Genomic DNA, 288,358 nt, shown 5'->3' with positions numbered 1-288,358 from the left:
AGTACCAGCAGATGTAGCGCTCTTCGCCTAGCAGAGGGAAAGCAAAGCAGGGAGACGTTAACTAGGCAAACACGTAGAAACCCCGACTAAGCTCTTCGTGCTTGGGAATATGAAACCTGGATCTGAAATATTATATGTTCAACTTTGAAAGTGAGAAATGCTTGAAGAAGAGGTTGCTAATCTCGGGCCTTCTAGACGTCCAACTCCCGTCAGCCCTCAGTGCTTTGCGATGATGGGAGCCGTAGTTCAGTCACCTGCTAACCACCCCCCCCCATTTGAAGGCTAGGTCAGCGTGGAGGCAACTTGAGAAGTGTTTGCTAATGTCTCAATATTTAATTACTGCACACCCATTATGGAAACAGATGCTGTCCGTGCAGCATTATCCATAATTTGGAGTGTTGTGTAAACGTGGAATTTGATTCAGATTTTGTTGGAATACACATAATGTCTCTCGGTTTGTTTGTTTTTTAATGTGAAGTTGTGTGGCATTCATACTTCACAGCTATTATAATATTATTATAATTTATTGAATATGTTCGTCGCTTTATCTTGCCCTGGGCAACCCACTTGCCAGTTCTGCACTGCCAACTACCAATGTGGAGAATACTCTGCCCATAATTAAACGCTGTAGTTAATTGTCTTTCATAAATTCACTCACGTTCCATATACTTCTAGCAAAGACCAGCATTGGGGCATATCAAGTCCCTTCATGCACATATCAACTCCCCACCCTTCTTCCCAAACATGCGGAGATGAAAGCGGGCTACATCATGCCGCAGTCACATAGCAAGCATCTCTCTCAGCCTCTGCTGAGGTCCCCTCCCGTGCATTCCAGCCAACCATGTTCGGATAGATGCCCATTATCATTTATCCAAGTCGGCATAGCGATCTGTAGTGCCTGGGTAGTCATTTCATTATTGCACTTGGGAAGTTGCTTTACGCCAGGTCAGACTGTTGGTCCGTCTATGTCAGTGCTGTCTACACAGACTGACAGCAGCAGCTCTCAAAGGTGTCTTGGAGATGCTGGGGGTCGAATCTGGAACCTCCTGCGTGCAAAGCAGTTGCTCTCAGATGTGTGGGAGCGGCGAAGTTGGCTCTACTGCACTGACATTCAAGACAGAGAACCAGATTCTGGGGTGATTCCAGGTTTAGTGGTAGAGCACGCGCTTCACGTGTTCAATTCCCTGGGATCTCAAGGAAATGGTCGTGTCTGAAGCGCAGGACAGCCAAGACAAGTCCACATAGATGAGTATAAAGGTAGATGGATCAATTGTCTGTAGGATGGATTTCGACACTAGGAGAGGATATATTGTTTAGTTATTTAATAATGTGGGTTGCCATGTTTTGAAGAGCAAAAAAGGGGACACTATTGCCGATTTCTACTTTTACCTATGGATCGTTATGACGACTCTCATTTTACATACTCATGAAAAAGAGGGCGTGTCCTGGAAAAAGGGGACATTTGGCAACTCTATCTTTCCTTACTCCCTTGACATCAGCAGAGTACCATGCTTTGCACCTTAAACTTGGAAGCTTAGACGAGCTTGATTTAACGTTCTAGAAAGAATAACTTAAAATACTTCAACGTCTGACTCGGCAGAAGACCGCATGCAGGGTACACAACCTGCACTGCGCTTCTGCTATTGTAGTGGAACCCTGCGTAACTATTAACAATTGATATTAATCCGTTGCATCCCATATCTTGTTTATGTTCATAACTCCGCGAAGCTGAGAGGACTCCACTTAAATAAATAACTGAACAGATTTGTGAATCAAAAGCCCAACACTAGGCCATGGCAACTCTCAGGAAGGAATGTGGTTACAAGATGGCCACTAATCGGAACCTCTCAGGGTTAGAACATCAAATCAGAGCTAACACTTACCAAACACCCTGGCATAGTCTCAAGAACAGGAAGCCATAGTGGATGGCTTTTCGGAACGCGTTAAGAGGGAGTGAGGTTGATAAATAACGAGAGCCTTTCCCTGCAGTGAAAACTGTGCATGTGGACTTGGAAGTAAGTCCTACTGGGTTCAAATGGACTTAGGCAAGTGTGAGAACTAGGGTTGCAACCATAAAATTGCAGGCTTTGAATTGACCTTAAGTTTGGAGCCCAGCGCTAACTTACTACAGAGAATTCTGTTGCCACCTACAACGAGAAGTTTCCAGGGTGAATGATTTGAAGACTGCATTATGATTCGTTGTCTGGCAAAGTCAATTTACTTGGATTTAAGCCAGTTCAGCACCAGAGACGTTAGCGGAACTAAACCCATTTCATTCATATTTAAACGCTCCATCTCTTAACTAGTTTGTGATTTGGAGTTCTCATTCTTTTACCTCCGTGGAAAACCGACGATCACTTAAATGTGGATCCGCCTGCTTCAGGCGGCAATCCCAAAGTTATAGGAAGTTACCGAAACCCAACAAGACTTAATTCTGAATAGGCGTGTGTATAGGGTTGCACTGTCAGTCAGTCAGTAGTCCCTTGTTTTTCTCTTTTCCCGTCCAAGTTACTATAGACTTGTGACTTTAATACGAGTGTGTGAGTAGCATTAGAAAAGTCATTATAAGTAATTTATCGGATTAACAGCCTTCTTACATGACTGTTTATGCACAAGGATTTACTTTTCAGTAAGCGTGCTTACCATTAAAACCGTGGACTGCTGTGACTATCCCTTACTCGCCTTTGGAGCCCACACTTAGGGTACCATAGAAAGGGCTCGTTATCCCATTTGCACAGAGAGCAGGTAAGGAGTGCCAAAGATGCGCTCCGAGGGTACCTGAGGCCAACACCTTGTTGAAGCTGATCTGGTATGGGGCTGCACATTGCTGGAAGGGAGACTGCTTAGGTTCAATGAAGAAAGAAAGGTGATATATGAATGTAAGATATAAGGAAGGAGGCTCCCGGTGGAGTACAGGATCAGGTTTAAGGTGCTGGTTTTAACCTTTAAAGCCCTATACGGTCTAGGACCCTCGTACCTACGGGACCGCCTCTCCTAGTATGCCCCACAGAGGAACTTACGGTCTTCAAATAAAAACATCTTGAAGGTCCCAGGCCACAGAGAGGTTAGGCTGGCCTCAACTAGAGCCAGGGCTTTTTCGGCTGCGGCTCCAACCTGGTGGAACGCTCTGTCACAAGAGACAAGGGCCCTGCAGGACTTGACATCTTTCCGCAGGGCCTGCAAAACAGAGCTGTTCCACCAGGCCTTTGGTCAGGGCGCAGCCTGACTCCCTCCTTTGGCAATCTTTACAAAACCTTAGTTTATGGTTGCCATCAATTTTGATTTCATTTTGATTTTAATTAATTTTTATAATGTTTTTAGAATGTTGCACTATTTTAGTGTTGTTAGCCGCCCTGAGCCCGGCTTCGGCTGGGGAGGGCGGGATATAAATACAATTTATTATTATTATTATTATGGCTCAGCGGTTAGAGCACCTGCCTTGCATGCGGAATGTCCCATGGTTCCAGCTCCAGCATGTCGAGGTAGGACTGGGAGAAACTCCCTGTCTAAAACCTGGAGAGCCGCTGCCAATTTGTGTAGACCTAGAAAGACCAATCGGGTCTGATTCAGTCGAAGGCACTTCCCTCTATTTTTCCATAGTACACGCGTGTGTGGCTGGAATCAAATAACGAGCGAGCTAGGAGTTGTTTGAGATTAGGGGGTTTTTTTAAGAAAGAGGGGGGAGATGTATGGCTGTGGGATATGAATCCTAAACTGCTAGTGCCTTTCTCTGTTGAGTACTGAGAGAGGAGTGGGGAGGGAGGTAAAGAGTTGAGTAAAAAGCAGTGCAAATGCAGAGGGCCACAAATGCGCTCTGGCTGGGCTGCCTTTGGACTCCACGAGGAATGAAAAGCGCGCAGCTGTTGCCTTAACGCCTGTGTCCGGCGGCCCATCTGTTGACGTTTGCAGAATAGGTGGCGTATGTCAGGGAGCTGACGCAAGGAAACAAAGGCCAATCTAATGATCATGAGCCTTCCATTACCAGGCGAGACAATATCCTATATGTATGGGCCATACGTAATCGGTCCTTTCAGAATACAATGCCCTTGTGCCCCCGATCCTTAAACGCTTGGCGTTCCCTAAGGCGGAACAAACCGACTGGGCGACTTGGTCTCCTGCGATACGCACGTCCCCTTCTTTCGATACTTTGTCGAGACGGTGGGGCCATTGCAGCAGAACACGGAGGTTTTGCACCGAAGGATACACCAGCAAGGGTTAAATTAAGCGACCAGCGCTTCAAAGCTATAGAGAGACTCGTAAAAGAGGTGGCATTTCCGAATGCAAAAAGAAAAGCCCCACAGGGATTCAATTGTGGGGGGTGGGGGTGGGCCGGAATATGAAATAGTGAACAAGCAAATCGCTTAGAGGGAAAGACAGATAGTGAAGAGCCTGGCTGCGGCAAAGAATGAAAAGATAATGTATAGCTTGTGGAATATATATTCGATCATCTGTCTTCTACATGTGGTTCTAAAAGTTGAAATACAGACATATAATAACCGCCACACCTAGATACAGCTATATTACTCTCAATAACATAGGAGCAGTCCTGCTGGACCAGGGCAAAAGCCAGCCTAATCCTACATCCTGTTCTTGCAGTGGCCAGTCAGATGCCAATGTACTTTCCTTCCTTCCCATTTTTATGGGTTCAAAAGAAGAAAACTAAGCTTCCATGTTCTCTGACCGTAGGTCATCCTGGGGCTAATGCCACCTGGGGTCCAACCACACCTGGTTACCTTGTAAGTTTATATGTCAATAAAATTTGTGATCTATGCATTAGTTGGCCATCTCAGCGAAATAATTGTGAATGTCCCTGGCTGCTTAATAGAGACGGCCGTGGGCTACGGTTCTGTGTTTAGAGGCGGTGGTGGTGCTTGGCCGATAGGATTCCAGCGATAGGATTCCGTCGCTGGTTAACGCGAAACTGGTGTGTAGGAAAGGATGCCCGAGAAGGCATAGGAGGCGCTAGATCTCGATCCTGCTGGAATAAGCAAGCCAAAGGGTCTTTTAAAAACGACAGTCAGTTCAAGAATCAACCAGCATGGAACTGTTAACTGCAGAGAAAACTAAAGTCTTTCTGTTCCGTGATAGCTCCCTCCCAGCCTGAGTGTCAGCAGTTGCAAGCATCCTATGGCCTTACATTGGAAAGGCAGATTTCCAATGTCCGGTTGCAGGGGATGAATGAATAGGAAGCCGCAATAAAACTTTACGAATTTAAGTCTACAGTCCTAAACGCATTGGATTATAGGACCTACATCTCAGCATAAACGTGCATGGTTAGGATGGCGCTGTTAACAAGCTTAACTGAGTAGCTTTCTCCGGCTGGCGAGCTCGTCAAAGGCTGCGCTCTCCAATTATCTTTGTTTGCAAACACTAACGATCCCTAAACCCAGACTGCTGGCTTCTGTCCTCCTCTCCCTCCCTCCCCCCCCCCCCAATTCTCGATTCACATTATGCTGCTAAGAGCCTCGTTTACTCAATCTATGACTAAATGGAGCGAGTCAAACACTTTTGTGAAACTAAAAGTGCCACCCTCTTTACAGTTCCACTTGCTTGACAACTGTTTTTGTCTCAGGGTTTGTGTTGCCGTTTTAGGATTGAATGAAAGTCTACTCGAGAAAGTTAAAAATAATTTTAGCGGAACTGGAGAAGCTGAGCATAAGAATTGGTTTGGCACGCCAGTACTAAGTAAGGCTGTTTGTTTGTTTGTTTGTTTGTTTGTTTGTTTGTTTTTCAAGAGGGGCTCCTGTGCCTGTAGCAGCTGCAAAAAAATTCAGCAGACGCACGCAGGCGATATGGGATGACGGTGGAAAAAAGTTCGCCTACTGAATGTCTCGCGCATTTCTCAACTCTCCAGAAGCAAATCGTGTTGATTTCGCCAAGACTTCAGTTCCCTGCACATTTTAGATTATCCAGGAAGAAAGAATCGCTGACTAGAGACTCGCTGAATCGGCTTTTAACATCTAAATCCTTCCCCACAAAAAGTCGTGGTTGAAGTTGCTTCCTATTGCGTTAGTCCTTATGTATTTTAATTTCGTATGAAGGGTTTAGTAATTGCCAGAAGCTTAGAAATTGCTAAAATGCAGTGTTGGGAAAGAAAATGCTGACTAGCAGAAGTTTTCCAGTCCTTAATAAGCTTGTGTCACTTGAAATCTGTAACACTTACTTGGGATTAAGCGTATTTAGGGTCACAGGCCACAGCAGTAACAGGATGCTAATTTTAGACCTGGACAATATCCGACAGACTTTCTTATTTATTATGGACTCTAAACACGGAGACGGTGTATCCGGGGAAGGGAGATAGGAAAGACGGCTTCGTCCCCTTCATGATCGTTGTTGTTATACTGAAAAGACATGCTTCCGAGAGGTGTACAGTTTTGGGAAAGTGGGAGTCAAAGTAACACCTTCACGTACAGCAAATCCCATCTTAAATCCCGGATTTTCCCAGTTAAAGAAGGAATAGTGAGAGCCCATGCATCTCCAAACTTTGTTGGACTACAACTCCCATCATCCTTGACCATTGGTCATGCTGAATGGGGTTGAGAGAAGTGGAGTTCAACAACATCTGGAGGGCCACAGATGCCCCCTCTTCCCATGCCTGAGATAAAGGATCTGGGGTAGCAGGGCTAGGGAAGACACTTGCCGAGGAGAGGAAACAATATTGTGCTAGGCAGACGAATAATTGAACTCACTCTGGAACCCCTAAATTATGTGCCCCCTATTGATTTCAAGCCATGGAATTTGCCTCCTAATGATTTCAAGCCACGGAAAACAGAACACAAAGTGCCAAAATGTGACCCATTGATTCTCTTTACACCTTATTAGATAATGTATCTGCTAATATATGTTGCAAGGTGATAAGTTGACAAAAGTATTTTAAAAAGTCGTTGCAGTATGGTCAGAGTACATGACCATATCATAAAAATATGGGACCATAATGTCTCAAAATGATGTCCAGTACAGAACAAGAAATCAGAGGAAAGGGAAAGGCTATAGCTCAATGTCAGAGCATCCACTTTGCATGCAGAAGGTTCCAAATTCAATCACCAGCATAGCCAAGTAGGGCAGGTAGAACCCCTGAATAGTTGCTGCTAATCAGTGTTGACAGTGAAGCCAGTCCAAACCAGATGGACCAATGGTCTGACTCATTATGAGGCAGCTTCCTATGGAGTGCAAACTTGTGCCTGTTTATTCAGAAGTAAGTCCTAAGCTAGGATGTTCAATTGGGCTTACTTCCTCCTGTGTGTTTAGGTTTGCAGCCCACGATAGCTGGTTTGTTTACTTAGTTTTTTTCTTTGGGGGTAGAAAATACTGAACAATTGTTGTTGTTGTTTTTGTTGTTGTTTGAATTTATATACCGCCCTATACCCAGGGGTCTAGATGGAAAAATAGTCTGATAAGGCAGCTTCACAGTCTTTCCAGTGGTGGCCCCCTGATTGTGGAATACTCTCTGGTGCCATCATTATCAACTTTTAGGTTCCAGGCAAATATGTGCATGTTCACCCAGGTACCTAGCTCTTAACTGGGGTCATATGGAGATAGATATATATATATACTGCCCTTAATCCAAGGGTCACAGGGTGGTTTACAATATAAAAACACACAAATATATACCATAACAACAAACAAAAACAATAACACCCCCATAGTTAAAAAGGCCATAGATTGTTTAATAAGTCAAAGGCCAATGACAGCCTAGCCAGTACTGGTGTTCATCTTGTAGCATGTTGGGGTAAGATTTGGCCTTCTTATGTTATTGCAGGATGGTACTTTTAGTCAATTAATATTCTTTTATCTTTTTGATGTATTTTAATGCATTATGCATGCTTTTATAATTGTAGGCCACTTTGAGACTTTTTGTAGTAAGCGACGAATCATTGCAACTATAATCATCGTCCTAGCTATAGATACTAAATGCCTGTGAGGCAAAAGTTCTCCTTTCTGTGCACCATCTGTGATCTTTTGCAGGAGATTTATAAATTTCCCATTGAGACCAGTAGATCTTACCATTTGTCTGGGATATAAAGCCTCTTATACATATTTGTGATGTGAAATGGGCAATCAGATCAGTTATTCATTGATAACTTTTTTGAGGAGTTTTCTTGCATTAGGATAGTTCTCCTACATTGAAACTATTTTTTTCTGTTTCAGTAATTCCTGTCTGCTAGTATTGGAGTAGGGTGGGGTCCTATTTCTTCCTCTAGTGTTTTTGGCTTGCTCCTACATTCACTTTCCCTGAAGTACTTGGATTTGAAACAATTGACTTTCTCTCTTTCATACTTCTCATGTAGTAAGGAGGATTATACCACACATAGGTGCAGAAAGCAATAACATACATGGTTATGTTAAACGGTCCTCTGTAGCTGCCTTTTACATTTATATTACTTGCACTTTTGAAGAAGGGTCCTTGGAATGACAAGTTTTATTCCCTCTCACCACGCAGCCCAATCCTATACATTGCAACTCAGAAGCAGCTGCTCTGAGTTCAAAGGGCTTCCTCCCAAGCATGTGCAGCATCTACAAATTCATCTAAGTACAGTATTCTGCAAACCCAAACCTGCAAAGTCCACAATCCTTTTAAACACAGTGGGGTTTACTTCTGATTAAACATGCATGGGTTGGGCCTGAGTGCAAGTTAAAGTCTGTTAGGGCTATGTGGGCCAATCCATATACAGTGGTACCTCGGGTTAAGTACTTAATTCGTTCCGGACGTCTGTTCTTAACCTGAAACTGCTCTTAACCTGAAGCACCACTTTAGCTAATGGGGCCTCCTGCTGCTGCTGTGCCGCCGGAGCCCGATTTCTGTTCTCATCCTGAAGCAAAGTTCTTAACCTGAAGCACTATTTCTGGGTTAGCAGAGTCTGTAACCTGAAGTGTATGTAACCTGAAGCATATGTAACCCGAGGTACCACTGTAACTGAAAATTGGATTTTAAGCAGCTCTTCTCCTTGACCCATTTATTCTGCTAAACCTCTTGGGTTTGGTCCCAGTTATACTGCCTCGGATTGCGCCGAGCTGTTTTAAATCTAAGTCAATGGTGTAGAACTTGCACTCTGTGGTGGAAATAACTCCACCGGAATCAATGGACACCAGTTCTAGCTGAAGCCTTTCGGAATGGCTGTTTGATGACTTAACAGCTAACACTCCAGTTTCATTAATTCGCTGTGCAATTCTAAACACGTCCCATCGCGTTCCTGGGACGTTGCTGAAAAGATAAAAGCGTGATCAGGACTGCAGCCAGAATCTCCTGATAGGTTCCATCACCAAGAAATGCTGCTGAATCCGTACAGCCTCTGTATTTTAACAGGATTAAGTTTCCTCTTTGTTTTAACATATTATCTCCTAAAGCTCACTAATCTACAGATAAAGGCCCACCGGCATTACGGATCCACAAGTCACTGAATCCGAGAGGCCTAGTAGCTCCATGCACTTCCCTGCCTCAGAATCAACGAGTCTTAAACCAAAGTCCTTCCCGCCACCGGATATATATAGCAAGAGTACACAAAGCGTTAACTTGGACAAGAAGCTGTGGCCGCTCATTACCAGAGTGAAAAGGAGAACGAATGGATTGACTGAAAACACTATTCTTAAAAAAAAAAAAAAGGAAATGGAACAAAAATCAATTTCAAAATACAGTGGTACCTCGGGTTAAGTACTTAATTCGTTCCGGAGGTCCGTTCTTAACCTGAAACTGTTCTTAACCTGAAGCACCACTTTAGCTAATGGGGCCTCCCGCTGCCGTCACACTGCCGGAGCCCGATTTCTGTTCTCATCCTGAAGAAGGGTTAGCGGAGTCTGTAACCTGAAGCGTATGTAACCTGAGGTACCACTGTATAAACTATAGCTCCATAACTATGATTGGGCGGGTTGGGGAAAGAAATCTGGCGGGCCGAGTTCTCCTCTAGCACTTAGAACTCTGAGAAGATCTAGTGGCATTTGTTTCTTTTGTAGTCCCTTCAAGAATTCCCAAGATTTCGGAACAGCGCTGGAGGTGTCCTCACGTATGTCAGCGCGCATACTTTCCCGCTTTAAATGGACTATACCGTCACTTCGAATAAGAACGGGATCCGGAGGTTACGAGAAAAGCCGGAGAGGGAGATGCAAGGCAGATGCAAGGCAAAGCACAAAAGCAGAAGGAAAGCCATCCTAGGCCTTTAGAACCAGCGAGCCTCTTTTAGCACTGGCGGGGGCAAAATCCAAAACTGTCGTATTGTAAGGAGAAGAATGTCGGTGTGGCAGGGCGCCCACTGGGTAAGGTGCAGAGGGAATCGGTGCACATGCAGGAAAAGGCTGAGCAGGAACAGGGTCCAAACTCCCTTCTAGCACGGTCTAAATTCGTAGCTCAAGAACTATTCCAATGAAAGGTCAACCGCATTGGGAAGACGGCATCTGGAGTAAATATTTTTGTTTGACCTACTTAAGCTACTTTTATCTTAGCTCTAAGCTGTGGTCCAATACTGCCTTTTTATTGCAATCAGGTCCACAATCCTGGTTCAGCCGTATTTAAGCCTTCCCCACTTCTTTCACCAAGTACTTGGCATGACTGGGGTTCTTCTTGCACATCAGCCCTCAATCTTACTTACTTGAGAGTAAGCCCCATTAACTTCATTGAGGCTTCTCTCCGAGTGAGCATGCACAGGATCTAGCTGAGCAGCATGTATTTGCAAACATGTCTCATATAGATCCAGCACCACAAACGAACAGCTCGCTTGATCTTTTTAAAAACAACCACCACTGTTTACACTGGGATTTACTTCCATGTTTGTGACAAGTTTATTAATTGCCCCGTAGTTTGGTTTTTAGAGTTTAGAAGAAGGTATAAGACCGACCTACTGAATGACACCCGCACACAAATTTATTAGCCAGTGTTGACTTTAACAGAGCTTACTTTCAAGTTCATTCCGCCTAAACTGTATTAAGTACTCGATGGTCTGCGGCTCAGCTGATATCTTCCGTCTCGATTTAAGTTCAAATAGAAGAATCTGGGGGTTGAAATCCCAAACGTACTGGTGAGTAAATCCCATTGAACTCAGCGGGGCTTACAGCAAAACTCTCACTGTAACGCGTAGTTAGTTGAGCAGCGCTGTGGGGAGGCTCTTCCTCCTTGCGCAAGTCGCTGGCCAAGGTGCTGTACGTACCTTTCTCGTCGTGCGTCGGAGTAGCCGTGGTGGGGATGTCAAACCACTGAGCCAACGAGCTGGAATACCACACGGTCAGCTCCTCTCCCGGCTGGACGTCTCGCAGCGCCCGGTAGAAAATCTAGAAGAACAGAAAGAGCCCGTCAAGGGACCAGACAGCAAAGCCAATCTATCCAGCCCTGAGACAGAAAGGCTCATAGAGCTGAGTTAGGGAGGCTGTAGGTACCTGTCCGCCCGGTAGATCTGCAATAGCTTCCAAGGTCTGTTCTTGCGAGTGCCTGGCAGCCCGGATTAACCCTATCCACTCCACAGCAGAGCCCCCGGCTTCGTCCACCAGTTCCCCTCTCAGCATCCGCACCTGGAACATAGGACAGCAGAGGCTGTCATTTATACCGCCAGTCAGTTCAAGGTCCTTGCTTTATTTAGCCAGAACAACATTCGCTGGTACTGAGCAGCTCCACAGACAAAAAGACCGCTAATGTTACATCCCTGTCCCCCCCACACCATAACCTATTAAAATAACTTTTTTCTCTAATTTCTCTCTGTGTTTGATCGTTTCCATGAGAAGCGGATCCCACAATCAACAGAGAGAGAGGTGAACCAGTGCGCAGCTCGATCCTAGTCGGAGGCAGCAGCCAGGAGACGAGTTACAGGGCTAACCAAATGCAGCCATTGCTGCACTAATCCGGAACGATGCAAAGGTCTCCTAGCAAACGGTTTGAGGATGGACACCTTCTTATTTTATAAGCGACTGGTTCTGTGGAATTGGAACGTGCATGCTTACTCGGTAGCAAATCCTCACTGCGTTCAAGGGCTCTTACTCCCAAGTAGACGTTCATAGGATTGCAGCCATAACTCCACTCTTTCATTTGGTTCTCCTTTATTTCATTTGAAAAGTCCTTCTAAGTAAGTATGTTTAGGCTCACGGCTTTATTGTCTTGGGGGAGATTTAAATCCTCTTAAATCCAGGTGGGTCGAAGTTGGAGAGTTTCGGTCGATGTGACTGCTACATATATATATATATATAGTCTTTAGGATCAATGTGCCAATTAACTTAGATAGCAGTCGATTGTTAGACTTAGCCAGAGCTGTGGACCAGGTTGTCCTTCGGGTTTGAATCGACGTGTGTCGGCTTCACTGCCATGTACCGTAATTGCAGCTACCAAGGGAGCGGGTGGCGCTGTGGTCTAAACCTCTGAGCCTCTTGGGCTTGCTGATCTGAAGGTCTGCGGTTCGAATCCGTGAGCTCCTGTTGCTCTGTCCCAGCATCTGCCAATCTAGCAGTTCAAAAGCACAACAGTGCAAGTAGATAAATAGGTACCGCTGCAGCGGGAAGGTAAATGGCGTTTACCTGCGCTCTGGCTTCCGTCACGGTGTTCCGTTGCGCCAGTAGTGATTTAGTCATGCTGGCCACATGACCCGGAAAGCTGTCTGTGGACAAATGCCGGCTCCCTTAGCCTGAAAATCGAGATGAGCGCCGCATCCCATAACCGCTAACCGTCCAGGGGTCCTTTACCTTTACCTTAATTGCAGCTACCAATAAAGGGACACCTCCACTCGATGCCATGTCATTCCGAAGTGAGACAAGTGAGATAAGTGCGTAAGTTGCCCTGAGGTCAGTGATCCCCATACGCCCTATATAAACTCTTTAAACAATCCCTCTTAGTTGGGAAAAGAGCCTTCTTCAAACTCTCTTCCGCTTCTTGTCACTTTCCCTGACCTATAGGGCTGCAGCCTGAAAAGACGAAGGGGAACATATTTAAGAACCATAGTTATTAAATTTCCTACTTCGAGGGGGAAATGGCTACACCTAGTTTCAAGGCTCCCAGCCCCTGTAGGGCAATTAATTAACGAATAATCTAATCAGAAATAATAAAAAAGAGGATGAGAGCAAAAGAGGAAGAGGACAGGAGCAACTCTGTTGAGCCTCAGAGTCTTGCCTCATCCTTCATAATCTGCTTGGTCATACACAGAGAGCGAGCAAATGAGGGGCTACCTCTTTGAATGACCAGGCAATAAAAGTCACTGTAACAAAGGCAGCCTAAAGGGAGCAACCAACGGAGCCAGAGAAATAAATTTGAAGGGGCTGGCAGAGCGTTTAAAAACAATTAAAGGGCATTCAGAATCCGAGCGGAACGTACGACAAACCTCTGCGCTTTGGGGAAGAAAGGAGACAACGTTGCCTTCTGCTAAGCTCATCCGAAGGGATGCTCGAAGGCTGCAATCCATACACACAAACAAATCTTTCTTATTTGGGGTTCCTTTTGGAGACTTCTCTGTAAAGCACTCCAAAGCAGTGATCAACATTTGGAGCCAGCTGGGAAATCAGCTCGATTGCTCCGATCCTCTTTTACTTGGTCAATGTTTCTTATGGACTGAAATCCTCTTTAAAAGCAAAACAAAACAACAATGACGGTGACTGTGGCGAGCCCGCGAGAATTTCGGCGTTAGAAGGGTGCTTCATAAATTGGATCATTCCAGACATGGGGTCTGTGGGAGGACTGTTTTCATCTCTTATCTTCGCATTCATTTGGGTTCTGCACAGATGCCTGTGGGGAAAGCTCACAATTGCCCCCCTTGCACTTCATGGCCTTAAGGCCCCAGCATTCCCTAAACAAACATACATCGACGCGCTCTTGTGCGCGTGTGTGCATCTGTCACCTTCAAGCAGGTAATGAGACGGACTCTAGTCCAGGAAAGCGTAAGCCACAATAAATCCGCAAGTCTTTAAGGAGCCGCAAGACTGTGGATTTCGCTCCCACAAACTTCCACCATCCAGCCACCCTTCTTGAAATCTCAACTGCAGGCCGCTTTTGTTTCGGGCGAGGTTTTCCTGCGGTTGTTTTATCCTGCATGAGAGGGAAATCTCACCTGGTGGCGTTAGGAACCTTTAGAGATTTCGTTTCACTTAATTGTTATTTTGCCTCTTCCACTTTAAGGTTAAAAAAAGAACCTTGAAACAGAAGGTAAACATAGTACATTCAATAAAAGCAACTGGCATCGCAGGCAACAGGGGTCGAGCTACCAGTTCATTCATTCATTATTATTTTATTTCGTGTTGTGAATATATATTCGATTTCGTATCCACCACTCTGGTATCATGGTGGAGGATCAGCCGGAGGAAACTATTTACCTTGATTTACCCGGATTTGATTTCCTAGAATTCGGGGTGCGGGGGGGGGCACCAGTAAGTCTGTTGACCCGCCGCTGTCTCGTTTTTCCAGCTTCCCCCTCCCCATCTACGTCCAATCCAGCAGGGTTCAACACAGTTCCCCCACCCCCGCAAATAAGTCATCTAAAGTCAGAGATCTCCCCCGAAAGGCCAGGAAGAGGTCTGAAAGAGAGGCGGTCGCCCATCCCCGCAGCCTCTTGGCTTCGTGAAGATCCGAAGAGCAGAGATGCTTCGTGTGGACACCCAAACCCGTTTATGAACGGAGGAGGAGGACAGAGAAATAACTTTGCTGCGGAAACATTCCCTCGCAAGGATGCGCGCCAGCCCCTCGAACACTTCCCCTCCTTCCCCCCACCCTCCCTCCACAGTGCTTTCCGCCAAGGTGCGGGAGCAATACCTTTTTCTTGGGTCCCGGCTCCCTGCGATCGGACAAGTACTTGCCCAGTTTGAAGGTGCCGGACACCGGACCCAGGCGCAGGCCAGCCGGGATGCAGCTCTCCGCGGTAACGCTGAGCGCCGGCGGACCCCGGCTACTTTGCATCGCTGCCTCCGGGTTACAGACGCGGCGATCGGGAAAGGCGCGCAGGACTCTCTTCGAGTGACAGAAGGGAGAGAGGGAGGCAGAGGCAGGCAGCGAGGAGGGCTGAGTCGCACCGGCGTTATCTCCGCCCGCAAAGTGACGCGGCCGACGGTGCGCGCCGCCTTTTCAATTGCCACACGAGCGCTCTCCCCTCGGCCCGCCGGTGCTCTAGGGCGCCGGGTTGGGTCGATGAGAGAGTGTGGCTCTTGCAGCAGCTGCCGAGTCCCACCCGAGAGGGTCACATGGAGATTTTCCCTAACCCACCCCCCACCCGCCCCATCCACCAACCTCTCTCTCTCTCTCTCTCTCTCTCCCCACCCACCCCAACGCATAATCAAGGGCTTTTTTGAATGGGGCAGCCAACAATGGCCCCGGCGACCTTCCCATTCCTAAAAATCCAATTTGTCAAGGGCAAAGAAAAGGCGCTGGTGAATCAAAGGTCTGGAGGGACCATTAATCCTCAGCATGGGGGATTGTCCCCGAGACAGTTACGATATTTTAAGTGACAAATCCACTGTATAATTTCTCCATAAATTTTACTTCCTTCGATTGTTCCCCGACAAACCAGTTTTGGAAAAGAAGGGAGTGTTTTAAGTCTACTTGGCTGAGCCTTTTGTCAGCCAGGAGACTTCAAAGATTTTTAATTCTCTTTCCTTGGGCTGGATTGTAAAGGCGATTAAACAAAGAGATTAGGGGGGGATGTTTGGAGGACTTGTTAACTTCTATTGATTCCTGGCGTGTGCCATACAGAAATTGGGCAGGTACTTGATGGGAAAACACCAGAAAATACCTACACTTTAAAAAAGAGGGGGGACGGGGACGCTGCCATATTACCAATTCAGCGGGTTGGTTGGAGCCCAGAAATCCCTTTGCAACAACAGCTTGGTTCCTCAACTCTCATTTTCCTCCTGCTTTTAACTGCGTAAAACAGAGAAATCCTCGCCCTGAGTTGAAAGCACCAAGCTCCGCGTTTGGAAGCTCTCTAGAAATAGTTTTATTTGGCTTATCGAAGGAAGCGCCTTGTATTGGGCGAAAAAGGCGCACGAGCGCACAAAACAATACACAGGGGAAGTTCATGCAGGAGTCTCGCGGAACGGATCGTTTTTCAATCCCTGGATCCATTCTCCGACCCCGATATAGGTCGCTAAACTACAAAGATTGTTGTGGTCCGGTTCTTTTCTTTTTTTTTAAACTTTCAATAGAAAAGTAGCACTCACATTCCAACAGGCCTAGAACAAAACGCAACCCATGTGCTCTCTGGGATTTCTCAAGACGGACAAGAATTTATTTAAGAAATCCAGAAGAGAGGGGGAAAGATGAGGAGTGGTGACGAAATAATCCGAATACGTACTTGTTCCTGTCCATATTTATTCACTGGGTGAAGAATCAGAGCATCATGAGACTTCATAACTGACCAGGAATTGGTCCTCCAGTAGCAAGAATCGATTCAAGAAAATGACAAAAGCCGAGAACTTAAAACCCAGAGCGGGGAAATGATTGAAAAGTTCCAGCAAAGTCTTAGCCCACCGAAATAAATGGAACGCACTTCCTCGAGTGTTTAGGCTGGAGGGGCCAGAGTCTACTGCCTTCCCTTAAAGTTTTCATAACGGGAACGGAAGGTGTGTGGTCTGTTTCTGTGCAAATTTACTTCGGTGCAGTCCCATCAAATCCAATGGGGCCTTACTCCCCATATCTATGAGCATAATGTTGCAGCCTTGGAAGGCAACCCTACACATGCTTCTAAAGAAGCAGGGTCCATTGTCTGCCCAGTTAAGTATTCTTATAGGGTTACAGACTGGATCATTAATTTGCTACTTACTAGCTCCTTACCCGCTTCTTTAGTAATGGGAATAGATTCCAAAGAGTTTTCTTTTCCCTCACAAGCTTGGGATTTCCAGACTGTCACCTAGCCCACTCGCACAGTTTGTAGCGAGATGCACGTTGCTTTAAGCACCACGATAAACAGACACAGAGATCTACATCCGAGGCCTTGGATAGACTGTACCAAATCCACAGTCGGATGATGAAGCCGGAGCATACGAAGATGCCTTCTATTGATTCAGATCATTAGCCCATCTAGTTCGGTATTTTCCAGGGCCGGCCCACCCATGAGGCAAGGTGAGGAGACCACTTCGGGCGGCAGGATCCACAGGGGCAGCAGATCCCTATTTAGATCTTAAGTCCCGGCCGCCGCCCCGCCCCCTGTCCCTGATGTAGGATCTTCACTCTCTCCTTCCCTGGCGGGGCTGGAAAGTGTCATTCTGTAGTTCGTCTCAGGTGCCAACATGTCTTGGAACAGCCGTGGTATTTTCTACACTGACCGGCAACTGTTCTCTTAGCCCTACCTTGAGATGCTAGGGGCTGAACCTGGGACCTTCTAGATGAAAAGCAGGTCCTCTGTCACTTTCCCTATTTGGAGTCAAGCTCAATACAGCCTAAGTACAACACATTTGATAAAGCAATGACGTCTTGCAGGCTGGTGGTTACACATTCACTGGAAGGTAGGTCCAAATGAAATGAATGGAACTTACTTTCAAGTAGCATTTTGATCAGGGCGTTATTCCCTTTAAATGAAAAGGAAGAGACACAGCAATTTTACAGCACATTGGTTTCCATTACAGCATTAAAAACATGCATTTATTTATGCCCCTCTCGTCCTTCACCCCCTCGAAATCATTGGGACCTATACATGCCTGGATCGTACTCTGATGGCCTTGCACACAATTAAGTCTACAGCCCTAAACCTATTTATTCGGGAGTAAGTCGAATTTATTCAGCTCAGTCGAACTCATTTAGGCCTACCGCCTGGGTTTTCGGACGGTAATCCTGTGCACGCTTACCTGGGAATAAGTCAGATGAATTCAGTGGAATCTACTTCCGAGTAAATATGGATAACCTTCAACTATCTATTGATTTCATCAGAATGTCACCCGACCAGAATTTAATCAGCTCATGTGCTGCTGCTTCCTGAAACTCTTTATGGATCAGACAACTTTAACAGCGCGATCCTCTGCATGTTTACTTGGAAGTCAGTTACACTGAGTTCGACGAGTCTTGCTAGGAAGTGTGCTCCCAACTGCTGTCTAAGCCTGGCTCTAACTCTCTGCAGTTAATGAAAACATTAACGTGACACTTCATTTGTGCAGGTTCTATTCAGCTCCGTAGCTTTCATTCATCTCCGCCTAGCACTCGGAAGCTGAAGCTGACTTTCATGCAAATCCACTCGTTTGTCCTATATTTACATCAAAAATATTTCCTCGCATTTACGTAACAGAAACGCATGGTAGTTTGCCCAAGGTAAAAATCAAGAAAGGTTTCCTTGTAGAAACTCACAGAGGCGTTGTGAAGTGTAAATAATTTACAACACAATCCTATACCCTGACTTAGAAGTAAGCCCCATTAAGTTTAGTGGAGCTTACTTCTAGCCAAATGATGTAGAGGTGCAACTTCAGGGACCGTATAAGGAAGAGTTGAGTTCTACTTAGGTTTATATCTGAATTTCAAGAAGACTTCCTTTCATGCAGTGGTGAGAACCCCAGTAAAACATCCCCAGGGATTTTCCTATGGATTCTGTGCCTCTACACCAAGGGTAACCAACGCTACCAATGGATTCCAGCCCTCATCATCCCCAGACAGCATGGTCAACAGTGTGTGGAAGTTGGCCAGTTGGCTATCTGTAGCCCTTCAGATATTGCTGGACTACAATGCCCCATCACCCCTGGTCGTTGGCTCTGCAGGCTGCGGCTGGTGGATGTCAGAACCCAACATCTGGCGGGCCACAGGTTCGCCACCCCTGCTCTAAAATGTGGGGTTGAAGGCACACACGACAGCCACAATCATATTGGTGCTCACTTGAAAGCAAGCCCCATTGAATTCATTTGGGCTTGCTTCTGAGGAAACGCCCACGGGATCAGGTTGCTCCGCCAACAGCTACCTAGATATCTCAATGAAGTCGGAGCAAATGACCAGAAGACGAAATTGGTCTGGCACCAATAAATTTACATTGAAGCAGACCCTAGTGATTGAAGTAAATCCTAATGCTTTCCAAGGCATAGGAGTCGGTGTCCAACAACATCTGGCGAGGCACAAGCTAGCCACCCCTGTATGACTTGCATTTAGTGGGCTGGAAAACCTAAAGGCATTTCACGAACTGGGCGCTAAAAATTATGTCAGAATAATATTGCGTGATGTGTTGGAAGGTGCAGCTACAAGATCCCTGCATGCCCCGGGAATGACACGGCTGTCCTTCTGGGATGGAGATGCTTCCAAGGAAGGACTGGACTGCTTTACAACCCAAAATCCATGTCACTCGCCCTCCATTGAATAGGACTTAAGTACTGTATTGACAAATCCAGTTTTCGGAAATCATAGAATTGTAGAGTTGGAGGGGACCACGAGGATCATCTAGTCCAGCTCCCTACAGAGCAGGAATGTTTTGCCCAACCTGGATCTCCAGCACGCGACCCTGAGATTAAGAGTCTCGGATGTTATGGACTGTCAAAAGTGCCTTTCACAGAGTACAAGCCCATTCATGTTGACTCGGTAGTAAGTTCCACGTTGTCCCATGGGTCTTTCTCCCTAGTAAATTTGTTTGCGGAGTGAAGCCTTCCAGCGCAATTCTATATACGACCAGTTAGAAGGAGATCCGATTGAGTTCAATGGGGCTTACTCCCAGGTAAGCGCGCTTGCGATCGCAGCATCTGGCTGGAGATGTGTCACTTACGCAAGTCGCCGATGCTGCAGACTGGAAAGCCAATTTCAAATCGAATATATATACTTTTTGTAGCAAGTGTGAGTTTGAGATTCTAAATTACTGGGAACGACGAACGGTGATGTTGGGTGAGGGGAGAGCTGGGGATTGGGGGAACGTGGCTAAAAACGGCCTTAGTACCGACCCGAGTTCAGAAATCCTTTCTTTCCTGGGTCAGGTGAAATTGGATCGGTGCTTTCTCGAGAAGGGATCGTTTGGGCTGTTGCAGCGGCTTCTGAGGGGGGCGGTGGCCGGGACTGAAGACTGAAGATGACCCCTGCGGTCCTCATCCTGAATAGGAAGCAAAGGGCGAAACAAAAAGCGGAGAGCAATAAATTCAAGCCAAGGACTAGTCCGTCTAACCTCTGGCCTGCCGGCTTCGGGGTGACAACCGGTTGAAATATACCCTTCCTGACTCGCCCGCCGGCCGCCAGGGCACTGGTCGGAGGCGTCAAAGGGGAAAGGAAGAAGCACCCTTCTGCTCTAGTGGGGCAGCCTCGCCACGGCCGGCTGGAGTCGCGAGCGCCACGCGAATCCTCCGAGGGAAAGCAACCCACAGCTGGTCAGTTGCGAGGAAAAAAACCATTTATTTCTATATCCGCATGTACATCCAAGTTACACCTCGTCTCCCAACCCCTGGAAAGGATGGCAGCGGCCCCGCACGTTGGCATTGTTTTATTTTTATTTTATTATATTTATTTTGTTCCGTTCCTGTGGCTCAGTTGCCTGGAAGCTTCTTTTAGTTACAATAACTGGTCTCCCTCCCCTCCCCAAAAAAGGGAAGGAGACACGTTTGCTTTGATTTTTGTCTATCTCCTTTCCCCCCAGTCCCTAAAAAGGCAGGCTGAAATCGATCTAACGTGCCCACTGAAGCAAGCCACGCCATGAAAGGCTGGGTTTTTAAAAAAAAAATGGGTAAAAGGAGCCTTGGAAGCAAATGGGATGGAAAATTAAATGAAATTAAATAGCTTGAACGGCTTTATTGTCCCTTATTAAAAGGACACATTAATTACATGCTTCTAGCTTTATTCCGAGACAATGTTGAGAGTCAAAACATTCCACTAGTCCCTTTTGAGACACTTCAACTGGGCCGCTGGAAAGACCAGTTAAAAGGGGGAAACCACTTTTGCCCAGCGACCAAAAGAGATTTTTAACCCCCCCCCTCCTTAGCCCTCTCCCTCAATCTCTCCCTCCCTCCTTCTCTCTCTCTCTCTGAACTGCCAACGCCCCCGGAGGAAGGCTTTGGCTCAGGACTGGCTCTCTCTTGGCTTGAACAGGTTGCCCCATAATGAGGCATGAATGTTAAGGAACAACAGGCGTCCAAAGAGGCACAGTTGCGCCTAGCAATGTCCCACCAGGGAGCTCCATTCAAACCATCAAACCGCTCCAGCACTGAGAAGGTTCAACATTACATTCAAACCAGCATGAATGCCTGTATACAGGGCCAGCTCCATTATGCTGTGGGGAAAGAAACACAGTGGATGCTTGAACAAAACAAAACAAAACAAAAAAACATTGGGGGAACGAAAGAAAGAGAAAGAAAGAAATGCTGCAAGTTCATTCAGTGGCCCAGATTCTCCCAGTGCAAACGGAGCAGCCTATTTTCTCTCCCCAAGGCAGGACCTCGTTCCTGCTCAAAGAAAGGTGTGTTTCAGCCAAAATCAGCTCCCTGGAATCTTGCAGCATCTTCGTCTTTCCAGTCCATTTATTCCCCGCACCCGCTCATTCTCCTCCCCACAATCCGAGTAAAGTCAATTGGATTGTTATGGCCGGTGAGAATAAATGGTGTAAGGGCTAAAGAGCATTCCGCATGGCATCTGATCGGAGTCAATTTACAAGTCAATTTACAATTTACACACACACAAAATAGCCACCACTTTTTACCAGAGTAAATTCAGTTAACCCCTAATCAGTTTATCCACTGCAAGTTTATGTGTATTCCCTTCTAAGATGGCATTTTCATATACAAGATCAGCCTTGACACGATTCTTTCAGGAGAGAATCCACTCAATGCCAGATTTTATTTTTCAATCAAAAATAAGTTTCTGTTCCTCATGGCTGTGTAAATTAAATATATATTGCTTTTAGTGAGGAAGGGCCTTGAGAGAATATAGCTACCCACCCCTGGGTTAAAAGAGAGACAGAGAGAACTCTCTCCCAGGATAGCAACCGTGTAATTTGCTTTTGACTAGCGACACTTGACTCTTCGTAAACAGTCTGAGGATTGTTGCCTTGAATTATATTCTTAAATAGAGGTAAGATGAAAAGAAGCTTTCACTGGGACAACTATTTAGTGGAGACCGTTTAAAACCTATAAAGCTTTCAATAGCTTTTTTCTTTCTTTTTGTCCTATCTCTTCTTACAGTTGTGAATTTTTTAAAATGAAATAATGCTGGGTTTGAAGCCTACATGAATACTAGGCTCTCTGCCTCTCATCTTAGATAAGTGTGGCCTGTTGCAGTTACTTTATAAGAGGAAGGCACTCAACACATGCTCAGGACACGTCTCTGTTAACTCACTTGTGGCAGCAGGTGGCCCCTGAAAACAAGTTTTAAGACAATTTTGTTTGTTTTGTTTTATTACATTTCTATCCTACCTTTCCTCCAGGGAACTCAAGGTGACATACATAGTTCTTTCACCTCTACTTTTTAGCATCACAACAACCCTGTGAGGTAAGTTAGGCTCAGAGACAGTGATTGGCCTTAATGAGTTTCATAGCAGTGTTGGGATTTGAACTCTCATCTTCAAGGTCCTAGTCTGTCTGACCTAGTCTGTCTAACCACTATGCAACCCAGTAATTCATTTAAACCTCCCTAATGCTAAGTCTTAGGCAGCAGAGAAGAAAGCCCAAAAGTCATGCCATCTGACCTTGTAAATATATTCTGTTTCAGATATAGTAGGTGTGTTTTAGGTTAAGGGCAGGGGCTGAGTGGGGAAGCAGAGGCTTAGGGTCAAATTTGCCCCTTCAGATCTGACCCCTGGGCCCTTCCCAGGCCACACCTCTCATAGGCCTCCACCCTGCTCTATGCCCTCCCTAGGGAAAGTCTGTAGCTCAGTGATAGAGCATCTGCTTTGCATTAAGAAGGTCCTGTATTCAATTCCCAGCCACTCCAGGTAGGGCTGGGAAAGTGCCTTATCTGAAACCCGAGAGCCCTTGTCAGAGAGGTGGAACAATGGTCTGACACTGTACAGTGGTACCTCGGATTAAGAACTTAATTCATTCTGGAGGTCTGTTCTTAACCTGAAACTGTTCTTAACCTGAAGACCACTTTAGCTAATGGGGCCTCCTGCTGCTGCTGCGCCGCCGCTGCACGATTTCTGTTCTCATCCTGAAGCAAAGTTCTTAACCCAAGGTAATATTTCTGGGTTAGCGGAGTCTGTAACCTGAAGCATATGTAACCTGAAGTGTATGTAATCCAAGGTACCACTGTATAAGGCTGTTCTCTATGTTCCCTATTGCCTGGTTGAAATGTGACCTTCCAACTAACAGAAGGCCTCTTGCTTACCTAGGTGAAGGATAGAGAGATGTACGGGTGGGTGTTGAAACATCTGCCCTAGTTTGCCTCTGGCCCTGCCCACCACTGACATGTGTCCCTCAGAATCTTGCCCATTGTGAATATGGTCCTCTGGCTCAAAAACTTTCCCTACCCCTGGCTATGGGGCATGCATTCTGTGGCTAACATCTTGAATAGAGGAGGTGCCCTGGTCTCCCTGAAATCCCTGTCCCCAGAGATATAGAAGAGGACTGTGGCTAATCAGTGTCAAGAGACATGCACTCTGTGTATGCTTAGGAGCGCTCTTGTTTATTTGCATGCCCCAAGGCTGATCTGGACATGCAGCAGAGCAGAAGAGTCTGGAAGTGGTAGAATCGAGGGAGCCTTATCATCCTGCAAGTGAGGGACTCACCTCTTTGGGGGCTCCTGTATGTCAAAACAAAACCCTATGCAAGCAGAAAATTACTAAGCTCGCCCTAGCACTACTCTTCCTGATACACTGGGGTTGTTGGGTTTTTGAATTTCTTTGTTTGCTCTGTTTTAGGGGGTGGATTCCACAGTGTCACCTACACACACCTGCAGCCTTAAGTGTTACAGGGCACTTGGCCGCCTCAGGATTCCACGGGCGGCTCTTAGCTCCAGTGGCGCCATCAAAGGGTGACTTTAGGGGAGACGTCCAGGGCCTCACTTCGCATAAGGGCCTCCAAAATGCAACAGGGCTGGCTTACCAAATTCTGAAGTCAGCAAAGTAACACACATTGCTATCTGTGACCAGTGCCAAGATCTGCCGTTCATTTCAAAGATATGTTCTTTTGGAGGATGGGGGGATGTGTTTCCTAAATCCTGGAAGTGTCATTCTGAACTCTGCCTGGACCAGCCCACCCTCCAGCTTCACTGCTGCCCCTCTGCTCTGCCCAAGAAGAAGCCGACAAATCCAATTAAGCCCCGCTTTGTTAACAGTGCTTCTCTCTCCTTTCGAGTTGGTGGCTTCCTTTCATTTACAGTACTCCTAATTCATTCATTTATTTATTTTCCAAAATAAGAAAAGAGGCCCGAGAATCGAGATCTTGTTGGACGGAAGAAAAAAGAAAAAAAGGCAGCCGATTGTGTAAAGCGACCGGGTCTCGCTTGGTGGCTGGGCGAGGGGAGGCGAACCTCCGAGGCCCCCAACCAGCTGTGCGGGGCAGACAAGATGCGGGTGGGATATTGGAGCAGCTTTTGAATAGTAATTAGGCTTCTATGGGAACCCCGGCAGATGACACGATCGCGGCCTGGGCTGTCGAGAGCCCTGCCTTGGCAACTCCCAGAGAGACAGAATGAGAAACATAGAGTCAGAGTCTCGATGCGCCTTGGGGGCCTGTGGAAAACGCCATTATTATTTTTAAAAATAAAATATCTCTCTTGGTTGCAGCCCGCCTCTGCCTCCCCCCCGCTCTGTGAAATGGACGCGCTCAAGGCTGGGCCGCCCCGCTGGAATGCCTGGAGGGAGGCGAGCGTATTTCAAGGCGCGCACAATCAGCCACTTTCAAAAGGGGGGAAAGGGCTATCCTGGCTTATTCAAAGTCTGTGGAAAAAGTCGCCTTTTTTCTCGTCCGTCCTCCTCCTCCCTTCGCCCCCGCCCCCCTCAGCCCACTTATCTCCCGGCTCTTTCGGTTGACAGGGTGCAAAGAAAAGTCACCCGACTTGTGGCTGAATCGCAATGTTTCGGTGTACCTTATAAATTCATACCTTTTCTCCCGCCCTCGCTTTCCAATTGAGCGCAGGCCTCAATTCGATTTTCCTTGCTGTTGGGCACATTTAGCGGCGCCTCTATGGGCGAAGTTCATTTCTAGGCAAATGTATTCAAGAGCTGAGGGGGATGAATAGGACCGTGTGTCAGCCGCCCCTAATTGGGATTAAAGCACTTCGGGCCATATGCGGAGAGTGACAGAAATTCTCAGGTTCCATTGTGCTCGGCCTTCCACCCGCCTGGACGCTCCTCCTGGAGAGAGAGAGGACGCTGCTTCGGCGGGGCTGGCCCAGAGGAGCGGAGGGCATGAAAGAGACGGGCCCTGCCAAGAGGGAGAAGAAGGTACAGGCCTCTCTCCCCACTGTGGAACTTGCCAGACCAGCAAATGTTCCTGACAGCTTCTAAGAAGAAAGGTGGGGAGGGGGTGGGGGGAGAGAAAGATGATTTAAAAAATAGCTCACACCAAATTAGGTGACCTAATTAGGCCCTGATGGGATGGTGGCCAAAATAATGTCACCAAAATCCTTCTTCAAAACAGCCATAATTACTGTTGCAAAAGGGGTGGTGGGTAATAAGCATGGTGAGAAAAAGGCTTTAGCTCTGTGGGAGAGCACCTGCTTGGCATGCAGAAGGTCCCAGGTTCAGTCCCCAGCATCTCCAGGTAGAGTTGGGAGAAGCCCTTGTCTGAAATCCTGGGCAGCTGCTGCCAGTCCATGTAGTCAGTACTGAACTGGATTGGGCCTGTGATATGAGTCATAGAATCATAGAATTGTAAAGGTGGAAGCTTTAAGACTACAAAATGTATGATGCAGTGAGAGTTGCCTGAAAACAGGCCGTGCATGAAACTAGGTGTTTATAAAAGTTTAAGACAGCACATCATACATTGAATGTGTGTCCAAAGAAAATAAAGGCCTTTAACTAAAGGAAATTGCAGACGAACAGAAGCAGAAGCAGCACAAAATGAAGTTTGAACATGTGACATATTTCTCTGAAAATCATTTATGGTGGCTCAGTCTATGTGTTATTTCAAGTCCAGCACCATTATTCTGCAAACACCACAGCACGCTGATGCTTGTATTGCTGTTTACAGAAACACAGAATTCAATCCCTGCGATTACATATTGTAACATAAATAGTCTAATGAGAGAAAAGCATCTTCTGGTAAGTTTTTTTAAAATTCATATTAAAATATAATAATAACAACCTCTGCATTAGACACCACATTTTGATAGGAGCAGGGTGATTCTCATGTCTCCCTATTGCGGATCTCTTCAACATTCATAGTGGCAGATGTCATTCTTGTCATTGACCACAAAGGTAATGCAAAATGTTTTGGTTCAAGCCCAAAGACCTTGCAGTCTCCCTACAGGGTTAACCCCCAAGCCCTGTGATTTCATTTTCTGTATGCTTGTGGGTTGAATGGCTGTCGGGAAAGAGGTCAGAGTTTGGTGGCAGCCAGTTTTCAATGGCACGCCAGTAAATTCTGTGTCAAAATGCTTCTTCAGTGAACTCTGCTTGCTGGAGCATTTGCTTCCAGTCTCTGGGTTTTATCCATCTTGGAGAGGGAGCTAGTGCAGCTGTGGGTGGAGAGATAATAGCTGCATGGCCACTGAACCAAACATGCTGCCAGAAGGGGCTAGGATGGCGCACACATGCTTCTTGGGTCAGAAGCTGATAGACTTGTTCCTGCAATAAGGGAATTTCAGCCATGTAAACATCAAGAGTTCTAAATCAAAGCTTGCTCCCTGTCCTTGAGCCTGCCACACTGACTGCTTCACCCTTTGTGTTTTTTAGGTGTTTACACCTAAGGTAATTTTAACTGTACATATAAAAATGCAAAGTACAGGTGTCTGGGAAACATGAACATCATATCATATCATATCAGGTAATGTTTAAATATGACCATCATATTGCAGCTATTGAGGTCCATGATTGAATGTGAACTGAGTAACAAACCCAGATAAATTCATAATTTTAATGGGATTTTCTTTTTACTTTTAAAAATAGCCCTAAAATTTAATAAAGGCTCCCAGGGCAGCTTACAGGTTACTATAAACAAGGCATCCCTGTCATTAGCATTACTCTGACTGTCTGTCTGTCTACCCAAAAGGAAAATGCTCTCGGCTCCACTACTAGAAGTGGCTCATGGTGTGATTACACAAGAAAAGGCTCTTCTCAGTGGTGGCATCTAGACCTCTGGAACTCACTCCCTGGGAAAATATGGTTATCCTTCTCACTACTGGTCAGATAAAAACTTACTTATTCACCTGGTCAATGGGAAATTAAGTGTCCCAGGGCCCCACATATTACACTAAGGGATATCACATATCACAATGCTAAGGAATCTGCACTGGCTGTTTATTAGCCACTCAGTCAAGTTTCCTGAAAAACTATTTCCCCTTCCACTGCCAAGTAAGGGCATCCAGATTAGCAAATGTGGCTTGTCTAGTTTTCCCAAGGCCTGAAGTTTATTGGCTTGTGGTTACTTAGAGGTAGGCTTTTTCACTGGTTCTTGTCGTTGTCTTGTTCGGCTGTGTATGTGATAAAGGGGAGCCATGTTGGGGTGAAGGTGTCCTCTTCTATTTGTCCCCGTGTCAGTTTCAGTTTACTAGTTAGTTTTTTCTAGCAAGGCCTTTTCCCATACAATTTGATACCATTGGCAGCACTGTTGTGGAATGCCCTTCCTTCTGAAATATGAGAGGCTGCATGCATACTTGCATTCTGCCAAGTCTTGTTTAGGCAAGCATTTCCATGAACTTGAACTTCTTGATCCAACTGTATTAATTGCTTTCTAACTGTTTAATTGTCATACTTTTAATTGGCATAGTTTATTGTATATTTTAAATATGGGCATTTAATGGATTTATAGAATTATTTTGTGGAATTGTTTTAATTATGTATGGATTTTATACTTGCTTTTATGCTTGTAGGCCACTTAAAAGCCATTATAGCATATAAGCAACATATAAATCTAGTAGTAATAATAAACACAGTAATTCATATTCAGTTACAATAAACCAGAAATAAGTCTACTAAGGATAGATAAATCAGTTGACCACGTTGTCTGGGGTTGGAGGGCATTGGAGTCCAATAATATCTGGAGGCATCACATTGGCTATCCATGTTGTAAGTGTGCAGTGGTGTACTGGAGCAGGGATGGGCACATATACCACTAATTTCTCTACAAATATGATGACATCATCTCTTGAGGTGCTATTCACCAATCCTCCGCATGCCAAATGAACAAATTTTCCTCAGAGAGAAACCCACCAAATCAGCTAAGCAGATGAAGAGGTAGGTTACATTAGCATGGAGGGCTAAGAGTCAAATTGGCACCTGGAAAAAACAAAAAGTCCCTCTATTATGGCCAACCAAAATGTCACAACACAGAAAGCAAGCTTCTGAGTCTAGCAGACAATATTGAGTTGAGATGGACTAAAATGGCCTGACTTAGTCATTGGCAGCTTCCTATTTCCCTTTCCCCCTTACAACTCTTAAAGTTGCTGTTCTCCTTCAAATCTGCTCACTTTAGCACATCCTTTTCCCTCCCATGACTAGATCTATAACTTAGCCAGCTCCTACCATAGTTTTGCCTCTAGATGTGTAGGTTCCTGCTGGCACAGGAAGGATAGAGATATTTGGGATTGGGCTTCACAATTCAAGTTTTCGGATAACAAAGGCATATACAGGACCCCAATATGCATAAAATGGTGTCAAGCCCAATTATTGGGCCCCTCCATGCGTTCTTTTTATTGTATCCTCATGATGATTTGTGCTCATGATGGTATCAGTTTGGTTATACACACAATGCTGCTTTCAATGCTGTTTGCATCTGCAAAGGTTTTGAGTGGACATACTGCTTTCTCCAGTTAGTAAATATAATAAGAGCCTGTTGAATCAGGCCAATAGTTCATCTAGTCCAGCATACTGTTTTCAGGCCAACCAGACGCCTATGCGAAGCCCACAAGCCGAATCTCAGCACAAAAGCCACTGTTGGCCACTGAGACAGCAGAATGCTTGACTAGATGGGCCTTTGGCCTGATTTGATCCTGCAGGGCTTTCTTATGTTCTTCTTATGTTCACATCTGTTATGTCACCTGTGTGGTGGAGCAAAGGGAACATGCAGCTCCTCCACTATGTAGAAGGTCCTAGGAACATCTTGATCAGTACTCGGACATTCTTCAAGCTTTCCAAAGTCCTGCTGAAAAACTGTCCAGTTCATAACCCATCTCATATGGGAACTACAACTGGATTTTCCCCAGTCACTGCCATGGCACCAGATAAATTTCAAATTTACATATTCATTACATCAAACTGCAAATTGCAACCACTGTGAAATCTTTTTAAAAAATATTTAAACACATTATCTTTATTTCTACTATATTCTGTTCAGGTTCTCTCTTCTTGCCTACTAAGTCCTTTCTAGTATGGAACATTCCTGCGTCAATTTCTATTTCCTTTCACACTCTCTTGCCCTATTAGCTCAACTGAAGATGCTGGTCTAATTGCTTGCTTTGTGGCTTCTATGAGGCTGCCATTATCTAGAAACCCTTTCTTGACCTTATTCCATGCCTCAAGCTCTCTTCTTTTAATCCTTCAACATGCACTTGCCCTGTTAGTCACTACTGACACTCACACATACCCCAACACCCTGTTCTGCTCCATAATGGCTGGCATAAGATGGCAAAAAGCACATTGCTGAAGTGATTCTTTGTATTTTCCAAATGAAGAACGGAAACTACTAAAACAGGGGGTGAAATGCTACCAGCACTATGTCAACACAAGATCATTCTGTAAAACATGAATATACTCATGAATCTAATTCATTTTAAAAGGATGAAAATGAGAGCAGAAAATGTTTATTTAAATTTCAATGCAGGCAGCAAATACAATTCAAGTAAGAAAACCTCTCGGCTTTAAAATATAAATTTGGCTTCAAAATAGACTGCATGTGTTTGCATCCCTCAGACAAAAGTCTGAAAAGTTTGGAAGCATGGTGGAAAAACAGGTGGAAGGAAGTGTAAAGGATCTCGTTTGTTACAGACTTCCGGCCCAGAGGTGGCCGAGGAAGTGACCACACACAGAGGGTCCTCTCTAGGAAGTTTAGGAGCTTTCCGTGTACCAGCCCTGTGCTTGTCTAGCAAAACTCGCATTTGTGATTTGGCTGCAAACCCCACAGTAAACGATTGCTTTTTATTGTAATGCTTCTTTTTGTTGCAGTAGATTGTACGCCCTTTGGGGTAGAATTCTTATTTTGATTGTGTACAGCCATCTTGTGCATTGATGGTGCTATATAAATAAATGTTAATAATGAGGCCAGCACTTATGTAGGTAGTGGTCCAAGTGAAGAATCTGTCTTCAGGGGCTTCGTTTCGGAAGCCCTTTATTCCCAGTACAACCATTCCTCCTTGTATGCTTCTGGCCAGCTTAATGATTCTACACACACGAGTAAACTGTATAACCACCAGATGGTTCATAAATCCCACTGATTAATCCCAGTGGGATTTTTTTCAGAGTCTACCTACATTGGATTGCGCTGACAGTGTTGGCGGGTATAACTCCACAAAGCGCTCTGAAAATCGAATCGAAATATTGTATTTTACTATGGTGCGCTTGAATCGTGACTTCTCCTCCTTAGACCTTAAGGGCGATTTGTCTTGCCTCCCTCCTTCCCACTCCGCCTGTGAAAAGGAGCCTCTCCCTGTCTCTTCTTCCCATCAAAGCCCGAGGAAGAAGAAGCAGCGCTGGTTGAGAGAAAGTCAGACGGATCACGATCTGACCTCCCCCCCCCCGTCATTCGCTGGGAATTCGCCTCGGTTGCTTTACGAGAGAGCAGCCTCTTCGCGTGGAAGGAAAGGAGGAGGAGGAGGGAGCGAGATGGTAGCTGCTGCTGGAACGACGATGCGAAAGCACCAGGGAGAGGGGAGGCCTGCTCGGCTGCTGGCTGGCTGGTAATCATCTAAATGGAGAACGAGGCCGGCTTTGCCAGGGAGAAGAAGGAGGAGGCGGAGGCGGAGGAGGAGGAGAGGGTTTTGCGCGAGAGGCGCACTTTCTTTATTTTAATGAGGGCGCATAATGCTGTAAACTGGGTTTGCATCCTCTTCTGTCTGGCCAGATATCTGCCGAAAACAAATCCAAGTTTTGCACACACGCACACAGCCAGTCAGAAACTGTTCCTTACACTTAGTTAAACATTCCCTCCTGGTTAAACAGTTTAGGGAGGAGAGGAGAGAAGGACGGTGTGGATTTGAAAACAAAAAAAACCCCAAAACCCTCTTTTCCGTATGATGATCTGAAATGAATGATGTTGACAAACGGAAGCCTCCTCTGAATCCTGCCTTTTTAAAAGGGACTTGATAAAGCTGGGCTAGCCATGGAGAGAGAGAGAGAGAGAGAGAGAGAGAGAGAGAGAGAGAGAGAGAGAGAAGACGAGCCAATCGCTGCAGCTTGTTGACTGATAGGCCGCTTTAGCGCTGCTGCTTAAGATTCCTGCGCACGCTTATTGTTTTATTATTATTTATTAAATTTCTAAACCGCTCTTCATCTGAAAATTACAGAATTACAGGGCGGTTAAGAGTATATCCGAGAGTGAGTGCCACTGAACTTAATGGGACTTATTTCAGAGCAGACAGATAAAGAGCATTGCGCTGCTAATTTATTTTAAGGGTTCAGCAAACTATGGTGGGTAAGGCTATCAGTGGCTGGCTGTGTCAGACGTACAGAGAATACTAGTCACTGGAGGACAACAGCGGGAGACGGCCGCTGCTTGCGGTTTCCCACAGGTATCTGGGATCCAGGATGTTGAACTCGATGTACCTTTTTAAGGTTTAGCATCACACTATTCCACACGAATGCACATTTTAAAAAATCTGACTCGAATACAAAGAAGGCTATTAGAAATATTTTGTACTGATTATGAACACGGAGTGGATAGTTTTTTTGCTTCTATTTAATGTTACTTCCCATAATTTAGTAACACGGTGACTGATAATCGGCTGCTCTTTCATAGCTCCCTGAGAAGTACGCTTCCTTCTGCCTAATAGTAAGACTCCCCGAGGTTTTAGCGTAAGTCGTTTTAGACTTCCCGGCTTTGGATAACGCGGCCGTGCAATTCTGGGCTGCAATAGGATTCGCCTCTCTCTTAGCAGTTGCTTGCTTTTCGTGAGACTTTTCTAAAACGAAAACCACACATCTTTCCACTTGCCACCAGTCGGTAGTTACCTGGGTCTTCCTTGCCCCCCTATGGGGACAACATTTGCCGCCCCCAGTCTGTAGGGACCTCACCTGTTCTCCAATAATTCTCAAAGATAATAGACAAAGGCTCTGAAATTACATCCGCAAATTCTTTTAGTACCCTTGGATGCAGCTCATCAAGCCCTGGAGATCTGAATACATTTAAAGTAGTTAGGTGTTCTCTTACTACCTCTTTTCCTATATTGGGCTGCAACTCCCTCCTTACATCATTTACTCTGTTATCACCAGGCTGGGCATCACTGAAGACAGAGGCAAGTAGGTGTTGAGTAGTTCCACCTTTTCTCTGTCACCCAATAGCATTTCTCCAGGTTCCCCACTTGCTTGTTCTTCCTCTTACTTTGGACATAGCTGAAGAAACCTTTTTTATTATTTTTAACCTCTCTTGCAAGCCTGAGCTTATTCTAAGCTTTAACCGGCTTGACTTTCCCCCTGCAACTGTTGGCTATTCATGTATACTCCTCCTTTGTGGTTTTCCCTTTCTTCCGTTTCTTTATACATGCCCTTCTTAATTCTCAGCTCATCTGTAAACTCCTTATGCAGCCACACCAATTTCCTTAGATGCTCACCACTTTTCTTTCTTGTTGGTATTGTCTGCTGCATTTGGGCCTTCAATATTTCTCCTTTTAGAAACTGCTATCTTTCTTGGACTCCCTTATCATTGAGTATTTCTGACCATGGGATCACACACAGTAGCTCCTTCAGCTTTTCAAAATTGGCCTTCTTAAAGTTCAGAATGCATGTCCAACTACACTCAGTTTCCCCTCACCTCTGTATCCTGAAACCCAGGAGAACATGATCACTTCCTCCCAAGTTTCCAAGCGCTTCCACTTCATCAATCAATTCTTCCCTATTGGTGAGGACCAGGTCCAAGATAGATGGTCCCCTTGTTTGTTCTTCCACCTTCTGGGAAATGAAATTGTCGGCAATGCAATGGAGGAATTTGTCAGACCTTACACCCTGGGCAGAGTTTGAGTTCCAACAGATATCGGGGAAGTTGAAGTCCCCCACGATTACTATTTCTCTCCTTTTTGAATGTTTGGTAATCTGCTCCAGTAAGTATTCAGTCTTAACCCCGATGCTTTTTAACATCTTTATGCGCCCCCTCGCCCAGCTTGTCCGGAGTTTTGGGCTGGGTTGCCATCAGTATGCCGATGACACCCAACTCTATCTGTTGATGGATGGCCATCCTGATTCAGCCCCAGACACACTGACCAGATGTCTGGAAGCTGTGGCTGGATGGTTACGTGGGAGCCGGTTGAAGTTAAATCCTTCGACAGATTACAGCTATAACAAAGGCGGCATTTTTTCATCTCCGCCAAGCTAAGCAGTTGGCTCCTTATCTCTCTCGCCCTGACCTAGCCACTGTGATCCACGCGACGGTCACCTCCAGACTGGATTATTGTAACTCGCTCTACGTGGGGCTGCCCTTGAGACTGACCCAGAAACTCCAGCGGGTGCAGAATGCCGCGGCGAGACTCCTTATGGGGTCTTCGCTGCGAGATCATATTCATCCGGTACTATAACAGCTGCACTGGCTCCCGGTGGAGTACAGGATCAGGTTTAAGGTGCTGGTTTTAACCTTTAAAGCCCTATACGGCCTAGGACCCTCGTACCTACGGGACCGCCTCTCCTGGTATGTCCCACAGAGAAATTTACGGTCTGCAAATAAAAACATCCTGAAGATCCCAGGCCACAGAGAGGTTAGGGTGGCCTCAACTAGAGCCAGGGCTTTCTCGGCCACGGCTCCAATCTGGTGGAATGCTCTGTCACAAGAGACTAGGGCCCTGCGGGACCTGACATCTTTCCGTGGGGCCTGCAAGACAGAGCTGTTCCACCAGGCCTTTGGTCAGGGCGCAGCCTGACCCCCTCCTCTGGCAATCTGCACAGAATTTTGCTTAATGGTTGCCATCAATTTGATTTTAATTAATTTTAAAATGAATGTTTTTAGAATGTTGGATTATTTTGATTGTTGTTAGCCGCCCTGAGCCCAGCTTCGGCTGGGGAGGGCGGGATATAAATAAAATTTATTATTATTATTATTAACAATCATAACAATTATGTTATGATTCAGATTTCATAAGTGTAAAACAGTAACCACTGCCCAGTGTGGTGTAGTGGTTAGAGTGTCGGAATAGAACCTGGGAGACCAGGGTTTGATTCCCCATTTGGCCATGAAGCTCAGTGAGTGACCTTGGGCCAATCACTGCCTCTTGGCTTAACTGACCTCACAGGGTTGTCATGGGGATTACATGGGGGGACCATGTATGTCACATTGAGTTCCTTAAAGAATGTAAGGTCAGTAAGTCTCTCTCTCTCTCTCTCTCTCTCTCTCTCTCTCTCTCTCACACACACACACACACACACACACACACAATCCCCATTTATATTCTTATTCTGAAAATGTATCCAGCGTTTGAATCATATACTTGGGAGCAGAATTCATTGAACTCTGTGAGAATTCCTACTGAGTAAAAACATGCATAGGATCGGGCAGTGGCATGCACACTTGCCGATAGAGTTAAGCCCTGTTGAACTCAGAAGGATCCCCGCCCCGCTGCATAACATTCCCAGGATCTTGCTGCAGAGCCTGAGAAACCAGATCCCCTCCCTTTGTGTATAAAGCAATGGGCTGATTATGCATATTCTGGAAATAATGAGCCCAGTCTGTCTCCCGAGATGACTTGCCAGTGGAAGAATTTCTGCATTTTCATCACAGGACACCTGAAGCTGTCATTATTGACTCTATTTTGCCAGGAGGGGCAAATCAAGTTGCTGGCTGCGTTGGCCCTCATTTCACATAAATATCAAAATTACTGGCACTCACCATATAGCCCCAACATGCAACTAACTCAAGCAAGAATCTAATCTCCTCGTTTGGCATGTTTATCTTCTGAACAAAGCTGGGTCTAGTGCAGCTGCCTTATGGGCAACTTCTGGCCAGTGAGGCAGATGTGAAAGCCCACCCCTTTTCTCTCTGAGTAATTGGAGGTGGGCTACCTTAAGGAGAAAGGTGGTAGAATGCTGTGCTGCACCCCTCAGGTTGCAAGAGTGGGGCTGCATTTTTTAATGCGCTACCAATGAAAATTCTTCCTGCATGTTTTAAAGTAGATTATCAAAACCTACCCCCAGGGCAGTGGCGTAGTGTGGGTTGTCAGCACCCGGGGCAAGGCAAGTAATTTGCGCCCCCTAACCCGTGGATTTGTGCCCCCTAACCCTAACCCCCAGATGTTGCGCCCGGTGCGGCCGGCCCCCTCCTGCACCCCCCACGCTACGCCACTGCCCCAGGGTAATCACTCATTTTCAGTCCAGCCTACTCACAGGGTTGTTGTGACGGTGAATTTGGGGAGGGTGGAGAGTCTTGTATGCTGCCTCAGCAGAATGCAAGTGTAAAATACATAAATGTTTTACATGCAGGGATCTTTGCTCATGGAATACAATAGATAGACAGAAAGATATTTCAAAAACATGGCTTCCTGGCTACAGTCTTATTAGCACTTTAAACAATTTTCTTTCCCCCACCCACCCCTTTTATCTCATTTTGGCCTAATGGTTTCACCCGTGGAAAATTGATCCTCATAGTTTTGCCTACAAATGTTAGCGAGAAGTAGGGATTCCCCACCCCAATCAACTATGTAATTCCAGTAATAAACATAGCTTTCTTATTTTGCAAACTTAGAGTAACAGTGTGATTGTACCCAGGGTAATGTGTGTGGGGTTTTGTATTAATTTTACTTCTTCTGAACATTAAACTCCAAGCACCACCATTCACTTTTCTGTACAGAAGTGTCTCTACACCTTGATTCATTAGCTCTCTTTTCTCCCCTTTGGGCTGTGGGAAATCTTCAATCAAAATTACAATTATGTTTGCTAAATAAGCATACAAAGGGGTTAAGTTTCAGAGTTCCTGTATTCCTAGAGAAGACAGGTCTGTGTGATGTCATATCCCTTTCTTCCTGTAGCAGGAAATAGGACAGAGGATCTTAATAGTTTCTCCTCCCTCCTTGCCTCAGTCTCTCTCTTCCCTTGAAGCCAACAATGTGAGCAGATGTACATCCTTGGACTCTGCCCAAACTACATTTTGGAAATTTGTATTTTGTAACTAAGAAGTATTTTTGCCTGCATACTACTTTGATATATTTGCTGCCTGCACTGAAACGTAAGTAAACTTTTTTTTTTTTTACACTAAAGCATGTGGTTGATTCTTAGCAATAGGGACAAAGAGGGGAAAGGTCAGCCAACCACAAATAAGCAGGAATAAGAGGTGTAATTGCCTACGGTAATTCCTAGCATCTAGTAAGCTGCAAAAGTGCTTGTGTTTTTACTCTGCTAAAAGGGCTTCACAGCCTGTTTACTCTCATATTTCTCTCACACACATGGTACGGAATGTTTCAAATGTAATTTACAGATTTAATCCCCAATGCATCTCCATCATGGGCTACCGCCAAAGGAACATCAGCACTGCATCTCACAGTTCCCCACTTATTAATCTAATCTATTTATTTTCTTTCTGCCTCCTCTTCCATTCTATTATTTCTATTTGTCCTGAGTTTGGTAGTCAGCAACAGCACATGTGGACTTTACTCCTGCATAAAACCACATGTTGGATGGTTCTGAGATGTAAAAAAAAAAAAAGCCTTGGAGCATCAGAGACTGACTGCAACAGGATGAAAAAACTGGCACTGATTCCACCCTGTGCGTCTGAACTCTTCAAGAGCAGGAGGAGTTGCACAAAACAGGAAAAGGCTTTTGGGACCTTCTGACTCAGGAAATATCAAAATGCTTTTAGTGTGTTCCTAGGGACGCCGGTGGCACTGTGGGTTAAACCACAGAGCCTAGGACTTGCCGATCATAAGGTTGGTGGTTCGAATCCCCGCAACGGGGTGAGCTCCCATTGCTCGGTCCCTGCTCCTGCCAAGCTAGCAGTTCGAAAGCACATCAAAGTGCAAGTAGATGAATAGGTACCGCTCCGGCGGGAAGGTAAACGGTGTTTCCATGTACTGCTCTTGTTCGCCAGAAGCGGCTTAGTCATGCTGGCCACATGACCCGGAAGCTGTACGCCGGCTCCCTCAGCCAATAAAGCGAGATGAGCGCGGCAACCCCAGTCAGCCATGATTGGACCTAATGGTCAGGGGTCCCTTTACCTTTAGGGATGCGGGTAGCACTGTGGGTTAAAACTCAGAGCCTAGGATTTGCCGATCAGAAGGTCAGTGGTTCGAATCCCCACGACAGGGTGAGCTCCCATTGCTCGGTCCCTGCTCCTGCCAACCTAGCAGTTCAAAAGCACGTCAAAAGTGCAAGTAGATTAATAGGTACCACTCCAGCGGGAAGGTAAACGGTGTTTCCGTGCGCGGCTCTGGTTCACCAGAAGCAGCTTAGTCATGCTGGCCACATGACCCGGAAGCTGTACGCCGGCTCCCTCAGCCAATAAAGCAAGATGAGCGCTGCAACCCCAGTCGGCCATGATTGGACCTAATGGTCAGGGGTCCCCTTTACCTTTACCTTTATGCATGTCTACTCAGAAGTAAGCCCAGTTGTGTTCAGTAGAACTTACACCTAGGTAAGTGTGTATAGAATTGCACCAAGGCTGTGCATACACCATACATTTAAAGCACCCCCCCAAGAATCTTGGGAACTGTATATTGCTAAAGGTGCTGGAAATTGTAGCTCTGTACAGAGTAAACTACAGTTCTCAGGATTCTTTTAGGGGTGTGAAGCGTGTTTTTAATGAAATGTGATACGCACCAAATGAAGGCATATATATCTACATCTTTGAAAATATGGTATTTGTAAATATATCCTGGTGTGATTGACGTGTGACTCCTGGCTTGTTGCTGGTAAGTGTGCATAGGACAGCAGCCTGAACTGCACCACTTTGGGGTAAATAGAATCGTGGGGCAAAAGGTAAAAAATAGGTCTTCTTCTTGATACTAACGCCACTGAAAATTTCTCTAGAAAATGGAAACCAGGATGAAGACGATAGCATAGTTCTGAAACGCATGCAAATGACCCAAGGAAACACAGATCGTTGTTGATCTTCCATCAAGCATGAGCTCTTTAAGGCTAATTAATTCAATCTTTTCCTTTCTCCTCCCTCTCCCCCACCACTTTCTCCTTTGCTAGGTTTTCTGATTACTTCATCTCTCTCGGCAGCATTTGTCTGAGACGGAAACTTCTCTTGGTGTTTCCATAGGCCACTTCTTTCCATCTTTCCTACTCAATGTTTTCAAAAAGCAAGACGTCGGGTCCTTTCAAGGTTCGCCAAGTTTACCTGAGTGGAAAATCACACACACAAACACACTCTCTCGGGAACGCAAGACGCACAAAACGCCTTGCGCGATGAATTATGATTAAACAGAGCAGAAGTTTATAGAGAGACAGAGGAATGGTGGGGGGAGCCACTGAGGCAGGGAAAATGCGCTTAGAAGTGCCTTTAATTTCCTAATCGAGTTAAAGCAGGTTTGGAAAGCGGGAGGCACCGGGACTGGAGAGGGAGACGCTTCTCGCTCCATCCCAAGCGGCGCAGGCGAGCACCTTTCTCTTCGCTCTCTGCATTGTCCTCAGCGCCAGGCACCTTCGGCATCCTTCTTCCCTCCCCACGAGTCTTGTGGGATTGAGGCTTTAGGAGTCCTGAGCTGTCCTAAGGAAAAAGAAACTGAGAGAGAGAGAAGGGCTCTTGCGTTAATTAAATGAGGGAAGCATGCCAGAGAAAAGGGCAGGCAAGCCAACGAGACTGGTGTGGTGGGTTGCAATTAGGCACCAATGGAACAGCCTGCTCTGGTCTCTGGGTGTAAGGGAAGAGGCAAAGCGCTTTTGACATCCGTGGCGAAAGCCGACGGATTTCATCTCAACTTTGCAACCATGCTTCCTTAAGGGTTCCGCAATATGATACAGAACATTTCCATAAGTTGCATTCTTTCTCCCTTGATAGTGTGGCGCAACGGCGAGGGGGCTGACCTTGCTGGCGAGCTGGGAGACAAGCCCACCTTCTGCTTTTTTAAAAAAGCTCCTTATCTGATCCCGGAGCCAGTCGCTGTTTCTCATATTAGCCTACCTCACAGGAATGTTGTGAGGATAAAACAGGAGAATAAAACAGGGCGAGGATGAAATCAGTTTCTTGGAAGAAGGTGGGATTGACCTGCTAGGCTCCTTCCAAGGCAGCACTCCTCTCTTCGTCTTCAGTGATCATCTCCTGCTCAAAGCTCACCAAGGCATTGTTCTGTTTTCACGAAACACCTTGGCACAGAAGCAGCCGCCTCCTGTTCCACTTTGTGAATATTGCGCCTTCTTGTAAATAGAACATTCAGCCGTGTCGGTTCTCTTGCTCTCACGCACAAAAACCCAACTTGCATCAGGACCACTATCCACACCCAGCCAGTGGTACTCTCCTCCAGGAGAGACTCTTTTTTTTTCCTTTTTTTTTGGAATTAGGGTATCAGTTTTCCAGCATAGGCTACAACCCAACCAGGAGAGACTCTTGACAATATAAATTTTGAGAATGACTTTCCTGAAACCTTGAGAGTGTCAATAAAAATAATCATCACTGAGAAGGCAGGGCTGGGGAACCTATGGACTTCGATATGTTTCTGGACTCCCAGCTCCCATTATGCTTGACCATTCATTGCCCATGCTAGCTGAGGCTGATGGGAACTTGGAATGCAACACCATAGGGCGGGGGTTAAGGGGTGCGTCTCACCCTCCTGTTTTAAGATATAATCCTCAAACCACTCAATATGGTGTCCGAGTTCGCAGAACATCGAGAAAAGGAATTCACAGCAAATTGCCTCTCCGTTGTGATTTCTTATTTCCATTTACTTTCCTCCTAGGGAAAGAAGGCTGCGATTTTCACGTCAGTGGGATGTACTCCCAGCTCTTAAGAGTGCAGTCCTGCAAGTCTACGCAGGAACCAGTCCAGCTGAGGTCACTGGGGCTTACTCCCAGAAAAGCATCAGGGCTGCAACCTTAGCCCTGAAAATGCTCGCCACGATTTGGTGGCATTTTGGTTAGTCCTAATAAAGATACTTTCTAGCTATGAATTTTGCGAGGTTATTTCTTATTCTTTCTCACGGACCAAGATCATTGCTTTTAATGAACCTTGCATGTGTGTCTGGGATTAAGGGAATGGAATATATATTATCAGAAAATATTTAAAATAATATTAGTAATAATGACATGAGTACTCATAAGACGCGCGCGCCATCTTGTAGAAGACGTGTGATAGAAAAATGGGGTGTGTCTATTCTAATACGGCGCTGGCAGTATTTAGAAGCCTCTATCATCATCACCAGGCAGCACCACGGTTCACGGGGACCACCTTATCCGTTTTATATTCAGAAAGTCGACAGTCTAACCCCAATTACCTGGGAGTAAGCCCCACTGAATTCAACAGACCCTTCTTTGAGCCGACACGGTTAGGCCTGCGCTGTTAATCAAGCAAACGTTGCAGCCCTGGCAGAATGCAAATACTTCAGTGTCAACTGCGCTCGAGCGGAAACGATCTGCCTTCTCCCTTGGCGCCCTCAATACACAACGCCTTTCTTCATAGCAGCTACTAACCCCATTCCTCCATCTGGACTTACCAGAGAGCACGCTAGTCCTGCAGAGGCAGGCTACTAGCTAGCCTGCAGTAAATGCTGGGCACAACGCAACACGAGGAATCCCACTCCCCCCGCCCCTTCCAGGGCTCCTGCACATACGTGACAGGTAGAAATAAAGCAGGTGCAGTTTTTTCCAGACACTGAGAGGTAGCGATAGAGAAAATGTGATATGCACACATTTATCCAAACATCTAGCTCGCCCCGTCCCTATGGCTCCAACGGCCATTGTGGTCATTTAAAAATACAGCGGCCCAATATATATAACCTACGATGCTAAAACAAATTGCAATGTAACGGATAAGTAGCAAACAACACCTTGGGAATAACTTCCGAGTCACACTTTTAGGATATGGGCACCAAAAGGGTTCGCTTACACCCCAGTTCTAGAAACACTTTAGCCAAGGGCTAAAGGCAAATGGGAGAGTTAAATGCGTGGTTTACAGTCCTCACGTCTACTCAGAAGGAAATCAAGGAGATCAGTGGGGTTACTCCCGGGTGTGTATTGGGATGCAGCCTAATCTCTTCGCTTTAAATCAATAGGAGGATCTATTCGAAGAGGACTCAACTTTGGTCGGATAGTGTTAGGAGTTTGCAGTCCACATCAAGCAGAAGGCAACGACAAGGCTGGTTTGAGAGTTTTAACGGATCCCTTCGCTTCTTTGGTCGGGAAATGATGTCCATTCATCGCCGCAGGGCTTGCTTACTTACTTCATCAGGTAGGATAGGTTAGGGTCGTTGGCCTTTTCTGATGGATCACATCGGAGCTGTTCAAGGCAGCTTCGCAAACTTTCCACATTCAAGCAATGTGTTTAGGAACAGGGTAGATAACGTCCGATTAAGGTTTCCCCAAGCAGACAACTGAATCTCAACAGGCAGCTGCCCTGGACTTCACCTTGGCCAAGACGCAGAGAGTTTCAACGCACCGCCTAGTAAAGAAACGGGGGTGGGGTAGTTCCTTGTATTTTCCATTAGGTGGAGGAATGTATTTGGCCAGCTTTGCAAGGGCCCAGTCTGGGGAGCAATAACAGTGAGACTTCAAGGGTGGGAAATAAGAAAGCTTCGTTTCTTATAGAATGCAGATATTGGCTAGTAAGGAGTTCCTGCCTAAGCTAACCTAGTCGGAGATGCAAAGGAGCCCTGCTTCGTCTTTGATTTCTTCAGGAGAGACAAACAAAAGGAAGATGTCTCCTCTCCTTTCAGCTTCAGAAGCGAGAGGGAGAGACAAGGGGTCGTGGTGGTCAGCAACCCTAAGAATAGCAGTCTGACCGTCTAGGAAATATCAGCACAAATTAAGTTAGATTAGAAAGACAGTCTAGGAAGCTTGGAGGTTCCTCTCTCTGTCGACTTTCTCCCCATGCAAACCCCACCAGCCGTAAGACAAGGTGAGTTGTATCCCAACACTTCCAACAGTTTTAGCAATACAGGAGGAAGGACCGGTCTGTAAATGTCTGGAGGCCGGTTTAGTGTGCTGGTTAGTGTCTTGAACTAAGTCTGTGGAGACTCGGGTTCAGTCACAAAGCTCAATGGTTGACCTTAGGATAGTGACTGTCTCTCCGTCTAACATACTTTGAGGGTTCTAAAGATACTGAGTTAGACTACGGGCCCATCTTGCTCCTTACTGTCCATATGCCAAGGATGGAGAACATGTAGCTCTTCAGATGTTGTCAGACTACAACTCCTATCATCCCTGACTGCAGGCCCTACTGGGAAGGGCTGCTGGGAGTTGGAGTCTCATAACATCTGCAAGGCGACAGAGACCTCCTCACCTGTCATGGTTCTTTTCACCGTCTAACTTGATGAACATTTTGAAAGCTTGCGCACTATTTTGTGGTATTTTGATTGATCTAACAGAGGTATTGCCCTAAATATGTACCCAAGGCAAAGTCGATATCAAAACCCTGGTGTTACGCCCTGTTAGATGTGCAGGCTTGGGGCTGAATCCGACTAAGATACCCTCAGAGCAGACCACTGAAATAAATGGGTTGGAGTTAATTATGGCTAATTTCACTTCACTGATTTCAATGAATCTACTCTGCGTATGGCTTAGATGCTTGTTTTGGAACTGAGACCACTCCATTACATTCATTAGCATTCACATTCATTAGCAGCCAAAACTTTCTCTTCTCTTCTCCGTACCCAAAATGCTCTCCCACCAGGTTCAAGCAGCGGATTGACACACGGGGTCACCAAGAGTTGCTCTTTCCATCCACCTCCCGCTCTTCCCTCCCCACTCCCCAAACTCAACATATAGCCTAAAAGGCCACCATTTCAGGAAAATCTGAGACGTCTGTCACATTACCTAACTTAGTGAAATCATAACAAAGGGCTCCATGAGAAGTGACAGAATAGAAGCTGGAAGGGCTTTTCAGATCCAGTTACACTTCTTTGGTCGTCCCTGATTTCCTCCTTGAAATGTCTCACATTCGCCGCATGTTTGTCGGGCGAGGCTTGATGGAAATCAAAGGCATCGAGTTTTGTGCTCCTCGTTGGTTTCCTGCGGGGGGGATTAGATAGGATATCGCAAACACGAATTTTTATTGTCAGATCTTACAAAGGGGGTGGGGAAGAGCAGCGCATGAAGATATGCTGTGCACCCTTACAATACATTACCTACTTACACACAGGCCTCCTGCGCATCATAAGAAAATGGAAATTGGTCCAAACTAATTATTACGTGAGGGTGTGCAGCAATCAGATCATTTCAACCCAGAGGAGCAGCGAAAGTCGCTGTCCTCCATGCGTTCTTGCGCTTAAAGATAACACTAATGCTTTTTAAGATATCCGCCTATTTAGTTCTGGCATATCTGTCTCTCCATCGTCCTGTCTTTGTTTCCACAAGGATCTCTAATTAGCCAGCTTGTTCTTCGGTCTGCCTATTATCTGTCTATTCTGTATGCCTATGAACGTGTGTGTGTGTTTCAAGAGATGCAATGGTGAATATACTAAATATGCTTGTCACGCACAAGGCTCCTCTTTGGATAAGCCAAATGTGACAGCTAATTTCGTATTACGAATCTGAGGGAGTCTAATTTTACCTGCAGGTTCTTGCCTGCGATTCCTTCATCCTCCGTCTGAGTGTGTCCCTCTGAGCTGCAACCAGGTCTCGGTCGGAGTGGGAGACAGCACAGCACACGCAGCCACGTTAGAGTTTTTGTTTCTCATCGCGTCTTGCCTTCCTTGGTTTGACAGAAATACACACACACACACACACACACACACACACGATCGGCAAGATGATTCTTTTTGTAGCAGCTCCTCGAGTTGCTCCAGAGCGACAAGTGATGGTGGCTGGCGCCTTTTTGGGGGGACCAGATTCGGGACATGCACAGCTTCCAACATCACCATCCTCTGCCAGGCAGGCAACCCAGCTCCCGACCTCTTTTCCCGACCTCAGAACCAGGCAAAGGGCATTAGGAGCAACTACAACATCCTTTTGTAAACCCGCCCCTCACCAGTGCAGTGCAATGCAGAAGATGCGTCTGAGGTTCCTCTATGCTCTCTCAGGGGTAGCCAACATGGTGCCATCCAGATATTGTTAGACTGTGATTCCTGTGGGATGTAATCCACTGGGAGCAGTCAAATACAACATTCCTTGTTTTGCTAGAGTGGACATGCAAGGGAATGTTTGGTCCAGCCAGTCCAAACTTCCTGTTTCTCCTGGCCTGGAGCATCCTTCCTTGCATGTGACTAGTGGGTGGTCGTGACCTTTCCAGATCTGGTAAAAAGGCCAAGGCATGCTGCCACTCTCTCTCTTTTCCATCTTCCTTTCATCCTGTGAACTTCCTGGAATGAACTGCTGGCTGCCAGCCAAGCAGTCCCTCAGGTCATCTCCCTGAATATTCCCACAATTCCCACTATCACTAACCATTGGTCATTCTTGCTGGGGCTGGTGGGAATGAGTCTAAAACAGGCATAGGCAAACTTGGCCCTCCAGATGTTTTGGGAGTACAACAGGACCAGTGGTCAGGGATGATGGGAATTGTAGTCCCAAAATATATGCCAGGCTGCGTTTGCCTATGCCTGGTCTAAAACATCTGGAGGACATCACTTTGACTACTCTCATGGTAGCCTGAGAAAACTTATGGCACAATACGGGGGTTGTTCTGGTGACACAGGACACTTTGTTTTTGCCACAACACTCTTAACAAGACTCACCCCTCTGGAATAAGGTGCCTCAGTGGGCATCCAGCCTGGGATTTCCCACTGATCAACCACCACCATGGTATCTCAGTGGTACCTCATTTGCCTTCTGTGCAGAAGGTCCAGAAGGTCCAGCCCCTGTCATCTCCACGTGGGAGTAGGAATACTCTCATCTGAAGCCCCGGACTTCAGGGCCATTGGAGTAGCCTGCTGGCCATTGGAGTAGTCAATGTAGATGAAACAACGGTCTTGCTCAATATAAGACAGCTTCCCATAATCCAATTTCCCATGTGGGGCATTTTTCTTTAAAGTATACATATAGCCTGATGCCATGCATATTTAGTCAGCTAAGAACAGTGTTCCTACTCTATGTAAATGCAGTAATGGCTGCAATTTGCTACACACTTGTGTATTTTTTTCATATTTCTATTTTTATTAAAGCTTGAAAGAACAAAGAACAATCAGTATACAGAAAGAAACATCAAATATCAAACTCATGTGTGAATGTTTACTAATGTTTATCCTGTCTTAGTGTTTTTGTTAACTGCTTCGGGATATTGTTATACCTGAAAGCAAATATGGAACTGAAATAATACGCTTAGAATTGGGTTGTGTGTATACATAGGATTTCAGCTATTATTGTACCCTAGGTCACATCTGACTAAGAAGAAGAGCCGAGGTAGGACTGAAGCCAACTTTACAGACCTTCATTCTGGCTTATTACAATTCAGAGTCTCAGGTGTTCATGGGTGGACTATGATTTCTTAATGACTGAGGAAATGAACTCTGTCCCCAGTCAGAGAATAACAGCTCATAATTCATAACCCCTACGTCCCAGGGCTGAAACCTAGCACTGATTAACTCTAAAAACTGTTCCTCTAAAAGACATAGGTGCTGATAGTAAGTCTGGAGATGGTTGATTCTGGGGTTGTGCCCTTTTAGATTCTTGGATCTAAAGCCATTTTTTGCTTTGTACATTAGTATTTAGCTAGATTAGGCCCAGTTGTTCTTTGTTAGCCTGTGCAGTGCTTTCAAGTCTGCCGACACATGATGCCATTGGGATGCCCCACTGACCAACCTGTTAGCCACATTCTACACTTGCTTCAGCTTCTGCACAGTCTTCAAGGGCAGCCCCACATATTGTAAACTGCAGTAGCCCAGATAGGAGGTCACTAGAGCATGGACTGCTGAGGCCAGACTATTTTGGCCCAGGAACAGTCATAGCTGGCAAACTAGCTTAAAGTGGGTGTAAGCACTCCTAGCCACAGAAGACAATTGGGATGCCATACCAGTGACAAATTGGAATTTAGGCATACTCCCAGACTCCTTCAGGGGAAGTGCAAAACCTCCCAGAGCAGATAATTCCCAGACACGAGGACTCCCCTCCCAGATCATGTCCCTCTTATCAGGATTCAGTTTATTGTCTCCCTACCAGCCCAGTACTGCTTCCAGACACTGATCCAACACCTTCACAGCCTATCCTGATTCAGATGGAATGGAGAGGCAGAGTTATTTCCATAGTGAAGTATTCAGGATTTGGGAACCAGGGGATAATAATCTACCTCCCAGTAATGGAAATAACACATGGAGATGAAGTTTGCAGCTAAATGAGATCTTCCCAGCTTTAGGACAACACATGAGACTTTTCAGGGTGGGGAAAGTGGTAATCATGTTGCTTGCTTCAGGACAACATCAAGTCCTTGCTCTCCACCTAGCCAAAGGACAGCACATGTGTACTGGACTCTGCTTCTGTGAAAGTCCCAGTTGCTTTCTGATAATGTACATGCATTTGTTTTGGGCCATTTTTTGGAGGATTGCAAAAGACAGAGAGCTTTAGTTGGCATCTCCTACAGGTATTTTGGCCACTCATGAGGAGCTTAAATTAGTATGTAACTGTTTTTTTTATATACTTTGCCCCCAAAAATATTGGGGAGTGTGGTTTTGTGGGGTACTGGGACACCTGTTAGAGAGCCCAACCCCCCCCCAATTTCCTTACTCTTGGTTGTCTGCACAGAGCCTCTACCCCAAATTCTTGGATTTTGTGTCTTTGGGTGGTGACCAATATTAGTTATACTTAGAATAATAATTGAAATTAATGAACATTATTAAGTTAGGTCCATAACTTTAGTGGGTCTACTCTGAGTAAAACTTATTTGAATCCTTTGAGACCCATAAGGAGAAGCCAAGGAGATGTTTGCATATGCATGCTCTGTCTTTCACATCCCCTTTCGATATTCACACCCTTTTTGAAATAAAGGACCTTCGAAGTTTCCTATATAATGGAGAGCAGTCAGAAAATTCTCAAAACAGCATTTTCAGTGCCACTCACACATTGACCGTCAGATCATCTAGCAGTACGTAATGGAGTTAAGTTCACATATTTATGATTATGACTGATTGAAACCCCAGCTTTTAAACCAAGGTACACATATGTGTGAAACAGTCCTAAGCAAACATAGGTATATGCAATTTGCATATTGCTAGTATTAATGCCAGGGAATGCTTTTAATCAAGGGGTTGGCAACAACAGTTGTGATACTATTTCAGGTATTCTTAGAAATAAATATTGTCAGATCTTGCCAGGAGAATCTGAAATACAGTTTTCCGATCCTCTCCTCAACCCACAGCTTCTGGAACAGCTCAGCTAAAGGATTTGTTGATTTGCGGTTATTGTTAATTATTTTGTAGCTATATTTTGTAGCTCACTCATATGATGGAACCATAAATATTATGTAGAGTATGTGCACACACACGTATATCACACAGTTAATTATGTATTACACAGACACACTTTGGATGCATTTCCCTACTTAAACGCTTGTGCTTCGATACTAAACACATTAATTGGAATTGTGTCAGAAATCTAATGGAATGTTCACTCCTAGAATAATAAAATAAGATTATATAGGGAGACTGTTATTTATTTTTGAAATACTCCCCCCCCCTTTTCGGGATCGGGTTGGTTTTTTACAGAATTTTGGAGGTGGGAGGAATGGTATGTATTTTTGTGTTTTTATATTGTAAAGTGCCTTGTGAATCTCGGATGAAGGGCGGTATAGAAATTATGATGATGATGATGATACGAAGGAATAAAACAGGTATCCCATAAGACCCCCCCCCCCGAATCTAATTTTTGGTAGATACCAATGATTTTAATTGACTGTTTCAGAACAAAGAGGTTTTTAAGGACTTTAGGCACAGACTGCAAATATTAAGTCATCTACAGATCAATCTTAGGCATATTTATAAAGAAGTAAGTCCTACTGTGTTTAACGGGGCTTATTTCCAATTAAGGATGAGATCCTATACACACTGAACTCAGTGGGGATTACTTCTGCGTAGATGTACATAGGACGGCATTGTTTGTTCGAGTTGTAACCACCACAGCAGCGCAATGCTAGCCATGGCTACTCAGAAGTAAGTCCTATTGAATTCTATGGGTCTTGCTTCCAGGTGTGGAAGGACTGCAGACCTAGTTTTCTTTCTACTTTCGGAAATACTGTAACATAAAAGAAGTATCCTCTTCTCTACTATAGGGGGAAACGCCACAACAGCAATGCGCTTCTCTCGAGGCTCGAGCTCCCATGTTTCTGTCCTTTTTCTGATCGAGGTTTAATTTATTTTGTGGTTCATTTCATCAAAATGCTATTCCCGGCCCGGGCCACAGTGGCGTAGCGTGGGTTGTCAGCACCCGGGGCAAGGCAAGTAATTTGCGCCCCCTGACCCGAGGATTTGCGCCCCGTAACCAGTGGATTTGCGCCCCTAACCCTAACCCCCAGATGCTGCGCCCGGTACGGCCGGGCCCCCCCTGCACCCCCCACGCTACGCTACTGCCGGGCCAAACGTCACAGGAGGGAAAGCGGTCCAAAATGAGGAGGAAACGGTGATAGTGCGAAGAAGATCTTTCATCCGATTCACCCGTGTTTTTGGAAAGCGACTACTACAGAAATCGCCGACTCTGCTTATTTCCAACGAAGGCTGCGAAGATCCTAGGCATAATGACCTGAAAATTCCTGCACTTTTCCGATGCCTTTGAGATCCGCATTCAAAGCGCCTCGAGGGTCTAGTTACAAGGGACGGGACATCATCAAGTGTGCCGAGGTTTCCTTTGTGTTGACTTCGACGTGCCTGTTTCCAGCGAGGAGCTGCAATTCTACTCGACGTAACCAGAGCATTCTCCGGGAAGGTAAGCGCCCTGCCCTTGCCCTTTTAACTGCGGGAGCCGCGCGCTTCTGCGGTGGGACCCACCGAGTTTCATGCGTCGGGAAAGCCGTCAGGCAAAGCGCAGGGCTCCGCCTCCCCGGCTCTCCGAAGCCCCGCCCCGATCCTCTCTTTACCAGTCGGTGCGAAGCCGTCGGGTGGCTGAGTCGGTCCTGCTGCCCGCCTGCTCTCCCACTAAGCCGCCGCGAATTTGCTGCTGCTAGTGCGGAGCTCCTTGGCTCGTCCGACGCCGCTGGCGGAGAGGAGGTGGGCTGGACACCCGCAGCAGCCGCGGCAGTGACGCGCCGCAGTCTCCTCCTCCTCCTCTTGCGCTCGTCTCCATGCTGCGACGCCTATCGGCTTGTTTGGAGAGAGGCGGCCGCCGTCTAAGACATTGCAAGGCAGCGGGGAGTGAATGGAGACGAGGAAAGGGCATGGAAGAGGCGCGGGTCGACACAGGGAAAGGTTAAGATTGTGATCCCATAGGCACACTTAATCCGGAGTAAAAACAAAGGGTGGGGCAATGAACGGATTCGGAGAGGAAAGAGATAAATGCGTAAGGATGGACGGAGATTTGAGTTTTTTGCTGGGGTGATCAAGGGCATATAACCAACTTATTTAGGAATCAAAAAATGCCTGCCCTGTCTCAGCAGCATGAAGTGGGGGACCCGGCCTTTCCAACTCCGGAACTCTCCCAAGAATATGAAAAGCTGCAACACCAGCAGCGTTGCTAAACAGTGAAGTTGAGCTAAAGCCCGGCTAGTGGGGGCAGTGCACGGGAAGGATTGCAGCAAGTGGCAAGAAAAGTTTCCTTGCTTTGCATGACTGTGAATGACCATCAGGCCAAATTGTTAAGCATGCAAGTGGGTCCAAAGTGACCTAGTCCAAATAGGTATCATCCCGTCAGAGTTTGGCCCTTTTACGTCTTGCATTTGATGGTGACGTAAGCACCTCCCCTTAAGTTCCAAAACATTTCCAGGGCAGCTTACAAAAGGAGTTATTTGGGTACATACATATGTTCCCTTTTGAAGTTATTGGGAGCTGTGCAGCCCAATCCTGTGCACTTTGAATTTGTGTCCACGTGTTTCAACATTAAAAAGGTAAAGGTAAAGGACCCCTGACAGTTAAGTCCAGTCGCGAGCGACTCTGGGGTTGCAGTGGCACTCATCTCACTTTACAGGCCGAGGGAGCCAGCGTTTGTCCGCAGACAGTTTTTCCGGGTCATGTGGCCAGCATGACTAAGCCACTTCTGGCGAAACCAGAGCAGCGCACAGAAACACCGTTTACCTTCCTGCCGCAGCGGTACCTATTTAACTACTTGCACTTTGGCATACTTTTGAACTGCTAGGTTGGCAGGAGCAGGGACCGAGCAAAGGGAGCTCAACCTGTCATGGGGATACGAACCACCTTATCGGCAAGCCCTAGGCTCAGTGGTTTAGACCACAGCGCCACCCGCGTCCCTTGTTTCAACATTAGGCCATATGTTATAGCCACAGTACGGGACGTGGGTGGCGCTGTGGGTTAAACCACTGAGCCTAGGATTTGCCGATCAGAAGGTCAGCGGTTCAAATCCCCACGATGGGGTGAGCTCCCGTTGCTCGGTCCCAGCTCCTGCCAACCTAGCAGTTTGAAAGCACGTCAAAGTGCAAGTAGATAAATAGGTACCGCTCCGGCGGGAAGGTAAACGCCATTTCCGTGCGCTGCTCTGGTTCGCCAGAAGCAGCTTATTCATGCTGGCCACATGACCTGGAAGCTGTATGCCGGCTCCCTCGGCCAGTAAAGCGAGATGAGCGCCGCAACCCCAGAGTCGGTCACGACTGGACCTAATGATCAGGGGTCCCTTTACCTTATAGCCACAGTGTGCACATGCATATAGTACATGACCATTGTATGATGCCTTAAATGCATTGTGGCAGCTAATGTATCTGCAGTAACAGAAAAATCCAAGTTGGCATAAGAATTTTGTCCTGGTTTTCTTAAGTTTGAAAAAGGGACCAGTTGGTGGGTATGGAATTGTAGCCTAACTCAAGCTCACTGCATGTGGTCCTCAGATAGTTGCCCAGAAGGTGATGTGGACCTTGGTTTGCAAAAGGTTCCTCATCCCTGCTAGAAAAGCTACCTACACATTGCCCAAGAAAGATGTTAATCTATTTTTGTATGCCACAACTGCTGCTCGTATTTTGTTAGCTAAAAAGTGGAAAACTCAAGAATTACCAACAGTAGAAGAATGGCAGATGAAGATGATGGATTTTATGGAGCTAGCCGATCTAACCGGAAGAGTCCACGACCAGAAGGAGGAGGAACACCACGAAGAATGGAAGAAATTTAATGATTATTTAGCTAAATTTGTTAAGCTAAAATAACTGGAAGTAGCATCCAGATACTTAATGGGCTTAGGATTGCATTTATGTTAACTGATAAAATAATATGTCTAATACAAGAAGGAGAAGATTTAAAGATGTTAATGTTTAATTTAATGGGTATTAAAATTGGGATTTGAAAGACCATTATAAGGATATGCAATGAAATTCAACTAAGGGGAAACGAGGAAGTCATTTTACAAAGTAAATAACTGTTATTTTCAATAAGGTTTTGATTTATGTTTGTTATGTCTTATTTGTTTTATGTTTTTGTTTGTCGTTGATATTGTAAAAACTAATAAATTTTTTGCAAAAAAGAAAAAGAAAAGAAAAGCTGCCTATACTCCTTCCATATTGTGGGAAGTGCAAGTGAAACAATGTGTGATGCTTGGAAGCTGGCATGCTATTGTATATAAACACAATATAAAACCATCACCTTCCACACTTAGCATCCCTGAAGGTTGCTAGATGGATAGACAGAAAGATAGATAGAGAGAAGGCAGAGAGGTCAGTGCTTTAAGTGTATTATGCGACCAATAATATTTTTAATGCAGCGATATGTCTTCTATGAAATGGACATAAAATGTAAGCCAAGAGACATGTCTCAGCCTCACCTCCTCGGTGTAAGGAAGCTAGAGCATTCCTCTGTGAAAGACTGTTTTTCAGCCCTGTCCAAATTACAAGTCAGCAGTACAATACAGGTGAGTATATCCAGAGCATAATGGGTAAACAAGAACCATACCACCTGGGGTTTTCCCCTGACTTGCAAAAAGTGTGCAAATGTGCCAAAGTGGAATGTAGCCCTGAAGATTATTATTATTACTATTTCAATAGAAACACATGGCCATGATGCACTCCGAGAACTTTATTTGAATATTGCTAGTGCCCCACTGGTTCATGACAGGGCCGGATTTAGGTCTGATGAGGCCCTAAGCTACTGAAGGTAATGGGGCCCTTTATACCTTATGTTTTAGGGAGCAGGCTAGCAGGCGGGGCCCATTACTTACATTATAGGAGCCTACACAACACAAAATACTGTTGCTGTATGTAGGTTTTATTTTTATTTTTTTATTTTATATTTTGGAAATGTACATCCAGTTGTTTTTTTCCTTTAATTTTTTTTGGGCCCCCAAGAGAGTGGACCCCTAAGCTATAGCTTGTTTAGCTTATATGTAAATCCGGCACTGGTTCATGATGTGTGTGGATATCTGCTCCTCCCGCCCCAGCCATGCAGTTCCAAAGTTAAAAAGTGCAATCGTCAACCATCAGAGCAAAACAAAACAAAACAAAAAATTCAGGTGCAATTGCACTTTAACCAAACATTTTTTAAAGCAATGTTATTATGTACCAAAAACTGAATCGAAACATTTCCTATTCTAACTATTCATATTAAGGTTAGAATACCATTTGAGAGAAGCTTACAATTCTTTGTTGATAATTCCTCTTAAGGATCATTGTATATTTTCTTCATAATGTACAGAATTGGATAATGTAATATGGATATGAATAATGCAATAAAAATGTAAGGAATTTTTTTTTTTACAAAAGTGATGAATGATAATGACAAGAGCATAGCATGTTGCAGGAAAGGTAGTGCAGAAATGCAGGTAGGTGATGCAATAACATGATCTGGGGGGAAACGCCACCATCAGCCACATCACTGTCTACAACGCAGAAAATGCTTTTGCAGAGGGAAAGCAATAGCACAGTGCCAGTCTATGGATGCAAGAACAATGTTGTAATCCCACTTAAATTTCTTAAATCTGTACCTTTATTATATACCCAGGCTTCATATAGATTGGTAACCTAACAGATATTTAAGTAGGGCATATATGGCTCCCTGACTGGGCTTGACAATACAGGCCTGTAGCAGGGTTTGTCCTACTCCAAGGGAAATCAGTCAGGCTTGACTTCCCTGTACTATAGTTAAGGATGTTGTTTAGTCGTGCCCGACTCTTCGTGACCCCATGGACCAGAGCACGCCAGGCACTTCTGTCTTCCACTGCCTCCCGCAGTTTGGTCAAACTCATGCTGGTAGCTTCGAGAACACTGTCCAACCATCTCATCCTCTGTCGTCCCCTTCTCCTTGTGCCCTCCATCTTTCCCAACATCAGGGTCTTTCCCAGGGAGTCTTCTCTTCTCATGAGGTGGCCAAAGTACTGGAGCCTCAGCTTCACAATCTGTCCTTCCAGTGAGCACTCAGGGCTGATTTCCTTAAGAATGGATAGGTTTGATCTTCTTGCAGTCCATGGGACTCTCAAGAGTCTCCTCCAGCACCATAATTCAAAAGCATCAATTCTTTGGCGATCAGCCTTCTTTATGGTCCTGCTTTCACTTCCATACATCACTACTGGGAAAACCGTAGTTAAGGATAATGCATACAAATAACACACAATATTTGAAGCAGAAATATTGCCAAATATGAGCATATGTGAAAAATAGAAAGATAACAGGAAAAACATGGGAAATCTGTTGCTTTGGGAACAGTGCATTCTGGATTCTCAGGAATTGCTTGGTGGACGAATGTTGCCAGCTGTGAACGGCTAGATAACGGCTCCCTCTGTAGGACTGAGATTGCTCAGTGTGTTGAATGAGGGCCAGAATTTTTACTTGTAGTGAAAAAATTGCCTTAGAATCTTTGCTGAAGGACTGGATAAAAAAAAACAATAAAAAAGAAATATTGGCGCATGGTCTGAAGAGATGTGTTTGGGACTTAAAAACACAAGATGAGGCAATCCCCTTTCTCAGGTAAGATTGTCATTTAAGTGATTTGAAAATATGCAAGGGCAGAATTACACCCTTGCTCGAGGGATAACATCTGAACTTTTTGTTATGACTGTCATGGTAGAATGCTCTCTCCGGATACAGAAACTCTTCTCTTTCCACAGTTCTTAATCTCGGTCTGCTGGTTTAGTGGTTTAGTGGCACTTAGTGAACATGAGTTTGACCAGCATGAGTTTGACCAAACTGCGGGAGGCAGTGGAAGACAGGAGTGCCTGGCGTGCTCTGGTCCAGGGGGTCACGAAGAGTCGATCACGACTAAACGACTAAACAATAACAGTGAACATAAGACAGGGCGTAACCTGTCTTCCCCAATGAATGTGCACTCGTTTCGCTTAAATAACTTCATTTTGAACAAAAGCCCTCTACGGCAAGGCAAAACTTAACTGATGCACCCTTGAACAGCTGAGGGTGAGGAAAGCCGGCATTTTGAGTTTCCATTCCGCCCCACCCCTCACGGGCGGAACTTGTCTGCTGCGGAACTGATTTGCAAGGCGGCCGCGAGCTGCCGGACGACGAAGGGGTGAGCACGCAGAACCGAGGTTGCCGCTTGTTAGGAGCGCTGCAGCTCATTACAGGCTCTTCTTTCCTGCCGCTGAAGCTGTTCCTGTTCCTGGAGTGGCGGGAGGGGGGCGTCAGAGGAGGCTGCACCGGTACCGGCGTCTGTGCTCTCCGCCTGGGCAACCAGAAACGAAAAGGCTCCCGCCGACTCCGCTACATGGCAGGGAACTTCTGGCAGAGCTCGCATTAGTGAGTAGCTGTTTTCACTGGTCTGGGTGCATCTAGGAGATGGGAAGCGAAAGCTGTGCCGGATTACTGGGGCGGGGAGGCACAAATGGCGGGGGGGGGGAAGAGAAAAGGCGGGCGAGGCAAATTCCCCCCGCATGTCCTTCATAGGTAGTAGTCGTTGGAATATTGAGTGCAGCGAATATTAGGCTTTGCGGGTGGAAGGGGTGTGCCTGGACGTTGAGGCTTTTGGGGAAAATATGAATTCTTACACTGTTATATGTTTGTATGGCTTTATGCCAAAGCTGTTGTGGGTTTTCTTCTACTGGCTGTAAGGACGAAATTGGCTGTGTGTGCTGTTGTGTTTTTCCAGATGGAAAATCCCTTATAGAGAGTCATACAAATCTATGGTGCGGTGTGTAAAGTTCTGGCCAGCTTGCCTCAAAAACTGACTTTGTAGGGTTGGAAAAGGTCCAGAGAAGGGCACCCAAAATGTTCAAGGGGATGGAGAATCTCCCTAGGTGGAAAGGTTGCAGCATATGGGGCTTCTTAGTTTAGAGAAAAGGCCAGTAAGAAGTGACATGGTGGAAGTTCATAAGATTTTGCATGGTGCAGAGAAAGTGGATGGAGAAAATATTTTCTTCCTTTCTCATGACAGTAGAACTTGCGGGCATCCAATGAAGCTGAATGCTGGAAGATTCAGGACAGATAAAAGAAAGTACTCCTTCACGCAGCACATAGTTAAACTATGGAACTCGTTCCCCCAGGAGGCAGTGATGGCCACCAAACTGGGTGGCTTTAAAAGAGGATCAGACAAATTCATGGAGGAGAAGGCTATTAGAGGCTAATAGCCACAGTCTGAGGCAGTATGCCTCTGAATACCAATTGCTGGGAATCGCAGGTGGGCAGAGTACTGTTGTGTTCATGTCCTGCTTGCAAGTTTCCCATAGACACGTGGTTGGCTGCTGTGAGAACAAGATCCTGGTCTAGATGGGCCATTGGCCTGATCCAGCAGGCTCTTCTTGTGTTCTTTCATGTGGCATTGATAAGGCGGCAGCTCATGTAGGGCAAGGTGCTTTTGACACAGTAAAAGTGCTGCCTGCTGTATACTACATAATTGAGTAAAGACCCCCCCACCCAAGAGTTTTGTGGAGCTAAAAAACCTAACAAACTATTGATGTCTTTTATTGAACCATCCTACTAGTATTGCTTTATGCACACAGTTTTTTATTTTCTATTTTGGTTCAAATGGAAAGGCAACAAGTAGTTATTTAAATTTTGGATGGAAACAGGTAATGAGAAAAATGTGGAATGTTCTGATATCTATTTAGTGTTTACTATGAGGAATGTTGTCCATTTAAATTCATCATTTCCCCCTCCTTTCTTCAAATGCTTTCGTATCTGCATACTGTATCTGTGCACAAGTGAATATTGTACTACCTCCCAAGAATTGGGTTGCTTATTCCCTACCACCTCCACCTACAAGGCCTTAGGTGAATAGAGCATTGTGATACTATGAGGCTAGAGAACCTTCAGCAGATAACTTGAGGGTAACCAACTTAGTGCCCTACAGATGTTGTTGAGCTCCAACTTCCATCTACCCAAGCCAGCATGGTCAGTGGTCAGGGAAGGTGGGCGTTGTAGTCCAGCAACATCAGGAGGCCACCATGTTGGCTACCCTTGAAATAACTGAAAGCTTGTAAAAAAATATCCATGGTGAAAAGACTTGACTCAGGTTCATAAATTTTTGACAGAAAATGAATGGGTATCTTTAGGATAATGCAAACTAGCAATTACAAATAGGAGAAAATTTCACCTGGCTGGAGATAATTCTCAGTATTGCAGCAGTCATTTTATCCTTCTTTGCCCACTTTTTATGTGTAATCTACCAGCACCTAAATTCTAAATGTGTTTATTTGTGAGAAAGTCTGATCTCAAAACCCAAAACAATATATGTAAACACATAATTGAAAACCATGATGATGTTGAGATACTTCTGGGACAGGTGCCACAGGCAGAGAGGCCGGATTGAATTTTTAGGTGTATGCATGCTTTGCATAGCATTTATTTATTTAAATTATATTCTGCTTACTAACCAGAGTTCTTGAGGCATCTAGGAGTATATTTAAAATACAATAAAATAGACAGAAAGTTACTAGGGCAGAACAAAAACATATACAAGTTTCTTCCTCATTCTCAGATACTCCAGATGCTGCTCTGCAGCTGAATCTCTCGGCCCCAGCAGGCCTCAGAGGAAATTTCTGCCGAAGCATGTCACAGATTGGGGCTTCCTTGCTTGGCTACTGCTGCTGTCTCTTGCAGCTGCTGGCTCTTGTGGTACATGTAAGAGGTGCTGGGGGAACAAATTAGTATGGCTCTGAATACCTAGGAAAGTTTGTGGCTTTTGCATCAGGCTGTGTAGTAGAAGCTGAAATGTAGGCTACTTTCTATTTGTGGTACAATGGCCTTCTGTTTAGTTGGTATAATCTAACTTATACTGAAAGTTGTCTCTTCTCTCTCCACTTTCTGTGTAGCTTACAATGGATTTTGGATAAGCAAGATCTGTTGAAGGAACGCCAGAAGGACTTAAAATTTTTGGCAGAAGAAGAATATTGGAAGCTGCAGATATTTTTTACAAATGGTAAAAATGGTTTCACTTTTAACTTAGCCCACTGTTTCATACTGTGTGTGTGATTAATTATTTTTGTGTTAATATCTTAAAATACACAAATTCACCATAACTTTTTTTTTAGAAGAAACATTCATTAGGTACCTAGTGACATGAACATGCTCCCCCAAGAGACCTTATCTTTCCCCTTAAATATAGCATTCAGGTTTATTTGTGGTTTCTTGTTTTTGGCATTATGCATATGTTTTCATCCTGAGACCTTGTGGATGTAAGGAATGTGTTCTAACACTGAACTTTGGGCATCTACTACATGTTTATTTTTATGTGACAGTCCTTCGGGTCCTGGTTTAAAGGCAATAACATAATGCCTAGTTTGTATGTAAAGATGGCACTTGCAGGCGAGCTGAAACTGACAGTCCAGCCTTTACCGTGAGGTTATTCTTCTCTTGGTCTTTCACTTTAATAGTCCTTCTTAGGATCCTCTGCAATTCTGAAGACTTGTTGGAAACTGATAAGAGACTTCTCTGCATTTAACTTGGATTCAGCTTGTATGATTCTTCTTTGGTGTAAGGCCAGAACATGGTTTGGACTTATGCATGTGTGTGCAAATGTTGCTGATGATCTTTCTTGTCATAGATGCTATCTGTTAAGTAGTGGCTTGTTAAGCCTGCCTAATGAATTTTTTTAGCTGCAGTAAGATCTGCACTGTGATCTATTGGTTCTTAGCTTGTTTTCTTAGCCACTGTAGCAGATCTGTGTAAACTTAATATGGGAAAGAGAGGTAGTATGTTAGAAACTGCTATGGCCGGATGGAGAATATTTGTATAGTGATTTTTGTGTCGTGATATTTGGATATCATGAATGTACTCATGAATGTATACAGCATTTATTCATGGTGTTACAGTGCAGCATCAGGTTGATCACAATTGTAATGGTTGTTCCTTTAAACATTAATCATGTACAAATGCCTTGCTTGGCAGTCAGCCTTTAAAATCTGTGCATAGTTATGTGAATCGGAATGGCATAACTTGCAGTGCTGTTTTAAAATGGCAGGATAATGATACAGCATTGCCATGTTCAGATTATAAATGGATGAGGGCATTCAGGAAAAATACCAAGTAATCACCTTATGTTTCATTCCATCATTCTGTCCTTCCACCTCTGCTCGGGATCCCAGACGGATGCTTCTAACATGCTTGGCACATCTCCTTTGCCTGGAAGGCCAAATAAGAGCTACCTGCACAGCTGACACCAGGGCTGCCTCTTGGCCAACTGGCAGGCAGAGCTTGTGATGGAGCAGCTGACTACTTCCTCTAGTGTCTCTCCCCCCTGCATCCCACTCCTTTCCCTAGATTAAATATGTCATACTTCAAACACCTGCTGCCCTGCCAAATTCAGCAACTATGTTGTTATTGGCAGCTTCATTCATTGGACAAATAACATCAGCGTTGTGATGTGGTTAAGCATTGTAGGCTAGAGGTGGCTCGTTTTTTGTTTCTTTAGCTGAGGGCTTACGGATCTCCAGAAGGCATGTGTGATGTAATTGTAGGAATCTAGAGTAAGTGATTTGAGAGTTGCCTTTAATTGTACATCTTAGAGCAAACTGTTGCCTTCACTGTATGGAGATGTCACATGCCTCTTCTTCTTTCATGGAGCCATCTTTAAATGTTGGAATTAAGTGCCATCTGACTGTGTTTGAACTAGTTTGACTTAGTGGGTAGCATGCTACACTTTGATCTAGAATCACCTTTTAATCCCTCAGGTAGTTGTGGGGAAATCACTGATCCAGTTCAGCCATACATTTTCAGGCTTGCTAAATTTCAGTTTAGCAGCCAGAAACAACCATTAAGACCACATTCCCATTTGTTCCTTGGTATGTCTGAAACAGAGACCTCTGGTTTAATGTCAGTACCTGACGAGGATATTAAATAATGTTTTATATTATGGTTTAGCAGTCTAGAAAATGTATATATGAACCAGGCAACTGTGCTAAGGTCTCAATATGTAAAAATATGATTGATGTATCTTTTAGGGTTCCTGAGAGGATGACTTGGTTAAACTTGACAACTCTTTACATATTAAGGCTGCAGTCCTACGCATCAGTAAATTTCATGAAATCATTGGGGCTTTGAATAAATGTGGATAGGATCTGATTGTAATGACAGTGTAGAAATGTTGGCATACTGATTGTTTCACAGCACCAAGGGAGATAACCTTCACCACTTCTGATAAAATGCAAATTGTACTTTAAAAATCTTAACTCTGTTTCGTTTTTGTTTGTAAGTTATCCAGGCTTTAGGTGAACATTTGAAATTAAGACAACAAGTTATTGCCACTGCCACTGTCTACTTCAAAAGATTCTATGCCAGGTAGGACCACTTTAGTATGTGTGTGTGTGTGTGTGTGTGTGTGTGCCTATATATATATATATATGTGTGTGTGTGTGTGTGTGTGTGTGTGTGTGTGTGTGTGTTTCCTTTTTAAACAGAATTCAAAAGTTAACAGATAAGTTGGTTTGTAGCCATTTCCAGTGGGTACTGTTCAGCTGATGAAAGGCTTTTGTAAGCAGAATGGGAAGGGTAGCAATTTTCAGTTATTACATCCCACAATGCCATGGTGCCTCTGTAACAGCGATCCCAGATGCCTTCATCTGCCCCAGCTGTAATAAAACATCTCTCCCATATTGGCCTCTACAGCCACAGCAGGCGATGCAACTCTCTAACGGTTTGACTTTACCCCCAGTGGCACACTCTTCCATTGTCTCCTGAGACAGATGAATGCCAACACAACACACACAGTCTCTCTCCACCTGCTAAATATGCTACAGAGGGTTGGGAGACCCTGCAAAACAGATTTAGAGGGGTGGGGGCTGCAGGAGGGAAGGCAAATAGGTAAAAACTGCTACCTTACCCATTCTGCTTATGGAAGCCTTCCTGTCAGCTGAGTGATACCATTCAATTCAACCCCATTGTCCAAATATATGCAAACCTTTTATTTTTTAATTTAATTTTATTTATTTAATAAAATTTATACATTGCTTGACTATAAAAAAAAACAACCTCAAAGCAGTTTGCATTATTGGTGGTAACTTTTCTAAAAAGCAGTGCTCTAGGTGATTTGCTCTTTCTGCCTTCTTAAAATCATGTACTGTAACTTTTCAGATATTCCCTAAAAAGTATAGATCCGGTACTAATGGCTCCTACGTGTGTGTTTTTGGCATCCAAAGTAGAGGTACGTAGAGCATATTTTTCTGTGCGTGCATAAATTTGGTATAAAAAAGAGTGGAATTCGTTTTTAACCCTAAAGAGAAAAGTTAAATTGGAGCATTTGGTGGCTTTGTTTCTCCATGTCCTTCTGGGAGAAACAGGAGCTCTATTATTCAATGCTGCATCACATTTTCAAGAGGGGGAGGGTTTCTTTTGTTGTATGTGTTGTTGTTTAACCTTTAAGAAGAAAATCAATAAAGATAAATTTAAAAAAGAAGATCCAGTGGTGGTGATGAACTGTAGTTCATTACCATTCTAATCTGTCCTATTGGCTGAGTTGCTGTCTTGTCTTCTCAGTCTTTATAGATTCTAGGATTTAGTAAAGTGCATAGCATTTCTCCCACCAAGGGGTTTGTGCCCTTCCCACCATCATTATTGGTGTTTGACTGTTCATACATTCAGAATAAATGGTGACCCTTGATCACACCATGCTTCCAGTGCTACAGGTTGCTTTTCTTGCCTTGTGGTTACAGAAGCTAGGTATGAGGGCCATCTTGGCAGCTGCATTGCAATTGAAAGATATTCTGCTGATGGGAAAGAAAAGAGATTCCTTCTCTGACAGGCTTCTTTATTATTTTCAGCGTTGTTGTGACTATAGTAGGGTGAGGTGGAGATGAACCTTTTTACACCTGTTCACCATAAGCAGCAGTGGAGCTGGGCATGGCTGGCCTCGGATTCTGTCAGCCTGTCTTGGAAAGTGCTCAGCATTTGCCTACAAGCCTCTCAAGAGAACCTTCCTTTCACCCATCATAATGACAGGCAATTTGTCACAGTGTGTTTCTAGTGTGGAATACCTTCCAGTGTGACTTCTTTTTTTTCTTTTTTTTTGCTTTAGGAATTTGGTGTAGTCTCAAATACAAGGTTGATATCTGCTGCTACTTCTGTATGTAAGTGTAAATCATGTCCTTTTCTGCTGCTTTATCATAGGTAAAATAGTCATCATAATAGTTATAGATTAAATGTTGTCTTTTTCATAGGAAGCTGTGCATAGCTTAGAAACTTTGGGGATTAAATAGTATAACTACCTGAGATAAATAAAACAGATTAAGTATTAACTGAAATCAGTTTTCAATCTCAGCAGCAGCAATGAAAATGAATTTCTTTATCCATAGTATGTTTGATACTTGGTTAAAGTCTGTCTCCCCTCACCCCTCTGCTAAATAGATATTTGCACATGCATGATATTAGAAAACTAATTTCCAGAAAGTGGTAAATGCTTCCATACCAGTAGATAATTTGGTCAATTTGTAAGCTTTCAGAGGCTGGTAAACATTTTCTTTTAAAAAGCCATACCAACTTACTTTTCAAAGTATATAAAATAAATTTCAAAACCTATTCTCACCCACCTATCCTTTGCTTTGGTCATTGCAATATTATTTTATTCACATTCTTTCATAGTAGTTTTTTATTGTACCTGAATTTTGTCAGGTAATCTCAAAAGTCCATATGCTCTAATATACATAGTTTCCAGGTGCTTGAAAATGTAAAACAATGCATCCAATATCTAGTCTTGTGAGATTTGTGAGTTCAATGAAAAATAAACATGGTGGTTTAATTTGATCCTCTTTTTAAAAAAAATTCTTGAATTCTTTTAATTGCAGTGAAAACTAGGTTTTCGTATGCCTTTCCGAAGGAATTTCCTTATAGGATGAACCATGTAAGTAACCCTGTAGTGATATAGTTTGCATTAGCATATCATCTCTGAATTAGTACATTGGCACCTCCACCAAAAATAGATTTATTTGAAAGTAAGCTCCACCAATTGATAAGTGGAACTTACTCCCTCATGTGCATCACTTACGTTGCCCTTTTGTAAATGGGTGCAACAGTTGAACTGGTGTCTAATAAAATGTATTATGCACAAAATTTCATTACAATATATTGATGAGTGGAATGGATTTACCGAGTCTCCAAAGGATCTGTGTTTTCCCTCCTTCCTTTTAATGTGAGCAGTGTGTTTGATATGATTAACTTATTTTCTATTTTTGCAGATACTAGAATGTGAATTCTATCTCCTAGAATTAATGGTAAGTTCATCTGTTTACCTCTGCATTGGCTTAACTTTATACGGCTTTCCTATTTGTTAAAGGGGATGAAATGAGCTATTACTCACAGCACTTACCTTTAAATAGGCAGTATTGTCCACACCTCTCCCCAGTTGCACTGCAAGGCCCTAAGAAAGGAGCATTCCTTTTTATAGTTTAGTAGTTCATGAAAGCTAACCAGAAGTTAAGAATAGAGTTGCACAAATTGCATATAAAACCCAAATATTTTCTTTGTATAGATATTTGAATACATTATATTCAGTTTGTAAGATATACAGTGGTACCTCGGTTTATGAACTTAATCCGTTCCGGAAGTCCATTCTTAAACCAAAGCCGTTCTTAAACTGAGGTGTTCTTTCCCTAATGAGGCCTCCCGCTGCTGGTATCTTTCCACCCCACCATTCGGATTTCGTTCGTAGACCGAGGTAAAGTTTGCTAACTGGAACACTACTTCCGGTTTTGCAGAGTCCGTATACCAAATAGTTCGTAAACAGGGCTGTTCTTAAACTGAGGTACCACTGTACTATAAATACTTAACCACAGGTGTAGGTTCAGGGACCCATGTCATGTTCTTACATCTCATAAGTACTTCTCTGGAAATGTGTGTACTCTTGGCTATTTTAAGTACTGAAAACTGCTCTTCCAATCAGTCAGCTAACCAGTACAGGCAGCATAGCTACTCTATTCATCATGTTGGTCAGACAACAGGCAGTATAATACTCTGGACTCCACCCACCTTTAGCTTTGGCCCTTCTCACCATTGGCAAGTGGCCTCTGTCAGATTACCCTTGACTTTTAAAAACTCTGTTCTAAGGTGTGCTTTGTGGTTAAAAATTCTGCCTCTTTTTAGTGTGGTTTTAAATATATAGCGCCTTTGCACATTGCATCTCTGTTCTGAACTAGTGGAGGAGGATCTTCCTCCTACAGTCTCTCTGACATAATCCCCCATTTATATTACAAGATGAGAAGCGAGAACTTACTTGAATTTCAAATTAGTGCCAGTTATTTTGGCAAGCTTTTAGTTTATGCAGTTTTAAACACAGGTTGTTATTTCGCAAGGTTCATTTTCCTGTGAGGTATTTAGGTTTGTGGGCAAATAAGGTTTTTGTTGGCTGCAGTTGTGTCACTTTGTGTCTCCGAGGCAGATAGTCTGATAGGCAGTCTGTCAGCTTCTACAGAGAAGTATTCTAAAGAGACTACTGACCTCATTTTGACAGAATAAGGGTGCTGCAACAGTAACATGTTGAAAAGAAGGCAGGAAGCACCTAAATTTGTAAGTCAGATGTTTTGAATTCCTGCTAGTGACAATGAGCTTTGTGCTGCGCTTAATTTTAAATGGCCTTTTAAAATCAATCTTTCCAGGACTGCTGTTTGATAGTATACCATCCTTATAGACCTCTACTCCAGTATGTGCAAGATATGGGCCAAGAAGATATGCTGCTACCCCTTGCCTGGTAATAAATATAAAATGTTTAAAGAGTGTGTTCATCTGAGGAAGAGTACAAGATTAAATACAACAACGGAGGTGAAGTCTGCTAACTGACATTGCAGACGCTTTCCCCAGTTTGCCAAAGCCATGTGAGCCAATATCTAGACATTTTCCTGGGGATCAGTATTAGTTTAATACATACTGGAGAACACATGGAACCAGTTTGTTTTATTTGCCACCATTGGATTGTTTTACATATGACCTGTACAGCCTTTTCTTCAAAACACCCAAGGGGAACACATAGTAATTAGATACTCTGATTACTATTTTATTTATTTAGTATATTTATCCCTGCTCTTCATGGAACTCAAGGTGGCTTCAGCAAGGTGCCTGCCCTCAAACCATCCCTAACCTTGTCTTACAGTAGGAAAGATGACATCATATAATGTCTCTGAATACAGATCTATTACAGTTGTACCTTGGTTGTACCCTGGAACTTGGACGTTTTGGCTCCTGAATGATCAAAACCCGGAAATAACTGTTCCAGTTTTTGAACGTTCTTTTGGAAGCCAAACGTCCGATGGGGCTTCCGCAGCCAATCAGAAGCCGTGATTTGGAAGTCGAATGCTTTGGAAGTCGAACGGACTTCCGGAATGGATTTGGGAAGAAATTAAACCAGTGTTCCAAACTGCAATGTGTATATAATGATAACCAACATCCTGATTTCAAACAGAACGTAAATGTTTAAAGGAGAAATAAGCTGGTGTGTTTGTGGCATATTACCTTGACTCCCTTATGTGAAGAAATGAATGGCAGCATACTGATTGGTTGCTTTTATTTGTGCAGGAGGATAGTGAATGACACGTATAGAACTGATCTTTGTCTGCTGTACCCTCCTTTCATGATAGCTCTAGGTAAGTAACATGTTAAAAAGTGCTTTATCGCTATTTGAATGGAATGATTTGGTACAGAGTTCCACCCATGGCCATCTTCATATAAGGTCTGGTGTTGACGTCATAGCCTCAGTTTCATTTTTTTACTTAGTAACTGAAATGCTTTTATGGTGTTAATTTAAAAAAATCTAATGGAGCAACTAGGAAACAAAAGTTAAATGTACATGTTAAGTGTCAGCAGTGTGAAAAGTATCTAGAATGGCTTGATGGAAAAATCCTCTCTTGAGAGGTAGACAGTGGTACAAAGAACATGTTCTGGAAATGTCCTTTGCCATTACTAGTATGTTACCCATCATTCTGCGAGTATTGTTATCTAACCTTATGCAACATTTGTTTCCCTTGCAGCTTGTCTACATGTGGCTTGTGTTGTCCAGCAAAAGGATGCTAGACAGTGGTTTGCTGAGCTCTCTGTTGATATGGAGAAGGTAGATACATTTTCTTTCCTAGGTACAAATTTATTGTGTAATGGGAAAACATGTATGCTAGCCACATGTCCTCATGTAAAGTGGTAGCTTCATAGGACCAGGTATTATAATCATTTCTTGACAATGCTTGAACACCGGACTAGCTTCTGGTCATTTTGGGGGCAGACTTCATGGTGCATGTGCTTATTTTCAAAGTCTTATGTGTATTGGAACTGGGCTGATGTAAATCAAATGAAGGCTGTGTTTATTTTCTCTTGAAATTACTGACCATTCAGCTAATTTCCTAGTGCACTGATCTCTGAGTATAAACTCTGTTATGCTCTAAGATCAAAGCTCATGTTAATTCCCAGTAAAAAATCCCAAATAATCCCAAGTACCAATGTCTTAAGATGTTGAATGTTTTAAAGTAGGCTGAGAATTTGTCCTTCCCCACCCCCAGTGGGTAAAATATTGCATATATTATTACTAAATTTAAACAGACAGAGGTCCTATACAAGGGTAACAGAAGACTTAATATTTTCGGACCTATTCCTTGTATATGAAGTGTGTGCCTATTGCTGACAGACACATAGAAACATGCCTACGTTTTGTCATCTAGACATATTTTTGTTTAGATTTTAGAAATAATCAGGGTTATCTTGAAACTGTATGAACAATGGAAGAACTTTGATGAAAGGAAAGAAATGGCTACTATTCTAAGTAAGATGCCTAAACCAAAACCACCTCCAAACAGGTAGGTGTCTTCAAACTTTGTTTTCTCCTTGTTGTACTTATCTATCCCTGTTTCTATATCTGTCTATATCTATTTCTCTTTATCTGAAGAGTGTATCCAAAGTGTAAACAAGAATTTTAACAATATTCCAGAGATCTATCAGAATGTATTCCTAGTTGCTAGAAATTTGATAGTTCTCAGGTTAACAGTTACACAACTTCCTGCTTTTCTTTTGTGAAATTACCTAATAGAAATGAGTTACCCGTATTTTTCGCTCTATAACACGCACCCGACCATAACACGCACGTAGTTTTTAGAGGAGGAAAATCCGTAGGCATGCCACCCGTAGGCATTCCCTCCATAACACGCACAGACATTTCCCCTTACTTTCTAGGAGGGAAAAAGTGAGTGTTATGGTGCAAAAAATACGGTAACTCTCCAGAATTGTGTAGGCATAGGCAACCTCCTTCTGAATCTTCAGGGACTATAACAACCTTTATCAATGTTGTTTGAACATGATGAATGGCTGTGCTTGAACATAATGCTTTAAACTGTGGTTTTGGACTGTTAGTCATTGGATGTTTGTAAACTGAGTGACATTGTTCCTTGACTATCATATTAAAGCTTTTTGGTTTGCAGGGATCTTTTTACCAGGCACATTGTCTGCTTATAACAAATACTCAGGATTAGCACAGGCTTACTGGCAAGGGGTTGGTGGATAGGTTGTTGTGATTTTGGATAAGATATACATAACCTTTGCCCCTTGCAACTCTGGTTATGAGCTGAGTGTGAGATCATTGTGTGGGCTAAATTCTATACCTGATTTTTGAAAAACAAATGTGCATTTCAGGAACAAATAATTTTTTTAATAACCACACTGCTCCCTACCCAGGCAGTTGTTGGCATAACTAAGTGAAAGTATGAAGACAAAAGCTACAAGGACTCAGAAAACTTTTTTTTTTTAATTTTCTCAGTCATGATTTAAGCAAGACTCACAATTTATAGGAGTTTGAGGCAAATTTCCGTGGTGCTATTTACATTTTGCCACTTGCACAGGCTCTCCTAGAATAAATTCTTGTATGCTCTCACATGAAGTAAATGTAATTAAAGAGCTGCATGATGATTGACCTCGTCCATTGTGACTTCTTGTGCTTCCAAGATTGTAGACTAAAGACTGTAATCTCCTGCCTTGTTGTTACATTAGAGATGCCTTCATGAAATGAATTCACACAAGTAAAAGAAATATTTTTAAAAAAATATATCCATATTTGTTTGTTCTGAACAGTGAAGGCGACCAAGGTCCAAATGGAAGTCAGAATTCTAGCTACAGCCAGTCTTAAGTCATTCCAAAGAAACTCATTGTGGACCACTTTGGATTATGTCATGATGGATTTTTTCTTGTGTGGAAGACATGAACACAAGGTTTCAATAATGTCTTTTCAGAAAGAACTTGAAGAATGTTTCTGTCAAGCATATTGAAAACTTTTCCATAAATACACACCCATTTGAACTGTGGCACTAACACATTTAACACCACTTCTCAGTCTCCAAACAAGTTGAAAGTCTGGATAAAGCTAGAAAAAACATGATTAACTTCAGTATGGACAGCATTCAACACTTTAGTTGTTGTTTTTTTAAAAAATGAAGAGTTAAAGAATCTGTTATCACGAAGCTGGGTGAGTAACTGGATCTTCTTGCCCCCATACCAGTTTGACCACAGGAGGTGGCTTGAAATGTTGGATTTGAAATCCTAATTGACCAGGTATATACTCTAAATGCTAGTGAATATTGTACAAGAAGGAAAATGCACTTCTTCAGTAAATTCTTGAAAGGAAAAGACTCCTTAAACAAAGAGTAAGATAGTTTTGCATTCCTCACCTGAAATTTAACAAGACAGTCTTAGTCTGTACCTATAATTTGCTAGCAGAAATTGAAATCCAGTACCCAAAAAAGTGCAATATGTATAATGCAAATTGTGGCTGTTGTAGGGAGGAAAATGTCAACCTTTACAAGTGCTAAACTATTAAGTCATACTTTGCAATCCAATCAAGTTGAATAATATTTGAGGTAATGGTGGATGTGTTGTGTGCTATAGAAGTTAGCTTGCCTTCATTGTTACAAATCATTCATCGTAACAGAGGCTTCTTAAGAAAGCAGCAAGTATTCAGATGAAAATAAAACTTACTCCGTAGGAAACTATTTATTAATTACTGTAAAAATTTTACTAGAGAGGCTTAATTTTTTTTAAACCACAGGGCCATATCCTGTGCTCCTTACTCAGGCACACCTTCCACTGAAAATGGGATTTGCTTCAAAGCCTTTAGATTTTAATGAACATTATGCACACACAATTTCATAATGAAGTAAGTGTTTGTTATCCTAAAACAAAATCAAATAAAAATAACTACTGGATTTCAGTCTTAGGTCTTTTTTCATCCCAGAGAAGAACTTTAAACTGGTACAAAACCAGAGGAATGTTGGTTTGAAGAATCTTGTCACTTGGTGCTTGTTCTAAAACTTGATTTTTTAAAAAGCAGCAGTGCCTGCTTCTACTTGATCTGTCATTCAATTAAGTGTAACCAAAGTGTTTTTGTATGCAAGTGATTGGGCTCTTTGCACTTAACTGTAAGTTATTTTTATAAAGCGTGTTTGGATACTGACTTACGAAAACACTTCTGTGAGAAGTGATGTGTTTCTGGCCTTTTCATACTCTCCTTATTTGTTCTGCTTATTTTGTTGTCTTGTTCCATACCCGTGCTAACATGATTGGTTGAAGACACCTTGTCCTTGGCCGTATGGAAATTAATTTTGTTCCCCTGAGGGTTTAAACTTTATTTGTAATATGAACTAGCTGGGTAGGAATAAAAACAAATGCAAATTGACAACTTTGTCTGGTTCTTTTATTCTGGAGTGATAAATAAACGATACAAATAAATCAAGGTGGTATTGCAGATACATAAATAAAGAATGGAATCAGGATCCGCTGAAATCGGTGGAAGTTGTTTAATTGGAAATATGATTGCATTGTTGATTTAACTGTGGAATAGTAATAGGTTATGTAGATGTAGCATATTGTATTCATACTATGAGCACTTCCCCTGTTGGATAAAAACATGTTTCCACACACTATTACTTCCACGAGCATTTATTATCAGAAAGCAAAAAGCAGGGCTATACAAAGAGTCAAAGACTTTAAAAGCAAGAAGAAGAAACCAAGGTTATCTCTTACATGCTGGATAAACATTTGAGCTCTGTTTTATGTGCAGGAAAAACTACTGGGAAAATTAGCTAAAGTTGTTTGAAGAAAGTGTCTAATTACTAATTTTAAAATGCACAATTTTAATTTGAAATCACGACTCACCAAAATTCAGTTAGTATGTAAGAGTTGAAATTAATTGCAGTGTTAAGAGAACAACCTGATTATTATTTAGGCTATTATATTGATCCATTGCAAATTTCATTCAAATAGCAAAACTATTTAAGAGGAAATATTCAAATTTTGGAGAAGATATTTCCATAATGGGGAATAGCCTGGTTGAATATTCAAAACAGGTATCAGTTCTTTCCTGCTGTGTAACACAACCAATATACTGCTATACAAAATAGTTCCTAAATCTATATAGATCCTTACTAAAAGTTAGCCTTCACTCTGTGTACTATGAGGATACTGAATAGGTCACTATTCCTGACGTCATTTCCCCGCAGAAGATTCATACTCAGCCCATTCCTTGAAGCCACCAGCATAATTCTGAGCTCTGCAAGCACATAAAGTAAGCATCTTAACATTTCACACTGTACAAAGTATTTTAGTTAGTTATCCTTTCTCTAAAACATACTGGCCAGATCACTGATTTGCTCAGAACTCAGTGGGCTCAAAACTTTACGGGACTGTTAACCTTCTACATCCAAATTCAAAATACTTTCTGCTGCATTCTCTGGTGTAACAATTATTATTTAACAAGACAAGGAAACAAAGGAGCATGCATATGATGTCTTCCTCAAACAACACAACCCACAATAGCCTCTTAAACAAATAGTTCATTTTGCAAAACAGATACAGTTTTATTGAGTAAAAACTATTAATCACACCACCGGATTTGGCTGCAGCCCATACAAGATTTTTAATTCTGGTTTTTGTCACAGCAGCCAAAGGTATTAAGATTCTGCAGGGTCCACACAGAACCTTTGATGTAGCAAAGCAGAATAAGGTATCACCTTAGTTATGTTTTTTAAAATCACAATTGGATTTCCTTTTAAGAGGAAAGCTGTGAAATGGCAGGTGGCAGTTTTAGATTGAAGGCAACAACTGATTTACATGCGTCCAAGGCGGCCCAGAAGTAGCTGGAAAAGGGGGCAGAAGAGGGCCTAATGGGCTTATGCATGCTTCATTGTTGCATGTGATGATGACCTGAAAGGCAATCCCCACACAAATCAGGGGTTGCCTCTATTTCCATGTATAGTGGTACCTCGGGTTAAGTACTTAATTCGTTCCAGAGGTCCGTACTTAACCTGAAACTGTTCTTAACCTGAAGCACCACTTTAGCTAATGGGGCCTCCTGCTGCTGCCACGCCGCCAGAGCACAATTTCTGTTCTCATCCTGAAGCAAAGTTCTTAACCTGAAGCACTATTTCTGGGTTAGCAGAGTCTGTAACCTGAAGCGTATGTAACCTGAAGCGTATGTAACCCGAGGTACCACTGTACTATCTTCAAGGAAGATCTGTTACTCTATGCAGGGCTGTAGCTAGGGGGTGGTGAGGTGGGCCCCCACCAAGGCTGCAGGTGGGGACACACAAAATCAGCTAAAAAATGTCCATAAATATGTCTATAAATAAAAATATTGATTATTGCCTCATAAGAAAAGGTTTTAAATAGAGGGTGAATTGAATGGGCAGAGGAGAGGTGGAAAGAAGAGCTAATTTGTCCATGGCTAGGGGGCGCAATCTGGACGGTTTTGCCAGGGGTGCAAGATCACCTAGCTACGGCTCTATAGCTATATTTACTGCAAATGGAGCCCTGTGAAAAATACATACACTTAGAATTAAAGATTCTGGGAAGCTGCTGAGGACAGAGATTAGTGTACCAGTACTGAGCTGAATGCCAGTCTTTCTATACATAAAAAAAATCCTAGTTATCTCAAGCTGTCTTCATTTCAGCAGTCTAATGTAGGTGTTGTGTGTGACATTTTTTGTTGTGGCTGTTAAACGATTGGCTGCCAGGAATCCTTGACAATCTATTGCAAGTCACTCAGAGTGCTGCTAGTAGATCCTGATCTATGTTCTGCCCACCACTGCTCTAGGCGGTTTGCTGTCAGCCTACATGCACGAGAACATTACTTTTTGTTATTGCTTCTACGGAGTGAAATGCCTGTAGCATTCCAAAGAACTTAAAACAAGCTGACCTAGTTTTTTTGTTTTTTGTTTAAAGGACTAGAGTGACCGGTCCTGCTTCAGCCTCACTGACTTGCACAAATAGATGGCACAGACTACTTGCAACTGTAATGATTAAAATTTCATGGCAAGGGTGATAAGTTTTGAATGGCAGGAGACAAAGGTTCCGGTTTGCTTCAGTGGTGCCAGGCCTAGGTCTTCACTGAGCAACAAGTTACTTAGAAGCAAAGATCAGGGTCATGGAATGAAAAGCTATTGATTCACCACACTTTAGAGTAGAACATCAGGGTAAGTATTAAAGCAGAGGTAGAAGTCAGTAAAGATACATTTATGCAGTTTGTCCCTGAGTATATATACTCACCTGCTGAAACCCAGAGACTTTGCAGCAGCTAGAGCTTGTATGCTTCTCACTCCTGCCATACAGGAAAACACTAAAATGTCTGATTTAGAAGGCATATCTTGATTGTATATCTCCTTAAAATGTACCGGTTCCATCTGCAAAGCTTCCACAACCTCGCCCACTACAAAAACAAAGACTGACTGTTGAATTAAGCAGCTGACTATGATGAATCATTATAAAGCAAGTAAGTGCAAAAGGTCATAAAATCCACGATACGTGGGTGAACCTTACATATCTCCTGTTACATAGGTAAAAGGTTTTGAGCTAGCTGGCCTTGTATTTCCTCCTCACTCCGCTCATGACCGGGAAGTGTGGAAGCTTACATGGAATGCTGATGGATCCAGGAATTTTCCCATACTGCTCAATTTCCCATTTTTCTCTAACATCAACAAGCAAAATGGCCTTGGACTGCAGCAACTCCTTGAGTTCTTTGTAGGAGACCTTATCTTTAGCAGTGCAAAAACGGCAAACAATCACGTCTGGCTTTTCAGTTTTTAGATCTGTAAAGAGAAGAAGCTATTACTCAAGCAAGCAATATTGTCTCTGGACCATCATTTCTCAAATACATCTACTAGCAACTTCTAATGTTACCAGTGAGCACAGTTTATGCCAGTGGCTTTATAGGGCAGAGCTTTCCAAACTTTTCATGTTGGTGACACACTTTTAGACATACACACTGCAGCTGACACACTATGTCATGACACACAGTATCCTCCCCCCAAAAATATTGCATTGTCAAATGTACTCATAGATTTTCATAATTTCTGTATCATTAGAACTCAGGATCTGACAGTGAAATTGAAAGGGAGTAGTAGACTCAGAAGAGAAAGTGTTTCATCAAACAACACATCATGTGGTATAGGCCGCTGGCCTACACACCATTTTAAAGGTGATTAGGTTAAACCAGATGAGGGGTTATTAAGAGTGGCAAAATGCTTTTTTTGTGTTTTGCTGAGAGTTGTGAAACTCTACAGGTTCAGAGTATTTTTATAGTCCACAAAACCACATGCTATAATAAATTTGTTAGTCTGGACTTACTGTGTGGTATCTTTAAAATGTTTTCCTTTTAGGGAGAAGAGGGGCCCCAACCACCCTTGCTCCCAGCCTGGCACAAAGCAGGCTTGGATTCCAGCCTCTCCCTCCCATTCAAGAGGAGATATAGGGAAACAACCAATGCAATGAAAGATATAAAAACAGCTTAGAACTATTCTCCCTAAGTGTGAAATATGTAGTTGCTACTTAACTGTGGAGCACAAACCCACAAAGCCCCATTGTCACATCACCAGGTCTCTTGTGACATGTGGGTGTGCTTACCCTTCTCTTCTGATCAGTTGTTGTTGTTGTTTAGTCGTTTAGTCGTGTCCGACTCTTCGTGACCCCATGGACCAGAGCACGCCAGGCACCTCTGTCCTCCACTACCTCCCGCAGTTTGGTCAAACTCATGCTGGTAACCTCGAAAACACTATCCAACCATCTCATCCTCTGTCGCCCCCTTCTCCTTGTGCCCTCCATCTTTCCCAGCATCAGTGTCTTCTCCAGGGAGTCTTCTCTTCTCATGAGGTGGCCAAAGTACTGGAGCCTCAGCTTCACGATCTGTCCTTCCAGTGAGCACTCAGGGCTGATTTCCTTAAGAATGGATGCGTTTGATCTTCTTGCAGTCCATGGGACTCTCAAGAGTCTTCTCCAGCACCATAATTCAAAAGCATCAATTCTTCGGCGATCAGCCTTCTTTATGGTCCAGCTCTCACTTCCATACATCACTACTGGGAAAACCATGGCTTTAACTATACGGACCTTTGTTGGCAAGGTGACGTCTCTACTTCTCAAGATGCTGTCTAGGCCTGTCATTGCCCTTCTCCCAAGAAGCAGGCGTCTTTTAATTTCGTGGCTGCTGTCACCATCTGCAGTGATCATGGAGCCCAAGAAAGTAAAATCTCTCACTGCCTCCATTTCTTCCCCTTCCATTTGCCAGGAGGTGATGGGACCAGTGGCAATGATCTTCGTTTTTCTGATGTTGAGCCTCAGACCACATTTTGCGCTCTCCTCTTTCACCCTCATTAAAAGGTTCTTTAATTCCTCCTCACTTTCTGCCATCAAGGTTGTGTCATCTGCATATCTGAGGTTGTTGATATTTCTTCCGGCAATCTTATTTTTTTTTTTCAATATACTTTTTATTAGTTTACAACAAAAATCATACATTTTTAGCCAAATTTTCACAAATTACACTTTTGAGACTTCCTTCGATTTTTCTGGTAATCATCCATATATACTCCTAACTATAACGCATTTCCTTTTTTGCATTGCCTTTTAACTTTCACCTTTACCAATATATATTTTCCCAAACAATACATCTTAACCTTTACAGTGCTTCTTGAAACCCCACTAGCGTTGTTTGTGGATCACATAGATTTTTCAGATAATCTACAAACTTCCCCCAATGTTCGATGAACTTTTGATTTTTAAAATATCTTATTTTTCCAGTCAGTTTATCTAGCTCCGCATAGTCTATTAGTTTCATTCTCCACTCTTGAATTGTCGGTGTTTCTTCCTGTTTCCACTTCTGGGCTAGTAAAATTCTTGCTGCCACAACTGCATACTGGAATAGCTTACAGTCTTTCCTTCTTATCTCTTTTCCCGTGATTCCTAAAAGAAAAGCTTCTGGTTTCTTGACAAAAGTATATTTTAACATTTTTTTTAATTCATTATATATCTTCCGGCAATCTTAATTCCAGCTTGGGATTCATCCAGCCCAGCCTTTCGCATGATGTATTCTGCATATAAATTAAATAAGCAGGGAGATAAAATACAGCCTTGTCGTACTCCTTTCCCAATTTTGAACCAATCAGTTGTTCCATATCCAGTTCTAACTGTAGCTTCTTGTCCCACATAGAGATTTCTCAGGAGACAGATGAGGTGATCAGGCACTCCCATTTCTTTAAGAACTTGCCATAGTTTGCTGTGGTCGACACAGTCAAAGGCTTTTGCATAGTCAATGAAGCAGAAGTAGATGTCTTTCTGGAACTCTCTAGCTTTCTCCATAATCCAGCGCATGTTTGCAATTTGGTCTCTGGTTCCTCTGCCTCTTCTAAATCCAGCTTGCACTTCTGGGAGTTCTCGATCCACATACTGTTTGAGCCTTCCTTGTAGAATTTTAAGCATCTTCTGATCAGGGAATAACTTAAATATATAGCATCTGATCTGATATTGAGATACTACTTCCTCCTTTAAAATTTCCTACATGCAAAATCATCAGACCTTTGTCCCCAGCTGCTTTACAGAGGCATGAGGTCATTACTCTTTTACAAAGAAAGAATGAGGCCAAAATATAGCATAGGCAACTTTGCCCAATTTCTACCCCCCCCCCTTTCGGAATAGGAAGCTAGATCTGGAGGCTGCAATGGATCTGTTTCGCAAGCAGAGCCAAACGTCCTAATCCTAAGATTAGGATTGAGAAATGTTCCACTAATGAAACATAACTGGGTTAGGGGGCACATTTTATGGTCAGGGATGCCGTACGGAATGACAGACTTGTAGAATTGGTAGGGGTCACGAGGGGCATCTAGTCCAACCCCGTGCCATGCTGGGATCTTTTGCCCAACGTGGAACTCGAACCCTAGACCCTGAGATGAAGAGTCTCATGCTCTACCGACTGAGCTATCCCAGCAATCAGATCTGCTGAATTATGCAAGTGCGGATCTGATCTTACACTCTGATGCTTGCGAATGTCAGACTATGCTGTCGGTTCGGTATAGGGAAGGAGAGATGCTTTCTCCCCACCCCGCCCCGAAGCGCGCGCGCCGGCGTCTCCCCTCTCTCCCCACCCGCTCCGGGGCACTTACGCGCCGGACTCCGGAAGGGGCCACGGCCTGCTCCCGATTCCGGCCGCAGAATGGAGCCGCGACCGTGGCTCCCTGCCAGCAGGCTCTTTCCTCGCCCGCCTCTCGCACTGACCCCTGTCCGCTTTGCTGTCAAAAGAAAGGTCGCCCGACCCAGCCGGCTGCAGCAGCCCCACATGCTGCCCAACGCGGCTCAGGTATCTGCGCGTTTTAACATGTCTCCTCCCATTCTTGGCCGGGCTTCCCAAGCTATAGCAGGCCGCGTCGTTTGCCTGTCTTTTAGTCTGTGTTTTCTAGGCGCTTTGCACCAGAAGCTGCCACCCCAATCCTATGCCCATTTGCTTAGAAGCCTCCTGTAGGGATTACTCCCGAGTACACAAAAGACATTTAAAGTGCACACCACACATATCTCTCAAAGGAACTGTACTTTACCTCTCAGAGAACTACAGTTCCCAGCACACTTAACAAACTACAGTTCTCAAGGTTCTTGGGAGTGGGGTGTGTGCTTTAAACGTATGCTGTTTAAAGTGAGTCTAGAATTGCATGCCAAATAAGCACTTCTGTTTTCTTCTCAACCCAGCGGAACGGTTTCCCTACCTCTGAAGGTTGTGGACTCTCCTTCCTTGGAGGTTTTAAGCAGAGGTTTGATGGCCATTTATCATGGATGCTTTAGCAGAGACTCCTGCATTGCAGAGGGTTGGACTAGATAGCTCTTGGGGTCGCTTCCAACCCTACAATTCTGATTCTATGAGTCATATTATGTTAAGACCACTTCCTTTTCTCTGGATGCGCCCCTCAGGGTGCCCTCAGTTTTCCCTTTTCTGCACAATTAAGAAGTTCTTTTGTTTATGCCCTCGTTTCACCTCAAAAGGATATTGTAGGGCTGGAAAAGGTGCGGAAGAGGGCAATCAAAATGATCAAGGGACTGGAACAACTCCCCTATGAGGAAATGATATAATATTTGGGGCTTTGTAGTTTAGGAAAAAGTTTAGGAGTAGGCGGGGACATGCTAGAAGTGTATAAAAATATGTATGATGATGATAAAAGTGGATAGAGCAAAGCTTCTTTCATAATTCCACAATCAGTGAAGTGGAATGTTGAAAGATTGCTGGGGAAAGCATTCTACTCCCCCCTTACCTTCATTTGATGGTACAAGATTTCAAGTATTACTATGTTTTTAAAAAATATACTAACAAGTGTAGAACTCTATATTCACCCTTGGGCTAGTCTTGGGGAGCAAAGATCACTCCTATACTTGAGCCTTCCACATGGCAAGCCTTGTGCTACCAGCTGAGACTACAGACTGGTGATTCACCCGGTAGCATTATTTATGACAACATTCCTTACACAGAAATGCTTCAAATTATATTGCTTTATGCAAACAAATACTTTTAAAACCTAGCTGAGGCTTATTCATTCACATGAAACCTTTTTTATTTTTTGCTAGCAAGTTTTCTATAAAACAGTCATGGGTGCAATTTTCCAAAGTGTCTTTCTGTGTACATCTGTAATGAAATGTGTATTGTTTAAAATATATGCTTCACAATATTTTGAAAGGCCTTTAGCAGCCAGCCTTGTGGCATATGGTGGCTTTGCATTTCCACATGCAAGACCTATCACTGGTACAAACCAGTCATGTCATACGATAGCTAGCTACAGTATGGCACTTCATATACAGTTATCTGATCTCTAGCTGAAGAAACAGAAGGTAACATATTTAGAGATTAAAGCAAACATTAAGAATTAAGAGCCTCATGCTCCAGAGTAGTCCCAGAAACAAATGATCACATAGCGTTACCTCAGTACAGTGCTAAACTGAGTGGCTTTACAATTATAATGATAAGCAATTACCTGCAAACTGTTCCACCACAAGCTTTATTTATTTGAGGCTTCCAGACTAGAGGTTGCTGTGGAATGGGCTACTGTGATCTACGGAAATCACTGGGACATATTTCTTAGACAACTGTCTTGCATGTGCAGCATGTAGATGCCATGTGTGCAAATTTCCCCATTCATGTCAGTGAAGCAATGAAGGAGGACATCTCCATGCATTTATGCTTTTACAACAGGGTGCACAATTTTGGGGGTGGGATCAGAACCAATGGCTCTGAGATTTGGAAAAATACTGCTTCTTTCTGATATTCTTTGTCACAGTTCTTAAAAGAATTTTGATCAAACACATTTTCATTAGCAAAGGCGGAATTTGAAGAAACGTCTAACAGGATTTCCACTTGGTTTTTAATTAAACGAGGATAAAACATCTCTATAAAAGGGTGATTAATTTAAGCTGTCATATAAACTGGTTCTCTGGTTGCTGGCTGTCAGCCTATCCATATGGCATTCCTTTTTCTACAGATAGAAGAGTATTTTTATGATAGCGTAATTAAAAAGTAAGTCAAGTGTTGCAGTATACACGTCATATACGCAATATTCTGATTGATCCACTCGCACTGTGCTAATCTTTCCTAAATCTAAAGATGGATCTAATTTGTGTTATTTAGTAAATTTGCCTATTTATGTGGCATGCCAAGAAAGATGGCAGGAAAGAAAGAGGTAGAGTCAGTGGCATGGTGCAGTACCAGTCAAAACATTAAAAATAACAAGGTATTATAGAGTTGTGGCATCTGTTCTGATGGAGCTTTAGGGCCGAGGTGCCCTTAGAACAGGACTTTGAGACAGAAATCTCAAGTCTCATCTTTGGGTCCTACGCAGCCACCTGAAAGTACTGGGTGTGGCCTGTTCTAACAAGCAGCCTTGCCATTTAGTGAGTTGAATGGACACTTCCCAGAATTCTCTGCAGGGTACAACATGCAGGAGTATTATTGCAAACACCCAAGTGCATGTGTGACTCTAATTCATAGTCTATCAAGGAAATGCACCCTGCATATGCCCAGAAGTACAATTACACATGCTCAAACCCTGAACAATGCTAAATACGCCCTGGCTTAAATGGAACCTAGTGGTTTGAGCCGCATCGTTTGTTCAGAAGTAAACCATGCAGAGCAAGGGCTTAGTTTTATATTCAGTTAAAATATTCAGGATCCCAGGTTCAATCCCCGGCACTTCCAGTTAATAGGATCATGAAAAAGGCCCCACTCTGCCTCAGATCCTAGACAACTACTATTGCCAGGCAAGAGGAGACAAAGCAGGGATCGGTGGATCAGCCCTCCTCTACCCATCCCCCGATCCCTAAAGGGCAGGGGCTGGGGCAATCCGGAATCCTGCACAATTCGTAGCCTAGGACGTGACGCCTGCTCCTTTAACGATGGAGGAGAATAAAAGCCGCTGTGCACATTTAGCGCGATGATGGCTTGCGTTCCCGGTGCAAACAGCCGCACCCGTTTTCAAGGGAGTCAGGAGCGAGCGAGGCCTCTCCAAACACGTGGGCACCAGCCATTTCAACGGGGGTTGACATCGATGTAAATACAGGCGGCTCCCTATCGACGATGCGGCAGCTCCGGCTGGTGTTTACAAAGCAGAGCGGACCCCCCCCCCAACACACAATCCCGCCCCATTCAACCGCCCCGGCGGCTTCCTTTGCCGCTTCCTGCTCCTCCTCCTCCTTGGCTTCTGCTGCCGCCGCTCCAGCCTGCAGCCTGCGAGGGCGAAGCCTGTCGCCCAGCGCGGTGAGTGCGGCGGGCCGGGGGAGGCGAGCTAAGGGGAGGCCTCTCAGTTGGGTGGGGGTCGTGGAAACTGAAGCGGTGGGGGCGCGAGGTGCTGGGCGGGGAAGGGGCTGCTCGGCATGTGGCCCCTTCTTCGTCCGCTTTGCAGTGCCTGGGGACCCCCGCTAAGGGCTCCGCGGTGCTTCCCCGAGGGCCCGAGGTCTTGCAGGCGGTGGCTGAGGCGCCCTTTCCCCGGCCTTCCTCAGTCGTGGCCTAGGCAGGCGGCCTGCGCTGCCCGGGGACACCTTTTGGGGTTGAATTGTGACGCCGCCTTGCACCTCTCTCCCTGGCGGAAGAACTGGTAGGCCGGGTCCCGGGTGGTGAACGCTTAGCTCTCCCCAAGCCTTTAAAGGGCCCAGGCCTATGCAGGAGTATTTGGGAGTAAGCCTCGACCCTGGGCTCCATAGTGTTTGCTGCCCAAATGAGTGTGCCCACTAACGTATTGTTGGTCCAGTTGGCTAGAGTCAACAGTGTGAGGCAGCAGCAAAAAAGCTCATGCTGTTCTAGGCTGCATCAGCAGAAGTACAGTGCCCAGATCGAGGGAAGTGATAGTACTACTCTATTCTGCAGTAGTTAGAATACTGTGTCCTATTCTGGGCACCACAATTGAAGAAGGATGTTGACCAGGATGATCAAGGGCCTGGAAACTAAGCCTTATGAGGAGCGCTTGAAGGAGCTGGGTATGTTTAGCCTGGAGAAGAGGAGACTGAGAAGAGATAGGATAGCCATATCTTAAGGGCTGTCGCATGGAGGAAGGAGCATGCTTGTTTTCTCCTGCTCTGGAGGGTAGGAATCAAACCAATGGCTTCAAGTTGCAACAAACGAGCTTCCAGCTTAACATTTGGAAAAAAAACCTTGTGACAGTAAGAGCTGTTCAGCAGTGGAACAGACTCCCACGAGAGGTGGTGGACTCTCCTTCTTTGGAGGTTTTCAAACAGAGATTGGATGGTCATCTGTCATAGATACTTTAGCATTGCAGAGGATTGGACTAGATGACCCTTGGGTCCCTTCCAAGATTCTGTGGTGCCAAGGTTGCAGGTTCAGTCCTCATACGGGCGGCCTGCATATTCCTGCATTGCAGGGGGTTGGACTAGATGGCCTCTGGGATCCCTTCCAACGCTGCAATTCTATGAAGTAATGCAAATCTTGGGAACTTTGGGCTCTCCAGGTGTTGCTGGAGTACAATTCCCATCAGCCCTAATCAGCATTGGGATGGTGAGTGTTGTACTCCAGTGACATCTGAAGGGCCAATTGTTTCCCCAGCCCTGATCTAGGGAATACATACCCTCTGTAGTGTACAGCACTCCTTACTGAACACCTCAGGATTTGCTTCCAAGAAAACATGTTCAGAGCATGCAAGGAGGTAGTTGTTTTGCTGGTCACGGTGAATGGGGACTGCCAAAGCATAAAGAGAACCCAGGGTGGGGGGAGAAAATGTGTCCTGTATATGTCCGCAGGAAATTGTGAGTCAAGTAGTCAGGGCAGTTTGGGTCCAGGGAGTTGTTGCTATATTAGTCCCAAAGGAGGAGAAACAAAATAGGTAAGCTGAGCTGTCTTGCTTGAGGCTGCCTTCTGTTGGTACACACTTATGCAAGTTGCCAAGTCACACAGAGCTCTAATAAATGCTCAAGAAGAAGTGTGAACAAACCATCCTCAAACTGCCAGTGCAAATAGCACAGAACAATATTTTGTGGATATTTGACTACCCCTTTCCACCCTGTGTTAGAAACTGAGATATGAAGGCTAGGAGCTAAATGGCACCTTAAACCTAGGTTATGGGCACAACAACAGAATGTCTAGGCACACTTTTTAATAACAAAACTGAAAATTAATGAACTGCAGTTAAAATATTATGTTCATTTTTCACAAGGTCTAGTCCTTCCACTGCCCACCCACCCCCTAATATTCTTAAGAGGGTCTCTTCTCCAGTCTTCAGATAGTAGCTAGAAGTGGGGAGGCAGAAAAAAGTCCTCCTTTCATTCCACTCTACAGTTTTAACCGGAAATTTTAGGCGCAGTACTGAGCTCAGAGCTCAGAAACTGCTTGTGCTGATGAAATTCCCTGTCGCAAAATGCACCTAGAACAATGGGAGTTTTGAACACTGTTTTCGCCTGCAGGAGCACCCAGTTCTTGGAGTTCATGTTTTAGGGAAAATTCATTAAGAACTCTAGGACAGGTTGGGAAATCTGTGACTACCCAGATGCTGTTCTAACTTCCATCAGCCCCAGCGAGCATGGCCAATGATAGGAAATAATGGGAATTTTAGTCCAGCAATATCTGGAGGCCCACAGGTTTCCCACCTTCTCTGGAGTGGGTTGTGGAAGTTCTTGTTCAGGGCTTCTGCTGACAGGGCTGGTTAGCTGAAGCCTGCCCATAATGTGCTTCTAAGGGTTGGTTCATTGTTGAATATAGTATTCTATATCATAGACCTCTGCTGGATATGAATAGCTAATTATTACATATATATTATAGAAACTGGCTCAGTAAAAGCTAATTGGAGTGCCTTTGTACTTTTTTCCACTTGCATGCCTACCTGTTTGGTGCCCAGAAGCTGACTGATAGGTTTGTACATATCAATGAAGTTTTTCTTTGCTTCATTGTTATAAATGTGAACTTTATTCCTAAGGTGTGACAGATGACCAGAAATGCAAACAATTAAAAAAGAATCAGACTTGCTGTCTAGTCACTTCTAGTTATACCAGTAAGCCCTTGTGTCATATGTGCCTTGCCCTTCGTCATGTGGTTCATTGTTAGAGGAAAAAGGGAGCAGGATCAAGCATGTTTACAGAGTGCAGTTATCCTTTTTCTTGTGAATCAAAATAAGTCATTGGAAAGGGTTTTGAAATCCAGTTTATTTGATGAGCACAGTCTTTTTTGTTTTTTGGGGTGGGGTATCTAAAGCTGTCTTGTATTGAGAGACACAAAGATGTACTTTGCTCCACCTAGACTTCAATCATATGGTCCCTGGGAGGGTATCTCCCAGGACAGGTTAAATCTAATTTTCCAGCTTCAAAGAGGGAGATTTGGTATTGTAGCTCTGATGGTGTCGGCGCTTCTGGCACTCTGGTTCAACCTCTGATGTCAGAAGGGCAAAAAATGGGTGTTTCTGTGGTGTGCCAGTAGTGCCAGGATCTGAAGGAGCCTAGGTCATGACCAGGGAGATATGTAGATATGCTTCTGTGTGTGTCTAAATGCCTCCTTCCTGTTTCCCTCTCTTTGGAAAGAATAGTTAGGAAAAGTGGAATAACTTATTCAGGGAGCCAGGAAAGCTATTGAGTGGTGCAGAACATTTCTCTATCTTCACTTCCACCCTGCTGGCAGAGCTCATGATAATGTTGAATGTGGTTCTTAATTCATCCCTCCCCGCCCACACCGACATTAAGATTGCAGTCCTTCACAGGCAACTTTGTAGCAGTGGCATCAACTTGGAATTTTAGGGTTCAGTTCATCCATCAGTTGTATGACTTTTCATTCACTTCCGTGGGAATCATGTAGAACCTCTGTGTTGTGCAGACCTAAACCACTAGAATTTTTACAGATGTACTTTGTCCTACTGGGCAAATAATGTTTTATTTGAAGAACTGGTTTTTATCAGTCATGCCTGCCTCTTTTGCATTTTGTTCTTTTATTGTGATATGGTAATTTTTAATTGTTGCAAGCCACCCTGAGTGAGATAAATGCTTTAAAAAATGTACTGCTTCCACTCCTTTCCGTAACACCTGAGTGCTGGTCACTTAATGAGAAAATACGTAGTTTTAATGAGCGTTTGTTTTACTTGCTTTTACTTTTTATTTTGTTCTTGGATAAGAAATATCTTGCAGGATCAGACTAAGGCCCAACAAATCTAACATCCTGTTTCTAGCAGTAGCCACTCCTTCATGCTTGCAGTGTGGTGGACATCCTCTATTGTTTCCAGCCTTATCACTGAACTAAAGTAGTAACATGGGCCAAGCAACCTCTATGAAATATAGCCACCTGAATAACACTTGTGCAAAGTTACCGCCATGCAGTACTGAACCAAATATTTCAGAATATTTGTGCCAGTTACTGTAATTTAGCTTCCTAAGTATCTCTTTCTGGCTTCAAAATGAAGACAGCACTACAGCTTACAAGTAGGCTATATGTTGTTGACTTGAGAAGTTTCTCGATAATATACTTGAGTTGTAAAGCTTTTGTCAGATTTCTCCAGGAAATATTGCAAAACTGGTATTCTGTAGATTTGTTCCCCCTTAAGTTGTGCAACAGCACACCATCTGTCTTGGGTTTTGCTGGTAGTGTTCAATGTAGAGCAACTTGTCCTTGGTTTGAGATTGACATGTGTCATGAAGAACAAACTGGGGCAGCCTGCTATGTAGAAAAAAAGTGATGTAATATTACACCCTTGGCAGTTAGTGGCTTCCTAGGAAAGAGTGCTAATCATTCCATCGGCCTGACATCCTGCTGTCTTGTCAACCACTATATGTTTCCCCTTGGGCTGTACCAGAGCCACACTTCAGAACCCATTATCTCCAAGTTCCTGGGTTCTCTGACCATAGAAGCAGCATCTAAATTGGATCATAAAAGATGGCCAGCAAGCAGATATTTCCCTTCTTTTTAACATTTAGTTTAATACTGTAGAGAGTTGTCAAAAATATTTTTGATGAAGCAAACTGTAGTGACACACATGAATGACCTTGGAAGACATGAATGGCTTATAAAAACAAGAATCAGTAAAACCTACTTACTCATTTAAAAATCTGCAGTTAAAACCATCAAATAGCAGGACTGGAATAAGTCAATTTCTTGAATACAGAAAAAATAACTTTTCAGAACCCATCTAAATTCAGGAAGAGAGGGAACATGACAGATTTATCCAAGAAGCACAATCCGAAGTGTTGATGCCACTACGAGAAAGACCCTGTCTCTTGTAACCACCTGTATTATCCCCGTCAAAGGCATGTGGGATATGCTTTGGTTGGTGTACTTGTTGATGTATCTATCACCAACAGATTTCAACTAAATCAATGAAGAGGTGTTGAGGTTTTCCTAGTATTGTGGTCTTGAGTGACTTTCATTTGTATGCTGAATTAAGAGATGTGCTCAGGTTTTCATAGCCACCATGGCAAAAATGGGCTTACTCTAATGAGTATCTGACCCAATGCTTGTTACATGTCACAGTTTGAAATCTGGTAATTTATTCTGATCAGCTAATGACTGATTTGTGTCTGTAAAATGAGGGCTGTGGCTTCTTCTTTGGGATTTTAAGCCTCTGCATGTCTGAATTCTGCTTTAGAACCTATTTTAAAGCCTAGTCCACGGTGACAGTAATGAGATTTCATTTTTGCCATCATTATGCCCAAATAGGCTTGTCCTGCTGAGCTTTCCCAAATGGTTAAGGGCCTGTTGTAGTCTGCCACTTTTCTTGCCGAGAAATTGGAAATCTCAGTTGCTTACTATGGTAAATTCAACAAAAGCTGGGTTCCTTAGAGCTTTGTGGATAAAATTACTTGGACTCAGATTCAACGTCTATAGCTATCAGGGCTGAGCTGTAGGCAGTTGTGAGCCTGGAGTTGCACCAAGGATTTGAAGTACAGAAGCCAGCAGTCTGGAGTTAAGGACAGCCAAAGGATACAGGAGCATTCTAAATCTCAGAAAGACTGTGTTGCTTAGTCTTAACTGGAACAAGAAGCCTTCTTATTCTTATTCCTGTCCAAGAAGATCCATGGGTGAGCAGGGTCAGTTCAGGGCCTTGGCTGCTTAGGCAGATATTGTAGCTGGTAGTTTGTGGCTCGCCATATGGGCCAGTCACATATGGATTAAAGTCTGAGCTACAGTAGTCTTCCATAATTTGAGGCATCCAGATACTTGGGAGTTCTTTGGATTAATTTAGATTTTTGAGACCTAAGAATGTGGACAAGGGGTTGGATTCAGTCCATGCCAGTGCGTTGCCTGTTCAATCCATATGCATCAAAGTTAGTGATGATTGGAGTCACTGAGGTCTGTATTTTCAAAGTTGTGGAAGCTTCCTTCAGGGAAGGTTCAGTTACATCCTCTTCAAAAGAAGCAGTAGCAAGGCCTCTACTGAAAAAGGCTTCTCTAGATACCCTGGAGTTGTGGATTTAAAGCAGGCATAGGCAAACACTGCCCTCCAGATGTTTTGGGACTACAATTCCCATCATCCCTGGCCACTCGTCCTGTTAGCTAGGGATCATGGGAGTTGTAGTCCCAAAGCATCTGGAGGGCCGAGTTTGCCTACCCCTGATTTAAAGTCTAACTTCCCATTCCTACAAAAAACAGAGCAGAAAAGGGCAGGCCAGCTCTATGGAGGAACTGAAATAGGTCATGATATCGTTTGAGATGGAGGCTTCCTGTGTTTTCGTGATTGATGTCCCGTGCTGAGAGGGGGATTCTGATCCAGACTGGTATCCTTCTGGACCTAATAAGTGAGTTAGGAGTGGGAATGGGCTGTGTTAGCTGTACCATTACTCATGCATTACTGGGAGGCTTCAGAAGGTGGTGTTGGGAGACTACTGCTGTTCTCTGTGTTTGTCTTGTCTCCCCTGCTTTTGAGTTTCTACATGACCCTTCTATGATAGCTTAACTGTGGCATATGAGTAGAGGGTACCATTGATGGATCCCCACAGAACCCCATGAAAAAGAGAAGTAATCTTCTGGCACCCGCCTTCCCCAGTAATGTTGTAGGTGGGATGTGCCTATGGCATGGAATATCATGGTTATGACACTTTGAGAATTTCAAATGACGTTTGGGGATGGAAACAGCGTTTCTGCTACTACCAGCCTGTAGTTCTGGTTCTTTTACTGCTCCAGGAGGCATTAAGTGCTTGTATGCTTTGAAAGGCTTTCAGAGCTGTCGCTGTGCTGAAACGTCTTATCTGCTGATTGATGACATTGTCCAGTTGCTAGTCATGACGAATACGGTCCTGACTGTAATTGGGTGACAGTTGATCTAGCTCTGGACATCTAAAATGCCACAGGTAGTTACGAAACACATCTGCGTGTAGCTCATGTGAAAATGCAAGACATCTGTAAACATGTCATTCATAGAAAATGGGAGGAAGCAAGACCTGTCATCATCCATGCTTTTTGACCACATGTAAAACCAAGCCTTATCCTGTAATTATCGTGAGGTTAAGTATTGATCAGGCAGTCACTGCTGTATAAAACAGATAAAAGCTTTTCTTTTATTAAAATTGCTTTTAATATAGCGGCAGTAACCAGTGTTCTAGCTCTGAGGAGAGCATTGGCCTTGGCCTGGGGGTAACTGGTTGGCCATGGAGCTCACTGAATGCCTTTGGGCTACTGTCACTCAGGCTTGTTTTCCTCTCAGGTTTGTTGTGGGGATAAAATGGATGGGAATTCCCTGTGGTCCTTGGAAGCAGGATGGCATAAAATGTAAGGTATAAATAATACACTAATCCTGGGGGAGAAATGTCATAGTAGCAAGTACCAGTAGGGTAGTTGTAAGGCATTCATGTCTCCAATGAAAAGTCCAGGGGTGTCTAATTGGGGTCTGCATTATGCAGAGTTATACTAGGTAGAGTTATAGTCAAACTTACTTTTTAAAAACGTAGCCCCTTTCCACTATTTTTGGCAAGCTGCAGTTTCATTGCAATATTTTTAAGCATAAGTTGAGAGTCACTGCCAATTAAGGCAGTGAATAATTGCTGCTGGGACCTCTCCAGGCCATTTATTTGAGAGTAGGGCTGCTTATTGCATTTCTTTGTAAACATAATGCAGAATTTTAGGAGTAGTTTATGGCAGCCAAACCTTTCCGTATTAGCAATACATATTTCTTCATTTCTTTTCCAGCAGATAACAGATGCGGGTAAAAGATCCATCAAGGGCTATCCCTGTCAAAAGCAAGACACACACAAAGACAAATCAGCATCAAGATGATGATTCTTCAGATGATATCACAGGTAAAAAAAGCCATCTAATGGTCTGAATCAATTGACACAATCATGTGGGTAGTAGTAATAATTTGTATTTATTGTATCGGCTGGTTCCTGACTCTGATGAACAGAAAATGTGGAGACCCCACCATGTATCAAGAAGGGCTTTTAGCACACCTCCACTCCAGTAACCCATACTAATGCTAAAAGCCTGATCTTGATAGTGCTTGCATGCAACTGTTTTGCCACAGACAAGGAGGCAATATTGCCTGTGATTTTAGGTGGTTGTTGAGCAACTACTAAATGTGAGTGGTTGGGGTGACTCAGCCCATGGTCATCAAGGAAAGGAAAGCATTTTCCATATTGTTTCTATTATTATTAACTCATCCTTCACTCTAAGGTCCCAAGGTGGGTTTCAACAATTTAAAATACAGTTTAAAAACTTACTGTAAAAATACAGTCCATGGGAACTGCTGGTTCCTAGTTTAATTAGTAGACTTCCAACAGTTGCTTGCAGTTGAAATATCTATGGCCTGATGATTTATGAAATGAAATTATCCTTGGAGTAAGTACTCTTATTTCAGGAATTTACTTTATATGTTTGTAGAACTGCATCTTTTTATGGTGGAATGAGAAGGGAAGTAAGAATAGCCGTGACAACACTACTGAAAAGCTTGGAGGAGAGGAGGAGGAAAAGACAGACAGAATAGGCTTATCTGATTTGCACAGTGGAGGGGAAAGTGCAGAAATCTTGTTGGTTCATGCAACGGCTGAAATTTCATACATAACCACTATTACTGCTAATTGTTATTTAATTTATTAGTCACTTGACATATAAAAAGTCTCCAAGTGACTCACAAAACTTAAAAGCGTGAAGCATGGCATAACACAAAAAAGAGCAAAGCCTCACAGTAACCTATGAAGCAAACCCAATAAAACAGCAGTAAAAACATGCCATCAATACATAGCAAAATGATACTATGAAGGGGATGGGATGTGCATTTATAGTCTTTGAGAAGCCATTAATGGCAGTCTCATCGTTACGTGATTTCTTCCCCTTCCAAATTTACAAAAATGTTTTCTTGCCAAATATCTTGTTACAACAATAAAACATATGCCTTAAACATGTTCATCTTTTTTTTTTTTTACTACTTCCATAGGTCTGACATGCCAGCATGTAAGCCAGGCAGTGGATGTGCATAATGTGAAGAGAGCAGTAGCTCAGAATGTCTGGTCAATATGTTCAGAGTGCTTAAAAGAAAGAAGAATATGTGATGGTGAGCCAGTAATGCCTTCTGACATATGGCTGTGCCTCAAATGTGGTACTCAGGTAAATAAATATGTGACTTTAAAGATATGTAATATGTATAGTTTCTAACCTGCCCCCTGGCCCCTAACAAGGTATATAACACAGCTCATTGATTTAGTAGAGTTCCACCAAAGTACCAATAAAAATCAGTCTAGGACTAAGAGTTTGGAGTTCTGTTCATTTGTGGCATCTGGACACTTGCTTAGGTATGCCTAGCAGCTTGTTATTCCTTAGGTCTTTTTGTCTGGATGTTTTGAAGAAAAGCCAGAATTAGAGCAGTGCATATGTTTTGAAACAATGAAATTGTTTGGCCATTTTGTTTCTATTATAGAGTAACATTTTTGGAACAATTACTCTTTATCTAGGCATTGGGTTGTTTAGAAGCTGTTCTTGTCAGGGGTCTTCAAAATGTCATATAAGCTACAACAGGTCAGCCCAGGAACGGAAACTTAAGACAAGAAGAAAATTTGCTGATTTTACTAAAGAACATAGTAGTTATGATAACTATAGTTTAACATTTTTATTAATGAATTCAGGGCTGCAGTCAAAACTCAGAAGGCCAGCATTCGCTTAAGCATTTCCAGAATGCACTAGAAGAGCCTCATTGCATTGTAATCAACCTCAGCACATGGATTGTATGGTAAGTAACTTTGTGTTTTGAGAGGCGAAGCTGTGTGTGTTTGTGAGGGAAGACATACACTTGTACACCCCGTAATATACAGGTATGCATACATACAATGATTCATTCCTTTTGTACATGAAATTCTTCTTGGAGTTGCACTAACATTTTTTATGATTTAGTTATTCAACAAGAAAATATAAGCTGGTTAAAGAAAGTCCTTTGCTTTATTGTGAATGATAATTCTAGTATGTCAAACTAATGACTTGTTAGAATGTGAAGTTTGTTAATGTGGACTCTGAAATGTAGCTTCTGCTCCCCAGAGGTTTTATATATATATAAAATATTATATATATATATAAATTTTCTGCTCCTATAGGTCATCTGCTTTATTACAGTTTTTTTACCACCCTACAGCCTCCCCCAAAATTTGTGAAACAACAATAAAATAATAATAATAATAATAATAATAAGAATAAGAATAAGAATAAGAATAAGAATAAGAATAAGAAGAAGAAGAAGAAGTAGTAGTAGTAGTAGTAGTAGTAGTAGTAGTAGTAGTAGTAGTTTACTGGCTACTCCTGCAGGTCCAGTGTTGTGATACTGTGATGCCAAAAGGGTTTTGTGACCTGAAGACCCACCAAATATGTCACTTTTAAAAAGGGAAATTGCCACACCTCCTTTTAACATTGGACCTCCCAGAGGTCAACCCCTGAAAAAGATTTACCCCTGCTGTTAATAGGGGTTAATAGGATCAGACATAGAGGTTCCAGTAGTAGTTTGAGAAGATAATTACTCCATATGTAATGGCTATAGGATCCAGACCTCACTCTACCACCTGGTGGGGGTTGAGGTGGTGGAATTGTGGAAGGACAAAGTCTCTCCCATGTTCCCCTCTCTCATACATGGCCTTTTCTTCTTTTTTTCTTTTTTTAAGCAGTCAGATTCACAGTAGCAAAGTGATCTACACTGCTCATACCTAAGAGGGACTTTCCTTTCCAGGGATAGATCACAGTTCATCTGCAAAAGTTCTATTGGCACTAATGTTGCTTCGGACATCCCTTGTGACCGAGGGCCAAACTAAATATCATATGTTTGAGAGCAGGGGTGTTTTAACCCTTTATGTCTGTGCCTTCCCTGTGATTGGAGAGGGGACTGTTGACATCCCCATCCAGGCACTGTAGTATGCTCACCCTAGCATTGTGGCTACACAGTCTCTTTTTGCCGCCACTGCCAAAATCAGTAGGGTCTAGGTGGTGCTGGTGGTGGGGAATTTGCTTGGTTCAGGTCCCAAAATGAATATGTTGTTTATAGTAGTTGTAACATGTAGTCTGTATATAGACATTACCTGAAATAAGGAATCACAATGTTTTATGACTTCATATAAAGTCATAAGAATTTAAGATTTGCCTGGAGAATCGTTATGACAACATCTTAAATCCTTATTCTAGGTGTTATGAATGTAATGAAGAGCTATCAACACACTGCAACAAGAAGGCTTTGGCGCAGATAGTCGACTTCCTCCAAAGACATGTTACTAGAAATGAATCAAGTAAGTTTGCATTAATAAAAGTTATATGGGGCTAAAGTCGATATCATGCCTCTTTTTATTTTTGAGAAATTAAACATGAGGCTTGCAGATCCAGCAGGTCCTTTAAGAGTCCCGTGTGGCCCGCAACGTTACAGTCATGCGGCAAACAAACGACTGAATTATCTTTAGTGCATTCATTCTGTAATGAAGGAAGAGGTACAGGATATACATAAGTAAGTTATGTGCCTAAGTAACTTACTAAGTTATGTGCCTAAGTAATGTACTAAGTAATTTACTAAGTTATGTACCTAAGTGACTTACTATTCCTAAGTTACTAAGTAACTTATGAAAGGGACGCGGGTGGCTCTGTGGGTTAAACCACAGAGCCTAGGGCTTGCCCATCAGAAGGTCGGCAGTTCGAATCCCCGTGACGGGGTGAGCTCCCGTTTTTCGGTCCCTGCTCCTGCCAACCTAGCAGTTCGAAAGCACGTCAAAGTGCAAGTAGATAAATAGGTACTGCTCCGGCGGGAAGGTAAATGGCGTTTCCGTGGGCTGCTCTGGTTCGCCAGAAGCGGCTTAGACATGCTGGCCACATGACCCGCAAGCTGTCTGCGGACAAACGCCAGCTCCCTCGGCCTATAGAGCGAGATGAGCGCACAACCCCAGAGTCGGTCACGACTGGACCTAATGGTCAGGGGTCCCTTTACCTTTACCTAACTTACTATAGTTTTTAAGCAGAATGCATACTTTTTTTTGGCTGTTGCGTTTGTATTGCAACAGGTTTCATCTTACAAGAGGTGTTTCCTTACATCTTAGAAGAGCCTTGTACTAGGAATATAAAGGATGATAACAAAAGGCCCATGAAAATAGCCTCTTTTCCCTTAGGAAGAAAAATTGTTGTATTTGTGGTTCAAACAGCACTGGTTCTTTTATAAACATATAAGCTGTATGATGGTGTGTTGAAAAATAACTTTGCCACCTTTATTACATGGAAATCTTTCTAAATACCATGTGCCCAACAAGAATACGAGAACTTGGGCATGGCAACTTTGTCCTGTTTCAGTTTAATTGAGAATTCATTTGAAGGGAAGGCAAAGATGTTGCGGTGGGGGTGTTGAGAACACAGATATCCTGTTGGGTACATTTTGAGGAATGACAAAAGCAAAATGCTTGTGATTGGTGTGGATGCGAAGGACTAGAGTGGCAGCAGGACCCTGTCTTTCCACTTGGCAGTTCGTAAAGATTAAACTTTAGCTGCAGAAATGTGCAAATTACATTACTTCTACATGACTGGCCCAGGGAATTACATTAAGCAATTGAGATAAGCCCAAGTGTGGGGTTTCCCAAAAGAATGCTTGCAGCTGTGTTGATTTCAACTATGATATAGTGGTTTACCATATCCAACAATATGTTGCTTTCTTTGCTTTCTCCATCTTCCAGTTCCCTGCTCTGGCTTTTAAAAAGTAATCTGTTTGGTTAAAAGGGCATGTTTGGCACAACATGGAAGAATAAAGCAAGGGCTTTGTAAGGAGTAACCACTCAGCAGAACCTAGTTTTGTGGAAAAGGTTAGCAGGCCATTATGTTTTATTTGCCAGTAAAGCAGGTGCATTATTGTTGTGATGGCACACGTGTGAGTTTCACATGAACCCAGTGCACATGTAACACACAGGAACCATGCTGAGCTGCTATAGTTTGAATGCCAGTCTTTTCTAGGAATGGGGGAAATTAGAAAAAAGGGTGTGCTTGATCACTGGAAACAAAGCTTATGCAGATTATTTTCTCTGCATCTTTTCTTTCAGTTTATGGGAGCAGGAAAACCATTTTTATTTATGTCGTACTTGCCTTCGTTGCTTGTGGCAGAGCTTCTGTAAAATTTGCAATGCAGCTTGATGTTTTGAGATTCGTAACATTGACACCGAGTGTTAATTACTGTTTAAAAATGTGCTGGTTTTTTCACTAATACATTGAATATTTCTATAACTTATTGCATTTTTATGTAAGCCACTTGAATATTTTTGCTAAGTGGTGTACAATTCTTATAAATAGCATTTTTGCAAACTATGTGTAATTAAACTTTGTAGGTTTATATTACCTCTTTATGTAGATTTATATAAGCTCTTGACTTTTTTGAGCAGTGTATCTCAATAGAAGTAGATAATGCGAATAAGTAGTCTGATTAGTGGTTGTTGTTTTTTGTAGTCCAGCATTCGAAGAAACATAGGATATCCAGCTTATTTATTACTTTCTCTGTTGGGGTGAGAAATGGAGGGATGTGTGTGCACAAACACTAAGTCTAAAACATTCTAGGAAGAGTTCTGTTCAGGTTATATCTAATCAGGCACTTGAAAAAATTGATGGGAAATAGTATAATAGCTATCTATTTTTTTTTGCTTAACTGATCCAGAAACATGTTACTGTTCCAAATATCTCCCTTGAGAACGGGTCTGATCATATTCTGCAGAAGGAGAACACTATAAAATATTGATGATGCTATTGCAGTGCACTCTGGAGGCTCCTATTTATTTTTATTTTATTGCGGATGTAATTTAAGTCTTTTAAAGGTGTTCTGGGCAAATAAATTATCATTTCCATCATGTTCTGTTTGTGAATTTGCCAGAGTTGGAAACAGAATCCTGAACTAAGTGGGTGGAATTCAATATTGCAGTCTTCCGGTTGTTCTGTCTGCACAAACATTGCCGCTTGCCAGATGGAAATATCACTCCCATGCTGTTTTGAGTATTTTCTCAATTCTTCCAGAGCCAATTTTGGGTGGGTAGGAGGTGTGTAGGCAGGGAGTGGGAGGAAAGCCTTGTTGTGCAAGCGGAAGTCCTTGTGCAGGGCTTCCACTGACAGGACTGGTTAGGTGGATCCTGTGCTTTATTAGAATGTGATGTATTTGGGTGAGAACATCGGGTTGAATGCAGATTTGATCAGAGTAAATCCATTAAAATCAGGGGGATTTAGTCATGTGGGATTTCAGCCCCATGTTCTCTTAGCAAAACATTTTGATGAAACCATCTCAAATCTCATTTTTTATTGCTTAAATGTGTTACACCACTCCACAGTGAAAAAATCTTGGATTAGTTTAAAATGAAGTGCATGATTTAAAACAAAACAACTAATAATCACTATAATCCAAGAAGACTTAATCAATGGGTTTAAGCACACTTAATTCAGCTGTGGATTGTGGCCAAAATCTATAAAACTCATGGCATAACACTACAATTAAAAAGAGAAGCACAGGCAAGAAATTAAAAATAACTCTTCAACTTAAAATAGAAAGGTGGATGGAATGGAATATGATGGAATGGTTTTCACTTGTCTCCTGAAGACTAAATAAACCTGGTTTGGGAAGGACACTCTGTAACTGGGATGCCTCTTGATCCTATGGGACCCCGCCAGTCAAGTAAGGAGAATTTTCTTACAGATGTGCTGACTCAGTTAAAAACTATTTAAGTTTCATTGCTTAATTTGAAATAGGCAATACCTCAACATTGGAAGGTGAAGTCTGTGACTTAAGCCTGGGATTATGTAAAAGAACTAGATGTAGAGAGTTTATCACTAAGTGCTGCGGATAATATCTCCATTCTGATGGGGCTTGTGCTTGCTTCATGAAATTGAGCAATACCCATTTATTCTGTCATTGCCCTATAAATAAATTGCCATTTTAATTCTTTGATGCAGTGGTGTTATAGTATAGTATGGAAAAAATGGCACAATAGTCTTACCAACCATTTAAGAATGGAGCATTCACTTGGTTTTTCTCATTTAAATTAGAAAATCTTAACCTTTTCATAGTATTGGGGGGAAAACTGCTGCTTCAGTTTTTCTTAATTTTCTGTAATATAATGGCAATATGTTTATAATACAGCATTGTGTGAATGTGCTAAAAGGAAAGAAAGCTATTAACCTTGCTTTTTATTCCAGAGAAGTATTCATTAGAGAAAAGCATTGACCTTGAAACATGTTCCCTGATCTCTCTCTCTCTCCCCCCCCCTTTTATTTTACTTAATGGAAAACAACAACAACAACAAAATAATCCCCTGATAAAAGAAAAACCATGAACATTTGTTTTCTTTTTACTTTTATACCATCTGCCCATCCTGTTAAATTATTGTTTCAGGAAGAATATGGGAAACGTGTGTACAGAAGACAGAGTTCTTCTAAGAAACATGGTTAAAGCAAATTGATACAGAAGTCCTGCCAGTCTTGTATGTCAGTGAAGTGAATACTGTATTCTGTAAACATAGATAGTTGTAGTAGATCTGTGGCTTTTCTAACTAAAAAAAAAATTACATTGTAAGACTGAAATGTTTAAAAAGAATATAACTTCATTACAAAGTTTCCTGAGACAGAGTAAATCACATTGAACTCAGTGGGGACATTCTTCAAAGTAGGCTGCCTATGCCTAACCTCCTCCAATTCCCCCACAGTCTGGGATCTCACTTCCCAAACACTTCTTAAGGGTCCATTGCCTTTAGGAAGTGCATCAGGGTCTGCAGTGAGGAGAAGGAAGTTGGGAACTTCCTATGCCTGTGTGGCCTTAACTGAATGCTGTGCTGGATATAACCCTCTCTGAATGTTAAAGAGGTTTATAAAATGGTTCAAAGAACAGAATTCTTTGGTCAGAGGACTGGACCAGCCAGATTTAAGAATTCTCTAGAGTTCAAATTACCAATGAACATGTAAATGCTTCTCACATCTGTTAAAAGCAGAATGTTTCAGGTGAAGATCAGCTAAGCCAAAGTATGTAGATTTCATTTCTTAGGGCAGTTGAACTAACAGTCAGATCCTGTTCATGTTTTCTTCAGTTTAAGTTCCACTGAACATCCTCACACTTCACCTTAAATTGCAGTGGATGCCTATGCATGTTTATTCAGAAGTAATTCCCACTGTGTTCAGTGAATTCAGTTAAGTGTGTTTAGGATTTCAGTCTGGGTTGTGGATTGGATTTTAAGAACTGACAAAACACATTTTCTTTATATTTCCAGTTTCCTGATCTGCTAAGCTAATGTGCTGTTTGGATGTGTAATTATGGCTTCCTGCATTTTATAATTATATGGGTATTCATGTCTTAGTAACAAAGCTGCCCTGTTCATAGTCATTGTTTTTTGTGGTGGGTTTTGTTTTATTCTCTCTCCCCCCCCCCCCCCACCGCTGAATGATTCACATTTGAGATTCAGTAAACAGAACCTTGCTACTTGTGTGAAGCTGTCATTTAACCATGAAATGAAATGCTTTTATTGAGTTTGCCCTCCAGATATGGTCCTCTGTGGCAGTGCTGTCCATATTTGGTGGCTGTACAAGGAGAGCCAGGTGGTGCTGCAAAGCATAGCACAGTGAAGCGTGGACAGATCTAGGTTTGACATTTGTCATCCTGCACTGCTGAAGGGGAGAGAAAAATCTGCTTTTCCATATGCTTCTGCTCTAATTTTTGCCTGCAGTTTTGTCCAGATGGCCTTGTGAGCATTGTTTACTTTAAGATGTTGTCCCAGATGTTGTTGAATGCCGATGGATAAATGAAACAACTGTGGTAGTCCAATATGCAGATTATGTACACAATTTTGACTTTTTTAAAATAAAAAGTAACCAGTATGTTTATGTATTATTTTTTTACTTTGGCAAAAATTCTTTCTACTTTAATTTACTTTTAAAAGAAAAGAGCCAGTATAAGGTAGTAAAAAGATGCTGGGTTTAGACAAACGCATCCAGGGTTCAAATCGCTGGTTAGTGATAAAGCTCAGTGGGTTTATCTTCCAGCCTAACTTTCTTTCACATAATTGTTGTGAGGATAGCATTTGCCAGGGGTGGGGAGCCATGTGTGCTCTGTTGAGCTCTGTTTAGGTGAGATATATTATTAAATGTGTTGTATAAGTTTTATGTCACTGGAGATTTTAGAGACTTGCTTTGTGAATGAGGTTTTTATGGGTGCTGCATTTGGAGAATGCACCTCTCAGGTTTCTGATCTTAGAGACAAAGCAGGATCAGCTGCATCACCAAGTTCTTTATGGAGAACTTGATCACACAGCTGATCCATGCAGAAAACAGCACACACAATTGTATGAAGTGCAGCACAAGTATGTTTCCACTAATATATTGAATATGCAGTTGATTCATCTCTCTCTCTCACTGACACACACACACACACACACACACACACACACACACACACTTATACAAAGAGAACTAGCTCCGTAAAGCAGCTCCTGAATCTCCTGGCATGTCTTGTTTGCTTTTTACTGGCCTCTATTAGTGAACTTGGGTGTATTCTATATGAACTGCCTCATTATGAGCATCAGGCAGTGGGGGTGGTGTCAAAAATGAAATTGCATCTTTTGCAAACCCAGGCATAATTTCAAAAAAAATGTGCTTTGACTGGAAGGCAGGGAAATCATTCCAGCCATCTTATGTCAGCTATAATAGGAATATTTAATCGTATTTGGTTTCTTTCATTATTTAATTATAGTCCCCCCGCCCTCCCAAACCACCTCCCTATTTTTCGACAGGATGTAAGTATCTAAGGGTAATGCATAGAGAAATCTTTCAGTATGAGAGTTCTGTTAATGTAAATAGGTCTGTTTAGTTATTTCTCAAGAACACTTAATGAGTCCTCAGTATGTAACTCATTAGGGCAAATATATGAATTCATATGTCAAAATGTAGATTGCAGCACTGCAGCTCTTGGCATCCATTAAGTCCATAACTTGTTCACATTGACATGCATTGTTAATCAATACTTGAAATGCTGCAGATGTCAGTAATGTTCATATTTAGTACAGCAGCCATGACAGTATGAAAGTTGCTAGTAGAAATCTAGGCTAAATACTGTGTCTCAAGTCTTCTTATTACCTCTAGGCTACAAGTTAATGGCTGTCTAACTTCACTGCCCCATATATATTTAAGCAATAAGGCAAATAGGGAAATACAAGGACACCGTACTGGTAGCACATTATATTACAGTTTGTTTAAATATATTGGATTTTAAAGGTTTAAGGCAAATAGCAAGCAGTCGCTTCATCTTGTTCTAAATTAACAAGTCCGTGTCACATGGTGAACTGTGGTGGGCAGAGAACAGTGCAAGTATGTTATAGGGAAAACATGATATCCATCCAGTTGTTGAAGATCTGCTGCAAACTTATTTGAGCTCTTGCTCTCCTGATGGGCAGGGTGCTAAGGCTACAATCCTATACATACTTGCCTGGAAGTAAGTCAGAATTAACTTAATGGGACTAATGTCTGAGTGGAATGTGTTGAATTGTGCTGCACGATTCTCAATTCTGCCACCACTGGAATATTTATGAACTAGACTTTCTAGCATCTGGCATATACTCTGCATTTTATAAGTTCCATGAAAGGCCCTTCAGACATAGTATAATAGTCAACAGAGGCTGTGAGGAGAGTGTTGTATGATTCTTGGATATATTAAGGGAAATAATGGAAGTTTGTAGACTGTAGACTGTTACTTGCACTTGGTTCCCATTTAAATCAATAGGACTTAAGTCATGACTGAAAACTGAGAAGAATGTTCATCAAGGATAATATAGGGGACTGTAGTGACCTGATTGTCAATGAAATAAAGAAACTTAAATATTTTGGTTTGCATTTTAAAATCTATACGTACCTATAAATTGGCTGACACTGACTTTTAATGGTGTATCTATGTGCATTCTGTATAGAATGGATAGGATGTATATTTCTTTATATTGATGGTTGAAATGACCATGATGACCAACAACATGATACTAAGTCATGACTGTTTGGCTCCATTGATAACTAACTTTTCACGTGTCCAACCCAGAATATTCAGGATTATTTCAGAAAGTAATGCTGTTCTCTGAACTGTGTTTTAATGTTTAAGGGTTCTCTTACTTTAAGGGGTTGAAAACGGGGGTTATGCTTGGGTATATGCATCATCCTCCCCACCCCAAAGTCTCAAGTTAGTGGAGCACGCCTGGCGGGATAATAGTTTTTCAGCCTCAAATGACTTTGCTAATAGAACAGCATTGTTGCTGCCCTTTGAATCAGTGGCCATATATATATGATCTGCTGTCCATAATTCTTTGGGCCATAGATACCATGTGTCTTACACGTCTTGAACATTGGAGTCGTGTACACAGTGCATGTTACTATGAACTTGAAAAAATATATGAAGTATTGCAAGACACAGAAATTGCCCTACATGTATGAGTCTGGTATAGCCTTTAGATTTTTATAGCCTTTTTAATCATATGATCTGCCAACACCTATATATAACCCTCATTTAGATATATAGTTATATATAAGTATAGCCCTCATAGCAGAGAACACCTGGTTTGGGATAAAGGCTGAGAGCCACTTCACACATGACGGTTTTACCATTATTTATAAGGCTTGTTCAAGGTGCACGTGCTAGCCCCGCCAATTTTTTCTCTCCTTTTAACGGATAATTCCATACCATACCCTAAGCTGCTTTCAAAATTGATATTTATTTATTTATCAATCAATCAATCAATCAATCAATCAATCTATCAATCACATTGCTCCAGCAAAGCCCAGTGGGTGTACCACAAAATATAACAGTAAAATTACATCCAAGATTAAAACACAGTTAAGGTGTATCTCTAATCTGGTCCTTTGGGGAAAGTTTTAGACTTCTGTTAAAGAAAAGGGAATCAGAAATTCCCTTGAACATGTAGTTCATAGAAGCATGAGTTGGAAGGGAACCCAAGGGACATATAGTCAACTCTCTGCAATGCTCAGATATTGAAAGTTCAGATATTGCCTGTAGTTTGAACATTTTGCTTACACGCTTTTATGAGTTTGAGAACAGCTAATATGACAGGACAATAAGTTTCTGACTAGCAAACCTTCCTATGTCAAGAGTACAAACATGGTATTCAGCACATGTGATGGTACATGTGCTAGCTGATCCCAGACTCAAAAAAGTGTGTTCAAATACCCTAAGGAACTTGGTGTTATTCTAATTAGGTTTTATTGATCAAGCATCTGTGGATAAGTCTTCACTGCTTTGTCTTTTATATCACTTTCATAAGCACACAGTGACTTTCTACCCATAGTTGTTACTATTTCTTTTCTATTAAAGGTTCATCATCAAAAATTATATGGTTACATGGAGAAAACAATGAAGCAAGTGACATATTAAAGGGCAAAGGCATCAGCTCTAGTTGGGCATCAGTTCCGGTTAAAGGCATTAATAACCTAGGGAACACATGCTTCTTTAATGCTGTCATGCAGGTAAGAATTAAGATGCACCACCGTATTCTGAAGTACACCTGTGTATTTCATTAAGGCTGCAGGTTGCACTTATTTTTGTCTTGGGTTCCGAAACATACTGATAAAAATTTGGTAAGACTGCATAATGAATTTCCATGTTAGCCATCTGCTGCTGCACTGGCTACCTAGGACAGCTCCATCCTGTTTTCTGAACTTTCACACTTCAATTATTTTATATTACTTAGCAATATATCAGTACCTTTATTCTTGTAGTAGTTGCATTTCAAGGGGTAGTGGGAGATAAGGAGAAGTGCAAGGACCAGCTTTAATTAAACTGTAGCACAAAGGTGATCTACTATTGCTGGAATTGTGCTGCTCTTTTTTTATTATTTTAAAAAAGTCAAAATAAATGAGCTCCTAAATGGAACAGAGGAAGAATAAGGAGAAACATTGACCTAAAGATGTCATCTAGCTGATCTATTTGTTGAGTGAAGAAACTGATAATTTTGAACTGAGCAGCTAGTGTAGAAGCAGGAGTTTTGTTGCTGCTAACTGTGTGACCAGTTAGAATTTGAAGTATGTATTTTTATAATGGCAGTTTGCAGAACTTGAAACTTGAGGGAATTTTGAAAGCAGTTTTTGATGTAGCATAGGCAGCTGCACATTAAAGAAATGGTCAGAAGCCTCGCTGGACATATGTTCTAAAGGAGCTCTTTGGATTGTGATTATTCTACTGCCATTAAGGAGAATTATGCTTGCCACAGTATAAATTCACTTTCAATAATAATTTGTTAAGAGTAGGCCAGTTAACAAATAAATGCCATCTATAACCTTTTCCTTCCTTTTTTCTTTAGAACATGGCACAGACACACTTGTTAAATGAACTAATGTGTGAAGTTAAAGAAAAGGGGACAAAGCTTAAAATTGGTCAGAGTCCTGCATCTCAACTGGTAAGCATTTAGTGAGAAATGCTTTGTGTGAAATATTCAGAGGACCCTCCTTTGGGAATGGCATTGACTGGACATTGAAAAATGATAATGGTGAATATATTCTTGACCAATTTAATATTTATTCAGTGATCACGATATCTGCCTCTACTTTAGTTTTTAGACATATTGTTCTATAAAATTAGTGACTAGGGTGATGTTCTGCTAAATTAAAAGAGAAGTGTAACTTTAGTTTTGCTTTCCAGCTTCCTGTAGTCATCTGGTCACTGTTGGAACAGGATGTGAGACTAGATGGACCTTGAGATTTAGCAGTGTTCTTATTTCTTAAAGCAGAGGTTTTCAACCTTTTTGAGTCCAAGGCTCCCTTGACCAACTACATTCTTAATGTGGTGCCTCTGTGGGGCTCAAGAGCCCAGTTATGTCACCCTGTGTCTGCATAGCTGGCAGCCTCTCACCTTTTTCAAACCTCCTCTCCTCTCCCCACTCCTCTGCCACCCTGCTCTCTGAGCTGCCCCCCCCCCCACGTCCCAAAGAGAGGTGCCTCCTCACACTGCCCCACAGTGGCTTGGGAAGAGGATGCCTCCAGCCTTAGTGGCCCAATGGAGGCTAGCCAAAGGTGAATGTGAGGCCAGCACCTTACCTTGGGAGGCAGCAGCGGGTGCTGCCGGGTGTAAAGGCTCCACTTCAGCACTGGGTACTCAGCTCCAAGGCAGGCTTTGCACACAACAAGCACAAGAAAGGTCAGTGCAGTGCCTGCTTGCCTGCCCGGCCTCTCACTTGTCCATTCCCAACGGCAAGGGCCGACTGACTGGGCTCCTGCTTGCAGTTTCTGGCAACCAGCACCCCTGGCCAGCCCCAGAGGCGCCATCCACCTGGGGAAACTTGTAGCCAGGACTACTGCAACAAACAGCCATGCAAGCCTTTGGGAGGCAGAGACGCAAGAGGGCATCAAAAGGAAAGAGGGACAGAGGCCAGTGTTGCCTGCAGCACCCCTGACCATCCTTCAGGGCACCCCAGGGTGCCATGGCACACTGGTTGAAAACCACTGTTTTAAGGAGAAACTGATGTCCAATTTTGTCTCCGAATAACATTTCAACCCACATATGTCTTTTTCAAGCTCATCTCTAAAACAAAATTAAAAATCACACTTGACTTTTTTTAAAAAATATCCTTGTAAAATGTGTTTTAGTCTATATATTGTACCTCCTTATGTTGATACATGGCAAGGCATGTTAAATCTTGCTTTGTTCATTGTTTGCTTGTTCAGAATGCTGACCAAGTAGACCGTCCTCCAGCAAAATGCTATATTTTAAATATAGGATTTTACAAATTGTTTTTCTTTACACATGAAGTGCCAACCTTGAGAGGTTTAGGGTTCCCCCCTTTTCCTAATTTTAATTAGCTGTTTCATCAACTGTTTAGTTTAAATTTATAAATTAAGAGGAAGTACTGTGAATTAACGTCTGATATTTATTTTGATCCTCAAGGAACCTTTGGTAGTGAACCTTTCAAGTCCTGGGCCACTGACTTCAGCTATGTTCCTGTTCCTTCACAGCATGAAAGAAACTGGAAAAGGGCCTCTTTCTCCCAAAGTTCTTTTCAGCCAGCTCTGTCAAAAGTAAGAGCAACTTCACGTTGGTAGCATGTTTCACATGCATGGCATCCACATGTTAAATTTGAGATGCTTTGCCTAACATAATCCTTTTTATTTAGATCAGTAGAAATTTATTATGGCGTATCATGTTGAAATAAAATGGCAATGATTTTTATACGAGTTTTCCCCTCTTAACTGTTAGGTTATTGAGGAAAAAAGAAAGAAATTGATGATTCTTTCTATAGCAACTGTTCTGCGTCTGGTACTAATTCATCCACTGTTAATTTTGTTAGTGTTGCAGCTGTCAGACGTTTTGCTAAGACAGATTGTGTGCATAGCTACAGGGCCCTTCTGTTTGTTTTCCACTATTCTGAATATTAGGGATGCAGACTTTTGACTTATCTAGAGACTTAGTGGCTCACACAACATTTATGTACTAAGAGGACATAAATAATTCTTTTATTTGTTACGGCTGGGTAATTTTATCAGTGGAAGAAATTGTGAAGCCAGGTATTATGGCAGTACTCCTTGCTATTGAGTAGATTTTCAGCTGAATAGGAAAGTGGAGCTTTGTTTTTGCTTGATGTGCTCAAAAAATGCAGTTAGTGGTGTTTTTAAAAAACCCAAACTTGTGCTTTAGCATTGCTGGGTAACGTTTTCTTTATTAGCAATAATGCAGTGATAACTATGGTGTCTTGTAATTTGGAGCTTAGAAAATCCAGTAGTTTGTAAGAAAAGGAGAAGGTCACATAGTAGGCAAAAGAGGAAATTGTCAAATCTTGGTTCTTTTTCTGGATAATCACAGATGGTTCAGATTGAAAAACACCACCACTTAGTATATGTGTCACTTCTTTTTGCTCTAGATATTTTTTAAGGCATCAGCTACATAATCCTATACATCTGTAAATCATATATACAATTTTCAGCCTCAAGGCCATGTTCCTTCACAAAGAACCTTCTATGGACTGCATTCTAGTGGTGGGTGGTTCCACAGGTCAAGTGGGTAGAACAATGTATGTGGACAGAGCAATGGAGGGATGTGTGTTCATGCACACACCAACATACACACACTTATTCCCAAGCAAGGTAATAATTATCACACTTTTAGGACACATATTCCAGCCAGGCAAAAGCACTCAGGAAAGGCATGGGAACGGGGCCAGAGAGAGGTGTGGCTTAGGGAGAGTACTGAGAAGTAAATAGAAATCTGAAGAGTTTCATTTAGCTCTTGGACCTGAGATTCTCCACTATGTTTACTTGGAAATAGGTGCCACTGTTTTAAATGGCGCTTGCTTCCTAGTTACATACATTTAGGATTGCAGCCTTAAATCTGTGACTTAAGATCTGTGAAGCAAGTGCTACTGAATTCAATGAGACTTTTGAGCAAACATTCTGGAATTCCACTGTTAGATGCACCATTGATAAAACTGTTATTTTGCTGGTGCTAAGGACAGAGGGCCTTGACAGGAACCAAGGGAAGTGTCCAAGGGAAGTGGGACCCATGGGTACCATTTAGTGGTATCCAGAGCTAAACAAATGAATGGGAGGCATTTCTCCCCTGCTCCCTCCTTCTCCATTAATTTTAAATTTACAATTAATAGGAACAAGATAATTTCCTATTTTTAGAATTCTGTTATCCTGCCTCTCTACAATTATGTAGGATGAGGTGCTGTTAGTATACAACTACCTTAAGTTTCTAAAATATCTACACTTTAAAAAAGAAAATTCTTAAGCATGTTTTAATATTTGTGGTTACAACTACTCTTGCAATCCAAGAAGGCTATCAAAGATTCAAAGGAGTTTCAAATTCTATCCTACCCTATGTAAATGTTTCTTCAATGTCATTACCTAACACACCATTTGTTTTTCTTCCCATAAATTTGGGATAGGAAACTTTTGACCCGTGGGTCTGATTAGGTCTGCCAGGCCTCCCTGTTTGGTCCACAAGGCCACTTCATCCAAGCCACACTCAGCTTCCCTACACTGCAAATCATATATGATATCACATGTGTGGCAGGTAAAAATCTGGCTCAGGCAAAAGAGAGTTTGCTGGCTCTGCTGAGCAGCCGATTAGTGGTACCTACTGTCCAATCTTGGGGATATGGCGGATCATTATCTCCCTTGGCTTTCCTGGGGCCAAGTTTTAAAGTCAGTTACCTAATATCACAATGACATCAGGTGACTTTTTTGCCCTGCACTTGCACAGCACCTTTCAAACAAGAGTCTTGCTAAGCCCCTTTCAAAGCGCTTTGCAGGCACCACAGATCAGTTCATTGGCAATGCTTGCAAACCCTCTTTTGGCTGAACTGGTCTTCTACCTTCTCCATGTGGTTGTGGCTTGCCTCAAACAGCCTCACGGATCACATGGGGAGACCTGGCAGACCTGATTTAAGTCCAAGGGCCAGAGGCTTCTTGCCCTATGCAAAGCACTTTGGAAGGGGCTTATTTTGGGTCTCACTAAGCCCATTTCGAAGTGCTGTCTCACGGAGCACTTTGAAAGGGGCTCTGCAAGTGAGGGTCAAAAAGTAATCTAAGATCGTTATGACTTTAAATATTTTTAAATTCTAAGCTTTTTAAATTCACTACTAACTCGAATCTGGCATACAGGTGACATACTGCATTTCTTGTGACATACTGGTTTCTTGTGATAAACCTTTGATATTGATATCACTACAATATTTATTATTGTCCATAAAAATATTTATCAAAACTTTCCCACCCATTCTTAAGTTGCACCATTAAGTTTTCAAGCTATTTGTTTGATGAAGAAAAACATTGTTTCTTGTTTTGCAGATCAGAGTATTCTGGTTCTTTTTCTGTTTACCTGTTTCTATGCCTGCCATGATGATGCTTGGTTGATGCAGTGAAATGTTTGTTTAGCTTATATCCTGCTCTTCCTCCCTGAAGGAGTCCAGGGTGGCAGTCTTGACATTTAATTTTTTCCTTGGAGTTGATAATTAACAGTGCATATTTGGTTTAAATGTACTGACAATCGAATCATGAAAGTTTTACCTAAAATAAATTCTCCTTCACTTAAAATGAATAGATGCTATATCTAAGTATTGGCTAAATATTTAGGTGTTATTCAAAACAGTTCTGTTTTGTACCATGTTGAGCATTGAGATGGTAGACTTGAGTTGCCATGACATAGCTGTCACAGTTGTCCTTCACTACTTATGGCCATTAACAGGAATTCAACCTGTTCTGTCATTTATACTGCTGACACTGTACAACAGGTTGTAGCGCATTGACACTGGCTTCCATATGTTAGCACATCTGTGAACGGTCAGTTCAACCAACCATCTTAGAGTCCTCCACTTTTGCCAAGGATCTTGCTTGGAGCATATTTTCAAGGAGACAAGAATGCACATCTTTTAGTTGTCAAATCTGAACATATCAATGCTGATTAGAGCTTTTCTATTTCCCCTTTCCTACACACTCTCCCCCACTCGTCTTTCTTTAGCTTTTTTGACAAAGCTTTCCTGTAGAAATCTTTCCATTTCTCACTAAGAATTTTAGTGCAGTATTGTATGTTAACAGACGTTAATATTTATTGCTCATGGGCCTTAAACTGGCTTAACCACGAAATGTATTATTTTTAAACTGCTGTACTTTAGTCATTTTATATTGAAAAGTGTGTTGATTACACCTTTATAGTATGTGACCTTGGGCCCAGCCTTCATCTCTCAGCCTGCCCTAGCCTACTTCACAAGTACTTGTTGTGAATAAAATGGCCGGGGGTGGGGTGGGGTGGGGGGCAGAGTAAAACTGAGGTTTTTTAGAGGAAAATGTAAGTAGTTCCAGTTGAAAGTGTGTTGATGGCTTGTGTCACAATAAATGGCAGAGAAGATTCAGAAAATGTTCTGCAAGGTGTCCTCTTTTTCAGCTGTAGGTGAGAAAAAGGGAAAACTTCAGAAAGAAATACTTTATGATAAATTTTGGGCTAGCTCTAACATTTTTCTTCTTGTATTCACTAACTGGTACAATTGTATAAGACCTTGACGGAAAAGGCCTTGGTTGGGCAAATGACAAATGAAATTACTGTATACAGGACAAGTTGCTGACATACACTGAAAATTCTTCTGCTGCTCCTACTGTTCAGAACATCTCTCCTTAGGCTAAAACAAAAATTGGAATCAGTTCTTCTAATTTTATTAAAAGGTGGAACAGGCCAAAGCAGGAAATTCTTTCTTTCCCCATAACTTCAAGTTTTATTAAATATCACCATAAGCTGTGTTCTGTCAATTATACTCTGGATTGTATATCAAGAGGAGTGGACAGGGGTTGTGCATGTGTCCCATTCCACTTCTCTACGCAAATAAGTAATGGCTTTGACATTTACTGGTATTTACAAACAAGTTTCAGTTTCCCATGAGATAGTGCCTTTCAGGGGCAGCTTAGATAAGGATGTATAGTATTCTGCAGTAAGAATTACTGTTTGTTTTAAAACTGACCAGACTCTGAATATAATATTTCAGTTTAAGAAATCAGTCCACCAAAGTCTGTAGCTGACCTGTGTTTAGGTCTAAAATAAATAAAGATCAAACTTCTGTAACCCTTTCTGGCCTCTTCACCTAGGGACAATACAGTACTTACTTGCCATGGCTAATCACTATTTATAAGCCTGATACATGTATCTATCACATTTGCGTTCTGCAGTCTTGCTTGGACAGACCACAGTTAACAATTTATTGTGAATGCACCTAAGAGGACTCTTTCACTACTCTGTATATTTGCTGGGGGGGAGGGGGGAGCAGGCAGTGGGGAATTTGATCCCTCCCTTTGTGTTATGTCTGAACCAGGGATCATGGTTTGTTTTAACAAACTATGATCAGTACGTCCAGTTTGATTACCAGGAAAGCCTGGCTTTGCATGGCTTCTCCCTAGCGCAAGCAGGGAAGAATGAAAGAGCCCACTCAGGTGTGATTATTATAAACCATTAACTATATTTTACTATTATGTGTGAACAGGGCCACAGTCTTTTTATGGAAAGTTGAATATTTTTATAGGAACAATGCTGGTAATGGTGAGCTAAAACTTATTCTTAATTTTCATTAAGCACCTGGCATTGTGCATCTAAGACAGCTGGTAGTGTGCACTCCTTTTCTTTGCTAATGAAATGCCCGCTGTTTGCTGCACTAATGTGACAATACTCTGCTGCTCTTTTCAACAAAGAAGCAAGCTACCTGCTCTTCTACATATTGTAGGACTTTTAAGATTAGCCTTCATATACTTTATAATAGGTGCTGTATAACCCTCAATATACCAAAACTCAAGTACCTTTAAATATTTTTTACTGGAACTAAAAAAAACCATGTCATTATGTGTTCAGAGTGAAGGTCTGTAAATTTCCAGCATTTATTCTAAAATCGTAATCCCCTGTGGACTGTCCTTCTGAAAATTGGCTGCCTGGATAAATTTGTGAACATCTCTGCAGATTTAAGATCAGCCATTTGATCTCAGAGGTGGTGGATTGGTGGTTTTGGCCACGATTCCAGCATTTATTTTTTGTCATAGGAGCAAATGGCAGCCATTCACTTGTATAGGAGAAACTTGACACCACTGTGATAAGTTTGTTTCTTTTCTCAAGCGTTGCCCCTACAGTTTTGAGTTTTGTTGCCTCTCAGCTATGTCTCATATTGAAGCTTATATGCTTTCCACCTCCCTTTCACCTTTATATATTCCTGTTTCTTGCTGTGGTTTTCTCTTTTTGGCCATGGTTTTCTTTTGATTCCTTAGCAAACACACATTTGTATATAAATTACCTTATTTAGAAAACGTATGATTTTATTATTGAATCTGAAAACTCATCTGCTAGAGACGTACTCATTTCTTCTCTCCCGTTTTGCAGGGCTCCTCGCTTTAAGGGATTTCAACAGCAGGACAGCCAAGAAGTTCTCCACTATTTGCTAGATGCAATGAGAATAGAAGAGACAAAGGTGATATGTTTGTAAATCAATAAGTAGGCAATAGACTTAAATTTACATTTCAACTATTTTTTGGTGCTCTGATGTGGTAGTTGAGACAAGCAGAATAGACTCTTAATCTGGGTTCAAGCCCCACGTTGGGCAAAAGATTCCTGCATTGCAGGGTGTTGAATGAGATGATCCATGCGGTCCCCTCCATCTATGCAATTCTATGAGTCTATATTAAAGATATTACTGCATGGAGAGGACCCTTGGACTCCAGGCCCAGCAAAGTTAACACATCTGTGCAATAGTAGCAAATATGTGTCTGTTTTTGTTTCTTTTTGTTCCTATTTTGTTCCTATTTAGTTGTATTCATGTCTTCCTTTGTTTAGTAATCTGAGGGCAATTTAACATAAGGCTCTCAGTAATTTTACACCTCCTTAGCTTCAGTAAGGTCTGGCTACTCACCAGGTTGTTTGCCATAGCTTGTGGAATCCTTGGTTTGAAGCCACAAGTCTTAGATGTCACTGTACAGTGTAAATAAGGACGAGAAAATCTTACATGGCATGAGTCAATGTGGAAACTGCTTTCTTTGTCCTGGGATCTCCCTCTAACTTGTTCAGCTGGAAAATAAACCAATGTAATATGGTGCACATAGTCCTGTGTCACATAGTCCAGCTGTGTCATCATCACACAACATGTTTTGCTTTTATTGAAATGCTCTTCGTGTATGGTGGACAAGGTTGCTTACAATATGCTTTGGTTTGGTTTTGCATGTACACTATTAGGGTGTTGGAGTATAAAAGTATCCCTAATGCTTAATTAGCTAATAAAGTTATAGGTTAAACATAGAGGGGAAATATTGAGATTGTTGCGTGAGCACTTCAGACATGCTGATGCTTTAGTTTAGAAGCAAAAGTAGAAATGGGGGAATTTTTTCCTGTTTAGGTATTACTGTATTTTTCGCCCTATAGGACGCACTTTCCCCCCTCCAAAAATGAAGGGGAAATGTGTGTGCGTCCTATGGGGCGAATGCAGGCTTTCGCTGAAGCCTGGAGAGCGAGAGGGGTCGGTAGGCACCGACCCCTCTCTCTCTCTCCAGGCTTCGTGGACCTCTCCGCAAGCAGTGGGAGCGCTCCCGCTGCTTGCGGAGAGTTGCCAGCATGCCGAAGCCTGCACGCGCTGAGCTCAGCGCGCCCAGGCTTCGCGGACCTCTCCGCAAGCAGCGGGAGCCCTCCCGCTGCTTGCGGAGAGTTGCCAGCATGCCGAAGCCTGCGCGCGCTGAGATCAGCGCGCCCAGGCTTCGCGGACTTCTCCGCAAGCAGCGGGAGCGCTCCCGCTGCTTGCGGAGAGTTGCCAGCATGCCGAAGCCTACACGCGCTGAGATCAGCGCGCCCAGGCTTCGCGGACCTCTCCGCAAGCAGCGGGAGCCAGCGCTGGGCTCCCACGGCTTGCAGAGAGCTGCCTGTTTGGGGGCTGGGGTCAGGGGAAGCTCGGGCCTCCCCCGCCCCAGCCCTGCGCCTGGCGGGGGGAAAATAATTTTTTCCCCTTTATTTCCCCCCAAAAAACTAGGTGCGCCTTATGGGACGGTGCGTCCTATAGGGCGAAAAATACAGTAATTGGATATTAATTTTCACAACTGATAGCTTGAAACACTTGATCGCTTTGTGCAAAATTTTATAGCAAGAAAACGCTTGCCTATAATAGAATGTTGGCCAATACTATGTTAGAATAAATAAACCAAAATTAGCACACACCCTTTGCTGGGCCTTAAAAGTTATTTGTTTATTTCATTACCTTGCCAATAATTATGCATTCTAGTCTTACTTAAACCAGAAAAAGAAAAGCTGCGTAGAAGTTGTTTCCTAGTCCCATTTCCACTTACGGACAAACAAAGCTTGATCCCACCCCTGATAACAATTAAACCCATGTTTTGCCATAATGGTGGAATAGTATGAACTGGGAATTTATCACCTCAGGCATCACAGCAAGGGACATTACTAGTAAAAGCTCTTGGGATTTCCCCCCCCCCCTTCCCCCTTTTCGATTTTATAGATGTGTGACAAACTGAAAATGTCAGATTTGTGGATCTGGTCAATCTTGTGAGCCGTGACAGTTGTGCCAGTCTGAAACAAAACATGAGCAACATTGTCTGTCATGGGAACCCCACAGCTGTTAATCGTGCTATTGTTAGAGAGTGTCACTACCATGTGTTTTGTTTTTTATTTGAAGGGATGCCTAGAGCAATCTGTCTGCCACCAGAATCTTTTAAAACTTCCTGTTTTTCACGCTGCTCTTAAATGTATTTACTCTGAGTGTAAAAGTTTAGACCAGTCTTCCTAAATTGCCAAATAGCCACGTTTTTCACTTTCCCCATATTAAACTTTTGTTTCTGAACCATCTATTCTGCATAAATTAAAATATAATTTTTAAAAAATCTGATCTTTATTTTTTTAAATAAAAAATCTTCTGATCCTTTAAAATACAATAATATAAAGACTATTTTAAAGTAAAATCTATGACAACTTTTTTTTTAAGTGCAAGGAGTCTCTATTGCTTGTCGATCCTGCATTTTGTTTCCTGTTAAAGTGCTTTCAAATTTTCATTCATGCTGATAATCTCATTTGTGGACTCAGAATGCTTCCTTATTCCCAAACACTTGGTGTTCTTTGTATTTGCATCCTTCTAAATTACATTAATGTATGCAAGTGAGCCTTTTTTGAAAACGGCACAGCAAATGGAAATAGTCAATACCACAGTCAAAATTGCACGTTGTCTGGTTTTTCCAGCACTGGAGATGCTTCACACCAGGGCTTGAAGTATTTGAACCCTGCTGCTAATTGATTAATGTCTGATACCATTGTTAGCTGCACTCAAACCCTTCAAAGACTATGTTTTCTTTGACCTAAATAAATGGTTCAACGCACTCATCCCAACAAAAAGGGAGTAGCTTATGGCCTTAAACCCATTTATGGTATCCAACTTGCTGAGTTATTTATTGATTAGCCCTCTTTAGTATATTGTTGGATTTAAGATGAACAAAGAGCTTGAGGCACTGGGAGTTAATACACTAGCCAGGTCAGATACTCGTGAAGTAGAAGCTGTTACTTGGTTCACTAGTGATGTAGTTAATATTTCAAAGTACATTTATCATGGTACTTCTCTGTTTAAGGTGTATAAGTGGAGCAAGTACATCATTTCTAAGTTAGAAATACAATTGTATTCCCCCCCCCTCTTTTCTGATGTTGATACTGACACATCTTATCAGCACATGTGAGGAATGAGTTTAGAAAGGCCCATATCTAGAATGCCATTGCATAGTAAAACATGACTTAGTTGGAAGATAATTAATGTTCTTAAATGTTTGGCTACATGTGGACTATATAATTAGATTTTCATTGAATGCCATGTTCATATATGTTTTAGCTATAACCCACCCCCAAACATTATGGCTTTACTTAATACTTAACATTTTCTATTTTCAGAAGTTCAGTTGTGTGTGTGGCCTCACTCTCCCTAACACAATTTTTAATTGTGCTAGAGGGCTAGGGCATCCCTAAGGATTGGAACCATGATGTATGGGGAGAGGGAGTTAATCCTTCCACTCCCTCCCCAGCAAGTCCCAGTGGAAATTGTATCCCACTGAGGTCATTATAAGTCCTAGCAATAAAGTTTCCATTGACTCCAATGGAATCTTCCCTGGCAGGGCTTACAGGAGGTTCAGTGTGTGTGTATTTTATTTCAATCTGGACCACAGTGGGGAAAAGAGCTAATCTCTGTCCCACATCCAACACAGGCCCAATTCTGATTGCCTTGTCTCTCTGCTGCTGTTGTTTATAGAGAGAGAAAGCTGAAACATGTTAAATATATTCATATACATCGAGGCAAAAGCAAACTGGGCACTTCGGTTCACACGCTTAGCCATTATACCATACCAGCATTTTTTAAATAGATTCTATGTTAGCCACAGGGAACTAATAGCCCTCCAGCTGCTGCTGAACTACAACTCCCTTTGCTACTAGCCATCATGGCCAGTGGTCAGGAATGATGGGAGTTGTAGGTCAACAACATCTGGTGAGCCACAGGTTCTGAGCCCTGTAACAAATACCCCATCACCAAGATACCGGGTTGACTTTAATTACTTTTGTCATTGTGCTTTATGTTAGAAAGCTGGCTCAGTAAATACAGCTGCATTTTTCCATTAAAACAATTAAATTAGGGTGGCAATTTTGTTGTCTTCTACTTTGCATTTCAGGGTTTCTCCCATGGCTTTTTTAGGGAGGGAAAAAGATAATCATTCTACAATTCTGTAATCAGTTTGCTGCTTGCCTGAAGAAACATAGTTATCTTTGAAGTGAGGCAGCTGAAGGAAACCTTTAATATTAACAATTTAAGTTTCAAATTTACTGACCATGTATAAAATGTAAGAGGCTATGTATTTTTGACAGTATTGTCAAATGTTCTTATTTGTTGTTGTTTGTTTCATTTAATATATTTCACTTATATATACTTGCAAGTTTGAACTTTTCACAAATAAAATATGTGCTGAATGTTTCTTACAGCGCATACAAGCTGCAATCTTAAAAGCATTCAATAATCCAACAACTAAAACTGCAGACGAAGAGACAAAAAGGAAAGTCAAAGGTATTTAGCAAATGTGCCATGTGTTAACTTGCACAGAGTCTGGTTTGAGTTTGCTTTTGCAAATGAATTGACTATGAAATATTGTATTCATGAATATATAATTTCATTCAAATGAATCACACTGGAGGTTCCGTGTGGCTTTTTCAGGGCTTGTGCCTATTATTCTGGTGCCATCTAGTGCGCATGCAAAACACTCCCATAGATCATTTTGTTTTACACTTGTAACCTGATTCTCCGATCTAGCTATGATTCACATAGCTAGGTTGTCTTCTGTCTTTAGCCCTCTGTAAAAAAATATATATGGAGAAGCTAGAATTTTAAGTGGGTCAGGAAGTCCTGCTCGCTGCCCTCTACTCAAGTATACATATTCTAATTAAGTTGAGGATTCAGTTTGGTGAAGGCTAGAGGAGGAAGGAATGGAAAACACCCTCCCCTTTTTCTCAGCCCTTGGAGGGTGAGTCTATGAAGTCTAGTTCAAGGCAAATCACCACTTAGAAACTGTGGCATTAAGCTGTCCATAAATTACCCTGTAAGTCAGAGATATAAGGCTGTAACCTTATACGGCCACATTCCACATTTACTGGGAAGCAAGTTCAGGCAAAACCAGCAGGACTGCCTTAACAGCTGCATAAGTCAAAATATCAAAGCACACATACAAAAAACATGAGCTGGAATATATTTTTATCTATGAATTTAAAACACAAGCATTATGATTTACGTTAAAGTATTTGCTTTTCATATCTTATTACAAGTTACTATGGAGTCTTGTTTTGGATACGAAAACCAAAAGTTCCTCTCACTGCCCTGCAAAGGAGTCTGCCTTAAATGTTACTTCTTTAATACTTAAGGCAGACTCAAGGAGGAAAAACATAGTGGGATCACTCTGAAGTGCTGTTGATGCTTTGTACAGTATAGCATAATAAAATGTCCACTATGTAAGAGTATATAGATAGGTATAGTCAGATTTTGCATTTTAATCCCTTGTTTTGAAATACATGCTGTTAGCTATCTGAAACAGAAATCAAAACTAAATGTTTTATCACTCTCAAAAACTGTATTAAGTACTGATGAATAGAAACGTTTCTGTGTTGATAGTATTGCAGATGTTTACTTACAATGCACTAATTGTTTTCAGAAGAAAATCCTAGAATGAATTGTTTTTAGAATGGATGTATGTGTTTCCTCCTTTAAAAAAGGGTAATGTTTTTGCAGCATATGGAAGAGAGGGTGTGAAGATGAACTTCATAGATAGGATCTTTGTTGGTGAATTGACTAGCACTATCATGTGTGAGGAATGTGAAAATGTAGGTATTCTGGAATTTGATTTGTTAAAGTAAAAGATCACTTAATGATGTGAATGTACTGTGTTTTTTGATTAACTTCTGTACTGTCTGTTTTATCAATGTATTGCAATAGTATATTAGAAAACAGATTATTTCAAAGTGCAACCCTTTAAATTTCACTTTCATATAGAGAAGGAAGTTTCATAAAAAACAACAACCCTGATCACCTGGATAATTTTAGGTTGGAGATCTGAATTCTAATACTGTAATGAAAGTAAGATCAAAAACTAATTATGCATTAAGTATAACATATCCCTCCAGCTGCCATGTAGCTGCTTCCTTGCTTGAAGAAAAACTAGATGTTCTTCTCAACCCTTCTGCAGGTTTGTCACATTATCATCAAAGACCTATAGGTCTTTGTGTGTGCTTATACATGCTCTTCAGAGTTCCTTAGCTAGTTATTCATGCACAGCATGGAACTAAAAATGCCATCTACAGAAAATACTAATATCCCAGAAGCTGTTAGTAGTGCCAGTTATAAATGGGGGTGGTTTGGGTTTTTTTGGTGGTGAGGTCTTTTGACAAAATTCTTTCAGTGGGCCCTTTTCCCTAACTGGGCATACCTACCTCCTTGCTACTGTTTCTGCTACTGTTCATTCCTCCCTCCGGATTGTTTCCACCAATTTCAAGAAAGAGAGTGTGTGTGTTGGGTGGGGGAGGTATGTGAGTCCTTCTTGCTTCCCTAATTTTCCTTTTGATTCAAGAGCAGTTAAATAGGAAGCAACAAGAGGGCCAAGAGATTCCAGGGATTGGCAGAGGGCCCCCGCTAGGCCATGGGCCTCAGTTGTTGCCCAACAATGCTGATCCCTGAGGCTGGCTCTGGGTGATAGGTAGGTAGACAGACAGTTGTTCAGCAGCCTTATATAGTTCTGCCAGCTGACAATATATTGGCTTTCATATTTTAGCAAATATGAGATATTCCCCAGTGTGGCAATTCCATTATAACTTTCAGGAGACTTGTTGTTTTATAATATCAATCTAAATACAGTACATCATTGAAAGACTTAAATCTTTCTATAGCCTTTAGCCCTGTCCCACCAACTTGTTCACACCACCCAGTTGCACGCCAGCATAACAAGGGACAATTTTAATCATTCCATGATGCTCCTCCTCTTTCTAGAGCAGGGGTGGCTAACCCCCAGTTTGGGGACCTGATCCAACCCCCCAAGCCAGTTTCTTTGCTCTTCAAGACCTCAGAATTTGCAGCTCTGGCCAAAAAATTATAATTCTACACACTTCAAAGTAGAGATAGCTCTGAGGTGAGCAGAGCCCAGCACCCCTATGGGAATCCAAATCTCCACCTTCTCAGTCATTAGCTCAAACATTTGAAATTAGCTGATCTGCATGGATTTTCTGACAAGGGGGGAGCTGTTTGCCCCTATGTGTGGAATGGCCACACTTATCACTGGCATGTGGACCCTGAAGGGTTGGTCAGTAGTGAATTTGGTCAGCTTTCAAGTAAAAAACAGTTAGCCACACCTGTTTTAGAGTATTATTATGCTGCACCATCAAAAAGCAGTATAATAATTTATTCCTGAATAAGCCCTGCAGTCTGTGGCATCGAAGTGGCATATTGAAATGTTTACTCATGATGTTATCTACTGGCATAGTGATGATGCTGAACAGTTGCATAAATGGAAATACTGGAGCCAGATTTGCTACCTTGAAAGAGGGCAGTGTTCCTCACAATGTAGATCAGAATGTCCCTGGGGGGCAAATTGTTCTTAAATGTGGGATTTACCATCTTGCAACAACTGTGTGAACCATTTGTTCCCAAGATACCTCCTGGGAAAAACCACCGAGGGAAATACATCCTTAAGACTCGCTGTACCAGGAAATTACCGAGTGTGATGCATGTTGAATACTTCATAAGCAAAATGTCAGAAAACATGTCATTGAGCCAAAGCCTTTGCAAGCAGCTAGATCCATGCATATGGCTAGGATTGGGGTGCCAGAAAGATTAACTGTTCTGTATCATTGTGGCCTCATCCTTGCAATCCTGCTCATGCTGGTGTCAGGCATGAGCTATCTACAGCCCTGGTAAACAAGTTTCCGACTCGTATTCCCTTGCCAGCATTGGCAGGGACTAGTCGCTGGAAACCGGTGCCCTGAACTGCAAACGTTGGCTTGCTTTTTTGGACATGGAGAGTCCCTGTCCATAGGAAACAAGGCTAGAATCCTGCTGGCAGGCACCACATTGATACAGTTGTAGCTGGACTTGAAAAAATATTTCTTTCCCCCTCCCTCTCCTAGTATCTGGAAAGACTTCATCAGTGTCTCTCAAAGTTCAACTGTGAAAGAAACATGACCCACCTTTAAATGTTAATGTGTGGGTTTCCAGTGGAGTCTCTAAGTGGGGCATTTTGCTGCCTCTGCTTATTAGTATAGGCCCATTGCCAGAGTTCTTGTGTTGCTGAAGCCTAAAGTGATGCTAGTGGTTAAGAGAAAGGGGAGCATGTTAAAGTCGGTGTAAAACAGCCAAAAACTAAACATGTTTAGATTTCTGTGCCTAAATTTAGCCTCTAATAATGTTCTGATAGTATTGAAATAAAGTTCTAAAAGACAAAATGTTCTGTTGCGAATGAAATCTATGCCTATCTCTAGATTTTGACAGTGTTCATACTTCTGTTTTGCTTTTTTAAAAAACAACAACAACACCACAACCAAAATGAAATCACAGTCACTTCATTTCTAAAACAGTATTGTGAAGTTCTTCACTACATAAAGAAACCTTAATGTGTGTAATATTTTTGAATTAGGCAGATATTATTAATTTTTTATTATTTATTAAATTTGTTTACCACCCTTCATCTGAAGATCACAGGGTGGTTCACAACATAATTTTGTTTATTGTTTATAGATATTGTTTATAGATTCTAATGCATGATGGAAACCAGAAATGATGCATACTCCACTTTGATATATTTCTTTTTTTACTTTCTTCTAAGATTTCCACAGTAAAGGAACCTTTCATTGATCTTTCACTTCCTATAATAGAAGAGAGGGTAAGAAACAACTTCTTTAATAAATAGCTACGATTGCTACATTAGCATCATGCTGCTGTGTTTGCGGATCACTGACTGGATGTTGGAGCAGCCAAAACATTAGATTGCCAGGATTCAGTCTCTCCATACCCAACCTTAGATATTGGCACTGCAAAACTGAACTTGACCATCTGCACTGACCAAAGGGGTGACTATCAGATTTTTTTTAAAAAAAATAAATCATGCCTGGAGCCTTTTTAATGTGTGCGGATTGCTCTTCCTGAATTGGGACTCTTATGCAAGATTAATAAATTCAAACACATTTATTATCTAGCCATTTCCCTTTGCCTGTATGATAATACTAGTTTTATACCAGAAGCACACAACTGATCTTGTCAGATATAAAAGGTGAGCAGTATAAGCATTAACTTGATGTGTTACAAGTAGTTATTAGCATTTTCTCTGCTATGAATCTGTTATCACAGTGAAAACATGCAGTGTAACTGAAGTGTCTTATGGAAAGAGGTGTTTTCCTCATAAAGTATAAGCACTCTCACAGTGTTTGGTATTTGAAGGGTGGACAGGTGGGAGAGAAGGAATTTGCTCAGCCGCATCAGTTATATTTAAAATAAATGACCTAAATTATTCAGTGTTGACCCATGAAGGGTGAACTTCTTCAGGCAATCAGGTATTTTTAACAAGTAGCATTATTGGGGATGGGTAAGGATCACTGTTGTGGGAAAAGAGCTATTTCTGATGGATGCAGTCCTCAGCTGGTTATCTAAGCCGCCTCACGACTTTGAAATGAGCAAATAAATGAAGTTTGTATTCTGTAAGCCCAGCCTTGTCAGATGTTTGAGTATGACCTGTAGAGTTGAAGTTCTTTTGCTTTTCTGCAACATATGATCTCCTTAGGCTAGTGCTACTTATTTGGACTGGATAGCCCATATGCATGTACAAATCTACCACATTTTTCTGTGAATTGAAATTTATTAAAACAAGCATATGTGAGTACACACTTTCAGCTGTACTGTATTACTTTAATCGGTCACCAATAGTAAAGAAAGGAAGGATATGCCTTGAAGCATGTGGTACATGGCCAGTCAAGCAGGTGGAGGGGACCTTTAAAACCCTAGGACCCTGCTATGTAAAATAGATTAGCAAACAGTATCTCTCAACAGAGAAACCAGCATGTAATGACTATGGAAGGTGCAGTGAAGAAAGCTAGGTGGAGTTGGCTAAATCTCTACATTCAGCTTGCAGGATCTTTTACTTGTGGGTTGTGTTTTTTGTGTGTGTGTCTTCTTTTTCAAGCAATTTTATACTTTTTATACTTGTTCTGGAGTTGGAAAGCTGGTCAATTTACTACATGTTTGACCACTTGTATGTAATGAATATGTATGTGCAAATGCATGCACTCCTTAATAAGGCAATGATGCCACCATTTTGTAGGGAACACTTAGACTTCACATATTGCAGGGATGGAGAACTGGTGGAGATCCCAACTGTCGCTGGACTCTGATCATTTGCCGTGCTGCTCGAAGCCGATGGGAGTTAGGAGTCCAACAACAGCTGGGGGAGGGGCATCACAAGTTCCCTAACCCTGGTTTATTGAGCTTCTTCCCCTACTTCAGACAGCCTCCTAAGTCACTGCTGATTTACACCTATCACACTGCAGCCATCCTAGGTAGTCAGCCTAATGGTGAGACAGACATCAGTTCTTCGTGAACTTAACAAAAAAGGGCTTTGAGAAATTTTAATCCTAAAAGCAGGGTATAAAATACCCAAATGAATTTATAATAGATGAATGTGCTCTGAAAATGCTCAGGGACTACTTGATTTATGTTTGGAAATTCTACAGCTGTTCATAGACACTTAGCTACAGTTGCCGGAACATTTTGAGGGCAGGACCATAGCTCTTGGAGAAGGGCTGAAGCTCTATTAGCAGAGCAGGTGCTTTGCATGTAGAAGGTTCCAGGTTCAGTCCCTACATCTACAGAGAAAACCCCATTTGAAAACTGGAAAGTCACTGCTAGTTACTGAGCAAGATGAAACAGTAGCCTGACCGAGTATAAGGCAGCTTCTGGAGTTCCTGAAGGAGCAACCCTGCATAGATTGCAAGTGCTCAAGGCTTAGGACTACATCTTAGCCCAGCCTTCTGTAGCCTTGGGTGCCCAGATGCAACCTCCATTATTCCCTTCAAACATGACTAATGGTTGGGGTTGATGTGGGCTGTATACCAACTAGGGACCTGAGCTTGGAAAAGGCTGATTTAGCCCATTGTATTTGATTTTTAAAAGGAAAGCCTTGACCTTTGCTACTCTCTCAAGTTTCTGGGAGCAGTAATTTTGTGAAGTTTTCTAGAAGATACATGTCTTTGTAATTATTAACACAATCTAGTTAAATTTTTAAACACATTAATATTATTTTACACGATATGATTAGGACTTGACCAGTAAACTAACCAGATATATATTTTTTAAAGTGTCAAATGTCTAATTTACCCTGTGCATATTGATATAAGCCAGCACTTTCTTGTTTGGAAAAGGTAGGGGGGAAAGATATTTTTTTATATAGGAGATTGTATGTTTTACCTTGAATAACTACGTGTATTTTCCAGATCTCAAAACCTGTTCCTTTTGGGAGGACAAGCAGAGGTAAACATATCCAAGAAGCAGATGTTGAGTACAACTGTTCTTCTGTTACTGCTCTGAATAATCAACAATCTAAATTGTCTAGAAAACATTTGTTAACAAAAGATAAGGTAAGAATGCAACAGCATTGCTGATCTGTAGTTCAACTAGCTGTATAACAAATCACATTTTTATGGAAATTTGCTGCAAATTTGGTTTGAATAGGTCTCTCTTAATCTACAGCACTGTATTGCAGATTTTTTGATATATGTACACCGAATACTTCCGGGGCTTATGATGTGGTGTTAATACATTTTACTGTATTTATGAAACTTAAATGTGTGTGATATATTCACACCCACACCTATAAATATTGTATGTGTGTGTGTCTGTAGGTGATTTTTGTTTTAAAAAAAGGGTTTAAAAATGATATTTCTTTCTTAAAACAAAATAAAATAAAAAGCTACTTTTCAAATTCATTCTCCACACTCTGTGCCCTCCTCCCTGCTTTCCTCTAGTGTTGTCCAAGTTTGCTTCTGGCTGCAATTGCAAGCAGTGCAGGGCTGGCCAAGAGAGCAGACAAGTCAGCCTTCGTGCCATTTGGTGGATCAGTTGGCAGGGTGTACTATATGAGAAGTGCAGCCAACACAGTCTCCCAGGAGACTTGGAACATGGCTTCCATGATGTGCTCAGCCTCCAGTGGCCCAAGGGCCTATGAACCATAGTTCAGCCTCTTAACATGGTTCTTCCTGATGGTGGCACAGCATGCTGCAGATATGATGTGCTAATACAATGTGAGATGCTGATATTTTTTGCTGCAAATATTCTACTGTAGATTATTTTACAAGGAAAGCTTTTATGTTTAGATCATTTATTGAAAATAGAATACTTCAGACCATTTTTCATTTAAAATTTTAACCTATATCCTTCAGCATTTGACAGATGAAAAAATATTTTGCTTAACAGCTGAGTGGTGAGCGTGAGGCCTCTAAGGCAGTCTGGCAGAATTTCCCATCTCCTAGTCGTTCTTTTAATCCACTGACTTTAAAAATACCATTGCTGAAAATCTTAAAACCTACTTATTTATTTTTGGATGGCATTAAGGTTTCAATGGCTATTTATGCTTTTTATTTTTCCATTCCCTTCCATTATTGTGCTCTTTCTCTCTCCCCCCTTCTCTCCCCCCCCCACTACCATATACACACAAATGCTTTGATTTTTATGTTTGTTGTCGGTTTCAGATTTTGATACATTTGCTCTTAGCACAAAATCTTCTACTTGGCATCTCTTTGTATGCAGTCATGCAAATTTGTAGAAACTCTCCCCCTCTTTTTTAATGGAGTCTGGAATTAGGAGATGCTTTTTTTTATTTTTCCAGTTTCAGAAACTGGACCACAAGGCTTCCTTCAAACATTCTACCACTTGTATAGTGGCAAAGCTCACTAAAAGAATTGTGGCGATACCATCAGTCCACAGTCTGCCCCTGCTATGTTTTAATCTTTGGGAGAAAAAATCCATATTGATTCAGAGGTAGCAGTGAGAAATTGAGGCCATGTACAATGCATGGAGAATAATAGTTGTGCTGTGTTCCCTTCCCCCCTTCTTATTTTTAAAAGGCAAGACAAGTGGGAATGCTCAGACTGTATGTGGAGGAATCCAGAGCTAGCAATACAGGGAACTGAATTTCAGGGGCTATTTGGGAAATCCTTCAATGGGAATTGAATAATTGTAAACACTATGAGTTTCGCCCCACCCCCCAATAGTTGGCCTGTGGGAAAGCAGTCAGTTTCAACTTTCATGCAAGTCTCTTTTGTGCAGTCTCAGACATGGGATGGGGTGATCAAGAATGTCATCAGCAGTATCAGTAAGTCACTGATAGTACCAAGTGCTGCTTTTTGGTACTTTGAGGCAAGATACTGCATGAGATCGCCCTCTACCTTGCTGTTGTTTCTCACTTGCTTACCTCTCCCACTGGCCCAGTCCTCTAAGATAATCAGTGAGGCATGCTGGGTTTCTGCTCCTTCTCCTTGCTTGTTTCTTTCAAGAGGGCGGATAAACAAGCAGCAGCGAGGATGAGTATATCAGGATCAGGAGCCTGCAGGTATTGGTAGTGGGTCCCCTACTCTGGGGTACAGGCTTGGACTCTTCCATTTCCTGAAATGATGATGGCCTGTTGGTGGCCCATGAAACTTGCTCAGCCACATTCCTGGCAGAATTTTCAATCCAAGGACCTTGCTTGCTGGGAGAAGAGCAACATAGGCTGTGATTTGAGCACTAGGAAAATGTGATGCAGCCAATGCAAGTGCTTCTGTAAGGAAGGGTATTTTGGATCCCATGCAACTAAAGTGCAATTCCCTTCCTCCTGATTGTTTGGAAAGGCTTTTAAGAGTATAAGCTTTGAGCCATGGAAATTAATGGAAGCCGTCCCCATTTTTAGATGAGTGACTTGCCCATAATAGTACAGCAAGTTGGGAAAATTCTAATAGGGTCTAGAGGCTGATTAATTTTAGAATTCAAAGTCTGAATTAAAATAAAGAGAAACACATCTGAGGAGTGTGTAAATGACCTAAAGAGGTCTTTACACTCTATAGTTAAATGGTTCACTTTTCATTTAGAAAGTTCCTTGTTGCTAGTGGAAAGCTTTCTTGGTCCCCTTGGTCATATAAACATAAACTTGTATGTGTGCCCGGTTGAATTCAGTGGACTTTAGTTCCAGCTGAGGTAATTTAGGACTATCACCTAAGGGATATTTACCATCTTTATATTTACTAGAAAATTTATTTTGAGATAGGGCACTGCCAATTCCAAACACCATGTGTTGGGATCCTCTTTCCTTAGCCAAGGATGACAGAAAGCCCAGCTATATCTGAATATCCAAGGGCATTTGGAAAAAACCCAACACTTCATTGGAAGGCAGGCTTTTAAATCCTTTTTGCTGAGCCTAATGCTGCTTTTGTTAATCAAAGTTAAACTTTGTAGTGTTGATAAATGTATAATACTGTTCATATAGTTCTCAAGAGGGATTTTTAAACACTTTCAGTTTTACTTAAGTTGTACACGTTCATTTTTTTATGCTTTCATATCCCACTTACTGCTCAAACCAGCCAAAATTGCTTTATGTTAAGAATAATCCATCCATGAAATATTGTAGAATTGGAGTCATGAGAGGAATGAACTGCCACTGTTTTTTCTTTATTTATTGCAGAAGTTTTACAAGCCCTTAAGATAAATTGATTTTGAAAGCGTAAGAGATTTTATTACAGATGGAATCTAAGTTTGAATTGCATGGAATCAAAAATTTAAGCTTTAAGTTTAGTTAGTAATTAAATATTTTTGTTTGCAATACTAAATTAATGCATTTAATTTAAGATATCCTAGGCACTACCTAGGGTTGTGGCGCTGTGGGTTAAACTACAGAGCCTAGGACTTGCCGATCAGAAGGTCGGCGGTTCAAATCCTCACGACGGGGTGAGCTCCCATTGCTCGGTCCCGGCTCCTGCCAACCTAGCAGTTCGAAAGCACATCAAAGTGCAAGTAGATAAATAGGTACTGTTCCAGCGGGAATGTAAACGGCGTTTCCGTGCACTGCTCTGATTCGCCAGAAGCGGCTTAGTCATGCTGGCCACATGACGCTGTACGCTGGCTCCCTCGGCCAATAAAGCGAGATGAGTGCCGCAACCCCAGAGTCGGCCACGACTGGACCTAATGGTCAGGGGTCCCTTTACCTTTAGGCACTACATCTTTCAGCTCTATATACTTTTCAGAGCTCATCTGTACCTGAGTAGCTTAACCAGAAGGTGGAGTAACTGAGAAGGGCATGGGGGTAGGCGAGTTATTTGGGGAAAGGAAACTGGACTCCTCTGCAACTCCTATCAAATAACTGGTCAGCTGTGTCTGTGTTCACTAATCTGTAAACATCACAGATCCAGAGCTTTCCAGCACTGCCATGCAAAAACATGGATCCAATGCACAGATACTTGTGGATCATCATCATTTGTGCAAGGAATCCCCTCAAAACCATTATCAAATTGTAGGTCTTTGTGCCCTCTGTGGCTGGTTTTGTTGTCATCTTATATAAAGACCATGGAAATCCACAAGGATATTGGGGTCTGCCATAGAGAATGCCCTCTCCAGAACTACCACCACCCAAACGCCTGAGGGTAGTAGAACTACCAAGAAGCCCCTTCTGCTTATCTTAACACCTGGGAGGGGCTGTAGGGTTTCCATAATATAGGTTAAAGGGTTTTTCTGTCTCAGAAAGGTAGGATATTTCAGGCTGGAGTACATCGCCAAAGACATTTTAAAGCAAATAAACACTGTTTTGTTTTTTGTTTTTTAAAAACCATCTTTTTGAAATGCTTTTAAGAGTTAGTGCAATGCTTTTATGGATTTTCAACAGACTTACGTTTGGGTTTTTTTCCTCCCTTTTGCTAATGATGTGGAAATTGACAGAACCAAGAAAATCATGAAAGAAGATTTGCCAAAAAATCCTCCTCTGCTGAAGAAGATACAAGACATTTTATCATGCACAAAAAAGTCAGAAACACTAAAGGTGAAGGCAGATCTGCTGTTCCATATACAGGAGACAGCAGTTCGGTAATGGAATCTGCAGCAAATGGAAGTCAGACGGAAGGCAGTGAAAAAGAAGCAAGTCATTCTGAAAGTAGCATTGGGGCAGACAGTGAGGCCTCTGAAAGTGAAAGTCATTCTAAGCAAACTGCTTCCAGCAGAGCTTGTAGCACACCTGGCTTGTGCACTGATGAGCATAAGCATTTATCTGCAAGCATTAAATCACAGTGTAACAAATCAAGTGATGGCGGTATAGAGGGACTTACTACTGGCTTATCAAACCTCTGCTTGGGTAGTGGTGTCAGTGAGACTGAAGGGACTCTCAGTAGAGATCAGCTGTCAAGTCTGTCCAACAACATAGACGGTTCAGCAGAGAACCCCACGTTACTGCAAAACCCTCAAAATGCTTTCCAGACTCTTTCTCAATGTTACATAACTAGTTCTAAAGAATGTTCAGTTCAGTCATGCCTCTACCAGTTTACATATGTGGAGCTCTTAATGGGAAACAACAAACTTTTGTGTGAGAACTGTACGGAACGGAAACAGAAGCACCAGAAGAAAGGAAATTTCACAGGTAATGAAATGGTGGCTGAGTATATTGTTTCACATAGACAACTTTTCAGGGTCCAAAGGAGTGTATGATTCTGGCACACTTGCGGGGGGACGGGGAATGTATTACAGTGGTACCTTGGGTTACATACGCTTCAGGTTATAGATTCCGCTAGAAATAGTACCTCGGGTTAAGAACTTTGCTTCAGGATGAGAACAGAAATCGTGCGGCAGCAGCGGGAGGCCCCATTAGCTAAAGTGGTGCTTTAGGTTAAGAACAGTTTCAGGTTAAGAACAGACCTCCGGAACGAATTAAGTACGTAACCAGAGGTACCAATCCTGCATGGTAAACTGCATTTGAAACAGAGAGGAATTTCAAAGACCTTTTGTCACCCGGCATGAAAGTCCGCTCTCCAGAGATAAAGTTCAGAACTCTTTTGGGGCATTTCCAAGACCTTGATCAGCCTAAAATAGTCCTTTGGATTCTGGCTGTATAACCAAGAGTCCCTGAAAAGCTGTATGATTGCACCACAGAACACAACCAGTGACATTTAAGAGACTGAACTAATGTGCATTTTTGAGGGGAATCTGTTCATCTCACCATGTCTTTGCAAATCTTTTTGACCTCAGTACAGTTCTTCAATAATCTTAAATCTTTTTAACCATTACATTTGTATGACACAAACACAAATGGGGCCTGCAAAATAAGGTTGTGGTGTACAGTGCTCCCGTGCAGGATTTGGGACAGTTGGTTGTCATTCTATGCTCACTCAGGCAAACTCAGTCCTCTTTGGGCTGTCTCTCTACAGAACTTGTGATTCTCCAGAGCATGCTAATAACCTCCCTCTTCTGTGTGAATAATGCCATTTTGGCTACAAATGCACTCAATTACATATTGATGTGATACATTCAAAGCACTTCAAATTAAAAACAACAAGAAACTCCACAAAACCTTAACTCTAATTGGCATATAATACAAAGCTTGTGATTGATGAAATTTATGCAGATTCCCCAGATATGTAATTTATTCCAGTAGCATAAATAGGTTTTGTCTATACGTGCATGTGTGATTTATTTATTCTAGAGGACCTAAATAAATACGACATTTGTCACCATCTTTCATTAATTTGTATTTGTATATTAATGCCCTCTTGTGGCCAAAATGCATTTACAGCGTTTTTCTTCTTCTATTGATGTCTCCCAGTTCCTCTCAGCAAAATCACTCCAATGTGAAAGATATGGAGATTTGTCTTGTGGTTTGTAAACATGGGAAATAATGCAGTTGGAGAGTGGTTAGGTGACAATAGTTTCCTCTAGTTGAATTTTCTCTGGCAGAAACTTAGAAATATGACTTACTGGACCAGACTGAGGTCTGTCTACTTCCACAAGTTGTTTGCCCTTAGCACCCGATAATCAGAGATATATTGCTTCAGTGCATGGAGACACTGTTTTGAGTGTCTGGGCTAATTAAAAATTGATAAGTGTTTCTTCCATGACTGTATCTAATCTGTTTCAAAAGTGGATTTACTGTAATTTTTTTTACACAAATTTGTATGTGTGAGTTATAAATCATAACATCGAACACTGTGTCTGTTGTAAGTCTATATGATCAGTAAACTGAATATCATCCATGTTCACCTGTATAAAACATGGGGAAAGCACACAGTCCTGCTTAGCAGTAATATAAATATCTGTGTATCATATACTTGCTGTACTGTACATGAAGGTTTTTCTTCTTTTCAGAACTGACAGTTGCTATTGAAGTAGGACTTACATAAATTTGCTGTGCTAGGGGCAACAGGATTTCCCAGAGCCATTCCTTTAGTTTGACTATAAAATTAATAATCAAATCTGAAATATTTTTTCTCCAATATTATGTCCAAAATATCCAGCAAAAAAGGAGAGGGCCTTCTGACCATTTTTGAACATTCAGTATGTTCACTGAGCCAATGTTCTCAGTAGAAAGTCAAATGGAATTAAATCTTGGAGACTTTTGGTTCAGATATTTAGCTGTGTTGGTGACTTTAGGGAAATCATTGCGTATTTAACCTCAGCTGCCATCTGAAAAATAGGAATATAGGACTATTACTAAACATTCACCTTTCTGGATTTTTGTGCGGATTGTATGCATACTTAAAATACTGCAGAAAATAAAAATACTGCCATGCTTTTAAAATTGGTATATTTTTTTCTGTACAGAAAAGAAAATAGAAGGTGTATATACAAATGCCAGAAAGCAGCTGTTGATTTCTTCAGTTCCTGCTGTTCTTGTTCTCCATCTGAAAAGATTTCATCAGGTAAAGTCTTGAAATAAGGTGTTATTGAAAGGAGTTATAATTTTGGACTGTACTGAATTTCTGTAAAATTGTATTTTCTCCAGAGTGACTAGTAATTCTTCTGCTGATGAAAATTATTCTCATCCATGTCACATTTTGACTATGGAAGAAATATCAAAGACTTGATCCTTTTATACGCAGCCGAAGAAAAATGTGTTTTAGGGTGGTATCCAATGCTAACCCTACTCTGACCAGACCCCATTGAAGTTAATACACATGACTAACAAAGGTTCATGAATTTCAAAGAGTCTACTCTGAGTAGTATTTGTTGGCTCTCAATGTTGTGTACTGCCTTGTTATATTTTCTGTGACTGTGTGGCTTATAAATAAATAAGGTAGAAATGACTAAGCCATTTTCTTAGTGCATCTTTAGATTTATAGGATTTTTCAAAAATGCAGTTTAGTTCTGTACAATGCATAATTTCAACAGATGCAGCTTTTCTCTTCATGGTACTGCAATTTAGCCTTCTATGTTGCATTTCTGCATGACTGAATTTAGCAATTTTCTTATCAACGTATCAAGTAAATAAATAAATTTGTCAGTGTATGTATACTGTTCTTGTCATTGTAGTCGATTCAGAATCTTTGAATTTAAAAAGTTCAGTACTGTGCTTTTGCAGTACAGCTGGATTCAGGTGGCACTCAAGTAGAAACAGTAAATATTTCATTTCTTCTTCAGGCTGGTATGAGTCTAAGGAAAGTAAACCGTCATGTGGATTTCCCTCTTGTTTTGGACTTGGCTCCGTTTTGTTCTGCTTCTTGCAAGGTATTGCATGTCAGAAGCACCATTTCAATTTATACAGTACTTCAAAGATAATTTCAGCCTTCAGTTTTTACAGCTGTCTTTGTTTTCAAGTGAAGCCTAAGGCTTCCCCTTAAATCACAGAAAACTTCATTTCTCTGCCAAGTCAAGATAGCTGTATTGAATTGGTAATAGCTAAAAAAACAAAACACCTTTTGCTTGCCTAAGATGTAGAATTAGTGAAGGCTTGTCACTGTTTTTGCTAATTGTTATATTTTTAAGCTGAGTATGTTCTCAAAACTCACTGCATGGAAATAACATTTTCCTCTTTCTGTCTCCCTTTTGTTTTTGCAATGAAGAATGTGGCAGATGGTGGGAAAGTTCTCTATTCTCTTTATGGAATAGTGGAGCATAGTGGGTCCATGCGAGGAGGTCACTATGCAGCATATGTGAAAGTCAGAGCACCATCTAAAAAGATTTTGGAGCACATTTCTAGCAACAGAAATGTTCAAGGTATGTACCTAAGGAAAATGATGTATTTTTGGGACACGCACATCTAGTACGTTAAATGCATGCCCTTTTCTCGGTATCACGCAGTTGGTTTTATCAGTTCAGTACTTCTGCAGGCTACAATAAACATTTATCTTTTAGATCCAGCCCACCTTTTTCCAGCAAAAGGACAATTAAGACATTCCGTTTCTTACGCTTGCAATAATTTGCACATTCAAGATTTCCAGCCTTTGGTCATAAATAGTAACTTTTGAATCTGGATGCTGGAAGATTCAGGACATGCTGAAGGAAGTACTTCTTCACACAGCACATAATAATTAAAATGGTGGAATTCTCTCCCACATAAGGTAGTAATAATGGCCACCAACTTGGATGGCATTAAAATATTAGACAGATGCATGGACAGTAAGGCTATGAATGGCTATGTTGGGAGCAGTAAGCCTCTGAATACCAGTTGTTGGAAGTCAGTGGGAAGAGCACTATTGCACTTAGGTTCTGCTCATAGGCTTCTCATAGGCATCTCATTGGCCACCATGACAAAAGACTGCTGGACTAGATGGGCCAGCAGGGCTCTTCTTAACTTAACATTTACTGCTGAAATCTTGTATCTTCTACATTGGAGATAATATGTGATTTCACATTGTTCAGGATTCTGTGTATTATCCAGGACTGCTGGATATCTGTGCTGTAGACTCAATGATTCTGCATTTACAAAGCAGCCCCATAAACTGTAGACATGGGTATCTTCAGAAGCTAAGTTTTCTCTTCTTTAAAATATCAGTGTGTAGCCTGCACAGAAGCAGAAATGTATTTGTAACATGGACAATTTTCTAGTGAAATCTCAGGAGGCTAGAAAGGAGGAGAAATCCACTGCTCATGTAGTGGGGTTTTGGTGCTCTGTGCACTTTTATTTCCATTTCTTCTCTGCCCCCCGCCCCCACTCCTGGCCCTCGTCTCCCTGCCCAAGCACAGAGCAGTGGAAGTATCCAACAAAGTAGCTTCAATTTTCAAGGCCACCCTAGCTCACTCTAACATGCAGTTGGGAAAACGCTGCCTTTCCTCATTTGTACTCTTTTGCTGAGACAGTGTTCAAAGCTGGCAGTACTGAGAATATGAAAACAAAGTTTCAGTGAAGTTTATACAATAGCAAACCTTCAAAATTCTCGCAGTTATTGGCTTAGTCATATTGTATTCTCTTTTGCACTATGATGGTAATTAATAACGCTTTTTGTTTTGTTTTTTGCATTTCAGGTTTGAAAGACTCTGTAGGAGCCACTGTAGGACAGTGGGTCTATGTCAGTGATACCCATGTACAAGCAGTTACAGAATCAAGAGTATTAAATTCACAAGCTTACTTGCTTTTCTATGAAAGAATACTGTAGCTGTAATCAATACTGAAAGTCTAAGTTATTTTTGTGTTTTCTTAAATGCAGCAGTACATGTAAATATTGTGCTTTTATCTGTTCTCTAATACAAAATTTACCATGATTTCTTACTTTAAAAACAATGCCTTGCGTTCTGAGAAGCTGGTGCATGCACAAAGCACCTAGATGCACACATAAGTAGGGTAGCTTACTATGCTGATTGGCAGCTGCCCATCAAACAGCAGAGGGTGCAGTTTCAGCACCCTGTGTTGCTGCTTTTGGAAGGGGCATGTTGAGCTGCCACCAGAGTGGAGGACCAGAAAATCACCTCGTGTAAGTGGAAATAACTTCATGTTTCTCTGAATATAAGCCCACATGCTCATTATTTAAATCCCCAAAATGCATTTGAAACAATGTGCTTGGAAACTGAATACTGTAGTGAAATTTCAGTTTCGGATAAGCAAAATTTTAAAAAACATGAATTGAGAAATGAACTGGAGTTGTGCCTGATTTTTCCTTAATACAGAAGTAGGGTTGCAGCTCATATAAGCAGTCTCTTTCTCTACCTTGCAAAAAGGAGAGGCAGAGGACTGTACAGGAGAGACTAGAGCAAAATTCTTCCATCTAATTTTGGTGATTTCCCCCCTCCCACTGCAAGCTAGTATAACACAACCCTCACTGTGCAACCCTCTCCTTTGGAGAAGGCTTTTTTGGGGGGTACAGAAGGGAGGGGAGAGAGAGAGAGAGAGAGAGAGAGAGAGAGAGAGAGAGAGAGAGATTGCACAGGCTTTCTATTGTGCAACCATTAAGAGTTAGCCTGTGCCATTCACTAATCGTGTTCCTTTAAAACATTGCTGTAGTTTGTTAAGTTGCAAGCTCAACAATTGAGTTCTACTCTGTAGTGTATGCTTTAGTTGAGATTCCTGCATTGCAGGGGGCTGGACTAGATGACCCTTGGGGTCCCTTCCAACTTTACAATTCTGTTATTCTGTCAGTTCATATATTAAAAAAAAAAGGGATGTTGCACAGTTCTTCTAGAACTGATTCTCTTCTGAATGCATGTTGAGTTCTGTATGCAGAAAGTTGAGTACAGGGAGTAGATTAGAACAGAACCATTAGAACAGAACCTTTCTACCTTATGTGCTCCCTTTTCACATTCAAGGAGTGCTTGACATGGGAGTGTATTCAGATACGCACCATGACTATAGTCACTATGCTACTCTTTCAGAACATTTGACTTATATAGTAACAACACACACAATGCAACAGGCTGTTTTTGACTATGTAACTTCTATTTCAAACACAATTCAACATATAACATCTCACAAGTCCATTCGGTTCCTAAATTGGCATATTGGCAATAACCACAATATGGAATGCTTATCTTATGATGTTCCACGTACCTCTGGATACGAACGGGATCTGTTCCGTAGCCCCGTTTGCATCCTGAAGTAAACGTAAGACGCATCTGTGCGGGTCGCGTTTTGCCGCTTCCGCGCATGACATCATTTTGAGAATCTGTGCAAGCGGTGAAACCTGGAAGTAATGCGCTCCGTTACTTCCAGGCCACCACAGAGCACAACCCGAAAATAATTCATCCCAAAGCTACTTCAACCTTAGGTATGACTGTATCGCTGCTTTGAGGATTCTTGTATGTAGATATCGGATCAGATGGAAAACTTGAAGGTATGGCACGACAAGGATTCTGGGATAATACCTTGTTTTGCCCAACTGGGCTTCGTCAGCTGTGCATACTCTAAATTAAACAAACATGATGTAACATAATCCTTATACAAACTAAGTAACATAACATACAAATTAAACAACAAGTTTACATACCATATTGTTGTATGACGGAAACATGGAACAAAATAAATCCAGTTAATCCAATCACTGGCCAAAATTCCTTTTTAAACAGAGAGGCAGTATAGATTCTAACTCTCCTGACCATCCATTGGACTTTAATTTCTCTTGATATGTTCTGTTTGCATGATGTGTTGGTCTATGGAATTACACTTTGTGAGATATTATATGTTGAATTGTGTTTGAAATGCAAGTTACATAGTCAAAAACAGGCTGTTATGTTGTCTGTGTTGTCACCAGGATTGTATTTACGTAGCGTACTACGAAGGTTTAGTAGCATTTTGTATTTGCTTATAGATATCCAAATATATTTTTTAGTCGTACATTATGTTCTCTGCCATTTATATCTGCAAAGCACCATATAGTCAAGCATGCTGATTTACTGCACACCCAACATTTTAGGGTGGTGACTGGATAACTTATAATTATACATTTTCTTAGTTTCTGTGATTTACACAATATATACACTACCGACTGTACTCAACTTCTTTTCTATTAAATATGGGGGTGGGGGTATATTTCTGTCTCTTACAAAGGATCAGGGCTGCTGTTTATTACTGTCCTCAATAATATGGATTTGTGCATATTATTTCTATTGTACAGAAGACAGTGGGACTAGCTCCGCATGTGAAATGCAGTTTTTTTTACTTCTTATTTTTTACCTGTGCACCACATGATCTACTTTAGGACTTGGAGAATTTTAAAGAAATATTATCCCTTTGTGGATGCTCCTTTTCAGCTTCAGGACAATCCAAGTTTCTCCTGTGCACTGAACCCCTCATATTCTAGGATACTCTTTAAATTGTAGCCATTGGGTTCCAGCCAGTTATGTGTCTTAGCCGATGGAAAGGCTTCCATCAGTGGAATGGGGAGCAAAGCAGTTTGGCGGGGGGGGGGGGCTTCCAGAGCATATTTAAGAGAAGTAAGGGGCTGCAAGAGGGAGGAGGAATCATGGGAAATTGTTTCTCTCCCTTTCCAGTCACAGCAGCTTTGCTTACCAACAGAGCAACACTGTTGGATACAACCCACTGCCTCCTAAAAACAAAAGAAAGAGTCAATTTAACAAGCTTTAAATTTAACAATTTAACAAGGACAGCAGTGAGTGTGTCATGCACATACGTATTCATCTATCTCTGAGTAGTTTCTTGCAGAATACATCCAGAATGTCTCCATACCCACCTCACTAATTCCAATTTTAATGATAATTTATTGATATTATGTTATAATCCCAGCACTGGGGAGAGAGCTGTTGTGACCAGTAGCAATCCATGATGACCCACATTTAATCTGATAATTTAAATTAATCAGTTTCAGTGACTGATCATTTCTAGATTACGTATGTATCTCAACAAATCCATCACTCACCCATGCACATTTAGAGCAATGTAGCTTACTCAGATGTACCTTTTTATGCACAATCATATTCAGAATTAATATTAAATGCTGCATTCCAGCACTTTGGGGATAAGACATGAAGATTCAAGTGCATACAGGAATTTGTTATCTGTTTCAACAGGGGTTAAAACCTCTTACACTGAAAGGAAATGGTACCTATTCATTGGTACGGGAGTTCTGAAGAATGCATACACAAGCTCTGGAATGTGATTTATGTTTTGGTTTCTACATCAAATAAAGACATTATATTTAAAAATTTCAGTGGCACCTTTCTAAAAAGCATCCTTTAAAATTTACGCAATCCAAAGTTAAATTCTGTCAAATTAAAAGGGAGTTAACTACACTTTTTTAATGCTCACATTAAAATCAGTGGGCTTTAAATATGCTTCGCTTTGGCTGGCTAATGATAGCAAATGAACAGTGTATGGGTTCTACTCATGCTACAAAAGCCTAATTAGCTTTCTACTTCTGGAGGTATCATAGTTGAGTGGTTTTCTGTGATTTTTGAAAAAAGGATCTCTGCCCGTATCTCCCTTGCAATCTCTTAGTACTACCTCGGGTTTTCACCTCTTGTATTTATATTCAGCCCTAGAATTAGAATTCAGTATCCCAATAACAGACATGCTCCACCATCACTTATTCTCCCTCTCCATCTTTGCTTTCCCCCATGCGTTTCAACCTTTTCAGCCTTTTGAAATGGCTCCTGACCTTTGACTTCTTTTTCTCTATACTAGCATGCTGATGTTAGTGTGGTTGTGGTTCAGACTGAAATCAGTCCTCTGACTGTAAAACACTTCCTCAGATAAGGAGGCATCATAGAAGGAAATCTGATAGGACCTCTGCTGTAGTATGGTAACTGAGCAGTGCAAGTGGCACCATCTTCTGGCGAAATCTTGGAACTGCACACTGTAAAACCTGGATCTATTGGAATTTAGGCTACAAAGTATCAGGCCAGTACTTCCTAAGGCAAGGGTGTTCGCTTAGCTACTCAAGAGTCGCTGTGAGTTTTACATATAAGGCACAATGAGAACTTGATTTGCCTGTTGGCAACAGCAGTGTGTTGAAAAGAAGTCTAGAATTTCAAATTACTTAATTTCGAAATGAAATATTTTATATTTTTCCTCAATGGTTTACATATGATAGATTAAACCAGGGAACTTTGTGACGCAGTTAATACTTAGAATAAATTTAGAATGCACTATGAATAACAGATTTTCTATTCCTTAATATTTCAGTATACTAGTAAACTTGGATTATATTAAAATATTCAGGCCAATAATATATTGCAGAGAATACTTGTGTAATGATGAGCAAAGAGAAATGCAAGCATAATTTACTTTGTGCAATAAATGAACCTATTACTGTATTTTTACATATTTTATGTATAAAATGTATAGACAATGTTCAACAGGAATATGTATTTAATTGAATGGAGGCAAAATATGAAAATGTCTGCTAAATATATACCATTGGGATACAAAAACACTTGTTTATTTTTGATTGTCAAAATAAAACATAAAAGTCAGCACACAAGTTGAGAAAAATGTTCAGTTTACATTTATTTGAAGGGGTAAGATAAATTATTAACTGAAATCCGGTGTCATATTCTGGTTTCTAAATTATTCTTTCTCCAAGCTTACTTTATTCAGTATGTGGGTTCATTAAAGTCACCCCACTTTAGGATGGGAAAGGGCTTATTTTGAACCCACAGCTTACCCAGAATCTATTGTTCCCTTACTTCTCTGAGGTGTGTTGTATATTTAAGATGTTGGAAATTTCCAGAAATGAATGTCAGATGTTAAACAGATTATTGTGTTTGATTTCATTAAGACGGGTGGGGGATCATGCCTTCCCTAACTTGCCAAATGATTCTTTTACTATTGAGCTCATGAGATGGATGTGGCTGTGTTTGCCTTGTTTGATGTGTCCCCAGAATCATCTCCCTTACCTTTGCTTTGGTTAAGTGCTGTCACTGCGAGAAGTCAGAGAAGAAACACAGGCAGGCAATCTGGCACATGCACCTCTTGAGATCCAGCTGCAGATGGTTAGAGTTGTGTTATGTCTTTTTGAATGATACTGTGCTCTGCAGTTTGCCCCTTATTGCTTGCCTATTCTGCGAGTTGCAAAGTTTCCAGTAATCAGGTGGAAACAAATGGAATGTGTGAGGTACATTGGATCAGGGTCCTTTCCTACCCGTAAGCTCAGGAGTCGATCCAAGTCCCTGGCCAACAACGGCAGGGCTTGATGGAGCAGCACAGCTCTGCTGCTCATACCAGACAAGGTGGCAGGTAGAAAAGATACTCTTTTGCTGCACCAGCCCCACCCTAGGGATGCTGCTGGCAGTGGCTTCAGCTGGCCTATTGCTACAGCTTCCCTCATGACAGAGCTGGGCAGGACTAAGCAGAGGGACACACCCACATCATGCAAATCCCTTCCAACACAGAATGTGAAAATACATCAACATAATTTGAATACAGCATGAGTTTATGCATATTTGCTCAGAATCAGTATAGCATAGTACAGTGGTACCTTGGGTTACAGACGCTTCAGGTTACAGACTCCGCTAACCCGGAAATAGTACCTTGGGTTAAGAACTTTGCTTCAGGACGAGAACAGAAATCATGCTCCAGTGGCGCAGCAGCAGTGGGAGGCCCCATTAGCTAAAGTGGTGCTTCAGGTTAAGAACAGTTTCAGGTTAAGAACACATCTCCAGAACGAATTAAGTTCTTAACCCGAGGTACCACTGTAGTTAAGAGTATCCGATTAGGATCTGGGAAACCAGGCTTCAACTCACCACTCAACAGTCTTGCTTGCACCAGGCACATCTCTTAGCCTAACCTTCCTTGCAGGGGTGTGGAAAGGATGAAATGTGGACCTTGGGCTAATTTAAGGAACAGTGGGATATAAATTAATGATTAAAAGTATTGCGTTTAATAAATCTCAGATAAGAATGCACAAGATTGCAGCTCTAGAGTTCTGTGGGTTTTATCTAGATAAGAAGGCTGTGGCTGCAGTGCACCCACAAATTCTGAGCATATTTATTTGGACTTAAAGCTGCGATGACTTGTATACTTACTACGAAGTAGGTTGCACTCAAATTCAGCGGGACTAACTGCAAAGGAAACTTGCATGGAAACGAGCAGCACGTCACATTCATTGCTACAGATTTTTATTTCTAAATAAATTGATACTTTTGAATTCTAGTGCTGGAGGAGACTTGAGAGTCCCATGGACTGCAAGAAGATCAAACTTATCCATTCTGAAGGAAATCTACCCTGAGTGCTCACTGGAAGGACAGATCGTGAAGCTGAGGCTCCAATACTTTGGCCACCTCATGAGAAGAGAAGACTCCCTGGAAAAGACCCTGATGTTGGGAAAGATGGAGGGCACAAGGAGAAGGGGACGACAGAGGACGAGATGGTTGGACAGTGTTTTCGAAGCTACCAGCATGAGTTTGACTAAACTGTGGGAGGCAGTGGAAGACAGAAGTGCCTGGCGTACTCTGGCCCATGGGGTCACGAAGAGTCAGACACGACTAAACAACTAAACAACAAAAAATGTTTATAATTGCAGTTTAGGGCGGCATTAGATGTAGGTCACTCAGACTACTTCACTTGCCGTGCTTGCAACCTTACGCGCACTCACCTAGGAATAATACCATTCAGTGTAGGATTTATTTCTGGGTAAACATGCACAGGAGCGTGAGGCATGTCTTAATTTTGCAAGGACCATCCACTGGGCTCATCCTTATTCGCAGTAGTCTCGAAGTGCGAAACTAATCCTCCGTTCTGCATGCGCAGCTCCACTGGCTTTCTTGCCAGCAACCAGGAACACACCTTAGAGCCACCAGGCACGCGCCGCTGCCCTTCCCAAGCCTCGCCTCGAGGCGGAAATGCCAAGAGCGGAAGAAAGGGCGTTGCGCCCTTCCTAAAAATGGCGCCGGCAGAATAAACTTAATCCGAACCCTAAAAGGTGTCAGTGGCGGGGAAGAGCAGACGGAGATTAAAACCAGCAGACATGAAAGGACTCTTTCCTCTTCCTAGCATATATTTCGGAGGACCCGTATTCTCTTGTCAATAGTGGGGCTTTTTTAGCCCCATAATGGCTAACCTCCCCCCCCCCCGCCCACATCTCGTTAGGGGAGTCTCTCAGGCGCCGCGTCTGCCCTTACCAAAGATGGCGGTCGGACCGCTTTCTCCAGCGGGTTCCAGTGACGTGAGTTTCTGTTCCGGGTGAGTCCTAGCGGGCGCCATTTTGTGTGGTTCGGGGAAAAAGCCTACCGGAGAGACGGAGGCAGCCCAAGAGCTGCTAGTGCCGCCGGTCGGCGGGGAAGGAGCGGGAGGGGGTGAGTAACGGCCCACAGGGCGGCTGCCGTTGAAAAGACGCCCGACGCCGCCGAAGAACTGGGGCGCCTTTCCCTTCGCCGTCAGGGGGCGCGCCAGGGCTCGGCGCTGTTGTCCCAGCAGCCGGGGCGGTTGAGAAGGTGGGGGCGGGGAGGGGTCTGCCCTCTGGGCCCATGTGAAGAAGCGTGCAGGGATTCGCCCTTCTCGATTCCCCCACAGTGGTTGACTCGCAGCGGGCGCTTATTTACTGCACGTAACCCTTTTTCTCGAGGTTCGCTTTCCCCCACCCCTCACGTACCCACCCCCTTTTGCGCATGCGCCGTTGTCCTAGCTGTGGTACTGAACGGGCGGGTTGAGATTAAAACCCGTTACGAATCCATAATGCGCATGCGCCGGTGCGCTCCCGGTTGATCGGAATGAAATATATGGGGTTTGACGTTTGGGGCCGGTGGTGGTTTTGTTGCTCGTGGTGCCTGGAGGGAAGGGATGGAGTCAGTCACGCCCATTGGCTCGATAGGCGTTTCTATGATATAGGATTACTGGCTGATAGTTGCCCTAATGGGGATAGATGCTTTTTAAGCTAAGTGGGTTTTCCCCTCGTGTAAAGCAATTCATACTTCGCTACATAATCGTCTGGCCCAAAAATGTTTGTCAAATTCTTGCAGTTATTCATTTGAACTGTGATAATGTTTTTCAACAGTACCCTGCACATGTTTACTTGGCAGTAAGCATTGTTCAGTTTAGTGAGGCCTAGCCGCAAGCATTGAGGCTCAGGAAGGCAGCTCTAACCTCACGGATCTTGCACAGATCGGCAGAGGGGGAGCCCCCTTGGTGTTTCCTTAGCCCCCAGATGCTCAAAGAGGAGCGGTGGCAGAACATATTTTCTGTGGCAACCCTGAAGTTGTGTTATCTTCTCATTATTCTGGCATCCTCATTATACAGCTTCTGGCAAATGCTGAAAACGCACCTATTTACCATGGATTTTGATACATGAGATTTTTTAACTGATTGTTTTCAGGATGTTTTGGCTTTTTGTTTTTAAGTTGTGTATCTTATTTGCCTGCCTGGGTCCCTTGGGGAGTAAGCGTGGGATATAAACGCAATAAATAATCAGTGCCGGGATGGGAGACAGTCTGGGAACTTTCTGTATAATGATTTGGGTTCCATGATGGAAGAAAGTTGAACTATAAATGAAATAAATAAAAGATTATCATGGTTAGGATTACCGGTAATTTGCAGCCTTTCACATTTTTGCTATGAAAGCATGTGTGCTAACTGAAACACTCTACTTCATTTTGCTCCACAGCAGTAAAATCTGTGATTGTGTACACAAAAAATTGGGGTGGGAACTAAGCTTTTATATACAGATTATTTCAGCAGTTCAAGTGGTTTTACATGCACTATCTAAGTAATCCTAATAAAGATTCTGTAATGTAGGAGAGTATTCTGACATTGTAGATGGGAAGAGGAGGAAAGAGAGAGTAGCAATTTTGCTGAATGCTACCAGCTGAGTTAATGGCTTTGAGATTTTAAACAGGGAATTCACAGTTGACAGTTCTTAGTCCCCACTGTATACCAACTCTGGATGGCCTGAGTGTAAATATTTCATGGAAAAGAAGCTTCAGTATGCATGGAACCAGTTACATTATTGATGGAAATGCACGTAGAATGCATTGTTCAGGAATATGTACAAAAGGACTTATCTTGTCCATGCTAACATATAGTGTTCAAATCATACAGCTATTTTGATAACTTAATTCTAACGTAGTCTGCTCAGAAGTAGGTCTTATTGTAGATAAGTGGGGTTATGGTGGGAAACTAAGGTACTAAAACATACTTATCAACTTCATACACTTCTCAACATACACTGAAAACTGAAATACTCTGATAGTCAAAAATTCACTGTTGGGTAATCTATGTTGATAACATCCAGATGTCTCTCTGTACCAGCCATTGTCTAAATAATTATTTTTGTTTTAAGTCCCACCTCTTTCGAAAGGTTTGGGATGAATAATAGCAGCTCAAGAAAATAAAGTAAAAACAGACTACCTAGTTAAAATATTTAGAAATTAAAATTACCACATGGGTGTCAAAACTTTGGCTGTCAAAACTCCAGACAGGAAGGCTTTGCTGCACTTCTGGAAATCATTGAAGCTTGAATAACTTCACACACCTAATGCGTGAAACATCTGCACCCAAGTTTACTTTTCAGCAAAATCATACATCAGCCTTGGCCACATTTTTGCCAATTGCAGTTTATTTTTGGGAGCTGACTTAGTTATACTGTGATGGGTGTTCTGGGAATGCTCTTAATGGCTTCTCAGCAACATTTTGCTTGTTGGAATTTTCAATGTGCTTAATAGAGGACAAAATAGACATATACAAGGCATATGATATTAGTTAAAGAAATATAAATATAAAGGACCAGTTTGGCTTTAAAAGTAAAATATATCTGTTAAATGCCTGAAATCGAGGAAGGTATCTTGTTGCATATGATCCTGTGTAGTCAAACTGGTGTCTGAGAATTAGGGGAAATAGTGTTTTCCATTAAATAGATTTTAGTTCAGGTCAAATCTGTTCTACGGTTTTCCAGGATAGTTTATAAAAGCCATAGTATAAACAAACAGCATAAAAGCAAACACCAAAGCATAAAAGTAATGTAGATAGGATTAAAAGGCTTGAACAGAAAATAGGTATTTGCTTACTCATGAAATTACAGGCGTTTTCAGGCAATGCTCCCTGGGTACAGCATTCTACAATTGGAGGGCTATCCACTACAATTGTAAGAAAAATAAGTAGGTTGTTTTCTTTAGCCACCTGTTGCACCTCAGATGATGGGAGCACCTATTGAAGATCTTAGTGAAACATATGTAGCATGGTACTAGTAACGAACAGGAAATTGCAGCCTCTTCTATATAGAGTACATATGTTAGATTGTGTTGGAGTCATGTATGTTTAGTATGTTCTGGTCATCTGTTTTCAGTCCTTTACTGAAATTACACATATATTCCCATCTGCTGAGAGTAGGTAGCCAGCTTGGGGATGCAAGTTCAAAGGCAGAAAGAATAATTTTGAAACTTTTATTAATAGAAGTAAAGCATTTGAGATCAAAAAGGTATCAATTGCATCATTTTTTAGAACACTGAAAAATAATGCATGTACAAATGGTAGAAGATCTAGAACAGATGTGGAGAACCTTTGGGCCTCCAGGTGTTGCTGAACTAGAACTCTCATCAACACTGCAAGCATGACCAATGGCTAAGGATGATGGAAGTAGTAGTTCAGCAACATCTGGAGGGTGAAAGCTTCCCTACACCTAGTACAGAAGAAGAAAATGATTCATATTTTGGGAATATTTATAGATGAAAACTTACTGTCTGGCTCATGTTAAAATAGTTTAGCAGTGGAGGACCAATGTCGGCTGCTCCTCACCTACACATAAACAGTCTCTAGTGCGAACTTGGCTCTCTGCGTATGCCCATTTGACTTGTGAGCTCCCCCTGCTTTTTGAAGGGATAAAGTCACATTAATATGTCACCATGCAAACTTAAGCAGGTGAGCCAGTTATACATGGAGGAGAGGGTGGTCTTGTGCCGCTCATTCATCATTATTCTGTTGCGGTGCCATCTCAGCTGAATGTATGAGAATTGGGGCGGCATGTAAGATAGAGTGTTGCTTTTCAGTGGTTCTGTACTGACACTTTCCACCTGGAAATTGTATACTGTTCAACAAGAAGAGTAGGCAAATAGAGGAGAAGGCAAGAATCAAAAGGCAACTTTTTCATTTATGTTTGGAATGCTCTGATACAGAAAAACATAGTAAAATATTTCCCCAAAATTATTAGGAAGTGCATTCCATAATTGTTTTTCTTAATATAAGTAAGATATTGGTCTCTAATGGATTAAAACATAATAAAAACTAGGCAATAGCAATCTGTTAGAATTTACTTTGGAAATTGGTAATCCAGCGGAATGAGTTCTAGTATTTCAAATTTCACATCATTTGGAATTAAACAATACTTACGAAGGAGCGACCTATTTTATAGTTCTGTGAGATATTTTATGTGTAAATATATCATGGCATAACTTTTCTTGTGTACTAGATGATCGTAGGATTGTTTGTTGTCACTTCTGTTTGTTCAGAAAGTTTAAAAATCCCAGAAACTATAGGTCATGTCTTAATTTATATGAATGGTTTGAACATTAGCATATTTCTAGATTCTAAATCCAACTGCATCAGAAGGAATTGGGGTTCCCCCTTGTAAAATTCAAGCCTGGAATATTGTATCTTAGCTGCACCAGAAGAGCAAGGCATTTAGAAACAAGGCAAAAGATGGAAGGGATAGTTCATGAAGGGACAATATGTCTAGATCTAGTAAAGTAAAGTATTTCCTATTCAGTCAAGTGGAAACAAATCCGGTCTTAATAACACATGTAGATTAGTACCCTAATATTCTAGGGCAGGGGTAGGCAAAGTGGTGCCCTCCAGACATTGTTGAACTTCAACTCCTATCAGCCCCAACCATTATAGCCAATGATTGGGTTGATGGGAGTTGAAGTCTGACAACAACTGGAGGGTACCACATTGACTACTCCTGCTATAGGGCTTCTGTGAAACACTGAAGGCAAAACCAAGTGGTTGGATTTGAAGATGGCTTCCTGCTGTTTATGGAAAGATTGTCTTCCATCTCACACTGGAATGTTGTGCAAAGAAAGTAAAAGTAATTTCACCTGCTTGCACAAGAGCTTCTGCAGCCTCTTAGTGGATGCATCTGAACTGCTATAGTATAAACCAAGGGTGGGATTCAATGGATGAATGAGTCTCATCAATGAAAGCCCTGTGCAAGGACTTCTGCTTGTTCAGCAGGGCTCCCTCTCTCCACTGTGTGCCCCCCAAAATTGGCTGGGGGGTGTTAGAGGGGAGCATTCCATCTGGCAAGACAAATCACATTACTGTATGGTGTTGAATTCCTTCCCTTGCCTGTTATTATATATGAATTTTTGTGCAAGCTGTTTTTTCAAATCTCTTGTTCATGGTTCTTTGTATCCAGTATATAATAATTTCAAAGATGTATATCAAGCACCTTCCATTCTGGATATATTCCCAGAGCCTGGCCTTGGCTGGGCAGGGGGGGGTATAAATAATAATAATAATAATAATAATAATAATAATAATAATAATAATAATAATTATTATTATTATTATTATTATTATTATTATTATTATTGCAGCTTAGAAAATAATGCAACAATTTATTTTAATAAATTGTTTGTAACACCTAAATACAATAATAATAAAATAAAAAATCAGTGGAGTGTAATAAATATGTTGGAAGATTGGAAGGGTGTGTGTGTGTGAGAAATATTTGGTGCCAAAATGACATCAAAGTGAATGCCAGGTGAGCCTCCCAGGGGAGAACGTTCCACAGGCAAGTTGGCATGTGAACAGTGAACAGGTGATTCTCTTTTTATACTTGGTAGCCACATGCCTTACTATACAGCGTTGAAGCACGTGGGAAAGAGCATCAGATGCTGACCTTAGTGATCAAGCAGACTGGTGATGAGAAAAAGTGGTCCAGCATGTTTGCTTGGGAGAATAGAAATATTCATTTCCTTCAGTAGTTTCCACTGCTTAGGGTAGCGTTCATAGAATTGTAAGGAAGGAAGTTACACTTTCCCCTGTTATGAGTTTGTCTGTGTTTGTGTAATATTTACAACAAAATAATAATAATAATTTCACTTTTGAAATTGTAATAATATTGTTACAAATATTTGTTGAATCGTACTTAGTAGGAATGTTTCTGTAGGTATCCAGAAGTATTTCTAAGGAACATGTCTCTTAAAGCATATTGATACCTTTCAGGTCTACTCCCCACCCCACCCCGCCCAGTAGCAGTTTTATTTAAGCAAATGATAATACATTATAGTCTCAATAATTAATTAGCTTTTGTTGCCACTTCAGAGTCATAGTGTGCTTTGAGAACACTTTTGTTATCACCTGTCTAGTCACAGAGACTAAATTAATCTTTCCTGACAGCGGTTCTTTGGAAGGCACTTCTGGGCCAATGCCTGTGATTTGGCAACTCTTCTAGACATCTTTTCACAATATATTTATTTCCCAAAAGTGTTTATTGTTGTTTCCCTCTCCTTCACAATTTTGTTAGGAATTCATGTAAATCTAAATTGACCAGTTTTCTGAAAGTGTAAAGTTCTGGAAGTGTTTACTTGTTTCTCAACTGATGACAATCCTGCAATATGAAATGGCAGTTCTGTTATTTGCAATTGTCTGGTATATAAGTGTTTCTGGATGCTACCAGGAATTGGAACAAAATGGAAATGCTACTTGATCTGTTTGAGATAATGTTTGGGTAGTTAATTTTAGTTTAAAATATAATTTATGACTTTTGAAAGAGTTAAATGACTCTAAACACATGAAGCTTCAACTCAAACATCAACTGTTATTTTTGATTAAATGTAGAATATATAAAGAACTAAAGATGTGGGATCAAAGCGGACAGCCTTGGCAACAGTGGCCTTTGAATCAGCAGCAATGGATGCAGTCATTTCAGCACCAGCAAGATCCAAGTAAGTGAATAGCTGGAAAAGTGCTTTCAAGATAAAAGCTAGCACAGCAATTTGCATTTTAGGAATTTGACGAGGACATGATCTTTCACCTGCTACAGAATTAATCAAGCTAATCTGTTCCATAGGGCAGCATGCAACTAACATGTCCCACCAGTGCAAGGATTCTCATTAGCACAACGAAACTTTCTCCCTCTCACATCCACTGCTTGCACCCCAAGGCCTCCCCAAATCTGCAGAAAATTGAGGGAACCCCTGTAATAAATTGGGGAGGCAAGGGAAGGAGAGAGGGTGAGAATTCCATTGCACAAGTGGAAAACCTTGTACACGTAACACTAGGTTGAATACAACTGTTAGTATTTTATTTGCTGTCTTTTGATTTCTTGTATGTTGACTTGAAGTAGGTTGGTTGACAATTTGTTACAGTGTTTTAAAACTATTATGGTCAGCACCAGCACCCCTCAATTAGATCAGAATGCACTAACTAAAGACCCGGGCTCTACTAGAATACTTACAATGAATCCTACTTGGGTAACATGGGTACACAAAGATAATATTGCAACTTTCAGCCTTGAAAATGATAGTAAATTTAGGTTGTCTGGCTGAAAAGTATTTTCCCCCAAAAAAATAGCTTCTGGGAGATGGGAGAAAGAAGATAGGCTGCAATTTAAAACGGGCGCATACCACATCAATTTAAATCCATCGGCAGTTTTCCCCTTGACTTCAGTGTGATGTTGATTTGAACCTTTTAGGCAGCCTTCATGTAGACTGCTTAAATCTTTAAATCCCATTAAAATTGGCGTGTGTTCAGGATTGCAGGGGTGCAGCCCATTCCTACATATTCAGGAATAAGTTTCACTAAATCCATTGAAGCTTAAGTATGCATGCTAAATATGTATGCGCATTATAGCAACTGGAGTATTAGTACCATTACAGGTTTCATTCTCTGAATACAGCTGACAAATTCTGTTTATTAGATATTTTTGAAATGGAGGATTGGAAGAAACTGTAATAGGACAATGAACTGCTTTGGTAGTCTTAAGGTGCAGTCTTAAGAAGGAAGTCCCACTGTGTTCACTGGGGCTCATTTCTATGTGTGTGTATATAGGATTACAGCCTAAATCTAATGATTATTTGCCTTATTTGAAACAGAAAATAGTGTTAGATTAATGCATATAAATTATGTGAAGGACACTTTTAAAAGTAAGCTTTTAATATACTTCCTATGACATATGAATAAGGTGCTGTTCTGATGGGCTTGACAAATATGTCTTCCTAATTCTGCCATGGAAATCTGTACGTTGAAAATCTAATTTTATTTCTAGGCCAAATTGACTGGGCAGCATTAGCTCAAGCATGGATTGCTCAGCGAGAAGCTTCGGGGCAGCAGAGTGTAGTGGAACAGCAAGGGATGATGCCAAATGGCCAGGAGATGACAGGCATGGAGCCTGGTCCAAACAACCATGGCAACTTTCAGGGTGATCCAAACTTCAACAGAATGTGGCAGCCAGGTTTGTTTTTTAATACTTTCCTCTTTGCTTTTGGATTCTAACACTGATATGCTCTATCTTTCAAAGCCTGGAGCGTCCTTGGAAAAGGCAAATTGACTGCAAGATCCAAACCTCATTGGCTTTGAATTATTTTCTCTGTTAATGCACAGAATGTAAATTAGAGCATATAGTTCTGCCCTTTGTAGTGCTCTGTGATACGCACCTAGATGCTGCCTTAATCAGCCAGCTGTAGTCAGATTCTGGTTCTGGTCAGATAGCAATCTATAGATCAAAATGTTTTCTGTTCTCTCACAGACATTTCATACACAGACTTTCATACCAGCAAGTCTGGTGCTTTTTCAGCAGTTGCTGCTGTTCTTCCTCTATGCTTCAAATGGGCTAACTTTATTTGTTAAAATGGCACAAATGTACTTAGGGTACATTGCTTGATGTACATGAAGGATTTTTCAGTTTTACAAACTCTTATATGTATTTAAAATTAGGCTGGTTAAAGGATACAGTATGGAAATGTATAGTTGAAAGTCATCCCTGTCCCCCCATCCTCAGTTCCCTTAGCTATATGCTAAGGGAAATGGTAAGCTGCTTGGATAAACTAGCCAAGAACAGTGTTCTTCCTCACTGGCTTGTTTCATGATCCTTTTTCAAGTCCACAACTAGCTCTTAGTACGTTATGGATGATGAAACACAAGATCGTCCTGATTTTGGTTGATTTCATGGTATATTTAGCCAGCAAACAAAAATCAAGAAGGAATATCAGTGATAGACCGGACACAAACAATGAATGCTAGCTTTATTAAGGTATATATTTGTGTGTATTTTACATTAAAGGTTTTATTTTGAAAGTCTCAAGAGAAGAAATGAAAAAAATGAGTTGTTAACATTTTGATTTTAAATCCAAACAGACTGGAGCATGCCCCACCAACCCCCTCATCCACCTCCAGAGCAGCCATGGATTCCTCCAGCACCAGGCCCAATGGATATTGTTCCTCCATCGGAAGACAGCAACAGTCAGGACAGTGGGGAATTTGCCCCTGACAACAGGCATATATTTAGTCAGAATAATCACAACTTTGGGGGACCACCACCTGATAACTTTGCAATGGGCCCAGTGAACCAGTTTGACTATCAGGTGAAACATTTCTTGCTTAAATATTGTAAGCATGCAGAGCCCATTCCACGGAGTTGTGCCTCTAGTGCTGATTTTCAACAGAATCCACAAGTTTTATTGTTTGCTCAGATACAATTTGTCATCTGCAAACCACCTGCATTGTGAACACCTCTTTATAATTTGGTTCTTAAAACGCCTCGTTTTCCAATGCAATAAGTTTTGTGTAAAAGAGAAAAATATGAAAGAAAACAAAATGCTTAAATACACGAACAAGTGTATTCTGAGAAGGAACTGCCTGTTTAGAAAGATAGCCTAGATGATTTAGTATTTATTTTCTACCTCTCACCAGTTTGATTTGATTCATAAAGGTGAATTATGCCCACAATATCAGTTTCCAAAATGAATTCTGCGCTCCTGCACACAACTAAGCTTCTCTGAAATACAGTAATTTAGAAGTGTAGAACTGGCCAAAATTATAGCCATTTACTCTGGTTCTGTTATTTTTCCTGGGCAAGAGTCCCAGTATGTGCAAGGAACACGTCTACCTGAAAAAGCATCTCCATTCATTTTACTGGAAGTGTATATTTCTTTAGGTGTGTGGATTGAAGTGAGCAGTGTGGACCGCTGTGCACATTTATGCTTTTGAGTCTGTGTGGGCTTTCTGGATTAGGCTTTTCAGAGGAAGTGCCAAGTTCCATTAATTTCAGTGGCACTTAAAACATGCCTACACTTTTCTGAATTGCCATTATAAACAGTATGTCGATGTTATACAGTGTTATAAAGTATGATATATGGCAGTCAAATATGTTGTAAATGATTTTTTTAAGTAAACATCAGTGGAGAATGACTCTTTCAGTGCTCTTTCTTTTCCCTTTTTCACTTCTGTGTCAAATCCCCACATGCTTATTAGATGTAGATATTACAAGTTTTTCCCCCTGGCCTTTTTTAACTGAAAAAAATGCTGCAGACTTTAATGTAATTGTTAGATTGGTCAGCTGAAGCTCTACACACAAATAAAAATAAACACATTGAATTTTTGGGACTGAGATTGACGCAGACATTGCTATGCGGATTGTTCTCACACATATCACATTTATATAGTTTCCCTAGGCAGCTTACACAAATATTAAAGTACGACATATAACAATTAAAATGAAATTAAACAGTAAGAGGCAGCCAAAAAACCCACACCATTCCTTAGAACAGAGATAGCATAAACTAATTTACAACTCTCATAACCAGGGGGCAAGTATGATTTAAAAAGAAAGAAACTTAGATGTTATGTTCCTTGACTTTATATCCCAAACTAGCAGCTGGCTTACTGCAGCTACGGTGGCTTTCCTTTGAACTATAAATCAAGCTGATAATTGTAGTTGAAATTAATATAATTAATTTATCTACTTAAATCTTCTCTTCCAACACCCATCCAATATGGAAGGGACTTGGAACTTTTCCAGTTTATTTATGTTGTGTTACAGTAATGCAAAATTCCTATTTCTGAATTCTGAAATGAGAAGGACTAGTCAATTTTCTTTTCTGAAACTGTCACTTTCACAGTTTAGAGAATATAGGCTGTCCCTTAAAATATTAAAAGGGCTTCTATTCAACTTTAGTAAGGTTCTTTCTACTGTGCATTTTTGTACAGACCAAATATTAAAGTTAGGAAATGTGTAGCATTGATCTGAAAGAAAATGAGCTTCGTTACTCTTTCAGCATGGGGCTAATTTTGGTCCACCTCAAGGTGGGTTTCATCCACCTTACTGGCAGCCTGGACCACCAGGCCCTCCAGGTCCTCCAGCACCTCCTGCACCACCTCAGAATCGAAGGGAGAGGCCAGCATTCAGAGATCGCCAGCGTTCACCTATCACATTACCTGCAAAACAGGAGACTCCTCAAATCGGTATGTCCTCATCATATTAATTTTAATAAATGTAGTGCCTTGGGCTGAACCAGCTCCTGTTATCAGTACAGTACTATCACAGCTTGAGCGTGCTGATCTTGGAGCCCCAATAGGAGAGAAAATGCTGAGAGAATGCATGGGCAGGAGATTTCCCTTGCACCTTCCTATGCTGTGGATTTCAAATGGTGGTGTGAGCTCCTGTAGCTCTGTCCCAGCTCCTGCCTACCTAGCAGTTCAAAAGCACGCCAGTGCAAGTAGATAAATAGATACTGCTGTGGCGGGAAGGTAAAAGGCGTTTCCGTGCGCTCTGGTTTCCGTCGCGGTGTTCTGTTGCGCCAGAAGCAGTTTATCATGCTGGCCACATGACCCAGAAAGCTGTCTGTGGACAAACGCCGGCTCCCTCGGCCTGAAAGCGAGATGAGCACTTCAACCCCATAGTCACCTTTCACTGGACTTAACTGTCCAGGGGTCCTTTACCTTAGCCACATCCCAACTCCTATTTATGTCTTTGCCACCACAATGTCTAGCTTAGCCTAGGAAGAGAATTAGAAAGCTACAGTGGCTTTCTCCCCGTGAAACATCCTAAAAGCCTCAAACACATCAATTATCTGATGAGCTTAAAAAGAAAATGAATGGGTTCATTTTTAAGAAACTACTTTTCTGTATGAATATTTAGATGCTGTTAAACGCCGAACTCTGCCTGCATGGATTCGTGAGGGCCTAGAGAAGATGGAACGAGAAAAGCAAAAGAAGCTAGAGAAAGAGAGAATGGAGCAGCAGCGTTCTCAGTTGTCTAAGAAAGAAAAAAAGGAAAATGCTCACACAGGAGAAGAAGATGGACCACGGTTACCTCAGAAAAGTAAATTTGTAAGTGAAAAGGTTTATTGCACTGACAGAACAGTTGTAATAATGCTGCATTGAATACTAACCCGTATTTTAACCTATTTCATAACTCTTTTCTTATAGGATAGTGATGAAGAAGATGAAGATCTTGATAACGTAGAAGCTACAAGTAGTGGAAAAGTCAGTCGAAGTCCCTCTCCAGCTCCTCAAGAGGAGCAAAGCGAACCAGAAATGACAGAGGAAGAAAAGGAGTATCAGATGGTATGGATGAGTTTGGGACCATTTCATTGGCCATGCCTGTATGAGCTTGCTTATTAGTAGGGCTGCCATTCTATTTAAAGAAATCATAGTTGGTTTATCAAATAATGCTGATTTAATTAATTTTTGTTAAAATTCATTTGACTAAAATAATAGTTTGCAGAAAACTCTGTTTTTAGATAGTGTACATGTATTTTGCAGCAAGTGCAATTTTAGAGAGGCATTCCCTCCTTTACATAATTGAAGGGGGTGCCTCTTTAAAGATGGTGTCTGTCACCTGTTGTTTATGCTTACTTAAAAACATTTTTTAAAAACAATTAAGCAAGGATTCCTTTTTGAGTTGAATAAAAACAACTTTAATCAACCTGTCCTTAATTAGTTAAAATTTGCACTCTTAGTTATTAGAAAAAGCTGTTCCCCTTGGGATAAGCTAGAGAAAGCTAGCAAGCCTGCTAGCAAGCAAGTTCTCTGTGCCTCCACTAGTGCTTCCACTAGTAGCTATTAAGGCAAGAACAAAATGGTTGTATGCACTCCAACTTTAAAGCCATACAACCAGCATTGTCATTTAACTACACATATGACCGGCTTGAGAAAGGACATAGAACCAAATTTGGGCAAAAAAGTGGACATATATGACCTTTTGTAAAGTTATCGGCTAGCGCGACACTGGATGTCACTGATATGGTGCTGATATAAGATGCATGGCAAGGGGAGAGAATGGCTAGAGTCAAGTTAGGTACACATAACATACCCAAAGGTTTATAAATGCTTGAGCAAACTTTAGATAATTCAAGCTCTTGATTTATAGGATCAACAGATTCCTATAAGGATCTTGATTCTCTTACTCAGAAAAGATGTATGTGAAATGTGCTTGTAGCGCTCTTCTCTCCCAAACTCTGTTTCCATCTGCTTTCATTACTTGACTACACATCACTGAATGCAAAGGTGAACTGTTGTGCATACTGAACAAATAGGTACATTTTAAAGTACGTTGCTTGTGGTTGAACATGTAAGAAGTTGCATAGTGTGAGCCCAATGCTTTCTTCAGTAGTTCCAAGAAATCATGGGTAAAGGAACCATTATGCTTCCTAACCTGAATAACCGAATAGAATTGCAAGGGTTTGCTGAGAATTGTGTTTGAACTGGGGATTTTATATTTATAATTGTTTAGATGTTGCTGACAAAAATGCTGCTGACAGAAATTCTCCTAGATGTCACAAATGAAGAAATATATTACGTGGCTAAAGATGCCCACCGTAAAGCAATAAAAGGTATGTTTAGGCTTTCTAGTACTTTAATTAAATATCCTTTTGCATGTCCTAGAACATTTAAATCCATAGTATCTGTACCTAAAAGCAGTCTGTATGTTAAGGAAGAAAAGTTGCAAAAATTCAGTTGTAATAATCATATACTATTGTCCTGTGCAGTGTATTGTTCTGTGCAGTGTATTGTGAGTTAACTTCAGTTATTCCATTTCTTTCCTATAGAATGTCATTTATTTATTTTAAATGTTTACATATTTTAGATAATTCTAGTTCAAATTTAGCTGAGTAAAACTTAAGGCATACTTGAATTATGAATGAATTTGCTTTCACTGTTAGCCAGCTATTTTCTTTTTACGAAAATAGGCAGCTTTATTCCATGTAGTTGTGAGTAAATAATTATATACAGTTCTGTCTGCAGATGAAATTTATTAACTTGGAAATGTATAACTATAAGAAACTGATCTATCCACTATTAATTCACAGTTTAAATTTCTAAACATTCGTGGCCAGAAAATAACTGGGTTTTCAATGGATTACGTTTTTAATGTTTTTTCTCTCCTCCACAAAACAGCAATAGTAGTAGATTTAACAATACCATAGACTCTCATGCCTATGAAATCGTGGCTATTTGTGTTAACATGTTGTTCCTGTTGTTGATGTGATACAAAGCTCCTGCAAAACAGCTGGCACAGTCCAGTGCATTGGCTTCCCTTACTGGACTTGGTAAGTATGTTCCCAGTTTTGAGAGGGACTTAATGGGGAGATTGCTCTGGCTTGCATTTCTAAATATGTATTGAAACTGCCCAACATGCAATAGGCAAGCATCTGATAACTTTTGTGTTTCTTAGAAAGGGCTTATCTTGCAAATAAACCTATTAAAATACGCGAAATTGTACAGTGGTGTTATTTCCATTGTAAACATAATGTAAGCCTGTCCTGTAAATGAAATGTTTTGCACCAGATAGCTACTACAGTATCTAAATAAAGTGAATTTGGAGGAATTTTTCTCCTGTTTTTAATTCAGCTATTAGTGTGTGCTTTGATAAAAGAAACCAATAAAAATCTACAGTTTTGTCCTGCCAGCAGTCCACACAACAAATGTATGTTTTGAGTTCTCATAGCCAGCAGTTAGTGTAATATTGGGATATGCTGGATATGAAATTAAGAATTACATTCTGAGATGTAATAGTTTTTTAAAAAAATGTTTGAAATATCAGTGTAACATTATACAATTTTAGTAACTTGTTATATTAAATATTTTTACTACTAGTAAAAAAATCTTTCACGTTAGCTTAAATGTATTAGTCAACTAATACTGAAGAGAACATAAAAAAGAAAGTAAGAATGCTTCTGTATCAGATGTTCAGTATTACTTTCTGCTAGTCTTGTTAGTTTTTCCAGATCTATCTTTTGGGGGAAGAGAAGTCCATTCCTATTCCATACCTGTACCTCTTTAATGTACAGTCTTTTCTGAACAGTAGAAAATTGATTGGCATTCGGGACTTTTTAAAGCCCTGGATATTGAAGCTGGCTGAAATCATTGCAAAGATGTCTTCAGGGACAGGTCTTAGGCACTGCACTCCTGTGTATATGCTCTTGCTGATGTACACTAAGCATTTGGTACTGGCTCTGTAAAGAGCTTTTTTACCCATATACTTAACGGGAAAGTATGTAACCATAGCGATTGCTTGCTGGAAAACATGGCAAGCTATTCCGGAAGAAGTAAAACCAGATACTGAACAGCAGGTCAAATGTGTGGGCCTTGAACATCCAGTCAACCACCTTTGGCACTTCCTCCAGAATAAGTGGCTTCTTCAGTGAAGAAGTGAAAGATGGGCAATATACTCTCCTCTTTGCCCTGCAGAAATATTAAGAACCAGGATTAATCTTCCCTCGTGATAGACTAGGCTTTATGCACGCAGGTGGACTGGGTGGTTATGGATCAGGAGACAGTGACGATGAGAGGAGCGACAGAGGCTCTGAGTCATCCGATACTGATGACGAGGAACTGCGACACAGAATCAGGCAAAAACAAGAAGCATTTTGGAGAAAGGAGAGAGAACAGCAGCTATTGCTAGAGAAACAGCTGGAAGGTAGGATGTGTGTTTGGTTCAGAATTGACGACAGCAGCAGTGGTTTCCAACCTCTCAGACTTGTACCAGCTTGTACCCTAACTTGCAACCTGAGAGCCAAGCGCAGAATAATGCACCATGTACACAAGCCTGAGCTATAGAGTACATTACAGGTAACTGAGGAATTTGGGGTTTTCTCTGTGCTTTGATACTAGTTCACAACTCCAAATAGTTTTATCTTTAGGTGACCTCACCTCTGTCAATAACACAGATAGTAAAATTTCATAAGCAGAGGCCTTGGCCATTGTAATTCCTAAGATCCGTTAAGAGTTGGATACACAAGGACTGGCTCACATCCAGAATGTAACAAGTAAAGAATCTGCTAGAATCTTTGGATAGAATAGAGGCAGAATTAGCTATAGCATGAAGAAATCCTTGGGGAAAGGCACACACTTTCCAGTACAGAGATTCCAGGAACACACATATTACAAAGATTCCTCTGAATTCATTGAGACTGCCAGTTTACAGTTGCCCATGGCAACAGAGATATTTCATAGATATTTATTGTGATTATTGTTTAGGTTCCATTTATATACTTGCTTCAAAACCCTATTAAAAAGGGAATTGTTGATGATTAACAACACAATCTAATTCATGTTCACTTGTAAATAAGCTCCATTGACTTTCAAATAGCTACAGAAAAGAAGTAATATAAAAGAAGTAAAGTTATACTTTGCTGTCTTGTTGATACACTGGCCATTAGTGGACGATAGGGAGAGATTTCTTGTATCTCTGCCATCTCGCTTGGCGTGATTTTTGTATTTGTTTCTTTTATGCACTTACTTTTGCAGAAGAAAAGCTCCAGAATGAGAAAATTGCTAAAGAGATGAGTGAACTCACCAGTAAAGAGCAAAACAGCAGTTCACCACCAGAGGATGCAAAAGAAGAGGTGGAGGCGGATGTGTTCAGTGAAAAGAAAAAATCTCCAAAGCAAATGACACCAGATGCTGAACCCAAAAAAGAGGTTAAAGAAAAAGAGAGAATAGGGAGGAGTAGGTCAAAAAGTTCAAGCAGTGGTAGTTCGAGTGCCAACAGCAGAAGTAGTAGCAGTAGTAGCAGCAGCACAGCCTCTAGTTCATCCTATAGCAGTAGCTCTGGCAGCAGTCGCAGCTCTTCACATTCTTCTTCCCCTAAAAGGAAAAAGAGGCGTAGCCACAGTAGATCCCCTTCACATAAGGTTAGGCGCAGCAGAAGCAGGAGCTATTCTCACAGAAACAGGAGAGAGAGGAGCAGGAGTAGGGGCAAGGTAAGAGAAAGGCGGAGATCTAGTAGACATAGGAGTGCAGACCGGGGGGAGAGGAGGCGAAATCGTAGTCCTTCCCATGACCGAAACTGGGAGAGGCGTAGAAGTGATAGTCACTCAAGGGATAGACTTGCTAGCCTTTCCACTCGTAGCGGGAGTCGAGATAGGCGTAAAAGTGAGGACCAGCGTAGAAGTGAAAGTGGAAACAGGCACAAACACAGCCACGATAGTAAAGTTCAGGAGAGGAAAAAGGAACGCAGCAGGAGCCTAGAAAAAGACAAGAAAAAGAACAGAGAGAGGGAGAGAGACCAGGAGAAGCGCAAAGAGAAACAGAGAAAAGAAGAAAAAGACAGTAAAGCTGGCAATCATGATGAGAGATTAAAGAGGAAAAGAGATAGTGAAAGAACGGTCTCTCGTAGCGATTCAGTTTCCTCAAAAACATTAAGGCATGATTCTAGGCAGGAAAGCAAGAAAAGTTCTACCAAAGAGAGCAAAAAGCACTCAGGTTCGGAATCTAGCACAAGGAGCAGTTCTGAGTCACCAGGCAGCAGCAAAGAAAAGAAGTCTAAGAAAGCAAAGCATAGTCGGTCGCGGTCCGTGGAGAAATCTCAAAGGTCTGGTAAGAAGGCAAGCCGCAAACACAAGTCTAAATCACGATCAAGGTAGTATTCTTTTAAGTATCTTGTTTGATTTATGTATTTATTTCTGTTTTTGTTCATCATCATGCCTGCAACTATATATTTTACAAGTTAAGCTAACTTCTTTAGATTATTCTCGGTGGGGTGGGGGTGGCGGCGGATGGGAACGACTTTGATAGCATTGATTTCCAACTAAGAAAATTTAAGTTTTTAAGCCTAACGTGTGTGTTTTTTGATAGTTCTTTTCCTCTTTAATTTCCCTCCCTTTCTCTTTATTTTTCAGATCAATGACTCCTCCACGTCGTAAACGCTGAGGAATGATATGGCACTAGTCATACGATTTAAAAATTCCATGAGTTTTTAAGGGCTTGTCTCATTATAGAGGCTCATTATAGAGGCTACAGTTGTGGCTGTGTAGGTGAAAGCTGAACCCTCCTTTTTAAAAAAATAATCTGTAAATAGCTGTATTTTTGGGAAACGCTGCTCGGAGTTAAGTACTTGCTAGGATTTCTTTGTATTTACATTTTTCCTTAGTAGTGCTTACTAAGACTATGAAATATGCCATTCTCTTTCAGCTGTAATGTTCTTAAAATTGCTATTGAATGTACTGTGATGTCAATAAAGTTCTTTAGTTCATTTTTTTGTTTAAATTCTTGTATTTTAATTTATTTTAAATTACTTTTTTTTTACAATACACTTTTGTAAAATACTGAACAGTTTGTCAGTTTTAAATTTTCTCAGTGTTTTAAGTTTCCTCCTTGGATAGTTCAAGGTCGGTCAGTCCCTGGGCAAAAGAATTGTTAAAATGAACTGTAGGGTTTTGTTTTTAAAAAACATTTATTGAATTATCATCCTACTGTCTGTGACTAAAATGTGCATAATTCTTATTGTACAACATACCAGTATTAGCCAAGCACAAATAGTAGCGAAGTGCAAGTAAACAACATGTATGATGTGAGTTTGTAACTTTGAAACTCTATTCCTCAATATCCTACTTCTGTGTTAAAAAGCACACTCTATAATGGTTCATATGGTTAGAGAAGCTAGAATCTATTTTGGATTCATTTGTTTTATTACTCTATAACTTCTGCATTAGAAACCATTAAATAACTCTGTGATACAGAAGGTTAATAAAAATAACTAGGTCTGGTCTTGCAACTTATTACTAGAAATATGGTTTCACTTTAAAAAACAAGACAGTTTTTAAACTTCTTTTTCCAACATATTAACCATCTAGAGAGATGGTATTTTGGCTGATAGAACTGAACTCGTAAAAACAGGCATTTGCAAACTGCAAATTTACAACCTGCCCATCCCAAACAACTGTCAACAAACATTGTGAGTTCTTGGGAACTTCAAAATGTCAAATAATACATTCTGATGAGGGGTATTGTGCTTTTTGGTTTTTAAATATAATTCTGCTGACTAAATATACCCTTTAAAAATGGCTAACGAATGCAATGGCATATGCAATTGGGAATGTTCCATTAAATCTTCCAGGTAAATATTGCATAAAAAGAACTGCACCAAACAATTATGTTGCCCAGAGTCCTCCCATCCCTTTCTCCATGAATTCAACCTACTGTAGTTTTAAACGAAAGAAGAGAAACAAGCTCTAAGGATAAACTGGTTTTTAGATAACTAAGAATCTGAGAGATTTGGTTCAAAAATTAAAACAGTGGGGGCAAAGATTTTTTTCAGTGCTCCCATTTATTTTAAAATGAAGTACTGAGGAATACAGCTTTCTATGGTCTACTGCATCCACTTTTTAAACTAGACCTCTATTTGTTAAGTAAACAAGATTGTGCATGAAGCTTTTTATATACTACACCAGCTGGATTTGTCACTCCCTGTATCAATGGAAATTTCATTCACACAAGTGCACTAATTTCAGTAATGTCTGTATGCCAATAAAGAGAGCATACTCTTCCTATTTAAAAGGTTCATAGGTTTTACTTAATGGTCTATATAACACATCACAGAGAGAATGGTGGGACCAAACTCTTGTCACAATGAGCCTTTAAGTAAATTGAGTTTCCTTTACTGGAGCTATAATTAATTTTTCTACAGAATATGATAAACATATTGACTTGGATCCAAAGAAGTGAGAGAAGGAGGCTGTCTGGGCCTATTCGGGTTTTAGTGCCTTGTGCCATCACCAGCCCATACAATCAGTTACCTACCTTCTTATAATTTCATCACCTTTCTTACACACCCTGCCAATTATTCTAGTGCTCGTGGAATCAAAACGGTTGCCTAGATAAGAGTCTATTCTCTGTGCTAAATGAAGAGACAACTGAAGTTATTGGAGGTTGAAGGTCTCACGGAGAACCATCCCATGTAGAAGATTGTAAACAACCAGAAGTTTTTTCTCCCCTCATGTGCAAGCCATAAAGGCAGGAAGGGAACATCTGTCTGGGAGCCAGGCCACACTTGAGTGCTTGGCTGGTGAAATTAGCCTACTGTACAAATGTAAAATATACATTTGTTGCTCTAGCCATTTTATTCTCCACTTTACGAAATATATATTGAAATGTTGCAATAAGGAAAGGCTATAACAGACTGATTACTGCTGAGAAAGACCTAAAACAGCACTCCTCTTTAAACTTTTTACCAGCTTTGTCTGACTCACCAACTATAGTTATTCCTGGACAGGGATAGCTTGGCTGCTGTTGTCCATGTATTGGTAACCTTGAGGCTGGATTACTGTAATGTGTCCTATGTGGACCTGCCCTTGGTCTGGTTTGGAAACTCCCAACAGGTGCAGAATGCAGCTGACAGAAGCTTCTGGCCAAGAACCTGTGATGCCATTGCTAAAACAGCTGCTTTGACTGCTCACTTACTATGGAACCAGGTTCAGGGTTCTTGCACTAATTTACGAAGCCCAGAACAATTTAGGTCCAGGGTACCTCAGGAATTGCCTGAATCCCAGAGATCATCTGCAGGAGCATCGTCTGTCACTCCCCAAGTTGGGGCAGCTCCTTGGACAATAACAAACGGAACCTTTGGTGTCATCTGCCCAGTCCTGTGGAATGATCTGCTATTATTCAGCAGGCTCCTTCTGTGTCAGCCTTGGTGTAAATTTCTTTATTCAGGCCTATGCAGACAGTTAAGAATGCATCCTTCCCACAGTAGTAAATTGATGCCTGTGTTATTAACTTTTTCCTATTTGTCTTTTATTGTATGGTTTTATGTTTTATTGCTGCTAACCGATTTGTGTGTGTGTGGTTTGTTTTTTAATGACACAGCGGTACATAAATATATATTTTTTAAATAAACTAACAAATAAACTGTGCTCAAAAAAGCGGCTTCCTCGCCACCCGCGAGCAGGGCTACAGTCTGACTTTGCTGCAGGGCTGTTTCCCCCAGCAGCCTTTCAGGATGACCGTGGCGCTATTCCTAAAAGCTGCGTCTCTTCTCGCCGGAACCGGAAGCTGAGCGCGGGTTGTGGCTGGAAACGGCGAGCCCTATTGGTAGGTGCAGGGACCGGGAGGTGGAGCCCCGCCTGAGAGTGGCACCGCGCGGAGATCAGCTTGAGCCATGAAGGGCTGGCAGAGCGGCTGCCTCAGCCGGGCCAGGCGGCTGTGGGTCTTCCGCGGGGAGATGGCGGGAGGCTGGACGGCTTGCCGGCGCGCCCTGAGTTCCTGTGAGTAAGCCTTTGCGCTTCGCCGTGGCTTTGGGGTCCTGCCCTACCTTCGGTGTCCTTGCATGCTGACGGGCTACTTCCGCACGTATCTCCGGCTGGGTGGCTCCTTGTTATCCCTGCGGAATAGGCACCTTTGCTCTGGTAAAAGGCTTGGGGAGCCGATTCCCCCCCCGCCCCAAAATCTGGTGCTGAAGTGACTTCAAAGCATTTAATTACAATCTGCTGCAGCCTACCAGGACGATCCTTTTGGAATTGGTCACACACACCCACACCCTACAATTGGATTTGTAAATTTGTCTGTGCTTGGCTTAAATACAGGACCTTTCACATGCATTTGGAGAGGATCCCTAACGAGAGAGAGCAAGAGAGAGAAGACAAAAGTGTATCAATACAGGACGCAGCATTTCAGATCCGAATAGGGGACAATCCTGTATTGTAAAAGGGCAGGCGGCAGCCCTAGCAAGCGGGGCTTCCTCTGGTAGGGCTGCCATATTTCTAAAAGTAAAAAAAAAACCAGGACACACTGGAAGTTACTGAGTTTTTTTGTTTAGGAAAAACCCTACCAATTACAGCCCTACCAATTGACATAGCAGAAAACAGCACCTGTTGCATTCATGCCTGGTGAGCTTAACTTTTCCTTTTACCCCATTGTTTCAGCTGTCACGGATTACAGCCAAAGCTCTAGATAGGTTTCGTCGCATTTGCCTGCCCCTGCCATTGTAGTGTTTCCCCGCTGTCTGTTGATTGTAAGGTCCTTGGGAACAGGGCCCTCGATTTGCTGGTTATGCAATTTTGCAAGGTGCTAGGGTGTGCTGCTAATGCAGTAGAAGGTGGGTAAATAGCTTTGCCATCTAACTTTGGATGAATTTTCACAGCCCCAACCAAGTTGTCTGATCCTCATGTCACTAGCTTATTCTATTGAATGTTAAGTTTGCATTGAAATTATCACTGGAGTGTGAGGGTGTGGATCTTTCACCTTCGAGGTAGGCCACAGGATGGTTTAAAATCAAAGCAAGTAAATAAGGATATGTAAAATCCATTAAAAACATACAACAAATCACTGAATAACAGTTTTTCATCACAGCAACAATCAGGTCTCATCTCCTCCAATTGCCCGCTGAAAAGCTGTGTTTACTAGCTACTTGGATCTGTAAAGAAATGAGGCAAAATGCATGTGGAAGGATCCCAAGGTGCAAGGATCCACCACCGAAAAGGGCCTTTTCTTGACTCTTGCACCATATTAGATGAGGAGTGCCTGATCTGCTGATCTTATAACAATGGTGTGTCAATATGGGAAAAGGAGCTCTTGCACATAGTAGTTTTAGCCCATTAAAAAGCAGTGTCACAAACATAACTTATGTATAACTGTGGTAACACATGGTTGCCCTTTTGGATTAAAACAATCTGATTCCTGAGACTAATTATGAAAATGTGCAAAACATTATATGCTGCTGAAAAAACTCCAAAATGTTACATGAGCCAACCGTTTGCAGCCATTGTTTGTTGAAAATAGGTGCTAACCTGTTCAGCTAGAAACTCAGATGTATTAGGGATTCTTAGCAGTTTTAAAAATTGTTGGGCCAGGAAGCTTACAACAAAAATTGCTTTACTTCTCTCTCTCCAGGTAATCACTATGGACAGCCTCCTCAAATACTCCAAATACCCTTCCTTAAGAGGTGTAAAAATCAGTTAAAATATCATATATTTGTTAGTTTGATTCAAGCGAGGAACACAATGTGAGTATTATTCTTATCTATTAAATTTCTGTTCCATCCTTCATCCAAGGATCACAGAGTGGTTTACAATATAAAAACACAAAAATGCATAACATAGTAATAAACAAAAATAATGACCTCCCACACTTTCTGTATTTTCTGATTACTTCATAATGATCGACTCAGCTCAAAATGAAGGTTGTGGGGTTTTTTTTGAGGGGGTTATGGTTTTCATACATTTCTTAATAAGTAAAAAAATAACAGCAGTGTAATCTGTAACTCTCTTGGTACATGGCCTACAAACTAGTAGCATTCTGGGTGCTTGTGCCTTTGTATTGTAAGCATAAAGCACATTTTGTGCCACTATGTTAGTGTCCCTGCCACCAATGTTTTACGTAGTGGCATGGCAAACCTTGCTAATGGACAGCCATTTGTTTTATTCAAACAAAAGGGTCATTACATGGTGGTAAGGCATAATTTATATATATTGGGCAGCAGGATTTGGCACATCCACCTCAGGGACTACTGGATGTGATTTGTGAATTATTTGTCTCTACATAGGTCAGATAGTTTGTAGTCTCTAATAGATATAATTGGGTCTGTGCATGCTAGACTTTGTCAACATGAATGTAATAAGTGCTCTGTTGATTCAAACCAAGGGCCCAACTAACCCTAGGGTGGCTAGCTAGATTTTTTTGAAGTTCATAAGCAGGCCGTGAAAACCACCATCTTTCATACTCCACCAATTGGTATTCAGAGGCATAATGTCACTCCCTGAACAGCTTCCATGAAGCTGTTGTGTTTATTAGCCATTGATAAAACTATTTCCCAAATAAATTAGCCTTCAATGTAAGGAATGATCATGTGGGGTCCAACTGTAATCTGAATTTATCCACTCGTGAAATTTCTATTTTCCATAAAGGAAACTTCTTGTTGCACTTCTAAAATCAATTTTTGCTAGCTGATCCCTGTTTTTATGCCACCTAATGTAGTAACACCTTTGATGTTTAGGTTACTCACAGAGCGACACTACAGCATGTCACAAACAACAGTCGATCCAAAGGAGATGAAAAAATTCCAACTCCTGGCACATAAATGGTGGGATGAGCATGGAGATTATGCAGCTCTTCATTCTATGAATGATATTAGAGTGCCATTTATTAGGTAAGGTTTTGGAATGGGTCAGCTTTTACATACTTCTGGGAATCTGAAAATTGTAACATCACCTTTTAGAGTAGAGGTGTCTTCATTTGTATTGCTTAGCTTAAATATTTACTGAGTACAAAGCTATTACAACTGGAGCTGTAGACTTTAAGTGGTAGACTGAATGAGCAGTCCTATTCACAAGTACGTGCCAATGAGCTGAATGGGGCTTTCTCTCATATAAAGGTGTATAGGATTTGAGCTTAGTGGAGACCAATTTCACTTAGTGAGGGTGTGTTTTAATAATGGGAGCTATGAGGTAAGCATATGGGTCTTTATTTTTGAGCCAGTGTTGATTCTGGAGTGTGTATTATAATAGGAGATGAAAAAGAAGAGAATATTAAGGATGACTCTTCCTCCTATAAACCTAAACCTTTGTTTAGTAATCAGAAAGTTTCCTGATTCCATTCCATATCTCAACAAGGCAAACATTTTGAGGCTTTGGTAATATGCAAGTGTACTTGATCAACTAAAAGCTCTTTACTGGTGGACGGTCATAATTAAAACATAATTTGTTTTGTACTTTGTGTAAGAGATACTGTTTTAAATATGAGAAATGATCATCAGCCTGGAAGCCCTCTCTCTGGTGTGAAGATCCTGGATGTTGGCTGTGGTGGTGGATTGTTAACTGAGGTAGGGCTTACACCTTTTGATAATAAATTTTCTTATCCCTGACCCTTTTGTTTTGAAGTAGCACAGCACTGAAGTTTTGAATAGTGCTTATTTCGTTCTTCCAAGTACTTGTTTAACTAGAAGTCTCTCTTGCAATCTGCTCTATTAGTTCATTATGGTATTCTTTAGAGTAAGATAGTCTAGTAAAGCAAAGTGGTATGGTGTGTGTGCCGATGCACATATTTATTATGTGCAGGCAGGACGTTGCTGTGTTCTTGCTGGAAATGCAGAATTTAGCTGTAGAGCTAAACTGTGAGCCGGAACACACTTCAACTGATTTTGTGGAAAGGGTTGAAGTTCCCTAATTTGCTGGAACTTCCACAAAGTTTTTTTTTTTACTTTATTTTGCACTGTGTTCAGTGATCCTTAATTCCAAGTAGGTGCTGACAGGATTGAAGCCTTATGCATGATTTACTTTTTATAGTGTGTATTTGTGGTCTACAATTTCTAGAAGACAAAATAATTAGCTATTTATTATAACTGGCAGTCTAAACTGCAACTATGCTTATGATGATCGGTTCTCCTTAATCAACCTAGAAAAAGTTAAATAATTAAATATTATTGGGTCTGTCCCTTCTATTATTCCAGTAGGGGTTTTTTGGGTGGGGGTGGGGGTGGAGAGACACCAAAGGGATAGATGTTAGGGAGGAAGCTTCGGAGTTTACTTTACGCTCTTCAGTAACTTCCTTCTAATCAAATAACAACTTGGTTACATATTCTATTTTTTTTAAACAGAAAAGACTAACGTGTCTATGGTCTTAGCCTCTAGGTAGACTGGGAGCTTCGGTTACTGGGATTGATCCTCTGGAAGACAGCATTAGAACAGCAGAACTGCATAAATCATTTGACCCAGTCCTGGCTAAAAGAATACAGTACAAATCCTGTACGCTAGAGGATATTGTGGAAGAGGCATCAGACACATTTGACGTCATTGTAGCTTCTGAAGTTGTAGAACATGTGGCTGATGTGGAAATGTTTATCAGGTGCTGCAGCAAAGTGTTAAAAGTGAGTTGGAAGAAAGCAAAAAAAGAATGCTGAATCATTTGCACTATAAAATTGAGCTGCTGATTATAAGAAATGTTTTGCATTGGTTTCCTTTTTTTGATTTGCTTTGTGCTAAAGAGTGTAATTTTATGCAATCCTTATTGATTCAAATTATCCATATTGAAAACAAACACAACCTTTAAAATATTGCACTTTTTCCTGCTGAGGTAATGAACCAGACAATAAATGGGTTCTGGGTACAGATCTAAAAACATGAAGGAAATAAATTATAAAACACAAAATAAATAAGTACAGTGGTACCTCTGGTTGCGAACGGGATCCGATCCAGAGGCCCGTTCGCAACATGAAAAGCCCACAACCTGAAGCACTGTATCTACGCTGGTGTGATTTGGCGCTTGTGCGCATGCGCAAAGCACGATTTAGTGCTTCTGTGCATGCGTGAGCGACGAAACCCGGAAGTAACCCTTTCTGTCATCGCCACGGGACGCAACCTGAAAAAACATAACATGAAGCAAACGTAACATGAGGTATGACTGCAGATATTTTGAGTTCTATAAATAATAGTAGTTTATCGATAACATAACCCTGCCATGTGGCTTGTGGCACCCTGTTCCTCACAGAGCTACAACTCTCAGCATTCCCTGCGAAGAGGGATTGACTGTTAAACCATTAGATTCCTCTGCGAGAGGAATAGCAGTCTTGTCACAACTTTCAGCACCCTTAACAAACTACTGTTCCCTGGATTTTGCGGGGAAAGACATGACTGTTAAAGTGATACAATACTGCTTTGAATATAGAATGCAGATGGGGCCCTAGATTGTTTTCTTATAGAAACCAGCCAAACAGTTATTAGTGCACAAAAATATTGCAGTAACGCTTAACAGATATTCTGTATACCAATCTCAGAACCATAGTAACATGAATAAATTTGAATTTGGCTTCAGTATAAATTGCATTGCTTATAGTACAAATTCAAACAGCTCTGATGAGACCTGTTTTTTAATTGACCCAAGCAAATATGTTTTGGCTAGGCCTACTTGATTAGGGCTACATTACTTGGCTGAGAGGCTAGTTTCACCAATTAAAAATCTGGTGATTGGCAAGAAAGGTGCTAGTATTTGTAGAGGTGGCAGAATTTTAAAATAGTTTTATTCCAGAAAACAGGAGGCAAGAATAATATTTGAAGATGCATTATATGCACATATGTAAGGAAATTCTTTTTCTAAGATGGTGTCTGCTGCAATGTCTTGACAATCTGTAAAGATTTTTAAAATCAATTTAAGCTTGAACCACATTTTTTTTATTTACTTTGGTGACAATCCTAATTTTAACACACTAACTGGATGCTGCTAGTTATATTGTATATATATGGCAGATGTGCTAACATTTGTGCTGTTGTTGTTTAAGCCGGAAGGCTCCTTATTTATTACTACAATCAACAAATCACAACTGTCCTACATCTTTGGCATTGTGGTAGCTGAGAGAGTATTGGGCATTGTTCCGACAGGCACCCATGATTGGGAGAAGTTCATACCGCCTGAGGAGCTAGAGAGGCTCCTAGAGTCAAGTAAGTGTTTAAACCCCAAAGAAAGGACACAGTCAGTAACTTCCTTCAAGTAAGGCTGCTAGCTGACCTTAACTATCCCTTGATACAGGTGTTGCATAAAGCAAGCATGCTTTACAGAGTAATCATATATAGTCAATGGGTGGGGGGAATCTAAGGTGTATGAAATACTAAATCCAAAGACCTGCCAGGCTTACACCAGGAAGTGAAAGACAGTTTTGTGAATTTGTTCACACTTACACCCACAACCCTGGAATCCTTTGATGAAGAGTGGTGAAGAATGACTGTAAATAATTAAATGGGGGAAGGTGTCAGGGAGAGCAGCATCTTATCCCTGTCAGAAGTGAGTCCTGCAGTTCTAACTCTACTTACCTGGGGTTGAGCTCTATTGAATTAAATAGGACTTTCTTCTGAGTGAACATAGGTTTGCCCAGTTAGTCCTTTTTTGGTGTCCCGTTTTCACCCTGATTTTTGTAGGTTGCATTTAAAGTGTATTTTCAGAAGGGATTCTATCATAAAACAGTTTCTCTGCTTTAGGAATTTATGTTAATTAAGCACCAGTGAGAAGATTTACTGTATGATATCAGGGGGTTGGGAAGGGGCAAGTGTACCGTTCTACAAGTGGCAGGTTTGGGTAACAGTGTTTATTCCACTTGGGGGAGGGAGGGGGCTGACAATGAAATGATGAAGTGGTATATACACACACGGGAACATGTAGATATACCTAAACACTGACTATTGGATCATCTGATGTGTAAAATGTTGGTGTGTAAATTGTAGGTGTCCTTTAAAAATGATTATAAACATCAACTTTCTAAAGATAGGTATTTTGTTTTGATTCTGGGTTTGGGTTAATGCATGTGTTAACCTGGGATTTTAGTCACAATTCAAAAATAATCAGCCAGGTGCTAATTTGAATTTGGAGCACTGTATTCAGCAAGATACATTTTACTTGGGATGGACATTCTTTAATGTTTTGATAGCATCAAGATTTAAAACCTGTTCGTAATGCTGCTTTGGCTCGCAGTTTATTGAGACAACACCACCATTGTGCCAGAATGACATTACAGGAAATTTTGCACATGTTTACTGTGGATGTTACGTCCTTTTTAAGAATAGTCTCCTTATGCTGTCTCTCTCTCCTTTCTTACAGATGGCTTTTTAGTCAAGACAGTGAAAGGAATGTTGTACAACCCCCTGTTTGGGTCCTGGAGCTGGACTGAAAGCACTAGTATTAACTATGCACTCCATGCTGTAAAATCAGATATACAGGAACAAGTGGATCCAAATCTAGAGACAGACGAAGAGCAGCTCCAGACAAAAACTATGGCATCAGAACCTCCAGCTAAGACATTATAGCCAGAGGTAGTAGAAGTTGGAGGAAGATTTGCATAAATGACTGTAATGAACCAGGAAGGAACAAGCAGTGTTCACAGTGCTGGATGTGAGAATGTGTCTGCCAGTCTGTCTTGTGGTAAAGAATGGTTCATTCTCCACAGTATCAGATCTACAAAGATTTCAGAGATGGGTTATGTTAAATAATGAGTCAATTGTATACCTACAGATTAGGTGTGCTGTGCAAGTTTTTGGGAAAGGGGCAGTTCTTTGTGAAAGAATTCTTAAAATGCATGCCTCTAAAATTCCAGAAAATAATTATTTTCATAGACTTTAGAGTTACTGGTTTAAAATGCTACATTTTGTATTTGTAAAATAGCTGAATTGCTTTTATTATCCTAGTTCAGCAGCTTGTCTAAGAAATAAACCCCTACTTATTTCTTGCTTGCCTGTTAATCTTCAGGTATGCTGTTATGGGTACATGCGATGGAACCAAGACTTAAATCAATGCAAGGACTATTTCTTGACTTGTTAAGAACTGTGGTTCAATATGTGGGTGAGCAGAGGGCTGCTTAATGCACTGTTCCTATGTGGAAATGCAGGGCTAGGAAATGGGGACATCATCATGTGACTATCATGTTGGAAACACGTATGCTTGTGGCAAAATACAGCCATGCATTCTCCATAGCTGTAGGGACAGATGCTAGAATGTTTTTGTCACTTGAACTGTGCCTTGGCACATTCTGATCACTAGACTCCATGGGACCTTGGTATGGTATCCAGACTGGAAATTAAGGCTTGTCCAGTGATCTAAGGAAATGGTAGGGTAAGCTGTACTCCACTAGATACTGAGGTCACCTGACTTAAAGAAGCTTGGATTGGAAATTGTGCTTAGAAAACATATCACAAACTGGAGGGGGGGAGTAGTGTAAATCTGGTCTCTTCATGAAGGTAATGCCTAGAAATAAACTGGTCTTAAAAAATGGCAATTTGTTGTTGTTGCTGTTGCTTAGTTGTGTCGGACTCTTCGTGACGCCATGGACCAGAGCATGCCAGGCACTCCTGTCTTCCACTGCCTCCTGCAGTTTGGTCAAACATGTTAGTACAGTAGCTTCAAGAACACTGTCCAACCAAAAAATGGCAGTAGCTAAGACTTATTCCTTCTTATGCTAAATTCTAAAATCTGAACTGCACCAGCAAGATTGTCAGTACCAAACCACAAAAGCTTTTTGCTAAAATAGCTTTTACCACCCTTAGAAACGATGAAGAATAATTCCATTAAATATTACAATCAATATTTCATGTGAGGTTGGTTGCAATAGCACCATTGGTGCCTAATCAGAGGAACAGACACATTCCATCTCTAGCAATAAAAATGTAGGCACTTCTCAATAGAATTTTGCAAGGCAAAATTGTGTTGCAGGTTTATTTTTGTAAAAGTAAAAGATGGGATAATTCTATGAAACTTCCCCAAATTACTGCTTTGCTTTGCAATGAATGGAGACTCTTGCAGCATTATTTGTTGTCCGTGGAGAAATAGCTGAGGTCGGGTACTTAAAGGATGTTGTTCCTCACCAGCAGCTGTTTTTGTTGGTAGTAACATGGAACTACTCCTGCCCACCTAGCAGTTCGAAAGCACCCCTAAGTGCAAGTAGATAAATAGGTACCACGTTATAGCAGGAAGGTAAACGGCGTTTCCGTGTGCTGCACTGGTGCCGGCTCGCCAGAGCAGCTTCGTCACGCTGGCCACGTGACCCGGAAGTGTCTCCGGACAGCGCTGGCCCCCGGCCTCTTAAGTGAGATGGGCGCACAACCCTAGAGTCGGACACGACTGGCCCGTACGGGCAGGGGTACCTTTACCTTTACCTTTAACATGGAACCATGGCTTTATGCTATTTGTGTAGCAAATGCTTTATTAACTTCCTGTTTCTGTATTTTAGCAGCCTTTTATATCTCTTTGCTCCTGGCTTCAGGAGAACAAAGCTGGTCCTACCTTAATAGTCTTGCACCCTAGAAACAATTAAGGCAAGAATTACAGCAGAGTATATCTGCCACTACTCGCTCACTGTTGATAGCAAAGGGCTGTGCTGTCAGCAGTGGGTTGAATAGGGGCAGATACAATCTTGTATAGCTCTTGCTTTTTATCAGATAAATGGGAAAAGAAGTCTTAAGGAAACATGTAAATAAAAATAGAACTATGGAAAGAACACAGATTTTAACACTTGTAGAAGTTGAAACCATTCATGAGGGCCTTTTTATCCGAGGAGCTCTGTGCCTTTCAGTCACTACTGTGACAGTAAGGATTGTGGGAAAACAAGAATTCTAGCAAGATATTTTGGATTGCACAAAATTGCCACATTCCTACTGAGAGAAATCTAGCCCTGACTCTATATGATGATTCTGAATCAGGTACCATTCAGTTTAATGGGGTTTGCTTCCCATTAAGTAGCTAGAGGTTTGAAGTCTTGACTTCTATGGTAGGAGATTATAAGGTGTAAAAACCACTGCCCCATTAAGTCCAACCTTCTGCTGGAATATCTATATAGTGGCCATATAGCTACCAAATTCAGGAAATGTTCAGCTCCATCTGTTGCACCCTGTTAACAAACGATAATCTACTATGGTATTCCATGACAAAAAGCCAGTGAGCTTTATTACTACTAATTAGCACCAAATTAATATACCAACTCATCTGAAATGTGAATGGCAGATTCTCTGGGTATCACCAAAGGTATAGTGTCTATATTAAGTATACTCCGTATATTTTCCATAGATTTAGTACACAAAGGGATTGAAACTAGATCCCAGTTTTCTGAGCTAAACTACAGTGGTACCTCGGGTTACAGATGCTTCAGGTTACAGACTCCGCTAACCCAGAAATAGTACCTCGGGTTAAGAACTTTGCTTCAGGATAAGAACAGAAATCAGGCGGCGGTGCAGCAGCAGCAGGAGACCCCATTAGCTAAAGTGGTACCTCAGGTTAGGAACAGTTTCAGCTTAAGAACGGACATCCAAAACGAATTAAGTTCTTAACCCAGGTACCAGTGTATATGATTCACCTTTTCTGGAAAACCTTTGGAGCTATCCCCAGTATCTTAACTAAGCCAAAGTACACGCAATAGAAATAGTTGTACAGTCATACCTCAGGTTGAAGTAGCTTCGGCTTGAGCATTTTTGGGTTGTGGTCCGCGGCAACCCAGAAGTAACAGAACGCGTTACTTCCGGGTTTCGCCGTTTGCACATGCACAGACTCTCAAGATGACGTTATGCGTGGAAGCGGCGAATCGCAACCCGCAGACGCAGGGACGCAGGTTGCGTTCGCTTCAGGATGCGAACAGGGCTCCAGAATGGATCCTGTACGCATCCAGAGGTACCACTGTATTACATATTCCCCTCCTTTCCCTTTTAAGGAGATCCGGTGGCATAACTGACTCTATACTCCCATCTTCCTCGTAACCTACACTCACTGGCGGAGGAACCAGAGTGTGGAGGGAGCAGATCGCCCCCGACACCATTATTCCAGGAGGGTGCCATCATGGTGCCCCCCCAGACATGCGCCATGCCCCCCCATGTGGCGGACGCCATGCCCCCACAGGTGCACGTCATGCCCCCCCGGGGGGGCGCCAGCCACACCCCCACCTGCTCTCCACCCCTGGTAGCGGAGCATGCAGCTTCACCACTGCCTACACTCTTAGATAATCATTATTTCAAGGTCACCTAGCAAACTTGATGCAGAATGTGGTTCTGAACCCAGGTCTCTGTTCTGGCTTTCCAATTGTGGGCTAATTTGGGGGGAGGGGGAGAGAGAGGAAGCATTTCACTCCCATTCCCACAGTGTACAGTTGTGAAGTAATAATCATTCATGTCCTGTTAGATACAAGTAAATGCACAATTTTTGAAACGTTCATTGATTTGTTAATGTTTGTTTGCCTGGTTGCGCAACAACATTCCCATAACCACAAGGCTTCCCCTTTCCAATTATTGACATCAAGATTACTCTACTGATGGATTCTTAAATATGTATGATGGAAGTCATCTTTAAAGCGGTAAACAGGAAGCTAATTGGAAAGGAAGATGCACTTCATAATAGAAAAAGGACAAGTTGTCCTTAGTCAGTGGACTCTCTGCAGAAAGAAAGAAAATGTCTAACAAAAGAAAAATTACTTTTATAAATACAGGAAGAAGTAGATTTCAAGGGACAGTGATGAAAACCATAATGGGAAGACAAATGGAAGTTTGCTAAATGGCCTTGGCATTTAGATCTGCTCTAGACTGTTTCTTAGGCTTGTAAGGATAACCTCACACTTGCCACCCTGAATTGGGAGGAAGAATATCAGCTGCATTGTGAACAGTTTTTTCCCATCTGCAAAGGCATCTCGGGTAACATGGGTGGGAAAATTAGCTGTTTCCTATGATAGGATTCAGCAGCTAGTAAGCTCTGCTGTCACCCTTCCCCTTCCAAGAGGGGTTTGGAAGAACAGTCCATGCCAATCCATGCCAGTAGGCCTTTCCATCAATGCCATTTGAGTAAGTGGCAATAGGCTCCATCAGGGACCCACCCCATTCTCTGCAAAAAAGCAACAACGGTCCTTTGCCCAAACTGCTTGCTGACTTCTGGGCCAGGTGTGTGGTGATGAATGAAGCAACCCTGGTTCTGAGGGCCAAGAGGAGCTAGGCGCAAATCTTTTGTCTGGACGCTTATTTGAGAGCCAGCCCTATTGAATCTAGAGTGAGACTTGCTTCTAAGTAAACATGCCTAGGATCACACTACTTGGTCCTCATGGCCAAACGTGGAAGGAAAACTAATAATTAAAATAAATAAAAACCCGCATCTTCTAAAAAGCAGGGGTTTTGTTTACCAACGAGAACGCATGCTTTTATTTGTTAGGATGCTGCGTCCAGCCCCCCTCCCCCCCACACACACCTGAACGCCACCCACGTGACACGGTCCGGTCTAATGTTGTGAAAGCTGCAGGGAAGGAAGGACAGCACCATGATGATGAGCCAATGAAGCAGACCGGGGCGCGCTTTCTCCCTCCAAACCAGCCATCAATCCCGCATCGATCCCCGCCCTGTTTGTCCCAGAGCTCTGGGCAGACCTGCCCTTTTGCCGCCGCGACCTTCCTCGTCCTCCCTCCAGCCGACGCCACAGTGGGAGGCAGGCTTGGGTGGGTGCGCCTGGATCGCGCGGGGGGGGGGAGGTTTCAGGGTAGATGAATCGATCCTAAGGTTTGTTTGTTTATTTATTTATTTTCCCCAAGGCAGGAGAGCCATGACATCACCCCTCCTGCATGCAAAGGCACAAAGGCGAGAAGCAGCTGCAGGAGGACGGTGATGATGATGTTGCAGAGCTCGCCAAGGAGACCCGGCGCGGCTGCTGCTCACGCTGCTCTCGCTTTCCTTTTCCTCTTCCTCCTCCGCCTCTAACTCAGCCTCCGGCTCGCCGCCTGCTTCTCCCCCCGATGCAGACGCCAGCCCTGGCTGCGCCCGTGCTCGTTGGGGGAACCGGGATCCAGCGCCGCCCTCGCCGCGCAGCATGCCCTGGGGGGTTGGCTTCGCCTCGTCCAGGTCGTGCGTGGTGGATCTCAGCCGGAACCAGAGCCTCTGGTGCGCGGGCTCCGACGAGCGCTTCTCCTTTTATGGGGAGATCATCGCTTTCCCTCTGCAGGATTACGGCGGGGTCATGGCCGGGCTGGGGTCCGATTCGTGGTGGAAGAAAACCCTCTATCTGACCGGGGGAGCCTTGCTCGCCGCCGCCGCCTACCTGCTCCACGAGCTCCTGGCCATCAGGTGAGAGGGGGGCGCCTCCGGGGGGTGTCTTTGGGGGAGAGAGATGGAGAGCTAAGGGGTTCAAAATAGCAGCAAGGGCACCCCTAGGGAGGAGGGTTGTTTTCCTAGGGTGGGGTGGGGGATTCCTTGCTGGGTGAGGGAAGGGACGGGTTGGGATCAGCCATCATGCATCGATCAAATGGGTTCCAGGATACCCGCAGAAAGAGAAGCTGCACCTCCTTTGTTTCAATGTGGACCATCACAACTGCAGGCCCAAGTCTGAGCCCAAGGTCCATCAACCCCAAAACCTGTTTTCAGTGCCAGTGCTCCTGTGAAACGCTTGTCATGGGCCTCTGAGCATATGTAGAGTGTTTTTATGGCACTGAGTAAATGCAGCCTGCAGCTGAAGGGTGGGGTGGGAGGGCTTCCAGGTGCGATTTCAGACAGGTTTCCATGCCCCCCCATGAATAAAGGTGAGTTTTATAATATGCTTCAAGCTGATCAGGCCATGCCATGTTTTAAGGTTAGGGGCTATGGAAAAATAATATCCCAATAATAATATATACACAGCTCTTAAATGCTAGCAGTTGATGTGGACTGCTTCACAGGGGTGTGGTTTGTTTTGGGTTTCTTGCAATGTGGTTATTATGGAGTACTTGACACACAGCCAAATAATACTGGTTGGGCATCCAGAATAGTAGTCCCCCTGGGCAGCCTCCTGACAAAAAGGGCTTGCGCTGGAGACTTCCTGGTGGGTTGTGCCATTGGTTTCTATGGCCCTCTCTACCCTATTATAGGTATGTCTTTATGCTGCAAAGCATATGATATGAGCACCAAATATGACAGAAATGGGTGTAGAAAACAGGGAGAGGGGGCGAATCAGAGCGGAAACTTCCGTTAACTCATTTTCATGTATTGGATAGCAACTCCATTCAGTTGGGATGTACCTTCTGTTATCTCTGCTTCTGTTATCATTTTGAGTCATAATACGTCACCCTTACAAAACTGCTTACTGTGGGATTTTTCCATGGCACACAGCTGTCCATTCCCTGCTCTCCACTAGTGTTTCACATTTTAAACTCTAAAAGATCAGTGTGTTGTCAGAGGGGCCAGAGGCAAAAGCGACTGAAGGAGCAAATGTAAATTTCACATTGATACACTAGGCTAGTTTCCAGGCAACCAAGGGGCATTATGGGAGTTCCACAAAACATTTCAGCCAGGAAAAGACACTCAAGAGATATATGAAGTAGGACTGGGGAGAGGCCCAAGGGCCAGACAGGGAAGCCTGAGGGGCTACATTTGGCTCCCAGGCCTGCAGTTCTTCATTGCTCTAAGTCTTCAAGTTCCACCCAAACATAGCAGTTCCACTAAATATCTGGTCAGCCTCTAACTTTCTGGGAATGCTACTTCTTTGGGGAAGGTATTAGGAGGTGGTAATGGTGGGATGAACCCAGACCCAAAAAACTTCCTGCTAGTCCCACTGCCATAAATAAGTCACCACATCCTCCACACACCCCTCTCTCTTTTGCAACTGGAGAATCAGTTAGTGTTTCTCATCTGAAACATGTTTACATTCTCCCACAGTTGCTGAATTGTACCCCAAACCCTCCAAAACCGTCCCAGATCTGTGAAGCCCCTTTCTTATGTTCCCTTACCTTCAGACACGAGGGTTTGTTGGCATAAAAGTCAATATAGATGTGCCTACTACTTCAAAATTATACCTTCTCCATCTATTTGCAATGGTCTTCTTTCACTGTAGTGTAGCTTGCTGTAAATGCCACAAGCAGCTTAAAATGAGAGACCAGCAATGTTTAGATAAATTATGCATCTGTGATTGTCATAGGCCAGAACCTGAAGTTAACAACTGGTGCCGTAGTTGGTCTTTATTATTCTTGTAAACTATATTAAATAACTGCAGCTGCGAGTCCTGGCTGTCTTGGGACAGCACCTGGCAAACTATTTCTCCTATAGATCTAGATGATAAGTATGGAGTGGTGGTGATGGAGGCAACATCCAGAGATTATTGGGACAGATTTATTCTGGTAGACAAAGGAGCCATCCTTGCACAAAACAGGAGTAAACAGATTGATATCTGTGACATCTGAGAACTGTTGCAAATTGCCATGAGAGAAACAAGAACAATTAAAGATGGAAATACATGCCTTTATGCTACAATTTTGAGTAAGCTTGTAAAATGAATTAGGTGGATTTATCCTGAATTGCTGTTTGTGCTGGCCTGAGTCATCAGAGGAGAAGACTCTTGTAACACTGGTTAGTCAGTGCTCCAGAAAATCATTAGAGATTTTGCTGTGGTGGCAAACAGGAAATGGAGCACTGTAGTAATTTATGCACTCATTTAGGTCTTTGACACCAAGCAAGGCCGACATCACCTATCTGTTGCAGTAGAGATGAGAGCAGAGTGTCACTCTACGCAAAAGTGAAAGCACCGGATAAAGGATTGTGCCCTTTAGGTTTCTTCTGGTTACTAAGCAAGGGGAGAGATAACTTTGGCTCCCTAAAAAAAGTTCAACAACTCTGGTAAATACAATGCATAGATCACTGCCAGTTTTTTTAGTGGGAGTAGATTGCAGTCTCTTGGAAGTTGGACACCCCTGATCTAGGCCAACCCCCTACAGTGCAGGAATATGCAGCTGTGCTGTATGGGGACTGAACCTGCAACCTTGGAGTTATCAGCACCATGGTCTCTAACCAACTGCGGTTAAAGACACTCAGCAATTCTTTTTGTAGCAGGAGCTGGTGGAAGCTCAAAAGCACTGAGGAAGGCAAGTGGAGTGAGATTTCTTCCTTATTCCAAGGATGAGGTAAACAGTGCTTTAGAGTCCAGTGTAGACACCCCCACCCCATCTCAGAGGATGTTGAGCTTGCCACAGATAAGACACAGGTATCAATCAGGAGAAGGGTGAATGGGAAGAAAAAAGAGCCAGAGGGCATTCTTGTTTCACTCTAATCAACTTTGCATTCTTTGTAACTATATTTACTGCAATAAACAGCACAGCCTTAAGGCCAATGTCTGTTCCCTGGCATTAGTACAATGATACTTTCTGCAGCTGAAGCTAGGACTGGACTTTGTCTATGGGAAATTTTGATATCCGGACATTGCATTAAGAGCTCAACCTGTTGGAATGGAATTTTCTAAAAGTGCTGGGTGGGAGATACTTGGGATAGACACACATAGTGATGAACAGTTGTGTGTTATGCATCTAGTGGTAAGTATATTTGCAGGTGAACCTCTGGGTCAGAGTTCATGGTGAAGTCACTGGGTACCAAACTGATGCCTGACAGCAAGTGGAAGGTTTACTGTAGCTTTGATAAGGTCTCCTAGTTCATGAAGATCTGCCTTTGTGCTACACAAGGGAAGGACATTGCCACTTAGTCCTATGTATCCTTACTGCCTTGTAGCTACGTTTTATCCTCACTGTTCTTTTAATGGTGTTTTTGGTTATATTTGTTCACCTCCCTGATATCTTTGATGATGGGTGACTTATAAATATTAATAAAATAAAAATAAATAGGATCCCCACATCATACAGTTTAAATAAGATGTACAGTGGTACCTTGGGTTACAGACGCTTCAGGTTACAGACTCTGCTAACCCAGAAATAGTACCTTGGGTTAAGAACGTTGCTTCAGGATGAGAACAGAAATCGTGCGGTGGTGGTGTGGTGGCAGCGGGAGGCCCCATTAGCTAAAGTGGTGCTTCAGGTTAAGAACTGACTCCAGAACGAATTACCGTATTTTTCGCCCCATAGGGCGCACTGGCCCATAGGGCGCACCTAGTTTTTTTTTTTTGGGGGGGGGAAATAAAGAAAAAAATTATTTCCCCCCCAGGTGCGGGGCTGGGGCGGGGGAAGCCCGAGCTTCCCCTGACCACAGCCCCCAGAACAGGCTGCTATCCGCAAGCTGTGGGAGAGCTGCGCGACTTCGCGCAGCTCTCCCATGGCTAGCGGAGAGTTGCCCGAAGCCGGGGGCGTGCTGAGCTCAGCGCGCCCCAAGCTTCTGGGTGCAGGCAAGCTCTCCGATAGCCGTGGGAGAGCTGCGCGAAGCCTGGAGAGTGAGAGGGGTCGGTGCGCACCGATCCCCCTCGCTCTCCAGGCTTCAGCGAAAGCCTGCATTCGCCCCATAGGACGCACACACATTTCCCCTTCATTTTTGGAGGGGAAAAAGTGCGCCCTATAGGGTGAAAAATATGGCAAGTTCTTAACCCGAGGTACTGCTGTACCTAGATTTTATAACCCTTTAATTCCAACCTGTTCCTTTCACCTACTTTTACGGTCTTCAATAACTGAGTATAGGCCTGGGATGAACAGACCAGAAGACTTGCATTAGTTTATTAAAACTTATTTAATATACATCTACATCGAGGTAGGTTATTTAAGCCAACAAGTGTTGTTAAATATGTGGTTACTTTTAGTGACCTTACAAATTGTTGCTGTAAAGTTGTTATTGTTGCTCAATATTCCCTTGTTCTCATCACTGTGCAAAACCAATAGCCAGTTCTCCCTTTCTCCTTCCCTGGTTAACTCATGGGCTTCAGTTGCAAGTCTTCTCTGTGGTCAGGGTCTCACTGAAAATATATACAGGATTGTAAAATAGCCTCTTAGCTGTTACTCACACTAGACTCCACCTCTTGCAACTACGGCTGCCGCTCCAATAGATTTGCTGCAGCTCTCATCTCAAGTCTTCCTTCTGCTCAGCTATTCAATGGCCAGGGCTCATGCACAATGATGTCAGTTACCTCCTGAAGTATTCCTGCAGCTGAGTGTCAGCTGCTGTCACTTTGACCAGTAATTATTCTGGAGAACTGAAACTGGAATGCCCCCACACTGCCTTCCCTCTCTGTCTGCCTTTAGTGATTCTCTGCTAACCTTCTGCCTCTTTCTAGTCTCTTCACTCTCTGACCAACTGTTCTCTCATGATTGGCTCCATACAGGGCAGTCTTTCCTTTCCCTTTTTCCTTTCCCTGCTTCTGTTCCCTTCCTCCACTCCTGCCAGAATCCTCTGAGCAATCTTCAGAGTTCTCTCTGCACTTCTGAATCCCCTTTAGCCTATAAACGTGAGGACGAATGATCTTTGAATAGATTGTCTGCTAAAGAACCTATGACAATTTGACCCTTTTCAATTCTCCTGACCCATATAATAGCAAGATTCTTTTGTTAACTGAAGCCTTGCAAGTATGTAACAAAAACCACAATATTTTGAAACTGTTATTGGCCTAACCATTTCTTAGCAGACAGCCTGCTGAACCCAAGCACTTTGTGTTTTTCCTGGCTCTCTGGACAGGAGCCGGAGGCCAGATTCTTTCCTCTCCTCTCATCCTGCCCCAATTGACGCAGTGGACAATTTTCATCCAAACAGTATACATATCACAACAATATTATTGTATTTGGACTTTACCTTAACTGTGAAGTTTCTTCACAGAGCTACTATCAGGTTGACTTTGGTAAAGTATATGAAATCCTGTAAGAGATTAGGAGAAGCACAGTAATAAATACTGTTGTTGTCATAGGACTAGCTGTGACTAGCTTTGTCTAACAGTGACTAGTTGTCATAGGACTAGCTTTGAGTTGTGTGGGACAAAGGCTCATAGTAAGAGTTTAATTCTATCAATCTCTTCATACAGGGTGCCTCATAGCAACTGAAGTCCCCTATAACCAGAATTCCTTTTGGGTTATCCAGCTTTTATATATCCACAAGTTTTATATGTATCCCATCTCATTAAAATCAATGGGATTATAGAATGTGGAAATCTGATTAGCACCACTGAGGGAAATAATCTATGAAAACAAAGGATTTGCTGATCTGCATGTTTTAGTTTTCATGAATTAACAAGGTTTTCGTATCATTTTAATGCATGTGGCAGATGCCCAACCAAAGTGGGTGGGTGTTGTACATTATATTCAGGGCTCCATGTGTTTTATTTATTTTAAAATTCAAAATAGCCACATACAGGAACTTTGTCTGTATGCATTTTACTTACTAAGTACACTTGCATATACCTGCATAACTTCTGTTCACTTGTAGGACAGGCAAAGAGCTGTGCAAAGCACTGGGGCCACATTATCTTGGCCACTACTTCCCCTGCCCTCTGCCAGTGTCTTAAGTAGCCCTGCCATGTGGCAGACTTGGGGCAGCATTGAAGAAATTAGTTCCATTAGCACAAGGATTTCCGTTTGCTGAATGGAACTTCCTCTTCCTGTGTTCTTCCTTTTTGCTCTGGTTCCTCCCCCACCCCTTTGGAGCAGATTTGTGTGGGCACGCAGGGCAATGAGAGGGAGGGGAAGATCAATTGCACAAATGGAAATCCTTATGTTGACAGAACTACTTTTCTGGACACCGCTTTCAGGCAGTGGACCTCATGCACCATTAAGCCTGGGGGCTGTGTGAGTGGGTGGATGTGTGCATTGCACACCTGTTTCCTAGAGTGGTTGTTCTAAGGTGGCACCATATTGGACAATGGCGCCATATTGGACAAGGTGGCACCACCCTAAAGCAATCACTCTAGGAATCCTGCTCTTGCTGATGCTCCTGGGACTAGGATAGGGGATGAAGGCAAAGGTGGAGGCAACAGATCACATTGAAGAGCCAGAATGGTGTAGTACTGAGATTGTCAGACTAGGACCAGGGAAACCCAGGTTTGAATCCTTACTCAGCTATAAAGTTTACTAGAAGATACAGGGCCAGTCACTATCTCTCAGCCGCTAGGCTGATTCATAGGGTGTTGTGAGAGTAAAATTGATTGAGGAAGAACCATGTATGCCATCCTTATGTAAGAAATACCTTTGTAAATATTTGCACCCTAGGGTTCTGGGACTTTTAACCAAATCTGTTTCAGCAATCTTAGTGGATTGAACCTTGCTTTTAAGTAAACTGATATTCTCAGGATGTTAACTTCCTTGGTCAATACTAAATGTCCTGCTTGCTGACATTGGGATTTCAGAATATACACAAGCCTGGTTATATTTATTCTGAAATGGTTCCTCACAGGCATAGAAAAAATTAAGTTGATCATTGGATTGACTTGACTGAGTTTATTTGAAATAATGATGGTGGGGTGGAGAGAAAGAGTATTTATCTCACCATGAGGACTATAAGCTTGCTTCAAAAGAAAAAAAAGGGACTTCTCAACATTCTAACTTCAAAGGCTTTTGCCAAGTACTTTGGGTCCATGGCTATATGGTATCTTCTCCTACAACGTGCTACAAGTACCATGCTAATTTTAGTATAGCATAATGTCCTGATGATTTTAAAGTAATACTCAGCAGCATTAGATATGAACTAATAATAAATCAAGGCTTATGTTTACTATCAAGGCAGTTTCTGGACAAGATGGCATCCCTACATGTAACGCTTTCATCATAACTATGAATATGGTCATTTGTGTGTATATGAATTTAACTGTGGAAGGTTTTAGATATTTTGAATATTGAATCATCTTGACTTGGCTTATTTTGCCCTTGCAGTCCAAAGTGCTTCTTAGTGACTTAAAGCTTAATGAATACAAAATGGTGGCAGCCTATTGAATGACATAAGGAAAGTTTGCCTCAGCAGTTGCATTGTGCTTTGCAGGTTTGACATATTGATGCTGTATGACGCATGATGGATTCTGTTTTGTAAAACTTACTCGCTTGTTTTGCTTATAGGAAAGAGCAAGAGGTTGATTCAAAAGATGCTATTATACTGCATCAGTTTTCAAGGCCAAACAATGGTATTCCGAGTTTATCTCCTTTCTGTTTGAAAATGGAGACTTACTTAAGGATGGCTGATTTGCCCTACCAGGTAAACTTGTGCATGTTATGTTACTTTGGCTACTTACAGGCGCATGATGCCACCTATTTTAGGACCATATGCCTCACCTAGAGGATAGGTGTATTGGTCTGTTCTAATGAGAAAAGAGTCCCGTGGTACAGTCATTGCAGAACAGTACCACCTCATGATGCAAGTTTTTAGGCAGCTTGTTGGAAAACTCTCCCATTTTGCACTCTTGGTGGAAAGCTTAAACATGGGAACACATAACTCTTTACATGTAAGTTTTGACATGTGTGTAGTAGACAGGTTTGTGGGTGGGACTGCTTTCAAAAAATGATCCTTGTATATAAATAATGTAGTACAGTCATGCCAGAGTTCTGTACGATGTGATTGCCTCCTTCTTTAATCAATTATTCTTAGGGTTGCCTTCTGATTAAGGTGACATTTACTTGATTGAACATGTTACTTTTAATAGATAGATAAATATATTAGGTGTGTCCATAAAAATAACAATTCTGATTTAAAAAAACCATAGCTTAACACCGAATTTCAGTCTATCTCTACTATTTACACACACACTCACACACACACACACACACACACACACACACACTCACACTCACACACATACATACTCTTTTGTGTTTTTCTGACTCTTCACGGTTCTTGCTGCTTCCAAAATTCACAGAGATGAAGACTCCGCTACCCCTTGCTAAGAAAGTAACAGCCATATGAGTGCAAGGCTGCATAGCTATCTCACACATTCCTTACCTTATCCAATGAACAACCCGAAGTCCAAGAGAGCAATATGCATCTGGATTGCATTTTCATGAAGACAAGTGGAACAGCCCAGGGGGACCAGGTCAGAAGAGCATTTCTAGAGTAGAATATCTCTCTTTAGGAAGCAGATGAACATGGGAACAAGTCAGACCATTAGTTCATCTAGCCCAATATTGTTGCCACTGGCAGGCAGTGGCTTTCCAGAATTTCAGCCAGGAGATTCTTCCCAGCCATAGCTGGGGACTGAACTTGGGACATTTTACATGCACAGCATATTCTCTACCACTGAACTACTACCCCTAAGTTTGCTTTAAAACATGCAGAATCACAGTGGGATCTGCCACATAATTTTGCTGTTTGGAGTGCTCCTGTTTAATCTTGTGGTGCCCATGAGCCATGCTGCCCCCAGATATTCCCTTCTGCCTCCGTCAAAGAGACCCAGCATTTCATGGGCATTGAGAATGCTCTTTCCAGGGTGTCTGTATCCCCATTCTTTAGTTCCCCCCACCTTCTGAAAACCTGGAAGTGGGGGATGTTTCCCCTGAGTCTGCTGCTACTTCTCTCTTGTAAGTGGGTGATGCGATTTTGGCTACGTAAGCACTGTCACTTGCCTCTGTACACTGGAAATAGAGGGAGTTGTTCAGATTTGCTTAGGGACCGCCTGAACACCTGCCTGGTGGTGTTAATACATTTTGTACCTGGCATTTGCAATTCCATGTGGAAGGGAAAGCAACTGCTGTTAAAAAGCAATTATTTCTTGGGTATATCCTGATTATACTGAAGTTTGTCTTTTCACATCCCTCGCTATTTTTGTCAAGTAACAGATTGAGGCAGAAGCTTTTATTATTGTGGCACTTTCAGTAGATTGGGAGCTTACTGTTGTCTTAACTCGGTGAGGTCCATACATGTGTAGAAGAGGTTCCCTCTCTTGCACGGCCTGCTGGAACCTGCCCGCCCAATGGTGCCATGCACATGTGCCAGGCTTGTGTCATTCCCACTGCTACATGTGACAAGAACATAGAAACCATATTGTTTTGCCATATTGGCAAAGGGTTGTAACAAAAGACTACTATTATTAGCCATTTGAATTTTACAGCCCATTTTGAACTGGATTCCCCACCCCCAAATTTATTTATTTTTTCTGCTACCCTCCACAGATTTGATGTCTTTTAGCAGGTTTATTTGACTTTATTTCCCATGTAACTAAAAGTAGAATTGTTATATTTGATTAGGAGATCAATAAAACACTTCATATGGTTTAAATGTTAATTTGTTAAAAATAATTCCCATGTAAAGGTGGGTTGTTGGTTTTTTGAGTACTTGTAAATATGTGATAGTGAGAGGGAGAGGAGAAACATGTAGTGTTGCTGGAAGGGAAGGTGAGATATAATATAATGACTCGATTGCACACTCTTTGCTTATGTTGTTTAGATATTAAGGGGGTGGGAGAAATGAAGGCAATCAAAACATAGCAGGCCTGAAGAACTGTTCTCATGAATCTGCTTTCTGGGATTAGACTCATGAGAAGAAGTTAATTGCAGCTTTGATTTTAGATTTGACTGGTTTTGTCTCCATTCCAATTGCTCAATTTGACTAGCATTATGTTGGTTCATTATGTTACTAATTAAATTTGTGAAGCAATGGATTTCTAAAAGTAGAGAATGATTTACATAAAAATGTAGCAGCAGAGGGTTTTTGTTTTGTTTTAAAAAACATAATTTGAAAAAAAAATCCATCTTGGAAAATTCCCACCAAACATTTTTCATTTTTTCTACCCAACATCACTGGGTGTTATGCTTGCCTATCATCTATCTATCTATCTATCTATCATCTATCTATCTATCTATCTATCATCTATCTATCTATCTATCTATCTATCTATCTATCTATCTATCTATCATGTCATCACCATTATTAACTACTTGATGGGCTCTGTATGTTGCCTGCCTTTCTTGCTCTTCCTTTGCTCTTTCACCTGCCTTTAACCCTCTGCCGCCTTCTTGTAGTGAGCCATATTCAAATGGGAATGGGAAGGCAGGTGTTTGACATGCAGAAAGAATTGGTTACCCATATTGGAACACTTGAAAGAATAAGGGCTAGATATGGGTTGCAATTGAATCCTTCCACCCTCAGTCTAGCCATCTGTCTTTATTGGACTTGCCAAGGGATTAAAGTTGGTGGTAGAGTTTCACATGCACCCACACTAAGTCTGAAAAATCCAGCTGAGGGTTATGTCACTTTTTGCAATTTTGCCTGTTACCTAGTTTTGGTCTAGAAATGTCCAAAAATGTAGGCTGGTTCAGGAGATGGGCATGCATACCTACACAGGTCTAGTGAGCGCATTACAGTTTGGAATAGAGAGGTGCCAAATTTACCTTTAAAGCATGTTTCTGACTCTAGAAATGAGGCATCTGTGATTTCTTCTGCCCAGTCACACATCCCTGTCTGCATTTGTTGTCCTTCTCTGTTGCTCAGCTCAAGCTACACTTGAGAGTCCCCCTGCAGCAAATTTTCCTGCGGGCAGAGAATGAAAGCATAAAAGGTAGATAAAACACCTCACCATTCATTCGGGAGCAGACATAATGCTTGGTTGTGACCTGTTGGTTTGTTGTTGACTTAGCAATAGAGTCTGAATTACTGATTTGTGATTGTTGTGTTATTATTATTATTTTTTAAATGTGTGTTTGATTTCTCCCCCTGTTTTTGTTTTGGTACTTCTTTTCTTAGAACTACTTTGATGGAAAACTTTCCCCTCAAGGGAAAATGCCGTGGATTGAATACAATTGCAAAAAAGTGTCCGGCACAGAATTCATTATTGATTTTCTGGAAGAGAAGCTTGGAGTCAATTTAAACAAACATCTTGGCCCACATGAAAGAGCTGTTTCTAGAGCTGTTACAAAAATGGTGGAGGAGCACTTTTACTGGTAAGTTGCCATGGATATTAGATGCTCTCTGATGATTTCAGATGTGGTAGCACACTTGTTAGACCCAATTCTCTTTTCTTTCTTCTAGTTGTATTAGCATTGTTTTTCTGCTTACTAATGCCACCCGAAAAGATTCCATTCACCCCAAAAGACAAGAGGGCACAGATTTGCATAAACTTTGCACATCAGGGGTGCCAACCTGAATAAAACATTTGGGATGGGGCAGGTAAGTCCTGCCCCACATAATTGATCACAAGATGTGGTGCACACACCATTTGAATGGCAATGCTCATCAACTTTGAAGGAGCCTGGCAATATCTATGTCTGCATAGAAATATAGGGCTGCAGCCTCTATTCATCTCTCTTTAATTTTGATGGCAAACCTGCCCTTTCCCAAGGGCTACAGCTGTTGCCCAAAGTGGTTTTCTGGCCTCCTAAGGCTTTCAGTCTAATCAATCAGCTATAAGGCAACAAGTAGGAAGGAACAAAATGAAGGGATTATCCAGAATTGAAATACAGATAATAAAGGTGGCTGAAAATACACAGTCACATCTACTTCCATTTCCTTGCACCTAGGTTTATTTTCTTGTTGTTGACTCATCAAGTCAACAAATGCCTCCCATGCACCCCAGGGAGAACAACACTGACTTGGAGGATTTATGATAATGGAAAAAGCACAGTTAGAATGCCATAGAGAGATTTCATGTTCTTAGACATTCAATGTTTGCTTCCATAATAAGTCAGTAAAAGCCAGCTGCTTCACCTCCCTAATCAAAGGCAGGATTCTTCACGCAACAGCCTGTTTTAAGCCATTTTCTGAATTAACTTATGCTACCCCATATTATATTTTACATTCAATTCATGTTATTCAACTTGTCCACTTCAGTACATTTACTTTAGAATTGTACCATCTAGATATGCCTGCAAAGCCTCCCAAATTTCAAGAAATTTCCGCAAAGATTCTGTATGGTTTTGGGCCATTTCAAAGCAGCTGACACCATACAATGGCAATGTGCTTGGAGATGCAAGGAGCATGTGGCGAACGCAGACAGTGCATTTCTGAAGTCAAATGGGTTCTGGCCCTGTAAGCTGCCTGGATGGGATTGCAGTCCCTATAGATTGCAGTCCAAGGTGCTTTGAGCTCCTTCATAGTTGCCACTGTCATCATTAGCATCAATGCCTGCTTACCCCATATACTCATTGTATACAAGGAAGAATTCCTGATGGAATGTTGCCTGTCGGGAAAGAAAGGTCCAAGAGCTCCCTCAAAAATAGGCACCCACTGTTATCTGTTACTGGAAATATTGGAAGCAGCCTTATACTGAATCAGATCATTGGTCCATCTTGCTCAATTTTGTCTACACCGACTGGCAGGGTTTCAGACAGAGGACATTCCCAGACCTGTCTGGAGATGCTGGGGGATTGAAATGATTAAAATTCTACTTCTTGGTTTTTCCTTCTCAGCGATAAAGGTGCAGGACAGAGGAGATGAAGCTGGGAGGGTTCCTCCCTTCCATTGCATTCCTCTTCAACCACTGCTTTGTTATTTCCTTTAAAGTACTGCTATTGATGTCGTCTCTCTCTTGTTCCATTTCAGCAAGTAGTTTAGCTTGATAAATAATTAAGGGTTGGATCCACAAAAGACTTTTGCTGTGCTGGCGTGACTCTCTCTTTTTTCCTCCTCCTCCTCCTCCTCCTTTTCAACTCTCCCCAACTCAGCTTCTGCAGCTGAGCTCTGGCAACCCAGAGTGCTTCCCAATGCAAATTCACCCTGATTTCTTTGCAGGGAGATTAGGAGGTGTTGGCTATTGAACGAGCATGCATTCAGTTTTGGTTGTGGGGAGGTTAGATGATGATGTGTCATTCCACACTTAAAACAAGCAAACAAATATTTTTGGAAGGTTTTTCATATTTCAGCGTGTACACATACACATTGACTGCAGAATAGCTTGTGATATTGTAAAAGTATATCCAAAACTAAATACTAAACAAAAGAACCCAAACAATCAGGGAGGGGAGAAAAATAAATATAATAAACATGTCATCGTTGAACAATGCATCTTAATCTATAGAAGGCATGGAAAAAACAGTAATGTATGCTGAACATTTCAGATTTGCATTCAGGGAGATTAGGCAACATTGGCTATTGAATGTGCATTCAGTCTATCTTGCTCGCAGGCAGGTTAGATGATGTCGCATCAAAGCAAGTGTTATCCCATCGTCCTATTGCGTTCCGCATTTCAAAAAAGTTTAATCTTTTGGGGAAGCTAGTTGTTGCACCAACAACCTCCTAAGCAACTGTCATTGTGCAACCTGAATTTGCCCCTAGGTGACTGAATACCCCCCCTCCAAAGTAGTGACAGTCTGGAAGCACTCCTGGTCACAGAACACCTGGTGTGGGAGCTGAGAAGCACTAGCAGTGATTTCAGGGCTGCTATCTGGGGCTCTGAAGAAGATGCCCAGGCATGGCTCTCTTGCACATGTTGCAGATGGGTACTCATACAAGACCTTTGTATATAAGACCTAAAATGGCATTCGTTTTGCTCATTCTGCGTGTATCTGTTTTTTAAAAAAGAATATGGATAATGACGACAACAACAACAATCCATCTGGCTGGGTTTCTGCAGCCACTCTGGGCAGCTTGCAGCATATCTAAAAACATAATGAAAACATAAAGCATTAAATAAAAATAATAATATTTATACCCCACCCATCTAGCTGGGTTTCCCCAGCCACTCTGGATGGCTCCTAACAGAACACTAAAAACAGAACAAAGCTTCAAATATTAAAAACCTCTCAATACAGGGATGTCTTCTAAAAGTTGTGTAATTCTTCATCTCCTTGGCAATTTCTTCTTGATCAATTTCTGCATAGTGTTGAATGATTTCTGTCAATGTTACTAGGGAGCCCCTGGCAGTTCTGTTTTCTTTGAGCTTTATAGGCACTTGGAACTTCCCAAAGCCAGCTGGTTGAAGTGAGAACTGTGTGCTAAAAGCACCTTGCTGGCATACTTGGCATATTTTCAGGGTAGGGGACCAAGTTTGTTTGTGTGATCTAACTGGAAAGCTTCCTCCCCCCCCCCACAGCGGGGTCACCTGAAGCCACCCTCTGTCATTTTAGGGAAAGCTTCACCAATCTGGTGCCTTCCAGATGTTTTGGATGACAACTCCCATCAGTCCCAGTCAGTGTAGTCTTTGCATGCAGAAGCTCCCAGGTTTTGTCCCCAATGTCTCCAGGTAGGGCTGGGAGAAACAACTGCCTGAAATCCTGGGCACCTGCTGATGGCCGTTGTAAGACAGTACTGAGCTAAATGCTCTGGCTCAGTTTAAGGCAGCTTCCTGTGCTCCTACGCTGGTGGGGCTTGCGGTCCAGAATATCTAGAGGGCATTTGGTTGGTAAAAACTGCATTAGGGTAATGGTGAAGCTCAACTTTGTTCAGAAGCCAGCATGAGGAGGCAAAGGAAGAGAGCCGGTAGACAGGCTCTGTAGGGTAAACGACCTGAATTGACACCACTTAGAAAGTATTTCTGGGTTTATAAATATTTCATTCTGAACCTTGCTGAAAAACTACTGCGCCTAGCTTTGAGAGCATTGTTGATCTCTTGCTCTTTTAAAGTTGTGATTTGCTCTGCTACTCGGAATAGTCCTGAGGAAGAAGCGAGGGGTGGGTATGGGACACGCAAGCGCAAAGCCTGTCTTGGTAGCTTCCTTGCATGTTTAGCTTTTGGAAGTCTCTCTTAATATACTGTGTTGACAAGTGCATCTCTGGTTCCAGCTGCATGCAGTCCTCTTGAAAGGGGAATATTCAAGTGTCGCTGAGAGAGGTAATTAACAGTCCCATTAAACGTGGCTTTCACACTCAAACAAGCATTGCTATAGAACATTATTATTAATCCACAAGGCAGTCCTTTGTTTCAAAAATGTCTGCAGTCACTACTTTGTAATTACTGGCATCATCATCGCCTAAGTTGAAGGGTTAGATGGATCCAAAATGCAACCTGGTTCAACTTCCTGCTGGGAGGTAGGGCCGCTCATACACCAACCCACAAAACGGTCTTTCCAAATCACAATATGCCACTGCAGAGAGAAGGTACATTGCATAAGATGGATGTCCGGCAAATAGCTCCAGAGGCCTCAAAAGAGTAAGCCACGCCATGTATGGAAAAGCAAAAGCACCTGAGATACTAGTCTGTGGGAGCACTAGCCAATTGCTCATACCTAAGCTTCAGAAAAACTTGATTCTTTCAAGATAATTATGGGCATTTTGTGGAAAGGAAGGTGTAAAAATGTTTTAAATACAGTATTACTGAAGTGGAAGCCTGTGTGTGTGTGTGTGTGTGTGTGTGTGTGTGTGTGATTATTACTACTAATAATTTACTACTTTTTAAAAGTAGTAGATTATTATTAGTAGTAAAAATTTTAAAAATAAGAGTTTGAAAGACGTTTGATAATTATACTGTCATCCTTCTCTTCATAGTAGATCTAGCTGGTGGTGAAATTGTGCTCTCCCCCACCCCGAAGCAGCTTTCTCTGTTTCAGTGTAGCACAAAAGAAGTTTGGGGAATCTACTGCCTCAGTGAAGCCTGTTCTTCCTATTATACGTGTTTATCATCTTCCGTTTTGGGTTGGTCGAGAGAAGTGTGTTTGTGTTCCTCCACAGCTATGAATGTGTTTTTTCCCCCCACCACTTTCTAGGACCTTGGCATATTGCCAGTGGGTGGACAATCTCCATGAGACTCAGAAGATGCTTTCCTTTACTGGTCCTTTTAGTGACCTGCTGAAGTGGATTCTCTGCCATATAACGAAAGGAATAGTGAGGCGGGAAATGTACGGCCATGGCATTGGCCGCTTCTCTGAGGAAGAGATCTACAAGCTGATGGAGAAAGACATGCGCTCTCTGGCGGGTCTTCTGGGTAATGTACAGTGCCTTTCATTACATTATATTGAAAATGCATTATCACTTGTTTTGATAGACTACTCCAACCACTTTCATCTTATGCATAGTTTAGGTATATGCCTCATGAATGTGTTAAATTATCTCCCCCACAATCCAAATTGCACATGCTTCAGAAATTCAGCCTCCGTGTGAGATGCTTTCATATGCCAACTTACATTTTATTTAGTTGCATTGATTTTAGAGATTAATTTCTCATTATGCACAGTCTTGGCTATTCGACTCTGATTCTGCGTAAGAGTAATTTTGTGTTGAAAGGAAACCTGCAGAGCTGGTGTCATTGAAGACTTGGCTCAGCATTCTAGGATTCAGACATGTTTTCGGGAATGCACCATGATTCATTCAAATTCTCTACAATAATTAAATATACCGGCACTATGGATCACCTAAAATTACTGCACACATTTCCACTCCACAGTAATGCACACATGGAGTTCCCTTGCGAATGAGCATCCTCATTTGCCTCTGCAATGATGACTCTGATTCAGGGGGTATGGAACCTTTGTCGGCCGCAACATCACAATTCTCTGGGGGCAACCTTTTGGAGGCCAGATGCCTATGGCATGAAGGCCAGGCAGTGGTGTAGTGGGGGGGGGGGGGCTGGTGCCCCAGGCGCACGATAGGGGGGCACAAACCAGGTGCACTTACAGAGATTCCTGTTGTGCCCTGCCGGTGGTGGGGGCTGGAGAGCACGAAGGGTGAAGATAACCCTCCATGTGTCTCATCCAGCACCCAAGCGCTTGCCTGTTGGTAGTAGGGGCTGGGGGGTGCCTGCCTGGTGGGGTCCAAGGTGAGGGCTGAACAAGCACACTCCACATCTGCCCTGGGCACTAGCGAGAAGCCCTACACCCCTGGGGCCAGAGGCAAGAAGCGGAGAGAGCAATGGGTCTTGCCTTTGTGTAATAGGCTGCTTGTGTAGTAGCTGAGGCCCCCCACCCCTGTGCTAAATGAGCACTGTGGGCTTATCTTATTCTTTGGGGGAAATTGTCTATCACTGCTAACGCACAAAACTCCTTGGTCATATTGCAGTAGTCCTCAAATGCAGGCTTATATACAGTATGAACTCTAACACACTCTTCCTTTTGATGCATTAATTGGCTGAAATACCCCTGCAGTGACATGGCAATGCCATTCTACAATCATTGAAATTTGTGCCTGGTGATTTGTGATTTAAAAGCTCAACTGCTGAGCTTAATGCTTTGAAGATAATAGCAGGATGTCACCAGTATGTGAGTTGGGAGGGGAGAAATAAATAAATACCCACAGGCTTAAAAAAAGAAAGAAATGCTTTTGGCTTTGTTTTGTAGGTGACAAGAAGTACATCATGGGGCCCAAACTTTCCACTTTAGATGCTACAGTCTTTGGACATCTAGCACAGGCAATGTGGACGCTGCCAGGAACTAGGCCGGAGAGACTAATTAAAGGTAGGGGCTTCTTTAATTCCTGCATTATGGATTTGAAGGCATTGTCTGATAGTGAATGGAAAGGACCTGTTTGCAATCTGATCCAAGGCCTATTCATGCAATTCAGGAATTTGCAACTGCCCCATATGAGGATCAAACTTGCAACCTTGCCATTAGCAACATGCTCTAACCAACTCAGCTATCCAAGCTAAGTGACTGCAGTTAGCCCACCCTTCAGATTTTTGACCAAGACAGGGAAGTCAGAAGGTAGAGCTGGGATGGTGAACACTGTCAGGAAGGTGGAGCCAGGAGGCATAGTTCTTTGCTGAAGGGGCTAAGTGTGCATGGGACTTCTGACTTCAGGCAAAACCTATGGTCTAAGATCAGAGTTTTAAATGTCAAACTAATATATATCACTCTCTCACAAAACATCTGGATGATGAATGGCAACATAAAAAGCAAACAAACTATAAAGACAATAGAGAACAATCTGTAAATGTCAGGCTAAAATTTCCTTGAGTAAACAACTGCATAGGTCTGTAGGCATAAAATGGTCTTCAAGTGATGTCTGAAAGTAAAAAGCAAGGATACCTGCAAAATCTCTGGTAGAAGAGCATCAGACTGGTGATATTAAATGCCTGACTTCTGATTGAGGCCAGCTGTGTCTCTGCTGTTCGATCCTAGCATCTTGATTTAAGTTTCAGTTCATTACCTCTCATCCAGTCCATGACTGCATCTAGGCAGGCACAAGTTTAGCCATGCGCAACCTCTCCTGATTCAGATGCTACAGTGAAATAGACCTGGGCATCCTCAGTGTGCTGGTGACACCTTGCTCTAGGTCTCCCCATGACTGCCTCCAGTGGCTTCATATAGATATTAAATAGCATTGTGTACCCTTTCGTACCCCACAGATTAGCTGCCGGAGGGCTGAGGTATAGTCTCCCAATATTACCTAATGCTACTATCTGGAACTGACCCCAGAAGTAGAAAAGAAACCACTATAAAATGGTACCCCCAACTCCCTGAAGTGTTCCAGGACGTTATGGTGATCAATGGCTGACAGATCAAGGAGAATCAACAGGGTCGCACTGCCCCTCTCAAATTCTCATTTCTCAGGGTGGCCAAAGCTGCTTTTGGTACCCAACTGGATCTGAACCCAGACTAGAATGGGCCAAGATAATCAGTTTTGTCGAAGAGCATCTGTAGCTGAACTGTCCCAAAGCAATAAAATAATATATATATATATATATATATATATATATATATATATACACACACACACACACACACACACACACACACACACACACACACACACCCATCCCACCCTTTTGGCTGGGTTTCCCTAGCCACTCTGGGCAGCTTCCAACAAAAGATTAAAAATACATTAAAATATCAGTCATTCAAAACTTCCCTAAACAGGGCTGCCTTCTGGTGTCTTCTAAAAGTCAGATACAGTGGTACCTCGGGTTACAGATGCTTCAGGTTACAGACTCTTCAGGTTACAGACTCCGCTAACCCAGAAATAGTACCTCGGGTTAAGAACTTTGCTTCAGGATGAGAACAGAAATCGTGCTCTGGCGGCGCGGCGGCAGCAGAAGCCCCCATTAGCTAAAGTGGTACCTCAGGTTAAGAACAGTTTCAGGTTAAGAATGGACCTCCAGAATGAATTAAGTTCTTAACCCGAGGTACCACTGTAGTTGTTTATTTCTTTGACATCTGATGGGAGGGCGTTCCACAGGGCAGGCGCCACAACTGAGAAGGCCCTCTGCCTGGTTCCCTGTAACTTGACTTCTCATAATGAGGGAACCGCCAGAAGATACGTTATGTTTATGTATGTGAAAAATATTGTTCTACAGAATATTTTCTTGTAGAATCCTGATGAAGAAAGGCAAGTTTCTCTCAGACAACCCTGCCACCTGGTGGTACAAGTTTGCACATTACCTATGTCTATTAGAGTTCTAAAAACAGGCTATAGGGGAAAGCATTCATCCACTGCAGTTTGTTAGGCTTCATTTTGTCCCATGTTGTCCTCAGAACATATATCATTTTTCTCTTCTAGATAATGGCTGCTGTTACATATAACAGTGAACAAGTCAATAAAATGTGTTCTAAAGTATGAACAAATAGGAATGGTACTTTGAGATGTAGCCACAAGATTGTGAAGCAAATTGGTTGTATATGAAAAATACCCTTCTAAAAGAAACCAGCAAGTTATCATAGGGAGATGCCTTATAGAATCATAGAGATGGAAAGGACCACAAGGGTCCCTTTTTAAATTAAACAATATTTAAAAATATATATATTTACATTTTTAGTGGTCCTTATTTTTAACTGTAAACTGCCTTGAGTCCTGTCAGGAAAACAAGAACAACATGAGGTATAAATAAATATATAACAACAATGTCAGGGAACTGCCATCGGCTCAGAGGTGAGAAATAGAAGGAAAGCAGTTCCTCTTCCGAGGAGGAGGAAAGCCCCACCTCCAGTGGGGAAGAGGTGCTAGTGGGAGCCTTAACACCACTCCTGAGCAAGCCGGAGAGGGGGGAAGCACGCCCTTGCCATTGCCCATCCTGCGCAGTAGTCTGAAGAGCAGACAGGGGCGGAGAAGGTTGGGGGTAACGAAACTTTTATGTTGGGGGAGATACAAAGAAAGACCACTCCCGAATTCTGCTAGCGATTGAGCCAGACATGAACTTATGACGCTCTTCACTGTAAATAGTTTGCACCAAAATAAAGCCTGTAAAAGACAGGTTGGAGTCCTGCCTGCTTACTCTTGAGCAACCGCAACAGCCATCTGACAAACAACCTGACCACTCTTGTACATGCATTGGTAACCTCAAGACTTGATTTCTGCAACATTCTCTATGTGGGTCTGCCCTTGGGTGTGGTCTGGAGACTTCAGGTAATGCAGAATGCCAGGGCTAGACACAAGTATTAAAAAATCTGCACTAGCTTCCCATCTGCTACCAGGCCAGATTCAAAGTTCTTGTACTAGTGCACATGAATAACTTAGACCTGGAATAACTTTAGGACTGCCTTAAGGCTGTACATCCCATTTTGCTCCCTGATATTAACTGGAGGACCACTAATAGTGGTTCCCTATGGACCAGACGCATGATGAGAAGCCTTCCCTTCAGTGTTGCAGGTTCAACTCTGTGGCACTCCCTCTCATAAGCCCCATCCCTGCTGAATTTCAGACACCTAGTTAAACCTAGTTTTATTTCAGGAGGTAGTGAAAAGTGAGTTATGCATTATAAAAATAAAATGAATTGTATTTTCTCAATGAAAAATAATAATATTATTACTACGTTTAAAGGCTTTGTAGTTGGGTAATCATATAATGCTATTTCCTCCCCTCCCTGTGTTTTCTTAGGAGAACTGATTAACCTTGCTATGTACTGTGAGAGAATAAGGAGGAAATTTTGGCCAGAATGGCACCATGATGATGACAACACTCTGTATGAGTCAGAAGAAAGCAGTGAAGCAAGTAAGACTCAACCGTTGCAGGACTTCAGTTTTTACTCAAGGACAGAAACATTTGACGATGAGGGAACCGAGAATAGTTTTTCGCGAACACCTGACACCGATTACACGGGACATTCCCTCTTCGATTCTGATGTGGACATGGATGACTACACAGATCATGAACAATGCAAGTGATGTGTCTACAAAATGCTTCTCCATCTTTTATCAGAAATGCCACCACCTCCTGGGAATCCTGTCAATTGGCCCAGGTTCTAAAGAGACCCAAATTGGTTGGGATGTGAGACAATGTTGCTTTATGCCATTCATGTGGATCTTTTCAGCATTTTTATTTTTATTAGAACATTCCACTGGATTCTAGAGAAACCATTTTTAATTCTGTTTAACAAGGTGGTATAGTTGACAAGGAAGGTAATGTGTGGGGACGAGGACCCCCCTTTTTAAAGAAGAACATTCCAGAATGATATACAGAAACTATCCATAGGCCAAAAGGAAGTATTGAGAAAGGCTGATGTTTGAGCTGATTTCTTCCCAGAGACAGGCTTGGTGGAGGGAGGAAAGAGGGGTCATTAGGACTTCATTTCTCGTCTCTACATAGATTGTGGAAATGGTTGAATGGAGTAAACACAGTGAGGGATTATAACATTATCTCCACCCTGCCCCTCTCTGTCCTCCATAAGTTTGGGTGTGCCAAGTGACTGCGTTTCCTCTGTGCACCCATATGGGGAAGGTTCACCTGGTCCCCAGTTTCACAGAGAAACAGCCAACAGAGACAAAAAGAATGAGGGGTAGTTGTTTTTGCATTCAAAATCCCACCAACTGTTTCCCATCTGACACATCAGCTTGGCAATTTATTTATTTATATTGTAACTTTTTTTTAAGGGGTCAGTGCACCAATTTTGCTCTCCAGCCTGATGGATAAAGCCCACTGCCAACATTTCATCACACTTTTGTGTGACTGAGAAGCAGAAGCCAAGTTCAGGTTATGCAGATGGAGAGGTGAACTATGCACGGAGAAGCAGAACTGATTTTTGAGGACTTGAATTGTGGGAGGTCAAAAGAAGAGGTTTAGTCTTCACCCAAATTCCTTCCTTTACACTTAAAAAACAACAACACACCCTTTCTCTACTACATAAATGAATACTTGGTTTTCTCTCCTCTCCATCTCTGAATTAGAGGTCTGTTTCTCACTAGGATCCTGTGCTGCAGCCTTCACTGATGTCCTCCCAGTATACAAGTCTTCCTTACACACAACAACAGGCTTTCTGCTAGTACTTAATAATCTTCCCAAGGAGCTTTTAGCAGCTCTTAGGTGGAGCATGCCACAAACATCTAACATCCAGAACATGGTGGTGTGCTGCAGATGTTTGCAAAGGCAACTGATTTTATTACAGGACAGGATTCTGAAAGGAAAGGCACTTGGGGCACCAGTTTCTGGGATTTTATATGTAAGTATTTATACTCCCCTATTCTACCCTAAATGAATTTCCAGAGCTCTGACTCCAGCTGAGCCCACGCTTGGAGCAGTCTGTCTGTTAGCAAGATGTATTTGAAGCCACTCTTTTGCCCATTAACAACCATCTCCCTCTTCTTGTGGCTCCATCAGTGTTTGGGTCAGTGTTAAACAATTGTCAGTGTATAAGCAAACTAATGGAGATGGAAAGAAAATGGTTTCTCTCCTTTTCTCCCCACCCAAAGAGAATGCAACCTTACACAGACTGGGCTACTGTAGGGAAGGTATATTGGAGTTTGCAGACTAATTTTTATCGTTTTCAGGGTGCTTTGGGGTTCCCATTGAGCCAGAGATAACTTGAGCTATACGATTCAGCTCCAAATGCATATCCAGATGTAATTATATCCACCTTCATAGTGAGCTGCTCAGCCAGGACACAAGTGTCCTTGCAACAGGAAGCAAGATATGAAACCTCCAGAGATAAACTGGGATACACTGAACCAGCGTGCCTGGTCTCCTAACGAATATGTGCTTCTAGTTTTCTTATAAAAGATCTTCTAATTTTCTGGTTCCTGGAATTTTCTTAGTTGCTATGTGGCCTATTCCTTCTTTGAAATGTAGTTTATGAGAACAGTAGCTACTCTCATTATCCATAAAAAAAATGTTCGTAGGCTATCCTCTTTAAGGTCCCAACACTTAGCTGATGCCTTTCTACAAAGAGAAACAAAAACACTATGGAATGTTTGATGGGAGGTTAACAAGGCCTCTGCTTTACTTTTGCTGGTTCCAAATATTCCTGAAAAGACAGAGAAGTTGGTAGCAGCGGCAAAAATTCATTGTGCCTTGTCTGTAACGATGATATTTGGTGATGGATGCCAACTGAGGCCTTAAGTCTTGTGAGCTAGGGAAATCTTGTTGGCCTCTTGGCTTCCTCTGAACTTCTGTGGCTTTCCGAAGGACCAGACACCCAACTAAACACAGGGTTGAATGTCTTTATTTGTATTTATTTATTCCCATATCCTGCTCTTCCTCTTCTTCGTTTTAACTGCTCCCAGTGTGGCTTCCAATCCATATACAAATGGTCCAACTTAAGATCCTCATCAGTACAAATCACTCCCCAAGTGTACCATGGTGGCTGGTGCTGAAAACCACTTAATATATCCCCAGATAAGCAGAAGAATACCATTATGGTTGATGGTATTGAAAGGTGCTTTGAGCCCCTTCTGGAACAGCTGGGGCTGGAGTTGTCTCTGCCAAGTTTTTAGTGGCTTGTGAGGGTGCTTGGAAGTGTCTGAATGTAGATGGGGCAGGATTTTCTAGACGGTGCATGTGATCACTCTGCTTCTAAGCTCCATTTGCTCTGTTTGTTCATATTTATTAATATATTGGTTGCTTTTCTGTGTCAAAACAACTTAACACTCAAACAACTTAACACTATGACATATAGATAATGTAAAATTATTGAAACCTATACTTGGATAAATATAGATGGCTAGATATGTTAACAATAAAAAGCAAAGCAACAACTTGCAGCAACAATAAAATGCACCAACATCCATAAAACCAAGCTCTGTAAGTAATCTTTAATTGGGGAGTGCTTTCAGGTCCCCACCCCACTGTTGCGCTTTCCACAGCAGACCACAGGGAATCACAGAAGTGCTTCACAGAAATAACAGTGGTTTCCACCCCTGCAACAAAAACATCTCAAACAACCACATACTTTCTGGTCTCCAAAATCATAGCACTTTGGGCACGCCCTTGGAAAGAATATTCAATATGATTGTCTCCTCTTTCGAATATAGGGTCATACAAAGATTGTACATTCTTCTCTTTAATGGCTTGAATGAGAAATCACTGCACTGGTGCAAATGTGTTTGAAAATAATTGGACCTGTGTTTGGGTTGTGTCCAGTTGTGTTTCTCAGTTGATGGTCAGACTCCCATCAGTGGAATGGAGAGGGAAGCAATTTTGGGTCATTCTGCCTCCCACTGCACCCCCTCCTAATATTGCGTAAATGTATTTGAGGTGTAGGTGCTAACATATAAGTCTCTATTCAGCTCAGGTCCAGGTTAGTTGGGAGACTGTTTTATCTCTTATACACCCAATAGACAGGGGCACCCCCTCCCATTCTTCTGCTTCCTGGGGTCACACACCTGCCAGGGTGGCTTCCGACTAGATCTTGCAGAACGTTTGCAAGAACTCACCAGAAACCACCACTGTGCAACCCTGGTGGCAGAAGAGGGCAAGGGCGCCCATGGGGACAGGGCCAGGCAGGATTCCACCACCCAAAGCAGCTGCTTCAGTTGGCCTCATGAGAAGACACTTCCAGTAGATCATTGTGGTCTGCTGGAGAGTTTCTTCAGCAAGCTCCCAAGATCACAGAAGCCTGCTCTGCAGTATCTCAAAGCAAGGCTTTTTGTGTGCCTGCCCCTGTTCTGTGGAATAGCATTCCTGTCAAGTTACTACCTGCACTTTCTGGAAACAGTGGAGGACATTTTTGTTCCAACGGGGTTTCAAAGCTGGATAAATGGGTCTTTACCACAAGTGTCCATTGTTTGGGTTTTAGACTTGTTTAATGTATCTGTTGTCTTTGTGTTTTTAACTGGTTTTAAGGATCTCTTGTGTAAATCGCCTTGAGATGCTGGTTTAGAAGCTGATTAACAAATTAATTGGGATAATGATAGGGTTGGTGAGCTTCTAGCACAGTTTTTGATAAGTGCATGAGGAGTGTTATAAAAAGGAGGTTGAATTGCTTCTCTCTCCATTCTGGAAGCCTTACCATCACCTGAGCAATACTGTTGGGTACAACCCTAAGATGGCTTTGTTTGTCTGCCTGGGAAAAAATTACTTGAACCTTTTAAGCAGTTTCTTTTCCTTCTTTCTGCCTATCCAAAGAAGCAGCCTTTGGAAACCTTGCAAGGAAGCTACAAAGGACATGGTGTTATGTCTGGAACCCATGATATTTTTTAGCTGCAGGGTTTTCTGTCACCTCCCCCACCCCAAAATGTGTGAATGTATTTATCACATTGTATGCCTTTTCTTTCTTAGGAACAACTCAGGTTATTTGGAATAAGCTAAGTAGCCTGTGTTCCCCCCTTGGTGAAGCCAATTGAGTTGCTTGAGTTTAAACTGGATAAGGCAACGATGCATGGACACGCAAACCTTTTGGATACCATAAGTATATTGATTTCTAAGATATATAGTTGAAGCTCTTGCTTCTATTGAAGAAATATAGTTACTCCCTTTGCAAAAGATGTCTGGCAATGACTGTGACCCTATAAAAAGTATTGAAATTAAAGAGCCAGATCATATTGTAAGTTGTGGTGCTAGGAGATTGATTTGACATTACTTTTTGGTTAGATGAGGCAGTACCACACAGAAATGGGATATATGCAAGATAAGGTTTCAGATATCCCTGTTCTTTCCAAGGGAAAATGTATTCCACACTTATACAAATAGCCAGTTTTTTTAAAAGCTGTTTCTCTGAGAGACAGTAATGGGTGCAATCCAATAATCTGGAAAGCCAAACCTGGAGAGACTACTTGGCAAAATATCAATTAGCTTGCTGTATAGATGCACAGTTTTCTTTGAAAAATGTGATTATTCAAATTCATCAGGAAATTTGACAGCTAGGTTTGTCAAATTGTACAAGTTACATTGCACCCGATGACTTCTTCCTCTCTTAATTTTTCTGCTTTTTTGTTAGCACAGAATGAACGTTGTGGTTGTCAAGTGGCTCCCTTCTCTCTTCATGGGCCACCAAGGCTGCCAATTTGAGCATTGCACTCTTGACATCAAGTGGGCATATGACCACCTTAACATTCAATTCCTCACCCTTCCCTCTGCCACAAATAGAAAACAATCTCAAGAAGCAGATATGCGTTTGGACCTAAGCAAGAGCATATTGCCAATTTCAGCAGAAGGTGTTTACCCAAAGTTAACTAATGTGATTGAGCAACAGCATGTATTTCATGTGTCCTCGTTTCCTTAGATGTAGCAGATTGTGGGGGAACATGCTGTACCAGACAAAAGCAAGACCAGGCATGCAAGCAGGAGGTATCAATGTATACCTTACTTGTATCTGTAGTTGACAACCAGCTTGTAGATTTGTTTGTACTCCACAGAGACAAAAGGGAAAGATGTGCAGCATTTAAGAGGTGGCTGTCATTGGATGGGCCACTACAGGTGAATATTTATCTTCTGCTGGTGAATGAATCAGTAGATCATACAAACATAACATATTATTCACCAAAGTGAACATGGACCTTTAAGGAGTACCTGGGACTACATAGCATGGGGTTGTCAACTAATTGGCAGGCCACAATACATGCTCCATGTTCAGCCTGGGTGGAGTACCAGTTGTGCTGGCCTGGCTAGATCTTTAACTGATGAGTCAATGTTTCAGTTTTGATACATTGAAATGGATAGTATATAACAGGTGCCATGCTTTCTTTTGTTTCCCTAAAAATGTCTGCTCTAGTGTGTGTGTGTGTGTGTTGGGGGTGTGTGCACCAGCTAGTCTGCTATGCCCCCCGATCATAACCTTCAGAAGACGACAGAATATTTATGGCGCCAGGCTTTGATGAAAAGAGTTGACATGACTGGGATAGGAAGGAAGCAGGATTTTAAATGGTTTTTGTTTTGTTTTGTTTTTGCCTTGGTGGTGGAAATGTGCGCAGACCTCTGGCTTGACAGGTTTGAAGGTTTGTGCCGGAGGGTTTCCCTTTGTGTTTTTTTGTTGCTGATATTTTGTCAGTGATACAATATGCCTCTCTTGCTATTCTTTGATTTTGGCATCTAGAAGATGAGTGCTGTGATTGTGTACTGAGCAGGAGATATGAAAAGCAATGTGTTTCATGTGTTACTTACTGCTCAGCTTATATGGTGCTACCTGCAGAAGTTGTTTTGGCAAGGGAGGGGGAAGTAAATTAATAAATTAGCCCTGTTCTTCAAGCTCAGAAGAGAAAAAGGCCACATGTGATGTGGTCTATAGGTGGTTGCTGTTGGCTATACGTGGATGTGACTTGCCTGATACAAACTGGTGGGCCAAATGGGAATGTCTTGACAAGCCAGATTTGGCTCAGGAGCCAGAGCTTCCTCACTCTGATCTAAAGCATGGGTCACCTTCAGATATTTCTGGACTATGAGTCTCATCCTCCCTGACCATTGGCTATGTGGGCTAGGACTGATGGAAGTTGTAGCCAGCAACATCTGGAGTGCTACAGCTTAGCCATCCCTGGCCTAAAGAGAGAGAGTGTACACTGGCCCCTGGACATTGTTAAATATATATTTTAGCAAATGGCGGCACATTTATTTAACAGTTTATAGACCTCTTAATACCCCTTGATAGTATAAAATATAAGAAAATACCAATAGGTTCAACAGACCTTAAAATCAAGTAGCCATCATAAAATTATCATAATATAGATTAAGATCAACTGCATTTGAGAACAAGTATACATAATGAAATCATACGTTTGTGTAGGTTTGCCTGAGCACAAGTTTTTAGCAGGCATGGAAAACACTACAAATGAAGGCACAAAGAAGCTTAGTTGCAACAGAATGACTGGAGTTTGTTACCATGTAGTTTTCTTTTCTCTGTTTGCAAATGATCATTGTATCATCTGACCTTGAAACTGGTGTTGCCATTCATGTTGCATAATATGTATGGTTAAGGGAAACTTCACTGCAGGCTATGCAATGGAATTGCATAGATGGCATGAAATAAACACGAGAGTGGGAAATTAATATGGTACTGCATATACACATTCTGTCTCCAGACATCTTGCTACACAAATTGCATCTTATATCTGGTCCAGCATATGTATATTACAAATGAGTGGATCCCTGATGGAGTAGTACCATGTTACCTGTTCTGTATATGTTCACTGGTAAGTCAAGACTTTCTGGTAATTAGCAGGATTTGGGCTGCTGTTGCTGTTCAGTTGCTATTGTTTTTACACTCATTAAAAAGATGAAGGGTTCATTGGTTTGTGGCATATTTTTTTTATACGGATCAGTCTACTTTTCTGTGCACTCTTTCAAATTTATTATGACTCCAATATTTTGTTCAGAACAATATGCAGATTTTAATTTTTAAAAACACTGATAACTCCAAAGGTCTTTCTAACCGGGGTATCCAAAAATATTGGGGAAAGAATGAAATGTATGTAGCTGGTGTGGAACAACAAGCTAATGCCCAACTGTTCCCTGTGCATTGTTTTACAGAAATAAGTAACACATTGTTAGAAGACAAAAACAATTCTATTTGTTATTTTTAATTTCTGAGGTTACATGGGGTATCCATTATTTTAGTACTGTTACTACTACTAGTTTATAAAGCCATATTTAAACTTGTGCACTTGAGTGTAACATACCTTTAAACTGTGCACTATGTTGATCAATGTGTGTGTAAATATATACATGTGGAAATCTGTATATTTGGTCTCAATGCTATATGTAGTTGATGTTTAAATGTAAATGACAATGAACAGATATCAAATATAATGTGAGTCTATTTTTGTTTTTCTTGCCTTAGATATTAAGAAATACCAGTGCTTGCCACCGCCATATTTCTTAACTGTGTGTTACAGGAAATAGATCAGGCTTCCTCAACCTCGGCCCTCCAGATGTTTTTTGGCCTAGAACTCCCATGATCCCTAGCTAGCAGGACCAGTGGTCAGGGATGATGGGAACTGTAATCTCAAAACTTCTGGAGGGCAGAGGTTGAGGAAGTCTGATATAGATCATAGGTGGTGGAACCTCAGGTCTGGGGCCTGAATGTAGACACACCCCAAAATCATACCTCACCTCAAGTCACACACATTCTCCTTAAGTCACATCCTTCACCATTTGTTCTGCAGGCCTTCCTCAAATGCCGCCTTCTTCTTCTTCTTCTTCTTCTTCTTCTTCTTCTTCTTCTTCTTCTTCTTCTTCTTCTTCTTCCCCACCCATCTGGCTGTGTTTCCCCAGCCACTCTGGGTGGCTTACAGCATATATATAAACACATAGTAAACCATCAAGCATTAAAAACCTACCGATACAGGGCTGCCTTCAGATGTCTTCTAAAAGTTGTGTAGTTCTTTATCTCCTTGACAACTGCAGGGAGGGTCTTCCACAGGGAGGACATCACTACAGAGAAGTCCCTCTGCCTGGTTCCCTGTAGCTTTGCATCTCACAATGAGGGAACCAGCAGAAGACTATTGGAGGAGGACCTTGGTGTCCGTGCTGAGCAATAACATAGTTGTGTAGAATCCTCTGACTTTGTTATGGCTGAAATGTTGACTATTCCAGAAAGGTAAGTGTTGTTTCTATTGCTCTGCCCACTTTCTCCTCAGGCCCTGCCCATCACCAATAGGTTCCTTGCTATAATATAAAACCACTTTCTGGTTCCTGCTGCTGTTGGTTGCAGAAAGAGAGAGCAGTGCAATATATATATATATATATATATATATATATATATATATATATGAGTTTATTTTTCATGATCTGAGTTCTAGAATCCTTTTATACACTTGAAATTGCATTGGTCTCTTGGTGCCCTTTCTGTTTTGTAGGCATCTCCTATAGCAGCTGCTTTCGGCCATTACTGGGGGACAGAATACCTGGCTAGATATAGTGTTGGATGGGCCAGTAAAATGTTTCTCACATATTCCTTTGCACTGCAAGATTGCTTGCTCTTACAGTCAAAGTATTTATAAACAAATCACAGGAGAATTACCAGTTGAATACCCATTTCAACCTGAACTCCCTTTGTATGTCCCCACCTCCCAATATTGTGCAATCTTATCTGGCATACATTTTTGGGCAATCCTTTCTAATTTGGGCTCACATCTGGGTTTGGGATTGAATCTGGTGGTGGATGACCTCAGCTGGGAGAGGGACAGGGGACTCTGTTGCCCTTAGTAGATCTCGTATTAACTTTTGATATCAGCCATGGTATTCTCCTAGACTGACTATGGGAGATGGCCTACAGAAGCTCTCAGAAGGTAGTATTGGATGAGTTCTTCTCACCCCCAGGCTGTTGTGCTATGGAGTACAACAGGGCACTAGAATATCTCCAATGCTATTTAACATAAAATATACAGTGGTACCTTGGGTTAAGTACTTAATTCGTTCGGCAGGTCTGTTCTTAACCTGAAACTGTTCTTAACCTGAAGCACCACTTTAGCTAATGGGGCCTCCCACTGCTGTTGCACTGCTGCTGCACGATTTCTGTTCTTATCCTGAAGCAAAGTTCTTAACCCGAGGTACTATTTCCGGGTTAGTGGAGTCTGTAACCTAAGGTGTCTAACCCGAGGTACCACTGTATAGGCAAGCTAGAGGACCTTTCTTGAACGAAGAAGTAGGAGCACCTGGGACTTTTAATAGTTTCTCACACGCAAACCCCAGTGCCTAGTTGGGCACTACAGATAATCTTTATATTGTTAATGACCATGCTGCTTTAATGAGGATATTTAACTAGAAGCTAGTTTAGTTTCTGTGAGCCTAATCAGCAGGATCCAATTAAGTACCTGTAGTTCCATAACCTGTCACCATCTTGCAATTCATTATAGAAGAATAATAGGACTGATCTACATCAAACTAAAAAGTGGCAGGTTCACACCCCTATCACTGTAAGTCCTGCTCTCCTTAGGATTGTTTTTGATTCCCACAAAAGTGCTATTTTGGGGTGCTACCATTAAACATGGGACGCGGGTGGCGCTGTGGGTAAAAGCCTCAGCGCTTAGGGCTTGCCGATCGAAAGGTCGGCGGTTCGAATCCCCGCGGCGGGGTGTGCTCCCGTTGCTTGGTCCCAGCGCCTGCCAACCTAGCAGTTCGAAAGCACCCCCGGGTGCAAGTAGATAAATAGGGACCGCTTACTGGCGGGAAGGTAAACGGCGTTTCTGTGTGCTGCTCTGGTGCCGGTTCGCTGGAGCAGCTTCGTCATGCTGGCCATGTGACCCGGAAGTGTCTGCGGACAGCGCTGGCTCCTGGCCTCTAGAGTGAGATGAGCGCACAACCCTAGAGTCTGTCAAGACTGGCCCGTACGGGCAGGGGTACCTACCTTTACCATTAAACATGGTTTACCATGGGCTATGACCCTTCTATGTGATTGTCCCATTACTCCTGACTGTATGGAAAGGGTTTCAAATCCTCTCAATCTTCTGCACAGCCTTGCAACATTAAGGGCACAAGTGACAAAAAAAGATAGGCTACATAATACCCTGAAACAATTTTATGTAACCAACTCAGTGCCCTCAATATGAAGGGACATGTTTCAAGTCTCCCCTGTTCTTCCAGATACAGTGGAACCTTGGTTCCCAAAAGACTCTCCTCCCTGGAAGAGAGGGGAGTGGTTGTGGGTGGGAGCCCAAGCTCCGCCCCTAGCAGGGGGCGTTAGCCCCCTGCCGCCTCCTCTCACCTGGCTGGCGCCCACGCCCCTCGGCAGGCACCCAACCAGGTGCCTCCGAGGGGGCGTTTACAGCAGCCTTTTGCTGCAGCGCCAGCCTCTCCTCGGCCTTATTCTTCTCCTTTGTCTTGTCGTGAGTCACCCACCCTCCACTCCCTTTGAGCTCAGGGTCTTAGTTTATTGGCCTTGCTATGGACCTTAGGTTGGTCGCCCTGGTTGTCCAGGGGGCCTGGTAGGAATTTTTCCATTTGGCATTAGGCTTTTTGGTTTTTTCGCCTACCTCGTAGCAATCGTCACAACTTTTGTGGTATTGGTGGGTAGGTTAGGCATTGGAATAATGTGTTGTGGTGTGTCGAAGGGCTAGGTGTGGCCATCGCCTATGCCTTCAATTTTTGGGTATTCCGTTAAAGGAATCTGGCGGTCGTGTACTCTGTCCGATGCCTGCTTGGCGGGAGGCCATGGCACGACCCTCGGTGACATCAGGGGAGAGCTTATAGTTGGATTAGCATCAACAGGCTCCACCTACTGGTGAATAAACCCCCTTGTTTTAGACATCCAATGCCTAAGCCAATACCTTTTCACTGCTGTAATCAATAAAGTTGTGGCCTTTTCTTGCCCATTAACCTTATATCATGTGTCCTTGCGTATTCATTTCACATTGCGGGGGTCGGGTCCTCGAACCACAACATCTTCGTTCTCGTACATTTCAGTTCCCGAATGCCAAAAACCTGGAAGTAAATGCTTCCATTTTCGAATGTTTTTTGGAACCCAAATGTGCAACGCGGCTTCCGCTGAGTGCAAGAAGCTCTTGCAACCAATGGGAATGTTTTTGAATGTTTTGGAAGCCGAACGGGCTTCCGGAATGGATTTCGTTCGGGAACTGAGGTTTCACTGTATACCTAAAAGCCTCAGCGCCCCAATAATGGAAAATATTGCTTATATACATACATCATTTTATTTGTATGCTGCCTTTCCATAATTAAAACCATGCTCAAGGTGGCTTTCAACATGGCAAAATTACATCACTACAAACATAACAAAAGTAGTCACAAATAGTAAAAGATCAAAAAGTACACAACCAAATTAAATAATTTCCACATAAATCATAATAAGATCTAAGATAAAGAGAGAGAAAACCCACCAACAACCCCCCTCAAACTATATCTCAGTCCAAGTGTCTGTTCAGCAGCCTCAGCTTTTGTAGCTGGAGTCAGTCCGGGCCCTGTCCTCCCAGGCCAGGTGGAAAAAGGCCTGCAAGGCAGGGGGCAGGTCTTCCAGGACCCAAAGCCAAGATGCTTTGAATCCTTACAGTGAAAATCAGGCAGGGCAACTGCCACTTCTTAGTTTGATGGATGGTAGCCCTACTATTCTTTTCATTCATTCATTCATTCATTTATCACATTACATTTATATTATGTTCCTCTTCATATAACTGTATTCTCTAGGCAGTTCACAGACCATTAATCAATTGTAGCCCTCAATGATCTATGCCTCAGAACATTTAGGGATATATCTTTTTTTAAAAAATGAAGAAAGGTTTCTTCCACTGCTGGTTTCTATACTTAATGCAGAGCAAGCCAGAAATGTAGGTGTCTTTTACAGCAAACCGAGACATGGGTTGGAATAGCCAGGCTCCTTAATGGCATTTGTGTCTCTTTCATCAACCTGTTTCCCATCTGACATGTGAACTAGGACATGGATCTGGATTGCAGGTAGTGCAAATATTGAATAAGGACATAAAGACCTTACTCGGAGTAGGAAAATAGCCCATTTCAGTGTCCAAAGACTTAGACCCCATTGAGTTTAGAAGTACACCAGTGTCCTCAAGTAGCTTGAAAGCACTGCAATGGCCCTGAAGTCTCCATTACTTTAAGCTTAAAATTGCACGATCACATACAGAGTTTAGAAAATCTGTAGCTATAAAGCAACCACATAGTTATAGCTGTTGCAGAGCTTAAAAGTGGATAATGATGAAGACTGCTGCACTGGGGGTGATAAACTGTCAAGCAGGCAGTCTTTAAGCTGAAGATGTTATATAGTGGTTTTGTGTTCTTCATGGCAAGTTTGACCTAAATATGCAGAAAGGAATCCATCGTTTGTGGTGTTACTCTGTAGTAGGATAGTATTCTGTAGGAACTTTAGATCTATTTTAAAAAATTATTAAATTTTTCTACAGTAGGGGCGGTCAAATCTGCCACTAAGTTTCCCATTTTTTCAATCTGAAATTCAGTTCTCAAATCGCTGTGAAAATGTGGAGGGTGTCAGGAATATTCATTAGCATTTTGTGCAAATTTCTCCTAATAAGCACCTCTTTGTATGTAGTTTTGACTAATATACTTTTTTTTTGCAAGAATTTCCCCCTGACTGAATGCATTTTCCCATGTTGTATGTGCATTTTGTGAACCTATCCCTTTAAATACATGAAGTTTAGTATGTATTGTTTGGCTGGTGAACTGCTATCGCCCACTTGTGGATCATGAGCCACCAATTGTAGGCCAGTGGCCCAGATGATCAAAAGATGTGCATCTCAGCATAAAGCAAACTTTGAATGTTGCTTTAGACGTGGTTTGAAGAACCTTTGTCCTTCCAGATGTTGTTGAACTCCGGCTTCCATCAGCACCAGCCAGCATGGTTGATGGTCAGGGATAATAGGATCTGTAGTCCTAGAACATTTGGAGGGCCACAGGTTCCCCAACCTTGCTTTAGGCAAAAGAGTGGAAGTTATAAATGCTTTGAGATTTTATTTTTACCATTTAGATTTTCTCCCTTTTTTACTGACACCTTATGCCATGTTTTCCCACAATGGCATTCAATGATTTAGGGATAACCACCACACTGTCCTGTCCACTGCTCTTTCCATGTGGACTGGCTCAAGAATTCTAGAGACAGCGAACATTAGGCCTTTTTAAAAAAAAAACACCTCATATAGTACAGCTGTTAATTCATAGCATTACCTGGACGCAGAATTTCATTGCCAGAAACTGCTCTATGCTACTCTGACAAAAACCACAAGAGGGCAGTAGAAGATTTGGTTTAGCTGAATGCCATTCCAGTGGTCCCTATCTGTGTATTTTAATCAGCTGGCATCCCTCCCACTGAACTCTTATCATGTCAGGAAGTAAAAATTTGACACTGATGCAGAAAGGGGATTTGATTTTCAGTTCTGTGTGGTACTTCATGCATTTTCTTCATACTTTTGTTGGCTTAGCTTATCACTAGTGCGTGGCAAATGAACATTACCAGTTCCATCCTTCGTACTATTCACCGGCTAAAGCAGAAAGCTGGGCATAGAAACAATTGCTACAGGGTGTCCAAGGTCAGGGCTTGATCTTCTCAGGAATACAAATGGCTATAAAGCATTTTACGCTAATCAGAGACGATATTTTATTTATTTATTTTTTCCTTCTAGTGGCCTGTTACACTCATTTCTTTTGAAGATGACTTACTCGGGGGCAGCTGAAGCTCAATGCAACCTCCAGTTCCCCAATAGTATCACAGGGGATGGGCCTCGCTGTTAGCAGTGCAAGAGCAGTACACCTTCTCCCCCCCACCCTCCAAGGTAACAGTAGCAGTAACTGTCTTGGCAGCCTCCCCCCCCCCTTTTAGCATCCTTCCATGATAAACTAGGCCTAGCACCACCCTGGGACACCGTGGGGAAGAGAATGGTAGCTGCTTCAAAATCAAATTTAGATAACATTCTGCAAAGCTGCCATTACCTGTAGTGACCTCTTGCCAACCATCACAATATAGTTTTACCCTAACTTGGGAATGTACAGCTTGTGACCCAACAAGCTGAGCACAGCCCACCTGTCATATGCCATTGCTTCACCAGCTCATCAATCCTGCCAAAAAAGGGAGGTTTCTCAAACCACAAGCAGGCCACCATAACTAGCTGGTGGATTGAATTTGGTGTAGCAGTGAACAAGGGAAAGGGTTTTAGCTCATAACTCTCGCAATTTGCATGACCTCACCCTGGGACCCTGGAGAGTAACTGTTCGTGTCAGTAAACAATACTGGGCCAGATGGACCAAGGAGCGATCTCAAGGCTAGTGATGCTTGACGAATTCAGTTTCTGTGAAGGCCAGTGCAAACTTTCCTGATCTGCACCTTTTGGACTGATTGTAAGGCTTGGAACATAATTGTCCTTCAGAATTGCAGTTCTCTGAATTTTGCAGTATAGTTTTCAGCTGTGTGTACAGTGGTACCTTGGTTTGCAACCGTTCTGGATTACAACTGTTTTGGATTACAACCATGTCAAACCCTGAAGCCTTTTTTGGGATTACAACCCATTTTTTTAGGCCCTATTGGTGAAAGTGCGCCTTAGAATCATAGAATCATAGAACTGGAAGAGACCACAAGGGCCATCGAGTCCAACCCCCTGCCAAGCAGGAAACACCATCAGAGCACTCCTGACATATGGTTGTCAAGCCTCTGCTTAAAGACCTCCAAAGAAGGAGTTATAACCTATTTTGGTTTACAACTGAATCTCCAGAATGGATTATGGTTGTAAACCAAGGTATCACATATCTCATATATATAGAGAGAGAGGTATCAAGGTATCTCATATATATATATATATTCATTGTGCATTCACAATGTGATAAAATATGTATTTAAATATGTGTTTTGTGGTAAAATACACTTTAATGCAGATTTTAAAAAATGCAGACTAATGCAGAACTAGGATGGAATGGAATGTATCCATGCCAAATGGAGCAGATGTAGACAGATACAAACATTCCTACTAAGTGTAAGGCAGATTATATGCTCAGGTTGTGCAGGGCTTCTCTTCTTTACATCTGAGCAGGGCTGGCCCAAGAAATTTGCTGTCTGAGGGGAAGGACAAAATGGTGCCCCTGCATCCCGTATACAGGGCTGGCATTTGAACTTTGTTTCAACTCTGACAATGGGGTAGCATCCTCCACTCATACCTGAGGGAAGGAGGCAAGCTTAGGGGGTTCAGGAGAGGCTTGGTGGCAGACACAGCTGTGTCACCCAACAGAGATGCATGGTTGTTGGGCTCAGGAGGGGAGCTTCACCTGCTGTCTGAGGCAGTTGCTGAGCTGTGGCAAATGATAGGACTGGCCCTTCATAAGCATTTCAAGAAGCCTTCATGAAACAACACCCTGCTACATGAACCCCAAAGCAAACGTGATTTAAAATAAGTTTAAATGTGTGTGTTGTTTGGAAGATGTTAAAAAAAATGGATGTAAAAAAAAGTGGAAAGTCTGGCTGATAGTATCGTGAGCAAAGGCCACAGTGGCCAGTTATGGCTTCTGCCTGGGTTCCTAATATTATGCGTGAACTTACAATTCCCAAAGAGATCCTGTTGAGCTCAACAGGATTTACGACAGTCTATGTGGATTCAGGATTGCTGGCGATAAGAAGGATGTCTGCAATTAAGGTCAGACTTTTGAAAAGATACGAGCAAGTGAAGAATATTAATACTACCCATAATCTCTGCTGGCTCCATGCCTGGCCATTAACTTTGTTTATTTTCCAACACCATTGCCTTGTGCTGATGCTCGAAGCAAACATCAGTGACAAATGATCCTCTTAAGCAAGTGCAAGTGGCTGGAGGCAGTGCTTGGGGCTAGGAACACAAAGTGGACTCGCACCAAAATGCCTTTTCCTCCTGCCCTCTGTGCCACTGGTATCGCTGGAAGGCTCATCCATTTCAGCTAGCAACAGCAACACTAGAAAGACCTGGCCCACGGAGGGCAAGGAGCCTCTGCCTCGGCATCAAGCAATAACAGCTGACAGAAGGCAAATGCATTTAACATATGATCATGAGATAAAATCTGCCAACCACCTTTGCTTCCTTTAGGGAGCTCCACACTGCCTATCACCCAAATCATTTTTCCTAAAAGCAGTGGGGCAAATGTTCCAAACAAAGCTTTTTGCCGTTGCTTCCAGATTTAATGACCATTCATTCTTATTTGTCTGTGCAGTTTGTGGGCAGGCTATACATTATTGGCTGGCAATCGAGCATATGTTTTGATTTCTTTGTGGGAAGTTTATGCTATGTCATGAAAAGCAGTTGCTATCCCATACTTGCAGGAACGTTTTCCCAGTACATTTTGGGGGAAGGGCTGTAGCTCATTGGTTGAGTATCAATTTTCCGAAACTCAAACTATGGTGTTTCCAGGTAGGGCTGGGAGGCAGACAATGCCTGAACACCTGGAGAACCTTTGCCAGTCAGTGTGAACAATTACTGTCGTAGATGGACCAATGATCTGACTCAGCATAAGGCAACTTCCTATGTGCCCCTCACTTTACTTACTGTAAACCGTCCATTTTGTGTGTGGAAGTGCAGCCTTAACTTGCTGGCATGAAACTGAATCTCACTGGATTTTTTTTTAAGTGCCCTGAGACTCATACTGGGAGGGCATATGGCAATTATTGTTAGACAGTTGCTAAGGGGCAACCAGGAAAAGGGCTTTATTTGTGGTGGCACCTATCTTATCAAACATTCTCTCCTCTGAGCTCTAGCAAGCACCTTCTTTGATGTGCTTCTGCTGACAACTGAAGACAACCTTATTTGCTCATGCGTCAGCAGACTCTCAATCACCAGTTCACTCACTTTTTGAGATTTGTGCGCAGTCTATTGTATGATGTATTTATTGCTTATGAAGTTTTATGAAGTTATGCACCAATCACTGCCAGCAAAATACAACCAGAGAACATATTCACCCTGTTCTCCCCCATGCAGCAATTCACTTCTCAATTACTTCCAGAAAATCAGAAGGACTGGAAGGTGGGGTGTTTTCTGCTGGGCAGGGCTCTTAAAAATGTGGCTTTCCTGGCTGCAGTCGCCTGAGAGAAATGAGATTCTGGTAGGCTTCTGCTTAGAACTCTTAAAAACAATTCTATTTGAGGTGATCATCTCTCTGCAGCATTCTTTGTACAGGATTGTCATGTGTGTGTTTGCAAAGGGGGATTGCCACATTAAATGCACATTTAGTGTTGCACACCCTTTTCTTGTTTATTCTTCCCTGTTCTGAGCTAGAACATGACTGTTTGCAATTCATATGGGAATAAAGTGAAGGATTTCAACATATGTATGATGCAAGCCACCCTTCTCCCACAAATATGGCATTAAAAGGTCATGGTAAATAATAAGAATAATACCTAGCATTTGCATGTAGTGTTCCAAGCACCCTGCTTACATTATTTATTTGTAAGGATTACAACATCACTGTGCTATTATCCTCAGTATTGCAGATTGTGTGGTAGGGAGTGGACAAAGTCAGAGGGAGGATGGTTTGACTAAGGCTGTTAAGCGAGTTTGTGCCACAGGTGAGCAGAGCTAGTTCTTATCACCACAACTCATACACCAGCAAACAACGAGACATTACAGATCCCAAGGTGTTTATAGAACAGATGTTGCAAAGCCAGCCACTGGTTAAATCAACTTCAACTCAGTGCTTATTTGCATTTATCTTGAAAGCTACCAGGGGTAGCAGGATTTTGGAGAATTGATTTGATATACCGAAGCCACGTGAATTGACTTCCGCTTTCTAGAGATGATGTATGCCATAAGAAATTCGTTCGCCTTTAGGGTGCCGCAAAACTCTGTGGTTGTTTTCATCACTGCAAGTCTATCGCAGTTACTCCCACATTGGGAATTTTGAAACTTCTTTTTCCTTTATCTAAGAAATGTTCATAGAAATAGTCTAAAAACGAAAGCATCAGAGAAATCTCGCCATCGGTGGATTCAAAGTCAGGGGACACGGATGATGTTAAATTACTTGGAAATGGTCGTGTTGAGCTGAGCATTTGGCACCCTGTCCTAAGCGGGGTTTGTTTTTTGTTTTTTGTTTGCAGCACAGTGTGATCTGTGCCCTTCCCTCTCTCCGTGATAGGCAGACACCACTCAGCTTCACGGTTCCTGTTGAGAGATACAGCTAAGCGTCTGCCCTGGGAGCCGAAGCCAATTGGAATCCTGGCAGGGTGTCAGGAAGGCCCAAGGGATAGAACACAGCGCCTTCCATCTCTCTCTGTGTCTATCCCTTTAGTGTTCCAGCAAAGGGGAAGTGAGAAGGTGAGAGGGTGTTTGAATCAGGTGTTTCGTGTTTGCGTCTCTGTCTGTGTGCAAATAGATTTTTCTTCTCTTCTCTTCTCTTCTTTGGAACTGAAGATAGATGTTGAATTATACTCTTAGGCTCCGAGAAGATTAATCATTTTGTTACCAAAAGGTCAACACTCAGCAATTGAGCCCAGAATGAGCCTGCCTCCTCAAAGCAACAATAAAAGATAGCAAAGCCGCGGGTGGCGTGAACCTGGGTAGCACCCCCACCCCACCCCCCAAAAGTAGATGGGATGCTGCCAGTTCCCCTGAGTCATTTGTTAAAGTTTTATTCGCTGGAATGAATTAGGGTGTCTGTTTTCTCTTTAATACAAATATGGCCTTCAGGGAAGAATGGGCTTTAAATTCCTAACATCTGAAATACTAATAGCAAACTCATTTCCTGAAGGCAAGTCCTTATATTGCCCAACTGGCCCCATTAATGCACAGCAGGATGGTACTGACAGATTTGGAGTTATCCTGTAGTTTGCAAAACAAAAAAATCCTTACGTAAAAAACCCTTAAGGGGTGTGTGTGTGTGTGTGTGTGTGTGTGTGTGTGTGTGTAAAAGCAGCCCAATGAAGACAGCATGCTCAGTGGTCATGGAATTTTAGTTGACTGTTGTAGGGGCAAAACAACTGGAAAAACAGGGGAGTGGAAGAGACAATAGCTGGCTGGCAGCAACCCTGAACAGGAGTATTCCACAGGCAACATATCCAGGCACTTCTCACTAGTTCCCTATATTTCCAATGATCATGGGTAAGTGTGGATCCTTATGCAACACAAATGGAATTATGGTGCGCAGGGTGAAAATATTGGAAGGGCTGGGTGAATCCAAAGGTTTCAGAAATACAAAAAATTAGGAAAAAAGAGGGGGCTCCCAAAAGAATTCAATGAAGACTGAACATCTATGAAGACTGAATGCTGACTGAAGGTTGGAAAGGTAGCCAGAAAACCATGGGTGGAATGAAATGTAGTATCTTGGAAGAAAGCATGGCTGGGTAGCTGGCTGGCTTGAACCTTGAATAGGAGCACTTCACACTGCAACATTTTGTTGCAGGTCTTACTTGTTCTATGTATCGGTAGCCATTCGATAAATTATTGCTTGGAAGAGCAGTGTTATGCTTGTTTGCCCAGGTACACAATTTCCCCAGATGTCTGTCTAAGTAAGTTAAGAATTTCTTATCTGGATGAAAACAAAGAACTCCATTATATAGGAAACCTAGGATATGTTTTTAAATTTATCTTTACTCTTGCATTTTGATTAAAAATTGTCTATTGGGTGCCAAAAGCTAAGAACCTTTAGTTTTAACTTTGGGGTATCTTTTGAGGGAAAAGTCTTGCTGGTTGATAATACTTTTCCATAAAGGCAGACCTGACTCCATCTATGAGGTTTTCATTATGGGACTGGACCAGGAAAACTTAAATGTTCAGGCCAATAACTGAAGCTCCGAATGAAACCTGCCCAGTTAATTCTGCCTGCATCATGCAACCTCATTCCACTAACAGTTTCATGTAGATTCATTATAGAGATTCAGTTATGTAGAAATGATTATTGACTGTTTATCCTGTTCCGGTCTGGGGCCTAGTGGGAGGTCAAAGCTCAGCAGAAGTCTAGAACTAGTTTGCAGGAGATCAGGACCATGGTCAGCTCACTGTGGAACCAAGTACATATTGAAATTGGATATAAGGCTCTCAAGAGGTGCAACCTCCTAATAGTGGTCTGGAGTCAAATGAGAGGTTATGGAGGCCTCACATCAGACTGGTGTTTCAAGGTTACATCTGTGGGGGCTGACCTCAGTTGAGGTGGAGAGACTCCTACTGCCACTGCGTGTGGTGTGGCACCTGAAGAGTGTCCTCCTGTACTGTTGAGGGTTCTGAAGAGGAGGAGCCAGACCTACTTCTTCATACAGTCAGATGAAGGCATCACTGGCACCAGAGGCTCCCCTCCAGGGTGGGGGGTTCATCTGGGGAAGCAGTGGTTTCTGACACTCTTTTGACTTCATGCACCCAGCATTCCCCATAATCTGTGTCACCAAACTCATTCTCTGCTAGTGGAGGGACAGACTGCTGGGCCATGGTATGCTTTTACTTTTATTTTTTTGTGGCACTAAGAATCATGATTTTATTCATGATCTCTAAAGCAATCAATCCCTTTAAAAGAATGCACTTGTTTCTTACTACCCATAAGCCAAAGCACCCCTCAGCTTTACTGAGGTGATTTTTATAGAAGGAGGGTCACAGAACTGGTCCAGATGTCTGGTATGGCAGATATCCTACTGACGATAATGGTTGAAGGCTCTGCCAATTGCCTTAGGGTATGCTGGCAGTTCTTAGTGATCAGCGACACCTTCAGAGTGGGATAACTTTCCCGGATTTTTTGGTATGTATTTTAAGTGGAGTATGTTAGTGAGTGAGACTGGGGGAAACCAGAGGTATATGGAATTGTAAAAATGTGTGTGCCATTGTATAGATATGTACCAAATCAGGGTCATAGGCCAGGATTAAATACAGTATTTGCACCAGTAGTTCCTGGCATGCCTTAGAAGCATATTGAATAAACTAAGAAATGGTTGGACGTACAAGTTCTATCCAGGCACAGTACTGGTGGTAGTGGTGAGTGCTGTGCAATATCAAGAAGTGACACAATCTAAAACAGAGGGAGAAGAGATGCCTGTTTGATATATGAGCAATAGGAACAGGATAAGGAGGGAAATGGGGTGGTGGAGGAGGGGCATTAGAATTGAATGGAAAAACTGAATGAAGAATTGAGCCTAGAGAAGGAGCTTTGAGAAAAAGCAGGAGCTGTCCTGCTTAACAGAGGAATAAGTTGCACAAGTATGAACATCATTTGTACTTGACAGGCAACCAAATGACTCCAGCAAATTGTGTCTGAGGCGACATCAACAGGGTGATTTGAAAGTCCTGACTGCAGTGTCAGACCTTTCAGATTATTGGATCCAAGTTCGTACAGGGGTTGGTAACGTAACTGATTTATTGACAAGATTATATATGGCTCTCTAGCATAACTCTGAAATACAGACCTGCAGAAAACTTTCTCTTGGTCTTAAAGGTAAAGGTAAAGGGACCCCTGACCATTAGGTCCAGTTGCAGATGACTCTGGGGTTGTGGCACTCATCTTGCTTTACTGGCTGAGGGAGCCAGTGTACTGTACAGCTTCCAGGTCATGTGGCCAGCATGACTAAGCTGCTTCTGGCAAACCAGAGCAGCGCATGGAAACACCATTTACCTTCCTGCTAGAGCGGTACCTATTTATCTACTTGCACTTTGATGTACTTTCAAACTGCTAGGTTGGCAGGAGCAGGGACAAAGCAATGGGAGCTCACCCCATCGCGGGGATTCGAACCACCAACCTTCTGATCGGCAAGCCCTAGGCTTTGTGGCTTAGACTAATGGTAAAGAGGGAGGTGGGCACTTGGAGCCTAGGCTGACCTTAAGAAAATGGCGCACAGTTAATTCACTGTCCCTAAATACAGCAAAGGTACATCTCAAATTAAATGTTGAATAAAAGGGACTCAAAATACCTTGCATCCTATGACAATTGGTATCCAAATCTGGTCTCCAGCCCTAAATGCATTCCTCTGATAGTCACTTTCCTCAGTCTCCAGTTTAAATACATTTATTCCTGCCTGCTTCTCATCACCCGGAAGCCCGACTCCCGCCTTTGGTTCAGAAGCTCTGATGTCTTAATGCTCCCAACGGTTGTGAGGTTCCTGCTTGACGTTCAAATGTGAATCTCAGCTTTCTGGCGTGAGTCTTTCTGTAACTGCAGTTAATAGCAAGGCAGCCCCCTTCCCCCCTTTATTATAAGCACAAACAGCTATTATTGCTTTTTGAGATAATCTAGCAGAATAGTGCACAATTGAAAAGACTGGCGATAAAAATCTAAATGCGAGGGCAGGATAAGAACATGCCCTTTCTTCCAGCTCTGTCTATTCTCTTGTATGTGTTGTCTAGCTCTGTAATTAGGATGGCATTCAGAAAATGTGAACAAAGTTGGTATTCTTTTCATAACACCCCCCCCCCCAAATCTTTGCATTGCTGCATGAAACTTTTGGCTTCGGCTTTTCCCTGTTCATTAACCATGCCAAAATTTTTAATCTAACACCACTGTTAAAGAGTGGCAGGCTTCCAGGGAAATATATCAGCCAGGCTTATTAATTTCATGCCAAGTGCTGGAGGCGTGAATGTAGAGAACGCTGTTTGACTTTGGATAATAGGAATCAGGCAGCTTAAAGGCAGGGGATAAAGATCAGGAGCCCTGGGTCTCTGGAGGAGGAGCAGGTGCAGGCTTCAAGCAAGGCCTGCAGGCCCAAAGGGGCAGCCTATGCTTAAAACAATCTGCAATGCCTTTTTTTTTAATTTGGCATGTGCCTCTCACAGCTTAACAGACCGCTGCTCCACAAAGAGTGGTAAACAGAGAAAGGGAAATTAAAAAGGGAAGTCCCTTGACAGACAAAAACAAATTAGGGCAAACAAATTACACAGAGTCAACAAATAAACAAGGGAACATCTGTGAATATATTTCTTGGATTTTCGGATTCTGAAAGCAACCTGAGCAATGGTGTCGGGATGTATGAAAGAGAGGATGGAGAAAGGCATCCTCCCTCCACTTTGGAGAAGGTGGGAGAAATGGAACAAAGAAGAGGACCGGAGCACGCTGGCAAAAATATTATTCACAATTTTTATTTCCATTGGAAAAGCCATGGAATAGGAGTTAGGAGCAACAAACTTAAGCCCAATAGTCTTCACTGGGATGCGTTGCAACTAGTTTCTTCCTTTGGCTTTGCCAGATAGGTGCAAGGTATCATAGCAGGGTGTATAAATATTCTGGTAGGCATAATTGTGCTGTCTTGTTAGTAATTACTCATCTCCACCTAATGTAGAAGAACTTCCTCTTCTCAAATTCCAGGCCTCCTATTATTTTTTTTAAAATAAAATGCTCAGATTCAAGTTAGTACAGAAGCAACAGGTAGATGCAAACAGTACATGTGTTCCAAATTTTTTGCAAATATATGATATACTTCATATGGCCATATTTCAATAATACGTAGCTTAGCCCCAAATATGAAAACTCTGTTACTTGAGCTACCCCTTCCAAGGCGACCTTTATGTCTACCTCTTGAGATCAGCATGAAGTGATCTAAAATTTAACAAACAGTGAGTTTTAAGTTGAAAAGTTTATGGTTTGACTGTGTATTTCAGTCTATGACATAGATTGCATAAACTGAGGTTGCTCAACCCATATTAAAAAAAACCTTTGCTATGTAATAGCATGGCTTGGGCCCCATCTTGCAAATCTGTGCAAGAACACTGTTTTTTTCCTGAGCATTTGGCATAGACCCCATCTGTGGATTCAACTGGGTTGAGCATAGGTGACACAATGGAACCATGCGTCTTACTGAGTCACAATAACAAAATAAGAGCTGACCTACACATTAAAAGAAGTCACATGGAAACCTTTTGGGGGAGGATACTGCTTCAGACTACAGGTGAGAGTACACATGTCAAATTCTCTCCTGCCTTAAAAGGCTGCCTACCATGCCAGCTTCTTAAAAAGCAGAGACATCACCTTGCCAACAAAGGTCCGTATAGTTAAAGCCATGGTTTTCCCAGTAGTGATGTACGGAAGTGAGAGTTGGACCATAAAGAAGGCTGATCGCCGAAGAATTGATGCTTTTGAATTATGGTGTTGGAGGAGACTCTTGAGAGTCCCATGGATTGCAAGAAGATCAAACCTCTCCATTCTTAAGGTAATCAGCCCTGAGTGCTCACTGGAAGGACAGATCGTGAAGCTGAGGCTCCAATACTTTGGCCACCTCATGAGAAGAGAAGACTCCCTGGAAAAGACCCTGATGTTGGGAAAGATGGAGGGCACAAGGAGAAGGGGATGACAGAGGACGAGATGGTTGGACAGTGTTCTCGAAGCTACAAACATGAGCTTGACCAAACTGCGGGAGGCAGTAGAAGACAGGAGTGCCTGGCGTGCTCTGGTTCATGGGGTCATGAAGAGTCGGACACGACTAAACGACTAAACAACAACAACCATGCCAGGGAGAAATCTAAATGATGCCTTTTCTTCCTGTCAAGGTTGCTTAATATCTGGGGTGGATATCACTGGTCATTGGCTATGCTTGCTGAGTATGATGGGAGATGTACTCCAGCAACATCTGGAGGGCCAAAAGAGCCCCACACCTGCTTTATACAAACAGATAATCTTTGACTGTGTGGTCACATGATCCACCACCTGCATTAAAAATTTTTTTAGTCCCAGAAAGGTTGCCTTTTCTGTTGATCAGTTTCAGACTGAAGCTCTGGGGTTTGTGAAGCTCCTTTCATCATCCCTGTTAAGATTTTCTCACAGCCTGATGCCTCCTCTCAGAAGTTGGTGACTGTGCTCAGGATTGAGGAGCCCAGGATGAAACTTCCATTGATATCCTCAAGCTTTTTGGTCAAGCTAAATACCTGGCCCACACATGCAGTAGAAAGAGGGGGTAGAGATGACAACTTGAGAGGGAAGATGATGCATTTTAGAATGCTTTGCTTGATAAAAAAAATCTCCTTGCAATTAAAACCCCCCAAACTGTGATCAGAGACAAAGTTCTAACCCAGCATGCTCCCTGTTGTGGTAGATTTTCACTTTCAATGTGTTTTTGTAAAAATGTATGTAGAAGGTCCAGCCTACTCTACCACCCCAGAACTTCTCCATATCATTCTGCTTCATGTGTATGCCAAGCCTAATTTTAGTCAGAGTCCAGCATCAGCATCAGCATGTGCTTTCAATGTCAAGACTCAGCCATGGGAGGACTCTAGAGGTGCAGACATGGTGAAGAGAGCTGGACTGGGGAGTCTTGGATTGAAATCCTATTTCTGTCACAAATTCTCCAAGACTTTGTTGTTGTTGTGCTGGTGGTGTTGGGTGGGTAAAATGTGAGAGCCCATTTACTCCACCCTGAACTCCCTTAGAGGAGCAGGATGCAACTGTGATTAATAAACAATGCAAGGCAGTATCCTAGAGCATTTGCAGAGTGCATTTCCTTTGCCTCTGTGTAGCCACCATAAGTCCTGATGCAGTCGCAATTTCAGGAAAGGGTTCTGAGAAAGAGAGCACGACTTCAAGGCAGACTTGAGCTCTGAGAGGTCTCAATTTAGAAACAAATCTACTGCTTAGTTTGCCTTAGTTCTACCATGTCACCAAACATAAAAGGTTGTCAGCAACCCGCCCCCCCCACCTGGTGCTATCTGATTTTTAAAATTATCGATTATGACAGTTTGCATACTAAAAGTGCTGCAGGAATGGCAAACTGCATTACAGTCCTTATCTCATTCATTTTCTTGGTAGGTTTACTAGTTATTGCATTTAGAGAGCCGGCGCGGTACTGATCTTCTTTGCCGCTCTTATCTTTTGGCTGCTTGAGTGGAAGTGAATAATTTGCCCATACTTACAGACATGTCTCTTTCAGAGCAGTCTTTATTGGAGGCTAAAGGGTGACTAAATGAAAAATGGGACAATGTTTGGAGACCTTTCAAGTGGCTCATCAATGCGACTCGTTATTGTGATATCTCTGGATGCATCGCTGCTCAAGAGTTTGATGCTGAGAGCAGAATCCTTCCCCGTGCCGGATGCTGTGCTGCTACCTATCACTGAGAGGAGCACGCAGGATCAAAATACCAAATGACAATTTCTTTTCTTCCCAGCGTAATTTTTCTCTCCGCTTCTGATTGCTTCAAGGTGCTTCACACTTCAGAAATTAAAGTTCTCCTCCCTATTATGCAAGCAGATCTGTGAATTCTTGCAAGGCATTTCTTAAGTCCTATTTGCATTTGTTACCCTTGAAGCTCCGCTTCTTAAATCTGAGTTTGAAGGCCTCCATTGAAGTTTTCTTAATTTCACTGGTGTTGTCTAACAGCTATTTCCCCCACCTTATTCTTAGCAGTAGCCTATTTTCCGTTAAGTGAAGTGAGAGCAGTTGTTGATGCCATCATACTGTGGGTCGTATCTAGTCTACCAAGGCTTCCCCACATGGTTGTGCAGCCTCGTGTGAACATGGTTCCAAGAAAAAAAATCTGGATAACTTGTCTGCAGGAAACGCTTAGGTAGATCAGATACAGTCTGTTGTCGTTAGGTTGCCAACCTGTATGGGATTATAAAGAGTAGTTGTTATTATTATTATTTAAATTTATATACCACCTTTCATCAAAAGGCCACAGGGTGGTTTATGACAGGAAACACAAATGTCAACACATCACATAATATCTAGGTAATATAAAGAATTAGTCTTCTCTATTCAACTACAACAAATGTAGAATAAACTATTATACAATTACAGTGGTACCTTGGGTTAAGAACTTAATTCGTTCTGGAGGTCTGTTCTTAACCTTAAACTGTTCTTAACCTGAGGTACCACTTTAGCTAATGTAATGGGGCCTCCCGTTGCTGCCACACCGCCACAGTACGATTTCTGTTCTCATCCAGAAGCAAAGTTCTTAACCTGATGTACTATTTCTGGGTTAGCGGAGTCTGTAACCTGAAGCGTCTGTAACCCAAGGTACCACTGTAATTTTTATTTACTCATTTTCTTACATTTATATCCTACTTTTCTTCTACCATGGAAGCTAAGATGCCATACATGTCACCCATCCAGGAATTGACCAGGCCCAGATCTGCTTAGCTTCAGTAAGGTGGTGGCCTCAGGTATCTTCAAACCATACCAGAGGGACAAAATAGTTGCTTCTGCACCTAGAGCTTTAATCGCTTCTTATGAAAGCAGACATAGAGGAAGACATGGCGCTAAGATGGTGGATGCAGTGGGGAATGTGGCCATTCTCTCCAGCGAAATACGCAGAAAACCTATTAGCCACGGGTTTGCATTTTCCACTTTTAAAAGTCCTCAGAAGTATAACCTTGCAGCTGTAAACATATGCCTAAATAATTATTCTGGCTTTATATAAAAAAGCCCACCTCTGCCAGTGCAGCCGATTTTAATTTAGCATTCGCTCCACAGCTACAAAGGGCAAGGTGGATGATTGCAAGGGCACTGCTTCAAGGGCTATCTTTTTTTGCATGAATGAGTCACTGGAAAGCACACAAATATCTGTAAGTAAATTCTGTCTGTCACTGACAGCAATCTAAATAGAATTACAGTTGTGTGAAATTCTTTGCTACACACACACACACACGCGCGCGCGCGAAAAGTTTAGCTCCCTTATTTTAGAGCCATAGAATAACAAAGAGTTGTAGTTTCTACCTGCATTCTATATATGGATCCACAAGTGGTAATGGAAGTCTGCTTACCTTCGCTCATTTCCCCATGGTAGAATTCTAGTCTGTGGCCTGACTCACTCTACATTGGACTGCAGAACTGCTTTGGAAGGGAAATAGAGACATTTCTCCTCCCTGCAACACATCTCTCTCATGCCTCCACCTTCGTTTTTAGTTGAGACTAGGGCCACATTTGCACCATGCATTTAAAGCACTATGATGCCATGGCTTCCATATAAGAATTCTGGGAGCTGTGGCATGTTAAGGGTGCAGAGAGTTGTTAGGAGACTCTGATTACCTTCATGAAGTGACAATTCCCTAGAGGTCTCCCAAGAACTCACAGCACCCTTAACAAGCAACAGCTCCGAGAATTCTATGGTGGAAGTCATAAGCATGGCTGTTTTAGAGTGGTACCATAGTGCTTTAAACATACATTGTGGAAGGGACCTAGTGCAGAGTTGTGCTGGCTTCCTCGTTCCCCAAAGACCACAAGGATGCCAAAGCAGCAATTAACAGGCTTGTTTACTTCCTTTCCTAGTACTATTGTCCCGTGATTTAGGCACTTTTTGGATGTTTTACTGAAAATTTGGTGGGCAGAGGGAAGTAAAGAACACTGCTAATAACTTTGGTCCAGCATTCTTGCTCTGACAGCCATGCATTCAACTTTAACTGTGAACAGATCCTACATGTCTTCTGCTGTAGCCAACATAGGACACTTCCTGTGCGATCAGGAAACCTGGGCATGCTGTGAACAAATTATTTGCCAGCAGACCACTTCTTTGTACGATGCAGTGGCTGTGATTCTCGGAAAAGTGTGCCAGCATTCAGAAGAATCATCTTTGAGCAGGGTGCTCCAAAGTTGGGACTCCACAACCAAAAGGTGCTTCCATTGAGGGTGGCACTTGAGAAGGGCAGGTTGAATTGGTGGTGTGATTTCTGTAATGTACAGCATATGACATATGAAATCAAGATTTAATTTGTGCATGTGCGATCTGGATCTCATTCAAGGCTGCCCTACATTATAACACACTAGTGGGCTCAAGCCTGGGTCTTCTGACAGTCTTTTGCTTGTAATAAGAACCTAAGAATAGCCCTGCTGGATCAGCCAAGGCTCCATCTAGTCCTACATCCTTTTCTCTCAATGACCAACCAGAGGCCTACAAGGAGCTTGCAAGTGGGACATGAGTGGAACAGTGCTCTCCACACTTGTGATTTCAGGCAACTGGTATTCAGACACATCCTACTTCCAAGAGGGATGGGAGAATTTAGCCATTGTGGCTAGTAGCCACCAATAGCCCTATCTGCGAATTTGTCTAATCCGCCTTTAAAGCTAGTGCAGTGGTGGACATACATTTCGGAGGCCTTGAAGCTTAAACTGTTATGGGAGCCACTTCACAACCAGCAATGAGGTCTGGGTAACTACTGTTATCTTCTTCAATGGGGTTGTTCCATGATGGATCACCACGTTATTATTTTATTAAAAAACATTAACTACTACATCTCAGATTTTGATTTTGATTAAAATTGCTGTGCTGGATTATCTCAAAATCGCTGGTGTGAATAAATATGTCCTAGGCCTTATAGTTTTCAAGTTATGGGGGGATGAAAATTAGGGAAATATATACATGCATGAATAATGCTGCTTCTGGGGCCTCTGTGAGATTAGGGCCCCCGAAACTTAAGCTTCAATAGTTTCATAGTAGACCTGCCCCTGAGCTGGTGGCCATCACTGCCTTGTGTAGCAGCAAATTCATTAGTTTACCTATGTGCGGCAGTATGAATAAGTACACTCCTGGACCTTTCAACTTTCGGCTTCGTTGCATGGCCCCGAGTTCCAGTATTATGGGAGAGGGAGAAAAAAGTTTCTCTATTTTATTATAATAAAATGAATGAGCCCTTGGTATTCAGTGTCCTTTTGCATTTACAAGGAACTCATTTTTTGGGGTGGGTTGGGGTGGAATCCTGCCTACAGATGCTGTACTTAACTGGGGATTGGCAGTGATCAAGAACTTGTCGTTATTATTTTCCCAACAGCAATTACCATGTCACCATTCGTTTGGGTTCATTTTTGAAATGCATGTGCTTATATAACTAATGCATGACATTTGCCTTGTATTATATGCATGCAGGAGAATTTTGTGTTTCATTCAGTTTCTGTGTGATCAAGGAGCAGCTGGATTTGGTGGGTGGCTTTGTCTTTTGTCTTATGCATCAACATCTTACTCAAATCCTTAACTCAGAAGCTTCTTTGTTTGTTGCATGCTGTGTGTTCATCACGGTCATGTGCCCAGACACTTTGCGACTCCTGGTTGTTCTGGCAAATCTTCCTTTTACTTTGGATAGATGTTGTGTTAACACCATGCACCTGACATGTTCACAAATAAAGAGATGTATGTGTGCAGGTACACATTTGTGAAATGAATGGCATTGAGCTTCTGTATGATTAAACATAAAACATTTCTTAGGGGTGGACTGGGGAAGGATCATAGGTCTGGTGCCAAGTTAAGGAACAGCAAGAGCAAATAGGACTTCAGCCAGTTTCCAAAGACTTCTGGCTTTAAACAGGAGGTGGGTGGTGGCAGCTATTTACTCTTGGATTTGGGGTTTGAGCATTAAAACTGGTGCCCCAAGCCACAGGAATGTGCCTGTGAGTGGGTAGTGGAAAAGTTGTCAGGGCAATTCTGGCTCTATGACACTGCTCCATACTGTTTATAACAGTCAAATGTAAGGGGCATGTAAAGATTTCCTGGTCACTCTAACTTTGCTAGACAATAAACACAGGCAGTTCTTTGGTATAACACCAGTTATTTGCCTTTTGTTTTAACTAGAATAAAGGCCTGGCAAACCTGCAGCAATAGTACTAATAAAGCAATACAGATCACCCATCTATCCATAATATGAGCCAACATCCATGATGTCAGAGAGAGGTTACCAGAGACACCAACAAACTCTAACCCAGCTTGATTTCAAATTAAGCCTCAGTACCACCACAACACTTTATAGTGATTTTATCTAACTCCCTTTCCCTGACCCCCCAACCCACTAGTGCAAAGAAGGCCACCCCGTGTATTACAAGGCTATTATCACCACTCAAAAGAAACCAGACCATTTTTTTACCAGGGTATAAAGGTAAAGGGACCCCTGACCGTTAGGTCCTGTAGTGACCGACTCTGGGGTTGCGGCGCTCATCTTGCTTTATTGGCCGAGGGAGCCGGCATACAGCTTCCGGGTCATGTGGCCAGCATGACTAAGCTGCTTCTGGCGAACCAGAGCAGCGCACGAAAACGCCGTTTATCTTCCCGCCGTAGCAGTATCTATTTATCTACTTGCACTTTGACATGCTTTCGAACTGCTAGGTTGGCAGAAGCAGGGACCGAGCAACGGGAGCTCACCCCGTCGCGGGGATTCGACCCGCCAACCTTCTGATCGGCAAGTCCTAGGCTCTGTGGTTTAACCCACAGCGCCACCCGTATACCTGCTTGCTTTTGCGAACAAAGGTTTCAGGAAGTTATCTCTTGAGTCTCTACATAAGGGGAAAGTTAACAGATAATGAGCAATGTTAAAAGAAGCCTCTGCAACTTTCTTTGTTAAACCACAAGACAGCCCAACAGAAGTGAATAGCACGTTGATCCAATCTCATGGTATGCAAATGGCTTCAGCAAATGTGCTAAAAAGACTCCATTGTATGATTAAACATTTCAAAGGTCTTGACTGGGCAACCTAGGAGCTTTAGAAGGGGGCTGGGGGCGGGTAGCTACAGTGGTGCCCTCCAAATGCTGCTGGTTTACAATTCCCATCATTTGCCATGTTGGCTGTGGCTAATGGGAGTTGTAGTCCAACAGTTCCTGGAAGGCATCATGTTGGCTGCCTATGCCTTAGCACAAACATGTTTTGTGTGTGAACTGGTGAACAGTCTCACTTTTGCAGCAGAATCCTACATGAGAGGCTCAGCCTGCATCATCATCTCAGAGCTAGAACAATTCTAGTCAGTCATCGGGGACTATTCACCCAAGTTTTCTGCCCTAGGTTCCTCAGTGGTTATTAATTAATTTATTAAAGTTCTATACTGCCCTTCACCTGAGGATCTCATGGCAGCTTTACTATATTTTACTCAGGCAACAGTAATGGTTTTCTATGTTTTGAGCAGACCCATAAACGGCACCAGTTGTATAAGATGCTTTCAATAGCTGGGCATCCTTTCAGTTTCAAGCTGCTCTTTTACATTATACTCACTGAAACTGAAGAACAAACATCTCCACAAAGAGTTCTCTTAAAAGCACGTCTCCCTAATGCAGTTTCCATTGCGCTGGCATCTCTTTAAGCTGATCAGCTGGCATAGTGTCTTCTCTGTACTGTAAAACTCCTTCTCCAAAACCTGGCCAAATGGCCCCTTTTTTTTGTCTGAAACAGTAGCTCTCCAGCTTTATATTCCTTAAAGTTCTTCAGATGCACCCCCAGGATACACCTCTTGCTCTCTCAATCATTGGCTTGGAAACGATAACCCCAACATAATGGAGTGAGTGGATGAACTGAACAGATTGTGCAAAAACGAATGTGTTCATGAGTCTAAGGTTCAGGGGAGAGATTGTAGGATCACTGAGCAGCTGTCTTAGCTAACTGGGGCCAAAATATTTAATTAGCAAGCTATGTAAGATGAGATGGGCATACAGCTAACCTCACAGGTTTCTCCTGACTTTTCCCCATTAGTTGATTTTAGCAAACAAAAATTTAATCCTGGTTCTCGGCCAATGTCTCTCTCCCTCTATCTTATACTGGTTAAGACATTTTGAATTCTTATGTAGCTTTATTTTAGGACTCCAGCTCCATGGTGGATCTGGATTTGGCTTCTGCATCACTACCCGGGTCACACCAAAGGATGGAGTCATGAAGGAACCAGCAAGGTCTTCCTAGTGAGTGTGTACCTCATGAGGTATTTAGTCTGAACCATCAGGAGATGCCTGCTGATGCTCTTGCATCTTCCTCTCGTGGCTGTTGCATTGGACTGATTTTACCTTGCCTACCCACATCTTGGTAGGAGGTAGATTTGGCACTATATTTGATGCACACAAGCCTTTATATGACCACAGTCTATGCTGGCAAACTGGTAGCTTGGTGAACCTGCTTACAATACCAGTTATTACATGCAAAGTTAAATTGAATTTGGGTTAAACAAAACAAAAATGTAAATGAGGGGATTATGTAAATTGGCCTCAACATTAGTGTTCTTCACTGGACTTTGGTAGGATTATTTAACAGCAAAATAATTTGAGTGTCCGAATCTGCAACTATCATGTGTAAAACTGTTTCCTTTGGTCAGCACCAATGTGCAAAGGGCTTGGAAGGAGAGCAGGGTTTCCCTCTGTGATGACAGAATAGTGATGTGATGACAGAATAGATGTTTGGTCCACAAACAAGGGTTTCATGTTGCTGGGCTTATTGGATTACATCATTATGTCCCAGTTTTCAATATTTGCTCCGGTATATCATTTCAAAGTCCTGTTGTAATGCTCCTGCCATGTTGTCATAATATCATGGCTTGCATTTGCGACCCAACAAGTACACTCCACTCAAAGCTTTGATTTGCTGATATAAGAAGCAAAAATTACTCATCCTAATATGGCAAAATTCAAAGCGACTTTAATAAACTGCAGTTCCCATGATTTTCTATGACTGTTTAACTGATATAAGAATGCTTTAAATGTATGGTATGGATGTGACCTTAGTTGGCCATCTTATTACTGTTTGGGATGTGGGACCAATGGCCATTTCTGAATCAAAATTGTTTTGTGGGTTATGCAAAAAAGATGTCAAGATGATTTGTGGAATCCTGAGCACATAGGAGATGGACCTTCCTTCAGTGCTCAGTTTTTTTTTAATCTGTTGATGAGGACTCTACTGGATGAAGGTGTCATCAAGCTCATCTTATTGGGCTGAGGGCACCTGTACATACAAGGGCTTCTGAAGATGATATAGGGACTGGGCAGATAGATATGAGAGGAACTCCATGCTTAAGGTACATATGATGCTTCTTTTCCCTTCTCTTGTGCGACTGACACACTGAAGGTATTTTACTAGATTGCTGGAAGTCTTTGGCTCTAGCTGAGCTAGTCCACTGGGGGTGGTCTTTATCCAGCATCTCATTTCTTTCCAAATAGCTTGAGAAAAAGCCATAACATGGTATTGATTTCAGTGCAAGGATATATAAGAAGAGTCCTGTTGGATCATGTCAAAAGCCCATCTAGTCCGGAACCCTTTTGTCACTGGAAGACCACAAGCAGAACCTGAGTGCAACACCATTCTCCACACCTGTGATTCCTTTCAAGAGGCGCGCGCATGCACACACACACACACGGGACTCTCAGGAGGGGGAAAAAACTATAGCAGATGAAAAATCTGTTTGTCCTGTTTTTAGCAGTTTTCTTTTTTTCTTTTTTGCAACATGAGAAAAACTAGATATTACTTCACCTCCCCGTCAGCCAGACTGAACACTCTCTTCGATGTTAAATAAATAATGACATGAAATGTTAATATCACCGGTGGTTTTCCTGAAAGATCTGGAGATCTGAACACACAGGTCTTGGCAGGTAGAAAATGTTGAAGTTTAATTTTAAATGTTATATTTTTGTTTGTTGGGTGGGGGGAGACTGTGCTGCAGTCGGAGTCTTTTTGAACTGCTGCAAACAGCTTCAAAAGACTGTTGTGGTTTGTGAGAACATACTCAGCATTGTCTCAAAGACGAGGTCTGGGACTATGGGAATTCCCTCTTCCCCACATGCAGATGCTGTGCAAATCTTCACCAGGTTTTGTGTTGCAAGCATGCGCTAGACGGGGTGGGTTCAGTTTCAGTGCAGACACATACAGGCAAATAACATTTCTCAGGCATTTCTGTCCACCTTTCACTGACATCTTGGAGCAATCTGAATTTCAATTGGGTATTAACTATTGACTGCTAGGCACTTCTCCTTGGAGAAGGAGTCCAAGATTTGATTAAACTAAAACTGCAGATGTTACAGAATATGTCCCCCTGGAGTAGATGTTGGATTCCTCCATCTATATAAGCTACATTGTGCAAACGTCATTTTTCTTGCTTCGAATAACCCCCTCCTAGTCATGTCAGCTCAATGTGTCCCTTACAAGGCTTTATGCTGATCGTTTCTCTGAAGATGGAAAATGCAAGACACATTTGCTCTTTTGGGCCAAGAAACAGGGCCATCAAATGTACCTAGGATATTTTAAATATCAAAATGTCTGAGAATTATGGGCCTTGCTCAGGGTGTGGATGGGTAGTCTTCAGCCTTCTCAGTTTTACTTTGTGGGTTTGTTTTTCACTAAAACCCAAAGGTCTACCAACCAGAGCCAGGTGCAATATATATATATATATATATATATATATATATATATATATATATATATATATATACTGACATGTCTTGTTTAACTGGTCTGGCTGAGAAGAGAGAGGGAGATGGAAACATTGAGAGGAGATAGAAGGGGGATGATTCAAGTCCAACATGAAAATTAATATTTTTAGAAAATGAAAAGCACAGCTCAACATATTGAAAATGTGGATGGTTATTAGTACTCGGAATGGAGGGATCTATTTCAGCCCCCCTGCTTTTTGGAGAATTCTTCCCTGACACCTTGGCTTCCCTAACAGGTTCCTCAAAGGCAGCAAAAAAGGATGGATGAAATACCGTATCTGGAATCTGTTCCAAGGACATGTTCAGTTGGGAGATGCTCTGCTTAACATTAGGCTACGAAAATGCTAGTGCATGCTAGTGCCTGTGTGCCTGTGTGTGTGTGTGTGTGTGTGTGTGTGCGCACGCATGCATGCATACATGCATGCTCCAGGCTTCTGAAAGATAGGACCTTGTGTGGAGCCCCATTTGTTTTCCTTCTGTGTCCTCCCCAGCCAAAAGGGCTCCCTTCCTTCTAGCTGAACATCTATCTACATGGCTCCAAACATGCTTTGCCAGGTATGTGCTGACTGAAGTGTGGACTGGTATGCACAGCTCCATCAGATGTGCCGACTTTAGATTTTATTGCTGAATGAAAGCTAGTAATAATTTTCCGCTCACAACGAAAATACTAAGGTTGCTACTTCATTCATGTCTCATAGCCCAGATTTTTGTGTGTGTGGTAAAACAACCCATGGGGCATGATCAATCCAAAAAAATTTGACTATTGATTTCATGAAGAGGTTGGCACAAACTTTAACCAATGGGTTTTTTTTAAATAAAAAAATGCTTAACTGATATTGTGTCCTGATTTTGTTCTATAGCATACTTACAGAGCAATCCTAACTGTGTATACCCAGAAATAAATCTTATTTAATTCAATAGGGCTTTCTCCTGGGTAAGTGGAGTTGGGTTTGCAGCCTAAGTTATTATTATCTACGGCAAAATAGTACCACCTTTCAGGAAATATAAGCAGCCACCTGTAGTAAGCAGAGATGATAAAAATGGGGTGCCTTGCAACATTTATCTTTCACTGGGGAAAATGAGTTTCTGCCAATACACCCAACACAGACTGATTACATTGCATTGTTTTCTCCAGTCTTTAACAACTAGTTTGGCTTATCTATTGAGTGTTGGTTCTTGTATATTGGATAAGGCCCCTGCGCAGTCTGTTACAGGAAACAAGAAAGTGTGAGAGGGATGAATTCTAAAAGTGTCTGCATTTGTTAAAGCCCAAAGCATTCTGGAAATACATTTTTCCTTCTTTAGGGCTCTCCAGGTGCTGTTGAGCTACAATTCCCACCAGCAGCAGTGAGCATGGCCAACCAGGGATCTAACAACACTTGGGGGAGGGGTAGAGCATGACACTCTTAATCTCAAGGTCGTGGGTTTGAACCCCACATTGGGCAATAGATTCCTGCATTGCAGGGGGTTGGGTTAGATGACCCTTCCAACTCTACAATTGTATGATTCCATGAGGGGGCCACAGGTCCCTCATTCCCATGCTATGGGGCTTTCCTGAATCAAATTGCTATAGAACACAGTCTCTTGAAAATATCAAAATCATTCCTGTTTCTATTTGTAACTTAAGGCATAGGACTGTGTCTCGCTTTGTAGGACACAACCAAAAGGAACAACCAAAAGGAACAAAAGGAATGTTGTAGGACACAACCAGCATGGAAAGTCAAGAACTGTCAGGGCAAGCTGATGGCTCTCTTACAAGCAAGTGGATTCCACCACATCTAGCTTTCCTGTACTATGTCTGGAAACACACAACTCTGTCAGAACAGAAATGGCACCTTCATCAATGTTTTAGATGTCTAAAGAGTTTTGTCCTTTATCACATAGAAAAACAATGTGAACGTTCCTCCAGATCTTGAAGTGGTGATGTCCCACTGAGGGGGGGGGGGTATATGGGCAGTCACATAGGAATGGGAGAGAAATTTGTTTCAATTTGCATTGAAAATGAACTTGCCAAATCCTCATCTTATAGAATCATAGAAGGGATCCTGAAGGTTATTTAGTTCAACCACCTGCAAAGCAGGAATCTTTTGAACAATGTGAGGCTTGAACCCAGGACCCTGAAATTAAGAATCTCATGCTCTACCAACTGAGCTATCCCAGTGTTCTGAAAGAATATTTGAACAGAAACACAGCCATCCTCCGAAATCTGCACTTCTCTGAAATTTGCAGTGCAATTCTCCAGCTAAATATTGTGCGCAAAAATGCATATATTGAGATAAAGTGCCACATATAAATGCTCCCCCTCTTTCAGATGTCACTGGGTAGCCTTACCTGGAGTGAAAAAGGAACAAAGCCCAGCACCCTTGGGAATAGGAGCTGGCATCCTGATGCATTTATCTGCTTTCTTTTGCCTAGGATTTATTGCAGCCAAGTTGCATCCCACCAATAAAATAACTGGTGCTGATGGTGCAGTTTGTCAGAGAGTGAGTGCTACAGAAAAGCTCCAACTGCCCAGCACCACTGATATGTCTCACATATTTCGCATGCTGTCAGTGAATTAGATCTCTGCACCCTGGGTGTGTCCAGTAGGGGTATGCAGAGTACACCTGTGTGTGGAAAAAACATGTCGCCTTGGAGTAGCAAGGCAGCGCTAACTCAAGTTCTGGGCTTCCAGAAATCGCTTGCATGTGATTTTAAAATTCAAATTATGAAGGCTGATTTCTTTAAAAAAATAAAATAAAATAGAAAAGTGTGTACTTTCTGCTTATCTCTAAGCATATACCAGAAAGGGAGGGGGAGGGAGCAAGAAAAGGTGGAGGGGGAAAAAAGAACACAAGTTCCTATTGGACCTTTGGATGAACCAGAGTGAGCATATTTTCCCCGTCTCTCCTGAAGCATCATGATTCACTTTGGGGAACTTCATTTATATGCACATCATATGCAATCTGACTGACTCCTACTGTACCTTTGAACAGATCCAATCAGATGCCCATATGCATGTAAATGAGGCTCCTGGAGCTGTGTTCTCAGCAGCGAGGAAGAGGAGTTAAAGAGCAGCGTCTTCGGGAGACTTGCTACTGTGACAATCTTCTACTAAAACACACACACACACACACACACCCCCCTCCCCACCTCTCTCTCTCTCTCTCTCTCTCTGATCCATTTTTATTTCATTTCATTTAACTTCCCAAGCCAGAAGAAAGACCTCACAACTCACTTCTTTTCTAAACAGCAGCAATTCATGTGAACAAGGATTATCTGCAAAAATGGGAAGGGATACCAGGCTCGGTTTCTCTCCCAGCCTTCGAAAACAACTCTGGTGTCACAAGTCAGTGAGTGTGAAAAAAGAGAGAAAAGAATAAAAGAAACAAACAAACATTCTGCAACTATTGTCTGAAAACAGGCAAAATAATTAAAATTATTATGGAATAATCACCTCGCGTGCAACGCACGCCCGCTCTTCAGAGCAACAATCCAAAACAGCTCCCCTAAAGCAGGCCCAAGGGCAGAGGTTCTGTATATCATTCAAAGACCATCTGTCATTGAATGGCTGGAGCCCCTTCCCAGTGTTCAGAGGGCAGGCTTGAAATGGAGCCTTGGCACTTCTTTTTCCATTTGCTAACAAACAGCAGTGATGGCAGATAAATATGGCAAACAATAGGCGCTCCTAATGAACTGGAAAGGGATATGGATTTTTGCATCCAGCACCAAGAAGTTCCTGTTCCTGCACTAGGCTCCAGGGATTCCCAGAGCCTGGTTCTGCCATGTGGCTGAACAGGCAGACATCTGCAGCCCAGGCTAGGCTTTCAAGAACTCAGCCAACCTGCTAAGGGGTTCATTTAAATAAGATCCAATTTAAACACACATGCGCAGAAAGAGAGAGAGAGAGAGGTTATTTTGGTGTCCAGGAAATGATAAAAGCAACATGGAAAGTGACACTGATATACAATAGTAATACAAGCACACACACACACACACACACACACACACACACACACACACACATAGAGAGAGAGAGAGAGAGAGAGGAGAAAATTTATTTTTTGCATTGCATTTTTCAGGTACATATGTCCACATCTTTGCAGTCAAAAGTGGTGGATCCTGCTACCATGCCACACAGCATACAGCACCTTTGTTTTACTGTCTTAGGGGATAAAAACTAGGATCTAATTTCAGGCACAGCAAAGTACACCTTGCATATCAAGCCAGAATATAGCATCAGCTCACACATTAAGGGGGGGGACCCTAACATATTAAGCAGTCATTCCAAGTTGTTAGTGAGCATCTTTTGACAATGGAAAAAAACAACAATAACAAGAGCAATGAAAATAAACACATAGGGTGAGATCCAGTGCTGCCATTTGGCCATTTGCTGCCATAAGAAAAGTTGAGCCAATTTTCACCAATTTTTCATCCCCTCTGTAACTTCCTATCTCTCTCCCCTCCCAAAAAAAGTGTTCCAGAGGATTGGGGGACTTCCAGAGCAAAATGGAAGATGGTGTGGAGAGTTGCAGGGGGAAAACCACCCCCCTTTAAAAAAATGAGCATAGGGGGTGCCAGTGTGGCACCTTCCTGTCAGCATCTCCTATGGTGCCCGCAAAAAGTCTCAAAAATATCTCCTCAAAAATCCACAGGGCATGAGAGACAGTTTGCTCTTCCTGCTCAGCTCCTGTTTGCAGTGGCTTGACCTCTCCTACACATCTGCATGGCAGCCATTTTGTGACTGGTGCCTGTAGCACTTTTGCAAAATTCCTATTATGTCTACTGGCCCAAAATGGTCAGTGGCTCCTACAATTGTGCTTGCATCAGTTGGATCAAAAGCCATCCCTGGAACAGAGCAGCAACACTGGATTTCACTCGGACATTGGATTTCAGCCATTGTGTGAACTGTGCATCACAAATAATCCTTTTATGACACAAGAAATGTAATCCGTAATAGCAAGGGGATAGAACCCTCTTCCATCCATTTACTAATTTTTTATTTTAAAAAATTTTCTATACAAATTATTCTACGAGGATTTTTTTAAATATAATGAACCAAAGTGGAACATTTCAGTGTTCCCAGAACAGATTAGAGGGGATTAAAGATCAAGGGAAGGCAGCTGGTCAGTTTACCACACATTGTTAATGTGGAAATGTGCCACAAAGATAGAGCATGGAATATGGCGGCAAAAACCCTTGCTATTAAGGAAATGCAACCATTCCAAAATTTAAAGGACAAGATAAAGGATGCCTAAAGAAGAAGGAGAGAGGATGCTATCATAGCCACAAAAATATGTAATCAATTTAGAATAAGTTGTGTCCAATTAAATGATGTGAACGCATTGTAATGGTTAAGTGTAATTGGATATACGGGGTTGAATAAATATATTGGAATCAACTAAATCTCATGTAATTTGCTTGGAAAGCTTAGAGTGGAATTAAGCGCCTGTTTGCCTTTACCCTTTATAGTGCTATAGTTGTAGTATATACATAAGAGAATAGGAAGCGGGCTTATACTGAGTCAGACCATTAGTTCTGTGCCGATGCTCATAACTCTGACATTGACTGGCTGTAGGAACCCGAGGGAACACAATGCGTGCAACTATAGCCACAGAACTTTTCTCCATCCAAATGAACTGAATTTCTCTTCCACCCCTAACTCCCAGTCTTCGCAATACTAGTATATTGCTAGGAATATATTCATTTCCATTTTTTTTAAGTGTTATAAGTTTTCAGGGGTTTGTTCTGTATCTATTGCCTTTCAGGATTAAAGGGCTGTCCCCTCCTCCCCTCTGCCATGTTTTACAGAAGAAGCTGACAATTTTGTTTTGCAGTGCTATTGAGGTCTGAAGTGCATCCCTGTCAAATGCCACTGCTGCAACTCTTAAATATTTTACTTGCCAGTGTAACTCTACTCTCAATTGTTCTTCTGCGACTGTCTGGAGTGATTCAGGATGCTGAAGCAGCTCGTTGCCATATAAATATTCACAGAGTTTGCAGGCTTTGCAGTAAATATATCAGAATCCGCAGCTGCCCAGCCCTGCTCCCATTGATTATTCCTAACTAATGCCACACAGATTGAGAAAGCTGGGACTCTGTTAGCATGCGGAATCTGGATGGTGGCACCAGATCACTTCTGATAGCTCAAAAGAGTGGTTGGATCAGGAGGAGTAATTCTTGTGTAAGAACTGGAAATTTTGTTTCCCAGGCCTCCCTGGAGCAAAACAAGTTGATCTTGTTCAACTTCACTGTCAATTTTTATTGTTACTTTTATCTAAGCAGGAGCCTGGGGAAACCTTGATCTCGTCCAGAAGAGTATTTTTCCTAGTGGTGTGTCAAAACCTGTCCTTAAAAACCAGATTTTCACAAGAGTAAAAAAAGACTTCACCTGATAGTCTCCCCAGCTCCCCACACTTACAGAAAAGCCTATCATGGCTTTTCAGGAAGCTTAGCTGCCGGGGAGGCTGAAAAATGACTTGTAGAATCATAAAAAAGCTAACTTAGAACCTCCCTTGGCCACCTCAAATTAAAAGGAGTGCAAGCAACACCCTGAACCCAAGCCATAAGAATTGTAATGATATTTCTCTCTCTCTCCCTCTGATCATTTTCAAATGCAAGTTCCTTTCTCATTAATTTATATGGAATGGTTTAAAAAAAGGAAGAAATTTTTGGCACAGCACCCGTTTTCACCCATGCATCCTGGGCATCTTGTGGAATTGACAAGACTGACATTTTCATCTGTTTACTGCTTCTTGAGCATATTTGACTGACATAGATGAAGACAATTTATTTTTATTTTCTGTCTGTCTTGCTCATAACTGTCACCATCCAGAATGCTACTCAGCCACCTAAGAACTGCAGCTCTGTACACTGCGGCCATTAAAATAATAGACCCAATGGGTTGAAGCTCCAACAGACACTGGGCAGTCTGGCTTCTCCTGGTTGTCATTCCCAGAGTGCATAGGTAAGAATATCCCTGCAGGATCAGGTCAAATGTCCATTTAGTCCAGCATCCTGTTCTCACAGTGGTCAACCTATGAGCAGCTTGATAATCTTGGTCCTTATTTTCACTATCCTTTTCAAGGCTCAGTGAGGGGAATAGTACACAGTATTATCAGTGGGGTCCTGCCATAGATTTCTATAACAGCATTAGGATAGTGAAAGTCCACCGCCCCCCCAATCCTGCATGGAACTAGTAGCATTTCAGAGAAAGCTTGAAATTCCTCCTACTTAGCAACCTCCATTTCACTTCCAGGACCATATAGCTATATTTCACCACACCACTGATGCCCACGTGCCCCATGACCACTGACTTCCACCGAGCACCAGGCTATCTAGACAACCATACCCTCCAACATGTTGAGTTCCAAAGCATGTCTTCCCATCTGTGCTCCCACACAAGTCATGTGACCTGTGAGAGACCACAAAGCTCAAAAGACATGCTTTCCCCCAAGGGCCATGCTCTTGCGTGAGAGCACGGTGCCTCAAAACACACATTTTGGGGTGCTGCGCAAGTTCACAGCCCTGGAAAAAGCACTTTTTTGGGGTGAGATCTCAGCATGAAATCTCACAAGATCATGGTGCTGCGGGAAAACACAGGGGGTTCCAGTTTTTCCAGGACACTTGCAGGGTATGGGCAACACAGGACATTTGCAACCATTGTGCCGGTCATGTGAGTCATTGTGTGGTTCGCATGCCTATTACAAACCAAGTTAATTATGTGCCTGGTGACTGAATCACGCTCTACCAGGATCCCCCTGACACTTGGTGGAACATCGTCAACCATATACTCAAGCAGATTGGACTCAGCCCTGCTCATCCTGTAGAAGCCTGCATGGACAAGCCTGTCCATGCTGTATGAAGAGCCAAAATGAAGGTAGTATGAGCCATATTCAAAGCTTGTGTTCCACATCCCCCCCCCCACATAACGTGTGTTAGTCCATTCACATGTAAGCTTTAGCAAGCTGTTAGTGTGCTAACATTTGACTAGGTCCATGTCCTTAGTCTCAGGAGCAGTCAATGTCATTCATGGAATGCTACAACTTGAAGAAAGGATTATTATTATTAATAATATACTTGATACATCACACTTCAGGGACACAGGTGGCGCTGTGGGTTAAACCACAGAGCTTAGGACTTGCCGATCAGAAGGTCGGCGGTTCGAATCCCGTTGCTCGGTCCCAGCTCCTGCCAACCTAGCAGTTCAAAAGCACGCCAAAGTGCAAGTAGATAAATAGGTACCGCTCCGGCGGGAAGGTAAACGGCATTTCCGTGCGCTGCTCTGGTTTGCCAGAAGCGGCTTAGTCATGCTGGCCACATGACCTGGAAGCTGTATGCCGGCTCCCTCGGCCAATAAAGCGAGATGAGCGCCACATGAGTCGGCCACGACTGGACCTAATGGTCAGGGGTCCCTTTACCTTTTTACATTACACTTCACTTCAGGATGTAGAGAGGTCCTTCCTTCCTTCCTTCCTTCCTTCCTTCCTTCCTTCCTTCCTTCCTTCCTTCCTTTCTTTCACATTCAAAATCCAGTTGTCCTCCCAACAGCCTTAAAGTAATACAGTCTAGGAAAACCGTTACCATTTAATGCTGTTGCATGTAAGTCTAAGCCAAGAAGAAGCCTATTCTCTCTCGCCTGTTTGGTGTAGCCTCAGGCTGACTATACACATCCCTTGCCGTCTACTGGGCTTCCTAACTTCATCAGTTATATTTTATTTGCAGTATAGCCCTGGCAATGTTTCCGCTTACCAATTACATAAAGCCCAAGTAATCTTTGAGGAAAATAAAGCTGCCAGCACCACAGGTGAGCGGCTCACATGCTGAAGTTTGACAATTCGCATATTAGAAGTTGATAAGCAGTAAGATATTGTTTGGTGCTCCTCAGTCTCAGGGGTTCTTTTGTTCTGTGACTGAGACTATCTGTGCGCCACAGTGAGTCAAGCAACAATCTCGCCTTATTATACCAACTTGAAACCTAAAACTATTTATGGCCACACACCTCCATGACACAAAAACTGCATTTATTACAAGAAGCTGTGGGGATTTATCTGCGCCACTCTAGCCTCCTATGTGGGCTCTATTTTCATTCAGTACAATAGCATGCTGTTAACTCAATATGTACAGTGAGAACAGCATGAGCAGGGGAACCTTTAATCCTTGTTTCTCCAAATTATATTATGCTCCTTCCTTTATTTGCTGTTTTTTAAAATAAACAAAACAAAAGCCAAGCCTTCCTTATAGCAAGTAGCGTCAATGCTGCCCACACCCTCCCTATAATTTTATTCAATGGCATTTCACATCTTAGCTGGGTAGAAAGGGGCATCTTCTTCCTAGGAGATTATATGGGTCACCTTCAATCACCTTTCTGGTGTCCCTCGAAAAATTCGTTTAATCATAACTGATAAAACAAATGCCACACAACCCAAAATTAAATTAAAATCTCTTTGCAACAAGGAAGATAGCATTAAGACATATCTATCATGGTTCTCTGTCTCTGCACACACAGATAAACAAAGAGATTTATAAAGCTGGAATTATTGCAGTGTTAAAACAGGAAACCGACAATATTGAATTAAACTTTCTATATTTGTCGAAGGCTTTGCAGAATGTAGTTAGAGACCACGCTGGGTAGATTTTACAAAGGCTCAACATGCATTACAGATAAAACACAAAATGTTGTACTAAGCCTTAAGTAACAGAGGAACAAAATCAGTATATTCTGCGGATACTCAATTGGTTCCTGTCGTGACTCTGTAGGATATGAATTCCGATGGATTCGTAGTAAAATTAAGACTGGCTCACACAGGCTCAGGGCCCCATGTGGACACTTCTAGTCACCCCAGTGCATTGTGGGAAAACTTGTGGTAGTTTCTGTGATCACATCAGTTTCCTGCATTAAGTATAAGTTTAAAACAACAGCCATTACTCAAAGTACTATTAGCTTTGGTTATAAAATATTAGAAGGTTTTCAGACACCAGCTTTTAGAATCCTTGGGATGTTCTGGCGATTGCCCATATGTATTTCCTTTCTATTGCACTATAGTGTTGAACATAGATTGTCATGTTAGGGATGGAGAAAAAAATCCATTTTGTTTACATTTTAATGAGAAGCTACCAAATTCACATTCGCGGATTGAAACACAGTTATTCGCAGTTCTCAAAAGTTTGCGATGCATTTCTCTAACAAACCAATGCTTACCCAAATGTGTAAATTGGTGTATATGTACTGATCGCAAAAATGGATATCTCAGTCAAAGCCACATCCCCATGTGTTTATTGGAAGAAAATGCTGGTGAATTTTCGCAGTGTTTTTTTTTAAAAAAATGCAACTTTCTGTGGAAATGCGAAGAGCTGAATTTGGGGTTGGACAAATGACCAAAATGAGAGAAGCTGAAATTGAGAGAATCACCCACCTCCAGCTATGAAGTGTGGCAAACTCTGTGACAATGCCCAAAGATTATCACAGTGTTCCGCATTTCTGTGGGGATTCTGGTAACTTTGGTAGTTACGAGACCTTGTAGGTGTGCTCATTATTCCCAGTTCGTCTTTGACCATTCTGTCTCTTGCTGATCGATTTATGATATGTCAATTCCCTTAATATTTTGGGGTGGGGGTTAGGGTGTAATTGCCTCTGTCAGTCTCTCTCTCTCTCTCTCTCTCTCTCTCTCTCTCTCTCTCTCTCAGCAGGGTTGTTGTTATTTTAAATAGGTCTATGCTTGAAAATATATTAAAACCAAGGGGAAGATACAAGGGCGGAGGCAAAGCAAGCATCCTTAGAGAAGTTAGCATTACAAAGCAGCAGGTCTCTGATTACTTTGTAATTGTGAACAGTAGGAAGGGCAGCCGGCAGCAGAGATACAGCCATAGGATAAGTCTCCTTATAGTGAGGTGGGAGGGAAAAAATATTAGTGGGGTACGACAATGAAATCTTGGATACTTGAGGGTGGCAAGCCGTAGCAGAGCTGCTCCCGCATCATGGCATGAGGGAGAGGAAGGATTTTCTAAACCAAGGGTGAGGAGGAGGCTTGGGGGCAAATGCAGCCCTCTAGGGCTCTGCCTTTCACTCAGTGCCCCACTCAGACCCCACCCCTCACTGGCCTGCTTCTCACCCTCTTAAGTGTTTTTCTCTGGCTGCCATCCTCGGATTGTGATAATTCATCTTGCTCCCATGGAAAAGGAATGAAAGTGTGTGTGTGTGTGTGTGTGTGTAAACCTCTGACTTTCTGAAAGGGTGGAATGTAGCCAGCTGTACAAGCTGCCTGTTCCATACAATATAGGTATCACTTTAGTGTAGTGGCATTTACCTGTTTGGAATTCGCTTCTGTTACATAAATAATAATAATAATAATAATAATAATAATAATAATAATAATAATTTTATTTGTACCCTGCCCTCTCTGGCTGGAGCTGGGCTCAGAACAGCTAACATCATATAAATAATACAATATGCATAAAAACAAGCAATCAATCGATTAAAATGCATCCCAAAATTAATTCAAATAAATTAAAATTAAAATTAAAACTGAACAAATGACAACCCTCAGGTTAAAGTTGAAAGCGGTTAATCCTCGCCAGGACCAACTGTTTCCACTGATATTATAAGGACCTGTGAGCGGGCTGGGAAATCTTCGTGCTTGTTTTTATACAAAGAGAAAATGAGTCAGTCTGAACCCTGACCCAAGACCTATGAGAAAAGTGCCCTCTCTGTTGTCTTTTGGGCTCCTGCTAAAGGCCTTCTTCTCTCAATGGATCTTTTACGTGGGCAACTTTATCCTGGGCTGCATCTGTGCTGGAATTATTCTTAATGGTGTTTATATGTAGAAGTGAGCTGTTTTTTCACTATTTTACTTGTTCTATTGTCGTAACCTGTCCTGAGACCTTGTGGTAAAGGGCAGGTAAGATATCTAAATGAATAAATCTGCCCACTTTGGCTTGTTTCCCCACCCACTTTCCCCTCTGGCTCCTGGAAGGCTGCCCATGAGGAAATTTAGCCATAGGCTTAGAAAACCTCCCCACACCTGTTCGAAACCAATCATGCAGAAAAACCCACAGTAAATCTACAGCTATTCTTAGAATCCTCTATAACTTCCATAATTTTAAAAGTATTCTCCCTCCCCACAAAATAGTTTCTAAATCTGTCCTGCCTCTATTCTATCACATTACAGATGAAATGTTCATCATGGGTCAATACTCTGCTCCGAACATGACTACATAACTGGAGTCCATGTCCTGATTTAAATGTGATGCTGGCTAGGTGAGAAGTACATATCCTTATGGCAATATATTTGCAGCATCTCATTTATAACAGGTTGTCCCCCTGGCATGAGCAGTGTTAGTACAGTGGTACCTCGGGTTAAGTACTTAATTCGTTCTGGAGGTCCGTTCTTAACCTGAAACTGTCCTTAACCTGAGGTACCACTTTAGCTAACGGGGCCTCCCGCTGCCGCCTCGTGATTTCTATTCTCATCCTGAAGCAAAGTTCTTAACCTGAGGTACTATTTCTGGATTAGCGGAGTCTGTAACCTGAAGCGTCTGTAACCTGAGGTACCACTGTATACTAGTGCAGTGCCTGCCAAGGCTACATGTCACTTGCTTACAAAGGCTGTACATAGAGGTAAGGCAGCACATTTCAGATAGGGCACTGGGTACAGTCAGTACTTTTGCATAGGTACAATCTTCTTGCTCACCCATTGGCAGAAGCCGTCTCCCCACCCACTTTCTCCCCATCATGCATAATTTTATATGCATTTCTCATGTTCCCCTCATTTGCCTACCCACCTCCAGCTATTTCCCTGCTTAACCCAATTTTTGCTATGTGCACAGAACATTGCTATAAACTTTGTAGAAAAGCAGGAGAGGGGTACACATTTGCATAATTTATTTCATACCAGAAGTATACAGATCGCCCCCTGTCTGTAATGCACGGTTGGGTTGACTTTGGGGGCAAGTTTCAAACTCCCACCCTATATTTAAAAGGAAGGGTGGGAGTTAGAAACTTGCCCCCAAAGCCAACTCCACTGTGCACTGCAGAAGGGGGACAGTCTGCATATTTCTGGTTCCCCTCACTTTGAATGGACCCAGTGCCAAGAGACGTATGGGTGTAAACATTTGTTTTGCCATGCGGGAATTCCTCTGGTTTGGTTCCCATACTGTTCCTGTTCATGATCCTGGTCTCAGTGCTGAAATAAAACCTGAAATCTTAGCAGCCACATTGCTTACCAGCATAGCTTGAATGAGAGAAAACTTTCCTCTAAGAATATGGCCTCACAAACTTTTTGTTGCCTTAATTATCAATTTCTCACATTTAAAAGACCTGTTCTGAGTTTCACATAAATTCTGTCTAACTTTCTATAACAACAAATATGTATTTCAAGCCTTATTGGAAAAAGGCAGCCTCTTGCACTTTTTACAGTATTGTAGTTTTTGTGGTTAATTGCAGTTGTGTTCAGATTTTGAAAAGGGACCCAGGAATCTTTATTCTTATGAGGTGATTTTCAAGTGGTTGCAGAAATTGCAAAGCACTATGACACAGAGACACCTCTAACATGTTTTTCTGGGTCTTTCCTCTTATGCTTTATGGCCAGTAGGGGGAGGTCTGACACAGGAGTTCCCCCCCACCCCCACTCCACAAGGCGATTCTTAATCTCCAGTCACTTTGCTGTCTTCCACATGAAGAAGAGCTATCTGAACCAGGACAGATCTTGCTACCTTGATGAATCAGAGCTGTCACTCAAACCAGAGTGCTAAATTATATTAGCACAAAGGCAACCACTCAGCTATTTTAAACTGTGTCTTTTTAGCTGCCGATAAATGAAATGAAAAATAGCATTATATCTTAGTCACAGGTGTCCTTCTTCCTAAGCACTTTCACACTGCTTCTTACTTTTCCATTCTCTCAGCCATGGGGGTTTACTGGTTATATTTTAAATGTTTGTTTATTTTTGATTCCGGTTTCAGCCTTGCAACAGGAATGGGTGCAATCCTCATAAATTGAGAATGGATGGCATTTCTGCCATTACTTTTAATGGGATAAGGAGATCCACTGCTGCCTAGTGCTACCTTCCCCCTTATTTCCTGTATACAATTCTGAAGGAATTCATCTTTCCTCTTTGATCAGTCTGCATCGTTCCATGTCTCTGTACAACCCCTCCGTCCTGAAGCCTTAGTGCATATTACAATAAACAAAAATTAAAATTCCGAATGTATAAGACATCATATCCTCTAAAACTTCCATAAGATAAAAAGATTCCTATTATTTTTGGTGGATCCAATAATGCTAGGAGGAGACCTCTTCCTTTCACCAAATGGCTGTTTTCAACTTAGCAGAAGAGTGTTGCTTGGCAAAAAAAAATAAATCTGAAACTTCTCATTACCTCAGTCGGTGGAGCATGAGACTCTTAATTCCAGGGTCGTGGGTTTGAGCCCCACATTGGGTGAAAGATTCCTGCATTGCAAGGAATTAGACTCAATGACCGTCATGGCCCCTTCCCACTCTACAGTTCTATGAATTCTATGGAATCCAGAGAAGTTCCTCAGTTTGCAAAAGACAAAGCCATTCATTCTAGCTCAACTGCTAAAAGCACAGCACAAAAGCCCCTGGACCTGCCTGCAACTTGGCAGGTTTCTTACCCCGAGGCATCCATCTTGCATCTGCAATTTTCAGATCAATTTCTATCAAAGCACTAGGGGATAAGTGATATTAGGTGATTCCTTAAACATGAACTTCAGCTTCAGCTTGCAAAAAAGGGCTTGTGCTTTCCAGATCATAGTGCTCTTACACTTCTTCGCCCTTCATGCCTGGCACAAATCAGATGTATGGGAGGCTGTTAAGCAGATTCTCCCTCATAGCTCTCTGTAAAGTTCAGTCTTTGGTCAACAGCCAACAAAAGGGAAATCTGCAACAGTTTAGCTGGATTTTCTAGATATCTTTGTATGTAGACAGTATAGCCACAAGGCTCTCACGATTTGCTGTGGGAGGCAAGGCAAGAAGCTCATAAGGTTTGGGAAACAAAGCTTTTAAAATGGCATGAAACCAGGAAAAAAAAAACCAAGTTGACTTAAATATATAAGTTCCACTAAAGAAGGAAGGGAAAGTAATGGCCTTCAAGTCAGGTGAGCTCTTAAAAAAAGAAAAAGAAAATTAAATCATGACCACACCAAAAATATTTTCAACTGGTAAATCACACATTGCTCATGCTTTCCCTAAAACATTAAGAGCAATGGCAGGGTAGGATGGATGGATGTTCAAAGGATGTACTGTACTTCCTGTTTTAAGGTTAGGTGGGAGCATCATGCAGCTCCCCTAAGTGCATCATATTCCTTTGTACACTTTTGGAACTCATACATCAAAGAAGATGCTTGAGTTTTGCCCTTCGCTTTTCAGACTGGAAGCACAAGACGAGTGTGTTGCTGCTCTGCATCTTCTCCTGGTGCCTCTTTGCACCCTAAATGCTCCTAGGAGTTCTCCCAGTACTTCTGTGCCTTTTATCTGCAAAGGATCTAAATATATATCTTAATAGGCTTTCTTTCTAGTCATTGGTATGGATGGTATGGATGAACCCTTCCCAGTGCTGTCTTCCTAGAAAGGAAGGCTTTAAGATAACATTTAGATTTTAATTACACAGTGAAAGGAAGAAATGTGCTGGTATAGACAGTCTTGTGAAATCAGATAAAATGTGCCATTTGCTCCCTGTAAAATTAAAACAATGCTTCTGCTCTCTCTGTGCTTCCTTGAGCATCATTCCCTCGCAGCCTGCATGGCTGCGCTATGAGAAGCAGCACCATCCTCTCCCTGCTAACCAAGTCTCTTTATGATTTAGCAGTGAGACTTGTTTTTGGTCCTCCGCTCCCCACCCCCCCTTCCTCCCCATTTATCTTTCCTGGCTCCTCTCCGCCTCTCCCATTTCCCTTTGAGTCTTGCCTCTTTAAAAGTTTTATAATCATGTGCTGCTCACATATTATTCATGCAGACACTCTATAAGACTCTTTTAAACAGGCTGTGAAGGATGGAGTTCACTCTTGGGCTAAAGGTTTCAGAGAAAGGTGACTTTATTACTCAATGAAGCACTCTGCGGAATACAGATAAACTTTTGTGCTGCTGGCTAACTCTCTGCTCCTTTTCTAGCTCTGCAGACGCAGACCTCAATCTTTGCGAACAAGTTCAAGTGGCTATAGACTGTTTACCTGACTCAAACCCTTTGTGGAGTTGTTGAAATAAAGCATTCATGCCCCCTAGTGGTGTTGCTTTGCTATTACCCCCACCACAGTAGTCCAATTGGAGAGAGCTTGAAAATGGCACACGTGTATTGGAGTGTGGCTAGCCGATGCCATCACCCTGTGTATGCCTATAGTGTTTGGAATTTAAGTGTGAAATCTACCATTAGGAGGCCATGTTCAGGCAATGCAAAACACTCCATTGCATTTAAATGACTAAGGTTGCAATCCTATGCATTATGAACTCGATGAGACTTCCAAGCAGATAGGATTGCACTGTAAGATGCATGAACTACGCATGGTAGAATGTATTGTTATGCATGTGTCCCACTTCCTATGGTGGTGGCAAGTTGCAGGAGTCAGTTACTTACCTGTGTTTGACTATTCCCCAAAAGTGGGATCTCTGGAGATGCAAAGTGTTTGGAAATACTTTTAGTTTGTTAACAGATATGCAGATTGAGAATAGGTTTCCAAAGTGTAACATAAAAATAATCTAAGGGGGAACACCTAAAAACCAAACCCAAACAAACACCCCTGAGAACTGAGCATGGTCAGAAGCCATGAAATATGTCAGCTCAAACCCAAAAAATGGAAAGTTAAAGGATGAAATGCAATACAAGGACAGCTTGGTCAGAAGGCAATCTGAAAGGGAGTGTTCTTCCTGTAACAGGAGGTGAATAGACACTGCAAAATTTTGTTGTAGGACCCAACAGTTCTTTCATACTGTTCTTCCGGGACCCTGAGCTATGTATGTGGTATCGAATCAGTGGTGCATGCCCTTCTGGCTTGCACTCTCTATAAAGACTTGAGGAATGAGATTATCACCCCTCTCTTATTGTCCATTCCAGGCTGCTCAACCACTGCCACAGTGTCCTTTCTCTTGGCAGATCAAGAGGAACAGGTGACAGCAAAGGTTGCAAGGTTTTTAGCTGGGGCAATCAGAATAAGTTCCACTATTTGACTGCTGATTTAGGACCCTAAAGTGTGTTTTATATAATCGACTTTTTATTTCTGTATTTTGTATATTGCATTGCTGTTTTGTTGCTATAGCCGATGGCTGACACAAATAAAGATTAATTAATTAATTAATTAATTAATATGTGGTACAGACACCAGGCAAGCAGACCAGTCTGAGTGAATGGTCAGAGAAAATGGTGACTGCTGACTGCTGTAAAAAATGCAACCCAATGTATCAGCTGATACATAGTAAAAATGGGGCACCTGCCACAAAGAAATGCATGTGTGGTTACAATGTTCAAATGAGTAACTGTGGGTGGGTGTTTTTTTTTAGTCCTATTGAGTTCAACTGAGGAGCTTCCAAATAAAATGTGAGTAGAAGATGGCAGCCTCAGGCTGAGCCTGTACTCACACCTTTGCTTTGCCAACACGCCTCCTGAAGCATCAGAAATTGGAGCATGACGAATAGTCTCTGTTTAAGCAGGCACGGCATGGTGCAGGATGGATCCATGCCAATATTGCTCCTGACTACTCTCTAGGTGTTCACTCTGCAATTTACCGTGTTTGCTGAGCAGACAGATGTGGACCAGGCATGTGACACAGTATGGTTCCCCTGGGTCCAATACGCATCTGACTTGATACACATCAGACATGGGGCTTTGGGCTAGTACAAGCCAGACATCAGTCAACCTGGGTACCCAAAATGATGCTCATACATTTAATGCAGAAATATACAGCCTGGGTTGAAATGATCAGGCATGCTACACTACGCTCTCACCCTTAGGAAAACTGCTTCCACAGACCTCCTCCTTTATGGTGTCCATTCACATTAAGGCTGTAACTTGGATGCGTTCAGCTCAAAATATTTGTTTTGATCTTTGGTGGCCTAGACATCCTATGGTGGGAAGGGGATTATTGGTTTATTATTATTATTATTATTATTATGTATTTCCTGTTCCCATTTTATATTTCTATGTTGTGAGCTGCCCTGTTATTCTTGGATGAAGGGCAGTATAAAAATTTAATTAATGATGATGATGATGGTGGTGGTGGTGTTGTATGCCAAGTGTTACCTTCTGCCATGTGCTGAAAGATCTTCAGAGGAGATAATCAAAGTGCTACTGTTTTCAATACAGAGTTCAATGCCTACAAGAAACATAATCTTCTTAATATTTGCCCCCCTTTTTAATGGAAGAACTTACTCCCCAACGAAGCCTGGAAAGTTTGCCTCCTTGTTGATTAAGAAGCTTTTTTAAAGTTTCACTTGTGTTGCTGAGGGTGCTGTGGTTAGTTTTTATCAACGTGTGTTTTATTGGGCTATTGATGATATTGTCTGTTTTGCTGCATTTATCGTGGGATTCAGTGTGTCAGTTTTATTTGTTGGTCAGCAGCTTTGAGACAGTGTCCTACTTTGGTCTATAAAGCAGAGGAGTTTTCACATCAATCTGTCAAGGTTGCTTTTTTCCAAACCAATTGGCCTACCCCAACCTGGTGCCCTCCAGATATTTTAGACTAGAACTCCCATCAGCCCTGGGCAGCAGCACCATAGACATTTGATACTTCCACGTCACCATTTTCCATACAGGTTTTCCAAGAACTGGTCTTGATAGATACTCTTGTGTGAACCCATCAGATGCATTGCAGGTCACCTGCACTTCATGGCAGGTGTGGATTCACACTTTCACTTTTGCAGCAACAATGGGGAATAGGATCCCTCAGTGAACTTCTCTCCATCTTCCCTCCACTGTCAGGGTTGGACTCAGCAGCAAAAGCAATAAACCACTCGGGGTCAGTGAAGTCAAATATTTATTGAAGGAAACAAACCACAGCTCAGGCCTAGTGGACTCAGTAACTCTCGTTTGGAGGCCTTGCCCTGATGACTCAGTTGCAAAAACTGCGTAACAAGAGGAGGAGACTCATTCCCTGGCTTCTTCAGCAGATTCCTCTCCAGCCCCACTTCTGCCTCAGAGTCTGAACTGTGCTCTGCCACAGCCTCTTCCTGCTCGATAAACCCTGTCACCTCTTCTGCTTCTGACACTTCCTCCTCCCAATCTACTCCTTCTCCCTCTGACCACTTGTCATCATCCCACCTCCAACCCCCTGATTCTGAGCCTTCTTCCCCTGGGGGTTCCCTAGGGGGTTTTGCCGGCTGGTGCATCCAGCCAGTCCATGACACCCCCCTTCTCCCAGCTCTACCAGTAAATTGGCATATTGGGAAGAAGCTGGCGATCCTGTATTTTAACACTGTATGTATGCTGCTTAGAAATTCTGAATATTAAGCGGTACATTACTACCTGAAATAAAACTAAAATAACCATAAATCAGTACAATATGACTTTGAAATCAATAAATCGAAGCAAACCTTTATTTACTATGTATTTAATCTGTTGAACGGATTGACCGCAAACATTTTAATTGCTCTTCTTAGTCACACTCAAAACTTTGAAATAAAGTCAGCAACTGAAACCTTGTCTGAGGCTCTGGCATACTGTCGTTTGCATTTTGATTTCTGTGATTTAACTGAAGGCACCGGCTGTCCCTGCCAAATATCTGCAACCTGTCAAGGGACCTAAAAAAAAAAAAGGAAGAAGGTAAAAACTGCCCAGAGCAGACAGAATTATGAGGGCGGCCATGGCAGTGGAACCAGCACATCCCTAAGTATTTAGTAATAAAAAATCTGTTGTTCTTTGGTCGCCAGGATTTAACAAGCCTAATCCCTGAGAGAGGTGATAAAAATTCATTAATCTAATTAAATACTTCTTATTGCCAAAGTGACTTTGTAGAGTAGCTTTGCTGAAGGATAAGTGCAGAGTAAAATGGAGTCCCAGCAGAGAAGCAAACGTTAGACTTGAGCAAGCTAGTACATGCTTCATTAAACTCATAATTATCCTTTGGTTCTAAGTAGCTGATAATATTTAATGAGCATCTGAGATAATTTAAAAGAAAATGTTTACTAATGAGAAACAAACAGTGGTATGGAACAGTGATATCTGGGGTGCAATAACCATGTATCTTACCTGATTATTGCGTCCTAGTGCTTGTAGGAAGGAGGAGGGCTTTTTTTATTCGTTCAGATTTGTAAATCCTGCATTGTTAAATAAATTAAATAAAATCTCACTGAAAGCTACTGGGATGTTCTAGCAGAAACAAAAGTTCCCATGTAATCCTAAGGCATATCTTCACTACAAATTTATATTGGTTTTATACTAGTTCAACTGTCATGTCTGCTCACCAAGAGCCCTGCGAATGGCAGTCTAGTGTGAGTGCTGATAATTCTCTTTAGTGATCCCTTCGTCTGCTGTTCACAGAGGAAGGGAAAGCCTGTTAAAACAGTTTAAGTTACAGGATAATGTAAACCTATTTGTGTTACTGGGAACCTGCTCTACTTCATTTTGGTATGAATATTTCTCCTGCTACGTTCAGTCCTAGATATCTTGTAATTTTCATCTTGGGTTTTATTATTCTATTTCGTTACATTCCATTACAATTTAAACACCTATGTGTGTTTAAAAAAGCATAGATACAGAATGAGTAGATGCCCGCCCAGATTTTAATGTAAGAGGTATGGCAAATGTTAAGAAGTATTTTAATGGATATTTAGAAGTAATGATTGCTTTAGGTGATGGTTAGGAGTTTGAACTGGAGGAGAAGCTTGATATCCAAGAGGCTGCTCATCATTTCTCTGCCATTTTGTTCTAAGTCATTGGAACTGGTGACTAATGGCAGGTAATATGGCACCCTGAGCAAGGACAAAATTTGGAGCCCTATTATTGTTTTCACAATGATTCCTTAATTAAAGTCTGTTTGAACTAGTGACGGGTATTGATTGGAACAAACTTCCAGATTACTTTGGCATAAAAGAATAGGTTTGGCTTCATACTCAAGGTCTTGAAGGCCCCTTTCATATGTTACTGTGGGATAGCCAGAAAGGGAAGACCTCTCTGTCACAGACGGATCGAGATCCAGCTGCTCAGCCCCATACACTTACTTTGGTGGGAGCTGCTGCCTGGTATTAAGGACAAGGATAAGGGCAGAAAATGTCACCTGACTAATCCTGGTTCCATATGGATGGTGCAATTTCTGCCACTGTACGGGATTTGATTGTGATTTGGTAAGCTGCTTTGAGAACCTCTTGGAGCTATGAGTGGAATCTAAAGAATAGACATGAACTCTAGCACTACTAAAGCTTATGGTTCATTAGCATGCCATGTTTGCTTACTATTATAATAATAATAATAATAATAATAATAATTGGTCACTTCCTTAAACAAAAAATAATGCAAAGCGACTTACAACAATAAAATAAATAAATAGCACATCTATAAAACAAAAACAGAGTAAAACCTAAAACTCATTCATACCGTATTTTCGTGTATAACATGCCCCCCGTGTATAAGACAACCCCTATTTTTTGGGACCCCAAATTAGGGAAATGGGCGGAGATTGCCCAGAGTTGTTAAGCTTTTATTTGGGGGGGGGGGTTGCCAACCATCGCTCACCTGCCTGACCGCCGCTGCTAATCGCACACCTTGCTGAAGCCACCAATCATCTGCCCACTCACCACCAGCAGCCACCAATCGCCTGCCCAATTGCCACAGCAACAGCCAATCTCCAAAAGGCATTGCCGCAGCCACCAATAACACGCCCTATCGCTGTTGACAATCTCCTGCTCGCAACTGCCACCAATCGCCCGTCCCCCCTCTGCAATATCCATGTATAAGACGACCCCCAATTTTAAACATTTTTATATAATAATTTTTTTTGTCTTATATATGGAAAAATACGGTATTTTTAAAAGGAAGAACTGAAACATTCACCCACTTCAGGAGGCCATGGGTTATTATATAGGCAGCTTCTGTGCCACAAATTGGGCCAAAGCCCCTATTGAAACAGATATAGAAAACTCTTCCAAGAGATATTGGATTTGGCTTGCAACCACTCACTCAAGAACCTTTAACAATGCTGAAGTTACAGGGCAATGATAAATGCATAGAATGAGTAGCTTTTCTAAGGGAAGAGGACAAGGATGAAGCAACTTAATGGAAGGTTGGCCTATCAATCGCTGCTAAGCATCCCTGCTAAACAGAATCTCTATGTGCAGAGGTAACATACCTCTGTATGGCAGATGCTGGCACAGTAATCTTCTTGAGCTCTTTAAGAATACAGTGCTACCTTGGGTTAAGAAATTAATTCATTCTGGAGGTCCTTTCTTAACCTGAAACTGTTCTTAACCTGAGGTACCACTTTAGCTAATGGGGCCTCTCGCTGCCACCAAGCCGCGATTTCTGTTCTCATCCTGAAGCAAAGTTCTTAACCCAAGGTATTATTTCTGGGTTAGCGGAGTCTGTAACCTGAAGCGTCTGTAACCCGAAGTACCACTGTACCTAGAATAGGAGATCACCAAACTTTTTTTGCCTTTGCAAGGCAGAGAAACTGTCACAGGCACTGTACAACCAAGCACATGCTGCAAGAGTACATTAGAGCTGGGCGATATATGGTTTTCAACATCGTGATATCATATGCGTCAACATTTCTCCAATGAAAATAGGGACATCCCATTCCATAATGATAATTTTACTATTTACACCCCACACATCTTATTGGGTTGCTCCAGCCACTCTGGGCAGCTTCCAACATATATAAAAACATTAAACTTTTTTTTTTAAAAAAACTTCCCTATACAGGATTGCCTTCAGATGGCTCAGGGCTTGGATGCTCTCCAACATTTGAAATAGGGCCATCCTAAGGAAAAGTGGAACATTCTGGAACATTCTGGGATCAAATCAGAAACTTGGATGGCTTCTCTAAATCAGGAGCGTCCCTGGAAAATAGGGACACTTGGAGGGTCTGTGATATATCACCAACTAAGCATCGCATAGCCAACCTAGCAGTTCGAAAGCTTGAAGTGCAAGTAGATAAATAGGTACCGCTCTGGCGGGAAGGTAAATGGCGTTTCCGTGAGCTGCTCTGGTTTGCCAGAAGCAGCTTAGTCATGCTGGCCACATGACCCGGAAGCTGTATGCCGGCTCCCTCAGCCAGTAAACCGAGAGGACCGCTGCAATCCCAGAGTCGTCCGCGACTGGACATAATGGTCAGTGGTCCCTTTACCTTTAAGCATCGCATTATGCTGAGATATATCATGATGTCAGAAATAGGGATGAAGCTATGTAGACACATTGGCTAGCTTTCTGGTTTTCCCCACATTGTGATTTTTACCGACACCTGCTCTTGTTATTTACTGCCCCCTACATGAGAGGGAGAGCTGAGCCAGCAGAGTTAATGGGCTGCAGGAATTGAGAGAAGCATTAACTGGCTTCACAGTTTTTCTCACTTTGTGATTTTTGCATAGCACGAGCACACACACACGATTTACAATATATTGCCAGGTCAAAAATTGTGAAACCGATATGACAATATGGACTTCAAACTGGTTTTGGACTATATAGGCATATCACCCAGCCCTGGAGAACATTTCTTTAAAACCTAATTTCAGTAGGGGGAGGAGACCCTGCGGATGCCAGGGAAGGCTTCTGCTGGCACCTGGGCACCTGTAGGTGTCATATTGGCTACCCCTGGCATAAAGGTATGTGGTTGGCTTATTTTGGAAACATAATACTGGACTTAGTTGAGAGACCTTGGACAGACTGAGCAAGACGATTCTTAGGCTCACTCTCTCTGTCCCCCCTCCTTTTCTTTTACATCAGTTTCGGTTCTGCTTTTAAGCCTCATATTAAAGTAAGGTTCAGGCACGGTGACTTCTTAGCAATATTTGCAAGCCCTGCAAGCGGTTGATTGCCTAAAATTGGGGGAAGTGTCATTCTAACAGCTGTCTTTTACTGTTTCTGAGAACAGCGCTGCAGATGTGTTACCCATTATGTCGCATGAAAGGTGCCAGCCTAATAAGCAGGCATCAGTATTTCGAAAGGAGGCTGTCTGAAAACACAAGGCGTGTATACTCTTAATGGCTTATATTCTGCATTTTGTTGGCAGGGGAAGATTCAGTGAGCCATCTTAAACTTGATTCTTGGCAGGGGGGTGCGGGAATCAAAGCACATCCTCTCTTTGCAGCTGTTAACCCTTTGAATAGATTGGGTGATATGTTTACAAGTGCCTTGAAGGACAAATCCAAATGTAATCTTGTGATTTTTCGGACAGGTGTGTGAGACTGTCTCCTGCATTTAGTATGCATTTTTATTTATTTATTTATTTACTAGTATCAAGGCTACCCCTCTAAGCTATCTGCCAGGACATCTTGGTGGGCAGGATAGCAACTGTGATTCCCACCTGTCACGATCAAAGACGTTGCACGGATTCATGGCTGATAGAGAACTGGGGGATCCTGGAGACAGTGCTGAACGGTTGTCCACCCCTATTGTCAACAGGACCCAGTTCTTTTATATTACACTGCCATGTCCTTACTAGTTTCAGATTAGAATTTAGGGAAATCTCGGTTCAAACCTCCTCCAGTTGGGCATGAAGTCCACTCGCCATGGGCCGTCTCTCAGCTCAGTTTACCTCAGAGGATTGTTGTGAGCATAAAATGAGGGCGAGGGAGTTCCACTGCCCTGAGCTTCTTGGAGGAAGAGCAGGATATAAATGTAATAAATAAAGTGTAGTTTTGCAGTGGCATAGTGGCAGAGAATTCATCCCCTGACTGCAAGAGAAACAGCTTCAAATGCAAAGGCAGCAGCCACACACTGAGATTTCAATTACCAGTAGCTTTCATGGGGTCACTGTTCATATGGAGCTTCCATTATGCTCTTTGCAGATTCTGACATGAATTCTGACTTGACCTTTTATCTTGTGAACTGCCCTAAGATCTTCGGATGAAGGGCGGTATAATAGTAATAATAATAATAATAATAATAATAATAATAATAATAATAAAAAATAAATAATCTGCACATCTTCGACAACAGTGTGGGACTGGAACATTGGTATGCTTCAGACTGATAGCCATTGTGGTACAGTGGTTAGAGTGCTGGACTAGGACCTGGGAGACCAGGGTTCTAATCCCTACTCAGCCATGAAGCTCACTGCATGACTTGGGGCCAGCCACAACCTCTCAGCCTAACCTATGCCCCTTTTTGTATGCTATATTTCAGCATCCATTATATAATGGATATGTAGCAGCATTCTCCTGGACAGCTTGTAAATTACTTTTTGAAATGAGAGTGTGTTGTAAGGTGCCAGTAAACAGGAGCTCAGTTTCAAAGTTCGAAGTGATAGGCCCCTGGAATTTTATTTACTTTAATTCACCTCATTTCATTGTGGGTGTCATCAGCAAGCACAGACTTATTAGCAAAGCCTGCATCAGTCATTATTCCAGGTACACACAGGTGGATTAAGGCTGTACCTGATTTCTACAAAAAAAAGTGTGTGTGTGTGTGTGTGTGTATGTATGATGGGGGTTATAGTGAGCAAGCTGGAGAAAGGAAATCTATATCATTTCACTTTCCATTATTCAAATTGGCAAAATAATTTTATACAAGTTGGTAAGGCCATGAAGATCACTAGAAATATCTCTTTTTAGCAGACGTAATTTGGTTTATAACTCACTGTGATCAAATAAAATAATCCTTTTAAACCTGACCAAAATTACTTGGTGGAGTTCATCTTGTATTGCTAATAATTACTGTCGCCATCCCAGCGTGTCTTTTGAACTAGCAGCTGCTATCACATAGATGATTTTTTTAATAATAAAAAAGTTAAGGACATTAGAACTAAAGATGGACTTGCTATCTTGCAGTGAATCGTGTAACTGGTGGGGAAGTCCAACTAATGTGTTAAAGTAGGATGCTGTTAGCTGTAGCATAGCAGTTTTGGTTTGTCTTAGAGTTGCATCAGACCTAAAGTACTGTATATCTGGATTGTTTGCTGCTGGTAATTTCTGACGACTTTGCAGCTAACAGCTAATAATTTATTATGCCTTCTTTCCTAACAATGATATTTGTTGTGCAATTTATTTGTAACTCCCAGTGCTGCTCAGGAATTCTTAAAAAACAAAAACAGTGCAGTTTTGAAATCAATGTTTAAGTTCAGTGCCATTTTAAAAGGTTTGGTTCACCATATTGATTCAGAATGAAATGTGATTGTATCGAAACATGGATGAAAACCTGCTCCTTTTTCTCAGGAACCATCAGGCAAAATTTGGTTATGACATCTTAAGAGGTGTCCAAATGCAATGCAAACAAACATCTTTCTAAAACATACATTAGATTTGATGCTTATTATCAGTGATATGACAAAGTTTTGCTGTCCCCTAGCTCAACCTCCTGAAATTCCTTCTTCAATGGCACAGGTGAGCAACCTGCAGCCTTGTTATACGCAGCCCTGACTGCTCTAGCTGTTCCATTCTTCTGTTGTATCAGAGTTCCTTCCTTCCTTGATGCTTGTTTCCTCATTTTTTGTGGCTTTGGAAAGTGTGTTCGCCTCCTACTATGTAGTTTAAGAAAAAATGGAATGGATATTTTATTTGATAAAAACAACTTTAAAAAACTAATCCAACATCCTCCCTCTTGACTATGGCTTAGGAAAAAGAAGCCCCTTCCATGAGAAGAGTGGGTGGGGTGGGGGTTTATTGCACAAGCAGAAGTCATTCTGCTCCTCCAATGATTTTGTTGGATACAACCCATACCTAATACCTATAGATCAGGGCTGGGGGAGCTTTGGCCCTCCAGATGTTGCTGAACTACAACTCCCATCATCTGTGATCATTGGTCATGATGGCTGTGGCTGATGGAAGTTGGAGTCCCCCCCCAAAAAAAACCACCTGGAGGACCCTGCTGTAGATTTAGATCAGTGTTTCCAAAACTTGGGTCTCCAGCTGTTTTCAGACTACAAATCCCATCATCCCTGACCACTGGTCTTGCTAGTTAGGGATGATGGGAGTTGTAGTCCAGAAACAGCTGGAGACCCAAGTTTGGGAAACACTGATTTAGATAGTGAGAGCTGGTGTTAATTTCCCGTAGGACAGAGAAGTAATGACCAAGGTAGGGCATTGCATTGCATTGCAGAACACTGTATGCTTCCTCTCTCCCAGTACATAAATTCCAAAGAAAGTAGGCACTACCGCTTCCTTTTACATACATGAAGCAGAAGTACCGTGGAGAAAGCAGGTGGGAAATAATACCTATTGTAAAGGAGTCAATGTAGCCTGGAGACAGAGCATCAGCAGCTGTGTTTGCTTTGTGTTTTCACTCACGTTTTTTGTACAAAAACCTTTCACAGAATGCCAGGATAAATTCTCTTTCTTGCACTCCTTCTCTTTCCCCACCCACCCCTCTCTCTTTCTAGTCTGTCAACGTGTCATCTCTTCAGAGCACGCTACCTGTAAAATATTGATTTGTAGCAGGCTGCTACTGCCAGGTTTGGATTCCTTCTTCACCAGCCGCAATAATAAACTACTATAGACAAGTGCAGACTCTGTACCAATTTCATCATCACACCAGGAGTACATCGCTCTGTCTTCTGCGTGACTCGACATAATGAAACAAGGACCAGAAGTTCTCTCCAAAGGCAAGAGGAACTGAGCGACAACCTCGAGAGACATCAAAGGAGCTGGAGGAGGTTACAAGTCGAGGATGAAGCAGGTGCTGTCCCTAAACAGCAGTAAGAGTGGCTCTGCTTATTCAAAGTAACTTGTCAAAGAAATCCCAGCACACCTGAAGACTAGCAAGGCAGTCAAAACAGGCGCTTCTTCTTATTCCCAACTTCATGTGGCGAACACCACACAGCCCTAAACATCTCTGTGCTTCTTTTGTTGTTTCATTGTTGTTGAAGCAAGTCTTTGGCAGTGATTTCAGGAAAGTAAGACGCATCTCAATAGTAGATGGCAGTGCAATGAAAGCAGCACCTAGGGAAATGGCAGCTACATGACTATGTGATGCAAAATGTACTCCTTTATTAGCAACTGAGTGTTTGCTTGGTTTATGGGCCATAAAAAGAGTTCCCAGAAGCCATGGTCTCAGGCTAGTCCTTTCCCCCCTTCTTTTTTGGTTCTACTCTCAGTGGTTTAGGATTATAATAAATCCTGACAAACAAAGAAAGCACAATATTTTCAATAAGCAACCAGAGGTTTAAGGGATGTGCCTTGGGAAAGAGGGAATGGCGTGTTCTCCTCTTTATAGCCTCCATTCGTACCAGCATAATAGTTGGTTTTAGTAAATATGTATTTTCAGCCCAGCTGCTGACTGCACTTATTATAAACAGTTCTTATGCGGACACAAACATTAGAAGGTCTTGCTTTGCCACGATTTGCTGCCACTTGTGTAATGTTTGAAGAATTGGGAGGACAGGAGAGCAAACAACCAACATCAATAAATCAATAGACCGAGATGATGGTTTAGCTTTACATTTTTGTTTTATTGAAGCTTTCAGAATGTGATGAAGGTGGTTGTTGTTACATCCCACTGCAAATCTATGAGCTGCTCAGATACCAAACATATTTAGTAACCCAGAGGATTTGGCAACTCACAACACTCCAGGGTGCACTTTCATTGCCTTACAAGGTGAATTAGATGCACTGCTCAAGAAATATACTCTGCGACAAAACAGCTAAAGTTGCTTAGAAGCCTTTTTTCTGATTCAAATGCGAATCACCTTGTCATGCGCAGGAGACCAATGGGGAAAGTTTTACTATATCACAGGCTGACAATGAGTTTTGGGCTGCATTTATATTGAAAAATTCCCACTGAATATTAGATTGTCTTATATATATAAAGTTTCTTAAGCAGCGGAGTTGCCTTCATCTTGTTGGATTAGGGGATGAGCCATATTGTGACACCCCATGTACCTCTGATACAACCTATTTGGCTTTCTGCACTCTAATAGACAGAGAGACAAGACTGAGCAACTTGGCTTTGCAATAATACTGATGTCAGACTTGTTACTCCCTCACCCCAAGTGCCCCAGGTGGGGCAGCACTCCCTATAGAGAGTGTTGCGAATTATCACTCCTCACGCCTCAGTGCTCCCCTGTGGGGGAATGGGTGGGGAATATTTCCTGTGCCACACCGGCCATTTTTGAGGACCCTGCATTTGGCTGCTTCGGTGGCCCACGCCACCAATGTTCTTTGGCTACCTCTCTACCATGATTCCTCTGCAAGTATGAAAGCTATGCTGATCCAGCACCAGTGAGGAAAAATCCTTTCCTCAACATGATACAAGGCTGATGCAATGTTATTGCAAGGGGCATAAGTATCACTGTATATGTAGGAAGAAGGCAGTGGGGAGCAGCTTTCTTGCAGTGAGATTTTTAAACGAAGTATGGTGTGTTCATGAACAAGAGACAAGGAGAACACAGCAAAGAGCAAAATCTGAAATGGGGGGGGACACAAGATGATGATGGTTAATTTATTTATAGGCTGCCTTTTTCCTTGCAGAAGCTCAAAGAGGCTTACAATTAAAAATAAGAACTGCATAGAAAAAACAACCATTAAAAACAGTTTAATTCTATCTATTAATTCTATCTATTCTATCTAAGCTATATACATACATAAAATCTATTATAATAATTTCTAATAATAATTTGTTATTTATACCCTACCCATATGGGTGGGTTTCCCCATATAAACAATTATGATAAAAACAGCACAGCACCGGTCCTTTCATTAAAAGCAGTCAGTTCCTGAAAGCCTGTTAGAACAAGAAAGTCTTCACCTGCTAGTGGAGGGGCAACAAGGATGGACCCCTAGCTTCTCTAGGGAGGGAGTTCCAAAGTCTGGGAGCAGCCACTGAGAAGGCCCTTTCTCATGTTCCCACCAAGTGTGCCAATGAGGCTGGTGGGACCAAGAGAAGGGCCTCTCCTGAAGATCTCAAAAACAAGGCAGGTTTGTATGAAGGAATACAATCTTTCAGATAACTTGGACCTAAGCCATGCAGGGCTTTATAGGTGATAACCAGCGCTTTGAAGAAGACTGGTAGCCAGTGAAGCTGTTGTAACAAGGGAATTAGTTGTATGCTGCTTATAACTAGCCCCAGTCAACAATCTGGCTGCAGTTCTTTGAGCCAGAGGACAGTTCAGAGCACATTTCAAAGGCAGCCCCATGTAGACAACTTCTTAAAAATATAGCATAGATGTAATTTCATACAGAAACTTTTATTTCATAACTCATGGAAATTATTCATTTATTGCATTCATTCATTTATTGCATTTACACCGCCACCTTTCCCTCTATGGAACTCAAGGTGGTTTCCATGCTTCTTTCCCTCCACGTTTAATCTCCACAACAACATTGTGAGGTAAGTTATGCTGAGAGTGCATGACTAAGATTGTGCTCATCTTTTCCATCTAAAGACTTTCCTACAATACCATCATCAGCCTCTGAAGTTCTTGTAGTAGAGTGACTAGAGCATCTGTTAACTTACAATAGTGGAAGGGAATTTGAATAGTAACACTCAAGCTTCTTCCCACAGGCATCTGGTTGGCCACTGTGGGAGCAGGATGCTTGACTAGGTGGACCATTGCCTGATCCAGCAGGCTCGTCTTAGGTTATTATGTTCTTACATGGTACCATGACACTTCTCCTCTCCCTGCTACATTTGCCGACATTATACCACTTCTCCTCCTCTTCTTCTAATTGACCTGGAAGGAGATAAAGATGTGGAACAGTGTGGTGATGTCAGATGGAAGACAACAGAAAGAAGGCTGCAGAGTTTTTCTTTTCTTTTGCAGTCGTTAAACAACTATGTTTGAAAGAGGAGTCCCATTGACTTCTTTGCTGCTGCTCTGAAAGAACTGGCTTGATGGCTGTGGTGTTGGACAGAAATGTTTTCCTAATTCCTGAGAGTGCCCTATCTTTTATTAATAAAACAGAGCAGAAAGTAAGAACGATTCTTTTTGTATCTCTCTGGATATCTTGTCTCAATAACTTATATCTTCAGCTTAAAAGATGGCTCCTCTTTATGCATTCTTCTTATTGGTATTCAGGTGCACATCACCATGTAGCACAATATATCAGCCAGCAAGCCAGATCTTGTTCTTACTTTGCCAATGCTACAAAGCAAATAATATGAAGGATACCGGATCTTTAATGCCAAGGATCTGTGCCATCAGTATACTTCATATTGCATGAAAATATTGTAATGCATATCAATATATTATTCCCCCCCCCGGTCAGGTCTCTGTGAGAAATACCCAAAGAATGCCCAAGGTTCTCATTTTGTAATTGCATACAGTATCTTCTATGCTTTTAAATGTTTTGCTAAGGACATCCACCAACAGGAACTCACATGGGACATATTCACGAGTGTTGTACTTCTCATGATACCTGGAAGCATGGAACAAGTCTGTGCAAACATCTCACATATTCTCCAGTGATACTCCCTCACAGTGTGTAAGGTGCTTCGTTGAGTGATAATTTATTTGTTACATTTATGTGCCACTTTTCTATTAAAAAGTCGAAGCCATCCATAAAACCCACAATAAAAAATAACTAATTCACACACTGGTAAGCAATAAGACAATAAATTCAGATTAGAGCACATTAAAAAAAATAGCAGCTAGTTAAAAACATAATATAAAATGCATGTGTGGATCATCACTAAGTTATTGGACAGCTAGAAAGTAGTTTTAATTCCTCATCCAGAAATGCATTTCTATAAGTGACAAACTTAAATAAAGGCTTAAGTTTGTGAGAATGAGGATAGCATAGCAATATGTCACATTCAGAGTAGGAGATGGCACTTCTGAAACTAAGCTGCTGGGAAACTGTTTCTTATTTTTACTCTCCCTCTTTATTACTGGATCCCCTTTATTACTAAAGGGAGAAATTCTAAAGTTAACGACTGAACTGAAGCAGTGCTCCTGGAATTAAAACGCTGTTGAATCATTCCAGCAATCTCATACATGTGCATTCATAGAAATCCTTCAGGTGCATTGTTTGGGGGGTGAGGGTATTTGAAATATTTTTGTACTTCTGTATGCCTTGGGCTTCTCACCCGCTTTTGTTTGCAGATGGGACTGTTCTGGGTACAGAGCTGTCAGCACTCACCACCTGAGCTTACTATTAGAGAGAGCGATTTATATATTTACAATGCAATTCTAAGCACATGTATTCTGAAATGAGTCCCATTGAACTCAGTCAGGCGTACTCCCTCCTTATTAAGTGTGGACTTCAGCCTTGGAACTTTCATGTTTGGCTTAAAATATATTCCTTGCTGTGAGGAGCTCCAAGGATATTGAGTACTAAAATAGTGCCAACTAAAGAACTAATTCACTTTATTAATATGAAATATGAAATCCATGTTACGGCATTTATCAGGCTGTTAAGTATACTGTGAACCATCAATGTTCTAAACAGCACTTCCCTTATTTTCCCTTCTTTCTTCTCGCAATGCAGTTTGGTACGAAATTTTAAAGCTCTGAACAATGACTGTTTCACAGTGAAAGCGTTTGCCACAAGCTGGCAACACACATAATCCTTTCATATGGATTATAATTAGTTATTGTTTGCATAGTGCAGTGGAAATGTATAAGGGTTAAATATCACTAGAAAGGATTCAGATTCCAACTGGATCATGCGACTTCCACGCTGGGGGCAGCAGACTCCTTACAATATAATTTGCTTCTCATTATAGCTAGTGCATGTCCTGCTGGCTGCTTCAAAGCTCTTGTGGATAACAGAGCAGAAAAGTAATGGGCTTCACCATCACATCCATTTCTCTTCTGCCATCCATTCTTTTAGTGTAGTGTGCATCACTTGCATGCATGAAGAACATTTAACCTTTAAAAAGTGGGTTGCAGTGGAGGTGCTTATACCAATGGTGTCAAGTCTATATCTCAACACATCTTGCACAGGCCTCAAAAGAGTTTGATCTTTCCAAACTTTCACATTACATTTGCAAGCTTCTGCAAGCCACAAACAGAGACTGGCATGTCAGTTGACCCATAGCCTGCTGCTGGTGCTGCTACTACAGGGCATCACTCTCTTGACCCAGTCCTACTGGTAGTTATGGGGAAATCCTCCTTGCTAACAGATGAAATGGCTGCATGAACTTTGACAGAGTCGTCTTATCCCTGAGCGATGCACCCAAGTTGTTTAAGACAGTAAAAATGTGGCAAAACAGCCTTACATGGAAAAGAAGAAGGGGACCCCATTGTCACTCATGAATGAAACAGATGAGGAAACTCAAATCTAACATATCTAAGAGCTGAGATTTGACATCTAAAAGTACACAAATGCACACGACTTTGTGTGAATGAGTTGAGCATAGCTGAGTAGCCACAGTAACAATTCTGGAAACAGATGTACTGAAACAGAGAAATTGTACACCATCAGTTTCCCCCCAGCAATCAGTTTAAAATCACCTCTGTCACCCTTTTGATTTTTAAGCATGAACTGTCTGGTTATATCTTAGTTCAATCCTTCCTGTGCCCACCAATTCGCCACTGAAAATGTCTTCCATGTTGTTTTCTCCCGTTTGGACTTATTTCACTGGTCTCAGACCCTGACTGAGGGACGGAAAGGAAGTATAGCAACCATATTCCACTTTCCAATAGAATTACAAGGCAAACATAGGGTTGTAACCATGTTGCCTCATAACACGTAATTGCTCCCTAAGACTCAGGAAGTGAGAACAGCAACTCTTACCTGGGCCTTTGAAATGTCTCACTTTTGGGTACTTTTACATAAAAATGCAAGGTATATAAAACTTCAGTGAGCAGCATCAATTGTATATCACACTTAAAAAAACAAACAAACCAGGGCCAATCAAGACTAATAAAATCTAAAGCTATCAATTGCAAAAACACCGCAGATTTAAAATACTGTAATAGTAATAATGCACAAAATGTTTCCAATATTTCATATTTGTCAGCACACACACAAAGCTTCAGAATAACGAACCGTGGAAAACCTGCATGATAACAATGGAATTTTTTTTTAAAAAAAATTATCATGTGTGTGGCTGGTTAGGATAGGCCCCGCCTCAAGATCTTGTGAATTGATGTCAGTTGTCTCCTAATGAGAAAGGCACTGTAACTTAGCACCAATGTCAAGGTGAGGCCCCCCGCTGGGAAAATGACACCAACAGAGAACAAAGCTTCTCTTGAGGTAAAAGTGCATGAATAAAAAGAGACTTATAATTGGATTCCATAAAGACTTGGAAAACTAGCACCCTTACTGCACCTCACATCGAACAAAAGTTCTTTTAAATTCTATTAGTTTCCCACCCTCCATTTTTAAAGAAAGAAAGGGGCAGATCTTCTGAGAATCCCGGGGACAATGAAGGGAATGGTATTTGCATTCACAAATTATTCAGAAGTGGCTCATTGTCAGCTTTTGTGGAAATATCACAACTTTTCAAAGTGAATACTTTTGATCCTAAAGAATTCCATTTCATCTTCAACTTTGAAAACTGTTAATCTGAAGAACATCATGGAAGTCGTGTGAATTGCATTTGCCTTGTCATCTAAATTTGCCCCCTTTCACAATCAAGGCAATTGTGTGAGTATCACAAATCATCATCGTCGTCGTCATCCTTTTGTAGCTTAGCAAGGTCCTCTGTTTGAGAAGGTCTGTTGGCAACAGTTGACATGGTCTGTTAGTAATAACAGTCCAGAGTGAATTTATGGTGACACTGCAGAGAAAATAAGGTGTGTGTGATAGAACATGGTCTTCAGCTTGTGGTCTGGGACACACTGCCAGGTCACAGCCTGATCTAAGATGGGTCACAACAGCAGCAGTACCACCATACAAATATATGCAAAATAGAATAGAAAAGAAAAAGGTCTCCCAATGCATTTTGGATTAAAGGTGGGCTCTACATCTTAAAACACTGAAGCCTACTTTTCATAGAGGTCATTGGGATTTATACTTGCAGATTTTAATTGGACTTGACGATCTGTTTCAGAATGCCTTCTGCAGAGTTTAATACTTTCTTCTGTACTTGATGGTACTTCGGAGGCAACTCTTGTCTCAACTGACAAGAGATACATCATCTGCACAAGTGACATACAGATCACCAGCACCACATATGCTGAATCAGTATCTGTCAAATTGGGTACTGTGTGCAGAACTGGATATATCAATCTCCATTTGGAAGGCTGTACACAAGCTTCCAAGAGCCAAGCTGGGTGTCTTTGCAAGATCTGCTGTACTCATGGCTTCCTCAACAAAGAGAAAGGTATATATTCCAAAGGAGTGCGTTTCACATGAACTATAAATGGTAAAATAAAATGTAATTGTTCTGCAGGGGTCTCATACTTTGTAGCACCTATATATTCTAGATATTGCATTTAATTGGTGCCATTTGTTTCCTCATTTTTCCACCTAAGCTGTTGATACCACAAGAGCTTCTTCCTCAAAAGCATTATCAATTGACTTGAAATTTATATGAGATTGGATGTGGACATTTCTTAACATGATGACTAGCCTGCCCTGTCTGAAGGGCTCAGGTTAAGTATGTATCCAGCGAACAACATAAACAAAATCTAAATACAAAGTTACCCCATCCCTGCTCGGTCCTATTCATTACACCAGCCCCAAACTTGACCATTCTGAACAATTCTCATTTGCTATTGAGCCACCTTCTAAAGGCCACACTGAAACCGTATAAATCTATCTCCAACCTGTTTTAACAAAAGCAAGCCCTACTACTAGACAGCATGAGTGAAGCAGCTGCCTCAGGCAGCTAATACTGATGTGTGTCATGAGGGTCTGAAGGACAGAGCTGTTTGTGCCCTATGGCCTGCCCTGTGTCCCTTAATCTAGCCGGTTGCACTCAAGAGTAGTGGGGAATTCTGTTCTGTCGTCAGTGTGGTGGTAATATTAAGGAACACTGAAGCTTAAGAACATCAGAATAGCCTTGTAGGATCAGGCGAGTGGTCTATCCAGTCCAGCATCCTGTACTCACAGAGGCCAACCAGATACCCATGGGAAGCCCACAAGTAGCTACTGAGTGCAACAGCAGTCTTCCTTCCTGTGCTTTCCAGCAACTGGTATAGATTTCCAGTACAGTGGTACCTCGGGTTAAGAACTTAATTCATTCTGGAGGTCTGTTCTTAACCTGAAACTGTTCTTAACCTGAGGTACCACTTTAGCTAATGGGACCTCCCGCTGCCACACCGCCACCGCACGATTTCTGTTCTCATCCTGAAGCAAAGTTCTTAACACCCGAGGTACTATTTCTGGGTTAGCAGAGTCTGTAACCTGAAGCGTCTGTCACCTGAGGTACCACTGTACAGAAATAAAGTGAAAAGGGTGGAGAGTGGTCCAAAGGGAAGGAAAGAAAAATAAAAGTGCTTGAAACTGTGGTACATATATGGATATCAAAGTAGCATGATTATTCTAACGAGTATAAAATTAGTAACAAGTCATTATGCTTTTTATATGCATTCCAAATATCACTATATTTGTCCATACACAATCTACGTCTAAAAGCAATCAGAGGAGAGTTGTTAAGGAAGCTCTGCAAACCGCCATCTCTGTAGTCGAGATAACCCTACAGTTAATTGATAGTTGTTGCAAGAATGAGCTCATATATGTTTATATTCACTTGCTTTGATATATGATAATTGGCTTGCTTTGAAGCTATGCATATCTGTGGGCCCTGGGATGCTGGGCTCTTGGCCCAGAGAGGAGAGCTATCTGTCAGCCTTGGATAGTTGCCACCTATGCCCTCAGGGGTCAGGTGGATTGATGGGAGGTTGTGACCCAACTGATGTATGCTGTCTTCTGTACAAGTCATGTTTAACATATTAGCACTTTGCAGACAAGTCATGACGACTTCTCACTGTTGCAGTGTCCATCCCACTCCTGTAAAGGCAATGAGACTCTGCACACTGTGTTTTCTCTAATAGCCGCTCTGAGCCCGGCCTTGGCTGGGGAGGGTGGGGTATAAATAAAAATTATTATTATTAATAATAATAAAGAAATTCTGGTTCTTTTGACATCCTTCTTTGGTATCCCTGCATCAAAACACTCGCTCAGGCCCTCCATTGGGCCTGTGGTTCAGAACAGAGGCAGAGCACCCACTGATAGCCTTATATGCCAAGAATTCTCTAATTCTCTAAAGAGAATACACTTTTTAAAGCCATCCCAGTTGATGGCCATTACAACTTCTTGTGGAAGCAAATTCCATAATTTAACTGTGCTATGTGAAGAGGAACTTTCTTTTGTCTGTTATGGATTTTCGAATATTAATCTTCATTGGATTCCCTGAATTCTAGTGTTATGAGAAAGGGAGAATAACTGTTTTCTACCCTCTATCTCTATGCCAGGCATATTTTTATACCCTTCTGCACTGTTGTTCACCTTTTCTGTAAACTTACAAAGACCATCTTTCCTTCACAGGGGAATCTTAGAATTATTTTGTTGTAACACTGGAATGGGGATGCTTACTTGCCCTTTGCCTCTGACAGCAAAATGTCTTGGGCTGGCCCTGGAAACAAGACACGGTTTTTGACACTGAGAAAAACTAAGACAGAGTGAACAATTCATTTCAGCTCAGGCCTTCATAGATACATATAGATGGCAGAATATAGTAAGCAAGGTTGCACAGAATCCAAGAAGAAATTTATTTTTCCTCAGAACGCACATTAAGCCATAATGTCATTTTTTTTATTTGCAGCAAGACAATGCCAAAAAAGTACCCTTCACGAAGTTATTGGTTCCTGTTTCACCTTTAGACTTACTTTACTAGCATGATTCCCAAGAGAAAGGTAGAATCTTGATGTCTGCAGTTACATTTAGTACCTTTTCGAATGGCAAGGAATGAAATATTTTTGAGTTGGATGTGAGCACTGCCTCAGTTTACTGCTAACTTGGAGTTTGTAGTAGCAGAAATGGCGTTTAATAAATGCTTGTTATTGTTATTAATTGGGATGGTAAATCACATTGGGCTAAGACTGAGATATTGGAAATTGAATTAACATAAATGATTAATAGATATGATCCACTCCTGTCATCGTCATATGAATCAGCTGTGAAAACAGATGGCTCAAAAAAAACTGGCTGAAAATCTTTACTTTTCTGGATGGAACCTAAATATCGCAAGTCAATCTTAAAAACGAGGGGAAGAAAACATATGAATATTCTAATCTGAGATCACAACCTGTTACTCTGCTTCCTTTTTATTGGAGGCTTTGTACATGATATTTCTAATTTAAGTCATATTAATGAATGAACTTGCTACATTGAGACATTATGAAAGTCTTACATTGTACATTATTCCCACACACTGGGAAATGTGATAGCTTGTGCATATCTGATCTCCTTTATACTTAATTTAATTTATTTGATTATTGATCAGATCCATTTATATGCCTCTCCTAATTTAGAAAATTGCAAAACAATTCACAAAGAATATAAAACATGCAGCAAATAAATAAATAAAAATCTTGAAAAAATCATTCCAAAATTTAAAACAGCAGCAAGATAATAACACTCCTGTAAACTGTTCTACAAACTGGAAGCTTCCTGAACCTACTTAAACAATAGTTCAAGAAGAACCAAATACCCAAAGCACTCTCTAGGTCAGGCATAGGCAAACTCCGGCCCTTCAGATGTTTTGAGACAATTCCCATCATCCTTGACCACTGGTCCTGTTAGCTAGGGATAATGGAAATTGTAGTTCCAAAACATCTGGAGGACCGGAGTTTGCCAATGCCTGATCTAGGTGAGGGACAACATCCACAACTTTCGTACCAGGCAGGCAATTCCATCCGTATGCCAACCACACACCAAAGTATTTATGCTCTTGATGATTGAATCACCAACTACCAGGAGAAATATACTTGAGATGAGAAGATAGCTGTTCATCCCCCAAGAAATTGGCGTCTTCTAAGAAAATATTTCTCTGTTTCTCAGTGATGCTCTTCTTCCCTATGTTCCTTGTTTCTGGAGACCCAGGAGCTCATTGCACCCTGGGTGATGGCAACACAATGAGGGCAATTCAGACTTTCTACATGCTACTGGTTATTCCCCACTGCTAAAGAGATATAGTCGTACCTTGGAAGTCAAACAGAATCCATTCCATAAGTCCGTTCGACTTCCAAAATGTTCGAAAACCAAATCGCGGCTTCTGATTGACTGCAGGAAGTTCCTGCAGCCAATTGGAAGCCGCAGAAGCCCTGCCGGATGTTTGGGTTCCAAAAGAATGTTTGCAAACCGGAACAATCACTTCTGGGTTTATGGTATCCAGGAGCCAAAATGTCCAAGTTCCAGGATGTTCAGGATCCAAGATACGACTGTGTTGCTAAAGGTCATATATACCATAGATGCAGTGACGGGTTATAGATTTAGGCGAGACTCTCTAGCAATTTTGTTATTTTGAAGAGGTGAAATTAAAATTAAGCATTTGATAATGCTGTATGCATGCGTGGCAGTCAAAATCAGTTTGAATGAACTGGAGACTTAATACTAGAAAGAATGAGCATTTAAAGTTGGTATATTTCAGAAATGGGGGGAGGAAAAACTTACATGAATTAAGACAGAGAAAGTTTGAAGTGAATAAACAACTTGATGAAAGCAATTAGACATAGAAATGACATGGTTACAGATGCAGACCATGCCAAGTTCCATAATTTGTCCCCCCCCCCCAGTTCTGGAAAATCTGCATGAACTTGATATATGTTTGAATTATACATTAAGACATATCAATTCTTATATTCCATTTGTTAAAAAGAGTAAATGTTACAGTAATTCAGAAAACGTGTTAAAATATATGCGGGTAACAATTATTGTTCAATGGCTACATCAGTGGAGTTGGTTGAATATCCATTGGGTCTCCCTCCCTCCTGCTGGCTTAAGGAAGGGAATGTGTGTCCTATATTCATAGACCCTTATCTGACAGCAATAAGACTTTATGGTTGTGTTGTGTTCTATCATGGGTACCAGGGCTGACTCAAGACGTTTTGCTGCCAAAGAACACAATGGTACCCACTCCATGTATAGAAGCTGATTGGCCTGGCACTTACTTCATCTTCCACACTGCTGATGAGATAACATCCTCAATGCGGTGGAAGGCAGCAGGCTAGTTCATAGGGTGAAGGGAAGGATACATGGTGAACCCAGCTCTGTTCTCCAAACACCTTGCTGCCACTCCCTTCTGTCGCCTCATGTGTCTACCTCACTCTGCCTCTTGGTAGGACTGGTCCTGATGGACACCATCTCCAAAATCTACTTTTCCCCCCACTGTCGATTTTTTTTTAAAAAAATAAAATTCTTTCCATAAAAAGTTTCAGGAATGAAGGTGGCTGTATCTCAGTTTGTTTTCTTCAGTGTTTGAAGGAGGGGGGTTGGAAAACCCCCAAATCTGTGTGCCTATTGGAGATGCATAGAGGATATTATCTAAACTTCCAGTGAATCACAGCTGACAGTGTTGCTATTTCTAGGCCAAAGAAGCGCTCTTTGAACAAAATGCAATCGCTGTGTCTTTTCAACCTGCGCTTCAGCAGAGTGAAACAGCAGGATTCCCGTACTGTATAATAACTGTCAGAAACAATTTCTGCTCTGTAAGTGAGGTGAAGCAAAATGTCAAAATATTTGAATACATTTCATTGTGGATATCTTCTTTTAAATTAGTGAAGGCTGGAGGAAAAGAATCCTATTCTCTCACATAATAAATATGCATAGAGCAGTGAGGGCCAAGTGAATTCTAATAAAGCTGAGTCCTAGCTTGTTAATGGCGTTAGAGAAACCACAACAATAAAACACAATAATTATGAGTTAAAGAAATGCCAGCCTTGGCCTTTTACCAGGATTCCTGAACGTATTATCCATGATAAATTTCATAGTCTAAAGTCACCCTGTTAATTACCATATTTTATAAAATCCCTCGTATAGAAAGGAGCAATCAGAAGAGGCAGCCCGCAAGGATTCCAAGCTGGATGTGTATATCTCATTATTAGTACAACTGTACTCTTTGGAACTCATTAGCCTTGCTACCTTAGCCTTGTTCATTCCAACGTGTCCATGAAACACCAGGAAAATAATGGCAAGGAGACCTCTTGAGTAACAATAGTCCTACTTAAGTCTTGTCATCTCGCTGGAAATCAAAGCACATTCCATTGTGATGGAGTGAATCAGGTTCACAGAAATAATTGTTTTCTTATTTTTCAGGGCTTCATTCATGGCACCTGAAGATTCCTTTATCATGCTTCTGTCACTGTTTTAAAGTTGCCATTTGAGAGTTAATTAAGAATGTATACCCTAAACCTGTAGTGTGCAGGATTTATGACTAGATGGTGCTCCATTAATGTAGAGGGGACAGAATAGTGAATCTAGGATGTTAAGAAAAGATTGCAGATGAGGTAGTGATCCTGATACTGGGTGCTGCTTTATTTCATTATTTGAAATATTTGTATCCCAGTTCTTAATAACATGAAGTCATTCACAACATTCAAATCAATTTTAATTCATTTTAATGATTAAAAGAACAAATGGCTCTAATGCTTAAACTCAAAAGCTTGCCGAATATTCAGGGTGCTGTTAATGGCTGGTAGGATTTAGAAGAAAGTATCTGCAATATAATGGACACCATCCATATTTGTGGATATAGTTCTGTGAGGATTTTATATATTTTTTCCTCCCTCAATCTACATGACAAATGAGTTGCTTTTGAAAGTAAAGAGAGCTTTTTTAAAAGAGAGAGAGAGCAAAACATTTTTGTGATATGGAATTGGGGTGTGTTGTGTCTCAGTCATTAAAAGGAACGGAAGTAAAACACATTCTTGAAGTCTACACATTGTGTCTCTATCACATACACGTATGTGCATGCGCCGAGACAGACAGACACACATCAACAAGGTGAGGGCTGTCTCAAACGCAGCCCCATGTGGTTTTGTGAGAGAAAAAATTATCTCATTCATCTCCACAGGCAGGATTCCATATGTCCCAGAAACAATGAGTAATAATGTATGGCTGTGTTTAATTAGAGAATGTAATAAATAGTCTCTCATTGACAAACAGGCATGATATACGCACCAAACACTCTCTCTTCTAGGCTGCTCTTTTAAAAGCTGATTAGAAGGAACTATGTAGAACAATCAATTTTAGAGGAACACACTGTTTCTCTTCCTAAGAGGGACTGCTTGGCAAGGGATCAGCCCCAGAGCAGACAGGCCAGGTGAAACTTTTATGAATTTGAGATTAAAAACATGAATCAGCTTCAGATAAAGTGAGGTTTCAGGGGAGCCTTCCCCGCCCCCACATAAAAGTAGGTTACATCCACACGATACCTTTAAAGAACATGGTTCCCCCCCAAAAAATCCAGTAGTTCACCCCTTACCCTTAGCAACTGACTGATCCCAGGATTATTGAAGGGAAGCCATGACCGTTACAACACAAAGAGCTCATAACCCACCTACTCTCAGCAGCCAGAAGCGTCATAGCCAGACACTGGGGAGACCTGTGAGGAGCAAGCATAGACCAATGGTATCAAATAGTATGGGAAACAGCCTTATTAGAAAAACTAACCAACAAACTTAAACTGACAAGGTGACCCCAATATGGTTTCCCTTCACAGCCCAACAAGACAACAACAAGAACCCACCAACAGCATTCAAATCAATCTGGCTAACCTGGTCCAAAAATACCCACCCAGTGGTACCTCGGGTTACTTCAGGCTACATATGCTTTCAGGTTACAGAATTCGCTAACCCAGAAATAGTGCTTCAGGTTAAGAACTCTGCTTCAGGATGAGAACAGAAGTCGTGTTCCGACGGCGCGGCGGCAGCAGGAGGCCCCATTAGCTAAAGTGGTGCTTCAGTTAAGAACAGTTTCAGGTTAAGAAAGGTTAAGAACGGACCTCCAGAACGAATCAAGTACTTAACCTGAGGTACCACTATACTTTTGTAAACCAAAAAATCATATATATATATATATATATATATATATATATATATATATATATGCTTTCAATGTGTGGTTGTGGCCACAGTTCCTGCATTCCAAAGTAGGTCTCAGGACAAGAGTTGCAGAATAGTTGCCAGGCCAGGATTCAGGTACAGGATATGTGGAGAATTCGCTCTGTCTCTAAGAGGCTTGTTAGAAAACAAAACAAAAGGCGGTGGGTGGGTGTGGGTGTGAAGACAAAGGTCAGATCAGCATTTCCCAGGAAGGGAAAGGAAAGTGAAGTCTCCTACTCAAGGGTAAATGAAGTAAAGGTTCCAGGATTTCCTCATCAACACACATTTATGCACATTGGGACTTCATTACTGTATCATAATTACAAGCTGAAACAATTGATATGCATGCTGTGAAAATGTGTGCTTCCAGGCAAATAACATTTAACCTTAACATACTATCATTTTTTTAACTGTGCTAATATTTCTTTTCTTTTTTTGTACTTGGCAAATTGCTCTGGCTGTCGGCTATCCCCGAAGAAAATGGGAAGACTATATGATTTTTATATATATATATAAGTTCTCTGGTGATATGAAGTTAAAGAAATGACAGCATACTTTGATAGTGTTTTGGTAATGTTAGAACTCACTGCAAATTCCAGTGTGGTGCGTGGGCAACATGTAAGATGTTAGAACAGCTGAAAAACAAAACAAAAGAATACATGCTACAAATTGAGAGTAGGGAATATGTATTTCCCTGGGGCAAAATAGATAATGCTTCTTATACAGTAGAAGAAATCTGGGCTGTGATCCAGCCTATGCAAAATCTTCACTGACATTTGCAAACATGGGATTTTTTTGATATTTTTTTTTAGTATCTGTTGATGTCTTCCTGTTCAAGCTATTGCTTGCCTGCCTTGCTGTGGTGCCACTGCCTTTAACCATCTCAGGCCTACAATTACAACAGGCATGTAAAGATATTCCGCTAAGAGATGCCTACTGCTAATTTTAACCCAGCCAAAGAATGAGTAGAAAGAACGGACAACTTAAGCATTGGTGAAGGTGAGGGGGTTCTTCCTGAGGTGGCAAACCTATGATTGACCATAACTGCTTCAGACTGCCAGATGGGAACTTACATGACTGAATGATCTGCTGGATCATTCCATATCAAGTGATCCAACTTTTTTTACCTCATGCCACCCGATTTTCTTAATATTTTGTACACATGTCGAATGATCAAAAGTAAGTTTAAATCTAAAATTTTAGCTTTTTATATCATCCCGTTTTTGAATTATGAGGATTTGAAATTTCAAAAATTGACAATTTTGGCCTTGTCAGACTACACAAAAACATTAAAAGCCCAGTCCAGCACTGAGATACATCAAAACTAAAAACACCAATCTCTTAAGAACTTCATGGGCTTTAATACGATAGGTCACAAGATGCATACAAAATTACCTGCATACAGAAAATGAACAAATCCAGGAAAAGGCTAGATAATTTCCCTCAACATCTTGTTTTCTATATGGAAGGAAGATTTTATGTGGATGAGCATTTCATTTTGTTAACCTCCACCTGCAGTACGACATGGTACAGCCCAGGGTCAGGTTTTCCATCTTGGTCAGTATCTTTTTCCTCTCTAGTCCATATCAGTCCTGCCTGTACCCTGACAGAGGGAAAAGCTACTGTGGATTGCCTCATGGTCTGCAATATCTCCATCCAGGACTACTTCAGCCAGGGGAAGGATTGCCAGCTGACTGTTGTGAAACATGCTTGTTTCAGATATTCTTGCCACCCTGTCAGTTCTTTGTAGCTCAGCCTCACTCTGCTTGGCAATGGGCAATTTTAAATTTGCACACATTTACACGAATTAACATATGCAACTGAGCAAAGGAATGTTGAGGGGAAACCAGCAAAACGGAGCAGGGAAAAGAAGTCCCTACCGTTCATGGACCTTGGCAGAGACAAAGGCAGATTTCAGATATGACCAAATGTTTGGGAAAGAGAACATTAAATAGTAAAGAAAAGAAAACTGGCAACTTATGAACAGAAAAGGAAATCTTTTTCATGCTTGTGAGAAAACACACACACATACACAGTATATTAATATAGCAGTCCTGTTCCGACTTATGCCTACTGGACAGGAATAGAGTTCCTTAATCCTCCTATGATGGTGGAGCTGCAAAAATGCACTGTGGAGACACCATGCCAGTAAAATACTAGCAGTTGAAAGGGCAAGAAGAGAGTTGAATATGGGCATGGAAAGCAAGAAGTGGAAGAACCCTATTTGTGTTCATGGTATGTTCCTGTCTTCTCTGATGGTATAACATTCTGCCTGAAAAAGAACTGGCATAACACTCCCACTGAAGTCCTAGATAACTGCACTCACACATCTTCTCACACATACTCCTGCTCCACAGCTTCAAAATAGGCTAAGATCACAATCATCACTGCAGCCAACCACAGACTACCACCGGGGATATATAAATGCAGCAGGGGTATTACATGGCATAGGGCTATGCCACGTTGTCCTCATGTCTGTAGAATGTAGAGCTCGCAAGAAGCAACAATCGTGAATACACTAGGGAAAGGACTGGCTACAGGTTCCAGATACATGATCACAGAAGTCATGTGTTGGATAAGAAGAAACCAAGAAGCCACAGAGAGCCAATTGGGATTGGGAGCTGAATAAGCTGAACTTTCAGTTGCTCCAGCACCTAGCAAACTCTGCCTGAGCCTTACACAAGTTTCGACTTCCTTCAGACTGTGAGCTCCAATGAATGAGGCCTTTATTCTTAAATATTTTTCCTACTTGCTGTAGGGAGTAGCAGGGTGGAGAAGACTGCAACATCGTGGTCCTCAGAGTCCAATGAAGGTAATGCAGCCTCCTCAGGCTGTAGGGGAGCTGGGCTCATTGTTTTTTCTGAGAATGGATCTCTGAGGGGTTAGGGACATGAAAAAGAACCATTTCTAAAGCCCAGTGCTCTTTCTGGTCTGAAGAACTGTCTGCTGCTGAGGACCATTCCTCTGAGAAGGATTGGATTGGAGCCTTAAGTTGCCTGTGTGCATACACAGTGGGCACTAAAGGGAGGAGAAATAGGCCTCTGTTGCAGGGATCCTGCCATATGTAAGAGCTGCATGGGGAGGAATAAAATATATTTAAAATAAATCTTAAAGTGGCACAATAAAGTGTATGTATTTATGGAGAGTGAAAAAGAGGGGAGCTTTAAATATATCTGCCATACCAATTATAGGGGGCTTTGCTTTGCAGTAATTGATTCTGCTCTTACAAAAGAAAATGGATTCTACTTAAAAACAAAAATCCATCTCTACCCATATATATATATATATATATATATATATATTACTAAATTTGACAACTGCCTTAGAATTCAGATGATTGTTTCACCAGAGACCAGAGTACTTTTAAAGATTCAGAATACCTCTACATTAGGCAAGTATTTTGTTATCGTTCTGTGAAGGTTTTGTAAAAACGAACTCCTATGTAAAGAAAAAATGGGACGCAATCATGACTTTAGTTTAAAAGTCTGTTTAACATTTATAAATACAAATACATACAATTTTTTTTAAAGCTGATTGCGGCTTACATAAAAACAACAACACCAAAGTTGTAAAGGAAACAAAGAACTTCAACATGGAATGCCCAAAAAGTGAAGATTTCAACTCATCACAAGAAAGAGATCAAAAGAAAGCAGACAATTTTTAAAATATAAAATACACATGGGAAGCTGTGATTATCCTCTTTTTAAAATGTTTAAAATGGTGGGAATGTGTGCAAAAGATGGACGGCATCTAAGGGGCCTGGTGAATGCCAGCTCCAAACCCCCCACCTCATATCTGAAAGGGCTTTTTCTAACCTTTCCTTCCGCAGATGAAAGGCAAACAGGCCCTGCTTGTAGCAGCATTGGCTGTTTTGGTGGACAGGTGTGCTTTTGCTCTATACAGAATCATACAACCATAGAATTGTAGAGTTGGAAGGGACCACGAGAGTCATCTAGTCCAACCCCCTACAATGCAGGAATCTCAACTAAAGCATCCATTACAGATGGCCATCCAACCTCTGCTTCAAAACCTCCAAGGAAGGAGAGTCCACCACCTTCTGATGGAGTCTGTTCCACTGAAGGACAGCTCTTGCTGTCAGACGGTATGAGACGGTTAAGGTTACAATGTTCCTTTAAGATAGGATTCACATTTGTGGCACTTTATAATGGTTGCTTAGAATGTTATTTTATATTCCTTTTGAAATACCTGGATTTCTCCTTCCCCAAATAAACTTCCCATTATATTGCCCTTGTTTTCTTCAAAGCTCTTGACATCTATAAACTTCAGAATGTTGCAAATGTGGAAAGATTTGAGATAATGCAGATGACGACAGGCAGCTGGGTTGTAACTGAAAGATTTGCACAAGTTCACATCAAGTATTTCCTTGTTGAAAAGTCTCTGTATGATTTCCAGTAAGCAAGGGGTAGGGGTAGTGACACCTACTAGAATCCCATAATGAAATTTGCTTGTCTGTGATAAAAAAAATAACCAGCAATTATTCTGAAAGTGTCTAGGGTCATCCAGAGCAATCTTTATACAAGGCTCGCTCTACTGAAAGCCTGAAGACTATGGACCCAACAGGCAAGGTTTAAGTCATAGTCAATGATGAACTATATGGTATATGCATTCAAATGTTTAAGCCCAGCCCTAACCTGTTTTGGTTTTGAAAATGAGTTTTGTACTTGTATCTCAAAAGCAGCTTTCAATTTTGATTGGAAAAACAGCTAGAGGGGAAAGGAACAAGGACCTCTCCTCTGCTCTTTCTCTGATCAAATTTGTAGGCCCCCAAGGCTACTTTTCATTAAAAGAGAAACGTCTTACTGTTTCATAACCAGCATTTATGCATAATGCCCCTAAACTGCAGTGTCAGTCAACACTAGTGATTGATTGGTGTCTGATTTCTGAGCCAGTGCCTCAGAGCTTGCACCAGTATAGCACCAGAAGAGTCCAAGGGTACAAACTCTGTCCCCTGGGCTCCTGCGGTGATAAACCAATTTGAAACCCAATCCCATGCATACTTGCTAAGAAGTGTTATTTAGTTACATGGAACATGCTTCCAGGTTGCTGCATAGGGCTGCAATCTTAATATTACGGACAGAAATTTGGAAGTTGAAGCTTTCCTCACTGCTGCACTTTTGAGTGAGGAAAAGGTTCACACTTAATTTCTGCATGTTATGCATGTATTAAAGGCACAGGAAGATAGAAACATCTGGCAACTGCAGGAGGGATGGGCCTTAAACTGAGCCTTAAAGAGCTGTTGGTTTAAGTCAGAAATGAGGAGTTTATGGCCCCCAATCTCTTTTGTACTCAGAGTGCTAACAGTCCCAGCTGGTCATGAAGATGGGCATCGTAGTCTGGCAAAATCTGGAGGGCCACAATTTGTCCACCCTTATTTTAATGTATGACTGACCTTCAAAACTCACAATACAAACTAAATATTCTAAGATTAAGTACAATCAGATGAACAACTGGAAGTATTTTAATGACTAAATGATGCATCCATTCATTATATTTCTTCTTCCAAGTCTTAATAAACAGTCCCAGTGATAATTAACTGCATTTCTGTGTTTATAGGAAAGTGGCAGTTCATAAATATCAAAATGTGGTATTATCACACGTGTAGGCTGGTTTTCTATGGATGCATAAATTGGGTAATTACCAATAGAACTATTTGTTAAAAAGGAGATGCATACAAATAAAAAGAAAACTGCCAGGCAATCATTACAATTTTAGAAGCAATATAGCACACAGAGAAATCCCTCTTCCTTTAATGGCCATTTCTCCACTTCAGTCTATGGTAAATAAGGTAGCATCCTCCAGGGGAAGCCCGGTTTGCAGAAGTAATTTTTCACTTCGTATAAAAACAATTTATATGAAAAATATGAGCCTGTTTCAATCAGGTTGTTAATTTTGTGTGAGGCCACATTAAGAAGCAGGGCGAAATAGGCTCCTATAATTATACCAGTCTCGGCTTTCGTTTAAAACATAGCACATTTCCAAACTTTGTGGGAAAAAGCCCTAAAAGAAATGTGCAAAAACCAACCAGAGGTGAGCATTTCTAAGGCCCACTAATTTTAAAAGGGTGGGGGAGGGAGTCAAGCAACCAAACTTAAAACAGTTGAGCTTTCCTTAGCCAGAGCCAGAATGATAACTTGGACAAAGCGCTGAACTTGGAGTCGTCCTTTTGGGCACAAATTCCCCCTCAGCCATGACGCTCACTGGGTAGCAGAGTTGCCATATTGGTAAATGGGCAGGTTTTTTTCACTTTAAGATGTTGCTGATTGTCTGGGGCTGGATACTTGGGCCACTGCCACCAAGTGGCCACCAAAATCAAGAAGCCCCATGCCTTTACTATGGGTGTGTGTGACATAGTAATTGAAGTGGATGGTGGCTGTACATGCACAACTGCTGATTGGCCTCGACTAGCCTGTACAGGCACACTGCTGTTGATGTTAGATTTTTAGGATTTGCTACATAGACACTGAGTCACTATGCTTTAGAATATCTACAGTTAAAGGCTTTTATAATGGGCAACTTTTTAATGGACATTTTTTTTGCGTGAATTTAGGGATACAAAGGAATTGTCTCCTTTTGAACAGATTCCAAAACGGTCAATAAAAGCTAAATAATTACAGCCGAAAACAAAATATTTTGAAGAATTGAAGGGGAAATAAAGCTAAAGTAAGACCAGAAAGAGTTCTAAATAAATCCAATTAAAATGAAAGATGGGTTTTTAAAATGTAAAATAGGATACACACTTCCTAGACTAAACAAAGCCCAGTAAGCGTTTGCCCAGCTTTGGGAAGGAGGTGTGAGGGCTCTGGCAAGGTTCTCACATCCTCCTTTCTCCTTGCCAAAGACAGGCAAGTGCTTACTAGACTTGGGGGAGGAGGAACAAGGGCTCTAGGACCCTGCCAGAGCCTCACGCCTTCTTCCCAAAACCCGGGGTAGGGCGTCAAATCTTGGCCTTGCAACAGGGCAGCATATTACGAAGGTCTGCCCGGGGTTGAAACTGGGACCTTGTACATGCAAAGCAGATGTGCTACCATTTAACTGTGTCCCTTTCCCATACCTTGCAAATATGCTAATGGATATTCAGGTACTTTAAACGTAAGAAACAAAGGGTCAGAAAGCATTTCTTTAAAAAACTTATTGGGGGATTGGGTTAAAAAAACTAGCTTATTTGTAAATAATCTGAATATAGCAATGAATAGGGCAGGTTTGCAAGAGACATTACCACAGGCAGGACTGTAGCATTTTGGTGAGGATTCCAAAGTTATTGATCTACCAAAAACAGGAAGGAAGAGTGAGTTGCATTTCTAAACAGAGCTAAAAACACACATGTATTTGAATGGGCAGTTTCTGGAGAGTTGGTATTGTCCAAATAGGGCAGCTGTTGCAGATGGACATGAGAACAGTTTTGTAATGGCATATCACATTATTCCTTCCTTGGGTAAACATGATACTAAGTCTCCTCTAACTAGGGGGAAGTAGAAATTCTGGCATGCTGGGCCAGCCTTCTAAATTAAGCAAATCCTGTTCTTTGGCAGTACCAGCTAAAGAACAGTGCGACTGTTTATTTGTGGCCTTCAGCAAATTATTTACACTCCACTGCTGGAAAGCTTGTGGTTATACCCAATATCAATAAGATTTTGCTATCATGTGGCAAAACAGCAGGTTGTGATAGATGTAGCAGGATTACAGGAAAATAGTTTTGAACCTCCCCTTGCATTCTGTACAGATATACAGGGAACTCCTAAGGTCTGGATAGACTGGCAGCCATTGTGCCAAGGCTGATGCTGACATAACAGTCATCTTATGCTCAGCCCGTAGCAACAATAAAAGCAGGAGCAATGTGCCATTGGAGCAACACAGACAGGCCCACAGAGTCCCTGATAGCTCTGCTGCCACACGAAAAAGATACAAAACAAGGCAAAAATCATTGTATGCCGATGCTTAATGACTCCATTATGTCTTTTAGGGGAAGGGTAATAATTTAGGGGTAAAGCATCTGCACGGCACACAGAAGGTGTCAGTTTCTATCTCTGGCATCTCCAGGTAGGACTGGGAAAGACTGCCTTGTCTGCTGCCTGTCTGAGCTAGATGGCCTGATAAGGCAGCTTCCTGTGATCTTCTCTCTCTGCCTCTGCATCTCTTTCCACATAGGCCAGTGGTGGACTTTGGTCTTTGACATTTCAGTGGCACACTGTGCGAAGCCAAAATCCAGCCTCCGCCCACCTCTCGCCTTCCATTCTGCTAAATTCACTATGTTATAGTTGTGAAACCCTGCAATGCCCTGTCTAGTATCTGCACCCAGTGCTGTGGAACCACTTACACTGGCCAAATGCACACATATACACAAACAGCAGCTAACAGGAGCCAACTGCTAGGTTGTGAAGCCCTTTTGGCCCCTTCAACAAAATATTTGAGGAGACCAGCCCCCCCCAAAGTTGATGGGCACTGTCATTCAAATGGTGTGCATGTGCCACATCATGTGATTGATTATGCTGGGTGGGTCTTACCTGAGCCCCCAATATTTTATTCAAGTTGGCATCCCTGGCAGCTAACAAATAACCAGTCTGGCAGCAAGAGCTGTTGCCCTCTCCTATGCACAGGCTGCCATAGTACAATGGCACAGTGGCTCATAAAGGCAGATAAACACAAACTGTTGGCAATCAACCCTTCTCAAGCCAGGGCCAAGCAAGCAAGCAAGCAAGCAAGGGGTGCTATTTCATTAGTGGTAGCCATTCAAGTCCATAGTTGGAGGCATATGAGTGGATGCAGGAATCTAAGTTCTCTTTGCCCTTACTATGACTCCTCTTTGTCCCTTGTACTGGTGATGCTCCAACGCTCGTGTCAGTGGTTAGTATCACAGGAGCAATGGCGGTTCTATGCTGACACAGATTTCCTGAATTCAGCATGTCTTCAAAGCTCAGGACATGCTGAATCCCACCCTGTCTGAATATGCATTTTTAACGTGTTTGATTTTAATTGGAAATTCATATCTAACATTAGTTGTTCTTTCCCCCAAACTGTGTGCTCCTGAGATGTGTATGTTCATTTGGTGATTCCTTGCTTTGCTTTGGCATCGCAACACTTTTTTGCTCTACTGCAAAAGACTGAGGTGATATTTCAAGCATCTACGATGTCTAGCTGTTTTCACCTATGAAGTTCTGACAAACATTATCTTGGCAGTATTTTCTCACAACACATCATGGTTGATAAAGAGAGAGACAGGGACGGAACACTATAAAAACCGTGGAAAAACTTGTAAAAACATTTAATTCACTATCACCATTGCAGAGAGATCAAAACAAAATGTGTCATTCACAGTGCATTCTATATAGGTCCGTTCAGTGGGGCTTACTCCCAGGTAAGCACGACTAAGATACTAGTTTCACGACTGCTGAAATTCCATAGCATGAAGAAACAACTTGCTTGATCTCAGTAAAGAGGACACAGTCAGAAAATAAAAAATGCTCATTGTGCAAAAAATGATGGGTAAAATATACAAAATGAAGTGAGAATCTAGCCTTACTTATAGCAACTAATTAAGCCAACTATAGCAGATGCTGCTGCCCTGGATTCTTCCAGGAGGAAGGGTATTGTCAGGGAACTGACATCAGAGCGAGAAGCGAAGGGGAGGCTCCCAAATTCTGCTGGCGAAGGACCCAGCACCAGGAGGAGAAGCAGCCCAGGGGAGGGGGAAGGAAATCAGCACAACACTAGGGATAAAGGGGGGCAGATGGGGGAAGCGGAGAGAGAGCTCCGGGACTCTTCACTGGACATCAGTGAGGAGAGCACAGGTCCTCCACTACCCATGCCCTCCCTGCGCAGAAGACTCCTGCGCAGTGAGAGGAGGAGGAGACTGAGAGTCAAACAGATTCTATGCTGGAAGAGGTTTAAGAAACGCCCACAGGCAGATTCTGCCAGCGACTGAGACAGCCACCCGGAGATGGGCTGTGCAGTCAGAACGGTTTACAAGGCAATTTAGCCTGGAGAGGCGGCAGTTTACGCACGAGTAACTCATACCCATTACAGGTATGATATAAATAAATAAATAAATAAATAAATAAATAAATAAGAATATAAATGTGTACACCATTCAGATCCATTTGGCTGGAAAGGTTCAGCACCCCCTTTTTTTCCTGCAAAGCAAGAACATACTATGAAAGTAGAAAAAAGTCAGTTTGAAAAATGAAAATATTTCTGCATCTCCGATGCTTAACACTTGCATTATATCTGGATCAGTGACTTGTGGTTCCTCACTCCCAATTACATGTTTGCCACCTTCAGGTTTATTTTACAGAAGTGCAAGGTAGAAAATTTGAAAATAAAATAAATACTAAGCTGAGGCAATGATTAAGAAGGCACAGGTGTTCTCAAGTGATTGTGTTAGCTACAGTCCAGTTCAAGTGATCAGAGGATGGAGAGAATTCTGGGTGTAGATGGTCCTTTGGACCAGGCCTTTCATGCAAATATAAATGTACTGGGGGGGAGGAGAGAGAACCTCATCCAGAACCTAGAGTGATGCACCTGGCGTCGTTTCCTGGAACAGGTTATAATGCTGAACCAACAGTTGTTGCATTCAGCTTGGATTATGTTAACTGTCTCTTTGGAAAGTCGATGGACTATTTCTAGGCACCTGGTTTTCTTCCTTCTAGTTGAATACAGGAGAAAGGAAAGAATATTTGTATTCCTGAGACAGTTTTGAAGTACACTGTACCTTGAATCATGTTGTTAGAAGGCTGATTGAAAAAAAATGTTCCTTGCCTCTTATATTATATTGCATCCTAGGCATAAACACACATACCTAATTGATCCACAATAAAACCATATATTCTTTATATTTTTAACCATTTGTTATTTTGTTTAACCATTTCATCAGGATGCAGCAGAGACAGAGGACTGCAGCGCCTCTACTTGAACTCTACTCTGCCGGCCTCTCCTCTTCCTCAACTGTCATGTGGCAGCAGAGGGTTACATGGGAAGCAGGCCCACTCCATCAGCTCTACTGATGGATCAGCTTTCTTTGGTTCCTTTTCTCCTGAATTGCTTCCATACAAGCTGGTCATTACAAGGATGCTGGAACTTTAAAGAACTGATAACTGTGAACACTTGTTTTTCTCTTCCTTCTGCATCCCCTTTTCTTTTTCCTGTAATCCTGCAATTTCTCTGACTGCAGGCAGAGACTTGTTTTAATTGATCTTATGTAAGCCACTCTGGGAGCCTTCTCGGTGCAAAAATGGTGGTGTAAAAATGATTTAAAACAAATAAATATTGACTCCAAGCAGATATTTAATGATATTTTTCTTGGTGGTTAATGACACTGTTTGATAACCATGAAGGCACGTGAATCGTGCTACTAACTCCAATGGGATAAAGAAGCTTTCCTTATTAACACTGGACTATAGCATCAGTTACATATATGTAAGTTTGCTTTTCTACCAAATACACGTGATAGATCATTTATACATGGGATTTAAAAAGAAAGAGCAGGGACTACAGCTGATGAATCCCAACAGAAATAGGTTGAAAGATTTAGTGCTCCCAGTAACAATATTTTGCAGGCAATTTGACAGTTCTTACCTAAGCCAAGTGACAGCTTTAGGTGATACACAGTATGCTGACAACTTCTTACATAAAGTATCATAGTTGGCTGTCAAAAGCTTTCTTGGAATCCAGAAATATAGCCCTAGCCAATTTTATGGCAGTGGAAATGTGTTCAGTAATTTCTAGCAAAGCAGTTGGTGAGTGATGGAGAGTTATTTGATAACAAAAAAGTTGCACACCAGCTAGTAGGCAAGTTTAGCCACATGCTTTTGTAACCCTGGCACTGACTCAGAAATTATGATATAGCCCGGACAGTTCTAAATCCCTAAGGGGGGGAAATTGTAATTGTATTCTCAAGCAGAAATAACATACCATCTTAGACATCTAAAAGCTTACTGGAAGTTTGTAACTGAAGTATGTTGTGCGACTTTGTGCTACCTATAACACACTTAGGTACTCACAAATACAGACAAAGCGACACAATTCAGGGGGAAAGCTGTGGGAAAGTTAATGGGCCACATTCCTTCATTATAGAACTCCATTTTGTTCAAGGGCATTTCATAGACAATGCACTTAGTCACTGGTAACCCAGTATGCAGATGGCCAAGTCAAACGTAAGCTGAAAAAGAATTTATCAGTTCTTAAAAAAAACTTTCTCAGCAGACTTGGGTGGGATGAATGTAGATGATTTCAATGGCGGCTTTAATGAAAAAATAAAATAAAATCCCCACATTTCATAAGGAAAAGATGGCAATAGCCACCTAAAGCAGAACTGAACCAGAATGCCAAAAGCAACTTGTCATACAACCATTCATACAAAAGGTCATTGGACTGCTATTGATTACTTTGAGGGGGGTTGGCAAAGAATTGGTCACAATTGTCTCTAAATGGCTTTGCACAATTTCTCTAGATGAGAATAGCAGCACAAATCCTCTGCTGGGTCACAATCCAAGTTTCTCTTCAGGATACCCAAGTACCACAGCATTCCCATGCAATAGTTAATTGCAATGAATTTGCTTTTAAATTTTACAGCAAATCCATCTCTTAGGTTTTCAGGAAGACAGAGTTTCCTTAGAAACAAGGAAAAAGTAGCTTATTAGCCAAGATTTGCAAAGAGAAATATGTGCACCTTCAATTAACACCTCATTTCCTTCACAAGTTCATTTATATTTATATGAGTCCGTGAAAGCAGACAGTTTGGTATGTGCACACAAGATGTGAGATGAACAGTATCTATGATATCATACTAACAGGGACTTAAACAATGTGTCCAGAGTCAGGAATTTGTGAAAGCAGTGCTGAAGCAATTTCTCATTGGGTAGCGCATACTGTGAGAAGTCAGAGTAAAAACTGAGCAACACTAGTTCAGGCTTGGTATATAACATGAAAACTTGTTTCTATAACAATGTAGACTGAGTAAAAATTGTGAGGAAGGGAGGGGGAACCAAACCGTTAAGCTGAAAACTCTGAGATGCAGAGGATTCTTGACATTTGAAATCCAAGGCCACTAAAAATGTCTGTCAGTGAGGGAGTTAGGTTTGCCTAGTGCTCAGCTTACTTTCTGGATGTGAGGTAAGAGTCCTGAGAGGTAGTTCGGTGCCTATTTACAATTGCAGACCTCACACCCAGTGAAGCCAGATGAATGTTTTTACTGCTGTACGTGATTGACTGATTGCCAAGCCTGTTTTAATCATGTTAAGGTTGTTCATTATAATCATCTGTTTTAGTTTTTCTTGACTGCATTGTATCCTGCCTTGTTTGTTACTATGAAAAGATGGGGTATAAATGTTCCAAGAGGAGTTCATTAAACTTATTAACAGCGATGCAGCGAGAACTGATTTCTCTACAATGCCAATTACAAAATTCTGGATCAAGTGTTTGCAGTCATATTCTGTTCTGTCTGAGACTGTGTTGTACCTTCTTCTTCAGTTTCCAACAACATATCTTTGTGAAACACGGTTTTCCTGCTTGTTGGTTATCAAGTCTAAATACGGAAGTAGACTTGTTGTGGAAGATGATCTTCGTTGTGCTCTTGCAAAGACTGCCCTGAGAATTTCTGATCTGGTGAGAAAGAAGCAATCTCAACCTTCCCACTAACGTTGGCTTTTTACGCATACTGTCGCAAAATGTAGCAATGTAGTTTACTGTTGTTATATTAAGACTGTTACCCATGCTACACCATGCTTCAAGACAAAATTCCATTTATTTGTAATTAAAAATAAATATTTCACAATATATAATTACATATTGTTTTTTGTGATTAATCACTATGCTTTAATTATGTTCAATTTGTAACAATGAAAATACATCCTGCATATCAGATATTTACATTACGATTCCTTACAGTAGCAAAATTACAGTTATGAAGTAGCAACGAAAATAATTTTATGGTTGGGAGTCACCACAACATGAGGAACTGTATTAAAGGGTTGTTGCATTAGGAAGGTTGAGAACCACTGACCTAGAAGCTATTCTCAAGTAGGGGGACAGTAGCTTTTCTTTTGAAAAAAAATGCCAGAAGTTTTATAAATGTGGTATATTAAAAAAACCATACTAAAAATATTTTATTTTTGCTGGGACACTTGCCTGGTGAAGTAACATTTCTGATCTGTCATTCTTTACATGAATGCTTCACTGTTTCAACTTCAAGAATCTCACCTGCAGAATGACCCATTCCAAAATTCTGCAAAGTTCAATTAATTAAGAACAAGGAGGAGTTTGGGATTTGGCTCTGGATAAATGAGGACTTAACAGAAGATGTAGCTTTAATGACCTGGACAATATCCAGGAAGTCTGCAAAAGGCTAGCAAGCTACTCTGACAGTGAATATATTTGATAGGAAAGAGCATTCCGGCCAATTAAAGAACTGGGCCAGAAATAATGGTTTGTCACTGAATGTGTAACTGAGGCCAATTGGTCCAGATTAGCCAATGGGTTCTAATTTGTAAGTGAATTTAAAGGTCACTGTGAGCTGTCTTTAATGGGTAAAAGATAATGTTAAATTAATATGGAGGCAAAAGATTTTTCAAATGCTAGACATGGAGATAAAAATTAGATTTGCAAATCACACAAAATCATATGGAATGAACTAAGCAAATTGCTCTTATAGCTGAAGGTCATAACTTTAAAATGTCTGGATAAAGGTATGAATATCAATCCATTGTGAAGATGCAGGAAAGATCTCCTAGGAGTCACAAGTAAATGGCTTCCTAAAGGACTTCATAATTAAGGAATCATGGGAAATATGTGGTATCATAGTATACATGTTCAGATTGGTTTACTTTAGCTAAGGGATTATTTAAGTTAGAAGAGGACATGGTTCAATGACCACTGGGTATACATTCTAAATGAATAAGACTATTTTGACCCATTAGATGAGTGCTATAATTTTCCTTTTTTCTCCCCAAGAAAGATGGATTAATCCAAGAGAGAAACAGAATAATGAATTTTCACCTGGTGCTTTAAGAAACCCAAGAACATCAGAAGAGTCCTGCTGCATCAGACCAGAGTTCATCTAGTTCAGTATCCTGCTCCCAAAATTGACATGTCAGTTGCTTCCAGGAAGCCTGCAAGCAAGAGATGAAGGCAACAGCTCTCCTCGCTCAGCTATTTGTCATCAGCACCTGCTATTCAGAGATATACGGACCCTGAACATGGGGGTTAAATCTCTTGTTGACAACAGTAAGATTTTAAAAAGGCTGGATTTAGGGATGAGGGAGAAATTCAGTTTGCATTTGATGTGAACATACCTAAATTGAAATGAAATGAAACGATACAAGAACCGAAACACAGCCAGCCTTCAAAATTTGCAGTTCTCTGAATTTTCTCCAACCAAACAATGTGTACAAAAATATATATTGTCAGGGGACTGCCATCGGGACAGGGGAGGGAGGCAAGGGGATACAGAGAGCTTCCAGCACTTCTGAGGAGCAGCTCCTCGTCCACTGGTGGGGAAAGCCACACCTCCAGTGGAGCAGAGGAGGAGGAGGGAAGCCGAGCGAGGGGAGGGCTCGAAGATGCTACTGAGAACCCAAGCGCCTCACCTAACTCGGCTGGCCAGGAAACAGGCATGCAGAGGGGTGAAACGTAAGGAGGGGAGACGGAGATTTGGGGTGTCTAAGTTCTTATGTTAGAGGAGAAACCGGAAGGGGCCACTCCCGGAATCTGCAAGTGACTAAGATGGACATGAACTTTGTGGTTCAGCACTGTAAATAGTTTGCACAAATAAAAACCTGAAAAAGACAGGTCGGAGTCTTGCCTGGTTACTCGTGAGCAACCACCTCACCACCTGACACATATGTTTGGGGAAAGTGTGCATTAAAACTAATATATTAGTGAAAATACAAAAATACATTGCTGGCAAAAATGTGCGGATTAGTTAAAACGGCATACAGATTTTGTTCATTAGGAGAAATTCACACTAACATGCGGATGAATTTTTTTAAATTTAAAATTGCTGCAGAAATATGGAGAACTGAATTTAAGAGTGGGCAAATGAGTAACAGGGGAGATCAGAAACTGACAGTTATTTCCATCCT

At 42.0% G+C, this 288,358-nt stretch overlaps 7 protein-coding genes across 16 annotated transcripts in view; 5 read left to right on the top strand and 2 right to left on the bottom strand.

Moving 5' to 3' along the window:
* The window catches only part of PRDM13 (PR/SET domain 13), a 16,603-nt gene extending 1,678 nt beyond the window's left edge, over window positions 1-14,925 (bottom strand). The window contains exons 1-4 of the mRNA XM_053381535.1: window positions 14,705-14,925; window positions 11,362-11,493; window positions 11,136-11,256; window positions 1-27 (exon numbers count right to left, since the gene is read on the bottom strand). The exon at window positions 1-27 is cut by the window's left edge and continues 1,678 nt beyond it. Of these exons, the coding sequence (XP_053237510.1) occupies window positions 1-27; window positions 11,136-11,256; window positions 11,362-11,493; window positions 14,705-14,848 (424 nt within the window). The 5' untranslated portion in view covers window positions 14,849-14,925. The remainder of the gene's footprint in view (window positions 28-11,135; window positions 11,257-11,361; window positions 11,494-14,704) is intronic.
* Window positions 14,926-54,744: 39,819 nt separating this feature from the next.
* Window positions 54,745-69,259, top strand: CCNC (cyclin C). 2 transcript variants are annotated; one of them, XM_053381532.1, is made up of 12 exons: window positions 54,745-54,939; window positions 57,450-57,556; window positions 59,829-59,913; window positions 60,706-60,775; window positions 61,646-61,697; window positions 62,412-62,467; window positions 62,802-62,837; window positions 64,218-64,309; window positions 65,131-65,198; window positions 65,583-65,662; window positions 66,277-66,395; window positions 67,818-69,259. In XM_053381532.1, exons 1-12 carry the CDS (start codon window positions 54,908-54,910, stop codon window positions 67,894-67,896), a joined length of 876 nt encoding a protein of 291 aa, XP_053237507.1. In that variant the 5' UTR covers window positions 54,745-54,907; the 3' UTR covers window positions 67,897-69,259. The 2 variants fall into 2 exon arrangements, with proteins under 2 accessions (XP_053237507.1, XP_053237508.1); XM_053381533.1 differs by having other exon boundaries at window positions 54,749-54,939; window positions 67,660-69,259.
* TSTD3 (thiosulfate sulfurtransferase like domain containing 3) lies at window positions 69,258-76,176 on the bottom strand. The gene is made up of 4 exons (XM_053381534.1): window positions 76,002-76,176; window positions 72,486-72,662; window positions 72,124-72,283; window positions 69,258-70,129 (listed from the first exon to the last, which is right to left on the bottom strand). Exons 1-4 carry the CDS (start codon window positions 76,174-76,176, stop codon window positions 70,066-70,068), a joined length of 576 nt encoding a protein of 191 aa, XP_053237509.1. The 3' UTR covers window positions 69,258-70,065.
* On the top strand, window positions 76,105-130,848 carry USP45 (ubiquitin specific peptidase 45). Of its 5 annotated transcripts, none has more exons than XM_053381528.1 (18): window positions 76,105-76,195; window positions 87,470-87,579; window positions 88,713-88,882; window positions 89,398-89,501; window positions 90,932-91,032; window positions 100,095-100,246; window positions 101,080-101,175; window positions 102,660-102,790; window positions 108,618-108,705; window positions 113,238-113,319; window positions 114,532-114,623; window positions 117,611-117,667; window positions 120,267-120,410; window positions 124,732-125,422; window positions 127,597-127,694; window positions 128,413-128,499; window positions 128,835-128,988; window positions 130,237-130,848. In XM_053381528.1, exons 2-18 carry the CDS (start codon window positions 87,480-87,482, stop codon window positions 130,365-130,367), a joined length of 2,478 nt encoding a protein of 825 aa, XP_053237503.1. In that variant the 5' UTR covers window positions 76,105-76,195; window positions 87,470-87,479; the 3' UTR covers window positions 130,368-130,848. The 5 variants fall into 5 exon arrangements, 4 of the variants coding, with proteins under 4 accessions (XP_053237503.1, XP_053237505.1, XP_053237504.1 ...); XM_053381530.1 differs by lacking the exon at window positions 76,105-76,195 and adding an exon at window positions 79,527-79,624 and having other exon boundaries at window positions 87,473-87,579; XM_053381529.1 differs by lacking the exon at window positions 76,105-76,195 and adding an exon at window positions 79,527-79,624.
* A 6,997-nt stretch (window positions 130,849-137,845) lies between these two features.
* On the top strand, window positions 137,846-156,065 carry PNISR (PNN interacting serine and arginine rich protein). Of its 2 annotated transcripts, none has more exons than XM_053381521.1 (12): window positions 137,846-137,952; window positions 144,428-144,534; window positions 145,857-146,042; window positions 146,945-147,171; window positions 148,864-149,050; window positions 149,727-149,917; window positions 150,017-150,154; window positions 151,323-151,422; window positions 152,086-152,139; window positions 153,339-153,509; window positions 154,340-155,453; window positions 155,713-156,065. In XM_053381521.1, the coding sequence occupies exons 2-12, from the start codon at window positions 144,447-144,449 to the stop codon at window positions 155,741-155,743; spliced, it is 2,487 nt and encodes an 828-aa protein (XP_053237496.1). In that variant the 5' UTR covers window positions 137,846-137,952; window positions 144,428-144,446; the 3' UTR covers window positions 155,744-156,065. The 2 variants fall into 2 exon arrangements, with proteins under 2 accessions (XP_053237496.1, XP_053237497.1); XM_053381522.1 differs by lacking the exon at window positions 137,846-137,952 and adding an exon at window positions 138,153-138,171.
* Window positions 156,066-158,905: 2,840 nt separating this feature from the next.
* On the top strand, window positions 158,906-167,558 carry COQ3 (coenzyme Q3, methyltransferase). Of its 3 annotated transcripts, none has more exons than XM_053381525.1 (7): window positions 158,906-159,075; window positions 160,700-160,811; window positions 161,802-161,954; window positions 162,527-162,626; window positions 163,428-163,670; window positions 165,078-165,237; window positions 166,388-167,558. In XM_053381525.1, the coding sequence occupies exons 1-7, from the start codon at window positions 158,970-158,972 to the stop codon at window positions 166,591-166,593; spliced, it is 1,080 nt and encodes a 359-aa protein (XP_053237500.1). In that variant the 5' UTR covers window positions 158,906-158,969; the 3' UTR covers window positions 166,594-167,558. The 3 variants fall into 3 exon arrangements, with proteins under 3 accessions (XP_053237500.1, XP_053237501.1, XP_053237502.1); XM_053381526.1 differs by lacking the exon at window positions 158,906-159,075 and adding an exon at window positions 159,108-159,216; XM_053381527.1 differs by lacking the exon at window positions 158,906-159,075 and adding an exon at window positions 159,519-159,696.
* A 3,953-nt stretch (window positions 167,559-171,511) lies between these two features.
* On the top strand, window positions 171,512-196,668 carry FAXC (failed axon connections homolog, metaxin like GST domain containing). 2 transcript variants are annotated; one of them, XM_053381524.1, is made up of 7 exons: window positions 171,512-171,737; window positions 171,835-172,359; window positions 180,000-180,135; window positions 183,613-183,809; window positions 188,505-188,722; window positions 190,071-190,187; window positions 193,543-196,668. In XM_053381524.1, the coding sequence occupies exons 2-7, from the start codon at window positions 172,106-172,108 to the stop codon at window positions 193,827-193,829; spliced, it is 1,209 nt and encodes a 402-aa protein (XP_053237499.1). In that variant the 5' UTR covers window positions 171,512-171,737; window positions 171,835-172,105; the 3' UTR covers window positions 193,830-196,668. The 2 variants fall into 2 exon arrangements, with proteins under 2 accessions (XP_053237499.1, XP_053237498.1); XM_053381523.1 differs by having other exon boundaries at window positions 171,831-172,359.
* Window positions 196,669-288,358: the final 91,690 nt, after the last annotated feature.

This window comes from Podarcis raffonei, chromosome 3, assembly GCF_027172205.1.
Source record: "Podarcis raffonei isolate rPodRaf1 chromosome 3, rPodRaf1.pri, whole genome shotgun sequence".
Classification (NCBI taxonomy): domain Eukaryota; kingdom Metazoa; phylum Chordata; class Lepidosauria; order Squamata; family Lacertidae; genus Podarcis; species Podarcis raffonei.
The sequence above is the reverse complement of the archived record's forward strand: the minus strand, read 5'-3'. Positions and strand labels throughout refer to the sequence as shown.

What these genes read in the sequence shown, in the direction of transcription:
- CCNC (XM_053381532.1), top strand. Translation starts at nt 54,908, where the DNA reads ATGGCAGGGAACTTCTGGCAGAGCTCGCATTA. An exon ending in GCAGATATTTTTTACAAATG is followed by an intron (nt 57,557 to 59,828) that starts GTAAAAATGGTT and finishes TTTGTTTGTAAG; the next exon opens with TTATCCAGGCTTTAGGTGAA. An exon ending in ATGCTGCTACCCCTTGCCTG is followed by an intron (nt 64,310 to 65,130) that starts GTAATAAATATA and finishes TTATTTGTGCAG; the next exon opens with GAGGATAGTGAATGACACGT.
- TSTD3 (XM_053381534.1), bottom strand. Translation starts at nt 76,176, where the DNA reads ATGTGGGGCTGCTGCAGCCGGCTGGGTCGGGCGACCTTTCTTTTGACA. An exon ending in CCCCTTCCGGAGTCCGGCGC is followed by an intron (nt 72,663 to 76,001) that starts GTAAGTGCCCCG and finishes TTCTCTTTACAG; the next exon opens with ATCTAAAAACTGAAAAGCCA. An exon ending in AAGTCTCTGGGTTTCAGCAG is followed by an intron (nt 70,130 to 72,123) that starts GTGAGTATATAT and finishes ATGTGCTTGCAG; the next exon opens with AGCTCAGAATTATGCTGGTG.
- USP45 (XM_053381528.1), top strand. Translation starts at nt 87,480, where the DNA reads ATGCGGGTAAAAGATCCATCAAGGGCTATCCCTGTCAAAAGCAAGACA. An exon ending in TCTTTAATGCTGTCATGCAG is followed by an intron (nt 100,247 to 101,079) that starts GTAAGAATTAAG and finishes TTTTTTCTTTAG; the next exon opens with AACATGGCACAGACACACTT. An exon ending in TAGCAACAGAAATGTTCAAG is followed by an intron (nt 128,989 to 130,236) that starts GTATGTACCTAA and finishes TTTGCATTTCAG; the next exon opens with GTTTGAAAGACTCTGTAGGA.
- PNISR (XM_053381521.1), top strand. Translation starts at nt 144,447, where the DNA reads ATGTGGGATCAAAGCGGACAGCCTTGGCAACAGTGGCCTTTGAATCAG. An exon ending in TGAACCAGTTTGACTATCAG is followed by an intron (nt 147,172 to 148,863) that starts GTGAAACATTTC and finishes TTACTCTTTCAG; the next exon opens with CATGGGGCTAATTTTGGTCC. An exon ending in TACCTCAGAAAAGTAAATTT is followed by an intron (nt 149,918 to 150,016) that starts GTAAGTGAAAAG and finishes CTTTTCTTATAG; the next exon opens with GATAGTGATGAAGAAGATGA.
- COQ3 (XM_053381525.1), top strand. Translation starts at nt 158,970, where the DNA reads ATGAAGGGCTGGCAGAGCGGCTGCCTCAGCCGGGCCAGGCGGCTGTGG. An exon ending in CCGGCGCGCCCTGAGTTCCT is followed by an intron (nt 159,076 to 160,699) that starts GTGAGTAAGCCT and finishes CTCTCTCTCCAG; the next exon opens with GTAATCACTATGGACAGCCT. An exon ending in ATTCAAGCGAGGAACACAAT is followed by an intron (nt 160,812 to 161,801) that starts GTGAGTATTATT and finishes TTTGATGTTTAG; the next exon opens with GTTACTCACAGAGCGACACT.
- FAXC (XM_053381524.1), top strand. Translation starts at nt 172,106, where the DNA reads ATGCCCTGGGGGGTTGGCTTCGCCTCGTCCAGGTCGTGCGTGGTGGAT. An exon ending in TGGCTGATTTGCCCTACCAG is followed by an intron (nt 180,136 to 183,612) that starts GTAAACTTGTGC and finishes TTCTTTTCTTAG; the next exon opens with AACTACTTTGATGGAAAACT. An exon ending in CTCTCTGGCGGGTCTTCTGG is followed by an intron (nt 188,723 to 190,070) that starts GTAATGTACAGT and finishes TTTGTTTTGTAG; the next exon opens with GTGACAAGAAGTACATCATG.